The sequence below is a fragment of the Dasypus novemcinctus genome, chromosome 9 (genome assembly GCF_030445035.2).
Source record: "Dasypus novemcinctus isolate mDasNov1 chromosome 9, mDasNov1.1.hap2, whole genome shotgun sequence".
Lineage (NCBI taxonomy): Eukaryota > Metazoa > Chordata > Mammalia > Cingulata > Dasypodidae > Dasypus > Dasypus novemcinctus.
The window spans coordinates 28,482,157-28,751,155 of record NC_080681.1 but is presented as its reverse complement, the minus strand read 5'-3'; the positions used below and the strand labels follow the sequence as shown (position 1 = coordinate 28,751,155).

General features: G+C 38.3%; 1 long non-coding RNA gene and 2 pseudogenes across 2 annotated transcripts; 2 read left to right on the top strand and 1 right to left on the bottom strand.

The window, feature by feature from the left end:
* Positions 1 to 19,746: 19,746 nt before the first annotated feature.
* On the bottom strand, positions 19,747 to 20,460 carry LOC131279667 (tropomyosin alpha-3 chain pseudogene; annotated as a pseudogene).
* A 34,649-nt stretch (positions 20,461 to 55,109) lies between these two features.
* On the top strand, positions 55,110 to 174,519 carry LOC131279708 (uncharacterized). Of its 2 annotated transcripts, none has more exons than XR_011649554.1 (3): positions 55,110 to 55,422; positions 170,927 to 171,074; positions 174,306 to 174,519. It is a non-coding gene; the product is annotated as an uncharacterized lncRNA (long non-coding RNA). The 2 variants fall into 2 exon arrangements; XR_009187122.1 differs by lacking the exon at positions 55,110 to 55,422 and adding an exon at positions 126,555 to 126,914.
* LOC101424128 (poly(A) polymerase alpha-like) lies at positions 68,539 to 78,182 on the top strand (annotated as a pseudogene).
* Positions 174,520 to 268,999: the final 94,480 nt, after the last annotated feature.

The following is a 268,999-nucleotide window of genomic DNA, read 5'->3' as shown; positions in this document are numbered from 1 at the left end:
ACAAGAACTATTTTCTAATGTTTTAGAATTATTTTAAATGTTAGATTAGTACAACAAAATATGCAGAATGCAATTTTATAATGCAACCCAAATCCAAATGAAATAAGACTTTGGTAAACTTTAGCCTTATATTTTCTGTTGGTTAATCAAGAACTATTTGATAGCCCAGTAATAAAATGTAGAGGCATATATAGAGACTGCTTTAAAATGAGATGTTATTTGTGTAAATCTTTAAAAGTTGCTATGGAACTTGGAGGTCATTCTAACACTTAAAGACTTCCCAGGCTGTGAAAGGAATAAGACATAGTCTCTGAGCAGCTCAGGATTTTTGGCAAGAATTCCTGGACTGCCTTAATATTTTTAAATGGAGCATAAATCTGAAAATCATTTTTTTCTTTTGGGAGGAAAGGTTACATAATTGTTCTGTGAAATTGAGCATACATGGATTTCTAATTTAGCTGAATATTAAGCAGAAAATCTTAATTTTAAGCCACATCATTAGAATACATGCACTAATTACCAAAAATCTTAATTTTAGAGTTCTTTATTCTACTCAATATATTTATTCCCTCTGAATTACCTTTTTAGATTCAGATTTTGCAAATAAAAACAAAGTTTGAAGATACAGAAGGGTATCAGATTACCCACATTGAGGACAAAATGAAGTGTTCAAAAATACAGAAAAGTACAAAGAAAACACAACGAATACTTATGCACCTGTCACTCCACTCTCACCACCTAAAATTTTTTTCATACTTTATGTAATTTTTATTCATTACTTAAAAAAAAAGTTAAATATTACAGATTGAACTGAAATCCCCTATATGTACCTCTTCCTGATCTGTTTCTACCTCATTCCCTCTCCCAGAGGTAATTATTATCTTGAATTTCATGTTAAATTATCATTTAATGGTTGCTTTTCAAAGGAAATTTGTTCTGCATTCTGGAGCCTGAATTTATTTTTCTGCCTAATTACAAAGATATTGCAAGTACTATAATTCCTCATGGTGTTTAAATAGCACAATATGTTGTTCTCCATAGCACACACTTGCTAATATTTTTAAGATTAGATGATTAGACATTAATATTTCCCATATTAAATCTCATGACATTTAACCAGTCTTAAGAAGGTTTTCAATTTCTTCTCATTAAATATAGAATAAGTTCAGGTCTCTGAAGTTTTTCTTAAAAGATATGAAAAGCAATGAGAACCAGTGTTATTTCAAAAGCTGAAATCATGTTAGATCCTTAAACCCTTCCTAGTTTCCACATTATAGCCACCCTACTGTAACTTTACACTAACCTTTTTCCTTCCCTCCCCGCCCCCAGCCTTTTCCTACCTAACTTCCCACCCTTCCTTTGTCTTTCTTTTTTTCGGTTTCCCAGTCGACAGAAAGTATGTCTGGTGTCTTTATTTTCATCCCCTTTGTAAATGTTAGTGTTGTGCAGTATTTTTTGAGTCCAGGAATTTCAAATATACTTAAGTAGACTCAACAATGTAATGAATTCTCATCACTCAGCTTTAGTTAACAACTTACAACCTTTCTTGTTTCTTCCACCCATTTCTCATCTCATTAACCGTATGTCAGAGATAGTTCAAGAAACTTTCTGACATATTTTCCTTAAGTGTTTTTGTTCCTGATCATTATCACTATTTTCTAATAATATTTGGACTAGCTTAGCTTTTGTCAGTATTCGGTTTTTTTAGACCTTATAACCAAACCTTGGTACTCAAAACACAGCCTCTACACTGAAAGCTTCTTAGAAAATCAGAACTCTAGCCCTACCCCTGACCACCTCAATCTACATTTTTACAAGATCTGCAGATTTAAATTTACATGATTTGGATACTAACGTTTGAGTAGCACTGTAGTAGAACACGCTTTTCAATATTAAGAAAATCATCTTAAGGGTCTCTTCTTTTCCTGAGAGAGAATTACTATATTTTCTAAGTAATTTTAAGTTACCCAAAGATATGTATTGTTAAAAACAATTGTAGAACTGAAAAGGACCCAAGGTATATAGTTCTAATCTCTGGTTTTAAAGAAACTGTTACAAAGGGGTCAAATGTGGGGGTTTTTGTTTTTATTTTTTAGATACTGGGGCAAGGGATTAACCCAGGACCTTGTATATGGGAAGCTGTTGCTCAGCCACTGGCCACATCAGCTCCCCTGGGTTGGTTCTTCTTTAGTTTGCTTGTTTTTTTTTTGTTTTTAGGAGGCCCCAGGAACCAAACCCAGAACCTCCCATGTGAGAAGCAAGCGCTCGAGTGCTTGAGCCACATCTTGCTCTTCCAAATGATGTTTTAACACCACATTTATAGTGACTTGGCTGTAATTACAATAAAGGTTCCTGTGTTTCCAGTCCAGTCTTCCATTGAACAATACCAATTAAAGAAAGTAGAAACATGTAACTACTGTGATGTGTGAGTTTATAAATAAATAGCTAATAATTTAAGTGTTTTAGGGGAAAAACTTAGACATAAACTAATTTTTTCAAATTACTGAAACAACACTGGGCCCTGACTCATACATTGTGTGGTATAATAAAATTATACCTTTGGGTCATTTTAGTAAATAGCCTTCTTGTTCACCAAAGGTTTCTTTAGTACCTTTTCCCCACCCCAGTTGGATTGCACAACACTATCTTATAGTTGAAGTACTTAAACTTTAGAGTGATGACTGATAACTCTGGGTTAGTGCTGTGCAATTCATCTCCAGGGCTATTCCCCAGACCTCTAGCATTGTTTTTCATGTTCTTGTGGCTAATCATTTTCTTTCCTGTCATATCTTAAGGTTAACAGAGTATTTCCTACTTAACCACCCCCATTGCTGTTTCTAGTCCTTGTTATTGCTTTAGCTGTCCTTAAGCTTACCTGTTTATTTTTCTCCATTTTTCTTTCATCTTTCTCCTCCAATTTTCTTGCTCCTGTGACCTGTATTTTATTACCATAACCCACCTATTAGAATGTGATTTTAAATTTGTTTAAAATGCACATGACAGTGCATTGTATATAATATTCAGGTTGCTATTTTTTAGTCTGATTCCGCTTATGATACTTTTTGTTTTCGTTGCATTGTTTCGCTTTTTACTTTGTTGATTTTAACAATTCCAAATGGTTGAAATCAATAGAAATCTTCAGGAAGTTGAAGGTTTCATGTATTTATCACTAGTGTATTCAAATCTGCTACAGTGCCAAAGAATTGTTTATTTACTGTTGACTTGGAGAGGGTCGTTAAAGAGCTCCTTTAAGGAAACTCAGAATTCTAAAAATTAAGTCCAACTTGTACAGTAATGATTTAGAAACAAGCATGTGTTCAATAGAATAGTTATTGCTGTTTTTTAAAAGATGTAAGCAGAAGAGGTACGGGGAGAGTGTAGTAACATTGCTATAGTTGTCTCCTAGATTTGGAATATTATTATGCAAACTTATAAAATACATGATAAATTATAAATACGTTATACTGAAAGACCATTAGTATAAGGTTTGAGTTCTGTTCAAACCTTATACTGCTACCCACTAGCAATGAGACCTTTAAAATTCTTAATTTTCTTATTGGTAAAATGGAGATAGTTTCTCCTGTGTTCACTATGAGAATTATTTGAAATAGTTCTATTCCATTAGTAGTGTTTCTTGTCACCTTTCAGTGGAAATTTCTTTGCCATTCCATTTATGGAAGGTTTTTTCCTTAAGTATTAATTTCAAATTCTTAAATATTCAGAAGAAGTTTACTGGGCCCTTGATGTAGGGAATTCAAAGATTGATAGAGGCGGCAGACTTGGCCCAGTGGTTAGGGTGTCCATCTACCACATGGGAGGTATGCGGGTCAAACCCGGGCCTCCTTGACACATGTGGAGCTGGCCCATGCACAGTGCTGATGCGCACAAGGAGTGCCCTGCCACGCAGGGGTGTCCCCGCGTAGGGGAGCTCCACGCACAAGGAGTGTGCCCCATAAGGAGAAACGCCCAGCGCGAAAGAAAGTGCAGCCTGCCCAGGAATGGTGCCACACACACGGAGAGCTGACACAGCAAGATGACACAACAAAAAGAAACAGATTCCCGTGCCGCTGACAACAACAGAAGTGGACAAAGAACACGCAGCAAATAGACACAGAGAACAGACAACCAGGTCAGGGGTGGGGGGGAAGGGGAGAGAATAAATAAATCTTTGAAAAAAAAAAAAGAATAGAACCACACAGTACAGTACAGTCAGTTCTTCCATAACACTTTGGTGGAAAAATGTGTTATAACATATTGTGTATGTTAGAGAAGAATTCTTTCTCAATCCCTTAACATGTAAATCTTTGCTACCATTATTTATTAGGTTCTTATATTTTTTGTGTCACAGGTGATGTTTTGAGTGTTGTGCTCTTAACTCCATTTTCCTCATAAGTCCTGTGGTTTTTACTTAGTGGTTTTGCATAGTGATTTTTGTTACCAAGGAGCACCTGGTCTAATTGACATGGCAGACAGCATATAGCGGAAAAATGCAGTATTAGATGTCAGAAAATGGAATTTGTTTTGAGGTTGGGCATCGTTTAAATCATGATATCATGGGCAATGTACTTGCCTTATGAACCCATTTATTTTATCTGTAAAATAGAGCTGATTATCTCTTTTCTATCTCAGGGTTATTTTAAATTTCAAACAATTTATGGAAGCACTTTATAAAATATCAAATGTTGGTATAAATAGAGAGTTGGGACGTCAACAGTGGTAGAAAAGTATCACCTTTTGGACCGACCGACCAACCAACCAACCAACCAACCAATTTTAAAGTGATAACGATTTTAAGATTTTTTTTTTTTTTTTTTTTTTTAGTGACTAGTAATATTCCTTGATCTTGAAGCCAAGCTCTTTTCTCTTTACAGTAAATATTCAGGACAGTATAAGTTATTTGTGATAAATTTATTCCCTTGACCCTCCCATTTTTGTGCTTTTAAACTAATATGATTATTTGTGTATATATGTTTATAAAATTAACTTTGAGAGCACCAGAAGAGGTGGTAGACTTCAGTTTTACAGATAGTATAAACATTTATGTAGTATATTTTCAAAATCTAGCCCCTAAGAAAAAAGAATTTTTGTTAAGTAAAACATAAATCAATTTTTAAAATAGTTTTTTTAGATTTTATTATCTAGAACAACTTGAGAATCCATTCATTCTTCCATTCCACAAATATTGCACAGTATATGCCAGGGTAGATGCTGTGGGTAACAGTTCCTATCATAAAATTTTCATTCTGGTTTGAGATAGATAAACAAGCAATTATCACATCATTTGCTAAGTTTAATGGAGAAAGTATTAGGTGCCATTATGGTATATTGACCTGTAGTGGATAGGAAATGGTTCTTGGAGATAGGTACATTTAAGAGTTCAGTTTGGAGGGAAAGGTAAGAGAAGGAGGTGATCTCTTACTAAAGAGAATAAAAGGACTGGAATCAAGATAAGAGCACCTTGGAAAAACTTCATGGCTAAACCAGAGATTGTGAGACAAGGAAGGAACAGAAAAATAAGTTTGAATAGGAAGTGGTTGTATTATGGGTCATGCCAAGGTGTTTGAACTCTATCCTCAGATCAGTGGATAATTGTAGGTAAGATAATGCGATTTGTTTTTCAGAAACTTAATTGGCTTCATTGTGAAGAATGCATTTAGGAGAGAAGACAGAATTGGTGTGACAGGACTGGCAAATTTATAATGCTCATTAAAATAGCCTTTTTGAATTAATTTAGTTTTTATATTTTTCTTTTTCCTAATTCTAAATCACACAATTTAAACTTACCCACCTAAAAACCTCAAACTCAAATTGATAGTAAATTCTTAAAAAAAAAAATCAAAATTTTGTTGAATACCGTTATAAGGAAGGAAGACCCTGTTCTAATAAGGCTACATTATCCTCTGATAATTTAAACTCTGACCATGCTTCTCTTACTACTACATGAAAATGATTAGACAAAACATTTTTAATGGTAATATAAACTTTTTCCCTTTAAACAAACATGGATATATCATTGGAAAAATGTTAAATAGTTGTAAGATTTAAAGTAAAATTTCAGTTTGTAGTTATGAGCCATTTTAGACTGCATTTTAGACTTTGCCCCCATGTTCATGTTGCTTTGATTTGAAAAATCTGAGAATTACTCTGAATAATAAAGAAACATTAAATCTGAGATGTTCTTTGAATCAAAAGAATGTAGCAGGGACGCGGACTTGGCCCAGTGGTTAGGGTGTCCATCTACCACATGGGAGGTCTGCAGTTCAAACTCCAGGCCTCCTTGACCCGTGTGGAGCTGGCCCATGCACAGTGCTGATGCGCACAAGGAGTGCCCTGCCACGCAGGGGTGTCCCCGTGTAGGGAAGCCCCACACACAAGGAGTGTGCCCCGTAAGGAGAGCCGCCCAGTGCAAAAGAAAGTGCAGCCTGCCCAGGAATGGTGCCGCACACATGGAGAGCTGACACAGCAAGATGACGCAACAAAAGGAAACAGATTTCCGTGCTGCTGACAACAGAAGCAGACGAAGAATAGACAACTGGGGGGCGGGGAGAGAAATAAATAAATCTTTAAAAAATATATATAGCTGCATGAAGACTTATTTGTAAAAAATGTTCTAACCATTTAAAAATGTTTCAAGTCTCAGTTTAAATATTACTTGCAAATACAATGAAAGTACCTGTTAACCATAATTTGTCTTTTAGATAATCCAAGTAGAAATACACATGCAATATATTCTTGAGTACTCATACTTTGCTTTACCACTTCTGTGCCTCTCAATTTTCTATCTTCCTCAGCTTATCATCTGTATGCAAAAGTCATATTTAATTGCGTTTAATGAGAATTCCTTGAAATCAAGTAAACGGTGTCTATGGGAAACCGAATTTTATAATAGATTAATAGAATTACAAAGAATATTTGTTAGCATTTGCTTTGTTTCTGATCACTGCATCACTGTCCTTACCTAAAACTTGCACTTCTTTACTGATATATTCTCTCTCTGGTATATTCTCTTTCTGTCTTGTCTCTTTTTCATAAACCATTCTGAAACGGGATTGTATGTTTTGGTTAGTAATTCCAAAAGACTAATTTTCGGCACATTTTAAATGAATTGAGCAGAAGTAATTAGTTGTAATTATTTTAGTAATGTTTGACCTATCAAGGCATACTGAAGAACTCTTACTTATTCTCTAGGTAATTTGTTTACTGCATATATCTCAGAGCTTGGTCTAACTGAGTCTCAGAATTGCAAAATAAATGGCAAAATTAGTCCAAATTTTTTCATTTGCCATCTCACTGTTTTCACTAAATTCTAAATCTGAACACATAATATACAGTCACTACTATGCAAAAGTTTTCAATTTGTCTTTACCAGAGTAGCTACTGTCTTCTATTTAGTTTGGTTTGGACAGCTGAAGTATGTGGTTTCTCCTAGGTTACTAGGTTAGATGTGGCAAATGATAGGAAACAATTCTGCCTTGTGGTTTTGAATTTAAAAACACAAAGTACCAAAATTACATAATATGAGATAAGATTTCTGAAAGAAAACCAGTGTGGCTAGGTGTGTCCTTTTTCTCTTTTGTATATACACTACACTCAACAATCGACTCTTCATGCACAGGTATCTGGAATTGTGAATCTTATTACTGCCCTGCCTTACCTCAAAAAGGAAGCGTATGTTCTAAGGAGCAAATAGTGGCTATTTGATGATTTGTTGAAAATCTGAGGATCAGCATACAAACCTGTTTATACTATTTCATTTGTTATGATGAAGATGTGATCCTAATCCATTAAAGTGCCCCTGCGCATGCACCTACTCTAGCTTTGTAAGATTAGCAGTGCAAATAGAGGACATGACATACTCCTCCAATTTGTACATATAACCATCACCAAAAGCAAACCTATAATAACCTTTCTTTAATCGTTTTCTTTGTCCTGGTCCCTTATCTATGTAACTCTTATTTTTACTGACAATTTTATTTTTGCCTAACTTCTTATTCTTTGGATGTAAACCTTTTACATTTTTATCATGAGATCTAAATAATGTGTTGTACAAGAGAACTGGCAGCTGTCCTCCACCTTTCTTCTATAGAATGAGCATGAGAACATCTGTTTACCTTTTTTAGGTAATGGAGGGTTAGCGAAAGCTTCAGAAAGTAACACATTATGTTGGAGCAGTGGTAATAGAAAAACTTACATCTTATGTCTAGTAAGTGGATTTATAGTTAGGTCCTGTATGAGTAAGCAAACTGAAAAATATTTTCTATTCTGTATTACATATGCTAAAATGTTTGTTTATTTAGTTCCTATGGCAATGGTGTGAAGTAAATATTTCCATATTAGAGGAAAGTGAGGCTCAATAGAGGATACTACCAGTGGCACCTCGGAGATGGCATAGCCAGAGCCCATGTACTAACCAGTAATACTCCCAATATAATAGACATTTAGTGTTGACACTTTATCATATGCTTCCATAAATATGCATGCTTTTCTTTTGACAACGTTTATTCTTTCTCTTGTGTCTCATTGCCCTGCCTACCACAGACTGGGGTTCAGAATCAAGGGACAGTAAAAGAAACAAAGCTAGGCTCAGTTTCCAGTGATGGTTTTTTGCTATTGAGTCTTCAAGTTGGGCAGGTACCCCAAATTTTCAACTCTCGTCTTTTGCCTAAGAGGATATGTGTATGTGTGTGTCTAGTTATTTATTTATGTATGTATGTATGAAATTATTACAGTCCTCTGCTTCAGCCAGTCTAGAGTTAAGTTTTTGCTTGTGCTTCTCTTCCACCTCACCTTTTTCTCTTGTAACATCTATATATCCTTCCAGCATGATCAGTGAATTCCCCCTCTGTAAAGCCTTCCCTGGTGTCTAGAGAATACATAACTTTCTATACTATTTCATTTACCACCTAATTCTAAACAGACCTTTTTATTAGTGACCTCTGTTTGCCTGGGATGAGTCTGTAAATTAGGACCTGAATTAGTGGGCTAATTCTAGGAGTGGACTGATGACCGCAACACCTGCACCTGTGCTGACCTCAAGGCCTCTGATCACCATTTTCACCAGGGATCTGTTGTGCTAGCTTCATCTATTGATCAGACCTCTGATGCCCCAAGGCCTCAGTGTACACCAGCTTATAGAACAGGCCTTCACTGTTTAGTTCCATCCAACTGCCAATACTCCTTTGGCCTTTACTACATTATTAATTGCTAAACTTAATTGCTATGTGGCAAGCGTTGACAAGTGCTTTTTATAAGTTATTTCTAAAGTCATACAGTCTGCAAGTGGTAAAGCTGGAAAACAAACTTGGGTAGTCACTAGAACCTGTACTCCACTGATGCACTACATCCTTTAGAACGTGATTCAGGTAAGTCCACTCCTTGATCACTGCCCAAAATGTAAGTGACTCAAGTGATTCATCTTCTACCATACATCCCAACCCCATACTTTTCTGTGCTTTCTCATCTCTGAACCAATTTCCCACTGCCACTCTTTCTCCCTGAAATTTTCACTGCACCTTTGGAACCCTCACTCCTTCCTTACTGCATAGTAAACAAAATCCTCTACATAGTTACTCTTCATGTAATGCCTTTTCCACTTCCTTGTCTTAACTAAAGCCTGGTTCTTCTCATTTCGCGTGCATCCCACAGGAACGGAAGGTAGAATATGCTCTTTTATCTCAACTTGCTGATTCTCACCATCCTCCACCTTCAAGTAAAAATAGTTACTCCGTTGAAGTTTTGCATCTGGCTTTATTTCCCCAAGTCTTGACATTATCCTGACTGATGTCCATGTTCACAACTTATGAAATACATTCCCCTTAGTCTCTTGTTCCTCTAAACTTCAGCAACCTACACCTACCTCATTATCACGTGAGTCATCCCTTCCATGACTGGCTCCATGTGGCTCTTTACCTCTGAAAATTTGAACTTTGACAAACCTATGGGGTTTCTCTTTTTCTTTTTTTTTTTTTTCTTCTGCTGTATCCCCAGCACCTAGAACTATTTTGGCATAAAGTAATTGCTTAATAAATACCTATTCAATTCATGACTTACAACTTTGAATTTCTCAATCCCAGTGTACCTGATTTTTTGAAAACATAGCCTGTGTTCGTTAATCCTCCCTTATCTTTAGCTTGGAACAAAGAATTGATACCTGAACCACTCTTGACTGAAATCTTCACTTCCTTTGTAACTGCCTACATATGCCATACCTGTCTCACAAATCCCAACGAAGATCAGTTTCAAAGTCTGTGTACTTTGCTTGAATTGTCAAGTACAATAGAACAAAATCTCACATACTTGCAGATTAGCTCAGCTCATCTGAGTCCTTAGCAACAACTTTTAATTATTTTAAGGGTCAAGGACAATTCCTTTCCTATTTCCTTTAGCCTGTACATACATATTTCCAACTTTATCATCAGCAAATACTTACAGATCACAGTACTGACCATCACTTTTTGTGCATGCTTGTCCTTACTGAAACATCCTTACTGCCCTTTTTCCTAACCTGATGACTCATACTTTACTCAGATGGAATTATGTTACTGGGAGCTATCTCTGATTTCTCAGTCTAGATTTGGTAATTTGTGCTCCACTAGCTAACTCAGTTCATCCATATCACTGCACTTGCTAAATCTGTTCAACACAAAAATTGCTAAAAATGATCCACAGTCTAGCAAAGAAAACAAAATTACTTGTCATAACTGTCTTTATAAGTGTTTGTATATAAATATTTCACTTTTTTTTATGGTGAAGACTAGAATGCAGTGCAAAAAGCTAGAGGTTTTCTTGAATTTGCTCATGATGTCTAGGCAAAGTTATAGGGGAAAAATTGGAAAACTGGCTCAGGAGATTGTGGTCAAATCAGGAGCTGAGAGTGAGAATGGAGGCTAAAAATGAGAAAAATGTTCCACAGGAAGAGGAATTTATGCCACCAAATGCCCTACCTTGCATTTGGTACCTAGGTGGTTGGACCTAATTCGTCAGAAAAAAAAAAATTTAGATATAAAGGAAAATGGCACCCATTTTTCTCAAACTACTGAGTTCAAAGGGTGTTAGTGGAAATTCCAGAAACCTGAACTCAAAGCTTGGCAGGGTATGGTACCGTTTGTTTTTGTGGAAGCAAAGGACAGCATTGCTAATGCCACTGTTCTTTAGAATTATCACCTGAAAATTTAAAGGAAGTAGACCAATTGCATATGGAATTACAAATTGAGCAGTTGCGACAGGTTGGAGGTAGTTCTAGATCAGCATCAAATCATGCAGGTAAGGAAAAAGGCTTTGTGACATGGTGATCAGGAGTGGATGAGGTAGTATTCCTTACAGAAATAGGGGGCACTGGCAGATGCAGTCCAGAATATACTTTAGCTTTAAAAGAGGAAGAGACAACTTCTTAGGCAAGGAGATGATGTTAGCTTCAAAAGAAACTACCATCACTCTCCAGCATAATTGCCTGCGCAATCCAAGAGAGGCTAAAGGAAGAACTAACATGATATATCCTGCCATAACCCACTGACTGAGTGTACTGGGGGAGGAGTGTACACTACAATGTTAACTATTATCCATGTGGTGCAGCAGTGCTCCAAAATGTATTCACCAAATGCAATGAATATGCCACAATGATGAAAGAGGTTGATGTGGGAGGAGTGCAGTGAAGGGGGATGGGGAATATATGGGAACCTATTTTTTTTAATGTAACATTTTTTGTGATATATGTATCTTCAAAAAATACAATTTAAAAAATTGATGAGGTTGGGGGTGTGGTAAGGGATATATGGGAACCTCATGTTTTTTAACAACATCTTGGGTGATGTATTAACTTTAAAAAAAAGAAAGTTTTTTTTTAAAAAAAGGAAGAATGAACAGCAGATGGATGGATCCCTTCAGAATATCTCTAGTGAAGGTAACTGGCTGTGCTGTGAGAGCACACAAGAAAGGTAATGCCACAGAGGAAGCAACTTGTGATTTGTGTATTGAAGGAGAAATGGATAATGGGTAAGAAGGGCATCTTAGGTACAGAGAAAGGTGTGTGAATAGAGGCACGGAGTAAGAGACACATTTCATTCAGCTTATATGAATATTTAAGTATTGAGGGAATATAGTATAAGAAATAGGGAGTGGTAACTTTAAACTGAAAAGTTGGTAAGTCTATCATGCTGAGGATTTTAGTCTTCCCTACAGGTAGAAAATCATGAATGTTTAAGGCCTTCACATGATCGGAGTTGTATTAGGAAGTTAACTGATAAGAATGATGAGGATGGATTGAAGTGAAGAGAACCTAAAAAATTGAAATCAGTTGGGGAAACTTTTAAGAATAGTGCAGGAAAAGATAATACTATGAATTCAAGCAGTGGGAATGGAGAGAATTTAAGGAATATTTCAAAAATCAGCTTGAGGATTAATTAACTGAGAGGATGTGAAAAAGTAGGAAGAATTGATGACCAGAAAGTTAAGCCATTATTTGTATTGGGAAAACAAGTAGGGAAAGAGGTAGTTCTTGTAGCATGATTCTAGAGAGTGGAAGGTAGCAAATTATATATCAGTTTAAAGAACAATTACAACCACCACTTGGGTTATAAAAGCATATAGGAAGCTCAGAAAAGAGTGAGTGGTGTAATAGTTGGTCCTTACTATATTTAAGCAATGAGATTGGATAAGAGCACCCATAAAGAATGTGTAGAAATTTGTATTTTTATTTATTTCATGTCCTATCATTCTTCTCTCTCCAAGTAGACTGCTCATTGAAGGCTGGGATCGAGGGGATCGAGTCAAATTTTGAATGCCCCTAAGAGCCCATCAGAAGAAAATGATATTTTCAACATGAATGAGCATTTGCTTAAGAACTTTTTTCTCTCTTTGCTCTTTTATGTTTAAAGCACTTTTCTTTCTTTGCTTACACATTCTCTGTTCAGTTCAGCACGGAGAGTAATTTGGAAAGTAATTTCTGGCAAGGTGTATAATATAATGAAATTCCACCACAGGGAAAAATTTGAATGCTCTGTGGAACGTCCTGTATAACTCCAGACACAGTTTCACCTAACAGACTTTCAGAGAACATAGAAAAGTCACTTTTTTTTGTTGTTTTTTTTTTAAAAAATGTTAGTGATATATTGATACTTCTCTTGTTCTACTTTGAAACATAAAGAGATGCCACTCAGAAAGCTACAACTCCAAATTGGCCTACTTACTGTATTACTTTTACCAAATCTTTTAAAAGGTCTTAGAATATCAATACTTATTCTATAATGACATAAATTACTTATAGATATATTATCAGAGGGAAATTACACAATTTTCATCTACACATAGACCCTGTAGACGGTGAATTATATTTGTAAATACTTATTAAAATTTCATTCCTTTAGATTTGGCCTTCTTCCTTTATATTTTCCTCTATCCAGCTTAGTGGAATTTTTTTCCTCCTTCCTTTTTTTCATTCTCCTCTGTTCCATTAAAGTCTCGGAGCTAAATAAGCAATTTTCTAAGATGTCCTTGTCAGGCAACATTATGGAAATTATTTGAATATCATTGCTAAGCCAGGTGAGACATTTAAGAATGTAAATAATTTGCAATACCATGAATCTAGCTGATGAAGAGCAACCTTAATGCTGATTGATTTATTAGAATCTTTTCCTGATTAGTAATTGCTTCAAAATCTCTTTTCTATGGTTCAGTTTATCATTTTACTGCCAGGTCTTCATATATATCTGTATAACTATCAAATTTGTAATAAGCATTTCACATCTTTAGTTACCCCAGACTTTTCCAGCCAGTAATTGAAGGCCAACAACTGAATATTTTTCACAACTTTTGACTTCTCATACTCAATGCTTGATTCATAATATCAATCTGATTTATAAAATATGTTAAAGCTTTGCATTGGACCAACTCAGCACTATGCTTTTCCCAAGGTGTTATATTTGCAAATATATATTATATATATATAATATACAGGTTACAGATTTCAGCTTCTCATCCATTCTTTAAAATTACTTTAAAGGAAAAGTTACAATTATAACCTTGGAGCATTTTGAACTTGAGCTTTTTCTGAAATTCGCAAACATGATTACAATTTCAAGAAGCACTGTCTTAAAGTTGTCTTCTTGCTGTCATGAAGCTGCTAGAAATTTCATTTATGTTTGGGGTAAATCTCAGGACACCTATTTTATCTTAGGAAATCAGTTAGTGCCAAAATACTGCCTTGATTCTAGGGTTCACATTTATTCATATACCTCCTGAGAAATGTCTATCAGTCAATTAGAAATTATATTGCCTATTATATTTATTTTTTAATATAAATTTCAGTTTAATATTGTCTGAGGGTAAGTACTCTGTACTCTGTATTGCTACTTTTTTTTGTCTTTATTTTTTTTATATTACATTAAAAAAATATGAGGTTCCCATATACCCCCCATAACAACAATCTCCTCCATCATCATGAGACATTCATTGCATTTGGTGAATACATCTCTGAGCACCGCTGCACCTCATGGTCAATGGTCCACATCATAGCCCACACTCTCCCACATTCCACCCAGTGAGCCATGGAGGACATACAATGTCTGGTAACTGTCCCTGCAGCACCACCCAGGACAACTCCAAGTCCCGAAAATGCCCCCACATCACATCTCGTCCTCCCACTCCCTACACCCAGCAGCCACCATGGCCACTTTCTCCACACCAATGCCACATTTTCTTTGATTACTAATCACAATAGTTCATGAATAGAATATCAGTAAGGCCACTCTAATCCATACTCTATTCTAACATCCTGTGGACCTTGGAATGGTTGTGTCCATACCACTTCTATATCAGGAGGGGCCTTAAATTCCACATGGATGCTGGATGCAATTCTCCTGCTTTCAGTTGTAGGCACTCTTGGCTCCCTGGTGTAGTGGTTGACCTTCTTCAACTCCATGTTAGCTGAGTGGGGTAAGGCCAATAAACCAGAGTGCAGGAGCTGAAGTCTGTTGAGGCTCAGGGCCTGGCTATCACACTGCTATTTTTATCATGTGTGTCTTCATGTATTTAGCTATAGGTACATCAAGAAGTTTGCCATATCCTACATACTACAGATTTTTGGTTGTGTAAAAGGATTTGAGTAGAATGTGTATTATATAAACTCAAAAACCTATGGTTATGACTGATTTTCAGCTCACCAATTCAACAGAGATAAGTGCTGTATTGTGTGTCTTACAATAATGTTTTCTTTTATTATCTTGTAATTATCATAACAACCATGATTACTGATGCCAAGTCTAATACTTGCTATGTCCCTGAAAACATTAGGACAAATCAGTTACTAAAATAACAAATGCATCTTTTTAAAAACTGTTCACTATTAGCTCAAAATCTTCTTACTATTTTGTTTCAAAAATATCCTTTCATGAAAATGAAAACCCTAAATTTCTATTGATTTCTCAAACCACATTTTTATTTTTTTAAAAATCCATAATTATTTGTGTGCCGGTATTTTTTACCTCTACTACTTTTTTTTTTTTTTTTTGGCGGTATCTGGAATTGATCTCAGGACCTTATACATGGGAAGTAGGTGCTCAACCACTGAGCTACATCTGCTCCCCAAATGAGAGTTGCTTTTTCATTTATTTGTTTGTTTTGCTTTTAGGAGGTACTGGGGATCAAACCCGGGATCTCATACATGGGAAGCAGGTGCTCCACCACTTGAGCTACATCTGTTCCCCTACCTCTATTATTTTTGAGGTAATTTATCTTTATTTTAAATGAAAGAATGTAATGTTTTTCAAAAATCAGAAATATACACCAAAATATTACAAAATAAAATTTCTCTTGGTTTAATCATCTAAATGTTATTTTGGTACCTAGAGGCATGTATACATGACATTTGTTAAATTACAAGCCATTACTTGTGAAGTATAGACAAGTTCCATTCTATTTATATTTTTTCTGTCAGGAATTTATAAAGCCTGAAAAGACTACTTGCTTGAAATAATACAGCATCAGAGTTTAAAAAGATCAATTCTGAAGTTAATGGCAGAGAAGGACAAACCGGAAGTATCTTCCAACGAGAAAAAATTTAGACATTTTTTCCCTCCTAGATAATTCCATTGAACTAAGTTTTCTTTTTTCTTTCAATGTATTAGATAAGATGTAATTCAGAACTCATTAATTGAAACTTAAATGTAAATAAACACTTCCTAAATACAAATAAAATTTTATATAAATGCTTATTTATATGGAAGGCTTATACAACTGAAGAATCTAGTCTTCGACTTAGTTCTATTCTATCTGTTCATCTAGAAAATATTTTTTCTGTCATGAAAAGTTCCTAAGTTTAAAACTAAAATTAATATATAAAGGAAGACTGAAAAGTCCAGGAGACTGATTTAAGTCTGACTTCGAATAAATCATCTCTGTTTAGGAGGTAAGTTTTCTCATGAGTAGTATTAGCAAAAACATGCAGTTATGCAGCAACCCATCACCTTTGCTGTATTCTGTTGGTTCAAAGCCAAGTCACAGGTCACACCCACACTCAAGGGATGGGATTACACAAACAAGTGGATCCCAGGAGACAAGGAATCATATAAGCACACCTTAGTGTTGTCTACCACATCAGCATTTCACTGTTTCTTTCTAATTCTGTTTGCTTTCTATCCATAGGACTTTCCCCCCTTTCTTTAACAATAATTGAAGGATAAAAGAATCATATCTCTAAATCTAAGATTTTCCCAGCATGGGCCAAAACACCACATTTCTAATGCAAACTTCATCCTTCACAAGAATATATAATGATTGGAAAATATAAGAATTCTTATGGGCTTATGCCATCTTGATTAATTGTTCAAAGGTGTTTCCTCCTCCTTCTTTGGGAAAACATAGAGGTTTTCAAATCCTCAGCAGTAAATCATAGTAGGATTTAGTATGTGTAAGGTGAGGGATATGACTAATTTTGAAAAGTTCTAGTATGAACCCTGGCAGGTTCTCAGGTACACCAGTTTTTAAAAAGAATGCATGTGGAAGCTAAGGCTCTGGAGACTGATTTCCTTACGATAATACATCCTCATTTCTCACTGTAAAATATTTGCATAACAGTGCATATTCATACTTCAGCTTGAAATCCATTGGTTTGTTAAGGATCTTACATCATACACATGAAAGAAGGCACAGGGAATATGTGTTGAAAAGGAATCTGGGTTTTTCAGGAGAAAGGTTGTGATTATCACTGAAACGGAGGGGAGAGGTGGCATCACAATTGCAGATTTATGAAACTGCTAGTGGACCTGTGTTTAGCAATGTTCTTGTTTTTGATATTTCTTCCTCTCTCTTGTATATACACTCGTTAACATATCCTGTTCATTCCATTTCACCTTCTCTTACATGCTAGTTAAAATCATAGTGTGATATAAATCTATTCAAACTTAGGAAATCTTATAAAGTTCACCCATAAAAAACCTTTAGAATCAGGAGTTCTTTTGGGCTGTGACACTTTGATTAGGCATAGCCTTCTACCCAAAATTCCATGTGACTGTATGCATGGCTTATAATAGCAAATATGGAAACCACTTAATGTCCTCCCAGCGAAGACTGATTATATTATAGTACATTTCATCCATGCAATGGAATATGTTTATGCAGTTGTTTAAAATGGGATATATCTGTTCAAACCTTTAAACAAACTTTGTGCTCCCCAGACTTATATCACCAGGAAAGAGACCACCAACTCTCCAAATCACCCTAAACCAGGCTTTTCATGCAAGAAAAACTTAACTTTTCTTGATTGAGATGCTGAAATTTTAGGATGGATCTACTCCAACAGCCTAACTTTGCTCCTCACTAATATATATTGCATTATCCATACAGCAAGTACCATTCCATAGACCGCTTGGTTTCAATATGAGCCTTTAAATGCCTTCTTCTATTACATAGGATCCTGGCAAAGCTGACCTCTTTTGTCACTCCCTTTATTTCCCCAAGTATCACATATAAGAGTTAGAGAGCCTTATCTCTGGGAAGTAAAGTATTACATTGAGTTCCTATAGAAAATTCACTAAGACCTTCAATATGCCAATCTATCTTTTGTTGTTGTTGAAGGGACTGGGGCCCCCAAAAGAGACCACACCAAAGGTCTCTTAAAACTATTAAGCTTATAAGTTGCAGGATGGACACTTAACGACCTCACAGAAACCTCACCAAAAAGGTGAAGCTGGGTGGGGAAAGGAATTGTAAAAGATTAGCACACTTCCAGTTCAGACTGTGGAGAGAACTCACAGCCAGATGTGGTGGCCAGTGCTTCCCCAACCCCAAAGAAGCAAAGTTTAAAAATTCTATAGAATTTTCATTTTGTGTGTATAAGCTATTCAAGATTTCTCCCAGCATTGACTGATACAAAGCATGAAATGACAATTTTAGAGAGAGTATCTTCAGCCCCAGAAAAGGATGATGAAATGTTTCATATGGCTAAATCAGCAGCAAAACATTTTCTTTCCTTTTTTAAAAGGAAGCAGGAGAGTAAATTGGTGGTCATCCCAACTTAAGGGGTGCATGATCTATTCTGTGACCAACTGGGAAGTGGGTAGAGAAAGGACAGGACAAAGATTTGGTCTCAGATGTCTCATCACATTAATTTGGTCACTTCTGATGAGAAAAAAATTTAAAATAATATATAATTTGCCCTAAAATACCTTAAAGCTGAAAACTTGAACAGCACTTTTGTTTTTGGGGGGCAAGTCCTGGAATCACCTTTCTGGTTTGACTGGTTCTTTGTATAGTTGTATAGAGCAATGAGTTTTCCCACAATGGAGCCTCTCCCAGGGCTATGTTCAACTCTCTAGAGGCAGGCACGTACTATCTCTTTCCTTCTACGGAGGGCAAAATGTTTGTTTGTTTGTTTGGTATTTATTTATTTGTTTATTTTTTATTCATTCATTCATTCATTTCTTTACTTTCACCCTTCCCCTCATCCCACTCCGCTGTTTTTGCTGTCTGTGTTGTCTTCTCTTCTCTTTTTCTCTCCTCTAGGATTCATTGGGGATTCAATCCTGTAGACTCCTAATGTAGAGAAAGTTTCCCTGTCAATTGCACCACCTCAATTCCTGGTTTCTACTGTGCTTCACCTTGACTCTCCCCTTGTCTCTCTTTTGTTGCATCATCATCTTGTTGCGTGACTCACTTGCACGGGGCACTGGATCACTGCGTGGGCACTTGCATTCACCACGTGGGCACTTGCGCAGGCACTGGCTCACTGTGAGGGCACTCACGCAGGCACTGGCTCACCACGTGGGCACGCTTTCTCTTCTTCTTTTTCACCAGGAGGCCTCAGGGATTGAACCGAGGTCCTTCCATATGGTAGGTGGAAGCTCTATCACTTGAGCCACATCTGCTTCTCGGCAATATGTTTTAGATGAGAAGTTACCTTCTAAAAGTGAGAAAGGAATTAGATTGCTGCTTCAGAGCTGTAGAATTATTTGGAATGTTTTACAAATAAATGCTTGATACAACAACAACAAAAAAGGTGATAATTGCAAAATGTATACATCAAAATATGCTTTTGAAGACTCTTGCATTGCACTCATATTCCCTTAAATGTTGTTCCTAAAGGTGCTCAGCACATAGCCCAGCTGCAATCTCTGGCAAAGGCAGAGACGGTTTGGTGAAAAAGACATGGGGCCAGGGGTGGGTATATGGCAAGAGGAGAAAGCAATCTTCTAGTTAAAGTTCAGCCCTCAGCTTAAAGGTCAACTTCAGGCAGGCTGGCCTCTGGCTGAGTGAAGTTCAAAAAGACAAGCAGTGGCAGGGCTGGACTGGGGTGCTCTCCTTATCATTCAGGTCAAGGAGCATCTGGCCCAGCATTCTGTGGATACAGAGATGCTCCTCTTTGATGCATTTCAGTTTATCTTCCAAATCATCAATTATCTTTTCCTGTTTTGCTACCAATCTCTCAGCAAACTCAGCACGGGTCTCTTTCTCAAGTTTATCAATAAGAATTTTTATCTCTTCTTCATATTTGTCTTTGTTTTGAGAGTACTTTTCTTCAGCAGCCCTCAGACACTTCAGGTTCTGGTCCATCCATCTGATCTGCTCATCCATTTCTCAGCAATGGGACTCTGCCAGCTCAGTTCATTCCTCAGTGCTTTCTAAGTTCCCTTCAAGAATCACCAACTTATGAGGCACCTCCCTGTACTTTCCTTTGTCTCTTCTGCAATGTGCTTAGATTCTCTGAGTTAGATTTCCTGGAGTTCCACCTTTTCTCCATCTTTTAAAGCCCAGTTTTCGATAACCTTCGTACCTCTTTCTTTCTCATCAGCAGCTTTTTCTCTTCCTCTGGCTTTTGCAGGGCAGTGGCCAGGTACTCCTGAGCCCAGTCTAATCCAATGGTTCAAGGCCACCTCAGTCTTAACCTGTTCCTGGGCTTGCCTTTTTCCCTTTGCTTCCCACTGGAAGCTCTTGACTCTCTGCATCATGGGTCTGCTGCTGTAGAACCTGCATATGCTGTAGTTTCTGCTTCCTCTGCTTGGCTTTGCAGCTGTTCTCACATGCCAATTTATTTTGATAGTTTTTCTCTGAATAGTCTATCAGTAGAATCAAAGCTGTGTTCTTCTAATAGGACCACACACATCCACCAAATTTCTTCAGTCTTTTTGAATTTGAGGACCTTTAATTATGTTTTTTAAAAATTTCATGATTCCAGGGAAGTTCTTACTTTTAGTACCTTTTGATTAAGAGTTCTTAGTAGTGGAAAACTATGATTTTAAGTGAATCTACAACTTTATTACACATAATTTTTTAAAAATCAGTACAGTCTACAGCAAATGTGTGTATACTTTTAAACTTTGCAGGTCCTTTGTAATAACTATCAGGACCCAGTCGGACACCAGATAGGAATCACTGATTTATATTAAAACCACTTCTAAAAGGATTTGAGGCAAATGAGCAATGAATCTTGGCTATTGCCAGAAAAGAACACATTATATTTATTTATGTACCACATCTCCCAGAAATATTTTAAGGCAGTGTACAAAGATATATAACATGAAAAAGATAGCATAATATAAAAGTAGAGGAAAATAAAACCAAAGATGAAGACAAAGTGAAAGTAGAATAAAAGTCCACATTGTTTATTTTTCATGTCACCATCTCTCTTGTTTTTGTTATATAAATCCTGCCTATAGGTAGTATTGCATATCCAGCCTCCCTGGGATTTCAATTTAACTTTTAAAATTTATTATTAACTGTGGTACAATATATATAACATATCAGTTTAACCATTTTAAGTGGACAATTCTTTGACATTAAGTACATTGACAATATTATATAACTTTCACCACTATTTCCAGACCAAATTTTCCAAACCAAAATTCATACTCATTTAGCAATAACTCCCCATCATTCCTGCCCTTCACTCCTGGTAACCACTATTCTGCTTTCAGTCTCTATGAATTTCCTTATTCTAAGTATTTCATAGAAGAGAAACCATACATTATTTGTCCTTTTGTGTCTGGCTTTTTCATTCAACATGATGTCTTCAAGGTTCATCCATGTTGTAGCATGTACTAGCACTTCACCTCTTTTTGCAGCAAAAAATATTCCATTGTATGTATTTAACACATTTTGTTTATCCATTCTTCCACTGATGGACACTTTGGTTGCCTCCATCTTTTGGCTATTGTGAATATAATGCTGCCATCACTTGTTGGGCAGATATCTGCTCTTAGTTCTTTTGGTTAAGAGTGGAATTGCTGGGTCATATGTTAATTCTATGTGTAACTTTCTGAGGACCCACCAAACTGTTTTCCACAATGACTACATTATTTTACATTCCCACCAACAAGGTATGAAAGTTCCTATTTCCCCACATCCATGTCAACATTTGTTATTTTTAGTTTTTAAAATAATTACTACCCATCCTAATGGGTGTGAGATGGTATCTTATTTATTTTTTTATTTTAAAGAAACTTTAGATTACGTAAATGTTACATTAAAAAAATATGGGGATTCCCATATGCCCCACTTTGTCCCCCTCCCACACTTTCCCACATTAACAATATCCTTCATTAGTCTGGTACATTTGTTACAATTGATGAACACATATTGAAGCATTGCCACTAAGCATGGATTATAGTTTACATTATAATTTACACTTTGCCCCATGCAATTTTGTCATTTATGACAAAATATATAATGGCCTATAACTCCCTATAATATTGTAACATCATGCAGGACAATTCCAATGTACTGAAAATGCCCCCACATTACACCTATTTTTCCCTCTCCCTCCCCTCAGAACCTCAGGTGACCACTGCCTCCATATCAATAATAAAAGTTCTTCTATTCCTACAATAACAATAAGTCTATAGTAGAAAAATAGTCTACTTTAATCCTTTGTTCATTCCCCAAGCTCTAATTCAGAAGGGGCTTAGATCCCATGGGGCAAATGAATGGAACTGTCTTGCTTGCAGATGCAGATTCTCTCTGTTCCTTGGGATAGGCATTGTCCATCATCACCTTGTTAGTTGTCCTGGGTGAGTCCAATGATCTGGAGAATAGGTGTTGCAACTTTGCTGAGATTCAGGGCCCAGCTGGTACATGGATGGACCAAAGATTTAAGTCTTTTGGACATAACACCTATCAACTCTAGTGCTAACTATAGGTTCAGATAGAAGGGCCTGATGAGCTATGTGTAGGGAAACTACAGATGAGTCCAACTCTTACATTGGGAGCATAAATTCCAAGGTAAGGCCCACTGGCAGAGTGCCAAACTCCTGAGCTGTCTGCCCTGCCTATAGTGTCTGGATGTCTTCAGAGCTCTCAGAAGTCCTGCTATTTGAGGCAATATTTACCTTGGCAGTCAGTGAGATCCTGCTGAGGCATGCATAAGCGTAACTTCTGGAATGACCTCTCCACTCACTTTGAAGACTCTTAACCATTTAAACTCATTTGTCTTTATCTTTTCCCCCTTATGGTCAAGGTCTTTTTTCAGGTGCATTGCTACTTGCCACTTGGTAATAATCCCTCAGTGCCAGGGAGGCTCATCCCTGGTGTCGTGTCCCATGCTGGGAGTAGGTAGTGCATTTATATGCTGAATTTGGCTTAGAGAGAGGCCACATTTGAGCAACAAGGAGGTCCTCAGGAAGTAACTCTTAGGCAACATATAATATTAAGTATCAATTTCAAAAGAAAAGGTTCATAGGTACAATTTTAAGTATCAAGGGCCCAGTAAAATGGTCCATCCTCCTTCACTTGGCACCACCCCTGTACAAGGGGATTTTGCTGTTGCATTAAGAGAATGTAGCCGAACTCCCCAGGGTGGGAATTTGATACTCTTTCAGTTATTATATGGATTTCCACCCACTGTGACAATGCCCATGAATACTTGTATACATTCATATGTCTTAGCGGCATGCCCCAGTTGAACCCCCTCCCACACATCCCCTCATCACCAAACTCTGCACCAATGTTCCTCCTCTGCCACATTTGTGACCCTTCTAGGATCCAAAACCTCTCCAAAGATGAAGCCAAGAAAATAACCAAATAAAAATAAGAAAATAAAATAATGACAGTTTTAAAAAATAACATAAAATACAAAAATTTTTTTTAAAAATTTTAAATAGTAAGAACTTTTTAAAACATTATCTTTCATCACTTTAAAGTCTATTGTCTTAATTTTTTTTTTTTAAGATTTATTTTTTATTTATTTAATTCCCCTCCCCTCCCCCGGTTGTCTGTTTTCTGTGTCTTTTTGCTACGTCTTGTTTCTTTGTCCGCTTCTGTTGTCATCAGCGGCACGGGAAGTGTGGGCGGCACCATTCCTCGGCAGGCTGCTCCCTCCTTCGCGCTGGGCGGCTCTCCTTATGGGTGCACTCCTTGCTCGTGGGGCTCCCCTACACGGGGGACACCCCTGTGTGGCACTGCATTCCTTGCGCGCATCAGCACTGCGCATGGGCCAGCTCCACACGGGTCAAGGAGGCCCGGGGCTTGAACTGCGGACCTCCCATGTGGTAGACGGACGCCCTAACCACTGGGCCAAAGTCCGTTGTCTTGTACGTACAGTGACATTTTCTTCTGTATATTCCCCCAGTGTCCTTTTTTTAAATTTTTATCTTCAAAGAAGCTTTAGGTTACAGAAGAGTTACATAGAGAATATAGGGGATTCCCATATACCCAATGCCCTCCTCCTTTTCCCTCTCCCCTATTAATAACATTTTACATGTGGATGATACGTTTGTTACAATTGATGTACAAATATTGAAGCACTACTACTAATAATTATCAGTGGTTTGCATTATGATTTACATTTTGTACTGTACAATTCTGTAAATTTTGACAAAATTTAAAATGACCAGTTTCCATTATTGGGAGATCATGCAGAACAATTCTAATGCCCTAAAAATGCCCTATGTTCCATCTATTCTTTCCTCCCTCTCCCCTCAGGACCTATGGTAATCACTAAGTTAAGCTCTTTGAAGAATAAGATTCATAGTCACTTGCAATAATATTGAGGGCTTGACATATTGGTCTGTTTTCTTTTATTAGGCATTGCCTATGTTCCTGAGAGACTCTTGCCCCTCTATTTGAGAACATAGCAGGACTCCCCAGGATGGGAGTTTAATATTTTCTTCTTTATTGTGTGGTCCTCCACCCACTGATATAATACACTATGACAAGATGAACACCTACATAATCCATGAAGCCTGCTCCAGGTGCTCCCTGTCCTGTGTGCAGTCCCCTCCCTGACATCCAGCACTCTGCACCAGTAATGTTCCCTTGCCATATATGCCAAAAGAACATTCCCAATTTTGTAGTTTTAACCACAGGCCTGCACATCCCCAGAGGTCATCTGCTTCTTCCCACACCTTCTCCCCATTTCCATGGATAGTCCAACCCAACCCCCCCACCCTACCCCTCTCACAGACAAGTGCCAACAAACCCAGTAGCATAACTGCAACTGTCATGCCCATCCACTGCAAAACTACACCCTTCCATTTATCATAGATTTTGCCCATATGGGCATTGACTCATAACCCTCTACTCCCTTTCTGTCTCCTGTAAACCTATCTGCCAGACTAGCTCTGTGAGTCTGCTCTATTTGCTTAATTTATATCCATGAGGTCATGTAGTATTTATCCTTCAGTGCCTGGCTTACTTCGCTCAACATAGATCTTCCAGATTCATCTATGTTGTCCCATGAGTTAATTCTCCATTCCTTCTTAAAGCTGAGTAATATTTCATTATACGTATATACCACAATTTGCTTATCCATTTTTCTGTTGATGGACATCTGGGTTGCTTCCAACTTTTGGCAGTGGTGAATAATGCCCCTATGAACATCGGTATGGGTATATCTGTTTGTGTCCCTGCTTTCAATTCTTTTGGGTATATACCCAGCAATGAGATTTTTTCTGGATCACATGACGGTTCTATTATTATCTTCCTGAGGAACCATCTGTCCTCCACAATGGCTGTACCATTCTACATTCCCACCAGCAGTGGATAAGTGTTCCTTTTTCTCCACATTTTCCCCAACACTGTAGTCCTCTGGGTTTTTTGAGTAGCCACCAGTCTAATGGGTGTAAGATAATATCTCATTGTAGTTTTGATTTACATTTCCCTAATAGCTAGTGATGTTGAGCATCTTTTCACATGCTTTTTAGCCATTTGTATTTCTTCTTTGTCTGTTCAAATCACTTGCCCATTTTTAAAATGGGTTGTCTTTTTGTTTTCAAGATGTAAGATTTCTTTATATATGCTGGATATTAGGCCCCTATCAGATAGATGGTTACCAAATATTTTCTCCCATTGATTTTCACTTTCTTGACAAACTCCCATTTATCTATTTTTTCTTTTGTTGCTTGTGCTTTGGCTGTAAAGTTTATGAAATATTTCCTACTAGAAGATCTTGTAGATGCTTCCCTACATTATCTTCCAGGAGATTTATGGTCCTCGCTCTTATATTTAGATCTTTGATCTATCTTGATTTAATTTTTGTATAGAGCATGAGATGGTGATCCTCTCCCATTCTTTTGGATATGGATATCCAGTTCTCTAAGCATCATTTGTTGAGGAGATAATTCTCTCCCAGTTGAGTGGGCTTGATGGCCTTATCGATTATCAGTTGACCATATATAAGAGGTTATATATCAGAATTCTCAGTTCTGTTCTACTGATCAGTATATCTATCCTTTTTTAAAAGATTTATTTATTGCTCTCCCCTCCCCCCCCCCCCACCTTGTCTGCTCTCTTGTGTCCATTCACTGTATGTTCTTCTGGGTCCACTTGCATTCTCAGCAGCACCAGGAATCTGCGTCTCTTTTTTGTTGCATCATCTTGCTGCATCAGCTCTCCATGTGAGTGGTGCCTCTCCTGGGGGAACTGAACTTTTTTGCATGGGGTGGCTCTCCGTGCAGGGTGCACTCCTTTCACTCCCCTATGCGGGTAACACCTCTGCATGGCATGGCACTCCTTGTGCGGGGCAGCACTGTGCATTGGCCAGCTCACCACATGGGCCAGGAGGCCCTGGGTTTGAACCCTGGACCTCCTATATGGAGTGGATGCTCTATCAGTTGAGCCACATCTGCTTCCCAGTATATCTATCTTTGTACCAACACCATACAGTTTGGACCACTGCAGTTTTGTAGTATGTTTTTTTTTTTTTTAAGATTTATTTAATTCTCCACCACCACCCCCCCCCCCACCCTCCATTGTCTGCTCTCTGTGTCCATTCACTGTGTGTTCTTCTGTGTCTGCTTGTATTCTCATCAGGCAGCACTGGGGGTCTGTGTCTCTTTTTGTTGAGTCATCTTGCTGCATCAGCTCTGTGTGTGTGTGGCACCACTCCTGGGTGGGCTGCAGTTTCACTCAGGGTGGCTCTCTTTGCACAGGGGCCACTCCTTGCATGGGGGGCACCCTTATGTGGGGACATCCCTGTGTGGATCAGCATTCCTTGTGTGCAGCAGCACTGCAAGTGGGTCAGTTCACCACACGAGCCAGGAAACCCTGGGTATCAAACCCTTGTACCTCCTATACGGTAGGCAGGTGCTCTATCTGTTGAGCCACATCTACTTCCCTGTAGTATGTTCTAAAGTCAGGTAGTGTGGTTCCTCTGGTTTCATTTTTCTTTTTCTATGTGTCTTTGCTATTTGGGGCTCCTTGCTTTTCCAAATAAATTTCATAGTTAGCTTTTCCAATTCAGTAAAAAAAATGCTGTGGTAATTTGTGTAGGGATTACATTAAATCTGTAAATCAGTGTGAGTAAGATGGACATCTTAATGATGTTTAATCTTCCTATCCATGAACAGGGACTCTTCTTCCATTTATGTAGGTCTTTGATTTCCTTTAACAATATTGTATAGTTTTCTGCATACAAGTCCTTTACATCTTTAGTTAAATTTATTCCTTGGTATTTGATTATTTTAGTTGCTATTGTGCATGGATTTTTATTCTTGATTTCCTCCTCAATTGCTCATTATTAGTGTACAGAAATGCTACTGATTTTTGCACATTAATCTTATATCCTGCCAATTTGCTAACTCATTTATAAGCTCTAGAAGTTTTGTTGTAGATTTCTCAGGGTTTTCTACATATAGGATCATGTCATCTGTAAATAATGAAATTTTTCTTCTTCCTTTCCAATTTGGATGCCATCTTTATCTTTTTTTTGCCTAAGTGCTCAAGCAAGTACTTCTAACACAATGTTAAATAGGAACAGTGACAGTGGGCATCTTTGTCTTGTTCCAGATCTTAGAGAGAAAGCTTTTAGCATTTCACCATTGAATATGATGTTAGCTATGGCTTTTTCATATATATCTTTTATCATATTGAGGAAGTTTCCTTTTATTCCTATCTTTTGAAGTGTTTTTCTCAGGAAAGTGTGCTGTATTTTATCTAATGCTTTTTCTGTATCAATAGAGATGATCATGTGATTTTGTTCTTTTGATCTGTTAATGTGGTGTATTGCACTGATTGATTTTCTTATGTTGAACCATCCTTGCATACCAAGGATGAAAGCCACTTGTCCATGGTGTATAATTCATTTTAAATGTTGAATACGATTAGCAACTATTTTGTTAAGGATTTTAGCATCTAGATTCATTAGAGAGATTGGTCTATGGTTTTCCTTTCTTGAGGCCTTTCTTGTCATCTAAATTATCCATATTGCTGGCATACAATTTTTCAAAGTATCTTTTTATGGTAGTCTTTATCTGTGGGGTCAGCGGTGATTTCCCCTTCCTCTTTTTTATTTTATGTATTTGCGTCTTCTCCCCTTTTTTCTTTGTTCATCTAGCTACGGGTTTGTTGATTTTATTAATCTTCTCAAAGAACCAGCTTTTGGTTTTGTTAATTTTTTCTAGTGCTTATTTTCAATTTCATTTAGCTCTGCTCTCATCTTTGTTTTTTGTTTTTTTTTTTTTTAAGATTTATTTATTTATTTAATTTCCCCCCCTCCCCTGGTTGTCTGTTCTTGGTGTCTATTTGTTGCGTCTTGTTTCTTTGTCCGCTTCTGTTGTCGTCAGTGGCACGGGAAGTGTGGGCGGCGCCATTCCTGGGCAGGCTGCACTTTCTTTCGCGCTGGGCAGCTTTCCTCACGGGCACACTCCTTGCGCGTGGGGCTCCCCACGCGGGGGACACCCTTGCGTGGCACGGCACTCCTTGCGCGCATCAGCACTGCGCATGGCCAGCTCCACACGGGTCGAGGAGGCCCGGGGTTTGAACCGCGGACCTCCCATGTGGTAGACGGACGCCCTAACCACTGGGCCAAAGTCCGTTTCCCTCATCTTTGTTATTTCCTTCTTTCTACTTGCTTTGGGTTTAATTTGTTTTTCTTTTTCTGTGTGGTACTCTCCATCCTACTCCATTGGTTGCAGTGATTCAGGGGCTTTACCAAGGCTATTTGCCTTGAGGATGGGATAGATGTGCCGTTTCCAGCCACAGGGCAAGTAATGTATGGTTTTCCTTTGGCTTCCTTGTCTGTCTAGTTCCCTCCTGACTGATGCATAACACTTTCCTGTTCTATGTATCTCCAAAGCAGCTCCCTTGGATATATTTTTGCCTTTTCTCCATTCTTTTTTGTGAGGGAGTTGGACTCTGCCTACCTACTTGGGAGCCATTTTTCTGGAAGTGTAATTATACTTTAATTTGCATTTATTAATGGATAATGATATTGAGTATCTTTTCAGGTATTTATTGGACATTTGTATATTTTCTTTGGATAAATGTCTATTCAAATCCTTGGCCCATTTTTTAATTGGGCTGTTTGTCTTTTTGCTGTGAAATTGTAGGAGTTCTTCATATATTCCAGATATTAAGCCCTTATAAGATATATGGTTTTTACATATTTTCTCACAATTTGTAGGTTGTCTTTTCAATTTCCTGATAATGTCCATTAATGCATGGAAGTTTAATTTTTGGCAAAGTCCATTTTATATATTTTTTATTTTGTTGTTTGTGCTTTGGGTGTAAAATCTAAAAATCCATTGCCTAACCCAAGGTCCTGAAGATATTCCCTAGGTTTTTTATTATTTTTTTTTTTTAAAGATTTATTTATTTATTTAATTTCCCCCCCTCCCCGGTTGTCTGTTCTTGGTGTCTATTTGCTGCGTCTTGTTTCTTTGTCCGCTTCTGTTGTCGTCAGCGGCACCGGAAGTGTGGGCGGCGCCATTCCTGGGCAGGCTGCACTTTCTTTTCACGCTGGGCGGCTTTCCTCACGGGCGCACTCCTTGCGCGTGGGGCTCCCCCACGCGGGGGACACCCTTGCGTGGCAAGGCACTCCTTGCGCGCATCAGCACTTCGCACGGCCAGCTCCACACGGGTCGAGGAGGCCCGGGGTTTGAACCGCGGACCTCCCATATGGTAGACGGACGCCCTAACCACTGGGCCAAAGTCCGTTTCCCCTAGGTTTTTTAAATAGTATTGGCTCTTATATTTAGCTCATTGATCCATTTTGAATTAATTTTTTTATATGGTGAGAGGTAGAAGTCCACATTCTTTCTTTTTTATTTTTAATTTTTAAAATTTTAAAAAATTTTTGAAATTTTTGTCTTTATTTTTTTTTAATGTTACATTAAAAAAAAACATGAGGTCCCCACATACCCTGCACCCCTCTCACCCCACTACACTCATTCTTTTCATGTGAGTTTCCTGTTGTCCTAGGACTATTTGTTGAAGAGACTGTGCTTTCCCCACTGATTAGACTTGGCACCCTTTTCAAAAATACACATAGAAAAAGGGGGCAAGATGATGGCAGAGTAAAGAGCTCCAAGAGTCAGGGTATCCTACAAGGCAGTTAATAATCAGTCAGAGCTATCTAAAGCACTAGTTTGGGAACACCCAGCAGACCAAAAGAGCATCCTACAGCATCCTTGAAAGAATGGAAGGAGGAGACTGCCCATCTGCAGAGAAGATTCATGACTTGAGCACTCCACACAGTGGAGGCCAGTGCCCATCCTCCACTGGCAGCACAAGCTATCTCAGGAGCTGTCCCATGGTTAGAGTTGGAAGCTCTATTTCACAAAAACAAAAACAGGGGAGGAAGAGAAGGTTGGGCACTGATTTCTGCTACTGATTAGTAAATTCAGCTGGCTGAAGTCCAATCCTAAGAACAGCTAAAGTTTGAACCTGTTCAGATCAGAAAGAGGTCAGTACCCTCCACTTTAACTCTGCCCTTGGCATGAGGGGAAGCAGGACTGATTGAAAATCACAGTGCAGGTAGGGACTGTCTCTTTTTCTTCCATGTCATATCCCAGCCCTAGCCTAGGCTCCAGTTCCACCTCTAGCAAGGAGGAAGCTGGAGGAATCTGCACCAGCCTCTCTGACCAAGAACAGGCACTTCTACCCCATATGGACAAGACTGGTGGGCAAACCTGTGGATACATCTCTGCCCTCAATAGGATAGGAGGGCTTTGGTGTTTCCTCAAAGTCTCCAGACAACTGTAGGAGTTTTCAGCCCACATGGTCTAGAGTGTTGGGCACTCCTGTGGATCCATTCCTGCCCCTGATAGGGCGGAAAGGACATTGTTCCTTCAGCCTCTCCAGGCAACTGCAGGTGCTTTTGACCCATATGAACTAGATTATTGGACACATCTGTGGCTCCATTCCTGCCCCTGACAGAGCAGGAGGAGAGACAATACTCCCTTACCCTCTCCAGGCAATTGCATTTGCTTTTGGCTCACATGTACTGGAGTGTCGAGCACTCCTGTGGTTCCATCCCAGTCCCTGAGAGGGCAGAAGGAACTGTGCTACCTAAGCCTCTCCAGGCAACTGTGGTTAGTTTTGATGTGCATGGCTTAGTTTGCTGTCCACACCGCCAGCACCATCCCTGCCCCAGGCAGAGAAGGAAGATGCATGAAACTTCAGTCTCTCTGGGCAACTATAGACAGTCTTTGCCTGCACAATACAATATTATAAATTAACTAAACCTAATATACAGAACATTGTACTCTCAAACAGCAGAATATATATTCTTCTCAAGTGCTTATAAATCTCCAGATAGACCATATGTTGGGTCACAAAGCAGACATCAATAAATTTAATAAGATTGAAATCATACAAAGCACTTTCCCTGATTATAATGGAATAAAGCTGGGAATCAACAACAGGCAGAAAAATGGAAAACTCACAAATAAATGGAGATTAAACAACAGTATTAAATAATCAGTGAGTCAAAGAAGAAACTGCAAGAGAAATCAATAAATATCTCAAGATGAATGAAAATCAGAACACATGTCAGAACTTACGGGATGCCGGGAAAGCAGTGCTGAGAGGGAAATTTATAGCTCTCAATGCTTACATTAAAAAGAAGAGAGAAACGGACTTGGCCCAGTGGTTAGGGCGTCAGTCTACCACATGGGACGTCTGCAGTTCAAACCCTGGGCCTCCTTGACCCTGTGGAGCTGGCCCATGCGCAGTGCTGATGCGCACAAGGAGTGCCGTGCCATGCAGGGCTGTCCCCCTCGTAGGGGAGCCCCACTCGCAAGGAGTACGCCCCGTAAGGAGAAGCCGCCCAGCGTGAAAGAAAGTGCAGCCTGCCCAGGAATGGCGCCGCCCACACTTCCCGTGCCGCTGACGACAACAGAAGCGGACAAAGAAACAAGACGCAGCAAATAGACACAGAGAACAGACAACTGGGAGAGGGGGCGGAATTAAATAAATAAATAAATCTTTAAAAAAAAAAAAAAGAAAGTTCTAAAATCAACATTGCAACTACACAGCTGGAGAAACCAGGGGAAAAAAACCCAGCAAACTATGCCCAAAGCAAGATGAAAGAATGGAATATTAATCAGAGGAGAAATAAATGAAATTGAGAACAAAAAATAGATCTAGCAAAACCAAACGTTGCTTCTTATAGAAGATCTACAAAACTGATAAACCCTTAGCTAGACAAAGAATAAAAGAGAGGACATACAAATAATAAAATATAAAATATTTTTTATATTTTTATTAAAAAAATATAAAATCAGAAATGAAAATGGGAACATTACTATCGACCTCAGATAAATCAAGATCATGAAATGATGGTATGAACAAATGTATGCCAACAAACTGAGCAATGTAGATGAAATGGAAAAATTCCTAGAAACATGCAAACAACCTACACTGACCCTTAAAAGAAATATAAGACCTCAACAAACCAATCACAAGCAAGGAGATTGAAACAGTCATCAAAAACTCCCAAAAATGAAAAACCTAGGACCAGGTGGCTTCACAGGGGACTTCTATGAAAGATTCAAAGAAGATTTAATACCAATCTTACTCAAACTCTTGCAAAAAATTTGAACAGGAAGGATCACTACAAAATTCATTCTATGAAGTCAATATTACTCTTATACCAAAGCCTGATAAAGATATCACAAAAAAAGAAAATTACTGATCCATTTCCCTAATAAATAAGGATGCAAAACTCCTCAACAAAATTCTCACTAATTGAATCCAACAACACATAAAATAATTATTGATCATGATCAAGTAGGTTTTTATCCCAGGCATGCAAGGGTGATTCAACACAAGAAAGTCAGTCAGCATAATACACATTAATAGCAAAGAAGAAAATTTACGTGATCATCTTGATTGATGCAGAAAAGGCATTTGACAAAATCCAGCATCCTTTCTTCTTAACACTCCAAAAGATAGTAATCAAAGGAAATTTTCTCAACACAATAAAGGGCATATATGAAAAATCCACAGCTAACATTGTACTTAATAGTAAAAGATTGAAAACTTCCCTATTGAGTCAGGAACAAGACAAGGATGCCCACTGCCACCACAGTTGTTTGCTATAGTACTAGAGATTCTAGCTAGAGCAATCAGGCAAGAAAAAGCAATAAAAGGCATCCATATTGGAATGGCAGGAGTAAAACTTTTGCTATTTGCAGATGATATGATCTGATACCTCAAAAATCCCAAAAATCTGCAACAAAGCTACTAGAGATAATAATCACATTCAGCAGAGTGGCAGGATACAAGATTAATATGCAATAATCAGTAGTGTTTCTTTATACTAGTAAAGAGCAATTGGAGGAGGAAGTCAGGAAACAAATTCCATTTACAATAGCACAAAAAGAATCAAATACTTAGGAATAAACTTAACCAAGGATGTAAAAAACCTGTATTCAGAAAACTATAATGCATTGCTAAAAGAAATCTAAGAAGACCTAAATAAATGGAAGAACATTCCATATTCATGGACAGGAAGACTAAATATTATTAAAATGTCAATTACACCCAAATTGATATACAAATTCAATGCAATCCCAATAAGAATTCCAACAGCCTTTTTAAAAGAAATGGAAACCCAATTATCAAATTTATTTGGAAGGGTAAGGGGCCTCAAACAGCCAGAAACATCTTTAAAAGGAAGAATGAAGTTAGATGATTTTCACTTCCAGCCTTTGAATCATATTACATAGTTATAATGTTTAAAACAGCATGGGAGGGAATGGATGTGGCTCAAGCAGTTAAGTGCCTGCCTCCCACATGGGAGGTGCTGGGTTTGGTTCCTGGTGCCTCCTGAAAGAACAAAAACACCAAACCAAACAAATGATAAAACCAACTCAGGAAAGGTGATGTGGCTCAGTGGTTGAGTGCTGGCTTCCCTCATATGAGGCCCTGGGTTCAATCCCTGGCTCCCAGTACCTCAAAAAGCAAAACAAAACAAAACTCCAGCATGGTACTGGCATAAAGAAAGACATATGGACCAATGGAACCAAATTGATGGTTCAGAAACAGACCCTCATATCTATGGTCAGGTGAGTTTTGACATGGCTGTCAAACCTATCCAGGTAGGGTAGAACAATCTACTCAGCAAATCATGCTGGGAGAGGTGAGTATCCATATGAATGAAAAAAAGAAAGGAAGAAAGAAAGAGTGAGAGTGAGAGAGAGAGAGAGAAAGAAAGAGAGGGAGAGAGAGAAAAAAGGAGGGAAGGAGGGAATGAGGGAAGGAAGGAAGGCCCCTATCTCAGACCTTATAAAAATTAAGTCAAAATGGATCAAAGACCTAAATATAAAAGTGAGAAATTTACAACTTCTGGAAGAAAATATAGGAAAACGTCTTCAAGACCTGGTGGTAGGTGGGGGTTTCTTAAACCTTAAGCCAAAACCGTGAACAATCAAAGAAAAAATGGACAAATGGGGCATCCTCAAACTTAAACACTTCTGTGCTTCAAAGAACATTGTCAAGAGGGTGAAAATGGAACCCACTCAATGGGAGAAAATATTTGGAAATTGTGTATCTAATTAGCATTTGATTTCCATAATATATAAAAAGATCATACAACTCAACAATAAAAGATCAAGCAATCCAATTTAAAAATGGGTAAAAGACTTAATAGACACTTCTCCCAAGGGGAAATACAAGTGACCGAAAAGCATATGAAAAAATGTTCAATATCCATTGCTATTAGGGAAAAGCAAATTAAAACTACAGTGAGATATCATCTCACATCTCATAGAATGGCCATTATTTTTTTTAAAAAACACAGAAAACTACAAGTGCTGGATAGGATGTAGAGAAATAGGAAAACTCATTCACTGTGGTGGGAATGTAGAATGGCATAGACTCTGTGGAACAAAGTTTGGTGGTTCCTCAAGAAACTAAGTTCAGAGCTGCTATATGATCCAGCAACCCCTCTACTAGAAATGTATACAGAAGAACAGAAAACAGTTATGTGAACAGACATTTGCACATGGATGTTTATAGAGGTATTATTCACAATTGCCAAAAGATGGGAACTACCCAAATGTCCATCAACCAATAAATGGATAAATAAAATACAGTGTACATACAATGGAATACTATGCTGCTGTAAGAAGAAATGAAATTAGGACACATTTGATAGCATGAATGAACCTTGAGGACATTTGCTAAGTGAAGTAAGCCAGACACAAAAAGAATACTATTGTATGGTCACTAATATGAACATTAAAAACATGGAGTTAAATCCGAGACTATATTTTACTAGGAGATATGATCAGGAGTGAGAAGAGGTACTGATGCTTAATGTATGTAGAATTTTAGATTGACTGGAAGAGTGTGGGTGGGAGTGGATAGAGTTGATGATAACACATTATAGTGAGTATAACTAACACAGCTGGCTTATAAATGGGATTTTGGCTGATATGGGTAGTCTGGGGATGTAAATGTCAATTGAAAGAAAGCTAGGAAATAATCTAGAGACTCAATAATATAGTGAACCCAGAGTTGCCTGAGGATTGTGGTTAATAATACAAATACAAGAAAGTTCTCCTATGAACTAGAACAAATGTACATCATTATTTCACGGTGGTAAGAATATAGTGGTGAGTTGGAAATACAAAATACAACATATGGACTATATCTAACAGCAGTATTGTAATATTCTTGCATCAGTGTCTACGAAAGTACTACATCAATGCTAAGGATCAATAATAGGGGGTTATGGGATTTTTTTCTTAAGGAAAACATTCAAAGGTTAACTGGAACAATGACTGCAGAATTCTTTGATGAAAGTGAGAGCCACTGGGTGTACATGTTGGATTGAATGTACAAGGCATGGGACTTTATAATACAGTGAACAACCATGTGGTGGAAAATGGACGGTGGTTAACACTACAAATACAAAAGTGTTCTCTCATGAACTATAATGAATATACAATACTAATACATGATGTTAAAAATAGGGGGTGTATAGAAAAAATATACCAAGTGTACATTATGGACCATAGTTTAGTGGTAATAGTCTGATCACATTCTTTCACAAACTGTAACAAATATTCCACAACAAAGTAAGGTGTTGGTGAAGGTATGATGTATGGTAATTCTGCACATTATGCATGATTGTCTTATAAGCTCACAACTTCTCTGATTAAAAAATGAAAAAAAAAGAGTACAGAGATGTGTGTATTTATTATCTCTGTACTCTCAGTTCTATTACTTTGGTCTATATGCCTAGCCTTATGTCAGTACCACACTTTTAATTATGATAGCTTTGAGTAAATTTTGAAATCAGTAAGTATGAGTCCTCCAGCTTTCTTCTTCTTTTTCAATATTCTTTTGACTATTCAGGACCACTTGAAATTCCATATGAATTGGAGGATCAGCTTTTCCATTTCTGCAATAAAGGCTACTGGAGTTTTGATAGGGATTGCACTGAATTTGTAGATCTCTTTAGGTAATACTGACATCTTAACAATATTAAGTTTTCCACTCCATGAACATGGGATGTCTTTCCATTTATTTATGTCTTCTTTCAACTCTTTCAGCAATGTTTTGTAACTTTCAGTGTACAAGCCTTTCACTTTGTTGGTTAAATTTATTTCTAGCTATTCTTTAAATGCTATTGTAAATGGAATTGTTTTTCTTGATTTCCTTTTCAGATAGTTCATTACTGGTGTATGAAAACTCAACTGACTTTTTTTTTTTTTTTTTTTAGGTATCTCTCTTTTTTTTTTTAATTGACTTTGTAATAATATTACATTAAAAATATATATATATGTGAGGTCCCATTCAACCCCACCCCCCCACCCCCCTCTCCCCCCCCAACAACACTCGTTCCCATCATCATGACACATCCATTGGATTTGGTAAGTACATCTTTGGGCACCTCTGCACCTCATAGACAATGGTCCACATCATGGCCCATACTCTCCTCCATTCCATCCAGTGGGCCCTGTGAGGATTTACAATGTCCGGTGATTACCTCTGAGGCACCATCCAGGGCAGCTCCATGTCCCAAAGACGCCTCCACCTCTCATCTCTTCCTGCCTTTCCCCATACCCATCGTCCACCATGTCCACTTTTCCCAATCCAATGCCACCTCTTCTATGTGGACATTGGATTGGTTGTGTCCATTGCAACTCTATGTCAAGAGGAGGCTCAGATTCCACCTGGATGCTGGATGCAATCCTCCCATTTTCAGTTGTAATCACTCTAGGCTCCATGGTGTGGTGATTGTCCTTCTTCAACTCCATCTTAGCTGAGTGTGGTAAGTCCAATGAATCAGATTGTAGGTGCTGGAGTCTGCTCAACTGACTTTTGAGTATTTAATCATATCCTGCAACTTTGTTGAATTCATTTATTAGTTCTAGTAGCTTTCTTGTGGATTATTGGGATTTTCTATCCATAAGATCATGTCATATGTGAATAAGGATAATTTGAATTCTTCCTTTCCAATATGGATTCTTTTTATTTCTTTCTCTTGTCTGATTGCTTTGGCTAGATCATCCAGTATAATGTTGAATAACAGTAGTGATAGTGGACGTTCTTGTATGTTCTTGACCTGAAGGGGAGGACTTTCAGTCTTTCACCATTGAGTATGATATGCTGTGAGTTTTAATATGTGCCCTTTATCATTTTGAAAAAGTTTGCTTTTATAGTTTTCTGAGTGTTTATCATGAAAGAACATTGGATTTTGTCAAATGCCTTTTCTGCCTAATTGAGTTGATCATGTTTTTTTTTTCTTCTTCAGTCTATTAATGTGGCATAGTACATTGATTTTCTTATGTTCAACCACCCTTGTATTCTTGGAATGAATCCAGCTTGGTCATGGAGTATAATTATAATCCTTTTACTTTACTGTTGTATTTTACTTGCCAGTATTTCATTGGGAATTTTTGCATCTATACCTAAAAGGGATATTGGCCTGAATTTTTCTTTTGGTTTGCTGTCTTTATCTGGCTTTGGTATCCTTTGGCCTCATAGAATGAGTTAGGAAATAATCCCTCTGAATTTGAGAAGAATTGGTGTTAAAGATTCTTTAAATATCCAGGACTTCCAGCAGTGAAATCATCAGCTCTGTACTTTTATTTGTTGGGAGGTTTTTAATTATTGATTCAACCTCTTGTTATAGAGCTGTTGAAATTTTGTATTTTTTCCTGCGTCAGGTTAGGTAATTTGTTTCTAGGAATTTGTACACAATGTATCTAGGTTTTCTAATTTGTTGACATTTAATATTTCATGGTACCCTCTTATAATCCTTCTTATTTACTTAAAGTTGGTAGTTATATTCCCACTTTTATTCCTGATTTTATTTGTTTTCTCTCTTTTTCTTTTTCAGTTGACTAAAGTTTTTTGGTTATTTTATCTTTTCAAAGAACCAACCTTTAAGCTTGTTGATACTGTATTGTTTTCCTGTTCTCTTTTTACTTATCTCTAATCTTTATTATTTCCTTCCTTTTACTAACTTTGGTGTGTGTGTTTTTGTTGTTGTTGTTGTTCTTTTGTTTTTTGTTTTTTGCTCTTCATCTTCTAGTTTCTTTAGGTGTGCAGTTAGGTTATTGATTTGTGAGCTCCTCTTTTTTTATGTAAGCATTTAGAGCAACAAATTTCCCTCTGAGCACTGCTTTCATACAAGTCATTGTATGAAATGAAAGAGAAACATACAAATCATTCAGAAAACAAATAGCTATTGGCAGAAGTAAATCCTTCTGATTTAGTTTCCTAGGGCTGCTTAAAGTAAATACCATGATATGGTTCAGCTTGAATATGAGAATTTATTAGCTTACAGTTTTGAGGACTTTGATAATGTCCAAATCAAGACATTATCAAGCCAATGCTTTCTTCCCAAATACGAGCTGCCAGTGATCCTTGGGCTCCTCTGCCACATGGCAAGGCATGTGATGGTGCCTGCTGGTCTCTCTCTTCACCTCCAGGGTGATTTCAGCTTCTCGCTTCCATGGCTTTCTCTCTCTGTCTCATTTCCATTTATAAAAGACTTCATAAATAGGATTAAGACCCATGTGAATGAAATGGCTCACACCTTTAACTGAATAACCTCATCAAAATATCCTACTCCCCTCCTCCTGGCAATAGTTTTCTATTCAGCATTTTAAAGCTTATTCAGGTTACATATTCCTAAAAAGAATTGATTTATATGTTTGCATGAAAAAATAAATTGACTTAAATGGTCTGTTTTAAATTTCCTTTATAGTCTTTTTTCCTGAGATGGAGAGATTGGGGGTAAATCCATTCATACAATGTGGAATCAAACTGTGGGTTTCTCAGTTGGTGAAGAAGCCATGTACTATATAGTGTTTTTTCAAAATATCTACTCATGTTCTTCAGATATTTTTCTTTTTTCAATGCTAAAGGAAAAGGTGTAATTTGGGATTCCACAGTGCCTTGCATATAGTAGGTGCTCAATAAATATTTGTTGAAAGGAAAAAAAGTTCCTATTTACAATGGCTTTACACCCACAGGAATGGATTAAATTTAAGAACATATTTTTCTGGGGTACTTACAGCTTCAAACCATCATACTCCACCCTCTGGAATCCAGAAAGACATGTTCTTTCTATATTCAGAGTACCATAAATTCCATTACAGTATCCTAAAGCTTTAGGTCCTTTCAGAAACAATGCCTAGTACAAAGTCTCACCAACATCAGTTATGGGTGTGATCTATCCTAGGACATAATTCCCCTTGGTCTGTGGACCTGTGAAACCTGTAGAACAAAATGACCTGATTCCAATATACAAAGGAAGAATAGACATAGGATAAACTTTTCCCATTCCCATAGGGAGAAATGGGTAGGAAAACTGAAGTCACAGGTCCCCCCAAATTTTGAAACCTTCAGGGTGTACTCCATTAGATTTCAAGATCTGACACTCATTTATGGACAGGTGCTTTGTCCTCTAGGCATCATGGAGAGGCAGTCTCACCTCTTCCGAGCCCTGGCCCAGTGGCCATGTTCTCCCTGACACTGTGATGAAGGACCTACCTTCTCTAGGTATTGGGGTGATGACCAGACTCTCCACAACCCCTGGGCCACAGGATGAACCCTTTCAGAAAACTGGGGTGACAACTAGACTCTCCACAATCTCAGGGGAATAGGCTCCACCCTCTGAGAAAACTGGGATGGCAGTACTTTTCCTGAACAACAGTGTGGAAGGCCCACCCTCTCCAAGTGCCCAGGTAGAGTCATCCTTTCCACACACATGGGTGGGTCCACTCTCTTGGCCCAAGAGGATGTCTGGTCCAGACCTCAGCTTCCATGGTTCTGTTCTTGAAGTGGTTTCTCCTCCAATCTGTCCCTTTTAGTCTAGGGTCCATTCTTGTGTTCACATGCACAGGATTGGATTAAATTTAAGAAAATCTGTTTCTGGGTTACATACAGCTTCAAACCACCACACCTTTCATCTTATATATCAGTAGATTAAACTCCCTTATTAAAAGGCAGAGATTAGTAGATTGGATTGAAAAAGCTTGATCCATCTATATGTTTTCTGCAAGGAACTCACTTTAGGTACAAAGACATAAAGAGGTTGAAAGCAAAAGGGGGGAAAAGATACTTCAAGAAAACAGTAATCAAAAGAGAGTTGGAGTGGCTTTATTATTATCAGACAAAAAAGACTTTTAGTTAAAAAAGATTATGAGAGACAAGGATATTATATTGATCAAAGTTTCCATCCAACAATTATAAGTAAATATGCACTTTATAATAGATCCCCAAAATATATGAAGCAAAATTGACAGAATTAAAGGGACAAATAGGTAGTTCTACAATATTAGTTAGATATACCACTTTCAATAATTGATGGAACATCTAAACAGAAGACCAATAAGGAAATAGAGGACTTGAACAATACTATTAATCAATTAGAACTTTTAGACATGTAAATAGCACATTACCCCATAACAGCAGAATACACACTCTCAGGTGCACATGGAATATTTTCCAGGATGAGCTATAAGTTATGCCACAATTCAAGTATTTATAAACCTAAAAATATTGAAATCATGCAAATTACCTTCTTGGACCATAGTAGAATAAAGCTAGAAATCAGTAACAGAAGGAAAACTGGGAAATTCACAAATATGCGGAAATTAACACACTATTAAACAACCAATTAGTCAAAAATGAAATCACAAAGGAAATTAGGAAACATCTTGCGATGAACAAAATCAATTTATTTCTTGATCTAAACCTATATTCATTTTTTTCTCTAATTGTCCCATTAGTTGCTTCAAATTTGTTTTTCCTTTGCCTTTGCTCTTACCCATACCACTGAAATTCATCTCCTTCATTATCTCTTTCTAAAGTTCCCTTTTCAGCTTTCTATTCTTGCTGCCCTCCCCCAAGTGGTTTTAAAACCATTCATTTAGGAAAATATTATCTAGTTTAACTTTTTTTTCTCTTTTTTTACCCAAGCATTTGTTCCATTTACATGTGTTATCCTTTCCTATTATGAGATACTTCGGTGCAGTGGGCAGAGATAATAATGAACACTGGGAATCGTAAAACACTATACGGATGGAAGGTATGTTTTTAGCCAAGAAACATGAACCCAACCATTTTTAGAGGAGGTATTACAGTGACTATTTCCAAATGGGAGCCACTCTCTGTGACATATGTCAACTCACACAACATCTTCAGCAACAAGTAAAATACAGCTTTGGTTGTACATGTTTGGAAACTATGACAAGAATCCCCTTGCCATGGTTAAATTCCTATTCATTTTTTACAGACCAAATCACACTCTGCCGATTTTATGGACCTGTTAATCCATTACTACCCAGTTTCCAGTCTTGAAGGAAATTAGTTGGGTGTTGAGTGATACCATCTCAGAGTTCCTACAAGCTCCCTTTCTTCTGAGACCACCCCCAGAATAAGTTAAATTTCTCTTCTGGTCTAGGCCACACATTAAATTTTTCCTTCAAAGTTTGAATGGCAAAATTCTAACTTTTGAGCTAAACCCAATTGAGTTAGCGAGAAGAGGGCCTGCCACACAATGATTCACAGCTACTTTCATCCTACCTAAGGTACAGTCCACTTGTGAATCTCCTGTTGGGTCTGTACACTGCCCCAATTACTCCACTGACTGACTATCTCCCTGGGAGTCATATTATAATGTCAGTATTTTGAAACATTGCTAGTAATTTCTCCTAGTGTATCCTGTTTATGTCCTTACTTCCTCCCAATTAGACAAATGGCTATAAAGCATCTTTTCCTCAAGAAGAATAAAGAGTAAAATTCTTGGCATTTCTTAAAGCTAGGGTCTGAGAATAAAATAATCGATATAGATAAAAGAGTAATCGGTCAAGCTTTTTCTTGTTTTCAGGACTTTATCTAGGGGGAAAGAAATGGTTAAAGGGAAAGTAAGTAAAAAGATTGAACATTAGGAGCACCCCTGAGAAGTTCTATATCCTACCTCCAAAAATGAATTGAGTCTTGGGGGGCACTTATCAAACCTCTATAATTATGTGGATCCAAGTAGAGAAAATCTGTCTTCTTTTCTGTTCCCTAGGAAAGCCAGGGGCAGGGGTCAGCATATTCTGACTGGCCCTCAGGCCTTCTGCCTGTTTTTGAAAATACATACCCATTCATTTATTTATTGTCTATGGCTATTTTTGAATTAAAATGGCATAGTTGAATAGTTGCAACAGAGACTTTATGGTACACAAAGTCTGAAATATTTACTATCTGGCCCCTTACAGAAAACATTTGCCAATCCCTGGCCTAGAGCATTGGCAAATTCTGGAGTTCCCAAGTTTACAATTGTGTGAGTAAATATATGGCTAGTGCATTTAGGTAGATGAAGTTGAAACAACTAGTATGGCACAGTAATAGTCAAGTGATTTCCCATGCACCCAAAACAGCAGAGATTGACCAAAGCCTAAGATAGTTCTGGTGGGTTTGCCACAGTTTATTTGTGGCATGGAAGCAGCAGAATGATTATTGTACAGCAATAACCAAGAACACTATCAGCCAGCCATTGCAGAGAGGAACAAAGGAATGACCCATCAGCCCTCATGAATCCAATGACTAAGGACCCAAGGACCCATCTGATGTCCTAACAGATGCAGTCTGGACTGAGAACCTGCGCCATGGACCAGGTGCCCTCCCTATTCCATGCCATTGAACAAGCCTCCTGGAATCTGACACAGTTGTAGGGACAACGAGGGTGGAAATGTTGTATTCATTCATTCATCTATCCATTTAACAAATTCTTACAGAACACCTATCATCTGCCTGCTTTAGTCTAGGCTCTGGCAATAAAGCATTAAATAATACAATGCTCTCCTTCCCCCAAATATTACCAGACAACCTGTTAATAAAGTAAAGGTAAATTTATCACAACTTATTGCAGTAAGGGAGAACAAGTCTTTGATAGTGTTTTTGGAGTGTCTCAGAAAGGAGAAATCAAAAGAATGTCATAGGACTTTGGGGTCTGAGCTCAAGTGGTTTAAGGTGGGTCTTTCAAACTGGAGAACTGAATGGAACTGGATAAATTTTGTGATACAATCATTCAGGGTTGGTGAACACAGAGAAGTGAGGGTCTTTAAGTGAGTCTTGGTAGTAAACTGTGGTTGATGAGTGAGCTGTTTGCCCAGATGACCAGACCATTGTCTTTGATAAATTGTTGTGAGAGAATTTCCTGAAGTGAACAGTGAAGTTATTTATTGGTTTACAGCCTTGTATTTTCTGGGCCAAGGTTTCCAGCAATAAACAACTAAATCATGCTGATATCGGTGGTCTACAGTCTTATTTTATAATGCTCCAGATGATGATCTCAATTCTCAACAAAGTCCTCACAGAGCTTCCATTCTAATGGGAAGAGACAGTAAGAAATACAGATATTCCTGTACATCATACCTATACTGTACCTATATATGACAAATGGTGACAAGTGCAATGGAGTAAAACATATAGCAGAACAATGTGGAAAGAGATTGCAGTAGGGTTGGGGTGCCATTTTATATAATGCAGTTAGGAGAGGCTTTAATAATAAGGGACCAGTTGAGCAGCAACCTGAGAAATGTGTGTGAGAGAGCCACACAGATTTCTAGGATGAGGTATCTCCACTACTTCGAAAGTAAGCACTCAATAATTATGAAGCAGACTAGATAGGGAAACAGTAGGTGGATCTGGAATCCGGCAGAAAAACCGACACCATTAAACATGTGCTCTTCAGTACACCCAAGATGGCTGCTGGAAGACCCTCATGAGAACTCCCATTCAGAAAGAGATTTCCTCCAGAAGCCAGGAGAAGCCCTGGATATTCTCCAGGGACCTTATCATTGGGCCCTCCTAGGGGATTGATAGGTGGGGTAATCAATCAAAATAACAAACTGCTGGAACTCCTCCCATGCCATTAGCTAAGGGACAGAATAACTAATGGTTTAACAGGCCAGTGGGAAAGTGAAGTGGCCCTGTCCCTGTGCCTATTCCTGCCCTGTTCCTACTCTTGCTTTCAGTGCCCTGTTCTTACCTTCTGAACCCTGCTCTCACCTTTTATCTCTTGTCATGTTGGCCATGCAAGTAAAACGTGGGCATTTATAATCTAAAATGGGGAATTGTAGTCTATAAATTGGACCTCTTTATCACTCTTCAACCCTTTCCTCTCTCCCTGGGATCCACGATCTGTTATTTTCTCCCATTTCTCTTCTCACCTTTCCTTAATAAATTTCTGGCCTAATTAAACTGGTTTGTTCTTGAAATTCATTTCTAGTAGCTTAGCCAAGAACTTAGAAAAAAATCTGGCAACAATTAGTTCAATGATAGAAAAATACAGTTGCATTTCTTTCTCATCTGAGTTGATGGACTGAAATTTGTACCTGCTCTACCAATAAAAGAGGCAACCTGGCATTCTTCTCTTTTTCCTTCCCTTCCTGCTTGGCACTTTCCCACCATCCTGTCTCAAGTCATGATCGTTTTATCCCCCAGAATCTGCTTCTGGAAAAGCAACTCTGGGCTTGCTGATCTCCATGTTTCTCTTTGACATTTCATCAAGGTTCACTCTCCTCTTCCACTTTCCTGAACTTACTGCTAACTTTGCTGTGCAGGAAATGCTCTTCTCAACCTAGTGCACAAGTAGCTTCCTTGCATACACAGATCATTGTGGAGTGAGGCCAAGGCACTCCCAAGAGTTTTGTTGAAGAGAGGACTGCAGCACAGGGGAGTGAATTTCCCCAATGTACAATGTTAGGGCTGTAACAAACAGCTGAGATCTCCTGAACCCCATCTCTAACCCACTGAAGAACAAAAATGACTCCTCCAAGTTAATGGAATTAACTTGCTTAGGAGCTGCCTATTAACCCTTTTGCATTGTCTGGGATATCTCAGATTCTCCAGTCTGGACTTTTAATTAATTATACTTTACACTCACAAAGTGCTTTGCAGTTCCTACATTCATTTGAGCTTTACACAAAACTCTCTGAGATCATCAGAATGATGATGATGACTATGATGATAATGATGATGATGATGATAGGGGCCAGCATTTAATAGACACCTAATTGTGTGCTCCTGTCAGTTGTAAGTGATTTACATATATTATTTCTTCCTGCAAAATAGCCAATGATTATTACCATTTCTGCTTTACTGGTAAAGAAACAGAGGGACATTAAATGACTCCTCCCAGGTATACAAAAAGAATTTGACTGTTCTTTGTCCTTAGTGTCTGGGATATACATTAAAAATTGCTGGGATTTCTTGTAATGGGAGTGTTTTTTTGTTATTCACGGTGGGCTAATGAGATGACTCAAGGTATAGCCTCTTCTCCTTCTGGGAAGGGTAAGGGGATGGAGATTTTCAACCACAATCATGTCTATGTAATGAAGCCCCAATAAAAGCACTGGACACTGACACTCCAGAGAGCTTCCAAGATTGACAATATATATTGATGTGCCAGGAGGCTGATGCATTCTGATTCACATGGAGAGGACAGGAAAGATTTGCCCTTGAGACCCTCCCAGACCTCACCCTGTGTATCTTTTCTTACTTGTATTTTTCTCACTATAATAAAACTAATAGTAAGTACAGTGCTTTTCTGAGTCCTTCTAGTGGACTATCAAACCTGAGGCGGTGGTGGGAATCCTGAATTTGTCACCAGTTGGTTAGAAGGAAGGGTGGCCTTGGGAACCTCCATACTTGCGGCTGGTGTCTGAGTAAGGACCATCCTGTACCCTAAACCTGTGAAATCTGACTTAACTCCAGGTAGGCAGAGCCAAAATTGCATGGTGGTTGGTTTAGAAGTTACTGCCCTGGACATGTCAACTGTACTGTAGGTGATCTAGTCAGGACTCAAACCCAGTCAGGCCAATCTGGAGTCTGCACATTTATCCCTCTATGATACCAACCCTACAGAATCCCTATTTTATAGGCATAGAAACAGGTTTAGAACGAGAAATATAATCCCTAGTTTAGTAATCTTTATACCTCATAAAACCTCCCTTTTAAGACCTCGCACTTTTTAGCTAAGCTCAAAATGGAAGCCCTAGGAAGCAGCTTTGTTTAATATGGAGGAGGGGATAAAAATGGACTAAGAAAGAAGGGAATTTTTCACTATTAAAGAACATGTAAGAAGTTCTAGACTTCATAATTTATCCCTTTCCTCCTTGTGGTAATGGGTGCTGCTCTTATAAGCTGCTTCAGTCAGGAGCTCCAGGTAAGGGCCGGAAATACCCTGAATAGAGACCAGTCACCATGCAGTCTTGTCAAAATTATTTAAACACTCCATTCTTATAGATGGGACATGAAAAATAATGTCTCCCCTTGAAAATTACTTGCTCTATGAACACTTGAAACTTTTATATTCTATAGTTTCTCCTTTTGTTCCTGTAAACAGTTTGAAACCAGAAGTTCAAACAAAAAAAGGATAGACATATTTAATGGATTCATATGGACATTAGCTACAGTTCGAAATAAATGATTTCTCAGTGAACAACTTTATATTTAGAGTTACTTAGTTTATTCTCTCAAATATTCTGCTCCTCATCACGGTCTATCTAACAGTGTGCTTACTTAATATGCAGCACCTGAGCAGCTACACTGGAGTGAATGCAAAGTATGTAAACTAATTTCAGTATACAATTCTGCATCTCTTCATGTTCTCTCTCTGCTGAGTCCTTTCACTCACAGGTGGAAGTGCTACATTTGCCAATTTTCATCTTCAAAGAATTTTTATGGACAGGTGGTGATTAATCTTTATAACCCCCTTTAGAACTGTTTGCATTATCTCTCTTTTATGGGTGAAGAAACTGAGGTAGAAAAGTCAGGAAGTTAAGACACTTGCCAAAAGCTAAAGAGGATGTTTTCTGAGAGCTAAGATTAAGATGAGGCCTTCTTTGCCTCAAGTTCTGTGATCGCAATTCTCCTGCTCCATGAAAAATACATGTCATTTAAATATTTACATTTTCCTAACAGTAGCAGAAATAATGCTGACAAATGTTAATTAAGCAGCCACAAGATGAATAAAACACTGGTACCAGCCTCCCCAGCAAGAGTAAACTTATTAACGTTTTCTTATTGACTCTCTGATGCCTCACTGTGATCTGCCTCCATGAGCTGAAACAAAACCAAGTTTCTGATCAAAGGGATTTGTTCCAGTGGGGATCAAACTTGCCAGTAGAGATTCATTGCATGGCTGGTAGGGATTGGATACTTCTGGTGGCAGCCAGAATGGCAGTATAAGTCTTAGAAGGGGATTTGTAGTCAAGAGAATTAGGGCTGTCAAGCTCCTGCAGTTATGGGGCTTTTGCTAAGTCTCTAACAAAAGGCCATCTCTGCTCACTGCTTCAATAGACGAAGTCTCCACAACTACAAGCAGTCTTGGGTTCCTTACCCAGTCCCTGGGGCCACCTGTAGCCCCCAAATGCCAAGTGAGCTTTAGAGTGTATGGGTCTGGTCAACTTTACTGTTTCTCTGCCCAGTTGGGGACTGGCTTCAGCATCTCCACTATTCACAGCAGCTGGGTGAGTGCACTGGGTCTCCTGTCCAGGGCTCATTTGTCTCAGCCTTTTCCTTTGTGTCCCAACAGGTTGTTGCTGGCTTCTTTTGCTTCCCTGCTCTCTCCTGCCATGTTTGGCAAAGGAGTCACAGGAAATCTTCCTTTTCTCTTACAGGCAGCTCTTGTAAACTTTGATGAGGGCCTCCTTTATTACCCAGAATTCTCCCTAACTCTGGGTTCTTATTTATTTATTTATTTTTCAATACAACCCCTTTCTTTGCGGCCTTGTCACAGCCACTGAGAATTTAGGTTCTGGATTTGGTAAACAGGCAGCCCCCAGTTTGCATGATTTGCAACCTTGCTCTCTAGCATCTCTTGAGGCCACAGATTCATGTCCCTGAGGGGAGCTTTTCCAACACAGGAGACTTTAATTCCAAACAAGAAGCTATTTCAAACTGTAGCTAATGCCCGCATGAATCTATAGTAGAAGAAGTTCAAACAAGGAACACCTCATTCATTCAGTCTGAAAATATTCTCACATATGATGGGACTACGAAACCATGATCCCTGCCCTGAAGGATGTCACGAGAAAGTGGAGGAGATATACAGTAATCAATATTCATAGTGCAGTGAGAAAAATTCCCTGACAGGTGGATCCTTAAGGAGCTAATAGGAGGCATCAAAATTAAACTATTGAGTTCATGATGTCTGCTTGGAAGGAGTGATGCTGAAGTCAAATTTTGAAGGATGAGAGGTAATTGTGTAGATAAGACTGCAGTTAGGAGGTTGTTAACCATTCTCACGTGAGACAATAATGCAAGTGGACAGATTATAGCAATTACGTAGAAAGAATATACAAGGTCTGGGGCCTCAATGACTTGGAGGAGAAGTGGGGGTGGGAGTGAAAGAGATGGAGAAATCAGGAATAGCTCTCAGATTTCTCTTTTGAGTGGCTTGGTGGGTGGTGGTGCCAAGTCATTGAGATAGAGATGCAAAATAGGGATTGGGTTTGTTGGGGAGGAAGATGAGTTTGGTTTTGGACATGTTGCTTCTGTGGCACTTGTAGGTCCTCTAAGTGATGATGGTAGCTCACCTGCTTGTGTGTTTCACAGACCCATCTGCAGACTCAGAGCAATGGATATATTGCCAGGTCCTAGCTAGAGGATCTCTGATTAGCAGAGTCTTAGCATTTCCTTAGAAGCTGGAAACTTTTCTAGGTTCTTTATGAATGCAGAGAGATTATGAGGCCGTTTCCTGCACCAATTCTGAACCCACTTTGTTCTTATATGAATAAGAATCTGGAAAGTATGTACGTACTGAACCATGCCATGAATAGATGCCTTTACCTGGGAATAAGAGAGAACTCTCTCCCACTCAGTGCTGTGAGTCAGAATTCCTCAGCAGCCTAGGATATATATCACTGTTCCTTTATATATGTTTCTTTCAACACTTAAATTCTTTTGGGCAAGGTCTAGGGGAACTGGACTCTGAATATGAATAAGTAGAAAAATCTCCCCTGGCATTTCCCCCTCAGACTCAGCTCTATAAAATAGAGCAACTCAACATTTATTGATTATCTATTCTGCACCAGGTACTCTGCTAAGTACCATGAATCAGAGAAAGAAAGGCTAATTACAAGATATAGTCTCAATCTTCAAGTTACTCATGGCCTAAGAGAAGAAACAGATATTTAAAGAAAACATGATATAAATTTTTGACTTCTATTGACAATTTTATCTCTCAAAAGATTAAGAAAGCAATGAGAGGAACCAGGGCTTTGGATCGAATTGTGGGAAGCAGACAGGGAAGAATCATTAAATTCACATTGTGTTTTCCTCTCAAAGACAATTATCTTTGACAGAAAATACTAGTAAGAGGGAATTGAGAGAGGGAGAGGATGTTCAGCTCTCCTAGTGGGGATGAATTTCATCCCAAGTTACTGTCAGAACTTTCAGGTCCCATCTTCCAATGCTACTTAGTGATTCCTGAGGAATTGAGATGTCCTGGAGAGGTGTCTGCAAACTGAAGGCAATGGTCCTGTCTTCAGAAACACAGAGGATGGCACGTTTTTTGAACTGCAAGCAGATGAGCTTAATGGCAATGTAGGGCAATGTTCCAGACTGGATTCATTTTTTTAAAAAATTGTTAACAAATACTTGGAAAAGGAAGCACAATTAACAAGAGTCATCCTGGTTAATTAAGAGTAAATCATGCCAAAATCATTTCATTTTCCTTTTCCATCTGGGCGCTACATTGGCATATCACAAATACTCAGTAGACATTGTATATCTAATTTATTTGAGGACACCACATGTGGTTTTTAGAGACACCGTTTCAAAGATATTGAAAGAATATTAAAAATTCTAAGAACATAGTCTTTCAAAGCCCTTACTTTAGGTGTAATTCAACTCCCATGTATTTGCATTGTCCCAGTACCCAGTAAATTGAAAGCCATTTTATAGCCTTGGAGGCTATTAGAGAGAAACCAGTGGCTTCATTTTACTTATTTATTCACTTTATCTCATACTATGCTCTCAACTCTTCAACCTTTCCATTAATCTGTTAGCCTGTCTTCAGACTCTGCTTAAAGTTGCTTTTCTCCAGCCCTGCAACTTGATTAAAGAAAATATCTATGCAATTCATCAAAGCCAAAGGAAAAGCCAAGCAGTCTTTCAAGTTTCAAGTATAATGCAACCTTTTGCTTTGCCTCCCTATTTGTTACCTAGGACAAGTAGTAGATATAGGCCTCCGAGGATCTCTGTTTGACCTTGATTTTGGCCTGGCTGCCTTGAGAAAACAATATTTTCTTCAAGTATAGTTGAGCATTTGATTTTGGTGAGACCAGATCAGTGGCTTTTTATTTTTTTCTGTCATGACTCATATTATGGATGGCCTTTCATGTGTACCATAGTCCCTTGGCAATACCCAGATGAAAGGCCATGGCATGGAACAGGCTGGGTGCAGTTTACGTGCAATTGGCCATCTTGTTCCATGTCTACTTTTCCTTTTTCATTGAAGAGAATGTATTGAGTTGTGAGTAAAAGAAAAAAAATGCTATTACAGCAAAATAGCCTTGGTTCTGATCTAAGGTTTATGAAAAATCTAGTTGTCTTTTTACATCATAACTGACTAGACCACATCTGTGGGTTATGACTCCAGTACTGAGAACTAGCATAGATCATAGTGATGTAGCCAAAGGTTTAACCCTTCACCAGCATTAATTCTTTACCATGTTAAAGGAAATGCAGTTCCTGAAGACTTCCATGCTTCTAATGTTTGAACATATTCCAGGCAGATTGGTGGAAAAGGAAAGTCTTCTTCATCAGTGTTTCAGCTACTTGTTTCTAAGATTCCTTTTTAAATTATTCTATAAAGTTTCCTACTTTAAATACCTAATCCCTTTGCTTCCTATCAAAATCTGTGTTCATCAAAAACTCTGAATCAGATATTCACACTGTAGTATTATTTTAAGTCACTTTACTTTGCCCTTCCCGAAAAGGTTTGTCTACATTTTTGTATCTGCCTTATTTCAACTGTAGAGTTAAAGTATTTCTATAGAGTGAATGTAATTTTAAGTACCTGCCCTAAAACTGGATGGGCTTAGATTGGAGGTAAGATGAATTATCCATGGCATTTTTGAAATCATTGAAAATAGGCATCTGTGAAGGAAGAGAACATTGATTCATTCACAACTTTCTCTGCTAGATGCTTTCAGAGTGTGCCGGCCACGATAAATTATCGCTTTCCCTTTCTGGAGCAATTTCTCAATAAAGAGCCCATTTCACTGAAATTTTAAAATTCCCTTCTTTACAGGAAGAACAACTAGTTTGGTTCAGCTGATTTTTACAGACTGACTCTTCCAGATAAGAGTATTATAAATTGGATAATAAAACCAGATCTCAAAGTGAAAGGAGAAAAAAAGACAAAGCAAAACTTTTTATCAACCATAGCCCATATATAGACATAGGATCCCTCCTCGAAAATGCTTTCATAATTCTATCTAAAGCCTTTCTGAGTAAAATACATGTGGTAAGCAACTAAGCAGGGTTTTATTTTTTAATTAAAATTTGGGGATCGATACTGCATTTCTGTAGAGGGAAAATCTCTCATTGACTAATCTAAGCACTTAGGTACTTAAATTCAGTTTAAAACAAACCGTATCCCTGATTAGATATTTGCTACATTTCAAGTTCTTTGATCTGAAAAGTCAAACTGGGGATAATAAGTGCCATTTAAAATAAACAGGTCTAAAATAACTCCGCAGACATTTGCAAAGAAGACAGAACACGGTATTAAAGAGAGCATCAAAATTTCCCTTCTATTGTGTTACTCTCAAGCTCTTAGACCTGTATTACTTTTGAGAAATAAAGTTAACTTAATTAACGGAACTAATTTTACTGGCAGGGTTTGACAATCTAGGAATCTCTGCTCTCTATTAACGTAGTTACCGTATACCGACTCCATTTTACAGCATTGCGATTGCACAGAAACCAGAAGAGGTGGAAGGCGTAGTTTCAGTTCACACGGTGCCAGTGTGCGCTTCCTAAAACACAAATTGGATTCATTACCTCCTTACTTGAAAGCCCTTCAAAGTATCTCTGCCGTGAGTTAGAAACCTTACCACACCCTGGCCTCTGCCTGTCTCCCAGTCATCTCATCCCTCGCCTTAGAGTGGCGACATTCGTCCATTCCCAAGCCCCTGCCCCATGGTTTCTGGTGACCTTTACATTTTGTGTTCTGTCTTCCTGAATCATTCTTGCTATTTTAAACTGGTAAATATGACTTCTCTCTTTTCCTTCATTTTACTCCTTGGCTTTCCTCCATTTTACCCCTTGGCTTTCCCTCCTTCAGTCAACTAGGGCATTTATTCTCTGTTTATTGTCTCAGGAAAAGCAGAAGGCAGAAGAAAAAGAAGTTAGCCCTTGCCTTTGTTTTTTTTTTTCCCACCAGAGCCAGGGATTGAATCCGGGATTTCGTATGTGGGAAGCCAGTGCTCAAGGACTGAACCACATTGGCTCCCCTGAGTTCTTTTCGTTTGTTGGCTTGTTGTTTGTTTTTGTTTTTAGGAGGCACCAGGAACTGAACCCAGGACCTCCATGTAGGAAGCAGGTGCTCAACCTCTTTAGCTACATCTGTTTCCAACCTTTTGATTTTTAAAAGCCTTAGGCCCTCAGGGGAAGAGAGACTAAGGATTTGGGCAGATAATGAAGCATAAAAGCAGTTTTCCTGACACCGCAGATGAAGCCACCAGAGATGAATTCTCTTCTCATTGAGTTGGAAGTGAACCAAATGACTAAGCAGCCAGAGGCCCCAGAAAAAGTCATGCAAGATGGGGCAGGCAGAGACAGAACTCTGAGAGAGGTGTGTGTGATTCCAGAGCACAGGAGGCTCAGCTAGGCTCTGGAGAGACAGCTCTCAGAGAGGAAATCATTGTGTGGTCCATCCAAACAAAAAAGCCATAGTGGCTGGCCAAGATGGCCTTCAGTTCCCTTTATCTTCCTCTGATTTTAGACAAGCTCCCCCTTGACTCCAGGCTCTGACCTGCTTTTCGTCCCCCCCATCCCTTATGCTACCCAGGCACCTGAGAGGCTCCTCTCTAGATAGTTCCTTATCTTCTTCCTCCAGTCTCCCAGCTGTTACAATCTCCATATGGCCTCATCCCAGTAAAATAAAACATTCTGAACCCAATGACCTTAACTGAAAACTCAGTGACCCACTCACCCTTCCCAGTGATCAAGCCCCTTAACATCCTCCAAGAGCTTCTTTCTCCCAGCCTTTAAAAACCCTACTGTCTTTTGTTTGCATGAAGTTGAATTTGAACTTCTCTCCCCTGCTGCAATAATCCTTGAATAAAGCCATTCTTGCCTGTTTAACATTGTCCGTTGCAACTGTTTCTTTGACAAGTTCCCCACAGAAGCCCCCACCTCGTGGGGGTGTGTGTGTGTGGCATCACAGAATGAGCTCATGCAGCAAAGTGCTGTAAGATTTTTAAAACAATAGTTCCCCAAAATGCGGCAGTAGCAGAAAGGAAGTTACAGGAGGGATTTGTCAGATTTGAAGTGTCCTTTTCCAGAATGTGAGGGTTGTCCTGAGTGGGACCTGCATGGACCAATCCTGAGGAGCAGGTGGGGTGATGATTGTCTCTGTAGATGCCCCCAACATTAGGCACGATGGACACCCCCAGAATGTGGAGGCAACCCCAAATTGACTGAGGTGAAGATTCCACAATCAAGCAGAATGGGCTCTCAAGGTAGAGATTAAGTTGAATGAAAACAAACTAATGTAATGCACATCAGAATTTGTAGACAGAGGTTCAAACCCAGTACAAGCCTTTATGATTCAGCTCAGACATCATTCTTACGAACTTTCTGTTAAATTCCTTAGGAAAGTTAGGGGCTCCCTCTTTTTAAAAAAGAGGACAACATTCCTTCTTTGTAAGGTTATTATAATGTCGAATGGTAGAATGTTTTCAAAAGACTTAGCACAGAACCTGGTTTGTAGAAAGCCTCAATAATTAGATAATTTTATTCTAATTTGTCTTATTCATCTTTGTATGCATGATGCCTGGCAAAAGGCAGACACTCATATATGCTTTACTAAGTTGAACAGCGATCTATGATTTAGTTAATAGATCATATGTAAAAATATATATTTAGAAATTCTGTACCACTTTCTACGTATGTAGAGTGGTATATAAATGCAGTAACAGTAGAAAAGGAGGCATCACTTTTGTTAATAGTCTACCTTCCTAAAATCTAGCTGCAGGGAAGCAGAATGGTTGCTCAGTGAGTAAATCACATGTCCTTATTTAGAATAAGAGCTCAATTATCTCCCATCTCCTGGACCTGTGCAAATTTTGGCTCTGATTCCAGCTTAAAGGATGTATAGTACAATAACTTTCAGTGCTTCTCTGTCCATACACGGATTTACTCATCCATCTAAATTCTTTTTTCTTGGCGTTCAGTTAAATTTGAAAGTAATAGGCCACGGAGAAATACAAGGCTACATCATAGTGGGAGATGCCAGCAGTTGTTACAAGATGACAGGAAGCCGAAGTTTTCTTTCTATGGGAGAAGGGAAAGAAAAGATTGTGATTCACAGAAGGAGGGATCGGAAAAACAGAAACTCCTCCCTGATGGCGCCAGCTACCCCTCCTGGCTCGGAATGGCAGGTTCCTGCACCTCCTAGGCATGCCGCTGGGGCCCTTGGTGGCTTCAGACCACAGAGCAGGCTGCTCAACTCCTTGGAGAGGTCTGTGACTGTGACTGCTCGGCAGCATTAAGGAAGGCATCACAGCATCACTAATCAGATACCTGGTAAGTGTCTCTATCTGCATGAGGCAGAAAATTAATTGGAGAACAGACCCACCATGAAAGTGTGAGACACCCAAGAGGGAGACTTAACAGTTGCTGCGCTTGGCTAGAGAAAAGGAATTCTGTAAATTAAGTGATCAGATAAGAACGAAATGAAACGTTCTGTCCAGTCCCGCAGACTTCCACTTTCCTTTCTCTCCCCCTCCAACCTTTTCCCTTTCCTCCTTCTCCTCCTCCCTCTCTACCCACCAACCACCCCTTCACCCCTTATTCTATATTCATCAGTTGAACAGCCTTGAGGCTAACTACAGGGTAGAGAACTACTTTCCAAGTAAGACATAAAACTCAAAATGTTCAATTGGAGCCAGAAAAGGGTGTGTGTGTGTGTGTGTGTGAGAGAGAGAGAATTGTTTTTGCAATAGGTCCTACATCTAGAGAGAAATCGACGGACCCGTTGTGAGATTTTATAGGAAAGGATTATGAATACAGAGAGTAGTGGCACCTGGTTTCTTTCCCTGGGGTCAGAACTGGAATTAAAGATGAACTAGAGTGGGAAGCTAGACTGGGATGAGGAGGGAAGTATTGGGGAAAATGCCTCAAGTTTACTGGGAGGCACTGAGACCTCGGGAGCCCGAATAGGTAGCTTCATTTCGAATCGCTTAGTGGTCCTTTTCGAGGAGACTTTAGTTCAGGGCTTCTTGTCTCTTGCACTACTGACATGCTGGGCTAGGTGATTCTTCATCCTGGGGGATGGGGGGTGCTGTTTTAAAATGGCAGGTTGTGGAGCAGCATCCCCGGCCTCCACCCACTGGCTGCCAGGAGCTTCCCCAAGTTGTGATGACCAAAACTATCTCCCAACCTTGCCAAGCGTCACTGTTTGACACCATTGACATTTTTCAGCCCTGTGATTTCTGGAGTCTAAAGGAGAGCAGAAAACTTCTTGATGGTGAACTGACTCTGATTTCAAGCGGTTCCAAGTTCCAGAATAGAATGACGTGAAATTCTATACTACGTATTGAGAAATGCCTAGACTTCTCAGGGTCTAACAGGCACACTGAAAGAATTCACTTGGGGATTCAATTCTCGGTAACTTCTTTAAGAAGCTTAAGGAAAATGAGTGTTTGTTGAGAACGGTGGATATTAAAGGGGAAATAAAGGTGGAAATAAGGGTCGATTTCACTACTATTGTCAAACATTGTATGTCAATTCACAGAGGTTAAAATTACTACAAAGATGACCTTAATGACAAACAACACCAAGTGCTTGCGTGGCCTAGGAGAAGGAAGAATAAAGATGATGAATTGAATTCAGGCTACAGCAATAGCTAATCACAGCCACTGATCAGGGAGCACTGCTCTGCTTCCCACTCAAGGAACTAAGAATTGCACATTAGCTGCAGCCCTCTTTGGCATCCAGGCACACAGGAGAAGAGCATTTGAACTCAGTTTGATAATTTAATAAACATTTTGAAATAAGCCTGAAATAAAGGGATGAAAATCAGGCAGGTTTTATTTATTGAAAAGAAATGTGACATTTATTTGTCACATTTGGAGAGTGACAAATGAATAAACATTCAAGTGCAAGTAAATAGCATCTACAGGAAGAAAATACAGACGTGGGGTTGAAAAGGGAAGAGAATGGGGTTAAAATGCCCAATATGTGAAATGGTCGATAAAGCAACCTTCAGCTCTTAACTAACGGCATGTGTCTTTATAATGCCTGCGTTTTAGAGGTTAAAAAAAAAAGTTTGGATGTTGTATTCCATTTTGCCCTTTCCACCCTGGCTGTTACAATAGTCCTGATGCTTTTGTATTTTTCCCAGGGCACTCGACCCAGATCACACACAGAGAGATTAGAGAAGGATTGTCTGGAGAATAATGAGAATTGGTGGATAAACTGGGATGGCTTACACAGAGGAAACAAAGAGTGGTTATCATCAGGGTAACACAGGACTGGGGTGTGGGCCACGGATGCTCCACGAGGGGAGGGCCCGAGCCCACGTTACTATCCAGTCCCTTTCACGATTGACCCTGAAAAGAAGGTTAATGCGATATTGACCAAATTTGCAAATATCACAAAGCTTGCAGGTGAGAGAGATAAAGAAGATGACATATTACAAACACAGCAGGATATAGATAATTCAGGACACTGGTTGAACAAAAGTGAGATGAGGTTTAATATAAAGACATGCAAAATAATATATGCACCTTAGAGAAAATAACTCTCAGCACAGATTCAAATAATGGGGACATTACTCAGGAAGCTGTCATTCTGAGTGAGATTTGGGGAGGATGGTGGATAACGGATTGAATAGGAGTTCACAGTGCAATGCCACTGCAAAGAAGGGCAGTGCTATTTTGAGATGTGTAGACAATATAAAGCGATCTTTGAAAATACAAGAGGGGCTGGCGTGTTGCTTTACACCATGTCCGTAAAGCCTTAACTTGAACTCTCTGGTGCCCTGGCTTTAACAAAGACCGGAATAAGATGGGAGATTTAACAAAGATAGTCATTTGGATGCTATTCAAAATGATGCACAAGTCTCCTAGGAGAAGCAGAATTTGTCTTCTCACGCCAGGCAAACGCACATATTTATAGCAAAGTTTTCTCGTGATAAGGTCCTCCTGCTATTATATGTCCTTTAATGCCTTTTTGACTTTCAGGAATGGGAAAATAACTACTTAGAAAAAATAAAAAGAGAGAAAGAAAGAAGCAACCATATAGATTCCTTTTAGGGAGTAGAAGCATGAGGGTGCTGTTCAAGTTTAGCAATGTTTATTAGGTATAAATTCTTCCCTGCTAAAATCTCACTCTAGTAAGAAAAGAGATGGCAGAATTATCATACATGGACAAATACAGCAAGAGCAATGTGAGTTTACAGATAATATAAGGTTCAAAAGAAGACCAATTAGGGAATTTTTCAAAGAACCCTCTCTTTCATTCATATTACTAAAAGATTAATAATGGCAGAAGTAGGCAGATGAGTTAATGGGGAGAAACTATAGCCCAAGAAGAAAATGAGAGGGCATAAAGTGGTGGTGACCTGAGCAAGAAGAGTGGTACCAATGGAGGAATAGACGGATGTGAATTTCTGTGAAAGAAAAAACATTAATACCCGACTGATCAAAGCTTTGGAGTCAGACATTCTGGGTTTTAACCTGGATACCACTAATTAGCAAATATATACACATAATTTATTTAATCTCTTTGAGACCAAACTGAATGGGAATTATAAAATGTACTTTGCAAAATTATTATGAAAAGTAGAAATAGTAAGTGTGAAACACTTAAGAAGTTAAGGTCTATAGTAGGTCCATGATAAATATCTTTGATTTTAGTGACTGATTTGATTGTTGAAGACATAGGGGAAAAGGGGAAAAGACTATGAGGTTTTGTAGTAGAGGATAAACTCAGAGATGATCAATAAATATTAAGTGAGTAAATGAATAAATAAAAGCTTGTTTTAAAAGAAAAACAGACTATGGGATTTTATTCCTAGAATGGATTTTGGTACAATTTTTAGAAGTACAACAGACAGAAATAAGAGTTAGGTGCTAGAAGTGAGTTTGACCCATATTGAGTTTGAAGAAATGACAGAAGACTCTGGTTTTTAACTTTGCCAGAATTTGCCTCATGAGGTGCTTTATTTACTCACTACTGAATATGGTTACAGTAGAGTCACAAACTTAATACACTTTAATAAAAATTCTGAACCCAGTTTTCAACACTTAGAAAAATAGTGATGTGCTAACATTTCTATGGAACAGATAATGAACATTTTGATGGGCCTAGGTCAAACTGAAAAATAACTCAGGGCTAAGATATTTCAGTTCATTCAGCCATATGCATACTTTTTAAATAAAACCTAAGTATCCAACTAAAATTATAGGAATTGCTTGTGCTCAGTTCCTAATTCACATTTAATTTCACACAGAAAATGGCAAGGTCTTTGTGGCAAATCAAGTGTGTAGTATGATGGGGAAATTTAAATATGAAAGTATCCAGTTAAATGAATAAGCAAAACAATAAATTAACAACAATCCAAACAGCGGATTTAGCTAGCATTGGGTCTATGGGTCTATGGCACATTGACATTAAGACTTATCTTGTCTTTACCTTTTATATCTATAGAACACTAATTGTCATCCCACCATAAAATATGAACATCTGGTTAACCTAGACACTGCATGATGTTCCCATGCATACTCATTCCATTTTGTCTGAAAGCAGTCTTTATTTCTGTCATTCAAACAATAATCACTCAAATTTTAAAATAATGTATTAAAATTTAAAATAAAATTAGCATCATAATGGCTGAAGTGTACCTAATTTTACTGATAACTTATTAATAAAAGAAAGTTTAATATGAATAGTTATAATCATTTTTCCAATCACTCACATTTATTAGGAAACTAATATTTAGAGCAGGAGCCAACAAACTTTCTGTAGGAGCCCATATAGTATATATTTTAGACTTTAAGAGCCAATGAGGAAAATCTAGGATGTTTCATTGGTATCTTTCTAAAAGAAAACAAATTTTTCCAAATTTTTTCCTGAAATCCAGTAATAATTGGATATTATTTACTAATAATATATAATACAAGTAATATAATAATATAATTTTTTGCAGTAAGGGACTACTAATGAGAAGAATGGGATAACTTGTTGCTTAGTGTTCAAAGTTAGTGTTCCCCCTCATCAAGGTAGAAATGTAGCCTCATTCTCCTACAAAGCATTCCCTTGCTTCTCAGAAACGCAGTGCTCTTCCTTCCTGGGAATGTACCAATATGCATTGCCTGCCTCTTTGGAACTTACATACTCCCTCATGGTGTCAGGTATCTTTTCACTTGGAGAGAGAGGATAAGAGCACAGCCTCTTGGGTAAGGCTCTCTGAGTGTAAATTCTGGCTGAACTGCAATTCATTAGTCAGGTGATCTTTGACTACTTACTTCAGTTTGCTCATCTGTAAGAGGAATAATAGTACCTACTTCACAGGGTTGTTTTAAAGATTAAATGAATGAATAAATGCAAAGATTTAGACAGTGTACGACATATTGGAAAGCACTTGATATAAATGTTATTCTTCTATTGATTTTTTAAAAACCATTCCAAAATGTAAAACCATTCTTAGCTTGTGGACCATATGAACACAAGCAGTAGGTTGGATTTGGCCTATGGACAGTAGTCTGCTGAAATGTTCTCTTTCTCTTAAATAATAGGTATCCTTATATAAGAATTGAAATCTAAGAGCCAGAATGGTCCTTAAACTGTTGTCAAAGGAATCAACTTGCCCTAGGCCATCTAGGTTTTTTTGACAGGTCTGATATTGGATATTAAGTCTCTGGGACTTTCCGCAATCCCAAGTCCTAAAGTGCAGCCTGAGTTGGGTGCTGGGACCAGCACAGTGGGAGTTGATCTGAGTTAGGACTGGTGAGTTCAGACATTTAAATCTTGCCCAGCTCTAAAAAGGAGGCCTACATTAGTTCTGGCCTCCTGCTTAAGACATAGCAGTTGTGAGGTTTTAGGAATTACTCCTTAGACTATGAGAATCTGGTGAGAAGATGGGATTTACAATATAAAAGTCTTCTGATCCAGGATCCAAACTCCCATGAGACCCAAAATCTGATACTTTAGAAAAAGTATCTTGTACCTACCTAATTTTGTAATGTTTTCACTGAGCACAGTGAATAGATTGGTAAGAAGTGGATGGTAAGAAACTTTATGCAATCTTTCTTTCACTTTGGAAGCAAGATGCACAGTCATGACCAAGTCTCCCAAACACTCTTGGATCTTAGTTTTCTTGTCCAAAAAACAAAAACTGTGACCTGACATACAGAGGCAGAGCAAAAGTGAATAAATGTTTGCCAAGTACTTTGAGGTCCCGGAGGAAAGTAATTCCATCTGCCCAGAACATTTGGGTTATATGTTGCAGTTTCAGAATATATTTTTAAACAAGTATTATTTCACAGGGATAACATAATCAACTAATGAAGTCCCCTTGAATGTTAATTATAGAGAGTTATTGAAATGCACCAACATGATTTATTTTGTCAGAAATATCTTTTACTTTTTCATGTGACATAATTTAGAGAACATCATACCTTCAAAACTCCATTCAAAGTCACCTTGCTCCATCACAAAATCCCGTCCTACTAGAAATGTGTTTAAATTAGTGCATGATGCACAGATTTTTACCTTACAGTTGTTTCTGAGCATTTATGACTGAAAAATTGTCGGGGATAACTGTGTCTAGGAAAGCCTTCAAAAAGGCAGAGTTTGTCCACATTGCTCTGGGATTCTTCTTTGATAAGAATCCCCTATTTTTGGTAAGGCACATTTGCCTTCATTTGAAATAGACAGGATCGATAGACTTGTCTTATAGACGAGGAAACTGACTTCCAGAGATATTTACTAATTCACCCAAGTCCCCAGAGATTGTGAGTGCTGGAGTCAGGACTAATGTCAAAGTTAGTCTGACTCTATTCCAATGTTTTCATTATAACATATTGCTCTCACTTTTAGAATCCTTCTTCACCTTAAGAATCTATTATCCTAAAGTATGGAGTTCTGTGTATCATACTCTGTACTTCTGTTAGTCTACTTTTGTCTACAAGAAATATAAAACCAACTCAAACTGATTTATAGCTCCTTCCCAATATGGCTTCTGGATGGCTGGCAGTAACAAGTGAACTAAATTAGGATGAAGCGAGAGCTGGCTCTCTTTTTCAAATACAGAAAAACTGTCTCAGAAGCTTGCAGCAAGCCTCTCCTTTTGTTTCCTTGGTTAGAATTAGGTCACAATGCCCATTCCTGAGCCAATCAAGCCTATCCTTTGAGCTGAGGACAATTCCTGAATCTATGCTGATGTAGAGTAGAAAAGGTGTGAAATGAAGTTAGGGTGTGAACTGGAATTCTGCTCCCTCTCCAGGGTCATGTAGACCAGATTCTTAAACTTTGAACATTCCATTCCAATGAATTTAAGCGCTGCATTGCTGAGACCAGCTCAGCAATAGGTCTGCATGAAGGGAATGCAACACAGAACTGAAGAAATAAAAGGACAGAAAGAAAGACACAAGAGAGGAAACAAAGATGGGACCAGGGGGCTTCACAGCTTTTGAAACTTTGAAACTGAGAGCCTCAACCCTAGTTTCCACATCTTATTTATTTGAAAGCTAAAGAACAGCTGTTTGCTACAGGAAGCAACTTGCAACATCTTTTACAATAGCAGGAAGCAACTGCAACATTTACAATAACAGGAAGAACTGCAACATCTACAATAAGTAACATATAACAGGAAGCAATTGCAACATCATCTACAATAACAGGAAGCAACAAATAAGTAAGCCAGTTGCCCACAACACTGCATATCTGAATCCTGTTTGTTCCCTCTGGAACCTGTGCTTGTAAAGGAGAGTGAATGCTAATCCATTAACTGTCAGATACTAATCCCTTTGCCAATGCAACACCCTCCCAGTCAAGAAGATGTCTCAACCAAGATGAAGAGTGGGAGACAGATTCGAGGGCCACCTGCTTAGAAGGTCTTTTCAAGTACACAACTCTGTGAAAAGCCAATCTTGTCACAAACAAGAAAAAAGAGAGAGGGATTATTAGCATTATTATTATACTTAAAAGGTATACCTTTCTGAGTTCATTTCAGACAGATGTTTGCTTTGAAAGCCAGCAACCTCTCTGGAAGGATGTTTTATTTTAAGTAATGTTCTGTATATTTAAAAGGATAAGAGGTTTGGCATCATGAGATCTTTAAGACAACCACAAAACAATGAAGTATATGCCCATTATAGTGATTTCAGTATTAATTATAGTTAAATGCAAAAGAAAAAAATTCCTTCCGTTTAAAGACAATTGGTAGTGGAAGCCTATATACTTTGAAAAAAACCTTAGGAATCTTTTTGAAGCATTGTTTATAAAGCTATATTTAAAATGGTATATCTTGGTGGTAGACTATCTTTTTCTTTTACTATCAAAATTCATAAGAAGATCAGGATTGTTTTTCATGGAAGTAATGATAACTAATATTTAATGTCTTATGAGGTACCAAATAATAGCTAGTATTTACTGAGCATTTTAAAGTAACCTCAGATATGTCAACTCATTTAATTCTCATTATACTCTCTAAATTTCTTCATTTTACACATGAGGAACCTGGGGCTCAGTGAAGTTAAATAACATTGATAGTAGGTGGTGGATCCAAGACCCAAACACCAACAATCTGGTCCACAGCCCTGCTCTTCTCCACAATGCTATACCATGTGCCAGTTTCTGGTACCTTTCCAAAAGCATCACAATGTCTCTTTCCACTGAACACTTCTTAAGAGTTAATCCACCTGATCATATCCTCATTATTTTCTTCCTTCACTTTTCCTACTTGTTTAATAAGAGCCAACATTTGCATGGCATTTGGTGTTTTACCAAGCATTTTCAAATAGTAGTTTTAATTATTTAAGTAGGTTTTATTCATATCTCCATTTTGCTGATGAAGAAACTGAGGTTCAGAGAGGTAAAGTTTCTTGGCCAAGACCCTTTAGAGGAGGTAGAGATAAGATTGAACCCAAATCTTTTATTTTATTTTTTCTATTATGTGATAGTGCCTCATTCCAGCATCGGTGTATACTGTTCAATAGAGAAGAGGATAGTCTTCTGGGCTATCATGGTGAGAAGGAATTGAATAGGGAAAAATATCAGAGAAATTTGAAATCAAAGGATGCTATTACAGGATGGTGCTCCATGTTGTCCCATGATTTTCATCCTGGGCTCCCTGGAGCCCTGGGCTGCCTTCAGGCACCCTCAGTGGTTAATGGCGAGAAGGAGCTGGAGAGCCTTCAGGTTTTTCCATCAGTCAGAGAAGATTTACTTTCATCTCTTTTACACATTGAACATTCACTACATATTCTTTTAGACACAGCATTTTATAGCTTAAAAAAAAAGGTTAAAAACTACTGCTAAAACAAACAAACAAAAGAAAAATAGAATGAAAAAATTCCTGCTATATTCCAAACTTCAGACAGGCAATAATAATGCTGCCAAGGTCACATAGCTCAGAGCAGCATAGAAACAGCAAGGCCTGTAACCCAGGGCTCTCAACTTCCATCCCAGAGCTCGTTCTACTACACCATGATAAATGCTACCTTTCTGAAGAAAAAAGTCATTGAAAAGCCCATTTCAGAAATGACAACTGGAAGCCAGAAACAAAATCTTAAAAAAAAAAAAAAAAAAAAGCTGTCCAAGTGCTGTATTGAGGTATGAGAAGGCCATTTTAACCAACACAGGCACTGATTCAGGTTTTCATTTTGCATGGGTTAAGCTTTCTTCTTTCTCACGCCAGGTACAACTCTCTTTTCTGGGAAATTCACTGTAGACTATTATCCACTCAGGGAAATAAATAAGGCTCCTTTAATGGTGCTCCTTGCCATGCTATACGGAAAGATAAATGTGACATTGTTCTAAAAACAAATTACCAAAGACATGAAAATATATTCATATACATCCTTGGGTAAATGAAAAAAAAAACTTAAGGATGATAAGCTTGGAAAATGGAAATGAAAAAATGTTCATAACAATATAATATAATAAAACTCTTAATTTACCAGAATACTCAGTGCTATGGATTGAATCATATCTCCAAGTCATGTTCAAATCCTAGACCCTAGATCTGTGGATGTGAACTCACTTCTAGATAGGATCTCTGAAGGTACTATTTATTTATTATTTTTTTAAAGATTTATTTTATTAATTTCTTTCCCCTTCCCCTCCCCCACCCCAGTTGTCTGTTTTCTGTGTCCATTTGCTGCATGTTCTCCTTTTTGTCCGCTTCTGTTGTTGTCAGCAGCACGGGAATCTGTGTTTCTTTTTTTGTTGTTGTGTCATCTTGCTGCACTTTCTTTTGCGCTGGGCGGCTCTCCTTACGGGGCGCACTCCTTGCACGTGGGGATCCCCTATGTGGGAGACACCCCTGCGTGGCAGGGCACTCCTTGCACGCATCAGCCCTGCGCGTGGGCCAACTCCACACGGGTCAAGGAGGCCCGGGGTTTGAACTGCAGACCTCCCATGTGGTAGACGGACGCCCTAACCACTGGGCCAAGTCCGCTTCCCTGAAGATCCTATTTAGATAAGGACAAACTGAAATAGGGTGGGCCTTAATCCAGGATGACAGGAGTCCTTATAAGTAGAGGAAATTGGAAGACAGAAGGAGGCAGATGGCCATGTGACTGAGGCAAAAATTGAGGTACAGTTTGGCAGCAAGTCACTACTAGAATGCTATGGACTCCGGAGACCGTATGACCTGCTGACACCTTGATTTTAGACTTTCTAGCCTACAAAACTGTGAGAGAATAAATTCCTATTTTTTAAGTCAATCAGTCTGTATTACTTTGCTATTGCAGCCCAGACAAACTAAGGCACTCAAGTAATGGATGATGTATTAGTTAGCCAAAGGGGTGCTGATACAAAATACCAGAAATTGGTGGTTTTTATAAAGGATATTTATTGGGGTAGGAGCTTACAGATACCAGGTCATAAAGCATACATTACTTCCCTCACCAAAGTCTATTTGGAGCAAGATGGCTGCCGATGTCTGCAAGGGTTCAGGCTTCCTGGGTTCCTGCATTCCTGGACTTGTTTTTCTCTGGGTTCAAGGTTCCTTTCTTGCTCAGGCTTGCTTCTCTTTCTTCTGTGAGATTACTTCCTGGGGCTCCAGCTTAAGTCTTCAACATCAAACTCCAAGGTCAAAACTCCAACATCAAAAATCCTCAACTCTGTTCTTCGCCATGCCTTTTATCTGTGAGTCCCCACCCCTTGGTGGGCCCTAACCATAACTCAATCATGCCCAGGTAAAGATCAGATTATAAGCATAATCCAATATTTCTTTTTGATATTCATCAATAATATTAAACTGCTGCAGATGAGTATGTCAGTATAATTTTCTAGGGAATGGAAGCAATCTAAAAGTTATGATTTTAACCAGGACTAAACATTTTTAATGTAATTTTGCTCATTCTTTAAAAATCTATAATATTCATTGTAGATAATTTGATTATTTAGAATATTACAGTGCTCTGGATCATCAGTCTGATATGAATTCATTATGCTCTATAAAGGTGAAGGGAATATAATTTAATAAGGCTTCTTTTAAAAAGCTTTTTTTAAAAGTAAATATTCCTTAATGTTTCTTTTTAAAAATTTCAATCACTTACTTCTGGCCATGACAGAGAAACTGATACTTGAATTGTTCTTCCACTGTAAACAACTAGAAAAATGGTCAAAATGTACTGAATAACTGTTTTTTTTTTTTAGATATTGAATAAGAGGCAAAGATGAACTGTTGATCACCAAGAAATGAAAAAAAAAAGGAGTAGACCCCTATAATTTCCCTAGATTTCTGCCCAGATGCACTTTCTTTTTTTTTTAGGCTTGAAGGATTTATTGGAACATGTAGGGCATTAGCAGAGAGATCTTTCAGTAGTGCATTACATCTTTACATCTTTCCATTACCTTGAATGTATAATTTAAAATTGTATTTCATAACTAATCCTTTAGCCAAAAAATAGAAGGAGAAATACATTTAGGATGCTTGCTAAAGACCAAAACCATCCAGATTCTGAACATGAAAAAGATCAAGTCACTGAATTAAACAGTAACAACATCTGCTAATCTAGACTCCCATCATATTGAAGGTAGAAGTGTCTGTGTGGGGCTAGTCATTTGTGACAGCAATCAGAGGAGCTGGGGGCAGGCAAGCCTCTTGAAGGTGGGACCAGAGCTGGGAGGACAGGTGGGCTGGACTGGTCAGGTGATCATGTCCCAGAGGAGCAACAGCAGAGAGCAGTCCAGCAGACTTTGAGGCAGATGGATGAGCACAAGTCATCCCTTCTTTGGTCTTTCACCATGTGCACTGTAGTTTTAGGAGGCTCCTTAGGTCCACCTTGCCAGCCATACTGTGGGTATCCTTGGTAAGGGTATCCCTGAGGAGGTGGATAATGTTCCCCCATAGACCCTTGAGGATAGGCCTCAGACCCCACTGGTGGTTGTGGGTAAGGTGGATATGGGGCCATCAGGCAGGGCCCAAATATGGTGGAGGGTTTCCTGGGTTCATCAGGGACTACAAATGCACCTCTCTGCTCCTCTCCACTGTGCTTGGCTCCACTAATGGGCTGGGCACTAGATGCAATTTCTATACTGTAGTAAGAGGAAGGGGAACCCAAACAGAGCAAAGGGGTGCTCCTGAATTGTGGAGTCAGAGATCAGTGTTCAGGGAGGCTGAAGCAGTTAAAATTTGCAAGGCAGAATACTGGAGAGGAGGGAGTTACCCAGAGTAAGAACACCAGAAAATTGTATAGGCGTCCACTTTGCTTGAATACTAGCTGCATATACATATGATGAATTCTATGATGCTAAGCAAATAACTATTGGAACCATAAAACAAGCAATTCCCAGATCTCAAACAGGGCTGGAAAATGTTCAAGTTATGATTAGATTAATAGAGAGATTTCTTGGAACACCTGAAACATTCAGTCATGAACCTAGAAGAATGAGCCCTTAATGGTAGGGTGGCTAACACAACTTAGGAATAAGTCTTGAAACAATTAAGCTGATTCATGTAACTGAACTACCTATTGAACAAAATCCACCAAATTCATAAAGAGAAAACAAAATTCAGAGCCTTGTAAAGTAACATTTACAATGTCCAACATCCATTCAAAACTTACCCACTATGAACAGAAGCAGAAAAATATGACCCATAACCAGAGGAAATACCAGTCAATTGAAATAGGTGCAGAAGTAACAAAGACAATTGAATTAGCAAATAAGAACTTAATAATGGCTATTATGAATATGCTCAAGAATTTAAAGGAAATGTAAACTTAATGAGAATAAAATGGATGATTTAAAAACAGGAAACTCTAGGGAACAAAAGCAAATTTATTTTTGTTGAAAAGTTCACTAGGTGGGCTTGCCAACAAACTAAGCATTGATAAGAAAAGACCAGTAAAATTGAAGATATAACAATAGAAACTATCTGAACCAAAGCATAGAGAAAATAAAATGACCAATTTTGAATGGTCCCTAAAGATCTCTGGGACAAAGAGTCTAACATATGCGAACATGGAATTCCAAAAAAGAGTAAGGGTGTGCAGAAAAGTTGAAGAAATAATGACCCCAAATTTTGCAAATATGATACAAAATATAAATGCTCAGATTCAATAAGCTCCAACGAATACTAAGAGAATAATTATAAAGAAATTCACACAAAGACATCACAATAGAATTACTAAAAACAATGATAAAATAGAAATCTTTATAAAATCTGGAGAAATAATATACATTATATACAAAGGAACAAAGATAAAATTGCTACTGACTTTTCATTAGAAATAATGTAAGCCAGAAGACAATGGAACAATATAAATATAGTTCTGAAAGAAAAAACTGTCAACATAGACTTCTACTTATGGCAAAAATATCCATCAGAAATAAAGGTGAAATAAAAATATTTCAGATAAAATCTAAGAGAATTCATTGCCAGTGGGCCTAAAGCTATATAAAATTTGTTGTTTTCCAAATGGAAGAAAAGTGACATTTCAACTTGAATCAAACAGCTGGCCTCCTGTCTACCATATGGAAGGCCCTGGGTTCACGTCCCAAGGCCTCCTTGTGAAGGCAGGCTCACCTGCACACTGTGGAGAGCCGCCCAGCCCCCAAGCACCATGGAGAGCCGACTCAGCAAGGTGATGCAACAAAAAGGGGAGACAAGCAAAAAAGGCAGAAGAGCACAGTGATGGACACAGAGAGCAGACAGCAAGCAAGCCACAAAGAGGGGAGGGGAAATAAATAAAAATAAATACAGACACACAAACACACACAGCGAATGGAGACAGAAAGCAGACAGTATGCAAAAAAGCCGCAAAGGGGGGCGGGGGGAGGATTAAAAAAAAAAGAAGTTAGGTCCAGGGCTGAGGCAGATTCCCTCCCCTCTCATCTCAGTGGCAGCAGTGGCAGTTGTAGGGGTGGGGGTGGGGAGAAGTTACCGGGCAGTGCTTGTGCTGGAGATTTCAGCTAAAATGTAGGGATCACAGCCAACATAGCCAACACAGAAACACAATGGTATTATCTGTTCTATCAGTTTAGCACTCCCAAAGGAGACTGACTGCTTACTTACCAGAAATTGATCAAGACTCTGGAGCCTTTTGGGATTTTTAAAGAGGAAAAGGAATTGCAGCACAGGATTTTAATTTTTGGAAAATCAAATAACCTGGTTAGAGTGGATTTGAGAAATCAGTGAAAACAAGAATCTCCCACAATTTGTAATTGAAAATGTTGGAGGAAAATTTTTTATATTAGAATCTTACAGATTAGGAGTATATACAAATTACTATTAGGGTGATGTTGGCTTCATAGAATGAGCTCGGTAGCATTCCCTCCTGTTCTATTTTTTTAAAGAGTTTGAGCAAGATTGCTATTAATTACTCCTTGAATGATCAGTAGAATTCACCTGTGAAGGTCCTGGGCTTTTATCTTTGGGATGTTTTTGATGACTCTTTCAGTCTCCGTACTTGTGGTTGGATTGTTGAGGTCTTCTATTTCTTCTAGGGTCTTTGTAGGTTGTATATATGTTTCTAGGAATTTTTCCATTTTAACTACATTGCCTAGTTTATTGGTGTACATTTGTTCATGGTATCCTTTTATGGTCATTTTTTATTCCTGAACAGTCAACAGTAATGTCCTCATTTTCATTTCTGATTTTATTTATTTGCATCTTCTTTCTTTTTTTCTTTGTCAGTCTAGCTAAGGGTTTGCCAATATTGTTGATCTTCTCAAAGAACCAACTTTCAGTTTTGTTTATTCTAATTTTTTTTTTTTACTTTTTTGGATAAGAGTTCTTTGAAAAAATTTTTTTTCACATGTCAATTACAGATTTATTAATACTAACTGAAATTCCCGGGTACCTTTTTTTTTTTTTTTTACATAAATGTTGTATCAAAAATATAGGGGACTCCAAGTGCAAGGGCAAAGACCAGTGAAGAAGGGTAGTCCAGTGATGGGCCCTTGATACTGATGACTATACTTATGAACCTGTGTGCTTGAAATTTCAGCTAGACCTAGAGCTGCAGGGTGCCTAAGAGTTACCTCCTGAGAGCCTCCATGTTGCTCAAATGTGGCCACTCTCCAAGCCAAACTCAGCATATAAATGCATTACCTTCCCCCCAGCATGGGACATGACTCTGGGGATGAGCCTCCCTGGAGCAGGGAGATTACTACCAAGCACCAGCTGGTGATGCAACTAGAAAAGACCTTGAATAAAAGGGGGAAATGGTAAAGACAAGTGAGTTTATATGGCTAAGAGACCTCAGAATGAGTCAGGAGGTCATCAGAGGGGTCACATTTACACATGTCTCAGCAAGATCCCAGAGACAACCAAAGTAGCTACAACCCCAGGTAGTGGTGCTCCTGAGGGCTAAGGGAGACACCCAAATACTACAGTCATGGCAGAAGGCTCTGGAGTTTAGTGCCTTACCAGTGGGCCCTACTTTGGAATTTGTGCTCCTGAGTGTGACAGAGTTGGACTCAGATGTGATGTCTCTACACATGCCTCTTCTGTTACTTTTACAGAACCTGTGGTTGGTGCTGGGGTTGGTATATGCTCAGGAGACTTGAATCTCTGGAATGTCCATGTGCCAGCTTGGCCCTGAGCCTTAGCATAGCTGTAACACCTGCTCTCTGGTTCATTGGAGTTACCGAGTTCAGGTAATAGGGAGGTGAGGATGGCCAACCACCACACCAGGGAGCTGAGAGAGCCTACAACTGCAAGCAGGAGAATTGCATCCATCAACCATGTAGGATCTAAGCCCCCTCTCAGTTTAGAGGTGGAGTGGACATCACCATCCCAGGGTCCACAAGATGGAGGAATGAAATATGGATTAGAGTGTACTTACTGGTATTCTACTACTATAGAACTATTGAAACTCTAGCAATGGAAGAAATTATATCACTGATGTGGAGACAGTGGCCATGGGAGTTGTTGGGGACAGGGAGAGAGAAGAAGTTGTGTGATATATGAGGGCATTTTTGGAACTTGAAGTTGTCCTGAATGATATTGCAGAGGCAGATGCAGGGCATTATATATCCTGTCATAACCCACTGAATCAACTGGGGAAGAGTAAACTACAATGTAAACTATAATCCATGTGGTGTAGCAGTGTTCCAAAATATATTCATCAAATGCAATGAATGTTCACACTGATGAAAGAGATTGTTGATATGGGAGGAGTGGGGGTGAGTGGGTTGTGGGGTATGTGGGAACCTCTTATTTTTTTAATGTAACATTTTGTGTGATCTATTTTTTTTTAAAGACAATAAAAATAGATAATTTTTTTAAAATATAGGGAATTCTCAAATACCCCACCCCTCCCCCACCCACACTTTCCCCCATTAACAATGTCTTTCATTAGTGTAGTACATTTGTTACAATTGATGAACATATATTGAAGCATTGCTAATAATCATGGAGTATAATTTACATTATAGTTTACACTTTGTCCTGCACAATTTTATAGGTTATGATAAAGTGTATAATGGCCTATATCTGTCATTGCAATGTTGTGCAGGAAAATTACAATGTCCTAAATATTCCCCACATTATACTTCTTTTTCCTCCCCCCCCCCCACCCCCAAAAGTCTCTGGTGGTCACTGCCTTTTTTTAAGTGATACAAGTACTTCCATTGCTAGAATATAAAAAGTCTACTTTAGTTCATAGTTGCATTCCCTCCTCATGTTCATTCACTGCTCAGTCTTGAGGATTTGGGGATGGTGATGCCCACTGTTTCTGATTCAGAAAGGGCTTATTCCATGGGGCTGATGGATGGAACTATCTTGCTTGCAGTTTAGATTTTTTCTGTTTTGCTTGAGGTTTAGATTTTCTCTGTTTAGGGGGATGGGTGTTGTCCATCAGCATCCTTTTGTTTGTTGTCCTGGGCATGTCCAAAGAACAGGAGAGTAGGTGTTGCAACTCTGCTGAGATTGAGGGCTCAAGCAGCATGTGAACAGACTGAAGATTTAAGTCTCTGTGACATATTTAACAAGTATAGTGCTAATTATATGTTCAAGTAAAAGGGGCAGAAGAATCATGTGTAGGGAAATTATAAATGAGTCTAACTCTTCTACATTGTGGAGCATATATTCTAAAGTAAGGCTCACTGACATGATGCTGAATTTTTTAGATTGTCTGCCCTGCCTATAGTGTCTAGATGTCTAGAGCCCTCAGGAGCCCAAATGTTTAGGCACTGTTAACAATGGCAGTCAATGAGATCCTGCTGAGATGTGCATAAGCATAATCTCTGGAACAACCTCCTGAGTCACTTTGAAATTTCTTAGCCATAAAAACTCATTTATGTTTAATATTTCCTACTTTTGATCAATGTCTTTTTCGAAATGCATCACTAATTGGCGCCTGGTAATAATCCCTTGGTGCCAGGAAGGTTCATCCCTGGGAGTCATGTCCCACATCAGGGGGAAGATAGTGTGTTTATATGCTGAGTTTGACTTAGAGAGAGGCCACATTTGAGCAAAAGTAGACTTTCAAGAGGTAACTTTTAGGCACTATATAATATTAGGCTAAGTTTCAATTTCACAAGAAAAGGATCATAAGTACAACCATCAATATCGAGTGTCTGACCTATGGTCTGTCCTCTTTTGCTTGGCAATGCCCATGTGTTTGGGGGGATTCTTTATGCTCTATTAGAGAATGTGGCAGGACTCCTAAGTATGGGACTTTAATATTCTTCTGGTTATTGTTTGGGTCTCTGCTCACTGAGACAGGGCCTCGTGACTGCTTGAACATATTCATATACCATAGAAGCATGCCCCAGTTGCACCCTTCCCCACCACAAATATACATACATACAAGGGATGCTCAATAAAATTAAGTACCAATTTCTCATCAGACACTGTGGAGGTGAGAAGGTAGTGATAGGATGTATTTAAGGTACTGAAAGAGAAAAACTGCCAGCCAAGAACTCTTTATACAGCAAAGCTGTCCTTCAAAACTCAGGATGAATTAAAGTCTTCACAGATAAACACAAAATAAAAGAGTCATCAAGAGACCAGGTTCACCAGAGATACTAAAGGGAGTGCTGTAAACTGAAAGGAAAAAACAAGAAAGAGATGCCTGGAGAAGAGTGTAGAAGTGAAGATTATTAGTAAGGGTAACAAAAAAGGTTAAAAGACATAATAGTAAAATAGGCCAGTGGAAAACCAAAAATTATAATGGAAGAAGAAATGCCTTTACAGTAATAATGCTGAATGTTAATGGATTGAACTTTCCAACCAAAAGACACAGACTGGCAAAATGGATAAAAGAAGAATATCAGCCATCTATATGCTGCCTGCAAGAGACTCACCTTAGTATAAGGACACAAGGAGACTGAAAGTGAAAGGCTGAGAAAAGATATTCTATGAAAACATTAATAATAATAATAATAAAGAATAGCAATAGTAATATCAGACAAAATAGACTTTAAATACAAAACAGCTATAAGAGATGAAGAAGGACATTATGTATTCATAAAAGGAGCAATTCACCAAGAAGAAATAGCAATAATAAGTATTTATGCACCTAACCAGAACACCCCAAAATACATGCAAAACTGAATAGAGAAATTAATGTCTCTACAATAATAAAGACTTCAACACAACACTCTCATCTTTGGATAGAAACAAATGGCAAAGAATCAATAAGGAAACAGAGAACTTGAATAATATTATAAATGAACTAGCCTTCACAGACATATGTAGAATATTGTACCCCCAAATAGCAGGATATACATTCTTCTCAAGAGAATCTGGATCTTTCTCCAGGATAGATTATATGTTGGGTCACAAAGCAGATACCAATAAATTTTAAAAGATTGAAATTATACGGAGCACTCTGTCTGATCATAATGGAATGGAGCTGGACATCAACAACAGGCAGAAAAAGGGAAGACTTACAAATATATGGAGATAAAACAACACACTCTTAAACAATGCATGGGTCAAAGAAGAAGTTGCTAGAGAAATCAGTAAATATCTCATGATAAATGAAAATGGGAAAACAACATATCAAAAGCTATGGGATGCAGAGAAGGCAGTGCTGAGAGGGATATTTATGGCCTTCAATGATTACATTAAAAAACAAGAAAGAGCTAAAATAAAAAACCTAATGTAATACCTGCAGGAAGTAGCAAAAGGAACTAAAAAAACTTACTCAAAGTAAGCAGGAGGAAAGAAATAACAAAGATTAGAGCAGAAATAAATGAAACTGAGAACAACAACAACAAAATTAGATTCATCCATGTTGTCCCATGTGTTAATACTGCATTCCTTCTTACAGCTGAGTAATATTCTTTCCCAGCTCTGGCTTCCCTCAGAACGGGTGTGGGTCCTATGCAATGTGCTCTGGAGAAGTGACCCTAAAGGCCTCCAATCTTCTCTTTGATGATTCCCCCAGTCTCGGCTTTCCTAAAGCACCCAGAAGGTAGCACTCTTTATCCAGTTGTTCCCTGCTGCCCTAAGGTTGTTCTGTGCATTCAGTTCTTAGCCCACTTAGCTCCTGGCGGGGGCGTAGTTCAGGCTGAGGCTACCAGCCTACCCTGGATGAAAATTGCCCAGCTCCCAGTCCCTGAGATCTGAGTTCTCTGATCTGCTGCCATCCCCTATGCTGCCCTGCCCCCCAGGTGGGCAGGGGAACTGCCTGCACTGTCTTGAAAGAGAATGATCAGATGCCTCTTGGTTTCTCTTCTTCCTGAGGCACCTGGGAATGAAAGTGCAGCAAATGGTCAAGGTGGGCAGGGTGAATCTGCCCATATTGCCCACAGAGAGAGTGCATGCTTCCCCTCCTTCCAAGGGTTATTGGCGCCAAATGTTCAGTGGCCCTTTTAAGGTGGATGGGGTGAATCTGCCTGCACTGCCCAAGAGAGAATGTGCATTTCCTCTCTTGTCCAAGCGTGTGTTGGGTCCAAATATGCAGCAACCTCAAGGTGGGCAGGGCAAATCTGCCAGCACTGCCTGTGAGAGAGTGCATGCTTCCCTTCCTTTCAGGGTGCAATGAGGTCCAATGTGAATCTGTCTGCCATGCCCTGAGAAGTGTTCAAACTGCACCCAATTTCCACTCCTGCTGGGTGTGGTGGCCTAAGCAACCTGGGCCCACTGGATCTGATCCCTATTGCCCTGGGCCAGTGGTGTGTTTTCCAGTCGCCCCTGCTTCCACTTCTGCCAGGGGTGGAGACAGTACAAAAGCTGCAGGGTTCTTTGTGGCTAGAGCAGGCTTAAACCCCAGGTCTACTCAAGATTAGAATCCAGCTAGCTGAGTTTGCCAATCAACAGCTATAGTTCGTGTCTGGTCACTTCACCTCCCCTGCTTTTGGGAAAAAGTGGGAGTGGGTCTGGAGGCAGCCTGCCTTGCCAGAGGAGGTTGGGCAACCACTTCTGCAATGTGGAGGGATCTACTCATGAATCTTCATCAAAGATGGTCAGTCTCCTTTTCTTGTTCTTCCCTGGATGGTGCACTGCATTCTTCTGGTCTCCAGAGTCCCCCAAACATTGTTCCAGACAGATCTGGCTGATTATTCATTGTCCTGTGGGATGAGCTGATTGTCGGTGCTTCCCACTCTGTTGGCATCTTGGATCTTCCACATACAAAAGTCTATTGAGGAGGCATTTGTACCAGTTATCAAACTGTTTTGACAGGATAGAGACTGATATTTTGTTTGCAAGATTAGCACTGCAGACTATTCCAGAAAAGTTGGACCAGTGAGATGGCAGTCTGCTTAAAATTTTAGATAAAGATGCATTAGAAGTCTTAATGGCCACAACATGTATTCCAATATATTAGGTTTTCTTTGATGTATTTCCTGGGCTATCCTATTAGCAAAAACTTCCCAGCTTTATCCAAATGCTTTAGCATTAACTCTTTTTATTTTTTAAAGATTTATTTATTTATTTATTCCCCCCGCCCCCTCGCTTCGCTTCCCCTCCTCCCTCCCTGCTGTTTTTGCTGTCTGTGTTGTCTTCTCTTCTCATTTTCTCTCCTCTAGAATTCACCAGGATTTGATCCTGGAGACCTCTGATGGGGAGAGAGGTTCCCTGTCAGCTGTGCCACCACAGTTCCTGGTTTCTGCTGCACTTCACCTTGACTCTCTCTTTGTCTCTCTTTTGATGTGTCATCATCTTGCTGCATGACTCACTTGTGCAGGGCACTGACTCACCATGCGGGCACCAATGCGGTCACTGGCTTGCAGTGCGGGCATGCTTTCTCTTCTTCTTTTTCATTAGGAGGCCCCAGGGATCGAACCCAGCTCCTCCCATATGGTAGGTGGAAGCTCTATCAGTTGAGTCACACCCGCTTCCCAGCATCAACTCCTGTATATAAATTTTTCTTGGTATTTTTCAAATGGGAATGGCCAAATTGAGTGCTTTTGAAATAGCCTGAGGAATACCATCTGCATTTGCCTGTATGGGGACCAAGGGTAAACCCCAGTCATAGGTACCATCTTCTGTCTATTATTCCACCAGCATACCACAGAACTCCACATACAACATGTCCATTTCAACAGGGATAGTCATGGTTGAGTTTAATTAAACAAGGTATTGCTATCACAGATGAAAATTTTGCTGAGTAAATTTTGCAAACTTTTTGAGGCTCCAACCTTCATTCAAATGTATAAGCATTATATTATACTTCTAGCAAGTGCATCAACAGGCAAACAATGCCTAGAATGGGTGAGCTTGGTAGGAAAAAAAATCCAAATCCCAGTTGGAAGCTTGGAAAAGAATGAGTTTATTACATTGGCTTATGTGAATCCCCACCCAGTCATTTCCAGCACCCAAAGAAAATCCTGAAAAGGAAGAATTTTGTACAGTGTAGTTGATTGGGTTAGGTTAGTGTTTTAAAAAACAGAAAACTCCGAAAACCTCAGTATTGACCTCACCTATGATAGTCTTTTACAGGTATAGTTTGTAGGCAAGCAATAAACAAGCAAGGTGTTTGAGTTGGATATGAAAATTGTTGCAATGCATGTAAGAAAGAAAGCAACCCCATCAGCTACTACCTAGTCATGTGCTTCAGAAAAAGAAAAAGCATTCAACAGAAGGTGTCAGACTGACAGCCCTGAATGACACCAGCCTCCACTTGTCTGTGGACAGTGATAACAGCATGGTTGTGCTTCACCTACTAGTGCTCTGAAGACCAGACCATTGACTGGTTCTGGCAGCTCTCAGGGCAGAAACAGTCTTGCTCCAGCAGCACCTGTAACCAACATACAAGCTACTGGCATTTCTGTGCCACAAGTAAATTCCTGTGAAAACTCAGAGGGTCCTTGGAGTGAAAGCAGTCCTCAAACTGCCACACAATGAGCCATTTCTCCACCACTGAAGCCTGTGTTCTCCAGAGTTGTTCCACATGTTTGGTAAAGCAATGACCTAGACTTTCAGAAAATGCAGCAACAAAAACACCTAATCCTGTAGTAGGAGTCTAGGGGACATCTTCACCTCATAAGAGTCTCAAGAAAACCAAAACAGAAGAGGAACAACTTGATACAGAGACAAGTACAACTCAGTCAGAAACTATTCAGACAGCAGTTTCTCTATTGGCCTCTCTGAAAACATCCAGTACAGGTCTTCTGGTTTCCCTGCTTTTCCTGCAAATCCTATTCCTGTTATCAAGAATTCAATAAAACTCAGATTGAATTGGCAAAACAACCTTAGGGGTCCATAAACAGTATCTGCCAACTAAACCTGTTGTCTTCAAATGCTAAAAAAGAGAGAGAGAGAGAGAGAGAGAGAGAGAGAGAGAGAGAGAGGGAGAGAGAGAGAGAGAGAGAGAGAGAGAGATCTGAACAAAGCAAACCTAACAGATATTTCAGATGAGCATGTTTTATGAATCCTTCATTGTATTCCATTCTATCACAAGTGCATTTACCATGTTAAACTGCAATTACTTAAACTCTTCCCCATCCTTCTAAATTAATTTTCCAGAGTTAGAGAGCAGTCTTTACCCCCTAGGCTGTGCATTAATTGAGGGTTTTCACCATTACTTTATGATGACTAGTATGCAATATTTCTGCTTCCCACATCTTTGCTCTGCTCAGTCACCTTGCCCTCCTTCCCACCACCTGAGAAAAAGATGATCGTGCTAACAGATGAACTAGACAAGGTGTCTGTGTTGTTTTCTGTAGCTTCAGAATTAGATTGAAATTGTCAGGCACAGATTTAGTCATCATTTGTTTACACATTGGGGAAAAAATTCCATTTATTTAACATTTCCTGTAACTGCACCAAAGTTTTGCCAACTTGGAAACCTGGACCTTTTCTGTGTAGTGGCTTTTTTAAATCTATCTATCTATCTATCTATCTATCTATCTATCTATCTATCTATCTATCTATCTATCTATCTATCTATCTTCCCTTCCCCCCACCCCGGTTGTCTGTTCTCTGTGTCTATTTGCTGCGTCTTCTTTGTCCGCTTCTGTTGTTGTCAGTGGCACGGGAATCTGTGTTTCTTTTTGTTTTGTCATCTTGTTGTGTCAGCTGTCCGTGTATGCGGCACCATTCCTGGGCAGGTTGCACTTTCTTTCGCTCTGGGCAGCTCTCCTTATGGGGCGCACTCCTTGCACGTGGGGCTCCCCTACGCGAGGACACCTCTGCGTGGCGGGGCACTCCTTGTGTGCATCAGCACTGCGCATGGGCCAGCTCCACACGGGTCAAGGAGGCCCGGGGTTTGAACTGCGGACCTACTATGTGGTAGATGGACGCCCTAACCACTGGGCCAAGTCCGCGTCCCTTAATTTATTTTTCATTTCTTTTTCTCCCCTCCCCCATTGTCTGCTCTCTGTGTCCATTAGTTGTGTGTTTTTCTGTGTCGCTTGCATTCTTGTCAGTGGCACCAGGAATCTGTGTCTCTTTCTGTTGCATCATCTTGTTGATGTCAGCTCTCCGTGTGTATGGTGCCACTCCTGAATAGGCTGCACTTTTATCGTGCGGGGCGGCTCTCCTTGAGGGGTACACTCCCTGTGCATGGGGCTCCCCTACGCAGGGAACACCCCTGCATGGCACTGCACTTCTCGCACATGTCAGCACTGTGTGTGGGCCAGCCCCACACGGGTCAGGAGGTCCTGGTTTGAACCCCGTACCTCCCATGTGGTAGATGGATGCTCCATTGGTTGAGCCAAATCCACTTCCCTATAGTGGCTTTTTAAATTCTAGTTTTCATAACCTGGAGATTAGACTGTTTCTTTCACATGATGTACATAATATCTCATGACTAGAGTTTGCTTTGTTTTATGGGATCCATACTACTTGTATTTTTCAGGACTTATTTTGTAAACAGATGATGTATTTTTCCACTGAAAATACAAAAAAACAAAACAACAATGAAAAAAGTAACAGAAGCGGACAAAGAAACAAGATGCAGCAAATAGACACACCAAGAACAGACAACCAGGGGAGGGGGGGAAATTACATAAATAAATAAATCTTTAAAAAAAAAAGTAATTAAGAGCCCTGGAAATGACAAATATACAGGAAGACAAAAAATGACTTATGTTTTCTTAAAATAATTTCTTTAGAGGACAATTGACTGTTTAGAGCAAGACCAATAACAGCTTTTGGGATTTATAATATATGTAATAAGCAAAATATGAGAACAATAGCACAAAGAACTGTAACACTTGTACATTGAAAGTGTGAATGTAAAATGGTACAACCATTTTGGAAATCTGTTTGGCAGTGTCTTATAACTTAAACATACATTTTCCATATGACCCAGGAATTCTGCTTATTATTTACTCAAGGGAAATGACAACATATGCTTTTCAAAGAAGTGTGTACAAAAGAGTACATACTGTAAATTTTATTTATATGAAATTCGAGAACAGATAAAGATATTCTATATTGACAGAAAGCAGATCAAAATTTGCACAGGGTCGGAGTTTGTAACACATTAACTATAAAGGAGCATGGAAAAAGTTTTGGAGTGATGAAAATCTTGTGTATTTTAATCGTTATCATAGTTATAGGGGTATATGCATCTGTCAAAACTTACCAAACTCTATAGTTAAATAAGTGCCTTTTAATGGCATGAGAGTGATACTCAATAGTTTCTTTTAAAAGAAAAATATATAAGTAAAAAAAAAGGAAAAAACATTCATTCTATTTAAATCCATAAACAATTTTCCTTAGAACAAGTTAATATCATAAAGTAATCAATAACAAAATTTTGCATTTAGGTTAAGTGAAAATTCTAGGACATCTGAAATATTCTTGTCATTTTCATTAATGGATTTCATGCTAATCATTCTGTTTTCCTACTTGACTGATAATAAATTCATTTTATTTTTCACTCATTCACTCTTTGAGCATTTTGAAAAAGGCAGTACAATACAAGCTTTGGATTCAGCAGACCTGAATTCTAATCTTGGTTATTTATTAGTTGTTTGATCTTGGGCACATCAATTTTACTTTTATTTTTTTGTTACACACTATGCAGTCAATAAAGATCAGTACTAAGAGGTGTTGGCAGTAAACAAAGCCTCAAGCAGAGGTGCTCCTGAAGCTTCTAGAGACATGTAGACCCTATAGGCAGGGCAGACAACCCCAGGAAACTGGTACCCTGTTGGTGGGCCTTACCTTAGAATATATGTCAACCTGTCTCTCCAATGTAAAAGAGTTAGATTAATTTACAATTTCCCTACACATGGTTCTTCTGCCCCTTTTATTTGAGCCTACAATTAACACTATACCCATTAAATATATGTCCCAGAGACTTAAATCTTTGGTCTGTTTGTACACTGGTTGAGCCCTGAATCTCAGCAGAGTTGCAGCCAACACCTATTCTCCATTCCATGGGATTTGCCCAGGACAGTTAATAAAATGATGATGATGAACAATGCCCATCTCAAAAAAACAGAGTATCTACAACTACAAGCAAGACACTTCCTTCCATCTGCCCCATGGTATCTAAGCCCCCTCTCAATCGGAAGCAGAATGGGCATCACCATCCAAAAATCCTCAAGACTGATGAATGAACAAACATAAGGGGGGAATTCAACTATGGACTAAAGTAGACTTATTCCTGTTCTAGTAATGGAAGAATAAGAACTTGTAACATTGATATAAAGATAGTCATTATCAGAGGTTCTGAGGAGAGTGAGAGAGAATAGGTGTAACATGAGGGTATTTTTGGGACATTGGAATTGTTCTGTATGATATTGCAATGATGAATACAGGCCATTTACATTTTGTTAAAACCTATATTGTGAAAAAAAACCTATATTGTATCGTGCAAAGTGTAAACCATAATGTAAATTATAAACCATGGTTAATAGGAATGCTTCAATATTTGTTCATCAACGGTAACAAATGTACCACGCTAATGATTGAAGTTATTATTAGGGGAAAATGTGAGAGGGAAAAGGGGTGAGGCATATGAGAATCCCCTAAATTTTTTTTTTTTTTTTTTTTAAAGATTTATTTATTTATTTAATTTTCCCCCCTCCCCTGGTTGTCTGTTCTTGGTGTCTATTTGCTGCGTCTTGTTTCTTTATCCGCTTCTGTTGTCGTCAGCGGCACGGGAAGTGTGGGCGGCGCCATTCCTGGGCAGGCTGCACTTTCTTTTCACGCTGGGCGGCATTCCTCACGGGCGCACTCCTTGCGCGTGGGGCTCCCCCACGCGGGGGACACCCTTGCGTGGCAAGGCACTCCTTGCGCGCATCAGCACTGCGCATGGCCAGCTCCACACTGTCAAGGAGGCCCGGGGTTTGAACCGCGGACCTCCCATATGGTAGACGGACGCCCTAACCACTGGGCCAAAGTCCGTTTCCCGAGAATCCCCTAAATTTTTAATATAACTTTTCTGCAATCTAAAACATCTTTAAAAATAAAGTAAAAAAAAAAAAAAGAAAGAAAAGAGGTTTTGGCTTCCTGCTCACTATGCCAAACTGTTGGTCAGAAACAGAGACACCTATTATCACTTCTAATGGAGGGGTCTCACCTCATGGAGGGCATAACAATGTGTTGTGTGCCGCTAGGAACAGCAGTCATTGGGTCCCAACCCACTCCACTGTTTGTGGGTGTTGGGGTTGCCAGCAAAAGTGTGACTCACATAAGCTGTGGATGGAAAAGTATTTACTCCTCTAGAGAAGAGAGACAAAGCACAGTCAGTTTCATCAGTGGGCGTCAGTCTCCCATGGCCAGTGGATCCCAGTCATGGCTGATGCAGGGAGATGGTCTATGCACAGCACCCCTCTTGTTCTTTGCTGTAGTGAAGGGACACTACTCCCTCCCTTCCAGGAACAATAGGCCAGTGGCAGTGAACCAGGTGTTGTACAATGGACATACTTTAGCCAGACTGACTCCAGGGAATGTTGGCATACGCTCAGGGTAAAAGGGGAAGGAAGGTGCCTGCATTCCCCTATCTGCCAGAGAATGTGTTTTACCTCCAGGTACTCCTGAAAAGGGAGTCAGCTGATATTTATCATCTTGTCTTGGGAGCCAGGCTGACACAGTCCCCCACACACAGTTTCTAGGGAAAGGTGGCAGTCTGGGATCATCCCTACCACAGTAAAGAAAAGACACAGTCTCTGCCTTCAGAAAGCTTGCACTTGGGGGAGTGGATGTTGCTCAAGTGGTTAAGTGCTTACTTCCCATGGACAAGGTCCCAGGTTTGACCCCTGGTACTTCCTAAAAGAAAAAAAGAAAAAGAAAAAGAAGCTTACATTTGGTTAGAAGGCAGAAAAACAAGCAATTGTGACATACCTTTGTCACTGGATGGAGGAAGGTACATGGATAATGGACAGCCAGTGAAGGGCCCTTCTAGTATGCCAAGGTTATTTGGAGAAATTGTCAGTGAAGAAGTTTGAACTGAACTCAGAGTCAAAGAATGATTAAGAATTTTACATGGTTGAGAAGCAGGCAGAGGCTATTTTGGGTATAGGAGACCCAAGTACAAATGTAGCAAGCCTTGAGAAACCTAGGATTTTTATATCGTAGGGGTATAAATGTAAGAGTTATTGGTGGGAGCCATGGAAGATGAAGCAGGACTGATAAGCACATACCAGATCATGGATGACATCATATGCTAATTGAGGGCTCTAGAGGACTGGGGGCTAATTAATGGAAGTTTTGTTGCTTTATCTGGGTGTAGAGATCACTATGCCAGAATTAGAATCTTACCAACATGCTAGGATATTTTTCCTTTGTGTAAATCTATAGTGCTGGTTGTCCCCTGCTCCCACCCTGCCTTTCGCTTCCTTATACTTTGCCCGCCTGTTCCTCGTAACCTCCCTGTATTATGGCCCTTCTCAGCAGCAGTTTGTGCTGCTGCCTCCCTCCGCCCCTCCTCCCAGCCACTGTTATCTTCCCCCTCCCAGCCGATCGCTGTTCTCCCCGCCTCATTTCAACCGCCCTCATCCCGTATCCGCCCCGGCACAACCTCGGAAACAACCCCCTCTGCCATCAATGGCTTACGTCATAAACCGCAGGTCCGCCCTTGCCTCTGCAGCCAATCCTCAGCTGCCCCGCGGACATGCCCCTCCCACAACCTCCCCGCCTCCATGACACTATAAAACCCCATGTACTTCCCAAATAAAATCAGACCTGCGCATAGACCTCGTCTCCGTGGTTTTTCCTCCATCGAACCGCGCGTCCCCCAAGCCTTGAGCCGCCCGCTGCCGCCCCGGTCCGGCCGTGGCGTAGGCCCGATCCCCGGCAGCGACTCGCCTGCAGTGCCGCAGCGGAGGCCAACAGCTGGTGAAGAGCTTCTGCTATAGTGTTTAATGTTTTAGTTGTAGTTAATTTTTTTTATGACTTATTTAAGATAATACTAATATATTTTATCAATACATTTACTCTGGTTTTAAATTTGTGTTTTTTAGAATTTTCTGATTTTCAGATTTTCCTAGGAAAATATACTCCACCAATTTGGAAATTATAGGCGGTGGAAAAAATGTGATTTCATGACTTACAATTTAATTTACAAATAATATTCGTATTTAATAAAATGACACTTAAACTTTGAAATGCCTTAGGAGTATCACTTCATTTCTGCATTTTCTCCCATAAACTTTGAAACTCAGTGGGCTATACAAGAAGTTCAAATTAAGCTCATTCCCTCTGATGTTTCAAATAAAAAATAAACTCACAACTCTGTCTTAAGATAAAGCTCAGGAGACCAAGAATCTACTGATCAGGGCTATATCTAGAGACAAATAATATTTATCAGTCAAAGTTCAGTCCAGGAAATAAAATATTCTTTCTGTATTTCATACAGCAAGAGAATTAATATAGGGTATTAAGTTGTATCAGTCAGGGTATGCCAGAGAAAAAGAACAAGTAGGAGATGTATATATTTCAAGGACTTTCCTCATGTAATTGTGGGGGCTGACAAGTCTGAAATCCATAGGACAGGAGGACAGGACTTGATGCTCCAATCTTGAGGTAGAATTTCTTCTTGCTCAGGGCAATCTCAGTTTTGTTTTTAAGGCCATTCAACAGATTGGATGTGGCCCACACATACTATCAAGGACACTTTCCTTAAAGTCAGCTGATTGTAGAAGCTGACCACATCTATAAAATACCGCAGTTAGTGTTTGATTTAATAATCTGGTACTATAGCCTTGTCAGGATGATATATAAAATATAAAATTATCACATAGGTACTTAAAAATTTTTTGGAAAAGCTGAAGGAGTGGGAGCTGGGGAGTCAGAAAATTGCTCCTTGTCTGCCTCTAACAAATGTCACCTGATCTAGTAAATCCAATGGCCAGACACTGGAAAGCTGAGTCCTGCCACTGCAACTACCCCTCCACGACCATGACTGCGAGATTAACAGAGGGTGGCTCTCTCATTCTCTTGGACCTTCTAGATCCTGTTTGAGGGTTTCTAATGGGCAGAAATTAATCTGCATTTATAGCTCTAACTATGAATATACCTGAGGACTAAAGATTGTAATTTTCTTCCCTTCAAGGAAGACTCATAAAAAGGATACAAATTGATGCTGAGTACTTTTTGACATAGCCAACACATCCTTTAATCTGATAATTTTGTCTCAGTTTGAGAAACCATGATAATTTAACATTACAACAGAACCTACTATAAAGAAGCATGGCGTTGATGGCTAATATCCTATAAAGTGACCTGGAAAGTAATCTCTCTATTAAACTGTGTGTGAGCTCCTTGCGGGCAGGATTAATATCTTATTGATCTTTGTATTTCAGTCTGGTGTAGTACCTGATGTTTGTGGACACTCAATAACAATTTATTGACTAAAGAAGATGAACAAAGTATCTTACTCCAACACTACTGATCAAGGCTGCTCATTTATCCATCAGCATTAGAATTTTAACTACCCTATTGAAAGGAAATAGATGTATTTTTCCTCCAACTTTTTATTTTAAAAAACTTTCAAATCTCTCTCTCTTCATATGTATAAACATATTTGGCTGACCCATTGATATTTAGTTGCTGGTATTTTGCTACTTCCCTGAGTATTTCAACATGTATCTCCTAAAAATAAGAATATTTTCCTGTATAAATAAATTCAGTTATCACATTCAGGAAATTTAACCCTAATATAGTCATGGAATCTATTATATCCTCCATATTCAGATGTCCCCTCTTGTTAAAAAATCTAGGATCCAGTTAAGGATGCCATCTTGCATTTATTTGGCATTTTTCTTTAGTCTAGAAAAAATCTAGACTTTAATCTAGAAAAAGTTCCCTAGCCATTTATGCATGTATATATGCAAGTATGTATGTTCATCTTTCAAAGCACTGACATTTTTTTGAGTCCAGGTCAGTTGTTTTGTAGAATGTCCCTCAGTTTGTGTTAGTTTTACTGTTTCTTCATAATTAGATTCATGTTTACATTTTGTTTGTATTTTGGTCAGGAATTCTACATGGGTGATGCTGTATTATCAGTGCATCACATAAGGAGGCACCTGATATCAGTTTGGCCCATAATTGATTATGTTATGCTTGGTTATTTAGTTAAGAAAGTAAATTCATTTTAAGATTTTCAGGGTGCATTCTCCTTGTGCTGAAAGTCTCCTAGTATGTGTTATTTTATGTGTATAAAAGGCGTTAAGTTTTTAGTAACTTCCCAGCAGTATTGGGCAGTAAAGAAAAACTCTTCTCTGGTTGTTTTCCCTAGGGAGTTTGTCACCCACCGGTTGCAATAATATATTGGTTGTAAATTCAGCAGACAGGAGATTGAGTAAAGCAGAAAACACTACTGGGTCTGAGTATGAAAGTCCTGTGCGTTGCCAAGAAATCACTGTAAACAGACTCTGGTAGAGATGGGCCTTCCTGGAAGCCTGTTTCTTTATTTTGGATCCTACTGCTTATCTCAATATTTTATTTGAGGAGGTATCTGCACAACATTTGCCTACCCAGGCCAGAAACTAGACAATATCTGCATCATTTCCCACTCACAAGACTTTTCTCTATCTGTTCCCTTGGCCTTAATCTAGAACTCTGTTTGGATTACTAGTATTTCTCTTTTCTGCAAATCTTTGTAAAAGAATGTTTTTAAAAATAGTAGGAAAAAAAAGATGGTTCTTTGAGATGAGCTATTCGACATGTAAGTCAGTGAGCTAGTGGACATTAGCTCTGTTACAGCAGAAAGTTTAATTTCAACAAGGCAGATAGAAATTGTTCTGTTTCACAGAAACTGTAGTCAGACTACCTGACTGTGTTTGGAAGAATAGCTTTGCTTAAGAATACAATTTGGGAGACCAGCAGACCCCCTCGTGATTTCTAGTTCTCCATCTTACCTCTTGTGAGCCTGAGCTTCCTCATCTGGAAAATTGAAATAATGTATACTTTCCTCTTGTAGATTGAGAGGATTAATTAATGACTTTGAAGTGTAAGGGTGCTTCTAACAATATTCAGTGCCAGCCTTGTAGATACCAAGAGAACAAGAAGGTTTCTATCATCACGACCACTTTCAACATAGACTAGATTTTGACAAGAATGTGGATGGGGCAGTATCCAAACTTTGACATCCCTAGCTTCTCCTAATTTCAAGATGTTGCTGGTAATGTTATGCATTAGAAAAGCCCATGATCATTGGAAAGTAGAATACGATAGTTTAGGGGAAAGAGTGTGGGTTTTGGAATCTGACAATTTTAGGTACAATCTTTACTAGTTATGCAGTTAGGCTTTTTTTTTTTTTTTTTTTTAAACTCTCAGCCTCAATTTCCTAATCTCTAGCATTTTACAGAGTTGCTAGAAGGATTTGAATGAATGCATTTGGAAGTAAAGAGGAAGGGCCATTACTGGGGCTCTGGGTTCTTTTCTTCACGTGGTAATAGAACTTCAGGCCAGCAAGCCTCCTGACTCTACCAGAGTCTCCCTAGGAGAGGAGAGACAGGAATGCCCACCACTTTCCTCCTACACCCAGCTCTATTCCAACTTGGGAAGACAATGTGACCAAAACAGCAGGTTATTTTGCCTAAAGCCACAAGCCGTGCTGCCCTGGACAACACCTGCCAGGTTTTAGATTTTTATGTCCCACCTAATCTCCTATGAAATGATTGTCTTTCCTTATCAACTTCCATTTATAGAAGAAAGTCAGCTAACATATATTGCCATTTTCAGTGGATAAAGATTAATTCAGGGCTCAACCGGCACATGAACAGACTGAAGATTTAAGCTTCCGGGACAGATTTAATGGGTATGGTGCTAATTATAGGTTCAAATAAAAGAGGTAGAAGACTCATGGGTAGGGAAATTGGAAATGAGTCTAACTCTGTTACATTGGGGAGATAGGTTATCATATATGCCAAGTAAGGCCCACCAACGGGGTGCCGACTTCCTGGGGTTGTCTGCCCTGCCTATAGTGTCCAGATGTCTCTAGAATCCTTGGAATCCCCCTGGTTGAGGCTTTGTTTACTGTGGCAGTCAGTGAGATTCTTCTGAGTCGTGCATAAGTATAACCTCTAGAATGACCTCCCTACTCATTTTGAAATCTCTTAGCTGTAAAAACTCATTCATATTTAATATTTCACCCTTTGGTCAAGGTCTTTTTCCAAATACATCCCTAGTTGGAGCTTGGAATAAATCTCTCAGTGCCAGAGAGGACCATCCCTGGGAGTCATGTCTCATACCAGGGGGAAAGCTATATGCTGAGTTTGACTTAGAGAGAGGTCACATTTGAGTAACAAGGAGGTTTTCAGGAGGCAACTCTTAGGCAATATATATTACTAGGCTAAGTTTTAATTTCACATGAAAAGGTTCATAAGTAAAAGCATTAATATCAAGGGCCTAGTGTATTGGTCTGTCCTCTTTTGCTAAGCACTGCTCATGTACTCTAGGGATTCTTGATACCCTATTAGAGAAGGTAGCAGACTCCCCAGGATGGGAATTTAATATTTTGTTGGTTATTGTTTGCGTCTCCACCTCTGAGATAACACCCCATGACCACATGAACACATTCACATTCCACAGAGGCATGCCCCAGGTGAATATCTTCAGCCCTTTCTTACCATTCATCCAAATCCAAAAATGCTTCAAATTACTATGATCCCCATTACTTCACAATTTTTAGACTCAATTTAAAAATCATCTAAACCTAACCCAGCTGATGTTCAATAGAAGAGGAAAAACAAGACAATTATAACAAAAATCATATTAAATGTGGAAAAGATAAGGACATTGCAGGTCAATACCATTTATTGATCATATCAGGCACCTTCTAGATAGGGTAATATGATACATAATGGGAGCAGAGATCTCCGTGGGAAGTAATTTGCCATTTCCCTTTCTTGGCACTAGTCTATTTTCTTTGGCCTGGAAATCTGACTCCCTGCCCCAGGCTGGCTGGGTGATTTTCTCTAGTCCAGCTTTCTGTCTGGGTCTTTCCTCAATAGAGCAGTAAGAACAATTTCTGAGTGTGTGAGTATCTGGTTCCTCACTGCAGCACAGTTTTTGGTGGTGCAGATATTCATTGTACTTAGTCCTGGTTTTAGCTGGAGGGACTGACCCTCCTAGTCAGTTTAATTCAAACGTAAGCTACTACTCTCTAAGCATGGGGCTTTTCCTGATGTTCCAACCCCCTTAAAACCTCTGTATTCACTTTAGAAACTCCATTTAATTTGTTAAAAAAACATTTCTAGGGATCTCTGCCTCTCAAACCATCCTCCCCAGGCTGTTTACCAAGCTAATTTGTTTGCTTTTTTTTTGAGGATCAAGCCTACTTGCATGGGATTAATCTCTGCTATTTGGGACCTGTTCATCCACATTGCATGTTGTTCTGTGCTTAATGGTCCTTATCTCAGGGCAGGGCTGAAGAAAAATGGATTGAGAAGAAGCAGATGGAAGTTTTTCTTGCCCAATTTGCCTTTGTTATATCACCAGTGAGTGCACTTCAAATTCCACATCCAAAAACGGAACAAGGCAGTAGAGTATTTGCCTATCCTCCGTTCACTCTTTCCTGCAGGCAGGGCAGAGTGTGTAGAAGGGGGATGATGAGTTCAATTTGGATTGAGCTTGTAAGAGAATTTCCAAGTGGAACTGTTTTGAAGATGATTCGAAAGAAGAAACTCGAGTAGAAGTAGGAGATTTGGGCTGGAGAGGTAGTTCTGGAATCTATTCTCAACTATTTTATGGTTGAAATTCTGAGTATACAAGCTTGATGAGGAAGTAAATCAATGGAGAGAGTGTTGGAGAGTTAAATAAGCCAAGTAAGTAAACATATTTTGTATATACTAAAATGCCATAAAATATTGGCTTTAATTTTATAATCATCATGCTATTCCTATTAAAAAGAGGAAGAGGATCTAGTAGAGGTTATAGAGATGGATCAGTTAAAGGGTAGAAGGAGGATAACAAATGTTCAAAAGCCAGAAGAACATTTCCAGTAGTGTCCAATGAAGACACCCTATTGTCAAATGCAACAGAAAGTTCAGTGAAACTAACTGATAAAAAGTCATGGGATTTGATACACCAGAGAGGTCATCAGTGATGATAATAGGGGCAAAAGTCAGATTACTGCAAGTTACCAGAAGAATGGAGGTCAGGAAAGGAAATATTTGTTTTGATTTTTGGCATAAAAAGAAAAGGGTGATTTGATGGGTAACCCAAAAGCGTATGGAAATGAAGTGAAGAAATTTTATTAAAAAGGGCAGATGAGTATATTTTAAGTTGGAAGAGAGAGGTAAAAAGAGGATTGGAAGGGATAAGTGAGAAGTAAAGTTATAAAGAGAAGGGGAAGGAGTTGGGAGTTTTCTCAGCAATTGCTCTGTTGAACTTAGCAATGATGTGCAGTCCTCTACACCATTTAAGAACTTGCTTTCTTGCATCCCTTACTAGCTGGATAGAATTTCTTTATCTCTCCATTTCATGAATTCTGTCTTATTTCAAGTGTCAATTGAAGTTTTTCCCACCTTGCCTTGGCATTCTATTTATATTTTCTTTCCCTACATACCTCTCATATATTTTACATATGTGATAACAAATAGAAGTATGTAAAATGCTCAAAAATAGGGTGAAGTAATTGTGAATATCATGCCCAGCAATGCTAGAGTTGCTGGATTAGAACGAATACTCTTATTCAATATAATTCAAGTACTATATAAGAGCAATTCTTTTCATGGCTGTCCATAAATTCTTTATGATGAATTACACTCTCAAAATACAGGTGAATAAAAGGGAAAACAACATTTTATTCTTTTTAAGGTAAAGGTTTTGCAAACAAGATTATTTTTCTGAGTATTATTACTATGTGAAGTGGTTTTTTTTGTTGTTGTTGTTCCTGTTCAATAGCCTTCACAAAATCAACTTCAAATTCAATTATTGTCACCCTCCTCTTGCTGTTCCCCCTTCCATGTCCCCAGTGTTAAAAGCTGGGACAAGGACTGAGATTTTGTTTTAAAAACACAGAATGCAAGATTAAAGTGTCTTTAGAGATTATCAGAGGAGAGTCTCTTTTAATAATCCTCTCTGATTTTTGTGCACACAATGTGGACACAGGGGATTTACACTCAGTGCAAGTAACTTTCCAATTATAATTAGAATTGAACAAAACACTGGTCAATAGGGTTTTTTTTTTCTCATTGGGGCTATGAGAAGTCTGCAACAGGAATTAAATTTTGGGTTAGAGACACAAGGAAGTTATTTGGGAGAAAAAGAATTAATCATAACCATTATGATGATTTGATTTGAGGGAAAGATGGTCTTTTAAATGAACTCCTGCTCAATCATCTGAATATAGTCTTATTGTTTGCAATCACCACAGGGATGTTTCCATGTGGTTTATATTATTTCTTGTATTTGTTACTTCATGACTTTTGTGATACTTCACACCAGTGTCAATGACCAGAGAGTAGGATCTGTTCATTCTCTTCTTTCTCTCACTCTGGATTGATTTATATAAATTGGGGCAGCCTGTAGAGAAGGTTTCATTAATTTCAGACAGGTCGTGGATTGAAGAAACATATAGGGTGTTAATTGAAAATATCAGGTTTATGCTGTCTCCTTCTTAATTCCTCAGGGTAAAAGCATGCTGGGTTTTTCTCTTTTGTCACATAATGCATGTCTAGTGTTTTCTAAATTAACTGTGGCTTGCTGAGTAGCTGAAATATCAAATTGAAACTTGTCTTAAGCCAAATTATTATAAAGCTTTTGATTACGTGAATGTTTCCTTTCACTGCCACATCTCTTATCTACATTATTTACATTGAAAAGATGAATTCAGGTTCACCTGAACGTGAGATAATTCTGGGGTAAATAGCTAACAGAATGGCATAGCATGTTTCACAAATATCTTCTACAATTTCATGAAGAATGATATCTGTGAGTCTCCATTTTACAGAACGATGCCCTACATTCCTCAGTATAAGGCTGGAAAAACTGCCATTATGTACACTTGCCTGTCATATGCATGACACTAGGTCCTGATCAGTCATCCTGAAAAGATTTAACTTTAAAGATATTCATGTAGGGAAGCGGATGTGGCTCAAGCAATTAGGCTTCCATCTACCATATAGGAGGTCCAGGGTTCAATGCCCAGGGCATCCTGTGAAGGCAAGCTGGCCCACATGGAGTGCTGGCCTGCACAGAGTACTGCCTCATGCAGGAGTGCTGGCCCCCACAAAGAGCTGGTGCAGTAAGATGATGCAACAAAAAGAGACACAGAAAAGAGATAATAAGAGACACAGCAGATCAGGGAGCTGAGGTGGCTCAAGAGAATAATTGCCTCTCTCCCACTCTGGAAGGTCCCAGGATTGGTTCCCGGAATCGCCTAATGAGAATACAAGCAGACACAGAAGAATATACAGTGAACGGACATTAACAGCAGACAATGGGGGGGTGGGGGAAGGGGGGAATAAATAAATAAATCTTTTAAAAAAATAAAGATATCCATGTAAAGAGCTATGCATCTGGCTTTAAAAAATTTTTTTTAAATTTTGTTTGTCTTTGAAGCCCTCTCTGTGGGTATATTATGTTTTTTGCAGAAAGTAGAAATTTCAATAAACTTTGTGATATCTCAAAGTGTAAAATGTACAGTAACAATTAAGTTTACTCATTCTTTATCTTCTGAAAGTAAACAATAGGAATTGCTACTCATTTAATACAATTCAAATTGAAGGAAGGAAGTCAGAGGCTAGAAATCCTGAAAATTCCTGTTTGTGTTCTAGCTTGTGGAAATGCAGCCATTTCAACCAAATACAGATGACGAGTTCTTGGAAGCCTGACAGATTCCTCTAATTCTAGTCATTTGTCTCAAAAGGGATGTCCTTCCATCCTCCCCTCTGTCAATACGAGTAGTGCTATGGTGTGAGAAGTAGCCCATTTCCATCGCTGTCCCTTCTTGTCCCACCTACCTCCTCTTCTCTGACTCACTCTCATTCTTTGTTAGTATGAGTGGAAACAACTCTAGGTTCTCATTTCCCTTTTAGCTTTTGCTTTAGACCTAAGTATCTATTAGAACTTTCTGTAAGAGAAAAGGAATCACAAAGGTGCCTTGTATTTCCTCCTTCTCTAACCCACCTCCTCGAGTACTGCTCATGTGGCTGCCACTGTACTTATTTCTTTTGAAAATGAAATCAAATTTATTATTTTAATTATTGAAATAATATGTGCCCAGGCAAACACACACATACCATACATTAGAAAAATTAAATTATAACTACCCAAAAATATAGTTAATATTTTGATAAAAATCTTTAATGTTTTCTCTAGACACTTATGCATACACGCACATACATACACTTTACATAAATGGGATAATATCATCGAGTGACTTATTTTTTACATTTAACAGTAGATTGTAGAAATCTTTTTCTGTCAAGAAATATAAGTATATAATTGCTTTTGATTGCTACAAAGTATTCAAGAGCATGACATCCCATAATTTATTAATTAAGAGTAGGATTATTTCCAGTTTTCCTCTATTGTAAACAGTGCTGAAGTAGATATTCTTATATAGGCAAATCTGTGCACCTGTGTAGCCATCTTCACAGATTACATTTCTACAAAGGGATTGCTGTGCCGAAGAGTGCATTTTAGGGGCACATCCAGTTCATGTGTAAGAGAAAAGACAAGTAACCACGGCTTTTCCAAAGAAAGTGTTTGCCTCTCAATAAAAAGAATTGGAGGCGAAGTTCAGGGGTAGAACAGGTATCTAAAGAACCAGAATTCCTTTCTCCCTTTCTGTTCCACCATCTTTAGCATAAACCTATTTTCCTCTTAGTTGCAAAAGGGCTGCTTCCACTCTGGGTGTTAAATTCCCATTTCAAGCAGTAAAATATTAGGAGGAGGTGACAAGGAGGAAAAGGAAGCATTTCTGTCTGTATCAGGAAAGCAAAACTCCCAGAAACCCCTTAGAGATTTCTGGAAATGCATTGTTTACCTGAATAGTCTCACAAGGCAAACTCTCAAAGCAAGGGAAGCTGGACTTTTTATTTATTTAAAAATTTGGGCACAATTATCACTGAGAAAAAATTGGGGTTTAGTTGTTAAGGAGGGTGGATGTTGAGAGCAGTTAGCAGCATCTGTTACATAAACACTGCAGGTAACATTTTGAACACACGATAGTCAACTGCCCTCGAGAAAGACTGTTTAACCTTCACACACAAATTAGAGTGTGTGCCTGCTACTTCTGAGAGGACAGTTCTCTAGGGACCTTTGATCTTGCACTTTCATGGAAAAACATTTTCCTTCCTTCACCTGAGGAAGATCACTGATGACCAGACATAGGGGCAGGTCAGTTACCACGTTGTGCAAACATTTTCTTTTTCTTCTTAAAGTTTCGATTATTTGCATGTAGAAATATTGGCCCCTTTGTCTCCTGCCTCTTCTCATCAGCATTCTTGGTGCAGACTCCAAAGGTAGCTTAAAATGAAGCTGAGGCACATTCAAGATGGTGTGGGCTGCCTAAAAGATGACTCTCTAGGTATATTGATGAGAAGCTGGGTAATAGGGGGTGTGGAAGGAGACGTGGGGCCACTTAAAAAAGTGTTCTAGGGATTAGTGCAGGTGCCTCTTCTCACTAATGCTAAACACTATATTTAGGGCTCGATTCCTTTCCACCCACTGAAGAGCTTACACAATACCTTTTAATACATTTATAACATTTGTGTTTTGCACAAAGAAGAAAAAAACCAGAAAATTTGGGAAAATATTAAAAATTAAAGAAAATAAGCACCTATAACCACTTTAATATTTTGGTGTATATTTTTCATATACATATATTTATCTACACACATATATACACCAACGTGGAATCACACTGCATGTTTAATTTTGTATCCTACCTTTTACATTATCTTATGAGAATTTTCCCAGGTAATTAATTATTCTTCAGAAACATGATTTAGATAATATTGGATTATTTCATAATATAAGGTTATTTCATATATGATTAATTATTCTCATACTGTTTGATTTTTAGTTCTTCCCCAATTTTTTCCACATTATTAAGGATCCTATATTAAGCCTGATAAATGTTCAAAGTAATTTGTCATATGAATTACAGGGGCAAAAGATAGAAAACTTTTTCAAACTCTAAATATGTGCACATATTTATGTATTTGAAAAATGTATATACACACAAACACTTACAAATCTTTAGACAAGTTCATGACAATTTACATTTCTGCAGGCCATGTGGGTGAGTGCCTCTCTATTTGGACTTTCGCCATCCAGGCATATCAATTTTAAATCTTTGCTACATGTGATGCTTTTCAAATTTGAATTTCCATGATTACTGCTGAGTAGAAGTTTTCTGTTTTGTTTATTGTTTGTGGTTTACATGACAACACATACACATTGCTTCACAAGTTGCTGGGCCTTATAGAGCAGGCTCACCAAGTTCCTACACATCACACACTCAATACTGGCTGGATAGAAACCTACTATTTTTTTTTTATTTTTCCAATTATTTTGAAATGACCATGTGATATTCTCCTACATGTTTTTAAGCCATTCTCTTTGTTGTATATTAAGGTGTTTCAAGTTTTTTCTATGGTTTATATTTGCCAACATGGTGGCAATATTCTTATGTTCACAGCTTTCAGTGATTCGTGGTTATATCCTTAGGATTTAAACATCAGCCCATTTTAAAAGAGAGGAAAATTTAAGCCTTTTATATCTATTCCCAATTATAATATCCCAGAAATTTCTTTATAATTATTAGTCATTTATCTAAGAGACTATTTCATTGAGGTTTCCAGATATAATAATATTCCCTTGTAATAATAATTTTAAAAACTTCTATGCTTTAGTATCCCTTTTCTCATTTGTCATTTTTGTTTCTATGTTTTTGTATGTAGATTTTGAAGTAGATTTGTCTAGTTTATTGATTTATTTGGTGTAGGGAAGTTTTGGAATTTATTAATTCTATTTTTCAGCTTTTAAATTAATTTATCTATACCATTATTTTCATTTTTACTTTTATTGGGGTTGTTGCTATGTTGGTGTTTTTGGTTTTTTGTTTTCTAACTTGTTGAGTTGGATGCTTAAATTTTGGGGTTTACATATGAATTCTGTTTTTCTGTTTCAAAGGCATTCATTTAAGGTCTTGTGCTATCTTTTTAGCTTTTATTTTTACTTTCCTTGGAGTCTATCTGTTGTTTTTGCCCTGACATCTTGAGTTGAAAACTAACACATAAGATATAATAATCCTTTTAGGGTATGAATCTCTTAGTAGAGATTGACTTGCCTCCTATGCTTTTTTCTGTAAGGTTCTCATTTTCTCTGGTTGTAATTGCACATCTTCATTTTTTCTAAAGCTCCATTCAGTGTTTATGGTGTGTGCTTTAATATCCAGTTGTTTGGGGTTTAATTACAACTCTGATATAAATTATTTATCTTTATTATAATTGGAGAAAATTATCTTTGAAATTTTTGGGTTAGATTATTGGGGTTTTTAGTCAATTTAGAATGTTTTCAGTGTTTGGAAATGTGCCATGGAGGCTTGGAAAAAAATATATTTTATGCTTTCTCTTATAAAGACACCAGTCCTTGGATTTAGGTTTCATCCAATTCTGTCTGACCTCATCTTAGCTAATTACAACTGCAAAGGCCCTATTTCAAAAACAGATCATATTCTGAGTTCTGGGTAGACATGAATTTTGGAGGGACACTTTTCAACTTATCTTTGGCCATTCTTTTTTTGGAGAGGATGGACCAAATTATTTTATTTGTAGGAATGGTGCAAATGGAAGAACTTGGTGGATGTTTTGATTGAACTTATGGGAAAGGTAAAGGTAAGCCCAATATGCATGCACTGTCTTGGTGACCACGGAAGTCACTCCCGGCCTATGGGGAAGCCAGCCCAAGGCTTAACTCTCATCATTGTTTCCCAGGGCATGCTTATCAAAGAGATAACTCTGCCAGGCCAGGTTCCAGAGCTCCCTGTTTTGCCAGGCTGGTGATGTATTACCCAATTCCTGGATGGGCTTCACCTGCTTATGGAGGCAATGTGTCTCAATGAAGCCACGTAAGTGGGGGTTGTTTTTGTCAGTGGTCATTTTTTGCAGTTACAGCAATAAATGAATCACCCCCTTTTAAAGTGTAACACACACTCCATTGCTTTCAGCTCACTCTTCTAGTCATCACATTCATTCATGTTTCTTTTTTTTTATTTCTCTCCCTTCCTCACCCTCCCCCACCCCCCCAGTTGTCTACTCTCTCTGTCCATTCGCTGTGTGTTCTTCTGTGTCCACTTATATTCTTGTCAGTGGCACCGGGAATCTGTGTTTCTTTTTGTTGTGTCATCTTGTGTGTCAGCTCTCTGTGTGTGCAGCACCACTCCTGGGCAGGCTGCACTTTTTCACGCTGGGCAGCTCTCCTTATGGGATGCAAACTTTGCACGTGGGGCTTCCCTACGCAGGGGGCACCCCTGCATGCCACGGCACTTCTTGTGCGCATTAGCACTTGTGTGCATTAGCTCATCACACTGCTCAGGAGGCCCTGGGTATGATGAACCTTGGACCTCCCATGTGGTAGGTGGACACTCTATCCATTGGGCCAAATCCGCTTCCCCATTCATGTTTCTTGATATCCTGAAGGAAAGCTCTGCCACCTCATTGGTTCTGCAGCTTCATAAGTTTCTCAGAATATTCCCTTTCCTCATGAAATTGGTGAAGAAAATATTTGGTAAAGTTCTTCAAAGCCACACCACCATGATCAAAGAAATGGGGCGTGGACAGGTAGATGTAAGAGGAGTGGAGCTCCTGGTTTATCTAGAGGGTCATGGTGGGCTCCAAGTCCTGTTTGTAGTTCTGCATACCTGCAACCGGGACAAGGTTGTCACGGTGTGTGGCTGTGAACAGGCAGCAGTGGGGCCTTGGGGGAGGTGCTGTAGGGAGGTGGCCCAGGGTGGCTCAGAAAAGTCGAGGGGTACCAGGCCAGGTTTGCTCCAAGCACTTTTGAAGCAGGAAACCCCAGTGGCTCTGTGAAAACACCTGACCTCTTTTTTCCTTCTTTATCTTATCTTGTTAACATCATATGACTTATTTTTATTTATTGTCAAATTTAGTATCTTATTTTTCCCAGTATATTTTGTGCTCTCTGGTTTCTGTCTTTTAAAAAATATATTTTCTTTAGACATGTGGGAGTATATATATCCTGTTCTAAATTCTACTTCTGATTGCTGTTCAGTTTATCAAATAAATACCTAATCCTCATTTATCCACTAATTAAAATCAAGAACCAAGCAGAGATGCCTCTCCCCCTTATTTATACTGAGGAACCCTACTTCTCCCCAATGTGATCTTTGAAGGCTGAATGTAGAGGTGTTGTCTGTGTGTTTGCATATAAGTTTTTTTAACTTTATTTTGTACATTTAATAATTGAAAACATAAATAATTAAAAACTAAAAAGAAAGCACAGTTGAATAAAAACATACATTTCTCAATTAAGTGTACTGGGTATAATTTTTGTCCATATAAAAATTGTAAATGTATTTGCAGAAGTTATATTAATTGGTATTAATGCTCAACTTTCCTGTTCATGATTTCTTGAGTTTGATTCATCTTTCGGTGAGAAAACTTTGAGTAACGTCTAAAGAGAAATTTGTAGGTGGCATAATTAGACAATGTTGTTCTGTTTCTGTCTTTGTATGTTTAGTGTTGCAAGAAATGTTTGGGGCCTGATTTTTGTTCAGAGTTGGAAGTTTTGGTATTGGGGGGGGGTGTCTTATTATCCTATAATTTGTTTCAAGTGCTGAGATGAGGCCAGGTGTGTCTCTTTCATTAACGATACCTGGACCATGGCGAGCTCTTTAAATTTACATACTGCAGTTTTTGTTTTTACCTTAGGAAAAATTTCTTTAAATGCGTCTTCGATTATTGCATCTAATGGTGATGATGATTATGGTATTGATAACAGTTATCATTTATTGAGTGCTTAAAATGTCTGCATTAGATAATTTCCATTCATTATCTAATTTAACCATGTCAAAGCTATTATTACCCTAAGCTTAAAATAAATGAAGCTCAGGGATGTTAACTTTCCCAAAGCCCCACATTTAGCAAATAGCAGAAGGTTTGAACCCCAGATTCCTCACTCCAAATCCTATGCACTCAACTACTAATTTGCACTGCCTCCTTAAGGGGCTCTAAGCTTCTGGTTTCCTCTTTATGTCTTTTAACTGTATTAGCATGGATCTCAGCTCTTTAGCCTATAACTTTATCATATTCACTGTTTCTAACTTCAAGGAGAACATCTTGAGCTGGACCATTTCATCAAAGATTTGATTTTATGCATGTCACCTTGCTTGCTTTAACTGCCTAGTTTTTAAAGTGTTGCAATTACATTTTAGTACTCATTAAAATACTTTCTTATTTCATTTAGCTTCTTTTTTTTTGTCTTTGTCTTTATCTTATTATATTTTCCATTATGCTTTTAGTGTCAGTTTCATGAAGGCCTTTTGTCTCACATCTTTCTGAGAGCACCAAGTAGATGTTCTTCTAAAATTATCTTTTATTTTCTGTTTACAGTATTTTTCTGGGTTTTTAGCATACTTCTTCTTTTGTTCTGTGTTGCTTTTTATTGTTTCCTCTTTCTTGGGTTGGAGAAAACCCGTTTTGGGTTTGTCTGTAGACACACGGAATGTGTTTTTAGCAACCCTCCCTGTTCCTATTGGTTGCTGGCAAAGTCCTCTCTGACTTAGTTCTTAGAGCAGAATGATGAATATAGTCCCCTCATCCAGCTCATCCAGCGCCTAGCAAATCTTTAATCCAGTGTGGGTCTGCTGGACTGAGATGGGGTACTTTTCTGTGGGTGGGTCTCTACCTATGCTGGTATGACAAAAGAAACCTTCACAATTCTTGACACAAATTCAGAATAGCAAGACAGCATCTTGCAAGAATGCACATCTCCTTTCAGTTTTCATGATCCTGTCTCTTACAGGAAACATTTTTCTTTGGTATCCATGCACCCTAAGACACTGAGCACCATTTGGTATTGTCATCTGTCTCTGATGTTGCTTGTTGACTTTTGTCATTTCTAAATGTGTTGAAAGAGACAAGTGTATGGAAGCAGAAGAGAGAAGCATTCTTTAGGTCAGCTCAATTTTGGGAAGGCCACCATGCATCCCTGTAGCTAGCAGATATTAGAGTTGAATCAAGGGCTTCTATTTTCACCAAAGCATTGTGGTATTGTTCTTGATCAGCCCATAGACAATGTGTAATCTAAGAATATTTTTTACTGCATAAATCTCAGTGATAGATTTAGTGGAAAATCTCCCCAGACTTTAGCATATACTCTTTTAGGAACATTCTTTTATACCTCTGTTGCTAGTTTTTTACTTTTTTATTTCCCCCATGGGGCATTTTCATTGGAATTTGCAAGGAGACTATCTTCACTTCGCAGATGTGTGATGGAGTTAGCTTCTGCTGTGCGTAGGTTGGTTGCCCAATCCTGCTGGGCATCTGAAAAACAACATCAAATGTGTGCCAGGACATAATGCCCAGGAATAGAAAGAGGAATACATGTATCTGCCAGCTCCCATCCTCCACTGGTTGAAGGTTCAACCCCGGGGCATTAATTCTCTTGACATCCTGGGTTTGCACATATATGGGGAATGAACACATGCCTGCAGTATCCCAAGCCATTGCATTAATACAGGGAATCCAAAGCAGGAGACCATAGCACATGGCACAGGCCTGAGGTTAGATGCCGTGAAAATACACCTCCTTGAAGATGTTCAGAGTCATGCAGAACCTATCACTGAACAGAGGCTGGAGAAAGATACAGCCGAGGATATGGAGAGGAGTGGAAGAGGTGGGACTGAGTGGGGGAAATATCAGGCTCTCAGGTCAAGTCTGAAGAAGCATCAGAGGCAATAATCTGGGTTGGGACATAGGTATTTTAATTAGATTCAGCATTATCCTAGATTCTAATAAAAATTAAATAGCTAGCATTGTTCAGAAATTTAATGCCATTTCGAGATTTTTCATTTCTTGATAATGTGAAAACTAGGAAATCAGCACAACATCTACTAAATCCAGCTGGCATGAGCCTTTGCACCCAGCAGCCTCTCAACTGTGACTGGAGTTGCTCATCATATTTTATTTGTATGAAATACACTCCATTGCCATGAAATCCATTAAATGGGTAGAGGTGACATAGAGGACCTAGGCAAGAGAATATAAGTGCCATTTACACACAGGCTGACAGGTAGAAAGTGAGGACATGGGGCTCTTAGGAAAGAGAGGCAGGAGGATGGGCAATTCCTAGAGGCCCACTTCAGAGGTTGGTGCCACCCTGTTGCCTGACTTGTCAATAATCGTTCAACCCCACAAAGAGTGCTGGTTTAAGTCTGGAGTCCAGACCTGTAAAAGGTGACTGATTAGTTGGTGACAACTATGCAAATGCTTGTTTCTTGTATGAGTGAATGACCATAGGTATTTAGCTACAATTTTATCACTGTCAGTATTGTGCTGAGTAAACTGAAGAGTTGGTAAGATTTTAAACTTTCTAAACCCACACTCATACATGTGTTATAGAGATAATTTTTTAAAAATCTTTTAATTTTGAACTAAATTTAAATTTACCAAAAAAATTACAAAGATAGTACAGAGAGTACTTGTATATCCCTTACCTCAATTCTCTTAATGTTAACACCCCAAATAACCATTGTCCAATTATCAAAACCAGGACATGGATGTGATTCAATACTATTAACGGAACTCTATACCTTATTCTAACCACCAATTTTTCCAATAATGTGATAATGTCTTTTCTCTGTTCTCTCCACATCTAGTGGGTTCATGCTGTTAAAGGCAGGCGTAGTGCTTGTTTAGATTGTGATTTAAAAGACAATGCAGTATTCCTAGTGAACTTTTAACAAACAATATTTTAAATACATTCTCCTTGCCTCTGTTCTCTTGGAGCTAATTTCCTAGATGACAAACAAGTATATAAATAAATAATGTGATTTTAGATAGTGGTAGTAGTAATAGAGCTATGAAGAAAATAAAGCAGGGCTCTTTCCCTAAGGACAAACACTTAGGTTGTTTCCACTTTTCCCCTATTTTTTTTTTAAAGATTTATTTATTTATTTATTTATTTATCCCCACCCCCCGCCCTGCCTCCGGCCCCGGTCGTCTGTTCTCTGTGTCTTTTTTGCTGCGTTTTCTTCTTTGTCCCCTTCTGTTGTTATCAGTGGCACGGGAATCTGTGTTTCTTTTTGTTGCATCATCTTGTTGTGTCAGCTCTCCTTGTGTGCGGCACCATTCTTGGGCAGGCTGCGCTTTCTTTCGCACTGGGTGGCTCTCCTTTTGGGGCACACTCCTTGTGCGTGGGGCTCCCCTATGTGGCACTGCACCCCTGTGTGGCACGGCACTCCTTGAGTGCATTAGCACTGCACATGGGCCAGCTCCACACAGGTCAAGGAGGCCTGGGGTTTGAACCACAGATTTCCCATGTGGTAGACGGACGCCGTAACCACTGGGCCAAGTCCGCTTCCCATTTTTCCCCTATTTTAAACATTACTTCAATGAACGTCCTTGTACTTACACAAATGTGTAAATGTTTCTATTGTGTGGATTCTGAAAGATTGAATTGCTGAGTCATATAATCATTCAGAATATTAATAGATACTGCCAGATTGGTCCCCAAAATGGATGTACTAATACTATGTAAAATATAATGTGTAATATAATTAAAAGCAATAATGTCTGTTTCTGGGTTTTTTTTTTCAATAAATAAATTATTTTCATCCATAAAAACAATTCCATTCAGTAAGCAAGAATGCAGCTACTTAGTCTATGCTTACTAGGTGCTATATCCTGTGAATTACACATATTTTCTGACTTATAGCAATCTCCATGGAATTGGTATTAGTTTGTGAATGTTACTACCGTGTTGTCCAGGAAGGATTCTAGTGGAGATGAGTGTACACAGAGTCCAGGGTAGCGCTGTAAAGGGCATGATCAACTGCATGGCTGGGGTGGTGGGTGCAGCACAGGAAGGGTCAAAGCTCCCATTACAGGAAAATGTAATGAGGCTTTAATCGTGTCTTAAAGCTGAAAAGCAGTATCCCAGAGGGACTAGGAAACATTCTAGGGTGAAGGAATAGTTTGTGCAAAACAAAGAAGGTAATGAATGTTTACAAAGTGCTGGTGTTTACGGTCTGGGGACAGGGCTGATGGAAGATGAGTCTGATGCAGGGTGGTGAATAGTTCACAAAGAGCTTCACACGTGATGGTAAGGAGTTTGGACTTGTTCGGTGGTGTGATGGGAATTTTAGAGACATCGTAGGGAGTAGTGGATGTCGGTATGGATATTACCCAAATAAGATAAAAAAATCACTTCTTAAAGATGCTACATATATAGAGATTTAGTTTAAATTAACAAAGAAATAGGATCTTCCATGTTTCAGTATCATTTGATAAACAAAAATAAAAGATAAAGAGTGAGATCCACTAAAATGGCCAAAACATCAAGGACATTTGTTACTGAACCTCATTTGAATTGATTTCATATTACACATGCATAAAAAGATAATTTTCTATTCCTTTTGTGATTTTGTAAGTTATTACCTTTAAAAGAAGACTTTACGGTGATCATTCATAAATCCATTTAGTTCGCTTATTACCTCGGGAATATTTTCTTTTAAAAATATTACTAGGAGCAATTTTAACCAGCCCAAGTTTCAAGTTTTAAAAAGCAGCTATTTTACATACACAGTAAGTACTTTTTCTGAAAATTTTGTTATAGATTCATAATTCACAGTGGGCTGCCCCTGTTAATATGCACTCACAGCTGCATGCAACCCTAGGAACCATTATTATATTAAGAATAATGTAAAGACACTTAAACTTATTCTGTATCATCATGCGTATTACCAAATGCGTGCCATTATGAATAGCAGTCACAGCACACAGCATAATGGTATGGTAAAGAAGACGTTGTGGTGTAAACTAAATGCACATTAAGAATACACAAAACTCTGCTGAATTTTAATCGTCCTGATTCATAGGAAACAGAGCTCTAATGATTCTCAAAATGCATGCGATTTAAATAAGCCATCTTTATTCCATTCCATTTAAGCCCTTGGTGTGAGTTAATCGGCTTTGGTGGACTCATTCCTAGTGATGAACCTCACATGAGGAAAACATGGCTCACATGTAGAAAAATGTGTAGTATATTGCAAAGAAATAAAGCAAAGCCTCTCTAAGTGTCTCACTAAATACACTGTACTTACTTCCAGACCAAATCACAATTTTGTATAAATTTTGAAGGGACTCATCTAATTTATCTCCCCTTCTAAAAGGTGATCGCCAAAGGATTTACATGTATTACATATTAAAGAATTATAAACTAAATAAGAATGTTGCCAAAGTTACTCTCAAAGTGCAAAGGAGAGATCTTTAATGACTGATGCTTAATTTAAGAAATTATATTAGCAATATCCATTACTAACAAATTCTATCAGTGGAACTTGTCTCAGTCATTTTATAGATTTATGTCCTCTGATCTGATGAGTGTAGCATTAAAGGAGAAAACACGACCAGGTATTTCTCATGATTACTCACAAATTTCTTCCAAATCTGGTTGCAAATACATAAATGCCCAATGAGTATATATTAGATCTTGTATTTTGATGAAGTGGCAATCATATGTGAACTTTCTCTGTTCAGTTTTTTAAAAATTTTATTGAAGTATATCATCCATACATGAACATACATAAACAATAAATGTATAGTAAAAGTTGTAAACTTACAAAATGAAAATGCAGAACATCACACAGGGGTCCCATACATCAACTCACCACAACACCTTGCATTGTGGTAAAATATTTGACATTTTTAAAACATCTGTGATGGCCGTTTGAGCTTTGCTTTCAAAAAAGTGATAGAGTACATATAGATCAGTGCAATTACAGGGGAGCAGGCCTTGCTGTCTGCCTTCTGTTCCCCTTCCCACCAATGCATCTCTCACTCTGCAGCCAGAGTGGTCTAATATAGAATACAGAATATCTCCCTTTACCAAAGATCTAAGTCTCTTGCAGTGTTCCTTTTCAGCATCATATTTCATTACTTCTCATCATTCCAACACACACACACATTGTACTATTCACAAACATATACTTCATGTCAGAAGATTTGCCCCACTTCATCACTGTACCTCAAACTTCAGGTTTTCTAGCCATAGAGAAGGTCACAACTACCTCTGTGCCTGCAAAGAATATAACATCATTTATTTGGTATTCTTGCCAAAAAGGCATATCTATTTATTCCAGGCATTGAGAAAACATCAGATAAACCTACTCTACAAAATAACTGACCAGTATTCTGCAGTATTGTCAAGGTCTTGAAGGATAAGAAAATACAGAGAAACATTGCAAACTGGAGGACATTAAGGAGATATAGCAGATAAATGCAATTTGAGATCTAGACAGGCCCTTACGAGGACCTGGAGTTTGCAGACACTTCATGGTGACTCAGATGAAGCCTCTGAACTCGCTCTCCAAAGGACCATCACTACATGTGTTCGTTTAAGGTCCGGGTATTTTGCAGTAAACTCTTTCTCCATACTTGGGGCACTCAACTGCCTTTAACACTCTGCTCCCAATATTAATGACTTAAATTTGTACAGACCCAATTGAATGCCACCCTGGGTCACACCCTACTGAAGTAATATAATCAAAGGCCCTTAACTGGAGTGACCTAAGCAAAAGATCCCGTGTACACTAGGTTCACACCCACAAGAATAGACCAGCTCAAAGAACAGGATTTTCTGGGGTCCATGAAAGCCCTAAACTACCACAACCTTCATCCACCTCTCTCTGATAAACCAATGGCAGCTGTAAAGGCTAATCCCCCACAAGATGATACTTCTCTTTGCAACTGAGTATAGCAATGGGGTTTTTGCCTTCACTGTAGTTTATCACACTACTCTTCCCTCATAAACCTGGGCATTTCCAACCTCAGTGTGCTCTATTCTGCTGGTAGACCACAACTTTCAGAAACATGAAGTACAAAACTTACCTTTAAACTTTCCTCTGCTGGGTGAAAGGTGCCGGTGAGGTAGAGGTGGATAAGAGACAGCCTGGTTGTGGTCATCTGCATGACTCTAGTCACTCCAACACCCAGGTTTTCAAGGTAACAGTGTTCACATGGCCTTTGGGAAACCATAGTTTGATCAATACTCCACTTGTCCCTTCTCCTTTTCCCTGAGCTCAATGGGGGTCTATACCTCCCACTTATATCTATACCCTTCAGTCACCATCAATGATAAGGATGTCAAGTATTAGAAATTTTTAAAGCCTACAACTAATAAATCAAAGTAAATATCAAGTTAATTGGAAAAATTCAGCTGCAAAAATTACTCCTGGGAATCTGATAGATACACACATTCTCAGACCTACACAAATATTCCATTTTTTAAGATGCCAACAATCTGGTTTTTGTTCATCAGTTGAATGGAAGAACAATGCCAGGGTATCTGAAGCCCAGATCATTGCTGGACTTTAGTAGCTCTATAGTATTCCAGATTAGAAAGTGACTCAGGGCCTAATCACCAGCATCTGTATCAGCCCCTTCAGAAGTCTCAAGGGCCCTGGCAAAATATCTTCTCAGTGAAAAGTACAATATCTCCAGATCAAGTATAAGCGAGACCCCTCTAAGATTGGGGGAGAGGGATAATCAGTCACCATTTAGCTATATCCCTGCAAAGTTAGAAGAAGCACTTGGCTAACCAACACAGACTGGGCACCTAACATGTCTAGACATAAAAGATACCTGTCCCTCCCTCCTCATTCACTTTATTTAAAAAAAATTTTTATTTTATTTTTTCTCCTCACACACACACATACACCCCCATTGTTTGCACTTGCTGTCTGCTCCCTGCTTGTTGTGTCTCTCATTGTTTCCTTGTTGCATTTCTCCATTGTGTCATCTTGTTGCATCATCTTGTTGTGTCAGCTCACCATGCCACCCTGTCATATCAGCTTGCTGTCTTACTTGTCTTCTTTAGGAGGCACTGGGAACTGAACCTAGGTCCTTCCATGTGGTAGGTGGGCACCTAACTGCTTGAACCACATCTGCTTCCCCTCATTCACTTTTTCAGCCACTTCTTAAAAGATTTTCCAGTATTTACTACCTCCATGCTCTTACTTCCTACCAACTTCAACTTGGTTTCTTCCCCTTCCAATTTAAAATGGTCTTGCTTAGGTCGAAGACCCTATCTTGCTAGAGGTAATGGATCATTTTGGTCCCCATATTTCCTTTTAATTACCTTTAATTGTTAATATCTCCTATTAGACTATGAATTCCATGAAGACAGGAACTATATTCTATTCATCACTGTATTCTAAGGACCAAACATATACCTAAATATACATTAGATAAATGGGTTGGATAATTTACAATAATGCTTTATCAATTGCAGAATTCTTTTACACCTGAATTATTGTTATGGTATTTCATTGATTCAAAGAGTCACTTTTTTGCATATTTTAACTTCTCTGAAACTGGGATGGATTGTCACAGCTTGACTTTATTCTTTCTTATGAGAACATAAATTGTCCTACAATTGTTGGTGTCTTAAATTCAAAGAAATATGGCTTTACCTCTCTAGCTAGAGTTAATGAAATCACATAAAAATATGTTAAATGTCTCTATTAGTCAGTATAGAATAAGTGCCATAATAAAGAACCACAAGATCTCAATGGCTTATCAAAGGTTAATTCCTCTTGTTCTAGCTTAATGTGGGTCAGAGGAGGGATAATGGGGCCTCTGGTCCACACAGTCTTTCAGGGATCTAGGTATATTCCATCTGGGTGGCAGAGTCCTTCAGTGGGTTTTCTGAATGAAAGGAAAGAATGAGAGCACAAAAGACCCCGTGGGATGCTTATTTAGGAACCAATCCTAGAAGGAGCACATGATACTTCCATCTACATTCCGTAGTGACTCACTTTGTCCAACCTAACTGCAAAGAAGACAAAAATACAGTTTAGATGTATGCCCAGGAATGAGAGGACACGAAATTTTTCCCTTGCTTAGCACCACATGAGACAATGTTGAGAGCAGCCCAGAGACTTCCACAGCTCCTTTCTACAAAGCACTTACATTTCAATCTTTTTGTTTCTGCTACAAGCTAGGTCCTGTGCTGAATGATGTGAGGCATACAAGGATCAGTTAGATTTGGATCCTACTACTGAGGATTTTATTATTCAAGAGGGGAGAAAAAATAGACATAATAACCATAATACAAGAGAGAAAGTACAGAGTACCACAAAACAGGAGATTGCTTCTAGCTGGAGGAGTCAAGAAAGGATTTTGGAAGAGGAAAGTCTAGACCTGGACTGAAACAAAGACGACCTTGAAAATGGATATAAGCAGAAAGGATGCCAGGAAGAGGGACAGGTTTGAGATCCAACCGTGAAAGAGGAAGACGGTACAGCTTTGTTCTAAGTTCCAAAGAGTTTCCCAGAAAAAACGTCTAGTCATCTGTATGACAAGCCACCCTAGTCACTCTAAAACCTAGTTTTTCTAGGTAGCAGCATTCACATGACCTCTCAGAAACCAGTTTGCTCAGTGCCTAGAAAGAGGGATTTGAACAATGTTTTGAGAGGCATGGTACATTTTGTTGGACAAAGCTTAGGAAGAAGAGAATTCAAAATGGGGAAAGTAAAGGGAGAAATGCACAGAGGCAAAGTCTCCATATTGCTTTCGTTGGATCTATCGTTTCAATAGTTGTATGAGCACATCTCCATCTCCTTTAAACCCCATTAAATAAGTGGTGGTAGCTCACATCCCATGGGCCTGCAAAAACTGGCAGTCCTTTTCATCTGGACATATACACAGCATGTCCTCAAACAGAAAGGTTTTATTCCTAATAAGTCTTTCACTTACTACACAGGGCATTTAACAGATGCCGTTTGTACCCAGTATCATATCCCCTCGTACCACCGCTGATTTCAGTCACAGCTGTGATGGATAGTTCCACGGCACACAGGTTCTCCTTGTGCTGGCAGCTTCCCTCCCATCTCAGTGGCACCTTGCGGAACCTGTTGTTTCTAAGTGAGGGAGACGTTAACAGCCATGGAGGAAGCCATCAGCCAGTGAAGGAGGGGAACCAGTGGATAAATATTTTCATGTATATTTCAATTCAGATGTTAAAAAATCTTTGAGAAAATAATAAATTTTCCTTATTGATTGCTGGCAAAGGGAGAGAGCTATTGAAGATGTTCCAGGGACCAAGAAAATATCTTCCAGGGTCATGGCTTAAGAAATCTGTTGCCATAGAACTTTTAAACTTTTGGGGAGCTGAAAGATTATATATCTTCTAGGGATTGTCACATTTGGTTTTCATTAGGTTATTGTTCTTTACTTTAATAAATATTAGCTCTGTATGCCTCCCTTTAAATATTAAATATATCCCCTCTTTGTCTTACAGCTATAAAGCCTCATCAGTTCCTTAGTAACCATTACAGGTTTATTTCTATTTAAATCACTTAATATGATTTTTATTAGCTTTTTAAAAAAGCAATATTTTCTTGGTGTCGACGTACTTTGAAATTGATATGGTTTAAATCTTCCTGTGCAAGTGTCTCTGAGTGGTGACATACTACTTTCTTTCCTGGCCAACAGACTGATGCAACATTAATAATGATGAAAGAAAACACAAGCTTCCCTGCCTTTAAGAGGCCTAAACATCCTAATAGCACTGCGAAAACAAATGTGGCTCAACCAATTGAGCCCGTCTATCATATGGGAGGTCCAGGGTTCAATGCCCAGGGCCTCCTGGTGAGGGCAATCTGGCCCACATGGCAAGCTGGCCCATGCGGAGTGCCACCCAACGTGGGAAAGCTGCCCGGAGCAGGAGTGCTAGCCGATGTGGAGAGCTGGCATGGCAAGATGGCGCAACAAGAGACACAGAGGAGAGAAAATAAGAAGATGTGGCAGAACAGGGAGATGAGGTGGCGCAAGAGAGTAATCGCCTCTCTCCTACTCTGGAAGGTCCCAGGATCAGTTCCTGGAGCCACCTAATGAGAATACAAGCAGACACAGAAGAATATACAGTGAATGGACACACAGAGAGCAGGAAATGAGGGGAACATGGGCTGTGGGGTGGGGAGAAATAAAAAAAAATCCTACAGTGCTAAGTAACTAAATTAAAAAAATATGATAGGGGTATTATCTAGGCTTTTATTATAGAATTTTAAATGATGGAAAAAATTCCTTAGATGTACACACCTCTAAGCATTTACTTTTGCTTAGAGGTCTCCTTATAGTACTGACACTAGTTGAATTTAGGTCACAACAACTTTACATTTTAAAAATTCTTTGAAATACCACATTTTGAGATGGTTAACAGTAATGACAACACAAATGTCTAAGGTGATACATATTGTCTTTATTATAGGCTATGGAGTATGATTCATGCTTTACATGCAATACACATCATCCTCAAAACAACCTAATGAAGCAGGTGCTAGTAACCCCGTTTTATAAACAAGAAATTAAGATTTTGAGAATTTAAGCAACTTTCTCCAAAGTAATACACTTGTAAATGCCTATCCATTCAAGGTAGATTTTTGTGACTTACACCATATTGATCCCATTTGGTTGAAATCGATCCTTCTTTTCTCTCTTCTTCCCTTTCTCCCATTGCTCCATCCACCCATCCATCCATATTACTCCACTTCTGAGTATAGACCCATATTGAATGTCTTTTTGGCACTTGGTTCTAGCCTAGTGTTTCATAAGGTCATGGAATGGAGCCACTGGATAAAGTGACAGAGTTGGAATGAACCTAACAGGTAAGTAAAGTAATTGACTTCCCTCCAGATTCACGAGAAAAAAATGTACAACATTCTGAACAATTCTAGTCCCACTTGAAAACCTCCTGGGATCGAGATTTTGTGTCTTTCCAAACCACCTTTCTTTAAATTTCACCTTTAATCTTTTTTCTGTCTGTGTCTGTTGTAAGAAGATTTTATCACCAGTGTTCTGCTAGAGCTATCTGCAAGGGGAGGGCCAACCTCTCTCTGGAAAACAAAAATACAGTTGCTAGATGGTGCTGGCTCCTAATCAAGTGCATGGAATGGATTGGGAAGGACCAATTCTGATCGCCTTGATCAATTTCTAAATCAAGACAGGTTGACTATCAGTGTTTCCAATTTCAGGTTGAGAACTGGTATTCTAAAATACTGATATTCCAGCAGATTTCCCAAATCGGTTGAGTGGGGGATATTTCTCTTTCTCTCACTTCCCATTTTCCTCACCTCCTGCTTCTCCATCTCCTTGTTTTCATAATAAAAACCAATATAAATTAAATTTCTTATCCAACAATTTGTCTCTTTATTTTATACACTATTTTTTTAAACAAATCAATTTTATTGATACATATTAATAAAGCATACAATTCATCCAAAATGTATGAGCAATGATATTTGGTATAATCACATAGTTGCACATTTTCTTGTTTGTTTGTCTATTTTTTGTTTATTGTTATTATTATTGAAATAATGAAAATGCTCTAATAATGATCAGAGTGATGAATGCACTATTTCTTTTAGTGATTTTCCTAGCTGAGGATTCCTTTGTCAGCCTGCTTTTGGAACTTATACTCTAGCACAACCTCCACTGAAGGTAACTCTATATATTCTGATTTATTCAAATCCAATCAGCGAGAGTTAATGAATTCCTAAGGGCAGGAGATCAATCATGTTCTATTTATATTTAATTAATTTCATGTTGCCTCACTTGTCTTTTGAAACTACTTTAAAGCATTTGAGAAGAGAGTATTTGTGATATACTTTTATCTTAGAATAATTTTTCTTATGTTTTTATGGATGTTATGAAACTAAATTTATAAAAATTTCAGTATCCTCAGGACTTTTAGGACATGTACTGTAATAATATTTTTATTGGCAAAAGAAGCCTCCTCACACATTTTGCTCATCACAAGTTTCCTCATTTCCTCCAATGCAGAATTGATCCTATTCTCTGTGGTCCCAAATTATACTCAACTGTAACAGTTTATTGCATGTGCTCATTTTCCTGTTTGCTCCTTTGTCTCCCTGTGTTTTGAAGGACACTTGGCGCATAGAATAGGAGGTACACAAATGTGTTGTTTTGTTTGAAAGAATGAATGAATGAATGGCTTTAAGAAGTGATGAAGTTAGGGAAATGCAGTATATACAAACATATCAGAGGTGGACTATGTGTGAAGCCACATCTGTGTCAGATGTGAGATGTTATGGCACAATATAATTAAATGTTGAAAAAGGTGAAAGCATGAAATAATATATACATCTAGGAACTAAAGTTGTGGTATAGAGGGCAAGAGTGGCTGGGTTGGAGGCAGAAAAAGTTCGTCAGGAAAGTGGGTATGTGTGTGCATAGAGGGAGTTTTGAGAGTCCTGTATTAGGGTAGGGGAAACCCATACTCTTGAAGAAGCTGATACAAAATGGATATGGATTCTTCTCTTTTGGAAGACTCTAGGCCCTCCCTTTGGTGGCCAAGCCAATTGCTAAGTTTTCTTCTTGACAAAGTAGGGAGATCACTCAGGCTGGGGTTCAGCAAACTTTTTCTATAAAGGACCAGTTAGTGATTATTTTCAGTTTTGCAGGCCATGTTCTCTCTGTCAAAAATACTCAACTCTGTCATTGTGAAAGCAGCTATAAACAATATGCAAATGACCCAATTAAACTTTGTTTACAAATTAGGCATTAGTCTGGATTTGACCAATGGTCATAGTTTGCTGACCCCTGAATCAGGATGCAGAGATCATAGCTTGTGCCTATTAGTCCCCTTTTACCCTATTGTGTTTATCACAATAGGTCAAACAGATTGGTTTAATATGGAATTAAGGGTTTTCTGCTCAGAATAAACAAACAACCTCACTTGCTAAGTAACTAAAATTCCTTAAATGAAAACAGAATTTTTAATTCCAATTTGCTACAGAATTTTTAGCATTCAAATAAATGAACACAGTGTCTGAAACTCATTAATTAAGATATGACCTATCAGTAAATAGAAACGTTCACATGAATGACACTAAATCTTTTCCAGTTTTCCAAAGAGGAAGAGACAAAGTGATGATAACTTGAGACACTGAGCTGGGGAAAATGATAGATATGAGGTGTTAGGTGAAGAAAAGAACTGCACAAAAGACTAGCTGGAATAGAAGGGGAAAAGATTAACTTTTCTGTCCTCACCATTTGCCTTAAACTTTATCCAGTTTGCCTCAAATTAATTAGAATAGATGCTCAGTGAGAGGAATTCTTGTTAGCCATGACTTTTTAGGTTCTATGGCTTTGTTTTTGCAAGATTTCTGGGGAAAATTAGACATTAAATCCCATGTATAAGGGAATTAATTCTCAAAAGATTCTAATTGTGGTGCCACTCCATTCTATGAAATCAAAACTCAGACTAGAGAGGTACAGGTCTGATCCAAATGAGGCTGTAAGTTTATTTATAAAACTGTGTCCTTCCTCCCAGCAATAAACATACAGCAATGATAGCAATAAATAATTTCTATAGAGCCATTATTGTTTTGAAAAAAAAAGATAAACATATCTTATGGGCCAGAAACTGAAAAGAAACAAAATGCAATAAGTAAGACTAAAGCTGGAGGAGATCTATTACTCTGCAGGGTGAAAACACAAAAAGGTAGCAAAGAGCTCAGCTTTGAAGGGAAACAGGACCTAAGTCTTCACTATTCCCAGTCAGGAGCTAAAATAGAAAAAAAAAAAAAAAAAGCTGAAATCATTTTTAGAGATCATAGCCTGTATTATACTGCTGGAGAGCATGGCAGGGGAAGAAAAGGCAGCTGAATATGGCTCAAGTCATACATTGACTTTGATACCCCAGCATAGGAATTAAGCTCCCAATATAAAACCTGTTTCTAACTGGAGACTTGAGTAATCCAAGTAGAGGCAACTATAGAAAGACTAGATAAGGAGAAGTGAGTGCAGAGTGAGGAATAGGAAAATAAATGGTAAAATAAAAAGCAAGAAAATTTTAACTTTTGCTTGCAAGTAAAATACCATGAATGAAAACTAAAGTCGTATAACAGATAGTCAACAAATTGCATAAGTGATAAAATCAATTACCAAGAAGATATTAACTTTCTGAACAGGATATTAAAACGCATACAGTAAAATCTTCAAAGACATAAAGGAAAAAGCATATCTGAAAGCAAGAACAAAATCCTGTCAATAAAAACAGGTGCTTCTGAGCCAGGGACAGGAGATGATTAACAAGTGTAGAGGTTGGAGAAATTTTAAAAAATATGTATGTATTCACTGAAATAAACTCAGTAAATTGAACCCAGCCAAGAAAGAGCAAACTGGAGGAAAGTTCTGAGAGCTTGACCTAAAATCAGGGCAGACAAAGAGATGGGAAAAATAAAATAAAGTTAAGAGACAGAGAGGATAAACTAAGAAGCTCCAACTTACATATAACGGGAACCCTAAAAATACAAACATGAGGGAATAGCAGAGAGTTAATGTCTCAAAAGTTGATGGCTGAGTATTTTGCTGAATTGAAGGAAAAAATGTGTTAAAAGAAAAGGCACACTGAGAGTTGAAACAGAAAAGTAAAAATAAGCCCACGTTTTGATTTAACATAATAGTCTTGCAGACAATAATGAATAAATAGAAAATATTAGAATTTAATAGAGAATAAAGGACATATTACCTAGAAAGTGGTAAAAATTAAATTGACAGTAGACTATTCTGAAGCAGCAATAGATGTCCTAAGTTGTTAGATAGGGAAAATAACTCTCAACTCTATACCTAGCTAAGCCATCATCCACTAATAAAGGCAAAATACTATTTTTAGGTATTGTAGTAAGTGAATTTGCCATTCGTTGTTGATTACTGATTGAAAAGCTACTGAATGAATGAATCTTAAAGGTATCATTGAAATATGACTGTAAATTATTAACTATTGACTCTAAAATTAATATTAATCATTAATTTTATTGTCTTAAAATGAATGGAAACAATACCACCAAAAAGGGAGGGGCAGCTTCTGAAGGGTAAAGTGTATTAAGACATTTTTTAGGAGTATGAGAGAAAGAATGAAAACTTTAGGCTTTGTTAGAAAAATAGGAAATGAAGTAGCATTGCTAAAACTTTAAGGCTGACCCTGAAAGAATGGAAATACAAGCTATGATTTCTAAACTAACAAAGAGAAGGAGAGAGAGAGAGAGAATGGGTGGGGGAAGGAACAAATAAATGTTAATTAAACAATAGAATGGAAAAAGGGTAAATGGAAACAGAGGGAAGAAAAAAAACATGGTAGAGAGAAACCGACAAAAGAAGTTAGCATTTATAAGTCTAATAAAAACAGCCATCACAATAAATGTAAATGGATTAAATATGCAAATTAAAAAGAAGAGATTCAATTGTATATTAAAAATAAGGCACAGACTCTAAATTTACAAGTATATCCATATTCCCATTAGAAAGAGTGGTTTGGAGGAAATGACCACAAGTATATATGTAATTTTGGTGTCAGTTTTTGCTATTTGAGATTTATACAACTTCAATGTGATGTAGTTTACCTAGAAAAATGGAATTAATGAAAGCAAAGTTAACATTGTTGAATTTAGCAGCACATCATTAAGCAACTCTGCATTTCAGGGCATTTGGAATGAGAGACACTTAAACCTAAATCCTGATTGTGCTACTTGGCTTCATGACCCAGGGCAAGTTATATAAACTTTTGAGACTGTTTTCTCATCTGTAATATATTTTTCTAGAATTCCCCTCATCAGTTTTGGGGTCAGGATTAAGTTGGGTAATATATTTAAAGTGTTTCTTATGGTTCAATGTATATTAGCACTGCTCCCTCCCTTTCCCTTACACTTTTTAATGTGCTTTATTTTTGATAAGATGAAACTAAATATTTGGCTTGATTTGCTTCTACAAAGAAGTAAAAAAGTTAGAGGTGGCAAAGACTCATTAAATATCAGACACCATATCTAGATGGTGTTGTTCTTAGAACAACTGAAGATTATACCCAAGGAATGGGCTTTTTCTAGTTTGCATTTACTATAAGTCACAAATTGTGGATGGCCCTTAATGACTATTTGTTCCAACTGCATCATTTTACAATAAGGAAAATGAAGTATAGACATGATTATGTGCTGAAGTTACATAGAACAATGTTTATTAATCTCTAAAGTACCACAGATCATCTGGGATCTTCTTAAAATGTAGATACTGTTTCAGTAGGTCTGGGTGGAGCCTGAGATTCTGCATTTCTGACAAGCTCCAGGTGACGTCAACTGCTGCTGCTTTGTGGACCATACTTGGAGTTGCAAGGACATGGATGCTGGAAGAACAAACTTGAGAATCTGAATCTCTGCCAGATATGATGTGTTTTCTACCATGCCACATATTAGGCCATTTTCTAAAGAAGAGAAAAAGAGGTTGTGTCTGCAATAAAATAAGGCATGTTATGTAGTGGTTTATAATGCAGGTAAGAATGTAATTGGAATTGAAGTAAAAGCTTCTGGTTGGAAGTCAGATGACAACATTTTCTATAAAAATCCAAATTGAGTTGATCAGAAGACTCAGTAGTGATGAGAGAATACTGAATATGCCACCTCAAAGTTCGTACTTTGTACATTGTTTCCAACTTCCCTGCCAAAATTCAGAATCTATCTCTGTTTCCGTTGAAAAATATGTGGACTTCAAAACACCTCCTTCTCACCATGACTGTCACTGGTCCTTTAGAACACACAAGTGGACGAAAATCCAAACCAAAACCCCCTGAAACATAAGGCATTAAATAGTTGTATTTGGACTTAGTATTTTTAGTAAATTTTATTTAGGCAATCTTCTTTGGCCAAATACTTCTTGCTTCTGGGATTTGAATAAGGCTCTTTTACTCTTGGGCTCAATTTCCATGCCTGTTCTCACACTAATTATTAAAAGAAGAAACACTTAAAATTGTTCTTTAGCGCTAAGTTCTTAGATTTATAGATTCAATAAGAAACAATGCCTCTTCAATTTTTCAGGGCTTGTGCTGATTTATATGGGCTTTGCAGGCACAAAAATTAGATTAAAATTTTTTTATTGAATCTTGTCTGAAATGCTTAAACTTGAAGGGAGACTTCAAGAGAAAAAATTCATTCTCCCAGTTCTCTCATTGGATTTGGCTCTGGGAAAACCAAAGGTGTAAGTGTTGACTTGGCTCCTACTTTATCTCTAAATGCACCCCAGTCTGTCCAGCCTATCCAGGGGAAGAGATTTCTTATCCCATTCATAATATCACTGGAGTTATATATCTGGCATGGTATCTCAGGGTGTTATATCCTGATTACTTCTGCTTTGATAAGGGTTTGAATTTTCCAGGATCCCAGCAGTTGAGCTGACTTACTCCTTCTGACTTACTCATCAATGACAGAATTACCAGAAGACTTCTCTAGTGAATTTGGAAAACCTTGAGATCAAAATTCATATTTCTGGTCAGCAGCTTCCTGTAGTTCTAATCATAGCCTTTCCCAGTTTAGTCATGATTTTCTTTATTTGAGCTCGGTTTGGTGTCCAGAAGTCCAGTAGTTGCTTCATGCACCTCGATGAACATTGAATCAGGAGGACAATTAAATAGCTGAGAACAATGAACTCAGTGAACTCTATAATTCTTCTTTGTTTCAATTCAGGAATTCTTCTAGGCTTCGCTTTCAGGATGATCAAAACCAGTGGCAGACCACCAGCAAAGTGTGGAATTGGTTTCATTACCTCGTGAGATTGCCGGTGACAGTGACTCATGCTGGGATAGTTATTTGCTTCCTGTGATATTTCTGCCATGCAGGTGGTTGGTTATAAAAAAAAAAAGTTATTTTCAGATATGTCCTGAAATAATATCACCTCTGTTGGGTTGCCTAAGGTAATAGGACACTGAGGGATACGGGGTAGGGGTCCTCAGTTTTGTGTGAGTGGCAGAGAAAGGTACTGAAATGACAATGTATATGTTAGAATAGTTATGTATAGAATGAAATTCTGTAATTGTTTATAACTAAAAAATTACAAAACATTTCATTAACATAATTATCTAGTTGGGTGAATTAGTAGACTGTGATAGTAAGAGATTTTTAAGTAATATTTTAATATGAAAGAAATGTTTACTATGAACATTGTTAGATTTTGGTGTCTATTCTTTGCATTTGCCAAGGCATTTTTTCCCCCAGGAGGAACCACCCATCCTGCCACTGTTTCCATTCTCTTATACAGTAAAGTAATGAATAGATTTCTGAGAAGTTTATTTTTGGCAGGTAGATTTTACATAGTGCTTTTTAGGTTTAGGTGCTAAACGGATTCTAACTATTAAAACATCGTCAGTGCCAGAACGTTTATGAACCCGTATTACTCATGAGTCAGAAATATTTTAAAAAAATAAATACTCTATACTCACCCATCCCTATCCTGACTCCCACCCCCTGCCAACAACATAGGTTTTTCATCTTGGGATAAGTTAAATGCTCCATTTCCTATTTCCCCACCTTAATTCCATAAAAACACATTGAGCATGGTTGTCCCTGCAAATTTAATTACTCAACAAGCGTGCATTGTGTGTCTCCTCAGAACAGCCAGTGAAGTGCTATGGCGTGCTGGTTCTGGAGCAAGCAGCCAGCTCCTTAGGTCCTGCTCTCCTAAGATCACTCTCTTCACCCAGCCTGGAACCCCAAGGGGCCATTCTGGGTGCCATATGTGAGGGGCTGTGAAACCATCGTGAGTAAGGCAACAGTCTTTGTGTTGGCATGGGTGGTCCTGGTGTTCTTCTGAGGAACAATGGGTCAATGGCCAGGGCTGCTGCTAGCAGCCTGTCTGCTGCCCTGGAGGTGCTGTTTTTTCACAGCTAATCTTTTTCTCACTTTATTTTTCTATTTAGGTTTTATTACTATGTAAATATACAACTATCAGAAGAAACCCAGATTTACTCTAAGAGGATATTACTGGCTTAATCTCATGAGATATCACAGGTCCCATATATATTTTTAGCTGTTTTCAATTGGATATTTCAGATTAATCAAGGAGGATATGACTTTGCTGGAGGAACCAATTGGTGCTGCTGTCTGTTTTTCCTCTGCATGGTTCTATCATCTTTTTAATTTGATGGTAGGAGAATTTCTTCAGATTCTGAGTCAGAATAAGATCTAGGAAAGGAGTGACATGATCTATATTCTTAATTTAAGAACCTCTTTCTAATGATCGATATCTATATCAAAGGTGTAGGTTTTATGCTTTCACTTTAAATATAGATCAAGCAGCACTTCTAACTCATATATCTTCTCCATTAAACATTTAATTTATTATGCGTTTTATTTAAAGCTTGAGATGAGGGACCTATTAGTTCGATAAAGAAAGTGGATAACTTCTTTTTTCTGAATTTGAAGGCTTCTGAAAGAAGACAGCAAACTGGAGATGGACTTGGACAATTTAGCTACCTCAGTGGTTTATAAATGAATGATAAGCTTTGTGTACTCATTTAAATAATTGCTGGATAAAATTTCCAAAGAACATCCTACCTTTAATTAGATAATTGCATATTTCATTTGAAGTAAAAACATAGGAGAAGTGAGTTTAAGTACTCAGTGAAAATTTCCAATCTACGCTGGCATCAGGGGACAGGATTAAGACCCTTTCTACAGACTGAGTAAGGCTGAGTAAGGTTGGTGTTTTTGTGTTCATTCTGTTCTATGATTTTAAACAAAGATGCCCTGCAAAAGGAAAGGGAAGGGAAGGGAAGGGAAGGGCCCTTTATTAATTTAATTCTTCAGTTAATATTCATTGAGCATTTTCTATATCCCTTGTACTGTGAGAGGTAAGTGCCCATGTTCTGGCTCATTTTGGCAACTACTTGATATACCATCAGTAGCAACTCGAAATTACTTTATGAATCCCAAAAAGAGAAATATGTTTGAAATGAATCCATTCCTGTGGTATGGGACTCATTTGACTGAATTACATCAGTGAGGTGTGATTCATGTTGCATGTCCACCCTCTTGCTGGGTCTGATATAAAGGGAGAGACAGACTCACATGGACACACACAGTAAAAAGGGACTGCCATGTTTGATTCTGCCATGTGAGAGAAAAAACTCTAGTTTTGCCCACAGCTGTGTTGCTATGACAGAAGCCCTAAAAGACAAGCTCTGTGCCAGGAGGCTGAGGACTACAAGATCAATTAAGCAGGAAGGCCCCTGAGGCTGGGCCCACGGAGCAGCTCAAGAGGAGAAGGTGAGCCCAGAAAAGAAGACTCAAACCATGGCAGAGATAAGCGGCCATCTTGCCTCACCACATAGCCACATGCCGTGATCAATGGTAGCTGACATTGGTGAGAAAGCATCTCTGTGGATGCTTCGATTTAGACATTTCATGGCCTTGAAACTGTAAGATTTTACCCCAAATAGATTCCCTTTATAAAAGCTAACACGTTTCTGGTACTTTGCATCGGCAGCCCTTTGACCAACTAAGCACCATCTACTATCACCTCCACTAGCTTTCCTCTTCACTGGTGTTCTCTGCCTGCCACATCCTGGAGCCCTGGAAAATATCTATTGGACCAGTTCAGTTTTCCTTGTTTTGATCATCTCTGGAATGTTGTTCTCACTAGCCTCTGGGTCTGGCAGCTCTTCCTTCTCATAAACAATCCACCTGATCATCCCTGGTACTCTAATGTTAACTTTCCTAAATGGTGCTTTGATAATGGGTGTGCCCATTCCTTCTATGAGGGGGATTAGTCATTTCTGGTTGCAACTGCTTTGCTGCCACAGGTCATAAGAGGACCTGGATTCATCAAGAGTCCTCATCATGATGAACTCAAAATAGAGTTCATCTCTAACTCTAACTCAGTTCACCTCTAACTCCCTCTACTTGTTGAACAGATTACACTTTTTTTCTGAAACAAAGTGCATTACACTTGTTAAACAACGCTTCAAATATCACTGAACTATCAAGAAGAAGTGGAAGACTGATGAAGGTTTACTTCTTCAAGGCAATGGGTGGGCAAAGAGGGAAAATATTTCCCCTGGTGCAGTCACCTTTCAGTGTTGTCAGAGCACACCTTTCCTTGGAATGCCTTGAGTCCAAGTGGGTACCAAGCAAAGAATACTCTAGGACTTTTCCATAATCCTCATTTTCTTGACCATTTGGTTGGCAGTGCACAGAAAAATATGTTTCTCTGAATTTCCAAAATGGACAGATTTTTATTTTTCTTTCTAGCAGCAAATATTTCTCAAGGAACTCCTGGAAATTCTTAGTGTCTTTGGTTAGATTAAAAAACAAAACCATAACTCTAGACATTTTCAAACTTTCATCTTGACCTGTGCAATTTTGCTAAGATGACTTTGCTAATAAAATCCAATGTGTAAATGTTTATCTCTGGGTATTGAGGCTGTATACAATATTTATAACTTTAAGCTTGATGAAAGTATCCTGCCTATGAGCTGAGTTCCCTAGAAATTTGGGTCTCCCTCTCTAGCAGTCTTCTTATGCCTGTGCCAATGACCAATAAAGTTCTAAGGAAATGGAGTTGCTCAGGAAACAAAGGATCTGCTTTATGTACTTTTGTGGCTGCTATGTCCCATGATCGTACTGCAGATACATACCCAACTTCTGAGCCCCTTAATTTATATAGAGTCAATAATTTCTCCTTTCTATTTCTTCTCAGTTTAATTACTATTGATGTAGGCAATCTTACCTTACCCAGGTAACCCCCTTCTTATTCTGTCTGTCTACAACAATGTTTCTCAACACTAGCTGCACAGTACACTCACAAATGAATCTTTTATGAAATAACAATGACCAAGACCTCACCATCAGGGATTCCAATTCAGTCGATCTGTGGTGGGATCCAGGCATCAGTATTTTAAAAGATCTCTATTGTGCAGTTGGAGTTTAGAATCACTGATCCAGAAAAAAAATTATTGGTTCAATAAGCCACTTACCAACAGTAATAATTACATGTGTTGCAAGCTGATCTCGTGTTCACCTATTTAGCATGTTGGGAGCTTCTACTCTACTGAACCCTTCATATAACAGAGGAATACCTTTTAGACGAGACCACATTACCTCCACCACTATTCTCACCACTATTAATAATTAGAAACTACACATTTGAGTCCTTGGTACCTTGCACAGAACCTGGCATGTATGAGGTGCTTGGCCAATCTTTATTGACTGAATGACAAATGCCTACTTACTGAGCAAATTTTGGATTCAAAGAGGTAGATTATGTAGTTCTTGAAAGTAAAGGAGGTTGGATTAGTCAGCCAAAGGGGTGCTGATGCAAAATACCAGAAATTGGCTGGTTTTTATAAAGGGTATTTATTTGGGGTAGGAGCTTACAGATACCAGGCCATAAAGCATAAGTTACTTTCGTACCTAAGTCTATTTTCACATGTTGGAGAGAGATGGCTGCTGACGTCTGTGAGCGTTCAGGCTTCCTGGATTCCTCCCTTCCAGGGTCTTGCTTCTCTCTGGGTTCAGGGTTCCTCTTCTCCCAGGACTCACTTCTTCCTGGGCTCAGGGTTCCTCTCTCCAAGGGCTTGCTTCTCTTTCCTCTGTAAGCTTACTTCCCAGGGCTCTAGCTTAAGGCTTCAGCATCACTCTCCAACATCAAAACTCCATCAAAAACCCTCAAACTCTGTCCTTTGTCAAGTCTTTTATTTGTGAGTCCCTACCCACCAAGGGGTGGGGACTCAATGCCCTAATGACATGGCCCAATCAAAGCCTTAATCATAACTTAATCGCACCATGTACATACCAGATTACAAACATAATCTAGTATCTATTCTTGGAATTCATAACCATGTCAAACTGCTACAGAGGTCTTTTCTGAAATTCCAATTCCAACTTGGTGGAATCATGTAAAATTCAAGTACCTGACTATTTGCTGTTGAGAATAATTAAGGAGTGATGATAGGAAGACTTTAAGCTCTAGAGAAGGGGGAAAATTCAAAGCTAGAGACATTTGAATGGTAATTAATTCCCAGATTTTCAAGTGTGTTAGTTATATTCTTCTCTGCGATAGCTATGTCATCTCTTCACTGAGAAAAAAAAAATTCTGGATAGTTCATAGAAGTAGCACTATTTTTGTCCAACTTGACATGGGTGGGAGTGTAATAGGGAGAAGAAAATAGATAAATGTGAGACATTAGGGGAAAAGATCATGGCTTTAGGGTTGAAGAGGAGAAAGAAAAATCTTTTCCCTTCAAGAGAAGTAGAGTTAGAATAGGAATTGTTTCTTTACTTACAGCATAATATTATATTAGCCTAAAGGAATAATTTTGAAGCTTCCTGCCTTCTTTGACATGCATCTTATGCTTTTGGTTATAGTATCTGCCTTCTCCTGCCCCCTACCCCCAATGTTCTTCAACAAGCAGCAATCTTTTAAATTTGGAGGTTAGACATTTAACCAAGAGTTTGCTTAAAGTTGATCCAGAGAATTTTAGTCCCCGCAGAATGTGCCATATTCAAATAAGACCTTATGCTCAAGTAAGAAATGCTGTGAACCATAGCCCCAGCCTTATCTTAGAGATTCACAATGCATACTCGCATATTAAAACCTGAAGCCTGAAGTAAAGAACCCTGATTAACTTTGTTTAACCTAACATTCTCCAAATTCATGAAAGGTAGGAACTCTTTACCTAATACTTGCTAACAGCCATCAGAGCTAGAGATCTGTGCCATACACTTTGAGGAATACTGAGTTAGTTGACCCATTCTGCCCACATTATATTTTGTGTCATTTTACCTTAGTTCTATTATTGTGGGCTTTCATTCATTTATATTTCTGAAGATATAATAAAGGAGTAAAAGAAATCCAATTAAGGGAACTAGGTAGAAAGAGGAGGTAGGTGAAGCTAATGGAGGGCAGAGAGAAATCTAGAACCAGGATGCCGTGAAAGGGGAAACTCAGTTAAAGTATATTCTAGCAGATCAAGGACATTTTACGTATATTATCTAATTTAGGGAGAAAGGAAGAGAGAAAGAAGGAAACTGATGACTGTGTTTGTGATTACAGGATTCCTATTCTGCTCACAATCAGACAAAATTTGGTTCAGACATACAGCTCGTTCAAAAGAATGATGCTCAATGTGAGTTGAACTGGAAATAATTATTTTTTTAGAAGAGTTAGTACAGAGAAAGAAATGTCAAGTTTTTTTGATGATTTTTGAATAATTGCCCTGAGTCCTCTTGAAGACATGGTTGTAAGCAAAATTCCACTTTAAAAAATACTTGTTGGGTAATGTTGTTCTGGGCATACCTACCGTCATGTTCACCATATCCAAAACCTAACTAAGAATCCTCTGGCTATAACTAGAGGGCTTTTTTTCCCCCCTCTTCATTATTCCACATTTAGGAAAATAAATATCAATAAAAGAAGCTGATGAAAAGATTAACAAGAAGTGAAATAACTCTAGACACATTAATTTATGGTTTCCATAGTGCCTTCACATTGAATATCCAATTTGGCATAGCCTGGGCTACAGTAATTATCTTAGTTTGCAGAAGAGTGTTAAACGATTTGCCCAAGATTACACTGCTAGGATAGCCTAAACTTTAACTAAGTTATTCTGACTCCAAAGTCTATCTTCATTCCAATATATGTGCAGCTGACTTTCCTAGACCTTCTACTTCTGCAATAAATTCATATTTAAAATTCACAGAAAAATGGTCAGTTAATAGCTACTACTTAATGATTAGTGAGAACATATATTCTGAGCCCTGTTTTAAGTTCCTTTCATAAATTGCTTCATTCATCCTCACAATATTCCAATGGAGAAGGCACTACTATTTTCCCCATTTTACTAATGAGGAACTGAGGCTTGCGAAGGTTGGTGAGTCTAGAATTGAGACTTGGGTTTGTTGGACACTAACGCCCATGCTCTTGACCCAGTTGCCACCTGTAATAGTTTTCTATTGCTGGTGTAACAAATTACCACAAAGGCAGTGACTTAAAACAACAAAAACTTACTGTGTCCTTTTCATGAAGATGGCGCAGAAAGTGAAGAAGGAAGTGCCTGCCCCTCCCAAAACTGAAGCCAAAGCAAAAGCTTTGAAAGCTGAGAGGGCAGTACCGAAAGGTGTTCACAGCCCCCAAAAAAGAAGATCTGCATGTCATCCACCCTCTCTGGTGGCCTAACACTCAGTCTGAGGAGACAACCCAAATATCCTCAGAAGAATGCCCCCAGGAGAAACAAGCCTGGCCACTCGGTCATCATCAGGTTCCCCCTGACGACTGGCTCAGCCGTGAAGAAGACTGAAGACAACAAGCCCCTTGTGTTCATTGTGGATGTCAAGGCCAACAAGCACGAGATCAAGCAAGCTGTGAAGAAGCTCTGTGACATCCACGTGGCCAAGATCAACACCCTGATCAGGCCTGATGGGGAGAAGCAGGCATACGTTCCAGTGGCTCCTGACCGTGGTGCTTTGGATGTTGCCAACAAAATTGGGATCATCTAAACTGAGTTCAGCTGGCTAATTCTAAATATAAGTTTTTTGACCATAAAAAAAAAATCATTACCTCATAGTTTTGAAGGGCACAAGGCCAAAATCAAGGTATCTGTGGGGCTGCATTCCTTCTGGAGGCTCTGGGGGAAAGTCCACTTCCTTGCCTTTTCTGGCTTTTAGAGGCTGCCTGCATTCCTTGGCTGATGGCCTATTTCTCCATCTTCAAAGCCAGAATTTTCAGCCAGTCCTTCTCATGCTGCCATCTCTGTTGACTCTCATCTGCCTCACACTATCCTTATGAAGGACCCTTGTAATAGCATTGGGTCTACCTGGATAATCAAGGATAATCTCCCTATTTTAACATCGGGTGATTAGCAAGCTTAATTTTACCTGCAATCTTAATTTCTCAGCCATGCAATGTAACATATTCAAAGGTCCTGGGGATTAGAATAAGGGTATCTTTGGGGGGGTCCACTATTCTTTCCTACCATACCATTCTTTTGCTTTTCACAGAGAGGAAGATTTAGTGAGATTTAGGACATAGTCCTATATTTACATAGATAGAAATATTACCAGAATATTTTTAAAAGACATGAAAAAATAAAGATGAAACAAAATAACTTTTGATGAACAATGAAGAATTCAAAAATATGATTTTAATAAAATGACCTGGATTTATATAGTACTGTGCAGGTTGCAAAGTGTTTTCCCACACACCTAAGCCCATCAGTGACCTATGTGGTTACTAGGTAAGATAGGACTTTCCAGTTAAGAAACCTTCTTTCCCTCCTTCCATCTCTCTTTCCTTCCCTCATTCACTTCTTTTCTTTTTCTTTTTTTGCCTTGGTTTGCAAAGCTTTTCCTAAGATAAATCATACCATGCAGGCCTAGTAAAAAGTATAGCTTTAACCTAAAGTAAACACATTAAAATCTTTCACAACTTTTTGATTGGGTTTTCAAGGAACTCGAATGTGGGAGAAACTCTGAGCATCAGTTGCAGATGACAGACACTTGGGCTGGTTTATCTCATCAACAAGAGGAACATGAAAGAAGTGTCACATGAAGGGTGAACAGGTAAAGACTGATTCAAGACACATGGGTCTCAAATGTTTTGGTTTCCAGAGTCCTTTATGCTCTTAAATTTCTTGATGATGCCAAAGTGCTTTTGTTTATGGGGTCATTTATCTTTCCATATTTACCATGTTAAAAATTAAACCAGAACATTTAAAAAATTGTATTAATTTATTTAAAAATAATAACAAATCCTTGAATGTTTACATTGAAAAAGAAAAGAGGAACATGATAAGAAGTTAGGCATTGCCAGGAGAAGTAAGAGTGAAGTTAGTAAAATGTTAAGTATTCATTTAAAAAAATGTATTGAGCATTTACTGTATTCCAGGCACTGTTTTAGGCTCTTAGGATAACAACATAGAGCTTTTTGATGACCTTGTCATTAGTTTTTACAATGGCATAGTGAAGATGAAACCAACTGAAATGAGTTCAAGATTGATTAAAGGAAGCAGACTTGGCCCAATGGATAGGGCATCTGCTTACCACATGGGAGGTCTGCGGTTCAAACCCCAGGCCTCCTTGAACTATGTGGAGCTGGCCCATGCACAGTGCTGATGCACGCAAGGAGTGCCTTGCCATGCAGGGGCTTCCACCGCGTAGGGGAGCCCCACATGCAAGGAGTGCACCCCATAAGGAGAGCTGTCCAGCATGAAAGAAAGTGCAGCCTACCCAAGAATGGCGCAGCACACACAGAGAGCTGGCACAACAAGATGACGCAACAAAAAGAAACAGAGATTCCTGGTGTCACTGGTAAGGACAGAAGCAGTCACAGAAAAACACAGCAAGCAGAAAACTGGTGGGGGGAGAGAAATAAATATATCTTTAAAAAAAAAGATTGATTAAAGGATAAGAAGTAGAGACAGCAAGTATAAACACATTTTAACAGACAACTTTTTAAAGCAGTTTTAGGTTTATGTAAAAGTTGTACAGAAAGTACAACTTTATATATATACACCCCCCTCTTCTCTAGTTTTCCCTATTATTAGCATCATACGTGAGTGTGATACATTTGTTACAATTGATGTACCAGTATTGATACATAATTCTTAAAACCCATAGTTTACATTATAGCTCATACTTTGTGTTGTACAGTTCTATGAGTTTTTTTAAATGTATAAGGTCAAGTATCCACCATTACTCACCATTACTGTATCATACAGAATATTTTCACTACCCTAAATATGTCCTATGCTCTACCTAGTCATCCCCCCACCTTGAACCCATGGCAACCACTGATCTTTTTGCTTTTCTAGAGTGTTGCCTTTTCCAGAATGTCATATATTTGGACCCATACCTTACATAGCTTTTACAGACTGGCTCCTTTCACCTAGAAATACATATTTAAGGTCCTTCCATGTCTTTTCATAACTTGGTAGTTCATTTCTTTTTATTTCTGAATAATACTCCATTGTATGGATGTACCACAGCCTGTTTACCCATTCACCTATTGTGGGATGTCATAGTTGCTTACAATTTTAGGCAATTACCAATAAAGATATTATAAACAATCGTGCAGGCGGCGGACTTGGCCCAGTGGTTAGGGCGTCCGTTCTACCACATGGGAGGTCCGCGGTTCAAACCCCGAGCCTCCTTGACCCATGTGGAGCTGGCCCATACGCAGTGCTGATGGGCGCGAGGAGTGCCCTGCCACGCAGGGGTGTCCCCGTGTAGGGGAGCTCCATGTGCAAGGAGTGCAACCCATAAGGAGAGCCGCCCAGTGCGAAAGAAAGTGCAGCCTGCCCAGGAATGGTGCCGCACACATGGAGAGCTGACACAATAAGATGACGCAACCAAAAGAAACACAGATTCCTGTGTCGCTGACAACAACAGAAGCAGACAAAGAAGATGCAGCAAATAGACACAGAGAACAGACAACTGGGGTGGGGGTGGGGGGAAGAGAAGAGAAATAAATAAATAAATAAATCTTTTTTAAAAAGCAGCATCTGTACATCAACTCTTTAAAAAAAAAAAACAATCGTGCAGGCATAAATTTTCAACTCATTTGGGTAGATACCTAGAAATGGGGTTGTTGGATCACATGGTAAGTCTATTTTCACTTTAAAAGAAACTGCAAGATTATCTTCCCAAGCAGCTGTACCATTTTGCACTCAAGACTGTTTGACACTGGTGCTAGCAATGAATGAATATTCCTCATGCAACCTCACCAGCATTTGGTGTTGTCAGTAGCCTGGACTTTAGCCATTCTGGCTATTAGGTATGTAAGTAGTATAAAAACCTTGTTAAAGGGGAGAGGCAGCAAAATTAAGTAGGGGGATCATGAACCAAGGAAGGCTTTTTTAAAGAGGCGAGAAATAACATCATGTTTAAAGGCTGATAGGAAAAGACAGCTAGAGAGGAGGAAATTGATGATTCAGGCAATACGACAATTGTGGAGCAATATTCTTGAGCAGGTGGAAAGGTATGGAGATGCAACACAGGGAAGGCACTGGCCTGTGTAGGTTGAAAGAGAAGGAAATGAGAGAAGGCAGAGGACATGGCACAGACGCCAACAGATTGATAGAAGTGATGACATCTTGTGGTACTTCTGAGAAGTAAGATGCAAGGTCATCAGCTGACAGTAAACAAGAGGAGGGGTGGGGAATTTGAGGAGAGAGAAAAAGGTATCATCTAGGAGAGTGGGAAAGTGAGTATATGGGGGAATTGTGGTGGGATTGCTGGTCAAGAATTTCAGCATGGCTCTGTGTTTTTCTCCAGCTCCTCCAGGTATAGGAGGTTAAAACCCAATCATAATAATTTGGGTCAGACTCTTTTTAAATTGGTCAAAATGTTGTTTCTCACTGGATGAATAAAGCCTTTAATGTGACTTCATTAATGTCATCTACCCTCTGGTAGCATTTGCGTTTTCAACGGTAGAGGGAATCTTTACCCAACACCTGATGATTTAACAGTGGAATTTCAGACTTCAGTAATAGGCTTGGAGGGGATATATTTTTGGAGAGTGAGTCCAATTGCTGTTCCTCAAATCATAGCGTATTGTTATCAACTGATACATGAATTTGGACCTTTATAAATAAGCACTTGTAATTTCAGATATCTACATCTGGCAGAAGCTATTAGGCCAATGCAAGCATGCCACTTAACTGCTCCGGGAACAAGAGAAAAATGAGAACAAAGAAAGGTTTAAGAGAGTCAGATGCTTGTAAATCTTCTTTGTTACTGTGCTATGGCTGTCTTTTAAATCTCTGAGTCATTTCCAGAGTTTCGAACCAGAGTAAATGATAAATATCACAAAGATTCCTGTATATTTCCTTTTGCCCATTATTAGGATGCTAAACTTTAACTCCTTTGGAAAATTAGAGTGTAGCAGTGTCCTCATAACATGAGATACTAACCCTGTTCACCCCTTCCATTTAATAAAGACAGAGGAGATGTCTTTCTCTTTCTTAAATGGCAGGGCTAACCTTATAATCTGTCATAGCTCTGCTAAAGCAAGAAAATTCTGAGAAAAATCTTCTGACACATTTTTCTAGACTTCTGGAAAAAGGCATATAAAGAAGCAAGAGAGCCTGATAAAATGAAGACAGCATACTGTTCTGTCTTTTCCCTTAATTGGAAATGCTGTTTTATAAGAAGTTCTATTTTATTTTCATGTATTTCAAAGAAGAGTGGGACAGTTTGATTAAACTAGAAAGATCTTCATGGGTGCTCTAACATTGTTATTCTATATCAGAGCTCATGGTTGTCCAAAGGGAGATTGGATCTAGTCCAGGTTACAGTGAGAATCTTAATTTCTAACTGTATTATTCCCAAACAGAAACACAAAGATAAACAGCATAAAATAGAATGCAATGCAGTACAATGTAATACAAATCTATTTTATAAATGCAATTTAGTGGACTTTTTCATCATTAAGACTTATCTAGTTTGAATGCCATTTATAACCCATCCATCCTATTTAGCAAATATTTATTAAGTATCTATATATTATTTCATGCTAGATACTAAGAATATCGAGAGTAGATGGTGATCTTCCTTGTCCTCAGAGAGCACACGATCTAATCTTCCAGCCAACAGATACTGACCAATCTTGATATCTCTATACTAACCTTCAAATAATTTTCTTCTACCATTTTTGCTTTTTATAAAATCATTTGTTTTAATGGGGGGAAAATTTCAAAGTGGTCTGTTACCCATTAATTTGAGACACTATATAAGACCTATCCTCCTTTCTTTCATTCACTTTCATTAAGTACTTTTGTCTTTATCCAGGTTTGATGCTTCCTTTTTAAAAGTATATTTATGAGACAGTTTTCTTTTCTTTCATTGTGAATGGTATTTTTGTGGTGAGACTTAAGGCTAGTAGTAGTGGACTTACTACAAGCTGAAGGTTTTTTACTAAATAACAGGTGAATAGTTAATTCTTCCCAGAATTTCAAATGTATTTTGTGAGAAGCAAAGATGGAAGGAAATTGTATCAGGGCTCCTTAAAATGAAATGAAATTTCTACTTGGCCACATTTTAAAAAACAGAAGCCAGCTAAGTCATATTTCTTTCATCTGCACAAAATGAATGGCATTTCAATCAATAGATCCAACAGCGAAGAGCAAGCCATGGTATGTACAGCTGCCAATGTCGAATTTAGTAAGTACTCGAGAATACATTGGCAGGGACAAGTTTTGTGCAAATGTTGGTTTGTGAAAAGCAAATTCTCATGGTAATTGTTGGTGACCATGGAGATCATGTTCTAAATTAACATTATAAGATTATTGATTTGGAGGTAGGAAATGCATTTATTCTGAAAGCTCATTACCTAGCAACCACTGAGGCAGAGTTACCCAATCAGAAATAGGCTTTCTCATGGAACTATGAAGGTCAAATTACATGTACTCTTTTTTTATATTGAAAAATAGGTCTGCATATAATAGAACTTTCATGGCGATTTACTTTTCAATCCTGTTAAAAACTCAATTCTTTTATAAAGAATAGGAAAGAGCATAAAAAGGCCTATTAGGGTGCTTGGAAAATGGGAAAAAATAAATTACTTGCCATAGGTTAGGTCATTTTTATTTCTCTTCATTTTTTTCAAAGGGGTGCTTGCTTTCTTCCTTCCCTTTTTACAATCCTCCCTAATTCTTGCTTTCTCTCTCTCCATCTTTTTCTTTCCCTCCCTCTGCTCTATCCTTTCCTTCCTTTTACTCCTCCCCTTACCCTCTGAGGATTAACCATGTATAAAACTTCAGAACTTATATATACACAACTATACAACCAATAGAACCTCATATAATGTGACATTTCTTTTAAAATATTTTCGTTCTGAAATATTTTCCTATATAATGTCGCTCAAGCTGAATCAGGAAATCCCAGCTAGATGGAACACAGAATGTAGCTGGTTATGATTGTTGCTTTGATGCCCCTGAAGTACAATTCCAATTTAAACAACAAATAAGATTGTCCTGTGGAACAGCAGGTGGGAATAAATGTAGCTGGACACTCCCCTTGGGTGAATGATGTCATGGGATATAGTTGTCAGGAGGTGCAATTCTAAATTTACTCATTCGATTTATGGAATTGAATATTAATCCACAAGGAAACAATGTTCTTCATTGACAATACATATTTGCACATCTGCCTTAAAATTTTACTAATTTCCTTTCATGTGGTAGAAGTAATTTGTCGATCCTGTATAAAAAGGGTGATCTTTGAGGTGGGGGTAGGGGGTGACATATATCTTTAAAAATCTGTATTCATAGCCTGTCACATGTAAATTGTGGTTCTTTTTTTCTTGAATACATGATGAAACATAAGATTAAATTTAACATTCATATTAAAACTATGAGGGTAAAATATTCAACATTTGTGACCTCCTTTACATAGAATGCCTGTATAATTCTTAATGATGTTTGATTAGTTCTGATCGTATCTCAAAGGCTGAAGTGGTTGCTAACTAGAAAAAAGTAATTCTACCCTAATTCTTTGAAGGGGAATAATTATGTGAACCATATCAGTAGCTATAGCCTGAACCCTTATAAATTGGTCCAAATCTTTCAGAAAGTTTAATTTTTAAAGTTTTGTAGATTCACTTAACACATCTCCTTTTGCCATAATTAATGTTAAAATCTCCTGGTTACCTGTTGAGTGCCCTGTATAAGTGACAAAATACTTAGAGAATATGGCCTGACAATTTAAGCCATCGGTTATTAAACTGACTGTGGTAAACTGAATTACATACCCCAATTTAAACATGTTCTTAATCTTAAACAGTCCAGTGGATGTAAACACGTCATACGTAACATCTCTTGAAGATGTTATTTTTAGTTAAGGTGTGGCTCAGTTAAGTGAGGTTGGGTCCTAGTCTGGATTAGGGGCAGAGGAAGCCACAGGGAGGACCTGGAAGTCAGTGGGAACCCAGAAGAGAAAGGAGAAAACGTTGCCACGTGGTGGAAAAGTCAAGGAAGCCAAGGATTGTCGGTCAGCCAGGAGGCTGTCAACCCTGAAAGCAAGCAGGCCTTCCAGCCTCTGAAACCAGGAGACAATAAAGTCTTTAAGCTATTTGTTATAGCAGCCTGCACCTGGTAAACTAATACCCTGATAATGTTAAATTTATAATCAAGTTACCCATAAAGACATGCTTTATCCCCTAATTCCTATCTTCTGTCTGTTAGACACACTGTAGTCCCAGAGGCCCTATGGAATTGGGTTGCAAATAATTTATCTATACAATAGGTAACTGGAAACATAACGATGCATGTAACTTAAGATCCTTTGTCAGCATTAGTAATGTTTTCCATGATTCATTAATTAACAAATATTTATTGAGTTTTAATGAAGGATCAGAATTAGAGATTTAGCAGTAAATGAAACAAAAATTCCTATCCTTGTAGAGTTTATATTCCATGATCATTTAAATTACATTACAAACTAAATATTTAATGAGAAACTAAATATTTAATGTATAAAGTAGGGGAATGTAACTAGATTTTTTATAGAAGTAAAATTTGTATACGGTGTAAAGTACAGACAGTAAGCAATTCGATGAATTTTGATAAATATATGCTCCTGTGTAACCACCATTGCAATCACATTATAGAATGTTTCCATCACCTCAGAAAGTTGTCTTACATACTTTACCAGTGAAGTCCCTACCCTGCAGAAGGCACCACTCTTCCAATTTCTTAGATTTCATGTAATTAGGATTATGTAGTATGCACTCTTTTGTGTTTTGCTTTTTTTCAGTCTGCCTAAGGTTTCTAAGATTCATTCATGTTGTATCAGTACTTCATTCCTTTTTATTGCTGAGCATTATTTCATTGTATGACTACACTACAATTTTTTTATCCATTCAAATGTTAATGGATATTTGGGTTGTTTCCCATTTTAGGTTGTTATGAATAAAGCTACTGTGAATAATCTGGTATAATTTTTTCCACATTAATCTGTTGTCAGATATATACATACACACACACATATACATATATATCTATATATATTCTTCCAGACTGTAGCTTATAGTTTCATTTTTTAAACTATGTCTCTTGATGAGCAGAAGATTTTAATTTTGATCAAGTCAATTTATCAATTTTTTTCTTTTACGGTGAGTGCTTTTTGTTTCCTGAAAGCTTTGCCTACTCAAGAGTCACAATGATATTGTATGCTTTTCTCTGGAATCTTTAGAGTTCTAGCTTTTGCTTTTGGGTCTACGGACGCTTCTCAGATTCTTCTGCTCCACAGAAGAATTTCTGCCGTACATTTCCAGTAATTAGTGCAACATTTGTTGAAAAGACTATCCTTTCCCCCACTGACTTACCTTGGGGTATTGGTCAAAAATCAATTAACCATCTATGTTTCTGAACTATTTCTGGATTCTATTATGTCCCATTAATCTATTTTTTTTTTATCTTTATGCAATATTACATTGTATTTATAAATCAGACAGAGAGTCTTCCAAATTTTTTCTTCTTTATTCAAGGTCATTTTAGCCTGACTCCCTCCATGTAAATTTAAGAAATCAACTTTTTGAGTTTTACTTAAAAATGCTTATTGGGAGTTTTATTGAAATTGTGTTGAACAGTGTACCAATTTAAAGAGAATTGATGTTTTAATAGCATTTATCCTTTCAACCTGTAAGCACAGTATATCTCTCCATTTATGTAAGTGTTCTTTTACTTGTTTCAGGAATGAAGCACATCTTTTATTAAATTTATTCTTAAGTATTTTATATTTTCTGTTGCTATTTTAAATAGAATAGTTTTTTATTTCATTTTTCAGTTATGCTATTGATATGTGAAAATTTAATTGATTTTTGTATACTGACCTTGTATCCTACAAACTTGCTAAATTAACTTATTAGTATTTGTGATTGTTGTCTACTCCTTAGAGTTTTCATTATGTTAGCTTCAAATAAAGACAATTTGTAACTGAATTTTCAAAATCTCATTAGGAAAGAAAATGTTGTTGAGGTGCGAAAATATTAATGATGTGCATCTAAAAATAAGCCAACAAGCCCTAGGTCATTTAAAGTTTCTGTGATGAACCCAAGACAGAATTTAGTTGTATCCTTATCTACCTAGACCAGTGATGTCCATTAGAAACACAATGTGAGCTATAGAGGTAATTAAAAAATTTGTAGTAGCCACGTTTAGAAAAGCAAACAGGAACGGATTTAATTTTAATATTATATGTTATTTAACTCAGCATAGCAATAAAAAGATCATTTCAACATGTCATTACAGCAAAGATTATTAATGTGGTATTTTTCAATTTTGGGGTATGAAATCTTTGAAATCCTATGTGTGTTTTATATTTAGAGCACATCTCATTTTGGATTGGCCTCATTTCAACTACTCAGCCACATGTTGTTGGTGGCTACCACACTGATAGTGCAGCTCTAGAGGATAAAAAAAAACAAGTGCATAAACAAGTAACTTGTAGTTCAGTAACTATATTTTGTCCTTCTACAAATGACCAAACCTAATAGGATTACTTTGAAACTCTACTTCCTTAAGCTACATATTGTGATATCTAACACACTTACCATTATAAATACTATTTTAGGAAGGCAATTGTAATAATTAAGACCCCGGTCTCTGAAGTTAGTTTTCCTGTCCTTCTGTTTTCCTTTCCTGTCCTGCCTGTTTTCCTATCCTTCTTCCATCACCTATTGTGTGACCTTGGGCAGGTTCCTTATTTTCTCTTTGTCTTCGTTGCTTCATCTGTGATATCACAATAATAGGACCTACCACGTGTGATTACTGAGGGTTAAATAAGAGACAACTTAGACAGGTAAGTTAAATGAGCTCAAACAGTGCCAGGCACATGGCAAGCTCTCAAGAAACGATGGCTGTAATGAGTATTTCCTTAGGTTTGTGTGGTGTGTATGTGTCTATGTGTGTTTGCAAACACCTTATATATGATCAGGGTGAAAAATGGATGAAGTGACAAGTTGTATTCATTTATGCCATTTTTGACTGGTCTAATGGTTATACAGAAACACATTTATCAGGCTGATGTATTTAAGTAGACGAATTTGGAAGCATTACACTTATGAGGGAAACTTATAAGGAAAGTGTCTGTGGGACTAACAAAAGAGACAGTACCTGGTCAGCCAAGAGAAGTTCCAGCTAGGGATCACAAAATGACTTTTCAGACATTTTCTATAGATATGTTTGCTCTAATTTCTAGTTCTGGTCTCTAGCTGCCAGTAACCCCTGCTATCCCTACTAATACTTGGCAGCTCTCTGGATGAGTAACTTAAATCACATTACTTGTTTCTTTTTGTTTTAATAAGCATTTTCTTCTATTTTCCTTCTGTCCTTTCTTCTATTCTCCAGAGAAAGGACAGAAGGAAAAAAAAAAATGCCCCTCTGAGGCAAAGTCTTCGATTTTTGAAAGACTCTATTTTAGACTTGCTTTAAAATCCATTTGTTTTGATGAATATAATCTAGTGTGTGTCTGGAGTCAGCCCAGTAAATTTGTGAAGATTCTGAGCTTCATCTTAGTACTCTCAGAGAGATAATAATTCTGCACTTCAGTAGCATAATGAGATTTATTTGCACAACTTCCATCAGTGTATCTATAGAATGTGCTTGTGGGGAGAGAAGGGTTATTCAAGGGCTATCATCAGACATCCCTGCTTTCAGTAAATGTTTGCTATTTGAGATATTTTTCTATGTATGTGTCTCTTAGAGTTTCTTTGCTTTGTGATGTGTTCTCCTCTTGGGAGGCTGGCAGTGTAAGTGGTTGACAAAAAAAGCTAATAAATCTGAGGTTAATAGGGCTCTAGACAGCAAAGTACATAGAATAAGGAGTCTCACTAGCTTCAGAGTATTGTTGAAGAAAGAACTGTCAACAGAAACTCTGATTATTGCAAAGGGCATGACAAAGCTCAGAAAAAATCCAGGTCAGTTTTCAACTCACTGAAGTAATTTCTCACATTAGCATATACCTTTCTCCTGGGATTTGAAATTGGAGAGAGAGGAGTTAAGGAAAGATAGAACTCTTTGTGGAATTTCAGCTTAGTTTGAATTAGGAGATCGTTTTAAGTACATGGGACAAAATACAAAGGAATGAAGAGTGTTCACACTCATACACCTTAAATGATTGTATAAAAGAGCTAGTATGATAGAGTTTTAGGGATTTGGGGAGGATTTGCCATTCATGTTGTTTTCGAAGCTCACTCCCTATTTGGAGTTGTGTCGGGTGTGAGGGTGCAATGTCTGTTGCCATCTGACTGTCATGGCGGCCACTGCAGTATACTTCCTCAGCTGGTTCCTCAGGTGAGGTGAGAGAAATGTGGTGCTGTAGTGGTAGGTAACCTGCTAGTGGGGAGAGGAATGCTTTTCTCTGAGACTTGGACATGTAATGTGAGCAGAGAAAAAACTCCCCCACCTCTAATATGTAAGAATAAAGGGCTAAAACATTCAACATTGGCAGAATGGAATGGGGAAAGATGCCTTGAAGTGTACATCTCACACAGGGACACTTAGTGAAGAAACAAGGCTATCTCTAATTTATAACACAGGTGTTGGTTGCTCTCAAACTGGAGTGAACCACCTCATAAAGCATGTGCTTCTCACAATGAAGACAGAAAACACTCTTATTTCAAGACAATGTGTCAGTAATTAGGATAAGCTGAGGCTCTTATATGAATTTTAAGTTTCTCAATATTTATTGAGTAGGCACTTTGTGTTAAGGTCATTTCTAGACACAGCAGGGGGGATTCTAAAAAATTAGCAGTCAAATCTTGCAATAATATCATCCAGCAACAACCCATGGACTCTTGCTGGGTGTCTAGCTTTGTGGTAAGCACTGGTCCAGTGCAGGGAGGGAGAGCAAAGGGAAGGATATTAAAGAATCCTTGGGGGTGCCTCCACAACCCAGAATCTCCTTCTATGGAGACTTCCATGTGGCCCTGAGAAAGAGAGAAAGGGCCTATAGGACTAGTCACCCCAACTCCTGATATCTCTCCCAGTTCCCATGAAGCCTGGCATGACTTCTTGTCCTTGAATTCATTGAAATGCAACTGTTCTTAGAATAAGTTAGCTTTTGGGGATGGTATTAGTCACCCAAAGGGGTGCTGATGCAAAATACCAGAAATCTGTTGGCTTTTATTAAGGGTATTTATTTGGGGTAAAAGCTTACAGTTACCAGGCCATAAAGCATAAGTTACTTCCCTCACCAAAGTCTGTTGTCACATATTGGAGCAAGATGGCTGCTGACATTCAGCCTTCCTCTTCCTCTTAAGGCTTATTGGCCCCACCTTCTTCCAATATCAGCTGTAGGCTGGGATAAGTCTTGTCTCTCCCCTGGGACTTGCTTCTTTCCAGGCTCATCTGCTCTGCTCTCTCCACAAGTCCAGTCTATCAGGTGAACAGTATGTCTTTCTTCCCAGGGTCTCTGCTGTGTCTGTGGAGTTGTCTCTATTCCTCTGTATTCTTCTCCGGTGTGTTTACTTCCTGGGGCTCCAGCTCAAAAAACTCCAATCTCTGCTCTGCCATGTAGTTTTCTCTGTGAGTCCCTACCTACCAAGGGGATGGGGACTCAATGTCCTACTGATGTGGCCCAATCAAAGACTTAACCATAATTTAATCAAGTAAAAGTGAAACCTCTAAATCCAATATAATCTAATATGCCCAGAAGGACAGACCAGTTCACAACATAATCCAATATCTATTTTTGGAATTCATAAACAATTTCAAACTGGGGTCATGCTAGGTAGAATGAGTATCTGTTATTTTTTTAGGGAAGCCAGACATGTAAATGAATAAAAATTGAAGTAGAAATAACCATTCCTTCTCTGTTTTCCACCTTCCTGCCTTGTCTGTATGTGTGTATATACTGATATTCATTTTTTGAGCTGCTCAATGAACTCCTATTTAATCTGCCTGCTTTCTCTCTATAATTTTATTTAATTTCCTGACCTTAATAATTTTGTCAAAGTAGGTGAGTCTCAATTCCTTGTTTCAAACCCCAACACTGACTCTTAATTTTAACTACCTACTGAATTCCCTTATCATTATATTCCTTTACCAATTCTTGCTCAGCCTGCCCAGAAATTTTTATATTTCTAGTACTCATGCTCTCATCCTCCCATCTGTCAGAGCAGAAAACTCAAACCTCTGAGGATACAGGCTAATCCTCTTGTCCCTAACCCTTACTCCCATAACATCAAGTGCTATTCCCAATTCAGTCTATGTCTGTTTTGCTCTCTAGCATCCATTTCCTACTTTCCAATCCCGTGAATGCTATCTTATTTGAGAATCTTTTCTAGAGTGTTGTAACAACTGAGCAACTGGTCTCCCACTCTGGTTGTTGTTTTTTTTAATCTTTGTTCTACCTTATCTATCACTACCAGGTTAATTTTCCTCAAACATAGCTCTGATCATGTCTTTACTCTGTTCCCAAATTATCATTGCCTCCACATTTATTATTGAGAAAGAAATTGAAATTACTCAGTCTGCTTTTTCCAGGCTAACATTTTTTCCAGCTTCATCTCTTATTTCTGCCTTTTATGCACATTATACTGTGGTAAAATTGAACAATTCACTCTATGACAGAGACATCTATATATTATCCACTTGGTTTGTGTATTGGTTAGTACTGAGCTAATACGTGTTTCTGATATATACTATTGCCTTTTCTGTCCATCCCAATATGCTCATATCCTACCTATGTGAGTTTGTTTAAATGTTATATCTTCTATATATCTTTCTGATTCTCCTTGCTTACTTTATCTTTCTCTTCCTCCTTCCTTTCACCATGGGAAGTAACGTCTTTCTCCTTGAACTTCCATTACTGTTCTAAGTACTTTATACATTCTCATCTTATTTAATACTATTCACAAACCAATGAAGCAGATTCTATAATCACCATCATTTTACAGATGAGGAAACTATGGCCTAACAGTTGCATAACTTTCCCAGACTATGATGTTATTAAACAACAGAACCAGGATTCAAATCTAGATTGTCTGGCTCTAGGATCCATGTATTACCCCTTAATTCTATAATGCCTAAATATCTTTAGTATTTCATACCTAGTATTAAAGATGTTTATGGAGGTTGCCTTTCCTATTACACTCTGATCTTCTTGACTGTACATCACTGTCTGATTTCCTTGGCTTTTCCACATTGCCTAGCAGGGTGGCTTGCACATTCCAGAAACTCGATAAAATATTGGACTGATTTTTATTGTTACTGAATCACCTGCTGCAGTTTGGTTGTCCCTAAATTTAACCAAATAACATATTATCTGATGATCAATAGGTTGATTTATTAAAATCCTTATTAGGATCAGAGTAAGCCATCTCTTTCACATCTTTAATGCCACTTCTCACCTTCTCTTGGCCAAAGAAGGAAGTGGAATTGGTTTGACATGACAAACTTCGTGGGCTGCTTTTAAACAACTTAATAACCTCCAGGATTTTACAAATTGATTTTTTTCTTAATGAATTGCCTGAGAAACTTTTAGATTTGAGAGTTAGACCAACTGCTCCATAATTCATTAGTCTTTTGCTCTTCTTATAGTGCAGAATGAACTGATTAATTTTTTGGACATTTTGGCAAATCTGATCTGGATGACTAAGTCCCTGGCCTGTTTTAAATCCTATTTCTTAAGTCTTCTGGTAGGAATTACATTATGTCTCTGACAATAGTAGCCTTTGTAATGAGAACTAAAACAAAACAAGCATTAAACATATCCCTGTTAACCAACCATTATTCATTTCCCTTCTTACAATGACGAGTGTCTACCCTATGCTTTGATTATAGTTGAAATAAGTCTTCTGGTTGTTAAATGCTACATCCCTCTTAGTAAGTTGATATTGTATATAAGAAGTTTATGCATAATTTAAGGCTTTGGATGATAGAATTTGGATTCATTTTCTTTTTGAAGGTTAAAGTTTGGGGATTATTTATTACAGCAGCATACCTGTACAAGCATGACCTTTACTTTTTTCATGAAGAAAGGCTGGCCACAGACAACAATCTACTTAATCTTACTTTATCATGCCATGAAAGTGCCTGAAAAAGATTCTGAAGCTCGTATTATGGTTAAAATAAACTGGTCTATGGTAGTTGGAGATATTTCCTTCTTGCCTGAGAACTATAGATCCAACGACTTTAAGATGAGTCATGTGTTCCTTCATTCCCCATTTTTTCCAATATTTATTGACACTCTATTATATACCTGGTCAGGTACTAAGTTAGGAGGAACATACCAAGATGAATAAGAACTGATTCCTGCCCTTGAGGAGTTCAGTTTGGTAGGGGGAGATAGCCAAGTTGTGTGTCTGGTTTATAGAGGAAAGAGTTCCTAACTTGCTATGGGACTCAGAGAAGTCTTCCCAGATGGAGTGAATTTTAAACCAGGTTTACAGGCATAAATAGGAATATGAAAAGAAACAGAGTGGGAGAGGAAGAGGGTTTAGGTAATAGAGAAGAATGAAGATTAAAAGGTATGTCACACTCTGTTGGGGAAAGGATTAGTGATGATCTTCAAAAGAGATTGGATTCTATTCTCAATGTTATTGGAGGGTCTGCAGACTTGGATACATGGTAGTGACATGCTCATATTTGTTTGTAGGAAGATCGCTTCGGAGGACAATCTGTATTATAAGATAGGATAACAGGAAGCCACCTATAAATACTAATATTGTTCAGAATTTGATATTGCAAAGATGTCCACATAAAATACTCAACCCTAGTAGAGAGAAATACTTTAATTTTAGTGACCATGTATTGATAACCATTAATGGTTTATATGCCCTATAACAAAAAAATTAGTAATGGTATGACTTTCTCTGAGTACAGAATCACTACTATTTTCCCAAGTCATTGCCCATCTGAAATTCAACCCAAACCCTTGACATTTAAGCAAGTTAATGTTTATTTGTGAGTTGTTTGCACAGCCGGATTCAAACAAACCTTTTATGTACATTTGGCAGGAAAATGGCCTTAAAAGTAATTTCAGAGCCCAAATTCTCTCTGCTGATTAAAGCAGAATCATATTTTATTTTAGAGTTTATGAGACTGATTACAGGGCTTGGAAGACTGTAGAGCTAATGGCAGTGGTGGCTGCAGACATAACACATATCCAGTAAATGCCCAAAATGTTCATGGATAGTGATGATGACTGTGATAGAATAACACAAAAGACCCGTGGGGCAATTAGCTGGCTTGGACACTAGGTTTGAACACTGGTATATTTTTGTTTCTTTGTTTTTTAAATTAGTGCATAATATCTGACAAACTATTTTATAGGTAACCAAAGTCCATAGAGACAACTTTCCTCTAAATTTGAAGAATTGTATTTTCTTTTTTCATGCCAGAAGTTTCAGATCCCATAGTCACAAATGGAAACTCTTAACATTTAGGATGTGTTTGAATAGCCTGCTAGGGTCACTTGAGAACCAGGGCTTATAGTAGGGTAAGGAAAAGGAATAAACACACAAAAGGCAAAAATAGATGCAGAGACATCTTTAAGTTCTTATATACTAATGTTCTTTTTTAAATGTTAAAAATGTAATGAACATATGCAGTAGAAACACAAACATATCTATAAATTAATTAAAATTCTAAAAAATATTTTGATGTTATGATATTTGGCTTATCAGACTCAGCCCAGGAAGAAGCAGAAGATATTTTGCAAGTTCAAGCTATGACCATTTTAGTGTCAAGGAGTAGAGGGGGCAAGTAATGACAAGTTATCATTTACCAAAGCTAGCGCTACTTCAGATGTGATAAAATAGAAGTCAGTGTTAGTTTTAGTCTTTTGTGGGCCCCAGAAAAATTATGTTCCTAAATTGAACCTACTATGAACCTTCGATTAGATGAGATCTGTTAAGGGCCATTTGATTAGATTGCTCCTGTAGGGCATAACCCAGGGTAGGTTTTAATACTCTTACCAGAGTCCTTTATAAACAGAGGAACAAAAGCCACAGACACAGAAAGCAGACCGCAGGGACAAAGTGCTGCAGAGACAAAGAGCCCTGAAGCTGAGAGAGAACTCCCCAGGGAAGAGAAGCTGGAAACAATGGAACACAGAGGTCACTTTAGTGAGAAGATGGAAGACACAAGGCCCAGGGGAGAAGGGAGAAATGCGTAGACACTGCCATGTGCCTGATGGCCCACAGCTGCAACTTGGTGAAACAGCATCTCTTGATGATGCCTTGATTTGTACACTTTCATGGCCCCAGAACTGTATTTAACCTAATAAATCCCTTTTGTAAAAGCCAACCCATTTCTGGTTTATTGCATAGGCAGCCTTAACAAAGTAAAACAGAGTCAACCTTCTTAGTCATGTCCAAAGACCTAAGTATTAGATCTGACTCTGCCATAGGTGGGCTCTGTGACTGGAGGAAACGCACTTCAGCTCTATGTGCCTAGGTTTTCTTGTCTGCAAAGTGAGAAAATTCAATTCTGTGTCCTCTCATATGCCTCCTAGTTCTAACACGCTTTAAGTCCATGAATTGGAGTGACTGTCCTGATGCCTCCAATTTTGGGTGGTTTGAGGAAGATGACTAGGTAATGGTTGGTATGCTAGACTCTCTTGGTGGAATGTTGGGGCTGTGGTCTAGGCAGAGTTGTGAATGAGAGAGTGGAAGGTGAGACTTTCTCTATCTTCCTTCATACTCAAAAAAGACCTCCTTTTCTATCTCAGCTTCCACAAACCCATTATGAATGTGGGTTTTCTGAAGCAAGAATATAGGTAGCCATAGAATTGACTCTACCTAAGATAGAGGAGAAGGAAACAAGGCAAGGGTGTTCTGACCTCTCTTTGCCAGAGCTGCACTGTAGTGTGGTGGTTAAAAGCTTTGACTACCTTGGTGCCTTAGGCAGGTTGCTTAACCTCATTGGTAAAACTGGACTAATAATAACATCTGTCTCATAAAGGAGGCTTGAGGAGTCAAAAAAATCACAAAATAGATTTTTTTGAGTGCTACCTAAGCCAGGCACTGGTATAGGAGCTTTAGAACTTAATCTTGCTTCTTTCTCAAAAGGAATACTGGGGATATTGAGTAGAGATGAAGTGGTAGGAAGGGAGGAAAGAGGGGCATCTGAAATCTTGTTTTTTTTTATAGTTTTGTAGCTTTACCTATAGCTGGCCTATGTCCCATGTATTTACCTCAGTTGTTCTCATAGTTCATAGGTACACGTTACTGTAGTGTGGCCCCTTGCATTTGTAGAGAGACCTATTGAAGCAAGAGAAAGCTAGAAGAAAATTAGTGGCTAAACATAAATGTGGTTCTAGCATTTTTATTCACACTTTCATATTCTACTTTAAGATTTCTTTGATTCTTTCTCTGTATTTCAACTCGGTGGAAATAATTTTCTGTCCTTATGTTCAGTTAGCAGATTTTGTTTTGGGGAAAAAGAGCTTTACAAAAATCCACTGTAAAGACCATAGCACAAGTAAGTCCTTTATATATAGATAGATAGATTTTTTCCCTTGAATATTGCAAATGAAATGTAAGAATAAATTTAACATTCCTGAGAGAAGCAATGGGCTCCTCTTCCATTACTATTATGCCCATACGTATATTACTAGTTTTGATCTCCATAAAGGGCAGCTACTATAAATTACATTGAAAGTGAAACAGGAGCTACTTGGACGATTTAGAGTAGAACTGGCTCAGAAGAAAATTTTCTAACACTGTTGTGTGTTATTTAGAATGGATGAAAATGCCTTCCCTTGAGTCCTTTGTAAGTAGACTGGCTTCCTCCCTGTTTATATTATTTTCAGTGCTAAATATGTGTGTGTGTATGGAGTGTGTGCAGGGGTGGTATTCGAAGTCTCTTCCAGCCTCCTCCAATCCAATGCTTCAAGAGTGTAATACCAAAGGGGAAAGGCCTTCACAAAGAGCCTTTATCATTAGACCCAACTTAATGACAAAGAGGAATTAAGCATTTCTATGGTGGGTAGTATTCTGTGTCTGTTAGCTATTATTAAACTTATTGAGTTTCTGAAGGGATTTATCTCTTGTTGCCTCTCCTTGCCTTTGGCTCAATAGGGCAATGAAATTGGAATTGCATGGCTGTGACAACATGGGGCGTTGCCACAGGATGAAAGATGTTACCAATTTAGCCTGACCACTTCAAAATTGAGAGGAGGAGCAGAAGGGCTGGCGCTGGAAAATGCTCATGCTTGCTTAAATGCAAATAACTCATAAAATACTAAAGATAGAAAGGTGATTTTAAAAATTAAGCAAGTCCAATTCAATTTTTCATTTCTGTTTGTATGTTTCCTGGACAATAAAGTCATATCTGATTTAGAATCAGTGAAAAAATATTTGTTGAGAGCCTGCTATCTGTGTTATGAACTGTGGAGTAAAAATTAAGTTTTAAAGATGTAGTAGACTGCTTCTAAAGGGAGTACATAGGATTAGCAGGACAAGCTGTGTATACACATGGATACATGTGTATATCTATATGTGTATGTATGAGTAAAACTATCTCTGTATTTGTATCTATGTATCTATAGAATTATATTAGGAGCACATCTTATATTTGTATTGTATACAAACCACAGCTAGATTAAAAAAACTAAGAGCTAAATTGTGAGGTAATGTCTTGTAAAGAACTGTAATGTGTGTAATATACAATACAGATACTGTAAAAGAGATTATTGTGGGGGCATCAGGGATGACTTGATTTGGACAGGCAACCAGGAATGGCAAACCACTGGAGCCAAAGTAGAGGCTGGTATCAGGAAAGTAATGAAAGGACCTGCTTCACGAGAGCTAATATTTCTTGTTTAGGAATCATAGGAGATAAAACAAGGTAGGTAAATGGACCTAGAGGTTAGGCAGAGTTAGAATTAAAGTGGCACACATTATAGGGTCCTAAATTGGGGATGGCATAAGATTTAATGAACATTATGGTAGGATAAATCTGGCTTTGGAGGTAAGATCCAATGAAAGAAAGCCTCCACTAGTAGTTTGTAAGGTTAGGGACATGCTAAGGGACATGCAATGATTTGTAATGACAGAAGCCAAACAATCATGCAAAATATAACAGCAGAGGCAAACTTTAAGTAGAGTTTTGAAGATGGGAAGGGATACAGCTTGGTACAGAAGTTGCTGCAAGCTTGGTGATATCTTGCATTTATAAAACAAATCTGGACCCAATAGATAAGTCTGCTGTCCTCCTGAGTTTACATTCAGAATGGTCTCAAAATTTAATGCACACTGCTATTCTGGAATAGCAGGGGGGAAACAATGACTTCTTTTTCTAGAACTCATCTAATCTGCCTTGTGATACTCATCTTACTGGAAACCAGGAAAACATAAACTTGCCAATGAACAATATCTCAATCTCACCTAGGTTTAACAGTCTCAGTGGGTAAACTATCCAAGTAAATTCAGAATTTTCAATTATCCATCAGGAAAATTTAGATTATCTCCTTTAAATGGCTTAATCTTTCAGATAAAACCTTAGTCTTTCAGATTCCTTTTGTACTTCTTTCTGCTCTTTTCTGAAATGGCATCTGGCTGTGTAGGGGTTGTTTTGGTGGCCTTGCTATCACAAGAAAGAAGGGGGCTAGGAGTTTCCTTTTAGATTTTGGCTGATTTTGGTTGAAGCACAATCAGTCTTGCTTTTCTTTTTGGAATGATGGGTGAAGCCCATCTCTGGAGTCCACAGTCAAGCCATTTGTCTCTGGTTCAGATAGTCCTGTATGTCCTGGCCTTAGGGCCCTGTTGATCCACTGCCCTTCCCAGCAATTTCAACCATGCTCACCAGGGCACACAGGATGCCCTGCATGCCCTACATGAGCTCTGGAAGCCAGGAGAACACTCTCCATCTCCCCAACTACCTTCCCAGACCTGAGTTGCTCTGTTGTTTCCCCAGAAGGCAGGATGTGGGATACTCACAGCCTTCCCAAGTGATGCCTGAAAAACAGACTCGTGGCCCCCTTCTCTTCCACCTGGCAATTTTGGGCTCCCTTTCAGACCTACCTACATATTTTTATCATTCCCCTCCCCTCAGGTTCTACACCCAAAGCTGGAGGGGAAAGACCTATTCATATGACTGCCAGCTTTTTCACCAATGTTCCCTTTCCTACAATTCACTGGCACAGGAGTTGGGCTTTCCATTTATTATGCATGAACTTCCTTATTTTATACTCCCTGTCCCCCTTACACACTAAGCCTCATACTGTACACATGATGGAAGAAAGGATATCTCTCCCTGTTCTAAAAAAAAAAATAATCCAAGATATGAATCTATCAGGTGTTCATATGTAGCCATGGGAGAATTTGTTATTAGCATTAAAATGAGCATGAAAATATGTCAATATCCTTAAAATATTATCTCTGTTAGATAGCCTAGTGGAAAAGGTAAACATTAATATAGACATTAATCACACAAGTAAAGATGTAATTATGAAGTGGAAGTAAATGAGATGAAAGTGAAGTATAGGGGCGGACTGAGTTGGGGGTAGGCGTGGGTCAAGAAGAAGGGTGTATAGGATTTAGCTGAGTGTGGGAAGGAGAGTTTTAGGCTTCAGGGAGGAAGGCAGTTCCTCCGATGAACTAAATGCAGACAAGTGGAGGTACAGTGGGAACCTGGGTCAGGATAAACAAGAGGATGTTGCACAAGATGTAATAGTGCACTAGGCTCAGATTGTGCAGGGTTGGAGAACTTAGAGGGTCTGGATTTTTTTTTTTTTTTTTGAGGTACCAGGACCAGGGATTGAACCTGGGACCTTTTATGTGGGAAGGTGGCACTCAACCACTGAGCCATGTTGGCTCCTAGACGTTCAGGATTTTGACCCCAGTGCAAAGGCGGCGACCAAAAGGTTTCAGCCCATGAATGCCATGATGCGATGATTGAAGCTCTAAGGACAAAAATATACAATGGTAATAGCTACTGTGGCATTTATTAAATGCTTTCTCAGTGCCAGAAAATTTACAGGTGGTTATTTAATCCTTACAACACCAGGGGAGGTGTTAGTAGCTACTCTTTATTGGGCACCTACGGTATTCCAGGCACTATATTAAATACTCTACAGCCATGTCTCTAACCTCACCCACACCCGTCAGGAGGTATTATTATCTCCCTATGATCAATAACAGAGCTCAGCCTCAGAATTCAGGATCTTAGTGACAAAGGAATGATTACGGGCAGTGGCAGAGCTCATGCACCCACCCAAAGCAATGCAATCCCGCTATTCCACTAGGCATGTAGCTTACTTAAATGGAGAGAGGGGCAAACAGCGTTAACAGTAGACGAAGAGGGCTAAACAAGGAAGATATCCTTGAGAAAGGCCTTTAAACACTCCTGCCCCTCTCTTCCCAGATGAATTTAGGACCAATCTGCACCATCTATTTGTCCCTGTGTCTGCTCAACTCACCAGCTCTCAATTAAGTCATCTTGTTTCTTGACTTGGGTTCCATTTCAGAAAGCAGCCACTGTGCTCTAGACAAACACATCCAAAGCAAGCTGGGATATAGCCAATCTAATTGTGGCCCCTTCAGTCCCAGAGGCAGAAGATCTCCCTCCTCTGAGTTCAGATGTCTGCTGTGGTGAAGGTTTCTGATCAAATGCAGGCAGTTTAGGGTCCTCAGAAGCATGCAGAAGCCCATGCATCCCCCACCCCCTTCTTAATTGGAGCTATTATGATATTGCACAATTGACCAAGATCACATTTTTTTCCCTTTTCCTCTTTAGTATTGAAGGCTATGCGTAACCCTCTTTTATGTCCCGGTTTGTCGTAGGCCATTAGAATTTGTATTGTTATTGTACCTAAAAATAAAAAGTCTGTCTGGGGTATAAAAGAGTTATGACATGAAAATCATTTCCTTCTGTCCTTTTTTTTACTTTAAATTCGTCTGCATTAGTCCAACGAAGCAAAGTGAAAAATATCTTTACACGGCTTGGAGTTAATGTAGTCTACTCTATTTGTTCATACATAGGCATAAAGGATAAGGTATAGTATGTGTTTGGAATGAATCTCTGTAATCTGACCTGCAGATCAAAAGAGTGCTAATAAGTGGCAATCAATCCATCAGCAACAAATGGTTTTATTTTCACTCAGTGTGGGTTTCATGCTTAAAAGGGAGATGGATAATTAAGACTTCATGTTTCAAAATATTAAATATTGATTTGTAGACATTTAGCAGCAGGCATAAAGCTCTCCTGAGGGATGACAACAACTGTCTAAAAGATTATAAAAGATTTTATTTCTCTTGGTAGAATTTAGCATTTATTTCTTATTTAAAAGATGTGAAATGAGAGTTAGTAAAATATTATATCAAGGAGATAGCTCGGAGCTCTGCAAATGGATGTCATGTCTGTGGTGTGTGGCTAGCTGGAGTTAAAATAAAACCGTTTTGCTAGTTTCATATCGGCTTTTGGTTTATTGAAGTGTCAGAAGGTTTATAAGCTCTTCAACTCAAGTTTTGATTGTTTTATCCAACTACTGTCACTTCTTATCAGTATTAAAGGCAGAAATCAAAGAAAAGGCCCAGGAGAGGAGGACTTCCAAATGTTGCTTTTCGCTGTCATGGTTGTAACGCTGATACTCTCCTGACAGGCTCTTTTTTTTGACACCACAGAGTAATTAGAGGGATTTTTAGAATAGGCCTCACCAATTAGTTAATGTGTTTTCTGATTAAACACTTCTTTGTCTCAGCCTTTGAGAAACTGCCTACATGATCAGGAGCTAGAAATTGTACTTATATTTGGGGTTATAGGGCAGATACCATGGCGAGTACAAGTGTCTCCAGGGTTTCGATTTTCCCAAGATCTTGAGTCACAGATACTTGTCCGTGCAGGTGATGAGGATGACGTTAGGGCCTGATGTAATATTATGGCTTCACAGAGCAATTTTGCAATAAATAGACCCCCATGTGATGGGTGGTTTTCTAGCACCTTGAGGAAATACAGTGTCCTTCAAAATGTTTACTGTACTAATAAGTTCTTTTGGCTCAGGGACTGTGCAAGGTAAAGACAAAGGCATCAGACAGGATTCTTGGGCGGAGACCTATAAAATAGCTGAAAGGTTCTAGAAACAACCAATATGTAAGATTTATAGAAATGACATTTCTCCAGCGTTGCTCTAGCTTTCCCATGGATAAACTTGAGTTGCATCTTTATTTACAATGTTTAATATGCTTCAATAAAACAAGTATGCTATCAAAATTTTTTTGCCATTTGGTTCCTTGACTCTATTCTTAAGGTAGATCAAAGTAAAAAGCTGTAGTTCCCAGGCAGAATTCTTTGGGCAGTGTAAAGCTTGGGGGTTGTAGGGTGGAACTGAAGGAAAGCGTGGAGTGTATTGGGTCTGTTCTTCCCCTGGGGCTGAAAGCCAAATTTACAGGCTTTCTAGGACCAGGGATGGTGCACCCTCCAGTGTTACTATGGCTCCTGCAGTCTTGGCTGGCCTATGGTTTCTGAGCAGTGTCTCACTCTCCCTTCTACTGTGTGCACCCTGGACTCTCTCTTTGCTTTTACTTCTTTTGAGACCAAGGAAAAGTGACCGTAGTTGGACTGAAAATTTCAGAATTTAGGTTGAAGTGCTTATAAACTTTCTTTTCCATTGGAGATAGTATAATTTTTTGGAAAGGTTGCTTTAGGCAACTCCCTTTATTTTCTAAGATTTAGCTAGCCCAACATTGCCAACAGGTATAAACTGAGAGGGTAAAGGAATGAATTGTAACCATAATCACTCCAATGAAAGATCTTGGATCTCCACGCACAGTGGTCTGCTTTCTATTGGTTTTGTTTTTTTAAATCAGTTGCTCCTTTGGGCTTTAAAATTGGTCATTAAGGAGGTTAAGAAAGAAGCAAATTTGGCTCAAGTTTTTGTGCTGAAAGTTTACATTCTCTAAGTCCAAAGTGCCCAGTTCTAGGGCTCTGCTGCTCTTATCTCAAGTATTGATGGCTCCAGGACATGCAATCTATGGCAAAGTGGGAAAAATGCAATGAACAGCCTTGTTGTACATGAAACTGATTTCTTTAGCAAATATTATTTTGGGAGCTCCATGTGTGAAACAGATATGCAGTAGCACAATCCATTTTATTGTGTTTATTGCACAGGTAACTCAATTTTAGAATAAAATGTATTGCCCATTTGAGAGTTGAAGTTCATGTGATGCATTTCAGAGCTATCTTTTGCTTATAATGAAACACTTAGAATTAAAAATACATTCTTTTAAAGGCACATCTGTTTATTAGACATCCGAATGCACTGTGCCGTTTTATCAGCAGTAGTAAGCAAAGGATAGAATAGGGAAGTGACAGAAAATCCATTTGATGGAGAAAATAGGCTCTTTTCATATGTGTGTGTGATTGCATGTGTGTGGGTAACATTACGGCAATCATAACTCAGGGATAGACATCTTTTGGCATCATAATGGCAAATCATAAAATAAAATACAATCTTTAAAATGTGGTCTGTTTTGATCAGTTGATTATTTCACAGTACCAGCAAATAGAAAATAGACTAAGACAAGAGAATCTACTACATTGGATTCTAAATGAAGTCCTAGGCTATATTTTGTTCACAAGTAGAAGGGAATTTAAAAGGCACGCTATCCATTTGGAAAAGAAAGGGAGACAATATAGTTAGAAATAAACACTCATATTTTGTTTTAAACACGTATTTTAAAAAACAAAGCAGCAGCTGTGGTTTCCATAAGAGAATCATTGAGACTGCATTAAATGGAATATTTAAAGCTGTAAAGTTGAAGTGGGAATTCATACCAATTATCATTGCCTCTAATAATTTAGATAGTATTTCCTAGTACGCAAGAAAATCTCTAAAGTCTATGATCATGTTCATATTTATATTTAGCCTTGGAAAAACATAACAAAACAAAGAAAAACACCTTTTTCTTTCTAAGGCCTTCCAGGAAAGACTTATTACACATGTAAATCCCTTTTGATTATCAGGTGATCGAGGAAGTATTTGCTGTTTCTAAAATATTAACATTAGATTCTGAAGAGAATGCACCCTGAAGGAAAACCTGGCACATTTAATAATGTATACTTCATTTACAGTTGTGTGTATGCTCATTCTTCTGGCTATGACATTTACCCGAGTCATGGTTCTGATGTATGCAGATCTCTAAGTACATTTTAAATAGAACAACAACTGAACGATACACTCAACAGAATTCATGAAGAGGAAATAGACATATTTCGGCATGGGAGAATATTTATGCATTATTTAACAGCAATAATGTTTGAATTCATACATTATGCAAATGCAGTTATAATCAGGAAAATTAAAGAACTTGGACTGCTGCAACGTCCTTAAACCCACCATTAGGTACCTATTTATGCATAACATTTAATACTGCACAATGCCTTACCATGCTGTAGTGTATCACTCAAAGAGAAAAGTTACCAGAGATTAACTGGGTATAAAATGAAAAGTTGCTGAACCCCTGATAGCTACCTTGACATCAGCTGCTTTAGATTTGTCCTCAAACAAGTGTAAGGATATTAATGATAATTAAAATGGTATTGTATTAAAATGCACTTCACTTATATGCTGTCCTCCGATGAAAGCTTCCTCATATTTATTCAGATATGGATGACTTCATCTTAATTATAGAGCTCTCCCTACAGGTAAGTGCTGTTTTAAGCCTTGTACAAGAATCTCTTTTTTCCTTTCTTAATACAATAAACTTCATTTTTTAAAGATGTTTTAGATTACAGAAAAGTTACACTGAAAGTATAAGGGATTCCCATATACCCCATCCCTCCACCTCCCACTCTTCCCCACTTAATAACATCTTAAAATTGTGTGGGACATTTGTTACAATTGATGAATAAATATTGAAGCATTGCTACTAACCCAGGTCTATAGTTTACATTGTGGTTTACACTTAATCCCAAAGCCCTAAAAATGCCCTTTGTTCCTCCTATTATTCCTTCCCCCTCCCCTCAGAACCTCTGGTAACCACCATGTTTATAACAATTCTTCCAGTACTTTCGATACTACAATATTAATAAGTTTGCTTTGCCCATGGTTGCATTTCCCCCTTATGTGTTCATTCCTCAAACTTGAGGATTTGGGGGTGGTGATGTCCACTTTGCCTCAGATTGAGAGAAGACTTAGATCTTAAGGGGCAGATGGAAGGGACTGTTTTGCTTGCAGTTGTAGATAACTGCGTTTTTTGGGATGGGCATTGTCGATCGTCATCCTTTTGTTAGTTGTATTGGGCAAGTCCAATGATCTGGAGAGTAGGTGTTGGCTCAGCACTTCTGAGATTCAAGGCTCAACCAGCTTATGAACAGACCGAAGATTTAAGTCTCTGAGACATATATTTTGACGGGTATAGTGCTAATTATAGGCTCAAATAAAAGGGGCAGAAGAACCATGTGCAGGAAAATTGTAAACGAGCCTGACTCTATTACATTGGAGAAATAGGTTGTCATGTGTTTCAAGGTAAGGCCTACCAACAAGGTGCTGATTTCAAAGGATTGGGTGACTGCCTGAGACATGCATAAGTGTAACCTTTGAAATGACTTCCTGACTCATTTTGGAATCTCCTAGCCACAAAAACACTTTTGCATTTTATGTTTCCCCCTTTCAGTCAAGATTTTTTCCCCAATTCATCACTGGTTGGTACTTGGTATTAATCCATTGGTGCCAGAGAGGCTTATATCCAGGAGTAATGTCCCATGCTGTGGGGAAAGTAGTGATTTTATTTGCTGAGTTTGGCTTAGAGAGAGGTCACATTTGAGTAATAAGGAGGTTTTCAGGAGGTAACTCTTGGGCAATAGCTATTATTAGGCTGTTTTAATTTTACAAGAATGAGGCTCATAGTTACATGCATTAGTATTGAGGGCTTGAAATATTGGTTTGTTATCCTTTATTAAGCACTGCCTACATACTCTAGAGATTCTTGACCCTCTATTAGAGAACATAACAGGAATCCCTGGATGGGAATTTAATATTTTGTTGCTTATTGTGAGGCCTCCTCCCACTGAAATAACACCCTATGACAAGATGAACACATTCATATTCCATAGAAACATGCTCCAGGTGCATCCTTTCCCACACATTCTCCCGCCACTGAAACCCTGTACTAGTGACCCTCACTTACTGTATTTGCCAAAAGAACATTCCCACAATTCTGTTTTCAGCCACAGACCTCCACCTCTACAGAGTTCACCAGTTCCTTCCTCCAGCCTTCCCCCAGTTTCTTGAATAGTCCAACCCACCTCCCCAACACTGCTCACCCTCACAAGCCAACACCTTCAACCCCACTCACATCCCTGTACCACCATCACCCCCATTCACTGCCAAACCACCCCATTCTACCTTATCATAGCTTCTGTCCAGATTGAGCATTGGCTCACCACTCTACTCCCTTTCTGCCTCCTAGTAACCTATCTTCCAGATTCTATCTCTCTGAGTCTGCTCAATATGTTTAGTTCATATCAGTGAGGTCATGCAGGCTTACTTCACTCAACTTAAGATCTTCGAGATTCTTCCATGTTGTCATGTGTGTCAAAACTTCATTCCTTCTTACAGCTGAGTAATATTTCATTGTATGCATATACCACATTTTGCTTATCCATTCTTCTGTTGATGGACACTTGGGTTGCTTCCAGCTTTTGGCAATAGTGAATAATTGCTGCTATGAACATTGGTATGTATATATCTGTTCATGTCCCTGCTTCCAGTTCTCCTGGGTACGTTACTCATATTGTGATTGCTGGATCATAAGGCAATTCTAGCTTCTAGTTAGCTTCCTGAGGTACAGCCAGACCATCCTCCACAATGGCTGCACCATTCTACATTCCCACCAACAGTGAATGAGTGTTTCCTTTCTTCCACATCCTCTCCAAAACTTTAGTTGTCTGTTTTTTAATAGTTGCCAGTCTAACAGGGATAAGATGATATCTCATTATAGTTTTGATTTGTATTTCCTTAATTGCTAATGTTGATGAGCATCTTTTCATGTGCTTTTTAGTCATTTGTATTTCTTCTTTGTGAAAGTATCCGTTCAAATCTCTTACCCACTTTTTAAATGGGTTTTTTGTCTTTTTATTATCAAGGTATAGTAGTTCATTATATAGGCTGGATATTAGGCCCTTATTGAATAAATGCTTACTAAATATTTTCTCCCATTGAGTAGGCTGCCTTTTCACTTTCTTAACAAACTCCTTTGAAGCACAAAAGCTTTTAATTTTGAGGAGGTACCATTTTTCTATTTTTTTTCTTTCGTTCCTTACACTTCGGGTGTAAAGTTTATGAACCCATTTCCTACTACAAGATCTTAGAGATGCTTCCCTACGTTATCTTCTAGGAACTTTCTGGTTTTGGCTCTTATATTTAGATCTTTGATCCATCTTGAATAGATTTTTGTAAAAGGCATGAGATGGTGATCTTCTTTCATTCTTTTCAATATGTAAATCCAGTTCTCCCAGCACCATTATTGAAGAGGCTATTCTTTCTCAGTTGAGTGGGCTTGGTGGCCTTGTCGAGTACCAATGGGCCATATATGCATGGATCTATATCAGAACTTTCCCTTTAGTTCCATTGGTCTGTACGTCTATCTTTGTGCCAATACCATGTAAATTTTGAACACAGTAGCTTTATACTGTGCTTTAAAGTCAGATGTGAGTCCTCCAAGTTTGTTTTTCTTTTTCAATATGTCTTGGCTCTTCAGGGCCCATTGCTCTTCCAAATAAATTTCATAATTGGCGTTTCCAGTTCAATAAAAAATGCTGTTGTAATTTTTATGGAGATTGTTTCATTTTGTTTTGTGTTAAGGGTCCTCTTTGACACTTGTTTCCACTTACTATATATCCTTGTAGTTGTCCATGTTCCCCTGAAAGAATATTAAAACCATAAAAAAGGGAAAAAAAGAAGAACAAAAGGTGGTAAAGGAACCATAAAAGAGCTAGGAAAAAAAATAAGTAATAAGAGTGAAAAATCATAAAAAAAATAAAAAGGACTAAGAATGAAAAAGGTGGGAGATAAAAAAATAAACAAGAAAAAATAAAATAAAAGACCAGAGATGAGAAGAGAAGAAAAAAAATGAAGGCCAAACAAGAGAAGGTTGAATGAAAGAAAAGCAATGGAAGAGGTAAAAATGAAAGAAAGAAAAGAAATTTTAAAAATAAGGAGACAAAAGGAAAAAAAAGGAAAAAAAATAGAAGCAAAGTGAAAAACAAACAGTAAAAATAGCCCTCCCTCTCAGGTCGCTAGCAACCATATCAAGCTGCTGGTGCTCACCAATCACCCTGTGGCCCACCCTCCTAAGTAAGTTACCTGGATGTAGCGGAAAGATTAAAGAATAAAGAAAAATTTTTAAAAATTAAAATAAAAAAAACTAAAGGAAAATCTGAGTCTATGCTCCCTGCCATGCGGCTGCTGTGCCACAGCCTCGCTGCCCCCGGGAGCCTGCGGGCTCTGGCGCTGGGCGCCCTTCTCTTCTGGGTGGTCGGGCCCCTGACAGCCGCTGGCTGCCTCCCCCGGCCCCAATTTCCCTCAGGCCCGCCTGGGGCCTGACAGCTCGCCGGCTTCCGCTCCCGCTCCCCTCTGTCCCCTCTCACCGGGCCGTGGGGGCCTGGCCGCCCACCCACTCACTGACCCAGGTCCTCTCCCTCTCCCAGGGCGGGTGGGTGCCACAGCCTGCCTGGCCCGCGCCCTCCTCCCCTCCCAGCACCTGCTGGCGTCTCTCCTTTTTGAAATCGGGACCACTGGCTCTACCTCCCTTTCCTCTCCACGCCTCTCTCCCCCAGAGCCAGCTGGGTGCCGATTCCCACACGTTTGCCCCCACACGTTTGCCCCGAGCTCCCCCACCTCGAGCACCTGCAGGGCACCAGGAGGCACCTGGTCGCGCAGTGACTTCTCTCCCTCTCGGGCTGGCAGGGAGCTGGCTTGCCTGCCCTAGCTCCCACAGCTTCCATCTCGCCCTGCCAAAAGGATTCCCTCCTCTCGAGCTGCCCTCGCGGATTGCCCCCGTGGCCCTGCGGTTTTCCTTCTACCGGGTAAACTTCCCACCTTCCCTCAGGTTCTGGTGGAAGAGTGTAGCCTGCTGCTCCCTGCTCTGCCATCTTGGACCTCCCAGCCTCTCCTTCAATCTCATCACAATGCTATCGAGTGGACACTATTACCAATCCTGTTTTACAGATGAGGAAACTGAACTTCAGAGAGGACAAGGAGTTTGCCCAGGTCACTCAGATACTAAATGACAGAGCCTAGGCTTGCAATCGAGACATTCTGGATTCAGGCCCTGTGCTCTTACCCACTTCTATTTCTATAACAGTTTTCAAATTATGTCAACTTCCTTCTTTCAGAGTATAAACACACTGCATTAAAAATGATGACAATTGAGCATTTCTTAGGTCTCAGGCACTAAGCCAGGCGTCACAGAAGCAAAGACCAGCCAGCATAGTTCCTGCTCTCAGGGGGATCTCAGTATAGCAGGGGAGTGAGAATTGTGATATTATCTTATATTTTGTCAATCTCTCTTAATTTCTCGCTCAATAGAAGACAAATGAATTCTCAAGACTGCTCCTGCTTTCAATCTCTTGAGATACATTATTTTGGCTGAAGCATATGAAATTATACTGCACTGTGGCAAGTGCAGAGATGGTGATATAGAAAGGGGATTAGAAGTAAGAGGAAAGGCATCTAACCCATCTTGGCGAATGGGGAAAGCTAAAAGAAGAGAAACCTATGGTGGGAAATGTCTTATGTTTATCTTGTCCTTACCCTCGAGCTCCTGCTATTGGGTTCTGCACAGAATGAGAACAGGTGATCAGTTTACTTTTAATTTGGTCGAATTAGGTTGTTCTTTCCCAACATCAGGGGGCCAGTGACTTCTGTGCCGGTGACCATGGTGCCACAGTGTTTGTGCAGTTTGGAGAAGGCATGTGCCTTGGCTTCAACAAAAAGCTGTGTTTTCTGGAGGTTTATAGAGAATCTGATGAAATCCCTCGTTCCAGAAAAAATACATTTATGTGAAATTCTGCCAGATTTCAGGGTGTTTGTGAACTCTCTAAAACTCATTCAGGTTAAGGATGCTGGTCTAAAGGAAGATGAGCTCCATGAGTCTCCATTAGCAATAAGCAGTTCAATATACAATGGCAGTGAGTTGGTGCAGATCAGTTGTTCTTTGATTGTTTGACTGAAGGACCCTTTTACAGGTATTGACCGTGTACATGGGAAGCGGGCACTCAGCAATCAACCACTGAGCTACATCAGCTCCCCAATTAGAGTTGGATTTTGTTTGTTTTTTAGGAAGTACCAGGTATTAAGCCCAGGACTTTGTACATGGGAAGCAGGCACTCAACCACTTACTTGAGGCATCCATTCCCCTCCCCTTTTACATTTTTAAAAATTATTGAGGACCCCCCAAATTTTTTATGAGGGTTTCCTCAATCTACCTTTAATCTGTTAGAAATTAAAATGGAAAATCTTAAAAATATTTATTTATTAATTCAAACTCACCATAACAAACCTTACTCCATGCTTACATAAATATGTTTATAAAATGTAACATTTTCCAGAAGACTAGTAAGAGGAGTGATATTATTACAGATATTTGTAAATTTCTTTAATATCTGATTCAAAAGAAGATAACTGGATTTTCAAGTTTGCTTCTGCTTTTAATCTGTTGGTATATGATATGTTGATATGTTGGTTGAAACATATGAAGAATATCTGTTCTCACACAGCTATGTAGTAGAAAAGGAAGAGGTATTTTAATAACCATTTCAGATCATTGTGGATTTTCTTCTTTGACACTACACCAAAACTTTACAAGTAGTTGTTTCTTAAAGGTTACTTGCAATGTCAAATCTGAAACCATTATCAATGAACTCCTTGTGCTGTTACATTAAAATCTTTTGCCCTTCCATGACTTTTGTAGCGTTGTGGAATGGTCATTTGCAAATACAAGTACACTGAGTTATGCAGATTTTCCAAGTGTTGACACATTTCATTATACAATATCAAAAAACTGCATTCATTTTTATCTCCACCAATCTCATCCAAAAGCCATTAAATATTGGGAAGCTGTCAAGCTCATGGTTGTGGATCTGAGTTTTTCAAAATTCCAATTTTCCCTTGATATCTTTAATTGTATCAATGGCAACAAACATTGCAGTTGCTTTCCTTGAAGTGATGGGTTCACTTGATTTGTTTTTGAGAAAATGTTCTCCAAATATGCAAAACTGATTAATCATAGTTTGTCAGTTGCTCTTTCAAGTAAATTTGGCATTCCACCGATAAAGTGGCTTGTTCAGCTCACAGCCTGAACAATCTTACAAGTGCTTTTCCTTGAGGCAATTCTTGTACAACTATAGGCAGTAGAAGTGTTTTATGCATACTTCCGTTTGGCCGTCTAGGTTGTTTAAGACTACTCAAGAGTCTAGGGTTCTTAACCTTTTTTGTTCCATGGACCCTTTTGCCAGTCAGATAGTTTTATGACACTCAACATCAGAGGCCAGAGAAAATAAAGATAATAAATTGAATTTTTCAATTCAAGCCCCCAGACCTCCTGAAATCTTGGTCTAGTGTTAATAAAATTAATAATTTTTTACTTTTCATAGAGGACATTCTTTAGTGAAACTGGATTACTTTTTTTTTACTGTTAAGTGTGTGGCAGCGAAAAATCCAATGACTACACTGCATATTTGGCTACCACTGCCTTGATTTGTACTAAGATGCCAGAAGTTTTACCCACCATTGCTTTTGTACCATCAGTGTAAATGTCAACACAGTGGAAATGGTAAATAATGTCTCAGTATTATTACAGAAATAGTTTTGACTTAGCATAAGCCCTGAAAGACTCTCAGTGACTCCCAAACTTCTGCATCCCACACTTTGAGAAACACTGATGAGATTACAAAGAGAAAAACCTATGAAGGAAGTTGAAAAGAAAGAGTAGGGAGGAGACTTGAAAGGCTTGGGTAAAAGGACTTTGCAGGGAGAAAAGCAGACTCTTAAAAATAATAGTATGCACCCAACGTCATTCAAATGCAGAGAATGTAGGCTCTCAGATGCTCCCATATACTGATTCCAAAACTGGGCTGCCCCAAGATAAGGATATGTGCTTCCTTAGACAGTCATTTTTCTAACTGCAATTTATTAACTTAGTGTTTTGAATGCACTGATATCTATTTCTCTAGGCTAAATTTAAAGAAAGAGTAAATAAATGAGAAATAGTAGGAAGGAATTACATGCATTCAGCTGAAAAGAGAGATTTTAAAAATCTCACAAAACAAAGACTTCTAAAGAGTGAGCCTACACTACAACTGTATAAGCTTCAGAAAATCCAGATTCGGAGTGGAGTGTTGACAGAGGCAGGACTAGAGAAGCAGGAGAAGGCTGTTCTGCAGTAATTAAAACTAAACCGGAGAAGCCAAAAGATGGTTGTTATTCTGTGTTTTCATACCAGTGTGTTCAAGCTGCCACGGATAAGGCTCTATTAGCATTTACATTACAAATCTCATTTCTTCAGAGGTCATAGCTCAAGCTGAGAATTCACTTCTGGTGGAAACTCCTTACCTTTCTGTTGGCCCATGTCACAAATGGAATGCTTCTTAGGTTTATTTTAGTTGTCTAAATATTGTAGGGGTGCCTGGTAATAAATCAACTTTATGCAATATTTTTTTCTATTTATCTCTAGTCATCGTGAAACACCAAGGGTTTCTTGCATTAGGGTAGAACCCTGTATAATACATAGATCAGGGATAAAAAGATAATTTTGTGTTGTGAAACAGGTTAATAAGAAAGAATATTACTAGCCATTCATCTTTCTGCCTCCAAGGCAAAGAAAATCTTCTGGAGAGATAGCAGTTGATGTCTTTTTAAAAATGCAGTGGTAATTTCCCCACCAAGATTACTGCCATATGGATGGAAACTTGCTGTAGAAAGTTATCCTAAGCTTCAAATTTCATTCATGCTTTGTGATTTCCCTGGCATCCCCATTTCTTTAAGCACAGTTAAGGTATATTGTGTAGAATCGTTGCTATGGTCCAATATGCAGTTATTTCTGGGACTAAGTTAGCACATGGTGGTGTTTCCTGCCAAGGAACTTTGCAAAGGAAATTGCTATGCTGTGGTATTGCTTAAAGAATGTAATCTGCTGGAATACCGAGTACCAACCACAATAAATAAAGCTATGTACTTTCTGCAGAAAGAAAGAAGCCTGGACTGGAAAAACCTGCTCAGCTCTTCTTCCCTCTGTGAGTAATAGTCATGATGAGAAAAGGACAAATAAATGCACAGGTTTGGAGAGAAAAGTAAAGGAGATCAGGTAGCAGTCCCATGATTCCACCCAGCTGGAAGAAAGGGCTTTCTTTGGAATGTTCTAGGCAGCCCCTTCTGGCTTTGTAAATAATAAGGTGACTTAAGACATTTCTTTAATTCTTAACTGGGGATAGAGGATGAAGAGAAGATAGCTCAGCGGAAGAACTTTCTCAGAGTGCAATCTGTTAAAATACGCAAACGGGTTTCTCAAAGTCCTTTATGGAGGCATTTTGTTTGGAGGTTTACAAATGAAGAGTATGGAATTAAAATCATGAAATTGTCCTAGGTGGTGCTGCAGGGATGGATGCTGGACGTTGTGTGCCCTGCCGTGGCCCACTGGGTGGACTGGGGGAGAGTGTGGACTACAATGTGGACCACTGACCATGTGGTGCAGCGGTGCTCCAGAATGTATTCGCCAGGTGCAGTGGATGTGCCGCAATGATGGAAGAGGTTGTTGATGTGGGAGGGGTGGGGTGGGTGGGATGGGGGGTATATGAGGACCTCATATTTTTTTAATGTAACATTTAAAAGAAAATAAAGAAGGAAAAAAAGAATGAAAATCATAGCATTCAAGAGGGCCTTAGAGATGACCTATTTCTAACCCTTCATTTCCTAGGTAAAATACATTTTAACTCTTTAGGATCATATCAAGTGAGAGTGAACCTCTAGGTGGGAAGTGTCAGAACACCTTTCAAGATGTATGTTGTCATGATTTAATAATAACAGATATAAAAATACTTGCACTGCAGTAATTTCTGGATATTATTATTATCCTAACTGTTGATTAAATGCTAAAAAGTAGAGTATTAACAATAAAACCAAGTCTACACTGGCTGAGAAAAAGGCCCTCTCTCTACAGAGCCTTTCAAGGGAATTGAAAGTGGCTTTAGCCTGCTGACTAGTCTTAAGGGAGAGCAGTTAAAAATAGCTTAGAATTTCTAAATGGACACAAAAGCAGTACGTTTCACTTTTATCTCATACACTCTTAAACAAACAAACAAACAAAAACAACCTTGTTCCTTCTGTGCATCAGAATGAAAATGGCCTAAAAGGAGGCGGTGGGAAGGAACTTTGGTATTTGCTTACTCACAACGAAGACAAATACTTGTAACATATTTATAATATTGAAGCTTTTGTTTTTGGAGCAGTAAAATAAAACCCTCTCTTGCTACACATCCACACATTTCAACCTGAAATGTGATACCAAGAGCTTCATCCTGCAGTTTCATTATTGATAGCACTATCGTTAATGCAAATGTTGACACATTATCTGTGCGACCACTTTCTAGTGAAGAAACCCACAAATAATACTTGACATCTTGTTTACATAGCAGCTACGGTGTGTATTTCTCACTGTTCTTTTTATCTTTACAGCATGTTGGAGCTCCACATTATTTTGGCCTAGTTCAAAATCTTTTAATATGCAAACCTGAATCAACATCAAAGGGCAAATCAGCTTCAAAATGATTTTCCACACTAACAGTCTTGTGCCTCGCCAACTAATATTATCACATTGATTACTACACATTTTAAAGATTCAGTGGTTTCATGCTGATTTTTTTTTTTACCCATTCATATGACTTATGGAGTTTTATAATGTGTTTTTGGGGGGATGTAATTTTGTTAGACACCCCATTTTCTTTTTAAAATATATTCTTCAATAAATATGTAATTTTTAACATAATCCAGGGTTTTTAAGGATCATGATGCTAATGATACTTCAATTATTTTAAACTATTGTTTGCAATGCAATTAGGCAAGACACTGTGTATCTTTATTAGGCTTTCTTGTGTATGACTAGGACCATTATATAACTGTTGTGAACTTGCTATCAGTTCTGCAGGATTTTAATCAGAAACAATCTTTTAAGAGCTACACTTCACCATAGGATGCAAATATCTTGGCTCCTAAGAAAGGCATTATAGAGAAGGTTTGCTAATTGATTTTTCCTTAAGAACAATCTGTTTCTCTTCCAGTGTATTATAGGAAACACTGGCATTTGTCATTTTTCCAATATTTGGAGCTTGCTGCCTTAATAAATGCACATATCAGATGATGCTCTCTCCCCAGTCTGATGGGTATATGGTGTTGGGCAGAAGAAGGTCACAATGATGTTAAATTTGCTGCTGAGCAAAGGATCAAAGTGTAAATGGAATCTTGAAAGCCAGGAAATGTGAGTGTGCCAGTGTAAATAATCTATTAATTATTGACAGCTAAGGGACTGCAAATTCCTATTTAGTCATGACATCTTCATTTTCACACTGACTAAACCATTTCTGGCATTTTTAAAATTAAAGTTTCCTTTTACTATAGATATGAAATATTTCAATTTATAGTAAAACTCTGCTGGTGCTTTCTTCTTCTTTTGACATTTTTGTCTGATTTCTGCATATTAAGGCAGTATTAGATATGACAAAAGGCAAAGAGGGATCCAAGGATGAGAAACAGAACAATGGTATTAGGATTGCCTACACATTACACATTTTAAAAATTCTGTTCCTACACAGAGAGGAAACAAAGCCCCAGGAACAAAGTAAATGATGGTTGAGAAGCTTCAAGCATGTTAGATATTTATAGAAGGCAAATGACATTGAAAGTGCTGACACTCATAAGACCAGCTAGTAGATATTGCAGGACTATATGACATTTTCCAAACATTTTGACATGTATCCAAGCAAAGTACAAAGTTCATATGAAATATTTTAGCATCCTGGCTATAAGTTTTTGAAATTATTATTGCAAATTGGAGGAAGGCATGATGCCATCATAATTTCAATGTCTAAGGCTATACACGTCATTGGAGTTTCTTTCAATATTATTTCCAGCGTTGGCTATTTGTCTAACTGAAGTAACTGGTACTCTGCTCATCACAGTTTAACTGGAGAGAGTTTAAATTCAGCCCACAGAAAAGGTTGGTACTGTGCCAGAACATTTGGGGACTTCTGAGGCACAGTGGGTTGGTGCCCCTGTCATGGGGAGATGGGCTTTTATTAACAGCACTCTTCCATTGACAAGGCAATGTGCAGGCCTTTGAAAACTATAAAGGCCCTTTCCTCTGGGCTTCTTAAAAAACTAAAAGGTTGAATCAGGTTCCCTGAAGTTTGTGAACTCCCCCCCACACACACCTTTTTTTTGTACATTTGTGTCAAGTTGAAGCCTAAATGGGCCAATTTATGTTTTCAGGTTAGCTTTGCTTTGAGTTGAGGAAATATGTTTGAACCTTCCATTCAACAATCAAACTCAGGGGGTGTGAGTGCCAGGAACTGCTCACATGAGCCCTTGCACGCGTGCACCACTGTGCTTCCTACTGCTGGACCGCGGGTCTGAACTGGCCCTAGAGCATTTGACACCAGGAGGAGGTCTTTCATGACTCTCCAGCTTTGACTCTGCGCTCTCTGTCACTGATCATTTATGATAAACTGGAGCCTTCTAAGGCGAGCAATGGCAAGGCTGCTGTCTAGATTCGAAATGGCACTTTATCGCTGCATTTTACAACTGTAACATACATAGTTTTTAAAAGAAATGTTTTTGATCATATGCCCAAGATATAGAGAGGAAGAAAAAGGGATACGGTGAGGGAAGAGTTCCCACGGAACAAAGTGTGAGGAATTTAATTATATAACTTGTTGAAAGGAGGAAAGAAGGCAGGAAGGGTAAGTAGAAAGGGAACCCTAGCAGAGCTTTCTCGTTGCAAACTGTTACTCCTAATAGAATCCCGTAGTGGGTACGAGCCTCTGCATCTTGTCTTCAGTTTGGAAAGATATTTTTCTTCCTCGGGGTGATGCTGTGTGTTGCATGTTCTACAACAACAGCATCTGAAATGGGAGAACTATCGATCCATCCTTATTGTTTGTAACGAGGGAAACTTATAGCTCAGCCTCAGCCCTGAAGGTACTGGAGATGTTCATTCTGTCCAGCAGAGGGCACTAGTAGCCAGTGCACACCAGTCCAGACATCATGGTATTTCCCATAATGAAAAACCGTATTTTCAATACATCACAAGCCACAGTAATGAGAAGTACCAGGTCTTCTGTGTGTGTGTGTGTGTGTGAGATGATACAATAATTTTTCTTTCATCCCAGTGAACATTTTCCAATTCCTATAGCTTCAACAAAAATATCAATTTCTAGTTCAAACCTCTCTCTCAGTGTCTAGAATGGGTCTATTGAAACAAATACACACAGACCTTTTCACACTTCTGAGTAATATGAAATTTCCTGACATTTGTCACACTAACATTTCTGCTCATTTAAGCAGCATTCCAAAGCAAAAAGATGGTAATTCTAAATACCTGAGATTTTTGAATGGCTTGGGAAGGCACTCCAGAACTTTTTAAGAACCATGTCTCTACTGCCTAATGGGAACTTTTTGCTGAATAGACACAAAGTTGAACAAACTTTGATTTCACAAATACAATTCAAAAATTTTTAAATAACCATCTCTTTACATATTTAGAGAGTTATTAACATTAATTTGGTAGTCTGCTAAGTGTTGCTGGCGTATACTTCTTTGGAGAGGAACATACTACCAAAATATCATTTACAGAGTTTAACCAGAGAACTAAGGGCCTTTCCATCACCCTGGGCCGGAAGATGCAAAAGGAGATGCAATGGAACTTTATATATTTTACACTTATCAATAAAACTAAATAGCAAATATCTCCAGGTCACTGGCAAAAAAGAGTTCCTTGCAATATTTTTATGCATTAGTAATCTAAAACATTATTTTTGAATATAAGAAATACAAATTCTAAGTATAGTCTTATTGAAAAGAAAATTTATGGGCATTTAATATTAAATTGATATATTTTTATAGCTGTGTGTGTATATATGCTCACATGTGGTTAACGTTGGATCTTTGAGATTCTCACCATTTTGGGGGAGACCTAGGTCTTAGGATATCTGGGATGAAAATTTTTTATAAAAAGACCACAAACTGCTTATCATTGAAGTGACTGATATTTTACTATACAACCAAACCTTCTTTGGCTTCCACTGAAAACATAGTATGTAGCTCAGTCCAATCAAAGTTTTGAATATTACTGATATTTTCTTATCGTTGGTTTAGAAATAGCATCCATTTTGCTTTCCATCACAATCATGTCTGCATGAACGTAGGAAAAAAAACATTCAGGAATATGGCAAAATGTTAAAGGAAGATTTATGCCATTTTGAATTGATTGTTTCTGGTTGACTGAATTTTTAATACTCCTTTCTTGTCACGGAGAAGGGAACTCTGTTATTTTTGGCTTTCATTAGAGTTCGCACTTCAGAGTTGTTCAGTATGGGCTTCTGCTTGTAAAGCTGACTTCTCTTTTCTTTTAGGCATCTGTTACATAAACAGGGTGAATAGCTACAGGGTTCCAAAACTGTGAAAGCAGCAGCTAACCTGCATATTCCTCACTAGCCAACGCAACTGACAGCACTTAGCTTCCTCGCATCGCTGCTTGTCTCACCTCTGAAGGAAGCTCTGCGGTGCCGGTGCCGGTGCCGGTGCCGGTGCCGCCTTACTGATACCGAGGCCCTGACAATAGGCAGATCTGAATGAAGGAGTGTTGGTTGGGAAGAAAGGGAAGGAAGGGCGTCTGATGGTGGGACAAGGAAGGTAATAAAAGAAATATTTCTGTAGCGTTTTGAGATTTGCATCTCATTAATTCTCATATGCCCCTCTGTGAAATATGTAATTATTATTACATCCCATTTAAAAAATTCCGGATGTATATTTGCATCTTCTAAGTATTCAATCTTTTACACGTAAAAGCAAAGGAAGAGAAATACTCCATATAGGAAATATATTTTTTTCTTTTCTGCTTTCTGGGCTAATGTTAAGCCATGGATTAGGCAAATCAAAATGCTTTAAGCACAAAGGAAAGTGTCTCATACAACAAGAAGTTTGTTCTTGTTGTGTTGTTCCAGAGCATTATGCTGTCATCGAGAACTGAGCACTTGCCATCTTTCTGCTCTGCCATCCTCACAGCACACTGGGTTTACCCTCGGTTTGTGTCTTAGTTGACATAAAATGGCTGCCACAGTGCCAGGGTTCACAGTTCCCCTTGTCATACAACACAGGCTCTCGTACAGGCTCTTCCAGATAGCAAAAACCAATAAGTCTGGTGTGTCAAATGTAACTATTTTACCCTTTGAACTCCAGAGTTGGCTTAATTCTCAGGCTCTACTTGAAAGCAAGATGGCTCCAGTTGCTTTCACCTCTCAGGCTCAGGTACAATGTGAAAAAAAGAAGAGAACACTGAGGTTCAGAGATTTAAATAATTTATTCCAGGATTTTGAGGCATATATGGAATATGGTGCCCATTTTTCTGTCTTTATGTCCAGTCCTTTGCTCTGGAAGGTGTTTGGGTTAACAGAAGACAGCCCTCTCGGATATCTATTTATTGGTGCATACTTCTTTACTCACAGTAGGCATGTAATTAGCATCCGTTGATTTGATTTTATGCTTAAAAATGAAATAAAAAAAGGAGTACCCTTAGGCTATTTGGCATCACACTTTCTCTCACTCTGACACTTCCCTGTGCTAAGTTTAATTGAATTTGAACCAGAATAAACTATGAGAAATGTCCAGGACCCAGATAACTTTTCTTATATATTTAACTCTGTGTTAATATCAACATAGATGGCAATCATCATAATCAGTGAACTCACTGATCATGCTGTTTGAGGATCCTGGCCTCACTCTCTTTACAATTTTTGAGCACCTCCAATGGAAATACATTCCAGCTGCTCCAAAATATGTAAGATGTCATTGTTTTCATAACAGAGCTTATTTGGAGAAACATGTTTGGTGCACATAAAAGGTTGTCTAACAATTTTAATGTGCTAGTATGCATCAAAAAATAAATTCCATGGGAGGCGAAGTACACAGACAGAAGTACGATGTGAGCTGGCTATTGGCAGGGGACCGGGTCCAAAAGGAGCAGGATAGTAACTCCAATGGAGAGGTCATACTCAAATTTTATGAACATGAGGTATTTCAGATTCCTGCAGCTACACTGCTTGGTGGGATTAAGACTGAATCCTCTTCTCCCTGGTAAGCATCAGAGGCAAACTTAGTACCTTAAAAATCAGGGCAGTTGCTAAGGGCTGTGTATTTTGAGGAATTCCATGTAGCTGGACAGTGATTCAGAGGCAGCCTTGGGGGCAATAGGGTATGTGTCTTTTTGGGTGGTTTTAACTAAGATGCAAGGTTTGAGGGATCTATCCAAACAAACAATCAGCTGATGTATTTCTCAATCATCCCCAACCATTGTCCATCAAACCACAAAGCCCCCTTTATGACTTGTTTAATATAGTTTTATTTAAACTTAATCTCTATGCCTATAAATCTTATCAGGAATATGGACTTGACAGCAAGAGTTCTCTATTTTATTGTTTCTTTCCGCAGAGCCTCTGAAGCCTGTATCAGGAAGAGAGATAAAGGATTAGAAGTCAATAACATGGAGGTGACCATTAACACTAGAAGACTAAATGAGCCTCCTAGTGAAGAAATTGCATTTAGAGGGGAGGGCAAAAGATAGGGCCTAGAGGATGGCCCAGCTGAGTTGATCTTGAGCACAACTGTGACTCTGGTCCTTGGTACCTCATTTGTAAAATGAGGACAATAATAACGTCTTCCCCACAGGGTTTTGTAAGGCTTTCATGAGTTAGTAGATACAAAGCATTGGAATGTTTCTTGATGGGTAGAATGTGCTCAGTATTGTGATTAAGACCAATTACCGTCTCATTTCCCCCTTCTCCCATTCCTCTCCCTCAGCTTGTTTTTCTGTCCCTGCTAAGCTGCCCTAGCTCCTACTTACCCTCCCTGGATACTTAATGCCCTCTGTCAAGTTCCTTCTGAGCAATGTGTGGATTTCCAAGCTTCTTTCCTTACTTTCCACAATCAAAACTTAGCTCTTCCGTTTTAGGCCTCACTAACTCTACTATGGGAGTAGGCATTTTAACCAGACAACGCCTTAGTATGAAAGAATATCTCTACTGATGAAAACTTAAGCATCAACCTTGGGTTCAAGTCATACTCATAAGCAGTCCCTGATTCATTAGGTACCTAGATAGCTGAAGAGGAGACAGTTATAAGGACAGCAAAGAAATAGGCACAGAGATATGAACTGTACCAAGGACATCATCAAGCTATTTCCACAGAAACCAATAAGTGAAGAAAAGAGAGAAGCAAACAAATTCATGGTTATTTGAAGCTTAAAGACATTTAATAACATTTCTTCATTTCTTTAAGTTTCTATCTTTTTCCCCTGTAGAAGAAATCTTCCCAATGTAACATAAACCGCTAATATTGTGTTCTGGGCAGAACATGGTTCTGTGAGCCAGTGCAGGCTGATTTCAAGGAAACTAGCAGCATTATTGATTTTAGTCAGGCTTGTTAGAATCAGTGTTGCCAGCTCTCTTCCTCTACTGGATTGTATTTGGGCTTCATTATGAAATCTCATTACATTAAAAGGAGGCCGCAATGAGTTTTGTAAATAAAAAATTTCCAAAGATGGATTTGCTAAAATTAGTATATCTGTGAAACCTGCTTTGGGTATCAATCTGTCAAGAAACAGAGTTATATATTTTCTGATTCTCCCTTGCCTATTTTTTTTTTCTGTATTGGGAATATTCACCAATTCTCGCAGCGTACAGAAAAGCTTCACTTGTTTTCCTGTTAGTAGCCCCCATGCAACATATTGTTACACAACCTGGGTGAGACATCGCATCACATAATGACTACAGACAGCTTGAAGGGATGAACATGGGTTTTTTCCCTTTCCATCCAGCTCAGGAACACAACAGACTCATGAATCCCAAACTGTGAGCGTGAAAATGGAGTTAACGCTGCGTCTGAGTTTTTTAGTGCGGGAACATGGAGGGCCTAGAAGGGACTTGAAATAGCCCCTTTTGCTTTGATGTGGAGCAGGATCATTTGGATTAGGTGGCTTAAGTGACTCGATGATGTTGATGGGAATGAACTCATAGAGGAAATCACTTTTCCAAAACAAGGTTACAATATGTACTTTCTCTTAGACCCTCCCTCTTGTGTCTGTTTATTCAGCACCAGCACATGCACATGTAAATAAGGGTGAAAATAATGAAAACTATTTAGTCAGAAAGCTCTGTATGCTCTCATCCAAAATTATAACGAGAGACAACACCGAATCATTGAGCGTGGCTTCCATTGCAACTGAGCGTGCAATTCTGGGACCCCTATTTGAGAGGGAGGGAATGGTTAGGGGTGCTCCTAAAGAAGGGCGGCAGTGAATCTCTTGCCTTCGTTTATCTGCTTTAAACATAGCCGCTCAGTATAAACCCATTCTCTCTTTCTCCAAGATTGCTTTGCTCCCTCCCTTCGTGCTGATCTATGGAGTTGACAGTGACAGGAGGAAAAAGACCTCAGCACCTAAGATGCAAAGTGTCGTGAGAGTCGCACAGAAGAGTCAAGAGGAGAGCTTCTGGAACCAAAATCTCCTGGTAAAAGGTGAAAGTTGTAGTGACAGACCGATTTCTTTCATCTCTCCTGACATGGTTTTCTTTAACCACCATACTATATAGATTAGGAGTGGGATAAAAAATTTACTCAAACCACATACAGCTGTGCTGGAGAAAGGAGCGTCTTTATGTTCTATAATTGATCTGAGTCTTCTTTATGAGGCCCCTGTCTCCTGGACACTTAGAGTGGCCAATTAACAAGATATCAGTCTCCTCTGCTTTAAACAGCCTCATTTAAGCCTCTAGTTCATACGGCCTCCTCGCAGTGCTACCTCTGTGCCACTGCTCCTGCTCCGCGGGGACTTGGCTTAGCCCCAAAGGCTAGAGATCTGCTGGGGTTTGGAGCCTGGAAAAGTGGGCTGGCACTAATCCTTGGACTTTGGAGTTTCCTATAACTAAGTTTTTAATTATAATCTCCTCAGGATGTGACCCATGATGTGTGGGGAAGCAGGGAGAAAAGACTTGGTATGCATAGTTGGTATCTGCTGATGTCTGCTTCTCTTCTCCCTGCCATTTCTTAGTGCTGGCAAGCTTTGGTTTTATTTTGCTCCCTCTTCCAATCTGATTGGGATTTCCCCACATTCTCCTCACAGTACAGTGTCATAACTCATCCCCAGCGGTCATTGAGATTTAAAGAGAGAAATCAACTCAGCAATAAAGGATTACAATTCAGGAGGCATTTCAAAAACATTATGTCCATTGCCCACAATTATAATGGTGGTAGGGTGAAACTTGGAGGGAATTGTAAAATATTGGGGCTTTCTCTTTCCTATGTATACCTTTGTTAGACTGTCTATTTTCAGAGACAGCATGGAGATGTCTGTTGCCCCAGCTCCCTTATGTTTCAGCTAGATATCTTGATGTCATTAAAATCTCCTGAAATTCTTTAAGTCAGATGGCCATTTACCATCTTTTAAATCACCACAGGTTACTTGGATAGGTAAGTATGGAAATGGTAGCACAAACTTGGAAGGGTTATTTATCAATCTGATTGTTAGAGTCTGCATGCATATTTACACAATTCTCCTGCAATGAGTTAATAATAGCCCTTTAAAGCAAGGAAGTTCCTCATTCCTAGTTTACAGAGTTTTATGTACAGAGGCATTAGGTTATAAAATTAGTTTCCTAAGCTTCTACAGAAGGGAGAAATGATCTTGCTGTACTAGACACTAGTCAAATCTCCTCTGGAGGTTGCGATACAAGGCATTGCAAATTACAGAATATTCTTCAGAAGGCACCAGAGATTCAGTCATTCAACGTGTATTTATTCAACAATTTTTTCTAAGTGCCAACCCCCTTTTTAGGTGCTAGGGATACAATGGTGAAGTGTTAAATAAGGAGGACAAAGTCTCTGCCCTGAAGGAGCTTGCATTCTAGGAAGCAGGATAAGGAAGATGGATATGGGCAATTGTGAAGAACATTTAAAGAGCTTCAAGAGTATATCAGATAGAGAAAGGAAAACATTGGGGGAGGGAGACTGTGAGAGATTTGGTGATTGTGTATAGTTGAAGGCCTGAATTTTAGAAGAGGAAGAAACTTAGGTCTCTGTGGGATGTTGCTCCACAGAACAGAACTAGGAACAATGGGGATGATTAGGGAGGCAGATCTTGCTCAGCCTAGAAAGTACTTGTTAACAATTAGAGCTTGACCACTGTCTTAGTTTGCCAGAGCCTCTGTCACAAATACCACAAACTGGTTTTGGCTTAAAAACAGGAATTTACTGACTTAGTCAAAAGTCCAAAATCAAGGTGTCAGCGAGATGATGCTTTCTCCCAGAAGTTCTGTGCATTCCAGAGCTGACTTGCTGCAATCTTTGGGGTTCCTTGACTTGACTCTCTGCCTCCTACCATGTGGGGATTTCTCTCTCCTTGTGTCTGCTTTACTCATTTCACATTTTCACTGACTTCCAGCTTCTGGCCCCTCCCTGTGGCTTTCTCTGACTTCTGGTTTCTGGTTTTTCTCTTTGTAAGACCTCCAGTAATGGGGATTAAGACCCACCCTGATTTAGGTGAGCCATACCTCAACTCAAAATAGCACAGGCAGTAGGCTCTATTTATACACGGGCTCACAACTGCAGTAAGGTGGTCTGAGATTAGGAACATGTTTGTTTGTTGGGTTGCAAAATTCAATCTACCACGACTACCCCTGAAATTAACAAAGGAAGTGTTGGCAGTAAGGCTGGGTGGCCGTCCATCAGAGACAGCGGCGGTGGGTGGGCTGTCTGCCTTCCCTGGAGAGTTTTAAGATGGCCTGGGTGGAGCCTTCCAAATCTGTATTGCTGCGATTCCATGCCCTTGGTTTCATGGAAATGGCCTTAGGCTCCTTCAAAAACAGAATTAGTTCTTCTAAACTAAGATAAGTCCTGAGCACACAAAGTAATCACATTTAAGTGTTTTCGACAGCAGCTAGCACATAGAGATCACATGGGGCCTATTAGCAAGTCTGCTAGACCAAAGGGTCTTGAGGGGCTTTCAAGAAAGGATGAGAAGCAGTATTAGATAGTGTGTGAGGGGATAGGAGAGAGGACGGTGACAAGGGGTTGACAGGTCAAAGAGCCAGGAGACTTGGGTTCTGCTACAAATGGTTGAGGCGAATCACTTCATTTCCCTGAGTCTGTTTCCTTATATATAAAATGACATGTTTAGGTTGGTAAATGTCTAAATAGTTCTGATACTCTGTTCTTTTATGAGCTGGGAAGAAAAGTATACATTTCCCGTCCTTACCACTAAAGCCTTTCTGACTGAAAGAGCCAAGGTGCATTTGGTAGATGTGTGGCCTATACTCCTATTTTCATACAGGTTTACTCACGTATGCATCTTCTCTGGTCTGCTGCTGAGTGTTTTAGAACATTGGGAGGTGTCGACAGGGTTCTCGTGTGGCTATTTCTTTATATGATATTGCAGTTAATTATTTGATTCTGAAGTCCGCTCAGTCGTTACCTCGTAATAGTGTTTAGGAAGTGACGTGTGAATCTCTGGTTTTAAAATGACCTCAAGTGTAATGCTTGACTATTCAGAGTAGATTATGGGACACCCTGAGTTGTGGCTACAACCCATATGAAAAGGGTCCATTTCAGACTCCATTTGAGTTTATAATCTCTATTTTATCAAGTATGGAAATCAGGCTTGCAGTCTCTGATAATGTGGGAAAATGGGTCTGCTAAAAGGTAATTTCTGTCTTTTTTTTTTCATGTGTATGCTTTCTGTGCTCTTTGTCTTAGGTTTTCACTTCTAGAGATATAAACATGAGATGCAGAAGAGGGAAAGAACTGGGAGAATCCCACGAGTATATAGTTGCTACTCTTCATCCCCCAATCAACTTTTATCGAAAAAGAAAATTATAAAAATTTGAAACATATAAATAAAAGATGGGGTAGTCTTTTCATCAATGTGTTTTTGCAACTTGTAAAAAGGAGCCAAAATAAAAAGAACTTTAAAATTGTATCTTTCTTTATATGGCATAACAATATGCAATGCAATTATTTATATTACATATACAACAATATGTAGTATAATTATGTCTATTACATAACAATGTGTAATGTAATTGCTGCTGTTTGTTGAGTATCTATTGTTCCCTAGGCACCTTTACATACCTTAGCCATCAACCTGCTTAGAATAAAGAAAGAGAGCTTAGAGAGATTACCATTTGCTTCCAAGCTGATTTTGGTAGGTGCCGGAGCCAGGATTTGAATCTTTGTCTTTCAGACATCAAAGTCTTTTGTCCAAGCTGTCTTTGAAGAAAAGTGAACTAAGACTGGAGTGTCATTCCCTCTACTGCTAAGGAGTTCAAAACAATCCTAGACATAAAAGGAAGCCATAAAAGTTACCAAAGCGAGGCCAGCTTCTCAAGTGAGAGCTCCCTACTATTTCCTAAAAGGTTAATACCATTGTTGAAAGTCTTCAACATCCAAAATTTCTTACTTTCATGGTTGCTGGATTCAAATGGCAGCATTTTTTTCCCTCCTCTTATCTTCTTCTCTTGCTTTCACCCTAAACAAATTGCTAGTGGTTGAACTGCCAACAGACTAGAGCTCCCCTGGTGCTTCTCACACAGCTCCAGAAACAATGTCAGACCAGCTCGGCTCATGTTCATATTCTCCTTGGCTGATGAAATATTTAAACCGTGCTGATAGCTTCAGATGGCATTTCAGATGCTGAATACACCACCCTGTTGTGTCTCTTTCCAGAGGAACACAGGGTGCAGTGCCCTGCATCCATTTCTCTCCCATGTTTATGCTAAAAATGACACTTCCCCCTAATGGTGTTTTAATCAAAAGCAGCTCATCACCAACATTAAAAAAAAAATCCATTTCTAGTAGGCTTGGCTGGCCAAGTGCACACAATTACTAAGACCTTTTGGAGGAAGAATTTACAGAAAATGCTCCATTCGTTGACTTTCAATTAAAATGATAAGAGCAACAGATCACGTGAAAGGAAATGTGTTGCCATTCTGTCGACCCCGTGGCTGGTGTGTGGTGGGAGAGCAAGGTTCTCTCCGCCAAGCACAGGTGAGCAGGTCATTCTGAATGCAGCTTTTCCACCCGATCTAATTGATGAAGACATTTTCATTTTGACCCAGTCCCATGGAAAACAGACAAACAAACCAAAACCACTTGTCAAAGAGCTGTGCTAACACAGGTAAGGTTAATAGGTGTGAGGGACTAGACTTTCCTTAATATTAATCAAAAATAATTTGAGCCTTAACGCAATGCCCTTGGCTCCTTAATGTTGGATGGTAAAAATCAGAGTTTCTGTTCAATATCGTTAATGGGCTTGGTCCCTGAGTCTGAGTTGGTTGCCATGCTGTCAGTCCGTGGAATCCTAAAAACCATCATCATTTGTTTCTAAACAGATCAAGAGCTATTTACCATTTCAGTGTTTTGTGCACAGCTGGGTGTCTGGCGAATGTCCAATATCCATTAACATTTAAAAATTAGTCCCATAATGCATCTTTTCTAGGGCTTGAGAAGTATACACAGTGACACATGTTGGGAACCAATTACACTTGCACTACCATTAGTCTGGCTGCATTCAACTTCCCAGTAAATGTGGGCTAATTTAGTTTCCAGAATGATGTGTCTAAATTCATACAATGACCTTAGAGAGAGCTGAGTATCTGAAGATTTCAGTGGAATAAACTGCTCAGCAAGAATATTACTTCTCATAGTGAAACACGAGAGCACTGTACATGATGATTCGCTGAATTTCTGCAAGTTTCCTTTAATTCATCCTTTCTAAAACTTCCAGACAGGGTGACGTGGGAGGGCACAAACAGACTATCAGAGTTCAGTAACCATTTCCATTCCTTTGATCTGCAGAGCTAAAGTCACTTTGTGTGTCAGCCAATAACTTTATATGTGCCCATTCTTTCTCACTTCTGGGATTACAATAAGGGAACAAATTCTGCCTTCAGGGTAAAGTGCTTCAAACTCTACTTGGGAGCCATATCACCTTATTGCCCAGGATGAGCAAAGCAAATACTATAATTGGTGGTTTGGTGAAAACAGAAAGGTTCAGAAATAAATACTTTCTGGAAAGGGTTATTCCCCAAACTTTCACTGTTTAGAAAAATCCCTTTAATAATATCCATGGTGAAATAAGGAGGTCGGTCAGCCAGGGGAGAAGCCAGAAGAGGATCCCCACCACCCCCTTCCCGGGTGTCCACTCAACTCCTGCAATCAGGATCAGCAACATCGAGACTAGCTTCTCTGGACGATGGTTCTGGGGCACATACTGCACCAAGCGTATCTTAGCTTGCTTAGTCTATGTCATGCTGTTTAATAAAGCTAAATTGCTCACATAAACAGGATATTGTGCCATGGGCTTTTAGGATTCAGAGGTGGTTTAAAAATATAATTTTTCACTAACATTCAACAGAACAATTTAGCAATAGCTTACAGAAAATTGCAGGAAAGCAGTAATTTTCCCAATGTGCACAAACTGATTCAGCAATTTACAAATTAGAGACTTTGGGGGTGGTTAGGATGTGCAATGAGCTACCAAAGTTGTCCTTTCCCAAGGGAGATTTCCGATGCCTCAGGCCATACTGGAAAACATTATTCCATTTTTCCTAGCACCTTGAAATATAATAGTTCACGGCTAAGCTCCTTTTGAAGATTATAATTGTTTAGTTAAAAATTGCATGGGATGAAGTGATTTAAATTGGGGTTGATTCGAGGAAATGTCATGGCCTCTCTAATTTAAGAGTATTTTTAATGATTTGGAGGCTTATAATAGGCTCTCTTTTGGTGCACTCATATTTTGAGAATAACATGCACTATGATGTTTTGATTTGGGATGTTTCAAACATCATTGGAAATACAGCTTCCTTATCAGAGACTTTGATTTGCACTCGTACTGATATAGAAGAAATGTGTCAATTGGGTAAAACATCCCAAATCAGCAAGTTACAAAGCTATATATACTGTATGTTTCCAGGTCATTCTTTTAGTGTAAGGATTAATCCCATGAGTATAGGAAAACTTAATGGATTGGATAAGGAGAGGTCCAATATGGTTAAGAATATTATATTTTAATAACTTGAAAGTTAAAATTTTTGCTTTTTACAATAATTTGAGTATTATTGAATTCAAATTCAAACTAGTTAAGATAACAAACTCAGAGCAATTTTGGAGGGGGGCATGGAGCATCTATTTTTCGTATGAAACGTATGTAGGGTTATGACACATACCCACACAAAAAAATCCCTCAACAATTGGAATTGCGAAGAAGAAATGTATTTCCTTCAACTTAATTATTTAGTTTCCTACTAAGAAGTTGCTCTGCAGAGGTCAATTATCCTTCAGGGATATCCTGGAAGAAATGAACAATTAGCTTGATTTTCTGTTGAATTTGGAGCTTGAGACTCAGTATGTGATCTATTAAAAAAAGGAGATAATTCCTCTTAAACCATGTCCTAATCTACACAGGAGTCTTACACTGCAGGTGAGAAATCAGCAAAGTAATCCAATCCACCACCATGGGGCCAAGACCGAGCATCTTGATACACAACAATCATGGCTTCAAAACATTAAAAGAAAAATCTCTCGTGGGGAGCAATGAAGGATAACAGAATTCATTCCTCTTAAGAAATGCAGAGCCTTATGAAAGGGAAATGCCATTTGATTTTTTTTTCAACTAAAAAGAATTGCTCAAATCTGATTAAAGGGAAGAGCAGCAAACTATGTAATTTGAAGTAATCAGGAGAATGTACAGTTTTATGGAGAGATGAAAGGCACAGCTAAGACTTTCATACGCTTCAGACGGTCCAGGAGGCTGACTATTACCTGGCTCTGCTCTAAAAAAAGCTTTCTTGCCCTCAAGAAACAGAATTTAAAGTGGGGACTAAATTGAGTTAAAAAGCATCTGGCACAGAGGTTTTCAGAAAGGCACTGAATTCACCTACACAATGAATCTAGAAAAAAATTATTTTCTCTCTTGAAATGTCTTTCTCTTCTTTTTGAGTTATTTTAACATGGAGTTGTAAACACAACATTCTTTTTTTTTTTCTTTTTCTTTTTCTTTTTTTTTTTTTTAACATTTGAGGATGCTGGTTTCAGCTGGCTCTATTTCTTTGGAAGTCAGAGCTAAGCTTTAGGCTTAATAATGTTGGATGCCCCTCAAGACCTTTAAATCACCTTCATGACACTGAGTTAGCATTTCCCCTGAGGATGCATTCATTTGCTCTGTCACAGTCCTAGCTTTAAGACACACACACACACACAAACACGCACACACATGGCAGTGAGATGAGAATTTGTAGAGGGTTAAAAACAGAACTTAAACGTATATTATACAGTGGGAATTTGCTGGAATGCTGTCATTTCAAATATAATCCCACACAAATAGTTTCAGCAAGTTGCTGATTTTTTCCTTACCAGAGAAAGAATAGTTTTATCAAAAACTACTGAGTGGGTGGCAGAAATAAGTTTCTGCATGGAGATAGAGTAGGGCTCTCTTGAATTGCTGCTACTTACGATACCAATGATAATTTGTAATAATACATTTAAGAGTACCCTGAATTCACTTAACCATTTTCAATGAGATTTAAACACTTTTTATATATTTTCATTTACTTGTGCAGCATTCTGGTGAGACAGAGTGGGTCGATTTTTATTTCTCCCTCTGCAGTTAAGAGATGGCTGCAATGAAGACTAGAACAGAGTGTGAGGAGCAGTGTCTGGTGAAAAAAAGATTAAGTGCTTCTTGTTGAATCTCTTCAGAGTAATTTTTTGGTAACATACTTTCTTTTCAGGAAATATTCCATGCTCAGGTTTCCACTGTTTCCAGGCTGGCCTGGAGGGTACCAGGACTTTGAATCAAACTGAAAGACATGTTTTTTTAAAATTTTAATCCTCCTTTTCCCTTGAACTCAACCTCTGCTGACAGTCTCAGCATGACCTAGTAACTTTGACCTATCCAATTGGCCCTGATATGACCAGAAGGAATTTTATGAGCAAATGTACGGTCCTACCACTCAGTATGGACTTGTACCTCTAATACCAAGCCCCAGTGCCCTTGGAGGAGTATCATAGCCTTTGGCGTCAGACATATTGGGTTTAAGCCTGGCTCTGATACTTAAAATGGCTAGAATGATGGCAACCGTATTATAGGCTTATTAATTTATTGGTAAAGATGAAATGACACAACACAAATAAACATGGCTACTATTATAAGTGTGCTGTCACCACAGACCCAGCCTCAACCAAACAACTCACATCTCAGGGATGCATATTAATTAGCCTTGGACTCAGAGTCTTCTTGGTCCTGGTATTTTCTGCTGTACACTTTCTTGTTCAAATCCTCCAAATGCCACATTTCTGTTATTCCATGATGTCACAAATGACCTTTCTTGGCATCAAAAGTTTTCTTGAGTTCTTTAGCTTCTGAGATTTTCTTCCCAATTGACTTCCAGAATATATGGGTTGAATTATATCAAGCTGACTGAAGAAGTTATTAATGAATCCCTTTCCTACTGAGTAGTGAATTTTGCCATAAGAAGGCCCCACACCTCATAAAGATCCCTATGAAGGTGAAAAATGTGATCGCAGCTTCAAAATTTAATTCTATGCTTTGCTATCAGAATAAAAGCACCAGAGAGTGGCTAGATACAAAAGTGTCTTGGAGAGCACCAAACTTAGTGCTTGGCCCATTTTTCAGGTGAGGAAACAAATTTAAAAAGGTCACATAGCTATTTAGTTGTTAAGCAGGACAAGAGCCTTAGACTCTTGATCCCTAAATTTTACCTTTTATGCCTTATAGAATAAAGCCCAATCTTTAATAAATATTTGTGTGTACAAGCTTGAAGGCAATGTTTACCTGTCTGCAAAACAATGAATCCATTCAGTTTATCTAGTTACATAGTCAATTAATTCCTTGGTGGGTGAAGGGAAGGCATATTGCTAGTGGCAAGGGGACTGCTAAATTGGCTGTTTGGCTAATTGATGAAATTATCCTTGGTTCAGTCCAAGTGATCATTTCAATAGCTCTCTGGATATAGACTTAAAAACAGAATAGAAAAAAAAATTTCAGTGAAAACTGCTCTGCTGCTATATGGCATGGATGGGAAGTGGAATGGTTTATATTGGTGGGGAATTCCATTTGATATAAAGAGATGTTTTTCATCTTTCTGATTTACAGGATACATAATTGTGGCTAGTTGTCAGCTCAAAAAGAGGTTAGTTCTGGGTGAACCAACAAACTTCTTTCTTCTTCCACAATAGTTTATTTCCTCCATACATTTTTGCTTCGGTGATATATTTTCACAAGGGCTAATAAAAAATGAACACCAAACTCAAGCTCAGAGTTAAATAGTTCAGAGGCCCTTCTCTGGGAATTAAGTGAATGGTTGAGTGACAGCCAGAATGACAGGTAAAATTAGTGCAGGTGATTTTAGTTTTATTTTTTCTTTTCTGTTTGCTCTAGAATTATGCATTTTTCCTAATGAAGGGTTAGTGAAGCTTCTTCTACACTAATAAGTTTTAAAACTCCCAGAAGTGTAGGGTGGATTTGACTCTCATTTCTGATTTCATCCTGGGCATTCTTTTCCTGTTAGACGTGATTTATTCTCATAGGTCTCTGAGAGTTTGAAATTTTTTCAGAGGCTACAGCATCTGTTTCATACACATTTCTTGTCCCCAGTAGGCTCTACAGGATCATCTTCACTGATGTAGAGTCAGGGCTGATCTCTGTTGCATCTACTTATGCACTAATAGCTCCTTCAGCAACACAGTACAGACACAGTTCTGGGTGTCTACTTGTGTAATTCCAGCTCTTACAAATGGCTACACCTAAATATTGCTACCAGGACTTTACCAACTCAGAGTCCCACCTGCTTCTATGGGGAATTCTAATCCCTCATCCACTTGATTCTCTAAATTATGCATGCAGTCCTTCCCCGCTGCCCTCTGGGCTACATTCACTCAAGTTCTTTGTGATGTGCTTCACCAATCTTGGCAGTGTCCTTAGAGAGGAGACTCTGCCCTGCCCAGCAATTGTCTGGTGGTGTCCCCACCAGCCTATAGGGAGGCTTGAGTTGCACCTAAATGGCTCAATGGAGCTGGACACTCAGTAGGGACAGGAAAAGCCTTCTCCCCAAATCTACGTTTTCACCTGGGTCCCAGAGAAAGCCCAGAACATGGTAATATCTTCTGTGAATAAACCTCTTTTATTCGGTCTTAACCTTTCACTCTGTATTTAAGACTTCTTCAGCCTGGTGGTGGAGAAGTGGGATAGTTGGGGAACAGAGGGTACCGTGTCACCCCTTCCGTGACCTCCTTTTCTACCTGTGGTTAGTGATAATAAATATTTGTCAAATGGAAGAATAAATAAACAAATTGGACTTTGAGCCAAGGACACCTGATTTTAAGAGTTGTGCTCTTTTCCCTTAGTTCGGCCTACCTCATTAGGGAGTCCCTAAGCGGAAGAGGCCAGGAAACAGTAGCTGCTACCAGTCCTGGCAGTGACAGGGTTCCTTCACTGGGAATTCCCACCCCTGGCCCATAATGGCATATGTGCATCTAAGATCCTGGTCTGTAAGTTGGCCTGCCAACCTAGCCAGGATGCAAAAACCCTGCTCTATTAAGGGCCATTCAAAATCAACCAAAGTGACAACACTCTTAAAAACAGAGCTCTTAATAATTCAAATATTTTAGTAACAATAGAAGCATTTTCTCACATTATATTAGAAAATTTGACAATGTTTGCCCATATTTATAATCATGATAGCCCTATTTTTCAGAAAGAGAATGATTATTAAACACTGATGCATTTGTTTCTGCACTGAATAGCCTGGCTTGACAAAAATTTTGTGAAGCAAATAGCTCTTAATTAAATAAAATTTGCCTAAGAAACTCTGAATTCAGTCCCAAGAAAGAGGAAGATATATTTAGTGTAGGATTAGTTATGTTTAAGTGTTTTTGTTTTTTCCTATTCTTTGATAATTGGGTATGGATGGTAATGTTTTATTCAGGACACATTCTGTTCCACTGGTTATAATAAGTCATAGAATTTCCATGGTCTAAATCTGCAGGCACAGAATGTATACATGTTGCATGTGCATTTACACATTTTCCATATTCATTCATTTGACAAATACTTATTTGTCAATCAATAAATTTACCAAGAAATGTAAAAATTTATTTGAGGGCCTATAATAGTCCTTGTATTTGTCTGAAGAAATGCCTAATTCAAATCTCATTAGCTGCCTGATAATGAGTTGTTACTTAAACCCTCCAAATCTCTGTTTCTGAATTTGTAAGATTGCGATGAATAATATTTGCCTCACGTGGTTGAAGAGGCTTAAATTAGGTAATTTAATTCTATGAATGATCCTGAGGTTGATACTACTATTTTAATTTTTTAATTCTATGAATGACTCCATGAGGTTGATACTACTATTTACATTTTCATAGAAAAGGGAATTTAGATTCTGCCAAACGATTCCGCAAGTTGCACCACACTATGCCTATGTGGCTAGCACATGGAGGCCACATACTGGGTTATCTATCTGACATTTCACTTTAAAGTTTTCAGGGTTATAAAGAAGTAGCAAGAAGATTCCTGGTATCTCAGGCCAACACTACAATTGTCCTTATCAGGCAAGAGACACAGGATCTCTCTTTTATCAATTATACACTCATTAAGGTCAGCAAACATTTATTGATTGGTAGAGGAGTGTGTGACTAGTTAAAGGGGTAGTAGCAACTGAACTGTTAATTGCAAAGCAGGGGGTGCTTACCTACTCCTAAGAAAGTATTTTCACTTATTTCTATTGGGTTTTATTAGATACCCAAAAGCAAGGCCTAAGAAGGCTGTTTAAATATTTCAGTGGAAATTGATTGTGTATTTTGACATAGTTGTGCTTTTGCAGGAGTATTAATGATCATATGGATTGGTTGTCCATTTGATGAACTTCTTGTGTGAATGGTGTTAACAAAGTCAGAATTTCCCTTCAAGTGCATGTTTTGCTTTACCAGTGTCATTTTGTAATATGTTGGGTGCTAAATAATTTTCTTTGTGTGTGTGAGAACACGTTTCTAAAATCTCAAAGGAAGGCAGTGGGAATATATCATTTTGTATACAAATATTTATTTTATAGACAACTGTTCAGGAGCATTTACTGCATAAAGCCAAGTAGATCTATATATCGATCAAGTTAGCTGGTTTCCAGTGTTGGAGAACTTTATTCATTTCCTATAAATTCACTATTTTCTTTACAGGTTCAAGATTTTCACTGGCAGCATTTCTCCCAAGGCTATAAGGCCTTTGCCATCTACTTGGACATGGCAAAAGAGGGAAAAAAATAAAAGAAGAATGGAAGACAGAAATGTGTACAGAATATTTTGAGGACAAAATTACAAAGGCTATAAATGTTTACCTTTGGTATCTGGGGACAGTTCAAGATTATTTTATGAATCTCAAAAAGAGAAAGATTATGTTTGTAAACTATTCCTCTGAGTATGATACCCTTTGGTTATATTATATTCAGTTGAGGGGCCTTTGATTAGATTACCTGTTAAGATTGCTTTTAGAGTTTTTGATTTAACTACATCAGTTAGACATGGCTCAGGTTGAGTCCCTGTCCCCTTGCTGGATCTGATATAAACAGACACAAAGACACACAAGAAGAGAGAGCTCTACCATTTGTGATCCTGCCATATGACAGAAAGGAGAAGGCTTAAACAGCTGAGGCCCTGGGGAGAGATGAGCCATTTTGCCTGATAGCTTACAGCTGAAATCCGTATGAGAGCAGCATGGCACAGACTGTTATAGAAGGCCCAGAAATAAACACACCCAATGCCAGTAGAGAGAGGACGTCCTACGAGACAAGCCCTATGCCAGCTTGTAGCTGAAATCGGGAAGAAAGCAGAGCAGCTGAGTCTGAGAAAGGCCGGAGGGAGAAGGCTGAAACCCCACGGAGGTCGGCAGCCATCTTGCTTCACCATGTGGCCACGCACCTGGTTCAACAGTAGCTGACTTTGGTGAGAAAGCATCTCTGCAGATGCCTCGATTTGGCCTTAGAACTATAAGCTTTTACCCCCAAATAAATCCCCATTATAGAAGCCTAAACTTTCTGGTACTTTGCATTGGCACCCCTTTGGCAGACCAATACAGTATCATTTTTTAAAATAAGAAACCTAGGAGGAATAATCATTCTATTTTTTTCTTTAATTTTTGGTCTACTTTTGGCAAAGGAAACAGTAAAGCAACAATGAAGTGGTGTTTGGAGCTTGGCAGACCTGAATCCTCCTCTCTCCTTTACTTTTCTCCTGAATGGCTAGGAGGTCACTTGAGGTCCTGAATGCCAGGTTCCACACTTCAAGAAGGAGTAGCATTATAACGCTTTTATGGGGTTGTTGTGAAGATTAAGGAAAATACATGCAAAGTACCCGGAAGACTGTAAATATTTAATAAATGGTAGTTATTTTTATTTTTAATGAGGATATTGTAGCCCCCGGGATGGTAGGTTATCCGGTAGTTGGAAATAAGTAGGTAAGAGGTTAAATTCTATTTTTAGCTTTACTAATGACTCACTGTTTATTTGACATTAATAATGTACTTTCTTCTTCATACCATTTAACTTTAAGTTACATTGAAAATGGGATATTGGGGGTTGGTGATAATAATGGAGCTCTAAAGTTTTCAGAAAGGAATTCAGATTTAATGCAGAGGCAACAAGTCATGTGGAGACTTGTAGGCTATTGTTAAGACTTTGGCTTTGAGTTTTACTACTTCAGTGTTTTGAGAAGAGGAGTAAATTGACATGAATTATGTTTTAAATTGATGTCTCTGCCACCTTAACAGTAGCTTATGGGGGGCGGGGGGAGGGGAGTTGTTTGCTAAAGGCTACCAAGGTAATATACCAGAAATAGGCAGGATTTTACAATGGAAATTTATTAACTTCTAAGTGTACAATTCCAAGGCTGAGAAAAATGTCCAAATCAAGGCATTATTGGGAGATGCTTTCTCCCTGAGCTGCAGCTGTGGGTGATCAGTCCCATGGCAGGGCTCAGTGGAAGTATCTGTGGCTCTCCACCTTCTCCTCCAGGTTCCACTGCTTTCAGCTTCTGGCTGCCTCTGGTTTTGTCTTTGTTTCTGTGACTTTCTCTTTCCTGGTTCCCTGGATTTTAGCTTCTGGCTTTTGGGGCCTCCTTTCTCAGCTTCCAGGAGTTTTTCTCTGTCTCTGTAACCTTTTTCTCTGAATATTCACTCTATTTATAAAGGACTCCAGTAAGAGGATTAAGATCCACACCAGGCTACACCTTCTTGAAGTAATGTAATCAAATGGCCCTGAACTGCATCTAATCTAATTGAAGGTTCACAAGAATTTTGCATCCACAGGAATGGGCCAATTTAATAACATAATTTTCTGAGGTCCACAAAATACTCCAACTATCACAAGGGGTAAGGAAGGAAGCAAAAAGACCTGTGGGGCAGATATTGCAGTGATACAAGTAAGTACCAGTGGTGTCTTAGATTAGGATGATTGCAGTGGAACTTTTCAGAAGTCATCGTGTTCATAATAGATATTCAAAGTAGAGACAACAGTATTGTAGATGGATTGGATGTGAGGTACAAGAGAAGAGTCAAAAATGTCTTCAAAGTTTTCTGCAACTGAAAGGCTAAAGTTTCCAACTGGGATGAGGAGAACTGAATTGGAGTATACTTGGGATAAAAGATCAGGAGTTCAATTTGCTGAGTTTTACAATTTATATTCTAGGTAAAGATGTCAAGTGGGCTGTTAGAGATGTGAATCTGGAGTTTGCAAGAAAGGTCAGGCTGAAGATATAAATTTGGATAGTATTTAAGGCCATAGACTGGATGAGATAATCAAAGAAATGAGTGTGATAGAGAAGAAGGGACCAAAAACTGAGCCCTGGATAAGTTTACTTCATTAAATGATGCTTCTCAAAGAGTAGAAGAGAACATTTATTCAAAAGTGCCTATGTCTACATTTAGTCACTTTTGCCCTTAGTAACTGCAGAAAGTATAAGTCCTCTTGCTTTTGCCTGGCTTCCGCTGAAAGATAAGGTATAAGAAAGACTGGGTGAAATTTGATTGTTTTGAGTGTCTCTGAAATGTTATTGACTTGTATCCAGAATATACAAAGAACTTTCAAAACTCAATAGTAAGAAAACCAACTTGCAATTATAAAATGGGCAAAAACTTGAAGAGAAGCATTACCAAAAGAGATATAAAAATGGCAAACAAGCACATGAAAAGAAGTACAACTTCATTAGCCTTAAGGAAAATGCAAATTAAAATCACAATGCTATATCACTTCACACCAACTACTGTGGCCAAAAGTAAAAACAAACAAGTAGACAAAAAAACATAGTAAGATGCTGAGGAGGAAACAGAACAACAGAAACCAGAAGCTAAAATCCAGGGAACCCAGAAAAGAGAAAGTCACAAGCACAGAGAGAAAGCCAGAGGCAGAAGAAGCTGAAAGCAATGGAACCTGGAGGGGAAGGCCGAGACTCACAAACACTTAACATCATGCCCTGCCATAGACCTGATCACCCACAGCTGCAGCTCGGAGAGAAACAACATACATTGTTGGTTAGGGATGCAAAATGGAAGGGCCGCTTTGGAAAGCAGGCAATTTCTTATAAGGTTAGACATACACCGACCCATAGCACACATTTATGTGGTCTTTATTCCTAACTGCCGAAAACTGTAAACAATCCAGTGTCTTCATCTGGTAAATGGATACACTGTGGCACATCCTTATAATGGGATACTTTTCAGACTTCACACACACACGGAAAGAGGTGAATCTCAAATGTATTACGGTAAGCGAAAAAGGCCAGATTCAACAGATCAGACTCAAAAGGCTATGATTCCAGACATGATATTCTCTAAAAGACAATCTATAAAGACAGAGAACAGAACACAGGAGTTGTAAAAAGGGGTTGACTACAAAGGGTGGGCTGTGAGTGAATATTTCTTTACACTGACAGTGATCACTAGAAAATAATGGTAATAAAATAAGAACAAATAAAAAGCCATCATGACTTCTTGGTGGTGTAGTGTTGGGTAACTACCTCAAAAAAGTCAAGAGAAACCTGTTAGCACACCAAAGTCTTCCCCAAGGGCTGGACAAGGGACAGAGGGTCGGCGGCCCCCTTTTATTTGCTGTACCCAGGAATACTTGAAACAAATCCAGTGATTCACTTCCTGTAGACCCATTGGATAGCATATTAGCCTCAGTGAAAGATGACCCAGCCTAATGTACTATAAAGCATCAGTGTAGAACAAACTTGTTTTTTTAGATCCCAGACTCGAAGACACCATGTCTGGTATTTTCACACAGGGCGAGATTGCCCTAAAACACCACCAGCAGATTCTCTGGAGTAAAAGATTTTTAACTATACGTAAGCAATGATTAGTTACAAAGGGAAAGAGAACTTGTCCCATTTGACACTAAATGACAGAACAATGTGACAATAGCTTAAAACAGAAAGAAAAAAAACAACACTTAAGAGGCTGATCCCCAGTCATGTTAGGACAAGTCTTTTGATTATATCTTTTGTCCCATGAATCATAAATCCCTACTCTCCAAAGGCTTTCTAGGCTTGTTTCTTAGATTTTGGCCTGGTGACCTCCAAAGTACAATTTGCAGAGTTAAAGGAATCTGACCTGCATTTAATATTTAGTTTCTATATATCTCTGCAAAGTGTATTCTGGAGAGGCAATCAGAGAATCTTGTTATCCCACTATAAATCAGGCACAACACAGAGACAAGCTCTATAGCTTCCTAAAGACCTGGGTAATAGGATAAAACCTGGATTAGTGAAGATGCTTTTATCCAAACCTTTCACTTAGGCTTCTAGCTAGGCTATTAATTGTGATGTTGGCTTTCTGTGAAATATTAACCACAAAAACCATGTAGCAGGAAAGGCTTTGCCAGAGCTATGCATGTAGAGACACCACACAGGGTCCCTGACACTGGGCTGGTATTAGAGCGACAAGAGGCAGGACGTAAGAAAAATAAATAGAAAAAGGCCATTGAAAGTATCATATGCTAAATTCCAAACCTGTAGAAGAATTAGTAAACACAATAGAGAGGCAGCACATTGTAAAGAAAGGTTTGAGTCTCAGACCTGCCCTTGAATCTAGGGTCCATTCTTTTGTAACTGTGAGAGGTTAGACAATTCACATAATCTCTATGCCTCGGTTTCTTTATCTGTAAAGAAGTATCATTATATCTTCTACGGCTTAGTCTTATAAAAACTAAATGAGAGCATGCCTGTAAATCTGTAATTTATGCCGGTACAGTACCTGGCACAGAAAGTACTCAGTAAGGGTTAACTATTGGCAGCGGTAGACAAAGTAATAGCATTGGAAATAAGCAGTAATTTATGCAATGGTATGCTGCCGTGGCAAGGCCCTGCCTGGAGTTATCAATTTTGGAGTATATGGTACTTGTATCTTGGGGCAGAGTGGGATTATTAAGGAGAGAATGTAGATAGAAGAGAGAATAAGGCTGTCCAGCACTCAAAAGTTTAAGGTTGGGTACACAAGAGGCTACCTAGGATTGGAATTTTTTTCTTTTCATTCATTTATTTTAGAATTTAACTCTATATCACATTACAAACTCATCATAAACAACACAGTGAAAGATTTAGAGGCTTCTATGTAAATCTTGACTCATATCTCCCCTCACTTTCATTTCTGTCATTACTCACGGAATATGGAAAAATAAGTTAAATAAACTTCTGTTGGCTTATGCCATTTTAGTCTGGGTCTCCATTGCCAAAGTAAAGGGTTGAAGCAATTATCTGGATAATTCAGGCAGAACCTAACAGGCCCCCTGGGATGCCTTCCTCCTTCTGTTACTGTTGCCTGAGTAACGAGGGAATCACTTCAATTCAATCCTTTCTCGGCCCACATAGCACTGGTCTTACTATGTCTTTAACCATTGGACCTTGTCACGGAAATAAATATATCATATTGGAAACAAATACCAGTGAGGGACGGCACTCTTATTTCACACGTGGATGTATTTTATTTCCATATGGACTATGCTGTGAGCCAGTGCAAGAGGAAGATCTAAAGTGTAAAGGATAAATGAAGGCAGACAGTCAGGAACTGAGTCCTTGCCAGTTTGAAAGGAAATCAAGCTTGCTAAAGGCAAAGGAGCTGAATTTTTCTTGATAAGAGCCTGTATTATCATTTATTGTTATTTATGGCTCTTTGGGAGAGCAGCAAGAATTCTAAAATAAAGGAGAACATTTTGACCCAGGTCACAAAACACCGTATGAATTTATAGCCTCCTCATTAGAGATATTTTTCTAATCGAGAAGCAGCATTTTCCTCTCATGAAAAGGGGGGTAAGGGGGGTGAGACATTTTTGATGAAAGAGTCTGGAAAGTTTTATTTATTTAAATGGCAAGTAACAGCAAAGTAAACAAAAACCTGGACAGAAGAGGATACCCACCCCTTTGAGTGACTGAATGCAAGTCCTTGGAACTTGTGGTTATGCCCAAATAAAGAGAAACCACCAGCACTAAGTCAGCATTGACCAAGCCTGTCAGATCTTATCTTAATGAGACACAGATCCTAAGACAGGAGAGGAACAAAATGAAGCCGTGTGATAAGGTACACAGTGCAGTAATTGGATCAAGCTGAGGCGGTGGTGGTCCTTAACAGCAGCTGTGGATACAAATGAAAGGGCTGTCACTGGTGAATAATTTGCTATGTTTCAGTTTTCACTTTTGGTCATAGAGTTGTGTGTCGGAAGAAAAGTCTAAAAGCATAGATTTCCCTTCTCCATTGCCTTGCAGAATATTTGTCTCTATCCCTCCTTTAGGAAATTTAACAACATGGCAAATCTTGAGATGGTCGAAATCCTTTCTTTACAAGAATATAAATTATGCCTTCTCATATCTTAAAAACTTGTTCTCCATCCATTATATTTCCTGTGTGCTAGCAGAACATTGCAGTGTCCCTTGCATTTTCTATGATTTGCCAATATTCCCAAGAAATACTTGGTAAATAGTGACACTGTGTGCAGAATAAACTGAGGACTTGTTACAATTGAAAAAGCATTTAGCCCCTGTGATCCACAGCTCTCATAACAATTCCGTGGAAGTTGTTTTGGTTCATTTATAGCTGTGTAACAAACTACTCAAAAACCCAGTGGCTTAAAACAATGTATAATTTCTCATCATCCTACAATCCAGATTGGGCTCAGTGAGGTGGTTCTTCTGTTCCACGTGGTGTCCATTGGGGCTGGAACACCTAAGATGGCTACTTCATCACCGCCTGGCACCTCAGTGTGGAAGAGCAAGGGTCTGACCAGGCATCGCTTTCTCTCTCCATGGCCTCTTTGTATGGCCAGCTTGAGGTTCCTATGAGCATTTTGGTCTCTAGAAATCTGACTTCTAACAAGGTGTCTGCCTTCCCAGACTGAGAAGGCAGAACCTTCCAATCCTCTTACAGCCTGTGTTTGTGCCAGAAAATCACTTCTGCCATATTGTACCAGCCAAAGCAAGTCATAGGCAAAGCCAGAATCAAGGGAAGGAGGAAATAGTTTACCTCTTAAGAGATGGAGGAGCAACATGTGTGTACCAGGAGGAAAGACACTAAGGGAAGGCCATCTTTATAGGCTTCAGAGATGGCTCTGATACCGAGACTGAGGACCAGTGGACACTGGAGGCATTGCTTGTAAATGTCTTTCTATTTTTAAGAATATTATGCCCATGATATGGGGAACCCTAGACATAATTTTAAACAGCTTTTCTTAAATATGTTTACTGCTATCCATGGAAAGTAACATTTTATATAATGATCCAATAGACAAAACAGACGTTATGGAAATAGCAAATATCTATATGTCTATATAGATACACTCCCACATGCACAGTAGTTTCATGAAACAATGTTTATCCCTAATATGTGCACTGAACTGTGATTTTTTTTGCTCTTTTATTTTTTAAAAATTGGTTTTGACTCATGAAATTGATTTCATGACCCTACCAATGGGTAGCACTGCAATTTGAAAAATATCCACCAAATCTTACCGACTCACTTTGCAGAAGGGGTTGCTGAGACATCATCAAGTTGGACGAGTTGTTAGGCAGAGACTGAAGAGGAATGTAGGTCTCCTGGCTCCAAGTCTGATGCTCTACTCTGCTTTCCCCACTGATTTTATAGGTACAGAGTAAGTGGTAGTCTAAAGTGAGTTATTAATTTTGTTAAGTTTGTGCTTTCTCCTTCTAATCTCTATAAAAGTGTAAATGAGGTTACACTGGATTTTTAAAATGCCTTTTCTTTCACATTTCCCTACAATGTAACCATGCCTCATATGATCAGTCAATTGTGAGCTTTAACTCCCAGTACTTTCAGGCAAACACAGAAAGGACCCTTTCCCTGCCCTCAGACTAGTTTTTTTTGTTTTTGTCTTTTATTCTTTTTGGTAATTTGCCTCCTTCACAACCCTAGGAAGTAGAAAAGAAATAAAGAAATAACTGTCCATGAAATCAACCTATTTACTTATTAATGCAAAGAGAAAAAACTTCCAGGCTTTAATGCAGTGAGCAACTGGAGCAGTTTCCTAAGGTAGGTAGTGGAAACATCCACAAAGGCTTTTAAGGAATAGGGCTGTCTTCCCAGAAGAGTTTTAGTGTATTTCTGCCTGGAATCATAGATTGCCTAGATGACCTATGAATCTAAATCATTACTCACCTCAGTTTTGTGGTATTACAGAGCTGCGTTAACTAATGACTTACTAGTTTTCCAGTAGGAAAACTGTTTATTGAGTAAACTAAGCTATCTCTGAATGGACTTTAGCTGCAACTGATAGCACAGAGCTGCATAGATATTACTTTGGTTCTTACTGTAGCTTGATGCTCTATGGTAGAACTGTCCAATAGAAATATATGGGCTACATACATATTTTTAAATTTTCTAGAAGCCACATTAAAAAAGTTAAAAAAATGGATTGATCAGTTTTATAACTCTATATTCCAAAATAAATTTAGATACAAAAACTTGCAAAAATAGTAGAGTTCCCATATACCTTTCACTCAACTTTTCTTATCATTTTAACATATTGCTTAACCATAGTAAAGTTATCAAAACTAAGAAATTAACATTGGTATAACACTATTAACTAAACTACAGACTTCATTTGGATTGGTGAAACTAACCCAATATAAACAAAATATTATCATTTAAACTTGTGATCAATATTAAAAATTATTAGCAAGACCATTTGCAGTCTTCGCTTCATACTAAGCCTTCAAAATCTGATTTGTATTTAATACTTTCAGCATTTCTCAATTTGGACCAGCCACATTTCAAGCACTCTAACCACAAGGTACTAGTGGCCACCACGTTGGACATCACAATTCTATTGTAACAACACAGAGGAAAATCTTCATTGACAATACACTTATTCTGTGTGTGAATTATATGTAGAGTATGTGAGTCCATAAAGCACTGATACGCAGCAAAAAAGCCTACCATTAATAGCACTGGCTTAGCAGTCAGGCAGACTGGGAATCCAGTTCAGCAACATATTATTAGCAGTGTGACCCTGACATATAACTTGAACTTTGTGGACTTTCATAGCATTACCTGTAAAAACACTCACACATGGGATTATCTGATGGATTAAATGAGATAACACATTTAAGTGCTAGCACAGTGCCTGACTGGTGTTGGGATACAATAAGTGTTAGCTTTGGATACAATCTGTGTTACTGCCCCAAAAGCTCAAACATAGTTGTACTTTGTTCCATGTCGAGTGATATTAAAAGTAGGATTAGGGGAAGCGGACTTGGCCCAGTGGTTAGGGCATCCAACTACCACATGGGAGATCCGCAGTTCAAACCCTGTGTACAGCTGGTCCACGTGCAGTACTGATGTGCGCAAGGAGCGCCCTGCCACTCAGGGGTGTCCCCGTGTAGGGGAGCCCCATGAGCAAGGAGTGCACCCCAAAAGGAGAGCTGCCCAGCGTGAAAGAAAGTTCAGCCTGCCAAAGAATGGCACTGCACACACAGAGAGCTGACACAACAAGATGATGCAACAAAAAGAAACACAGATTCCCATGCCACTGACAACAACAGAAGCAGACAAAGAAGAACACGCAGTGAATAGACACAGAGAACAGACAACTGGGGCAGGGAAGAGGGAAGGGGAGATAAATAAATAAATAAATAAATCTTTAAAAAAAAGTAGGATTAGGGCTTTGCTTATATTTTAGAAATTTCCAACAAATGTTTATTGAGTACCTAGTATTTGCACATATTGTGCTGAGTGCTAGGATCATAAAGATGAATAAAAGCTCTTATGGAATTTACAATTTAGTGAAAGGCAGATAGCATCAAGAAGAAACCTATGTTTTTGTGTGTGTATGTGATTGGGGTGAGGGTGGGGGATTGTTGAGGTTATTTTACTTATTTTATAAATTATGAAGTAATTATAACTTTAAGGCATTAAGATAACAGACTTTTAAAAATTGAGTATTACTAACAATCTTATTCTCACAATGAAATCTTTGTCTTTTTCTCTCAAGACTCACTATTATTGTAAAAGGGACAGTTACCTAAATTACCTTTAGATAAATGGGTCAGGCTGCATTTATTAGTCGGAATAAATGTATTTATTTATTGTTACTGAATGGTGGTAAGCTCATGGGGATGGTTAGCTCTGTTAAAGAAAATGAACAATAGTTATAATAGCAACAATAAGAACTAACATTTTTTCTTTTTTCCTTTTTAAAAGATACTTAGATTACATAAAATGTTACATAAAAAAATATAAGGGAAGAACTAACATTTCTTCCCCTTCCCCTCTTTTCCCTTCTCCTCTCCTCTCCTATATTTTCCACACTTACTTTATACCATGCGGTCAATCATTTTGACAAAATTATCTAATTTTTTGTTATGGATGTAATTTGAGGGGTGGAGGAACTACGTGGAACTGGAAATGAAAACTAATAGTACAATGGTGCATTAAAAATATTCTACACATAGTGCAGTGTTTACAAGGCAAGCAGACCTAGATATGAAATCTGGCTCTTAAATTGGCTAGATATAGCCTTTGGGGCAAACAACTCAACCTCTTTGAGTCTCAGTTTCCTTTTTTGTAAAATGAGAATAAGAAAAATGCATTCCTTCCAGGGCTGCCTTGAAGAATAAATAAGATGATGTATTCAAAGCTTGTACTACAACATGTGCTTTACCCACACTGACCACAGGAGTTCAATAAATGGTGGTATAACTGGCAGTTCACCATGTCAAGCTACTTGGATAAGGACTGGTATAGCAAGAATGGAATAAGAGTCCCTTAGCTTTCAAGTAGTTAAATGTGTTCTTTGTATGGAGCAGATCATTTTGAAATCTAGTCTTTTAAAGCAAGATAAAACTGTATAGTTGTTCCCTCCCCCATTCTTTTGCCTCCCATTTCACTTCTCAAGAATCAAGTCTAGAGAATTTTAAGCAAGGCATTGTTTTCTTAAAGAGGATCTCCTTCCACCTCTGCCAGCAAGGCCCGGAGGCTTGTCCTGGAGTAAAAGGAGGCCATGGGGAAAAGAAAATGGGAATCCAGAAGTTGGCCCCTTCTCTTGTTCCATGAGAATTTGGGGAAGAAGTAGGCTGAGAAAGAATGAGGAGATATACCTGCGCCTATGTTGGGTCCACATGTCATTGGCACAAGGAAGCTTTAGGAACTGCTGAGTAATTTGGGGACCCTGAGAATGTGAGTGCTGGTGGCATGGTATAGGTATGGGCTGCAGGTTCTTAGAATAATCCCCATTTTTAGGATGGGTCCCTTCCCAACTTGGTTTAGAAGTGATGGCACTACAGCTCCTTGGCATGAGCCTGAGGGAGCACCCCTGGCTCCTCTTTCTCTGTGTAAAGCTTGGTAGAATTGCCCTGGTGGGGGATACAGAGCCACTGGGGGGGGGGTCAAAGAACTATCAGGGACTGGGGCGAGGGGGGCATGCAGCAGGAGACTCCAAGATAGGCATGAGGAGGGTGGGTTTAAATGGTTGGGACCATGGACTTTGGCAATGAACACCAGTGTCTCACTCCCAAAATGTGAGTTTGAAGTATTAACTCTCTCCAGCCATGAGTTCACAGAGCAGAATAGACCAAGCACTTTGCAGCAGGACATACTCAGTAAATCTGGGGCTTCTGCCTCCCCAGCACTAGCTCGAGGTTTCATTAGCTACATAATCTGCCACATAATCCAACACCATTTCTTGCACATATCAGGGGAAGTATAAGATAGTTAAAATACTGAAAGAGATCATAAAACCAGTAGAGACTGAGGTCATATAAAGGGATTAATTCCATTATTGTTTCTAACTAAGTTTGCCAGATTGGGTTAAAATTTATTTTCTCCCCTATTAACTCGTGGTATGAGTGTGAATAATTGTATATGTTGAGAAGCATGGAGTTACATTTTAATGAAATGAGTCAGATTTTGGGAGGAGCATGCTTTTAGGGGAAAGAAAAAAATTCCACGTTGGACATATGGAATTTGAGATGCTTACTAGGCTTCTAGCTGGAGAGGATAAGTAGGTATGTAGGTGTTCAAGTTTGAAGTTCAGACAAGAGGCCCTGAGTGGAGTAAGGAATGAGACAGTCATCAGCAAACGGGATAGTGTTTTTGTGCCACAGCAAGGCTGGCCTCCGGCATGGAAAGCTCGGTCAGGAAGATAGAAGCTTAACTGATTCCCTCCTTTTCCTGATCATAAAGCTAAGGAAAATGGAAAGCCAGAAGTGGATGATGTAGGGGTTCTTAACCATTTTTGTTCCACAGACCCCTTTGCCAGTTAGTGAAAACCTGCTAAATCCACACTATGCTGTGTGTTATTTAACAACTATATCACACCCACACCAACACATCCCCACAAGAATAATGTCTTTTTAAATTTCTCTTCAAGCTCACAGACCCCTGGTTAAGAACTCCTGACGTGGAGGGTGTGCATTGATTCTGAGTATGAAATTCTTAGACATTCACATTGCTTCCCACTGAAGAGGGGAGAAAGGCAATCCTGCCCACACTCCCCAATGCTTCACAGAAGGGATGGCAAGGACACGATTTGCACATCATCCAGGCCAATATTTTGAAAGGAAAAGTCCTATCCTTTTGTAACTTCATGGACTAAAACAAGAGGCATAAGAAAAGAAAGCATTATGGTCTTTTGCCTTTGACTGAATACTAACAAGAGCTACTTGCCTCCTAGTTTCCCTCTTTTTATCATCTAAAATACTATGTTTGAGAAGGGGGCTGAATATCCATCTGTCTCTTAGGATTTTCACCATCCTTGTGACAAATTCATGCTCTATTATGAGGAGACATTTAAGGCATGTAACTTGCATTTCCTTCCTTCCATTTGTACTCTCCACCTTTACCTCTACTTTACTCATTCATCTTCCCTAAGTGAGTTCAGACATGACAGTAGAAGCAAATGCTCCATTTCATGTCACGGGGGATGGATGCCACCTTTCCAAGGAGATGTGTTTGCACCCATCTACTCTGCATCACTGACATAATATACAACTTCTGCTCTGTTGAGATGTCAACAGGTCTGTTGTCGTACCTGATTCATTTGGAGTTGCTGATTTGGCAGCGTTGAACTTGTTCAAATGTAGTCACCTTTTCTGAAAAGCTTAACCAAAGTAAAGGGGAAAGATTCATAATGATTATGGTAGGATAGATATTTATTATGATAATACTGATAGTTAATATTTTAACTACTTATGTATGGAGTCACTGTGTCCCTTGCTTTATGTAAAGTATCTCAGGTACTTGTGAAGTAGGGCATGAGAGGCCATGGAGTACAGTGGTTAGGGCTCAGGCTCTAAAGTAAGACTGTCAGGCTTAGAATTTTGGCAGCATCACTGAGTGATCTGGACTCCCTTTTGCCTTGATTTTTTCAACTGAAAAATAGAAATAATAATAGTGGGAATAATAAGTGTACCCACTTCATAGGGTTGTTTCAAGGACTGAATCAGATAATACATATAAAGAAATTAGAAAAGTACCTGGTACACAGTAAGTGATCCATGAATATCAGCTTTATAAATATCAGTATTACATATTTTTCTCTTATCAACAATGAGGAAAATGAATCAAACATCAATGATCCGAAACTGCAGTGAAGTCTGACCTTAAACTCAGGTTTGTTAAAGGCTATGTATCATCCAGTAGCCCAGAGACCTCATAAGATATTTCCAATGTTTGGATAGAACTAATGAATGTTTCATTCTAATATAAAAAACAAAAAAAAGAGATAGTGCAAACATGTCATGGCCTATATCATATAAGTATATGTTTTCGCAAACTCAAGAAAAGGCCACAGTATTCCCATTTTACTAGTCTTTATTTTATGCTAATTCAGGTTGCTCAACAAGGAAACTCCCAAAAACAAAAATCCTACAGTTGTGTAAGAAAGATAGAGCCCCTGACTGTGCCTTCCTCGGTTCCTAGGCTGCAGAGTCTTGACTTTACATTCTGAGCCTGTGTATGTAAAGAGTACTTTGTAATCTTCCGAACTCATAACTATTATTCTGGGATTGCTGTTGTGTGGATGCCAACACCTAGGAATATCTGTGCCATCTGGGTAGAAATAAAAAGTCCCTGAAAGTTGATGTTGTAACTCACAATGTATTTTTTCCCTCTATGTTTCTTGTTTCTAATGTTGACAACCACCCACACGGTATGCGCTGGTTCTCAGCGTAGCCCACAGAAATGCCAGCTGGCTGCACGCCAGTATCAGGCAGATAGATTGTTGAGAGCTTCCTCATAGCAAAACCTTGTCAACGATAAGCATCGTTTTTGAATTTGAAATGAAATATTTTTCTTTTTCCATCCCTTTGGTTTCTCTTCCCACCTGGGAATGGGATTCAGAATGGGTTACTAATTATCTCTCAGTAGCTGTGATTCCTAACAACTCCAGTCCTCATATTTATGCAGCATCACTCACTTAGCTGTACCAGCTAATACACGGAGATTGGATGAGGCTACGGCAACCACACACAACCTTGTAGGCAGGTCTGATATGCCTCCTTGTAGTTTCACCCTGGCTTTTAAAAACATGACTTGTTTTCTCCAAACCTGGCCAATACACACCATGCAGAGAGAAACTTGGTCACATAAAATCTGTCTCCTGATATTTTTGACAATTACAACCTTTGTCTTAAATTAGGAGAAATGTTCAATTTTCCTGTTTGAGAATCAGTGACCACCAAAATTCAAATACAAGCATTTTAAAATCAAAGGCCTTTGGTAATAGTTAAGTTCTTGTGTCAACTTGGCTAGGTGGTGGTGTCCAGTTGTTTGGTCCAGCAAGCACCGACCTGATTGTTACTGCGAGGGTATTTTGTAGATTTAAATCATTAGTCAGTTGATTGCACCCATGGCTGATTACATCTACAATCAATAAAAGAGATTGCCTTCAGCAATGAGAGAAGTTTCATTCAATCAGTTGATGGCCTTAAAGGGAGAACTGATTTTCACAGTTAGAAGAATTTCTATTTCTACTTCAGCCAGCCAGCTTCTCCCAGGGAATTCACTGGAACCTTCATTGGAGCTCCCAAGTTGTGGCCTGCCCCATGGAATCCAGACTTGCCAATCTCTATAGTTGTGTGAGCCAATTCTAATAATAAATCTTGTCATATTTATGTGTATGCTATATATATACACACACATACGCACATACATATGTATGACCTGTTAGTTCTGTTTCCCTGGAAAATCCTGACTAATATTCCTTTCTTCTCTTCCAATAACAACTTCCCTGGTAAGGGCATAGGCTCTAAGGAATGTACTTTAGTTTAGAATCTGGTCTTTTGTACATTGGCTTGCTGATTAGAGCAATAAATGAAGGAAGCTTGCAGAGTTCACAGTATTTCCTTGACTGTATAAAAATACATTACTTTTTACTCAACAGGCATAATGCTTTAAAAATTGATCCTCACTGGCTTTAGGACCTAATTTGGCCTCCTAAATCTTTGAGCCAAAACCTAAGCATTCTGACTGTATGTATTATGTACATAATGAAAAGACATGGTGAACCTTCGACTCTGCGTAACATCTGTATGACATGACGTCTGTTTGACATCTGCGTAACACTGTTAATACCTTTATACATTACTGGGCTTATATTAGTCTCCCAAGAATGAGGACTGGCTTAACTTTAGACAATGATGGAGTTGGGATTTGTAGGCTTGTTATTCAAAGTGTCTTTGGTTTACATTAGGTGCTGTTAGAGTTCAGAATATGAAATTGTCTCATGTGGAGAATGGTCTCTGCCCAGGTTCACAGGGATTGTCAGGTTTGATTCCAAGTGACTCTAGATTTGGGTACAACAATAAGAGGGAGGATGGATTGGGGCCTCTCTTCTGCTAGAGACCTGAGTCTTCCTGGTGGCTGCAACTGCTGATTCAGGGCTATCCAAGAATTATTTTCAGGGAAGCCATGGTTTGGTTTGGAGTAGTCAAGTAATTCCTCTCTTTCCAGTTATATTGTACATTCCTTTGATGGAACAGCAGATGGGTCAGTATTTTCTGAGCACTTACTATGTGCTAGGCATCATTTCAAGTGCTTTGCTTCTTTAGTCCTTTTAATCATGACAGCAAGCCCATGAAGTAGCATTGTTATTATCCCAATTCTCAAATGAGAACACTAAAGCACAGCAAAGTTAAGTGATTTTCCCTCACTAACACAGTAAGTGATGGAGAGGAAACAGGCCTTGGCCAGCCAACTTTAGACAGTGCTTTTAACTGCTATACCCCGTAGACTTAGAGAGACTGCTTTTTTGTAGTACTAGCAAATAAGAGAAATTCCCAATATCAGACAATCCAGAAGAGAAACAAGGAACCTCAGAATTTTGGGTATATAACTTCCTGGCTTTTCAGGTTGCCTCACTCTATTATAATATCCTATAAGATTTTGTAATTTGGGAACAATCCTAGGTCTATTATAGCTACATACTTTATCCTCTGCAACAAAAATATTCTGAATGCCTATCATGCAAAGAGAGCACATGAAGAAATTGCCAATTTAAAAGATGTGAGCATAAAGATTCCCTCAACATGTGACTGTGGTGGTATCAGAATATGCATGTCACAGAACTGCTACCATTCAGTTTTAAGCCTTACCTAAGAAAGAGGTAGGGCTCCATCCCAGAGGAATTCAGTTTTTGCTACATTTAAAACACTTGGCAATGCACACGGAGTGAGGCAGACCGCTGTGCCCTCCTATCAGTGGGAGTTTGGGAACAACTCAGCGTTGCATGTGAATTTGATCAAGGACTGGACATTTCAGGAGATGTCTTTTAGGGGAATGTTTTGATTTGCCCCCATGAAGCCTGGTCCTGCCTCACAATGACGGAACAAGCCTTGGCTCAGTTCTGAGCTGCTACACGTGTGTACAAATAGGACCGAGTGACTAGGATTCAAAAAGACCCAATGAAACAAAGGCAAGTTGAAACAATACCCTTGGAAACCTGTGTGCAAACCTTACCTCTGTTTGTGGTCATGGCACAGGAGGGGGATGAGCCATTGGCTCATTCGTTTTCATCCATTTCCTATCATTCCATATCACACTATCTATTTCAACCTGGATTGATGTAAATGTCATTCTCTTTTCTGTGGCCTTAACCAGACACTGTCTTAGAAGTTCAGTGTTACCTCCTGATTTTTTCATGGTTGTGCCACACAAAAATCACTAGCTGCACTGGTGCAGGAACTACTTGCTGATTTTCCTGCCTGTTTTGCTATACTTAGAATCCTAGAGCGGCTCTGCAAATGAAAGTGTGTCTAAGTAAAGACTCCACATGTTAGGATAATTTGGTAACTAATGGTTGCACTGTTAATTTCATTTTGCTGCTGATCAGAGATAGGAAGGGAATTGGATTGAAATGCATTGCATCCAATTTGTAAATGTTGGTACACATTATCCATCATTATTATGCTATTATACTATTAACATAAATTATCACATAGAGGTAATTTAAAACTGTTAACTGACACAGGTATATCTTATTCCTGGTGATAATTACACATAAAAGAAAAAGGTTAGGCTAAATGTTGCATAGTATTATTGAGTGGACTATTGATGGACAGTAACAATTAAGTAATGATAGCATTGAAAAATTACTTTGTTCCTAGCATTTCATTTTTCTGTTATATATGAATTTAAAATATAAGATTCAAATGCGCAATGGATTTTTCTTAAGAACATACTTTTGGGGTCGAACTTTTCTAAAGTCACTCTTCTGCTTCACACTAATTTAATATTAATTTTAATAAGTATTTGTTTCACAATTTTTTAGCTTCAAACACAGTCGTAGGATATTTTCTTTAAAAACTAAAAGGACACTAACTCATTCTTCCTTGATTACATGAATTTCCAGTACATTTGTGTATGAATGAATTGTGCCCCATATTTTTAAGCAAATTAGGACAAAAAATAAGCTTACACTTCTAGAAGCAAATTCTGGCTTTGACTAAGGGAATTGAGTATGTGAGCAGGTTCTGTGATAAGGCTATGATACTGTGAAGAAAGACTTTCTGTTTTCTGTGGAATCTACCAGACTATGTACTATATATAGCCATTGGGATGTAACTAATGAAAGAAAAACTCAGATTGACTGCATGATGGGAGGAAAAGCCAGATGAGGAACTCTGGATTTCTCACAGGTATCTCCGAAAATATTTAATGCTTGAAGGCTCTCAGCCAGAGGTTAGGTTTTGGTTGTCAATGAATATCACAAAGAAAATACTGGACAAGTGTCATGCCTGGAAATGCTACAAACAGATGTCAAGGACATAATATGAAATAGCAAACTGTCCCTTAAGAGAATACCTGCTATCATTTCATCTCATCCCTAAGGGGTCCATCAATCCCAGGATTGTTGCACCTATGAGAATTACGTTAAAAGTATTTTTGAGATGGAGATGACATAACATATGTGACATTCTGGGGCTGTGAAAAGGAGGATCTAGCCTGATTCCTTGGTTCTTAGATCAGAAAGTATTTACACAAGCTTATACAGACCACTCAGTGACACTTTGTTATTCTCAAAATTGAAGTGCCTAACAGTGAGTCGGCATAGTAGAGTTATTTCTTAGAGAAATTTTAAAAAATAACGCTGAAGGATGAAAAACATATATCATTAAAATGACTCTTGAAAATCTCTCAGGAAGTTGTCATATTGAAGACTGAAAGACAATCTCTTAATGAATCCAACAGCTTCATTCCCAGATTGGGTTGTCAATGTTTTTTTGAACATGAGAAGCCTTCCATTTAGGGCCATAGTACATGAGAAGTACATATCTTTAAGGACTAGAATCTGCGTCAAAAGGGTAGTATATAATGATGAGATGCATGTGAGAACTGGGGCTGGTTGAAGGAATAAATTTTCATATTCTCATATTGCATCTCCCATTCTCTCTTGGGCACACACTTGCTGAGTGGAATTGCCAAAATTGCTGGCCTTATACATTACTTCAATTACCTCTTCCTCTCCTTTCTCTCTCTCTTCTTGCCTATTCTTCCCCTTCCCATTTTCACTCCCCTCCCCTTATAACTCTCAACAGTTAGCTTTGTTTAATATCACTCTTTAAGGTGATCATCTCTTTGAGAGGGAGAACATTGTGTTAAAAAAAAAAACCAAACTTATTTATGATCTATTCTCCTCTCTAAGATCCCTAGTTTTTCAGTTTTTAAAACCTTATTTTTAGCTAATAGGTTTTAAGTTTTTGGTAGGCTGGCCTTTTTGAGTAGCTGATCAAAGCCAAGAACACTTCCTCAGAAAAAAAATTATTACATGTATTCAAACCCCATTTTTTAAAAATCAGAGGTCCATTCATGGTCCTATGAGTCTTTGTTAAGAATTATTAGACTACCATGGATATCTCCTTCCACCAGCTGATGGTCCACAGTTTTACAATCAAATTATTCTCTCCTGCATCATCACCATAATAATGAGAATGACGATACTCCTACTAATACTGTACAGCTAACATTCTTTAAGTGCTTAATCTGTACAGACACAAGTCTGAATACTAATTCATTTACCCTTTACCAGAATCCAGTAATAAAGGTGCTCTTATCATCTCATTTTACTGTTGAGGATACTGAGGTACAGGGAGGTTAAGGAATTTGCCTACAAACTACTTGTAAGTGTCAAAGCCATGATTTGACCCCAGAAAGTGTGGCTTGAGAGTCCAGGTTATTAACTGCTAGGCAATTATGCTGTGTAAAAGAAACTGGGTGTCTCTTCTACTTGGCTTGGTAAACAAAGAGAAAAAATAATATGCACGGCCATATCGTAGCATCAAATTATAACTAGTAGTGCTCCTTTTTTAAGTAGGAGAGCTTCCCACCTTAGAAGACAGCATTTAATACTTGCTATTGACCTACAGCTACTATGAGTCAGTCTCTCAATCAGTTTCTCTGGTAAGCAGTTGAGTTGATTTCCAGCAATTTTATAGCTTGATTCTGGAGCCTTAAATGTACCATATGTACTTTCCAGAATAGTTTATTTTCATGTTCTGATTTGTTTTTAAACCAATTTCCAACAGAATTGAACAAAAATGGTGTTGTTTAGGACTTTCGGTTGCAAGTATCAGAAGGATAACTTGCAGTAACTTAAGGAAGAAAATGAATCTGTTGGCTCTTGGCCTCTGTAATATTACTGAACAGTTAAGTCACTGGTAAAGTGGGGGTCAGGGTGCATGGGGACTCAAGGACAATTTAGACAAAGCAGCAAATGCTCATGGGCCTATCTGGTTTTCATCTGCTTTTTTCTGCATTCGTTTTCTCTAAGTGCCAACTGAGTTTTTCCAAATGGCAGGAAACATGAAAGGCTGTAGTTTACAAGTTTTATATTTTACATCTTATCACAAGAGGGAGACAGTTTTGTCATTTTCTTAATGTCAAGTTCAAGAATTCAAGGGGATATATTTTACTGACCCAACTTGGGTTAATTTCCCACCCAAAATTAACAAATCAAATGTGGTTTGGGGTGGAAGGATGGGGTCATGTGAAAACATCTCTGTCCCATGGAAATAAGTGGATGGAATAGGAAAGAAGCTGTTCTCAGGAGCGGGGAGAATGACAAATAGACAAAACTCAGTGGTTTGTAGCAAAAGAAAATTCAACTAAATTTATTTGTTTGAAGTTAGCATTAAATTATAAAGGTTACTATTGGACAGAAGACTTGAAAAGTTATTTCTTTCTGGATGGATACATTGGGTAAAAAATGAAGAGCATATTGAATTTGTGTTAATCTGATAGAGGTGGCTATTCAGAAAAAAATATTATAAATCCTTCAGCTAGGATTTTTGTGATGTGAATAATAGCACCCTTAATTTGAGTTTTTTGTATCAGGTTATTTAAAGTGAGATAAACTTGTAATGAGGAGCCAGTGGGAATAAGAGGAACTTGTTCTAGAAGAAAACTGTGACCTACTGCTGAATGAAGTATGGAAGAGTCAGGGGCCGCGATTAAGATAACTTGAAGCAGAGCAGGAAAGTATGTGTACAAAGCTCAGTGACTATTTGCCAAAGGTTTTCCTGATGCTGGAACTGCCACCTGGTGTTTTTAATTAAAGAAGCAAAAGATTCTGGGCAGGGCCTGCGCCAGCTCCTAGAAGAATCTGAAGTTTGAGACAGGGCCATTTCGTGGTCTAACTACAGTTGCCTTATGTTGCTGTCACTGAGCTGAGTAAAAACCTCGTCCAGACAAGAGTGTACAGAACTTAGGAATTATGTCAGTGAAAAAAGTTTGCATTTTCTATTGGGGTCACATTTTCATTAGAGATCTAGAACCAGGAGAGGAAGGACACTCTTCTTTTGATTCTCGTTCAGTGAGAAAAAGAAATTTTCATCTGAGATTTTGTGTATTTGCAAATACATGAGTGCCAAAGAGACACCTTTCTCCTTGACCAGCTGTAGAGAGTGTGAGAAACAATGCTATGCTGTGGAGAGACACATGCAGCCCAGAAGTCCGTCATTTAGAAAAATGAGTATCAAAACCTTTTAGCTTTAACACTTTTTTAAAAAGTAACTTGCTATTCAGATTTATATTCAATATTAAAAAATCTCTTGTCTATCATTAAATCTGTGAACATGCTGACAAAAATATAGTTTATAGTAATGTTTTCATGCTGTAAATTAAATGTGCATTTGCACAGAAAGTTCAAAGGACATTTTAGGATTGAATAAAAATAATCTCTAATTTATGGTGAAAGTAGTCTCAATAACTTGAAAGGACAGCTGGCATATATGGAGGGAAGGAGGGAGCAAGGAGGAGGGATTGGGTGGGAAAAATGCAAGAAGTTTGCAAAATTGGTAAGAAATAAAATGTGTTTATATTCCTGTCACTGTACCTAAGTTATGGCAATTAGTTCTATATAGGGAAAGGGGAAATAGGATATTGGAATTTTAATTTGTGAGAAAGAGAACCCAACATGCTTCCTGGTCATTTAGAATCATGAATCATTTTCCATTATGCCACTGGGAGCCCTATTATGTAGTTGGTCAAGAGAGTGGGCTCTAGAGTCAAAGTCAGACTAAGTTCAAAAATCTTCCCCTATCACTTAGTATTTGTGACCTTGGACAATTTAATCTCTTAAGTCTCAGATCCTTCATCTGCAGAATGAGGATAATATTAGAATCTACTTCAGAAGGTTGTTCTGACTGAGTAAATCCATGTGATATTATTACCATGGTGCATGCTTAATTAAGTCTTCTGTTTATTTATGGTTAAATCTTAAAAATAAGCCATCAATACCCTCTCTTCACTCCCACTATGCAACATGCCACATTTCAGTGAAAAGGTCCCAGAATTGCCTGGTTATGAATAACTCTTGACCAGGGAAGAGTAATTGACTGTTTAGGCAGGAAGATAACAAAGTCTTAATTGGTTTTCCTATTGGAGAGGAAGCAGAGTCCCAGATTCTGCGACTTACCACAAGGCTATCCAACTAATTGGTGTAATGCTCTGGGCTAAAGGTCATGATTTCATCTACTAACTTACGCTTTTCTATTATATCATTGGTTTTTAGAATTCTCTGATGGCCAGAAACTACTTTGAGCTTCTGGTAAAAGCCGTGGACTCTCTCCCATTCAATGTATATCTGTATACACAGAAAACTTGTGGCATACAATCTCAGCAGCTCTTCCCTCCCTAACCGAGATCCCAAATCCCAGGACCCTTGGTTATGGACCCTAGTTAGTCAAAACCCTATTAATGCTGCTATCTTGAAAATAAATAACTCTTGGTTATTTCCAGCACTGTTCCTTTTTCTTTCCATGTCCTTCCACTTAGAGACTTTTGGTCTCCTTTTCCCCAGTTGTCACAGGAGCAGGAGACACAGAAGCAATGATATATCTTTTAGAGCTGGCTTGAACTTAGAAGTCCTACCTCCAATATCCGTTGGAGATGTTTCAAGAAATACTCAACCAACTCCAAAAAAAAAAACAAAAAACGAAACCACATTTCTACCAAATCCCTCAAGAAAAGGGCAAACCTCAAATTTTAGGAAAAACATAAATTCAGGAGTTTGCCCAGTGTAAGAGTTCTAATTTTTATTATGTTAAGAAAATATGAAATGAGATAGAGCCTCCAGTTTGTCCTCTCAAAGGAAAATAAATTGCAAAAAAAAAAAATAATAATAATTGGCTGATTTATCTTCTAGACCAATCCCCCAGAGAAAAAGGGTGCCTTTTACCTGCCAGCCCATAAATGGGCATCCTTATTAGGTGGGCATACGCTTTTCTCCTTTACATTGTGGCAAGATTTCTAAAGGAGGGCAGAGCAAGGTGTGCTCACCATTCACCTTTCAGACACTCAGAAGATGTAAGTAAACTGGCACTTTGACTGAGGTATATCCCTATTGCTGCCCCAACTCTCTTTGTAGGAGACTGAAGTGTTCAGGGAAAAAGATTTTCTGTAACCCTGAGTATGGATTTCCAAGAAGGCTGCTGACCCTGTTAGAAAGGCTTTGCCACTGTCTAGCTCTCTTCACTGTGTTTACTCACCATAGTGGAAAATTTTTAATCCTGTCAGTTTGTCTTTGATTTTAGATTTTTTATAGTAATTTTCTAGCCAAATATCAATGCTGCCCACTCTCTTTTAGATGTTAAAAATCAAAGTTTCACAGTTTTTAAAATATTTTATTTAAGAATTATTTCTATTTTGGGTCATCTTTGACAGCTCTTCTAAGCACCAATGCTACAATAAACCCACTGAAATGCTGGCTTTTATGGAGAACAAACAAAACTAGAGAATTATTTCATCTGACTAAGTTGGGAGATAGATTTTTGCTCCCTTCAGCTTCCATAAATTCTATGTATCTCTTCTACAGGTTTACCTGAAAAATGGATTTCTGTGTCTTGCTTGCATTTTATCAGTTTTGACTGGAGTAGTTCACATAAAATAAAGAAGTACTTTTCATATCTTTTATTTAAAGTCAGGGCATCTTCTGTGCCAAAGAGGTGACTTTTAGAAATGGAGCTAGGAATGATAGTCTGTCCCAAATGAGAGACAAATCTAAAGTGTGCTGAGCTAAGAAGCAAGACAGGTTTCAAAAACCTCTTACCGTATTTATTTTTATATGTATACTTCATCTTGTGTCCATTCCCATATGATCTGCTATCAGTTACCCAATGGTAATGAAAACGTCTGTTTTATTACAATGTAGAGTCATGATAAAGGTAACTGGAGGCCAGCAAGGCTGCTTCTTCAGCTTTTCTTTTTTCTTCTTGCCTGCCCCTACATACCCCTGGTTCCTTCCTCTGCCCTTCTTTTAAGCTTCCATTTCTATATATCTTCCTTTTCATCTTTTAAAGTTCTTCCTCATTTATTTTGTTGTGAAAAGTATAGCGATGTGTTTCAAAGCACTTTGGAATGAGGCAGATTGAGAGTTAAAATCCTGGCTCTATACTTACAAACTGCACATCATTGGTCAAGTTTCTTAATGTTCCTCTGCCTTGGTTTCCCCATTACTAAACTGGTGCTTTTAAGAGTAAATGATAGGTTTAAAGATCAGAAATAGAATACATAATAATTTAGAAAAACTAAAATAAAATAAAAAATAAATTGGGGTATTAAAAAAATGAAAAATATCATAAAATTTTTTTTATGTTTTGCCTTTCATCACTGTCATAGGTATTGCCCTGTATGTACAGTGGCAAGGCAATTCTTTTCCATTTTTTCCTGAGTGTCTACATCTTTTAATATTATTATTATTATGTCTTCAAAAAGTTTTAGGTCACAGTAAAGTCACATATTGAATATAGGGAACTCCCATATATCCAACATCAAACCCTTTCCCCCTTTCTCCAGCAATGATCTTTTTACATGTGGATGTTTACATGTGGATGTTTACATGTGGATGTACAACTGATGTACTGATATTGAAACATAGCTACTAACCATGATTCCATTATGGTTTACTATTTCATTTTTCTATTAATTGAATTTGGCAATATATTAGACTTCATTTTTGAAGAAGTTTTGGATTCAAGAGGGGTTCAACTATGATAGGGGAGGAGCACTGATGTGGGGTGTCAATGATGGGGGATGCATGGGTGGGAAGGAGTTCTCCAGGGCATGCATATAAGGTATATAGATATGTTTGGATGTTTTTTGGGTATTGACATAGTGGGTAAAGTTTCACACGACAACTGAGGGAGTGCTGAGTTCCCATTCTAGGGAACTCTGTCATACTCCCCAATGAAGCAGCAACAATCCCCCAAGGGCAAAGACCAGTGAAAAAGGATGATCCAATTATGGGCCCTTGATACTGATGACTATGTTTATGAACCTGTGTGCTTGAAATTTCACCTAGGGCTAAAGCTGCAAGGTGCCTAAGAGTTATCTCCTTAGAACCTTCATGTTGCTCAAATGTGGCCACTCTCTAAGCCAAACTTAGCATGTAAATGCATTACCTTCCCACCAGCATGGGACATGACTCCCAGGGATGAGTCTCCCTGATGCCAAGGGATTACTATCAAGGACCAGCTGGTGATGCAACTAGAAAAAGACCTTGAATAAAAGGGGGAAATGGTGAAGACCAATGGGTTTATATAGCTAAGAGACTTCAAAATGAGATGGAGGCATCAGCGAGGTTGTGCTTACACATGTCTCAGCAGGATCTCAGCAACAGTCAAAGATACAACCCCAGGTCTATGGAGACTATCAGTTCCTATGGTCAAGACAGATGGCTCTGGAATTCAGTGCCTTGCCAGTGGGCCCTACTTTGAAACTTATGCTCCTGAGTGTGATGGAGTTTGACTCCGATGTGACCTCTCTACTCTTTTGTCACTTTTACTTTTTCTTCTGTCACTTTTACTGAACCTGTGGTTGGCACTGAGGTTGGCGTATGCTCAGAAGAACTGAATTTCTGGATTGTCCGTGTTCCAGCTGGGCCCTGAGCCTCAGCAGAGTTGCAACATCTTCTCTCCAGTTCATTGCACTTACCCAGGTCAGCTAACAGGGAGGTGAGGATGGTCAACCACCACACCAGGGAACTGAGAGAGTCTACAACTGCAAGCAGGAGAATCTCATCCATCAGTTATGTGGGATCTAAGCCCCATCTCGATTCAGAAGCCCCATCCTCAGGATGGAGGATAAAGTATGGTTTAGAGTGGACTTATTGGTATTCTACTATAGAATTATTGTGACTCTAGCAATGAAGAAACTGTACATTGATGTGGAGACAATGGCCATGGGAGTTGCTGAGGGCAAGGAGAGGGTAGAAGAGGTGTGATATGGGGGCATTTTTGGGACTTGGAGTTGTCCAGAATGATATTGCAGGGACAGATCCAGGACATTATATATCCTGCCATAACCCACTTAATGGACTGGGAGAGAATGTAAGCTACAATGTAAACTATAATCCATGTGGTGTAGCAGTGTTCCAAAATGTATTCATCAAATGCAATGAATGTGCCATACTGATGAAAGAGGTTGTTGATGTGTGGGAGGAGTGGGGGAATGGGGAGTGAGAGTATATTTTATATATTTTTTTTAATGTAATATTTGTGTGACCTAGGTAGCTTTAAAAAATAATATTTTTTAAAAAGTAAATGAGATTCTATCTTTAAGCAGTATTCTGGTGCTTGGTTACTAGTATAAACATCAATGAAAGCTATTTTTATATTTCTTTTCTTTAATTTAATTTATTTCCTCTCACTTTTACACTTCCTTTTCTTTTCTTTTACTTTCTGTCCTTTACCATTCAGTCTTCTCTTTGTTACCTTAACAAGGTCAGAGCTTATGTATGCCTTTTCCTGTGACCTAATCCAGTGAATCTCAAACAAGGAACTGTATTGGGAAACCTTAAGGATTTTTTAAAACTATTTCAAAAGCCTGAGGGAAGCCTTAAATTGATCTGTAATAGCACTTCATTGTTTCTTTTCTTTTGGCTCCAATTAGGTCAACTCAGTATAGAGAAACTGTCGGGTTCATGCTGATCAGAAGCTCTGATGGGGAGATGGGAAGTTATAAATGTCTTAGATTAAAAAGAAAAGAGTGGGGAAAAATGATCAATTTATAAATACTTTTTTTTAGGGAGTAATATCTTTCAACATGTGGAGTCCATGATAATTGGAAAAAGAATGAAACATTAAATTCTTTTTATTTCTCTTCTCATTTCTAAAATGGAAGAGGTGGACTTGATATTTTTAACTGCTTTGCATACCAGTAGCATGGATCATGTCAGAGTGACTAATTAAACGGTACTTGCTGCGTGAGGCTTTTAGCCCTTTCATTAAGGGATGCTATAAGACATAGGTTTACGAATGCCATTGATTTATTTGTTTAGAAGACAGTGTCCACTGCACTATTCAGTGTGGATCCTATATGAAACCCATTTCACTATTTCACATTGGCTTCTTGGAAGCGTAGAGTCAAATTCAAATTTCAGTCTTTATGGCCTTACTACCTGTCCTCCATTATCCCTAACCCTAAAATTTGAATAACAATTTATTCAGATTTTTCTATTTTATAATATTTACCTTAAATTCTCTGTATAAACCACAAGGGAAAAGTAATAAGTAATTCTCACCTCATTCCTCTGGCTTCTCGAACTTCTTAGCATTCAGCAGATGCCATTTCTTCCAGATGCCATATCGACCACACACCTTCTTGAGTTCTGTTGATCTCTTGTGTAAAATCATTGACTAATTGTTTATACACATGTATACAAATTATGCATGCGTTTATCTCTTGACCTTTTATTTTTGCATGTGGGTTTTTGTTCGGCGGGTTGATGTTATTTGGTAAGTGGGAATTTACTGTGATGACTAGTACCCAAATCATACCTGACTTCCCTTCATGGTCCTAACTTTGCTGATGAAGCCTCTAGTTTGTTTGTCTTTTTTGTTTGTTTTACTTTGGAACGTTCCATCTTTTAACTAGTGGGGATGGATTCCAGACGAAAATCTTACTGGCTTACTTAGTTTATTTTCGCTCTACCTAAAAGCAATTAATTATTGCAAGCCAAATTACTCACAGAATATGGCTGGCTCATGTCAATTCTTGGTTTAATAATCTACTCTAAGTTATTGAAGCTGTTTGTCATTTTAATTTTGCAAATTGCTTCAGGAGTATTTTGGTTATTTGCAGGAAAATTTTGTTAGGCAAGATACACGCATAATTGTTATTTTATTAAGAAGGAGGGCTAAAACACTGATGACGGAAATGGTATGTGGTTTAGCACAGTGGAATAACACTTTTTAAATTGTCTTTTTTTAAGGTTCATAGATCACAAAAAATGTTACATTAAAAAATATAAGAAGTTCCCACATACCCCCCACACACCCCACCCCCCACTCCTCCCACATCAACAACTTCTTTCATCGGTGTGGCACATTCATCACATTTGGTGAATACATTTTGGAGCACTGTTACACCTCACGGATTATAGTTTACATTGTAGTTTACGCTCTCCCTCAGTACATTCAATGGGTTATGGCAGGATATATAATGTCTAGCATCTGTCCCTGCAATATCATTTAGGACAACTCCAAGTCCCAAAAATGGGCACAGGGTTTAAATTTGAGTTTGAACTCTGGTTTTTTCACTTATTCAACATATAAACTTGAACAAGCTACTTAGCCGTTCTGCACTTCAGGATTCTTTATTTTATCCTGAAATGGGCGTAATAATAGCACTTTTAGCTTAGCTCACATTCTGTTACATAATATTATTATTTGGTGATTTTTAATTATCTGGATAAAACAGTTTGAGCTATGAATTTTTGTATATTTACAGTATATTATAGTATATTAACAGAAATATCTCCATGCCATATGGTCCTTCCTTGCTGGATTTCCATTATGCAGAGAAAGCTGTCCCTTGTTCTGTTTCTCTTCTTGGACTTTAGGGGACAAAATATGGGTAAAATGAAGCTAACAAAAGAATTTTATGATTTAAATAAATGAGCATGATTTCTTACCAAATCCAGGAAGAATAAAGAGCCCCACTCAGTTCATTAACCAGTTACTAAATAGTGTTTGTGTTATCCCCATGAATACTAAATGAATTCATTATGATCTCTGCTATTACAGTGAATAGCAAATGAATTCATAATGATGGGCTCCATAAAAATATTCCTAATGGAGAAGTTAATGCATTGCCAAGCTGGTTTCTAGAGTAACGGGGGCTTACATTGAAATGGGGGGAATAAATAATACTAGGCACAACAAGTTGGAATTATTTGGGTAGGTCCTACAGAACTGAAAACACAGTTCATGTTTTGGTGATAATTCAGTAGACTCTCCATTTTTGGATTCTGTCCTTTATCACTGATATTTATTTTTGTCTTTGATTCAAAGAAAAAGATCCAATCATATACAGCTGATCAACAGTGATCAGTTTGTGGTGAGAAGGTCTTGAAGGATTTCAACCTTTTCTGCTCAGAGGCTATCTGAAAAAAATAACTATCATACTTGACCAAATCTTTCAGTTCACCTGCTGTGTATAAAATCCAGTGAACCACTGACTGCCCACTTTTGCTCAGCATAAGAAAAAAATAAATTGTAGAATTAGCAGGATGAATGGTGTACTCTTGAAGTAATATTTGGATTTTATTGACCATCGTAAATAGATTATGAAATCATGGCAACAACCAAAGCACAGATGGTATCTTATTATAAACCTTCAAACTACAAGCAATGAGCCTGAAGACCACTTTGTGGGCACTTGTGGGCCACTAGTGGTCTAGAAATTATGGAAACCTCTCATTTAAATGCAAAAATTAATTTCTAAGAAAAAATGGCACAGCTTCTTGGTTTCCTAATAAAATTAAAATATTTCTAGAGCTTAATTTTTAAGAACTTTTTTTTTTAATTTTTTTTATTTTTTATTGACTTTGTAATAATATTACATTAAAAATATATATGTGAGGTCCCATTCAACCCCACCCCCCCACCCGCCCCTCTCCCCCCCCCCAACAACACTCGTTCCCATCATCATGACACATCCATTGGATTTGGTAAGTACATCTTTGGGCACCTCTGCACCTCATATACATTGGTTCACATCATGGCCCATACTCTCCTCTATTCCATCAAGTGGGCCCTGTGAGGATTTACAATGTCCGGTGATTACCTCTGAAGCACCATCCAGGGCAGCTCCATGTCCCGAAGACGCCTCCACCTCTCATCTCTTCCTGCCTTTCCCCATACCCTTTGTCCATTATGTCCACTTTTCCCAATCCAATGCCACCTCTTCTATGTGGACATTGGATTGGTTGTGTCCATTGCACCTCTATGTCAAGAGGAGGCTCAGATTCCACCTGGATGCTGGATGCAATCCTCCCATTTTCAGTTGTAATCACTCTAGGCTCCATGGTGTGGTGGTTGTCCTTCTTCAACTCCATCTTAGCTGAGTGTGGTAAGTCCAATAAATCAGATTGTAGGTGCTGGAGTCTGTTGAGGCTCAGGATCTGGCTATCACATTGTCAGTCCAGAGATTCAAATCCCCTAAATATATCTTAAACCCCAACATTAACTGCACCTCCAGCACATTAGCATGAAAGTCTTATGAAGGGAGATCCCATCTGAGTCCAGATTCATCACACATAAACACCATTTCCAAAGAGGGGCCATCTGCCCTGGTAGTTAACCCCATCGGCCATGACCATAACTCCCATGGGTCTCTTTAGCCCTCAAAGGAACCAATATCTGGGGGTTGTATCTGCTTTATCTGTCTCTCTGACTCTGCTCAGTTGTGCATGAGGGCAAACCTTCTGCCAGCCTCCAGACTCTTTTTTAGAAACTCGTAGCCATATAAACTCATTTCTCCTTTCCATTTCCCCCTTACTTTAGGTCAAACAGCATTTTAAAGTCATGGTATTTTATGTAGACATGGATATTCTGCTGATCCGCATTGAACCTTCCATATAAGGTCATTTTCCAGTTGCATCATCAGTTGGTAGCTGATAGTGGTCCCTCGTTGCCAGGGAGGCTCATCCCCGGGTGTCATGTCCTGCGCTGGGGGGAAGGCATTGCATTTACATGCTGAGTTTGGCTTCGAGACTGGCCACATTTGAGTAACATGAAGGCTGACAGAAGGAAATTCCCAGGCACAAAGTTGCTCTAGGCCTTGTTCTTATTTTGGGTTTATCAGCTCACAAGCATAGTCATTAGCATCTGGGGCTCACTGTTGAACCCTCACTCCCTCCCGGTCCCCACCACTGTACCTGGGAGACTGTCGCTGCTCCCCTAGGGACCACGACAGAGCACCACTGGCCAGGAACCCAGTACCCCCCCTACTGTGGTTTTTAATTGTTGCCACTATGAGTATATCCAAACATTACCATGCACCCTGGACATATGAAGAACTTTTTTTATATGTAACCCAAATTTATGGATTACACTTGAGCTTATAAGAGTAAAATTTTGCAAGATAAGTATAAAAAGTAGAAGAACATAAAAGTAAAACTCTACAAAAGCAAGGGATTTAACAATTTAACTAAATAACGTTACTTGCAGGTCTACAATATGCCTGTCATTGTGGGAAATACATAAATAAAATACTGTGTTAGTCTTCAAGAAATTTTCAGTGTAGGCTGTCATGTACATATTTAACCATGATGTAAATTAGACTGGGATAACACTTAGAACTAATATAGGCATTATGGAATGGGAATATTAATAGCAGACACTTGTAGAGTACTTGCTCAGTACCCAGCACTATTTTAAGCACTTTACATAAATTAACCCAGTCCTCACAACAAACTTATGTTGTAGGTACTATTGTCATCCCCAATATACATGTGAGGAAACTGAGGCACAAATGGTTAAATATCTCAGAGACAGTTAGTTGACTACCACCTTTACATGCTTTCTTCCCATTGATGGAAGGTTATAGCTGAGCAGTAGCTGCTAAATAAAGAGAATTCCACAACATTAGAAGAAGGTGGAGGTATAATCTGGAAGAAAGCTGGGTTCCTGAATTCCAAGAGAAAGACCACTTGCAGCACCTACATTGTAGATGCTTAAAACATGTTGTCACCTCTATGTTGGGCCTTGCATGAGTGAAAAATAAACTTTTATGGTGTTCAGTCACTGAAATGGTTGAGGTTTGTTTCAGCAGCTAATGTTCTTACTCTAAATAATGCATATGACTAATATGTAGTAAAGCTGGAATTATAAACTCAGCCTGTCTAGTTCCATGATATGTGTTCTTAGGCACTACATTGCTACTTGTATTGGAGAGAAAGTTTAATTACAACTGCTGTTTTCTGACCTCATGTAAGGAATGACATTTGAACTAATTTTCAAAGAGTTGGTGGGAATTTTATAAGTATAAATTGGCAGGTAATGATGGCATCTTAGGCAAAGTGCTGACTTGAAAATAGTTTAGAGAAGGACTTTGAAGAGAAGGTTTGGGAGATGATAAATCATCTGCTGACCCTGCGGCAGAAAGATTATGAAGAAAAAAGTTGTTGCTGAAACTGTTAATGGGAAGAAAGGCTGAGATTCAATTTGGAGAATCTTTAATGCAAAGTTAAGAGTTTGGACTTATCCTCTGGGACAATACTTTCCAAAGTGGGTTATGTATGCCCCAACATGTACAGCAGATGATTCCTTAGGCTATAAGAAGAAAACAGTATGACTATTTGTATTGATTTTGTATCTTTAAAAACCCTGAAGCCTTACTAAAATTTAATGCATTGATTTACACAGATTAGTAAGTTTTATTAATTTTTATTATTTGGATTCTATACTATTTAATGTATTGATTTCTAATAATTAATCTCTGACAGTCATGAGTCATATAAGGTAGAGATGGCAGCCATCTTGCTTCACCACATGACTATATGCTAGGATCATCAGTAGCTGACTTTGGTGGGAAAGCACCTCATATGGTGCCCTGATTTGGGCTTTTCACAGCCTTGAAACTATAAGCTTTTACCTCAAATAAATCCGTTTTTTAAAAGCCAACACATTTCTGGTACTTTGACAGCTCCCTTTAGTGAACTAAAACACCAGGTCAACCTCAAAAAATAGAAAAGTGACTTTAAATTGTAATAAATCTTCCACACTATTACAAGGTGTTAATAGGGTGGTATATGGGAATTTTGTATTTTATGCATGATTTCTTTGTAAACCTATGACTTCTCTAAAAAAAAATAGTTCCAATTTTTGAAAAAAATTCTTTCAAAGAAGCCATGGATGGAAGATATTTTAATAATACGAAATGCATGTGATTAAAAAAAAATAGCAGGCTTAGTCCTTCTTCTACACAGTTGGTATCTTTATCAGCCATATCATGAGGTAAGAATACAATAATCTGATTAGATTTGATGAAGTTGGCCATCCCCAATCTAAATTAATAAGAATATGGTTTGAAGAATGGATTTACTATCCTTGACAATGAACTTACTCTAAGTATATATCATGCCTTGAGATATTAGAATGATAAAAATTTAAAAATATTTTTAATTTATTTTTTATCATGTTCTTTTATGATTTCTATTTTGAGTATGCTTTATAAAACAATGTTGTGCTATAGAACACATATATACTATATATAAAAATAAATACAACCATATTGGAGAGACGTGCTCAATTTCCTTTTTGTTAGGATTGTGGACTCAATAAAGTTTGGAGACCACTACTAATACAATGGAAAAAAAATCACTGAAAATGTGATGAGGGGAGTGATAGGATCAGAACCATACTTCCTCATATATCCAATGCATATCTATTGAACTCTTAAAATGTATCAGATCCTGTGCTAGGTGCTGACCACACATAGACAGGTTGAGCAAGAAGAGGGCTTGTAGCAGGGTTGTAGCAATGTGGTAGGAAGAAGACACTAAAAGGAGGCATCTTAGCACCAACGGGAGGCAATTTAGTACAAACTTGAAGGGTCATTGCTAAAATTTCTCTACTCACTGGATTTAGGAGAGAAGAGAGAAGGAGTTAAAAGTGAACCCATGGTTTCCAGGCTGGGTAAAGGAGAGGATGGGGATAGCACTGACTGAGACAGAAAACTCAGGAGAAGGAATAGTTTTGAGAAGTCAGTTTCTATTTAGTGGACCCATTGGAAAGAGATGCTCAGCATATAAATATTACAGCAATAATCTACATAGTAATTATTAGAACTACTGTTTATTCAGAGTTTGCAGTATACTTGGAGCTTGCTACACCTTAATGCATTCACTCCCATGATAAACCAATAAAATAGGTGTATCATCCTGAACTTAGAGTCAGTATTGAAGCTGGTCTCTTTGTACTTTATGGTACCACTGTACTTGTACACATGGAACTCATAGGGAAATCATGGGGGGGGGGGGGATGAGATCAGTAAAGTATATTACACAAGAAGATAAGGCTACAAATGATGGAAACTTAGAGAGGATTTACGTTTGAGAAGAGAGTAGGCAAGGATCCAGTAAAGACCAAATACAAGTGGGCAGAAATAGACCAAGTAGCCAACTTGTCAAATGCAGCAGAGATATAAAATGGGATGATCAGTAAAAATGCCGCAGAGATATAACATGGAATGATAAGTGAAAAAAGATGTTTGATAATTAGAACATCAATGGGTGCTTTGAAGTAAGTGGTATTAGTAGTACATGGAAATGATTTCCTGATTATACCTAGATGGAGAATTAATAGGGCATAGAAAAGTGAAGGCAGTAAATGAAGCTAATTGTTTTGAGAATTTTGGTCTTGAGGGCCAGGAAAGAGAGGATGAGATTAGTTTGGGGTATTAAAAAAAGTAGGGGAGCTTTACAAAATCAGGGTGAGGTAGATTTAAGAATCTTGTCAAAGAGGAAGAGTCAATGGCGACAAAGAGATTGAAGACGTAATCACCCTTTAGAATACTGTATACCTTGTACCCTACTGGTAATATCATGGGAAACTGGATAAAACAACAGCTTTTTGACATGACAGTTATACTGATTTGACACCATCATTGTTTGAAGAACCATTTGACTTGGTGTTGATGCGCACAGCTCAAGCTTTTCAGTTAGCCCGTGGATTTCTTTGTGATTATGATCCAAGGAGAGAAGGAAAGGAGTTAGTGACAAAGACAGAGAAGGTAGGGAACCCGAGGGGTATATTCAGAGAAGAAAAGAGAGTTTAAAATTTTTTCAGTGTTTGGCCTGTTTCAATATCACATCAATGGTTCCTCAAGAAATTGTTGATAATCTTTAAAACTGCTGGACCTTCAGTAAAGAAAGTCTTAAATACACACACAAACACACATACCATATACATATCCAGTCAATATAACTGTAACACACAAAACCTGTACTTCTGGCCAATTTCCTATTGGTCTTATATATACTAGGGGTTTGAGTACCTTTAATTATTCTTAAGTTTATACAAACAAAAACTGGCATTACAGCCTGTCTAATTTATTAATGGCTCATTACACATTTCAGCAATGAGAGAACTTCTTACATAGTACCTAGCAAAATGTTAAATGAATTAAATTTAATTCAGTATGAACTTTAAAACATGTTATCTCATTTAAAACTCATAAAAATCCTATGAGACAGGTATTATTATCCTGTTTTATAGATGAAGAAACATGTTAAGTGACTGGCCTAAGGTCACACAGGGTGATGAGACAAAGCTTGGTCTTGAATGGATTCCATATATACCACTAGTACTTTCCCTTGCATTACATTTGCTTCATTTGGAGTTAACATGGAAAGTATAAGGCAAGTATAAATCTTACAGTGCTATTAAAAATCTTACTTTTTTTCTAAAAATGTTCACAGCAGAAACAGCTTTCAGCTCTTTGAAGGTGGGCCATTTTATTCTGCCTAAAAATGCTCTCAAATGAGGCTACTTAGTAGCAACTTCACTGACAACCTCCTGCATGTAATGTTAAGTAAGGACAAAGACTAAATAGAAAGGGATGTTCTTTTGGGGGGAGAATTCTATTATTATCCTTCTTATATTCAGCTTGTTCTTCACGTGGTATTTGAAGAAGAAACATGATGATGTGGATTTACCACCCTCTACTATCCTTCTGGGTGGAGGTAATCCATAATCAATTATGTAACTGTTCTGAGGGTATTTTCTATTTCTACCATAACCACAGTAACAACACAATTGGATTAATGCAATATTTTATTCATTCAACAAACCCTTTTTGAGTAATTTTTATGGACCAGTACTGGGATAAGCATTTTGATACAAAGGCACATGACCCATAACCTTCAGGCTCTCATTCTCTAACATGTATATCTTAGATATTTATATCAGCACACATGCATATAGTATTACACAAAGAAGTTTAAAATATATTCTAAAAGAAATCATGTTAATGATACCTTGGCATTATGCTCCAGGACAAACTAAAAGTTGTTCCAGATTATTCAAATTCTAAATTTTTCTAGAGTAAAAATCCCCTTATACAGTGCTTCTCTTCCCACTCTCACATCTCCCTCCACCAACAGATGGAGGCCCTCAGATTTAGTGAGTAGCCAAAAATACTGGTTAAATTGCTTGATTGGGCTTTGGAGATCTTATTCTTTAAGATATATACACAGCATTTTTCTCCATGGCAAAAATGATTTTAAATGATCTGTTAGATTGATTTTTAATTCTATCAAACACTAATGTATGCTATGAGATGCCCTATACAGTTTATGGATCCTTACCTTTGAGGACAATTTACATTTAAACAAAATCTTGATGGTCAAGGATCAAAAGATGATTAGGCATCATTTGAAATTTTTTCATAAGGACAGTTTGCCAAACAATGTCTTTTTGATGCCACCACTCCACTAAGTGAGCTAAACTTTAAATCCACATGGTTGCTTTCTGTTTGCCCATCCAGCAAAGAAAAAAAGATCGAAGAGACCAAGACTTGTGTGGTCATAGCCAGCATATCACTCAGTCAATTGTCTTGCTTTTCTAAGAAGTTATGGCTTAAAAGTCAAATCTCCCTTGTAGCATTGGGGCTGAGAATTTAGATTGCACAACCAATCCTAGTGTTTTAATGCACTACTAGGAAATGACCAGAAAAAATCATATTATTGTCTCATTTTGATCAGGGTCTAAGTTGATAGTGTGGGACAAGTTTGATAATTAAACAGCTCCAGGAAAATTTATGTTTCATCTCTAAACCAAGCTATTCTTCTCTTCATAAAACTTACGTGACAACATTTTTTGTTTGTTTTTATTTTCATGAGAACCACTTTCTTCTTTGTCAGCGAGAGATAACTTATTGCTGAGAAGTCAGAATTATGTGCCTCAAAGTTGATGTTCATTGCAGAGCAACAAAATTGGCTTGAAGAGTTTAAGGCCATCTCGTGAATCACTAGATTTTGAATTAACTCTTCTTTTGGAGGATACCTTGTAGTAAATCCCCAAAACACTCTTTATGTTTCTTTCATCCTTTGGACAATATTTAGCTTTGTTACCTCTCCCTAATTTTAAAAAATACTCTCTATGTTTTACTTTAATGATAGCCACCTCTCCTGATTTTTCTCCCATCTTTTTACTTCTTCTTGTCCTTTCTGGGATGGTCTCACCTTTTTCAATATGGCCGCTCCTAGTTTTTTCCCCAGATTCCCTGTCTCATGCTGTATATGTTGCCTAGGATATGAGAGTTGGCTCTCAGATATTCTGCTCACATCCTTCTCATAAGCTCCCTTTAACTCCTTTTTACTAGTCATCTTAACTTTGTTTTCCTGCAGACACCCACAATTGAGCATTTAAAAATGGAAGTTGTAATTTCTTTCCAAACTTGTGCCTCTTCCTGAGTTCACTATTATTCTTGTCAAATGCTGGAATCAATATCACTGGCAATACCTGTTGATAACATAAAGCTGAGTTCATTGTTTGTCAAGATAAAATAGGACACCGCCTTGATAGAACTTTGGCAGTGCCTGGAAAGCAGTAAAAACAAATTGGAATTTATTGAAAATTGCAACTTTAGCTTAAGATGGATATGTCAGTGATATGGGGCCTTGACTAAAATTGGGTAAGGATCATGATATAACCGTGCAGTATTGGTGGAAAATTCAAGTCAAGAATATTTGAGGGATTCAAAGGAGCCAAAGAAACTGTCGATGTGTTCTACTGAAGAGTTGATGAGTATTTCTGGAAGTTCCTGAGATAAACAATCCAACCATTGCCTGAGCCAGTATCTCCTGAGGTAGTTTAGTCTTACTAATGAAGAAATGGAAGTGCAAAGACATGTTCATATTGACAATGAGTGTGTGTTTGTAGGTGGGGAGAGGGGTAGTTTCTGTCCTCAAAGTCCAAGCTGTGTGTGGAGGTAGATGGTTTGGTTCTTATTGTCCACATGCTTGTTTTAGACTGAACATGAGATTTGTCCTTGTCTCTCTTCCCTCTTTCTTACCATATGACATCTTCCCATCTCGTCAATCACGAAAGTTTCAAAGGCACTTCTGTAATCTGTTCCTGGTTTCCATATCCAATGCTACTTTCTTTATTTTGAGCTTTATTATTTCTTGACTAGATTCTGCAAACCACTTCTTAGCTGGTCTCTCTGCCTCCAGTCTTGCCCTTCTCCAATTCGTTCTACATATAAGATGGAGGTATCTCTGTGGAATGAAATGCAAATCTAAACATGCCACTTACCTGCCTATAGTCCTTCAGTGGAACCTCAGTGCCTACATGGGATTAAATTTTCCAAACTCTTAACTTCACTTCATGATCTCAATCTGCCCTTTTACTTCTTACACCATTCAATTCCTTTCATACATTTCTCACCTTTGGACCATTGCATGAGCTGCTCTCTCTGCCTTGGACACTTTTTTTTTGGCCCCTTCTTTTATATAGTATTACTTCTTCACTTAGATTTTAGTTTTTCTGATTTCTCAAGACTGAGTTAGGTGCTTCTCCCATACGCTTCCATAGTGCTTTGTATTTCCTCTAGTAAGTACTTCTACTGTGTTATAATGGCTTATTTTCTCGTCTGTAATACCTCTTGCCCCTTTCCTTAATACTGGATTAGAAACTCCAAGGGACTATCTAAGTGCTATCTGTTTCCTTTATGCACCCTCAAAACATACTGAAGGAATAAACACCTTAAATGAGTTTTCTCTGGTTTTAGACTCTGGTTACCTTCCATATTAACAAAGTTGAACTTTTTCTGGGCTTGTGCTCCTGGAAAACAGTGAAAGTAAAGAAATTTCCCAACCTTTTGTGTTTGGAAAGATGGCAAAAAAGACTCTTGAAAAAGAACTCCCTTGCTCATACATATACTGGGATAAAACCACCTCCATCCCTTCTCCTGACTCCCATAAGACTCTTGAATGACTCCTTTGCTTATCAGCCTCTTTAAAGCCCCAGCACCCCTTCCTTTTCTTTGAAGTGCTCCTTGTTATCATTCTCTCTGTTAAAATAGACTGAATAAAATCTCCTTAATAGTCTGGTGCATTTTGTCTTCCACAGTTTTGGTACTGTGACCCAGGTAGGATAGGCCCTTGCCACTGGAGCCCATTTACTCTGCCCAGTGCCCTTCGTGATATATTCCTGACAGTGATTCAGGGACCCAACAATAAGTTCCACTCTTCATTCTGTTTTCTGAACTCTTGTCTGTTTGTGGCATGACAAGTATTTGATTTTGATTCTTTTTGAGTACTTGTTGATTTCTGGTGCTGGCTTCTTTTGGCTGAATGGCCTGGTCATTCAGCGATCTCTGTAATGGACTCATGGTTTATAGGGTCCTGTCTCGATTATATATTTTATGCATACGTGTCTATTCTGATCTCAAATCAACTAAGGATTCTTACCCACAGAGAAGAGTACAGTTCTTTTTGTGGACTGGTGAGATTCATAAATCTGAGTTTACTCTTGACTCATGGTGGAAATTTTAGAATTGAAGCTATCAGCTAAGTGTGTCTGCCTGTAATTTCAGAAAGGCCTTTATCTCACCTTGTAATATTTTCTGTGCCTAGATGACATTAATAAATTAATTTTAAAACATCTTGGAGCTTTTTCCTGATTGAGATGAGTAAGCATTTATATAAATTAAAATATATTTCTAAAATTCTCCAAAAGTAAGGATATTGAACCTCTAAGACTGTCAAAGATAAAGAGATTATTATAGAAACCAAATAAAAAATATTTTAAGAAATCAGGCTTACATAATTTATGTAAATCTTTGGCAAAAGGATTAGTTTAATAATATTGGTTTAATAAAATTAGAGCTGTGTATTTTCTGAGTTGTCAGCACTAAATATATTTGAAGTATAAATTTTAATTCTACTTGGACATTTCTTCCTAAACTTATGCAGGTTTATTGATTGAATTAGCTAGTATTACTTCCACATAATATTTAAGATTATGAAAAACATAAATTTGCATTTAACTAAATTGAGTCATTATTCTGGCAAACTTTATTTCAGTAGTAATTATGCTTTCTATTATTTCAGATTAGACAGTCTTCAAGAACTTTAAATAATTGGATTATAACCTTTTACTGATGAAAAAATAGTTTTGTCCTAAAGTAAAATGAGCTATTATTCTGGAATGAAAAAGAAGAAAGTGTTGGACAAAACCTGAAAGGATATAGAGAATTGCAGAAGGTTCATGGAAAGGGAATTTTGTTTGTCATGGCTGGAGCTGGCTAAGGTTTGATTCTCAAAAGGTAAGGTTCTCAAAAGGAACTTTGGTTTCAAATATTACAATGATGCAAAACATAAATTTGATTTTCTTTTTATTGTGATGACAAAATTTTCTTGGATTATTGGTGTGTTCTTAATAAGAGGTTATAGAAGGTTACTCTTGATCTTCTCTGTAAACTGCCTAGAAAACACAAATTCTATGTTTTACCAAAATAGCCTTCTATGATTTATATTAACTTTGTTATGTCCTTTAATATTTAAGAATATACAAAGGTTTCTTACTTAGGAAAGAGCTAAGATTCTTTACAACCATGCTACTTCCTAGGTTTACTTTTAAAATCTCTTACTGTCATTTTGGTTGGCTAGGTAGCCAATATTGTTTTTCAATAATGCCTGATTTTATCTTAATCAAGTGTTCAAATCTCTTGACAACTTTTGAGAAATTGAATCCTCGTGATAGCTTTTACACCTAAGACTGTCTTGAGGATTTTCCTGAGGGAGCTTAGAAAATCACAAAGGATTTTTTTTATCATCCTGGGAGAAAAAGAGGTACTAGAAATAATTAGGCTTATTTGATATGCTGCTATTGACGAGTTGCATAGGAAAAGTTGCTTAACCTCCCCTAGGTTAAAATTGTGTGGGTAACTGTTATTAATATAAATATTTCAGAAATTACATGTTGTAAGGGAAAAGTTCTTAGAGATTTGTTAGTGTCCTCACTATCCATAATATGTTTATATTTATCATGATTCTATTTTGCCATTAGACAACAGTATGGTGTTATCATAATTTCAATTATTTTTCAAATGTTAACTTGGTTGTAACTTTAATATGATGACTTTACATCTTCTAGGACAGTGGTTTTCAACTGGGCATTCACACCATACCATTTACCTATGGATTATTTTTAATATGCAGATGCTAGGCTTTACTCCAGAGTTTTACAGAATATACTTTACTTGATAGTTTTCCCATGGTCTTGGTATGTTCTAACTATATGCATGGTATATTGAGTTTCAGGATTATTATGTATACTATATGTGAAGAATTTTTTTCTCTTTAAAGTTTATGTTTATCCATTTATATACAAATTAGATGTAATTTTCACTGTCATTTTTGAAAATCGGGTTAATCATTATTTATGGATATATTCCCTAAAACTTTTTAGATTTTTATTCTCTTGTTTTACATGCCACAGAAACAACCAAATTTCCTTGTCAATTATACTATCTGTGTTATGAATTCTCATTATATCTTTTGCTAATAAATTAACCATAGCCCTTTTAAGTCTTTTGTTCATCTAAAGATAATTTTTGTCTTGTTTTGCTTTACTCTCATGCTTCCCTGAAAGCACTTGGCAATCAGTCACAGGCCAGAGTGCTTTGTCTTAAAAAAGGCTGTGACAGAACCTTGTGATAAAGGACCATACTGATATTTTGAGCACAGACATCTGATGACATTGCTTAAACCACTTTGAGAACATAACAGTGAACTCAGTCAGGATTTCCAGAACTCTAGCTGAGAAGTAGATGAGTCCATGAGACTGTAAACCCAAGATTGAGTGGAATAAGAATTATATAGAACTGATGAGGGATGATTTTAGTTTTAGAGCATTGTTGATGTTTTATTTGTTCTATTTTCTGGATATGTAAGGAAATGCTCTCTCTTTTCTCTTAAGCTATCTATTATACATAACAACATAGTAGACTCTGTGTTTATGAACAGAAATGAAGATTTTGTAAATGATGGGGTGTCTTATGCTCCCTAACTGAACTCACCAGAATTCAGACACTATTATTGAGTATTCTTATTTACACGGTAAGTATTTATTTACATATGTTGTGAATTGAATTGCATGCCCCAGAAAGATATGTTCAAGTCCTAACTTTCCAGGACCCATGAATGTGATCCTATTTGGAGATAAGAACTTTGAAGGCGTAATTTTGATGAGGTCAAACTGGATAAAAGTGGGTCCTAATCCAAGATGACTGATGTCATTATAAAAGAGAAATATTAGACACGGTAAGTAGGACACAGACTTCAGAGGAAGCATGGCCATGCTGACAACTTGATTCAGACTTCTAGCCTCTGGATCTGTAAGACAACAAATTTCTGTTGTTGTAAGCCACTCAGTTGGTGGTACTTTGTTATAGAAGCCCTAGGAAACCAAGGTAGCATAGTTTCACTAAGGCTCTATTGTCCTTGTTACCAGGACATAATTGTAAACACTGGTTATGCAACCAAAGCCTTACTTGGAAGTCATATTTGAAAATGGTATGCATTTAATCAGATATAACCAGACACATTAAGAACTAATGTTGACTTTATGGAGCCAGTACTAATAAAGCCTTCATGGGAGAATTGGCGGTACTTGATTTACAGGGTGAATAAGGAAGCTCATTTCCCAGCAAGCCCAGGAAACTTAGGGTATTTTGGTGATCTTGAGAAGGAAGGAATTCACCCACATTTATAGCCACTATATGTGAACCCTGGTGATAAGTTCTTGGCTTCGCTTCCTAGGCTTAAGGGACTTTTAAAAGTTGAATATGAGATTCCTTATGAAAACTTCCAGCAAAACAAATTTAAGAAGGCCTGTGTGGTGAATTCCAGTTTTGTTCCACAGACGTAAGTAATCAAGTCAAATCAAAGGAGACCAGTCTTATTTTGTTGATCTAGAATAATCTTTGTAAATTGGGGATTACTGGTACATAGGCAAACCCTGTCTTGTCTGGTAAAGATTGAAATGACTTCCCCACTCCCTACTCAGAAAATAAAACAGCTTGGGGGCTGACCTATACATTTTACTGGATCCTGTTACCTTGATCAAATTCTCAAGGCTTAACAAATTTCCAATTCTTCCAGCTTCCTTCAGTGTCTGGCTACAGCTTTCGAATCTAATGTTTCTAATCTGACTTAGCAATACCTAGACTGACTACCTGTCAGTCTGACTTAGCAATACCTGACTTAGCAATACCTAGAACTAAAGCCTGATTGCCCAAATCCCTACTGGAAATCCAGTTTGCCTTTTCCCTAAGGATCTGAAGATGTCCTGTGACCTGACAACTTGATTTCAACCTGGAAGGATTCACCACTGCAGTGGACCATGCAGGGCTGGAATTCTCCCTGGCAAGTGGCTGTCACACCACTAAGGAAGTCCAGTGAAATATTTGAGTCCCTTTCAAGAATTAGCCAAGACTGTGGATATCATCACTGTGAGGATCAACATTCCAGATGTGAACCTCCAAGAAATTCAATGAGCCATGCTGTATAACTGAAAGAAAAGGAAAATTTGGTGATCAGGTTTTAAGATCCTTTAATTTAAAAAATAAAAAAATCATGTGTAGCTGCAACATGAGTGCTATACAATCTAACTCAACCTTTCAGGTGGAGCCAAAAGGGCAGGAGGGATGGAGAATGCTTTCTTTTCTCATTGCAAAGGAATGATTGCTTAAAATCAAGAGAAAATGGCAGAAAGAACACACCAAAATATTAATACTGATTTTTTGAAAGACATTTTAATTTAGGTTTTTTAAAGCAGGATTCATACTTTCCTAAGTATTCCAAATTTATTTCAATGTGGGAAAAGCAGAGAGAGAAAGAGAGAGAGAGAGAGATTTCTTTGATGATTTGTTCCCCTCTGAGGTCAGTAGATGCTTTATGCCAGATGTTATAGTGGCAGAGAGACGTCAAATTATTTCAAAAACTGGTCATCTGTAACTATGTAAACTTTCCCTTGCATTACATATTAAGGTTAAGCCTTAATAAACTTAGAACACTTGCAATTTCTCAAAAATGTTCATTTGATAATAAAACTTTCTTTCAAGATGTATTTAATTTGATAAAAAAAGCTTGAACATATAGCAGAGTGAATTCTAAGCCCATCTCTGTCAAATCTCATTTTTTTCAAGATATGTCCTTGGTTATCTCCTCCATGCACAACTCTTTGCCCTCCATTTTATATTTATCTTTACATGATTCTGTAATACTAATCATGATGTTCTATGGCACTTTAATTATACTTTGAATGTCTATTTTCTTTATGATTGAAAGCCCTTTGAACAGAGTTTTTAGAGCAATACCTATAGAACAGATAACAGCAGTTGAATAAATGCATGTTGAAAGAATTTAGTTTGATGATGACATGACTGCTCTTAATTTGAGGTAATTTTCTGGGCAAAAGAATGTGTAGTGATTTGTTTCCTTAACATTAATTCATTTAGGTGGTTTAAAAGTCACAAATTTCTTATGCCATTCTGTACTTCCAAATTCAAAAAGTGGTTGAAGTTATCTACAATGTCAATGAACCACACCAGCATGTCTTGGAGGTATGGTAACATATGCTTCAGAGCATAAACTTTGAGTCAGACAGAATTTTGGTTCCTCAATAGGTACACATTTTGAGAAAATATTTAACTTTCTACACCTCAGTTTTCCCTCTTTAATATAGCAAAATAATTATGCCTGAGTTATAGAATTCTTGCATGAATTTAGAATGACAAATAGAGTGCTTGGCATTTAATAGGTGCCACAGAATGATTTCTCTTCTTCCTTCTTGCTGGGTTCTAATCACAGTGACTCTTCATGACTGATTTCGGTCTGTCCCATTGTCTACTGCTTGTCAGGAAATGTGCACTCAATGCGGTGAAAATTGGGTCACCACATTGATCCCTGTTGATCCTCATCAACTGGCAGGCTGTTTCTGAGGACACGGGCGTATTATGCTATTTGGTGTTTGTGTTTAGAGAATCATTTGCTTGACCCTCATGCAGTGCTTCACCATTGCTGATTTCTTTCTCTCTCATTTTGTTCAGGCTTGTTGCACTCCCTTCCACACCATAATATGCTTTCATGCAAGGAACCAGCTCACTCCAGGGGGAGCATTGGCGCCCCTCTGCCCGTGGACTCACCAGCCCCAGCTCTGATACACGAGGTGAGATAGCTCCAGGAGGGGCAAACTGTCCTGAGTTATGGATGTTCATAGACGGGTGATTTGTTTTAATTGTAATACTTTACTTTTGGCTGCGCTTACCTCCTGCCAGATTTTTAATTCCCTTAACATTTAAGATTGCCAAATCAGACCATCTGTAAACATGAAAAGTTGCAAAACTGGGGTCTCTCACCAAAGTGATAGTTTTATATTCTGAACAGAAGAAAGACTGATTATCCCAGTACTGAAAGTCCCAAATAATGTAGCTTGGAGTGAGTCTACCCTCTCTTCTCTATCTCTGTACTTCTTAGGACTTTGTGAGGGTGAATGAATCTTAGTTTGATGACTGTCATTTTTCCCTTTTTCTTTCTTTCATTCTTTCTTCCTTCCTTTCTTTCAGAATGTGCCTTGGCAACCATTGTGCCAAAGCCCAGCACAACCTTTTGTGAGCCAGAAAGGTAGAAACTGAGCTGACAGGACAGCCCCAGCTCTCTGCTGTTGGTGAGTTATTCTGTTTATTCTACATATGTTTCCATTTAATTAAAATGTCATTTTTAATTAAAAATGAAATGTCAAGAAGGGAAAAAAAAATTGGCAATGTCTGGGCTATTGCAATGAATGCAAGCCGAAAAAGTCAGTACAGAGAAATAACTTTGAAAAGATGAGAACAGTATCTTATTCACCATTTTGATAAAAGCAAAAAGCAAGAGGCTTGGAGAGGTTTGAATGCTTTTCGCTGTTCATGGCACACATGCACATCTGCTTTATAGCATGTTCCCATAATTAAAAAATATATATTTGATGTGTGGGCACATGCTTTAAGTTAATGAGTGATGCTGACGGGTGCCACATTTTTCATGAGTGACAGAGCCACTAATGAGATGTAGCATTGACTGCAGAGGGCAACAATAAATTGTGTAAAACACCCCTGCTGGCCATTTATTTAATTTATTTTATAGACGTGTAATGCCTTCTAGTTTAATATGGAGGCTTTATTTTGTTATAAAGACCCAAGCCTACAATGGGCTTTTCAAAAATTATGCATCATTTATGCCTCCCATTTCAGTAGTGCTCTGATGGAGAATTTCCACATTATGATTAAATCCTCAAAGGGATGCTTCCATAGGCAAGTAACTTCCATAAAAACAACTGTGCTATAGCATACATCACCTTTACTGGAGAATAGGAACTGACACGTGGTTAGGAAGATGGTGGAGGTGGTAGAAATCATTTTCAGAAGAATGACAAAAGTGTAAGTAAAGGAAAAGACCAACAGGAAGTGAGCTACTCCTCCACAGGTAGAACCTTGCTTTGGCCTCCATCTCTTCCTTTTGTTTTTTTGCATTTTGGACCAGGTTGAGGGACTGTCCGTCACTCTCCACATTCTGCCACATTGACTTCGTTTTCTTCCCTTGATAGTACCATAGTTTTCCTGATTTAGCGGTTTGCATATGCTCTTCCTTCTGCTCTAAATGCAATTTTATGCCCTTCTTCTCCCTGAAATTCCCACCCCGTCACTCCTACTCATCGTTTCGCTCTTACCTGATAAAATCGAGTCTCAATTTCAATCAAACTTTTCCTGTAATAGACTTTCCTCTCATCATTAATAGATCCACTTCCTTCCCATTATATTCTTCCATAACACTTTGGAGTTCTCCTTTGTAGCACTTACAGCAAATGTAATGAAATGTTTAATTACCAACTTCATTTGCTTATCCTTTCTAGAATGTAAGCGCCAAGAGGGCAGAAACTGGGTCTGTCTTGTGTGACCCTAGCACCTGGCACAGTATCTTCACTCTGTTTTGTCTAGAAGTAAATGTTGAAGAAGTGTTTGTGGTTGAATGAATTTTTACTTTCAGTAAAGTAAGACTTTGTAAGTATTTGCTTGGCACATGCATCAAATGCAATGAATGTACCACACTAATGAAAAAAGTTGTTGATGTGGGAGGAGTGGGGGGTATGGGGAGTGAGGTATATGGAACCTCTTATATTTTTTAATGTAACATTTTGTGTGATCTATGTATCTTTTAAAAATAAATACAAACTATATTTTAAAAAAGCAAGTTAAAAGTAGTACATGCTCGTTTAGATTACAAAAGAACTTTACATTCTAGTATAATACCTCTAGTCTGACGTTAGCTCTGTCTAGTTCCATTGCAATCTGTGATAATGAATATAGGAATAGAGTTTGATCCTTGTAGTATTACAAAAAAAAAAAAGAACAATGCAATTTAGGAGACACAATTCAATAACCCTATGCTGATATTGTACCATATGCCCGACAATGGGCTTGTTACCAACCGTCCCTACATTTTAGGCGCACTCAATTTAGTTAAATGTGCTGAGCAAGTGAGACTGGAAGAATATTTTTTATCTATGCTGGCTTTCTTTTTATTTCCCCAACAGTAAATGTTATTTGGTGGGAAATGAAAGTCAGGTGTCTGCCTCCATCAGACACCTGATGGAGAAATAAAAGTATGTCTATTTACAAAACAAAAAACTGAAGCAGATTGAAATGTATTCCCTGTTTACCTTATTAGTTAGTATTAACTAGTAAGAAATTACTATTTCGTATAAAAATAAATAAAATAGCTGCTATGGATTTATGTATATATTACTTTCCCTGTCTAGTCCTCAATTTTGTAAATATAAGTAATAAAAGTAAAGACATCTCCTATCCATTTCACTGGGTATTTTTTGACAGTTATCTTTGAAAATTTATTGAAAAGGTTCCTCCATTTTTCTTTATCACCATGATAGTCAAGAAGTTGTGCCTTGTGTCCAATTGAAATCTCTCCTGCTTTATTAAACCAATTTCTTCTTGTTTGCTTCTCTGTATCCATGGAGAACAAATGATCAGCATCCTTCATATAAAACTCTTTATATTCTTGGAGACAGTAATTTCCTGTGGAAGATTTAGTTGAAAGTTTCATAAACTTCCAGACAATAAAAGGGCTGTGGTTAGTTTATACTTCCCTAAAACATTATTCCCAAGCTTTAAACATAAAGTTAGTTACATTTACCTTTCTGTGTGACAAATTAACTGTAATACCCTTTTAAAATAACAGTTTGAATTTCATCGTAATACATTTAAATTACGTATTTCCTGTCAAGCGTGGTTAATTATTTTGCAAGTGTGTGCATATAGCAACTCTTTCTGGCTTTTTAAAAGTTCTTGGTAAATCTTTTTAACTGTGCTCTATAATTTAAATTTATAATTGGCCCAATATGAATTATTATTCATTTTGAATTGATTTTGGTACTCTGATTTTAAAACCTTGAAATCTGATTATGGAAAACCAGTTTTTTTGTTTTGTTTTGTTTTTTAAAGAAAACATTCATGTGTGATAGATAAAAAAAATATTGTCCATTAGGATCGAGTTATTGTGATTTGATTATATGACCAATTTTTAAAAAATACCTTACCTTAATTTCAGAAGCTCTTAGTTGTCCATTGAAGTTTAAGAAATCCAAACATTTACATAACATTATAGGTAAAAAGTCACTGATCCTGCAAACATTTGTACAGTGATCTATAGGCGAAGACATTTTCTGGGATTGACAACAAATGTTAATGACCTAATACTTCCTTCATTGTTTAAGTCAAGGGGTGCCGTCTTGGAAGTTGCATGACTGGCAGGGTCTCTATACAAAATAACAACAAGTTCTGCCCAAGTGTTCCCTTGGTTTTAGTGAAAGGCTGCCCTCTTGTGCAGAGATGAGAAGCAACTGTTAAAACCTCATCTACTTTATTAGCTGATGCGATTTCTGTTGTTTTTATAAATGGAAGTTAATGGTGTGCTTGGAACCTACAAATCATCATTTAGAAACACAGAGAATTCATTGTCTTATCCTTCCTTCTGACTTTTTATACCTTAGCAAGGGATTATGATTGTCATAGTTACTTAATACAACTCAGACCAAAGATAAACTCTCACCTTCAATACAAGGAAATAGCCTTGTATTATATTTTCCTTTCAGCAAATAAGTGGTGTGCTTATTTCTACTTGGAGAATCTTCTGATTTGTTAATGAACAAATTAGAACCACTCCCTTAGATCTGTTGAAGGCTAGATCATGGCTTTGCCACCAGTAGAAAAGAAGAAATTGAGAGCATTGTTTGTTTTTTAAAGATTAGCACTTAAAAGTGAAAATAGAACAAACACATAATCCCATCCTTTTTTTTTAAATATTTTGGTCTTGCTTTTCCAAATATTTAGTTCTACTGCAGTACTAATAACAAAATGTATATTTGATAAGTGGGTAGGATAGGATGGATTCTTTCTATTCTGAGACTTTAATAAGTTTTATTTTATGCAAATGCTTTCTCCTATCTTTTAAGTTTAGAGTTTTAAAGAACTTAATAAATAATTATTGTCACTTAGAAAGAATTAGTTGGCTCTCTTTATAAGAGTGACTATGAGTGCTGAGCAAAGCTATCTGAATTAATCACTTGGTCTCTTTTTTTTTTTTTTTTTTTTTTTTTTTTTTAAAGATTTATTTATTTATTTAAATTCCCCCCCTCCCCTGGTTGTCTGTTCTTGGTGTCTATTTGCTGCGTCTTGTTTCTTTTGTCCGCTTCTGTTGTCGTCAGCGGCACAGGAAGTGTGGGCGGCGCCATTCCTGGGCAGGCTGCTCTTCTTTTCACGCTGGGCGGCTCTCCTCACGGGCGCACTCCTTGCGCGTGGGGCTTCCCCACGCGGGGGACACCCTTGCGTGGCACGGCACTCCTTGCGCGCATCAGCACTGCGCATGGGCCAGCTCCACACGGGTCAAGGAGGCCCGGGGTTTGAACCACGGACCTCCCATATGGTAGACGGACGCCCTAACCACTGGGCCATAGTCCGTTTCCCGATCACTTGGTCTCTTAACCACAATTCAGAGAATACAGAAATAAAACTTTAAAGTGCATTATAGCTTAGAATTTCATGAGCTCTCATTTCATCAGAGAATGCCTGAGCCCCATCTTTTTAGAAGATAACACTTAGATGCAAGCAGAGCCTCAAGAGAAATGGAAACATATATCCTCATAGAAACTTATACTCGGAAGTTCATAACAACATTGTTCATTATTGGATTTTGTGAGATCTGAATATGATTAAGTATTTTTTTCCCCTCTTCTTCATTTTTTTTTCATTAAAAAGGAAACCTTGACTCTGTCATTTTACTAATCTGTTTTCATCTGTGTATCTTTCTGAACACTAAAGGAACAAATGAGCTAGTAGTTGGAATTAGATGAGATAAAAGTGCCTAGAAAAGAAATTTTAGGAATAATGTTTCCATAACTTGTTGAGCTGCCTTTTTCTGTTCTTTTATTTTTATGAATTTTGAAATACCGTTATATAAAAAAGCATTGTTCAGAATAGCCAAAAAGTGGAAACACCCCACATGTCCATTACTTGTTGAATGGATAGACAAGATATAGTATATTTATACAGTGGAATATAATTCAACAATAAAAATGGATGAAGTACCGGTACATGTAACAACATGAATGAACCCTGAAAGGTCTCAGATCATCTGATTCTATTTTTATAAAATGTCCAGAATAGGAAAATCTACAGAAGCTGAAAGTAGATTGGTGGTTGCCCAGGACTGCGGAATGGGATGTGGAGGGAAGGGAGTGACGACTAATGGGTAAGGGAGGGGTTTGGAGTGATTTTAAAAAGTTCTTTTTTTTTTTTTTAAGTTTATTGCACAAAATTTAAGGAATTCTCAAGCACAATTAAGTTTTTTTAAAAAAAATTAACATGCTTTTTAAAGTTACAGTTCCTCACACATGGCGCCACCTTTCCCTTCCGATACAAAAAAGTTCTTACGTTGATTGTGGTGATAGCTGCACAATTCTGTGAATATACTAAAAACCATTGGATTGTACACTTTAAATGGTAAAATATATAGCATGTGAACTGTATCTCAAAATAGCTGTTATTTAAAATGAACTAGAAAAAAATAAAAAGCAAACAAAACACTGTGTTCTGTAAAAGTCTTTTATTTCAATGGCTGGTAGAAGGCCTTTATTTGGTATTGAAAACTCTTCACATATGTACAGTTAGCCTCAGAACTATTCATTCTTGGTTTTAAAGATTTTATGTCTCTGGTTCAAATCTATTATTTTGCTTTATTAGTTTATTATCAATAATCTTCCCTCAGACTTTTTTTTTCCATCCCAGGACAAAATGTCCTGGAGGGAATGTAAATATTTTAAGAATGACAATCTCTACATGAAAAGAATCAAATAGCCAAGGATGGCACTTTTTTACTAATGAATGCTAGCACAAACTTTGGGATCAGACAGATTAAGATTTAAATCTGACTCAAGGGCTGTGACATCTTATACAAGATCTCTTTGAGCCTCAATTTTCCTAGTTCCCTAGTTCACACAGTTCTTGTCTTATGTATTAAATGAGTAATACATTTAAAGCACTTTGCAGAGTTGCTTAGCACATGGTAGTTCTTCCAAAGGATGGAAATTGTTAATAATAATTAACAATTATTAAGGAATTAAGGAAAGAACATGTTTATTTAATATAACCTTTATTTTATAAATCACATGAATAGATAACAGTTAATAACTTCCTCAAGTCAATTCAATGTTAATTAGGGAGTTGTTGCATTGGTCTTTAAAATATGAATATTTATGGAGAGTGAAATACTAAGAATCTTTTTTTTTTTTTTCTTTCAAAAGAAAAGCTAGATAAAAACATGTAAGGGACCATGACAGCTTTTGGAGAATGGGCAAACTTATTCTGTTGAGGTATTATTTTCACAATAATGGATTTTACTTGTCTAGGAATATTATTTTTCTCTGCCGTCCCATCACAATTGCAATCAGCACACTACCTGCTTTCAACAGCAACAGAAACAGCTGGATTGCCCATTTTGATGAGGGATAACTCTTCAGTATTTATAGGAACACCCATTTCACCAAGTGGAGTCCAAATGAAGGAAAAAACAAACAAGTGATTTTCCTTATAACAGGAAACTGTTTTCTTTTGTATTAAATTTCCTTTCCTGTTGCTTTCACCAGCTTTGGGTTCAGAAGACTGTTTCACTACTCAGTGGATACTTAGCAGACAAACCAATGCAGCCAATAGAAATTTCATTTAAAAAATATAAAACTTTGCTTTAAAAATCCTGCAGAAACATTAAGTGAAGTATTGGGAGATAAAAACAAGCATATAAACATGCCCAAAACCTTGAAATCTGAACAGAGACTACATTAGAAGTCAGGCATGCATAAATATGTGTCTTTTCTCAAAGATATTAATGAAATGGTTAATTCTGTAGTCATGGCAACAAAGAACAGCTGTGATAAAAAGCTAAAGGTCTATACATAATGCCCAATACAAGGTCTCTCTAATTCTAAAGCTGATTTTCTTAGCTACAATAGAAGTGATGTGTTTTCAATACCATCCTAAGCTTTCACATCAAATCCTTCTAGTTAATCCAATAAAGAGACCAGTAGCATAAAAAGGAATATATGTTTGCACATTATAAACCTTATAAAAGTATTTTACCTATGCCCAATCTTAAGAAGGGATCTGGAAACTGAACATATGCTCCTGCAAAATAAAAACCCATTCTGAGTGAAACCATAAAAAAGAAAATATGTTCAAATTGGATATCAGAGTAATTATCAGACACATTGTTATCTAGCCAGTCAGTGGGAATGTATTATATTTGCGATAACAACATCACCATTAACAACAACACAACAGCAAAGAGAATTCAATTTTAAGAACTCACTAGAACATAATACAAGTGACAGTGTTTGCTCTCCAAGTCTAACAATGTTGTCTGTGGGCAAGTGAGTTCACTACAATTTGCTGGCTATATCATACCAGTAAATCCACTCCAGATTGTTGAATTTTGGACTCAGATAAAGACCCATGTACTAGTTCATCTTCACTCACAAACCTTTGCCTTCCACCTTCTTGAAGTACTTGGGAAGTACCCTAGACTAGTCTTCCTCACTTCCACTCCACATATTCTATTAGAACTGTTCTCTCCACTCTCGTCTGTGTTTGGAGCTCAATCATCCACAATTTCTTCTCTGGATTACTATAATAATTGAATCCACTCTCCACTCAGATGCCAATGTGATATTTCTAAAACACAAATCAAAGCATGTTATTTCTTCTCTTAAGATCTTTCAGGTAGTTCCCTGTTTACTTTCTGAGTAAAACCCAAGTTTCTTAACACGAATTATAAGGCTCCTCATGATCTCAACTTTAGCAACTGCATTGTCTTCTCCTCTGATTCCCCGTAGCTTACTCTCTAGTCAAAAAGACCATTTGAATGTTCTTGGAATGGGCAAATTGTTTTCAATGTCTGTGCATTTTATGGCATTTCTTCCTCTGCTTTGAATGTCCCTTTTTTCTTCTTCTCCATCTGACAGTCTTCAATTCGTAACTTAAAATTTACATTTTTTCAAAGGTGGGCATTGTAATATTGTATATAGTATAGTAAACAAAATTGGTCAAAATGGCAATGTGCCACAGTTAAATCAATTGGTTAAATTATGCTACAGCCATTATATGGAATACTATGAAGCCATTAAAAACTAGATGAGAGCTATACATTTATTGTTCCAGAAAAATATTTGTTGATACTTTTTAGATTACCATTAAATTATAAAGAGTGTATTCAATTTTTAAAAAATCAACTTATTGAAGAATGATTTACGTACTGTAAAATGTACTGATTTTGAGTGTACAGCTTGATGAGTTTTTTAAAAAACGTGTATTACTATTTAACCACCATCATCATTAAGATAAAGAACATTTCATGAACCAAAAGTTTCCCTTGTGTCCTTTCTAGTCAATCCCAGTCCCACCCCTGGCCACAGGCAACCATTGATTGACCTTCTGTTACTTCTGATTAGACTTTCTTTTCTAGAGTTTCATAAAAATGGAATTATAGAGCATGTAGTCTTTTGTGTCTTGCTGTTTTCTTTCAGCATAAAGATTTTGCAATTTATCCATGTTGTTATATCTATCAGAAGTCCCTTCTTTTTTATTGCTGAGTAGTATTCCGTTGTATGGCTATATCACAATATGTTTATCCATTTACCTGATATTGGGCATTTGGATTGCTTTCACTTTTTGGTTATTATGAATAAAGCTGACATGAATATTCAAGTACAAGTCTTTGTGTAGACATTTGCTTTCATTTCTCTTGGGAAAATACCTCGGAGTAGGATTGCTGGGTTGATTGGTAACTGTATATTTAATTCTATAATTTACTGCCAAATTACGTTCCAGAGTAGTTAACAATTTTACATCCCACCAGCAATTCATGACCATTCCAATTCCTCCACATTCTCACTAAACTTTAATCATCCTTTTTCATTTGGACCATTCTACTGGGTGTGTAGTGGAATCTCATTATGGTTCTCTTTTGTATTTACCTGATGATTAGTAATGTTGAACATCTTTTCCTGTGCATGCTAGCCAACTATATACCTTTTGGGGGGGGGGGCAAACATTTGTTGAAATTTTTTGTCAATTTACAGAATTTGTCTTTAACTTGAGTTGTAATGATTTTTAAATTTTTTCTGGATACCAGTTTTGTTTTGTTTTTTAAGATTTATTTATTTATTTATTCCCTCCCCCTTGCGACTTGTTTTGCTGTCTGTTCTCTGTGTCCATTCACTGTGTGTTTTTCCTGTGTCTGCTTGTTTCCCTGTGTTGCATCATCTTGCTGCGTCACCTCTCCGTGGGGCAGGCGCAGGCCGTCAGCTCTTGGCAGCGCACAGCCAGCTTGGCTTCACAAGGACATGAAACCAGGGCCTCTCATATGGTAGACGGGAGCCCAACTGATTGAGCCACAGTCACTTCCCTGGAAATTATTCCAGATAGCTTTCTCCCAGTCTAGGGCATGCCTTTTCATTTTCTTAATGGTGTGTTTTAAAGGAGAGTTATTTTTGTGGATTCCATTTTTGTAAAAATAAAACACACATCTATCAAATCCAGAAAAGAACCTGGAAACATAGACCAAAGGCTCATAACTGTTACCTCAGGCTGGTAGAAGTATAGCTGATTTTTATTTCCTTCTTAGTCCTTTCTCTTTTACTCCTAACTTTCCTACAATAAACATGAATTACTTTTATGGTTCAAAAAGGAAAAATGTGTGTGCACTTGTGTGTGTATAAAACAAAATGATCCCAGCTTTCATGTTTTCCCTTGGGAATCTTCACAGATGCTTTCTAGCTCCTGGTGAAATTAGGTGGCCCTCTTCCTCCTATTGCGTTCCTCAATGTACTTTTCATCTTTGTATTACCGGAGCCTGGCTCAGTATCTGGTATAGCTGGTAGGCAATAAAATTTGATTGAATTCATTTTGCAAATATGAGCTGAGCACCTACTATGAGCCAGGAACTGTGCCTGGTTCTGGGAATAAAAGTTGTATATGAAACACAGATTTTGCACATTAAGAGCTTATACTGAATAAATGAATGAAGAAACATGAATACATCCATGTATTTTCTGCACCTACCATGATGCCTGGCACTTACTAGGTACTTGAAAACTGTGTGTTGATGAATGAAATGGGGAGATAGTAATTGAACCTTGTATTTCTTAGCACCATTGTGGCAGATATATTACCCATTTATTTAACAACAAAAGGCATTGGCTTATTTATTAGGTACTAGGGTGGATATTTCCAATAATTTACGATATGATAGAAGAATGAAAAATGTCTGAAGCCTAGGCTTTTGCATGGAATAGCCAAGCCAGGTGGGTTATTACTTTGGGACATATGAGGAGGTGAAGAATTCTTAAAGAAGGAGTATAGGAAGGGACCTAGCAAATAAAACGTTTTCTTTATGTTTTTTCCAAGGATAATTTATTTAGATAAAAAATAGAGCCTCAGACATCTGCCAAGCACTGTCTCCTTTCTTCTTTATTAGGTGAGGTCAGATCCCAAGTCTGTTACAGGTGTCTTAATTATTAACAGAAATACAGTCATTTTCTGCATACGTGTTGCCTACGTATTCCTCCGTCATTAGAATCAGAACAGCGATATCATTATCTGCATAGTCAAACTGGGTGATTTCATCCCCTCTAACCTGCATGATACTATTAACTCATTTCCTGTGAAACGTTAACTTCCAAATATTAGATATTTCATCTCTAGTTACCATGTTTGAACCTTTCTCTAACAAAGGCAAAAAGAAGCTGTGCATACAAGAAATCTTAGAATCTTGGACTAAAGAAAATGTGCCTTTGGCAAATGATAAACTCTAGTTCTCTAGTTGTTCATGTGTAAATAGAAAAGGGAATCTGGAGTTGGTGTGTGTTTCTGGAAAATTGAACCATGACTACTTTTTTAGTAGTAGGAGGTGTTGTTTTTTTTCCCTAAGCCAGTGTTTGAATGGCAGGGTTTTTTGGATGTCAAGCATTGAGGGGGAGGGGGAGGGCAAAGGGAGGAGGAGGGGAGGGGGAGAAAAAATTTTTTTAATACTGTATGCTTATCTTTGTGGGTAATCAGGCAGGTAAGAAGGTCAAGTGGCACTGCCCTTTTGGGGAGAAGCATCCACAGACATTGGAGAACATTGTGTCCTCTTAAAGAGGGGAGGCAAACAGTGTCTTTCAGGGCTGCAGCTTGGAGGTAGAATGCTGTGGGATCCTGCCTGAGACTGAGCCAAGGTCCCAGGACTTGACAGTGGGAAAGTGCCCTGCAGAAATAACACTAAGGATGAGTCAAGAGTTGTCTGTAATCATTTCATAGCTGTGCTCGGTGATTGTACTGGTTGATTATAGTGTCCCCTCAAAATTAATGTCTACTAGGAACCTCAGAATGTGACCTTATTTGCCACTAAGGTCTCTGCTAATGGGATTAATTACGATGAGGTAATGCTGGATTAGGGTTGGCCCTAAATTCAAAATGGCCAGTGTCCTTATGAAAAGAGAGGAAATGGAGACACAGACCCAGAGGGAAGATGGCTGTGTGAAGATGAGGCAGAGAGTAGAGGTTTGTTGCCACATGCCAAGGAACACCTGGGGGGACCAGAAGCTGGAAGAGACAGGGAAGGAGCCTCCCCTGGAGAGTTCAGGGGGAGAACGTGTCAGCACTGCAATCCAGTGTACGGCACTTCCTGACGGCAACCCAAGGAAACAATGCAGGATACAGGCCCATGAGCTCTTTTCCACAACTCTGAGGTCTACAGAGCTCTGAAAACTTCTTTTCATTTGGCAGCAAAACCGACCTGACCTGCACTCATTTGGGAACATAACCTGAAAGAATGCGGTGTGAGTCCATTTAGAGTCTTTATCCCTATCCCCCTTAACGCATGTTAAAATGCATTGTTTCTAAAATAGTAGTAACTTTGTATATGCAGTGCTGCCTTAAACTCCTCTGGGAGTTTTTATAATATATAGGATATGCCTTCTTTTTCCTAAAACATGACAAATTCTGAAACAGGAAACACATGTGGCCCCAAGGTTTTGGATAGGGAATTAAGAACTATGCCAACTCACAGAGCCCCTTTTGTTTTATAAAGTGAGCAGACATATGGAGCACTTAGATGATTAGGCGATGCTGCAGCTTATCTAGTTGTTAGATGGGAAGTGGGCATTTTCTCAAGTTTTTCCTTCTAAAGCAAAATATCTGTTTTAGTTTAGTTTTTTTTTTTTTTTCTCTTAAGGTTAGGGTAAATAAGGTTGGAAAAATTAGCCAGATAAAAATATTTACAAAGTGCCTACAGAAAGAAAACGTTTCTGCAGCTACAACCATTAAGTGTGTCTGGTTTGATCGACAATGGGGGAGAAGTTGGACCTGATGATTAAAGAAGAGAGAGAGAGAATCATGATTTGGTGAAAGATTCTAAAAGTTTGTAAAAGGGTGGAAACTACATGTCTACAGGCGTCAGGTGCAGCCGGAGCAGTGACTTAGCCTGTGGGGGCTGCCTGTTGACCTTGACAGCTCACGCCTTGCCTGAAGGGGCAGCTGTTTCTAGTTTTAGCTCAGGGTCAGCAAAGCTGTTCTGTAAAATGTCAGACTGTCAGTATTTTAGGTTTTGTGAGCCATAGAGTCTCTGTCACAATTTCTCAGCTCTGTGTCATGAAGCTTCCATAAATAATATGGTAGGTCAGCAAATGGGTGTAGCTGCGTTTCTACAATACTTTATTTACCCAAACAGGAGACCAAGGTGTTCTGAACATCCACAGCCCCGCTTTAGTGCTGAAGGCTGCTCGATCTTGAAAGTCTTCAAAAGGAGTTGGAAATCAGGAATGTAGTGTGAAATAGCTTGATATCAAGACATTGACTCAAAATAATAATAATAGTAATGTTAATGCCACCTGATCCAAACAAATCCAAATGACATCTGATCTTATGACCCCATTGCAGCCAATTTGCAAACTCTTGATAAGATTGGATATGGACTTTAAGGATAAGTAGGATATGATAGCTAAACAGGAGAAAGGGGGGCTTTCTTAGAAGGAGGAATAATAAATTAAAGAATATCAGGTGGAGTGCGGTGATGGATGTGCTGGTGGGCGCGCAGTCTAGGAATAAGATTGCAGCCAGACTGCCAGCTCTGCCCTCTACTAGCAACGAGACTTGGGCAAATTACTCTACCACCCAGGCCTGCCTCTCGCCGCCAACTCCCAGATTATAAGGATTAAAGGAGTTATTATTCATAATACCCTTTTAAAACAATCCCTGGCATAGAAGAATCAGCAAATAGATGTTGGGTTAATGATAAAAAGATGTGCTCAGAAGAAACGTAAAAAAAGCTGCTTGGTAAGACAAGAGTGCGACTATTTCTCTTCACTATCTATGTTTTACAATTTGCAGTACAGCTAATGAATTCCACCTAAGCAGGCAGCACACCTTTGTTCTGGGTCACACTCCACTTCTTAGCTCTAGTTCCTGGTCCTGCAGATGTTTCTCTAGGTCCCAAGGGACCAGATGGTATGGAGACAGACATAAAATGTACTAACTGGAGAGAAGGAAGAGAGAACTGATATTTACCAAAAGTCTCATACATGCCAATTGCTTTATATGTTATTTCAGTTCTTACAATAATCCTGTGAAGTACATATTGCAACCCTCTTAATGCTAAGAGTTCAGTAACTTGTTTCAGAAGCTCAAACTAGACATTGCATCAATGTTCATACTGTTTTTGCCATAGCAGGGGTTTTCAAAATGTGTCCTGTGAAACCTCAGATTTGAGAAAGTCATGATAAAATTCTTGCCAGCAGAGATCTGGTCTTTCTTTATGTTGAAATCAACAGGGCCCAGAAGAGCATCCAGTACAGAATAAGCACCCCTTAGATAGCTGTTAAATGAATCCATGAATAAATGAATGATTGCGTGCTTCAGACATTCATTCTTCACCCATTTTAATCAGAACCATGCCAATTTCATCTGCTTCATCTTTTGAGGTTCTAGAGAAGAACACAGGTGGAAAAAAAAGCTCTGCTAAAAATGCTTGGGAGCCACTGCAGTGCACTCCCCTGCCTCCCAAAGAATACATATCACTGATAGCCACCATCTTCTTACTGTGACATTTGCAGCAAAACTCAACAAACCACTCAGCATCATTGCTGTCCTACTGTGAGAGGGTGTCTCCTCCAGTTCTGAGTTGAGGCCCCCATACATCTAGCAATTGAAGCCCTTGAGGCCACACTTCAGGAATCCAAAGACTCCAGCTGCACAGGTCCCTTTCCTAGCTTCCCTTCCTAAAGGCACACCCTAGCATGAGATACACACACCCCTAGGGAAGCTCTTTGTTGGGGGAATAGGAGGTCTTGTAACTGAGCTGAGCATTTGGGCTAAGATGTCCACACGCAAGTGTCTGAGGCCATTTACAGGTAAGGGTGGAGCTAGGTGGGGAGAGAAGGATTTGGGCTGGAGGCTTTCATTTGTACTCTTGCTCCAGGCCTCAAAAATATTAAGGCCACCACATTGGTTCCCTTTAACTGAAAATAGATTATACAGGGAATGGGGCCGATTTTCTTCTTTTCACCCAACTGCAGAGAAGGTGTAGCATGAAGAGGACTGAGTTTAGGTGGCTGTGGTGATCGGCAGGATGTGGACAGGAGGATATCCTTGACAATGTAGTATTAACTCAGATGGCCAGAAGCCTGGGTTTGAAGCCCAGGACCAGTAAGTCAAGTCTCAGGCTGACAGGTGGACATGCATGACCCCTCAAAGACTAATTGGAATCCTTTTTTGATGTTGGAAGTTGGAGGAAAGATATGCTCTGAAATAAAAAGGGCTGATATAAGTAGGCTTGCAGGTGAGGGTTAATTAACCAGTAAATTTTATTTAGTGATGTTAATGTGACCACAATGGTCCATACAGGCTGTTGAAACGTGAGGATATTCAAATTCGGTGAAAGTTTATACTGACACACTTTGCTTAGTGTAGCACCAATAGTCCAGCATCTCTACCCATCAGAATGAGCATTGCTAAAATTCAGCCTTTTTTGCAGTAATTTCCTTGAAGGATCCTTTGTAATTCTTTGGATGAGGCTTTCTAAAAATGTATTCTATTAGAGAACCCCAAATCTGTAATTTCCTTCTAATGAGGCCTATTCATCAGCATTATAAAATAAAAACACTATGCCCCATTGGTGTGTGTAGGGTGCTTATAATAAGATGGATCCAAGGGGCTAGAGAGTTGCCAGCCACATTAAGGAAGCCACTGTCTCTGACTATGGAGAGACTTTTTAATGATTTCAGTCCAAAAGGAAGAGACTCACAGAAATTCCTCAGAATGAAAGAAATGGTGATGGTGAAACCAAAGCAACCCAAATGGCCTATAAAGAAGCTCATTATGTAGAAGACCCAGAAGCAACTCCGAAGTCTCCTCCCCCATTACATATGGAGCCTACCAGGTAGCCAGATGCTGCCAGGGCAAACACGACTTCCAGAGGTCATCAGCAAAAGTGGTGCCACACATTAGAACAAATGAGAGCTCCCCAGTACAATTCTTTATGTAACAAAAGAATATTTCAGATCTTGATGGGTAAAATTCTAGAGGATTTACAAAGCTCCATACTCAATAAATAAGCATTATTAGGCAGATGGTTTTTGTTGCTGGAAAGGCTTAATTATGGAACACCTTACAAGTGCGTCAGTGCACATCGTAGATGTATTATCGGACTAAGGAAAGAAAATTAATCCAGTTGATTGTGCATTTATTATATTTTAGAGATAAATGGCAAAATTTTGATGAAAAATGTCATGTCGTGTCAAAGTATGCATCATCTTAGAAGTGTCAAGTTCAAAGCTCAGCTTAGACTCTGAAAGAAGGCTGTGATTGAAAAACTCTGCTCGTTCTTGTGACAGTTTGAATTCAATGAATCCCCAAAAGAAAAGGTTATGTTTTTGAACTGATCCATTTCTCAGGGTGTGAGACCTCTTGATTGGACTGCATTAGTGAGGCGTAACTCAGACTGAGTCTCTGCCCTCTTGCCGTGTCTGATATAAATGGAGACACAGAGAGAGAGACAAATATGGAGAGAGAAAGGAAGCTGCCATTTTTGACCCTGCAATGTGAGAAAGAGGACTCAAGGACCACCAGCAGCCAAAGCTTAAGCAAGAAGTCCCCCAGGAGCCTGGGCTTATGGAGCAGCTCAAGGTTGAGGAGATGAGTCCAGGCTGAAGAGACAAGTCATATGCTTACTAGCTTAACTGAGCTTGGGAAGAAAGTGGAGCAGCCAAGACTGAAAGAGGAGGTCCTATAAGAGACAAGCCCTATGCCTGGCAGCCCACAGTTGAGCTCTGGGAGACAGTAGTTTCTGGAGGGGAAGGCGGGGACTTCAGCAGAGATGGGCGGCCATCTTGCTTCATCACATGGCAGGACCCCAGGATCACCAGTAGCTGACTTTGGTGAGAAAGCATCTTTGCTGATGCCTTGATTTGGATATTTCACAGCCTCAGAACTGTTAAGTGTTTAGCCCTAATAAATCTCCCATTATAAAAGGCAACCCACTGCTGGTACTTTGCATCGGCAGCCCTGTGGCAAACTAAGACGGGCCCCTAGGCCTTCGTGGTAGCCTTTGTGTCACCCCTGACATTCCTCAGGACAGGTAGAGCAGACCTTGTTCACTGATTAGGTTTGGTGATTTCAGCAATATCTGCAGAGAAGCCAGGGACCCCAAATCAGAGTGGCGGACAAAATGGAAGGGCAGGAAAAGGAAAAGTGGTGGCTTTCTATTTCAAAGAAATGACCATCTTAACCATGGCTGCAGTGCTGTCATTAAAGGCAATGAGATCTAAGCCCCCTCTCGATGTAGAAGTGGAGTGGGCATCACCATCCCAGGGTCTGCGGGGATGGAGGAATAAAATATGGATTAGAGTGGACCTACTGGTATTTTACTATTATAGAACTATTGTGACTCTAGCAATGGAAGAAATTATTTCATTCACATGAGACAGTGGCCATGGGAGTTGCTGAGGGCAGAGAGAGAGAAGAGGTATGATTCGGGGGCATTTTCGGGACTTGGAGTTGTCCTGAATGATATTGCAGGGACAGATGCAGGACATTATATATCCTGCCATAATCCACTGAATGGACTGGAGGAGAGTGTAAACTACAGTGTAAACTATAATCCATGCTGTGCAGCAATGCTCCAAAATGTATTCATCAAATGCAATGAATGTGCCACACTGATGAAAGAGGTTGTTGATGCAGGGTGAGTGGATGGTGGGGAGTGGAGTATACGGGAAACTCATATTTTTTAATGTAACATTTTGTGAGATTTATGTATCTTTTTTTAAAAAAGACAATAAAAATAAATAAATTTTTAAAAAGGCAATGGGGTGGTGTACTTCAACGGGAAACTTGTATGATGAGCTATTTCTCATCGCACTTAAGATCTTCCTTTTAAAAGGAGGAAGCTCTATCTTCCTCTGTGTTTTTATTCTTAGTTTTACTAGTTGATGGAAATTTTCATATGAGTGGAAAGACCACTGTCCTTTCAAGTACTAAGCAGGTGTCTCTTTTAACTATTTCCCATAGGAAGAGGGAACTATTGTTTGTGGTAGCTCTATGCTCAAAATCATATCTCCATTTAGAAACCTAGAGGAAGAGGTTTCCAGCTGGCTCTTTCACTTTTCTGGGCTCACACATTGTTATTTCCTTTGGCATTTTCTGCTGTACCTACCCATCTGCCTCACAGAACTATTGATTCCCTGAAGGTAGGACCTATGTCTTATTTGGTTTAATTAAGAATGTCTTTTGTGCGACCCATGTATCTTTAAAAATAATAATAATTTTTTAAATTAAAAAACAAAAAAGGATGTTACTGTGGGGCAAAAAAAATAATCTGTTCAACACTTGGTGCTGGGAGAACTGGGTATCCACATGCTAAAGAATGAAGTTGAATGCCAACCTCACATTATATACAAAATTCAAAATAGACTGAAAATCTAAATGTAAGAGCTAAAACTATAAAACTCTTAGAAAAAAGCATAGAGGTAAATTTTCATGACCTTGGCTTAGACAATAGTTTCTAAAATATGACACCAAAAGGAAAATACTAAAAAGTTAGTTAAATTGGATATCATCAAATTTAAGAACTTTTGTGTCTCAAAGGATAACATCAAGAAAATGAAAAGATAACCTCTAGAATGGGAGAAGATATTTGCAAATCATTTACCTGATAAGGGTCTTCTATCTGGTATATATAAAGAATTCCTAAAACTCAATAATAACAGAGACAAATAGCATAATTTAAAAATGGGGAAAGCATCTGAATAGATATTTCTCCCCCCAAAATATTTTAAAAGTTCAGTAGACACATGAAAAGATGCTCAACATCCTTATCCATCAGGAAAATGCAAATCAAAACCACCACAGTGAGATACCACTGCACATCTACCTAGTGGCTATAATCAAAAAGAGATAATGTGCTGGTGATGATGAGAACAAGTAGGAGCCCTTGTATACCGCTAGTGTGAAGGTAAAATTGTGCTTTCAAAAATAGTCTAAAATGGCTAAACATAGAGTTACTATATGATCTAGCAATTCCACTCCTAGGTATATACCCAAGTGAAGTGAAAACTCATGTCCACAGGAAAGCTTGTGCATGAATGTTTATAATAGCATTATTCATAATAGGCAAAAAGTAGAAACAAGTCAAATGTCTAGCAACTGATTAAAAGATAAATAAAATATTTCACTGGAATGTTTTGCAGTGAAATATTATGCAAATATATAAAGAAAGTATTGATAAATGCTACAACATCTGTGGCCTTTGAAAACATAGTACAAATGAAAAAAAGCAAGTCACAACGTATTGTATGATTCTATTCATATGAAATGTTCAGAAAAAGTAAATTCATAGACACGGAAAGTAGGTTAATGTTTTCCTGGGGGAGGGAGAAATGGGGACTGACTGCTAATGGGTATGGGGTTTCTTTTAGGGGTAATAAAATTGATGGGTAATGATTATATAATTCTGTGAATATATAAAAAATATATAAGTACACACTTTAGTTGGTGAGTTGTATGTTATGGAAATTAGTCTTCAATAAAACTGTTATAAAAAATTTTGTTTTCAACTTGACCTGCTCTACATCAGACCCTTCATCTTTGTGGATGCAAAGTTAAATATGACTTTAGAGATTATAGTTAACAGTAATATTGTAATGTTTTGTAGCAAAAGTAAATAAGGTCATACAGTAATACTAAAGGTTAAAAAAAAGAATATGGGATTTGGTTTTGTGAGATGAATATGATTAAGCATTTTTTCCACTTTTTTTTTCATTAGTAAGGAGAGCTTGACTATGTCATTTACCTAATCTGTGTTCATCTGTGTATCTTTCTGAACACTGGAGGATCAGTTGAGTTTGTTGTTGGAATTAGATGAAATAAAAATGGCTGGACAGAATTTTTTAGGAGTAATGCTTTCATAACTTGTTGAGCTGCCTTTTGTCTGTTACTTTATTTTTTGAATTTGAAATAAGGGTTGAATAAAAGAAAGATGACTATGACAAGGACTTGCAACCAGATGCACCCATAAGCAGATGCCTAAGGGGCAAAGATGATTAACTCTCAAGACTGGGGATGTCCTCAGAGGGGGAGGGCTCCAACTATCTGAGGTAAGTTTTGAAGAGAGAACAGGGATTAGCTTGGTGCATGTCATGATGAAGGGCAACACAGAATGAGGAGAGAGCACATGCTAAGTAAGGCATGGGGATACTTTATATATTAGATTTTGGTAAACTTACTTTTAAAAAGTCATGCAGCAAAAGGAAAACAAGAAGTCTCAAAAGCTCTTTTTGGGTATTTACCCTACTACTGATGAGATTTAAGTTCAGGCTATGAGCATGGGTCAGAGTGGAGGGTGGGAAAAATAGCAGGCACACGGATGGAGCCTTCACTCTGGACGTGAAATATTCTAAATGCTTCATGAGAACTAACTCTCTTCATGTGCACACAGCCCTATGACATCTGTTTTCTCTTCTCCATTTTAGAGACAAGGAGAGTGAGGCACAGAGAGGTTAAGAGACTTTCCAGAAGTCTAAAACTGCTTAGTGACAGAGTTAGGAAACAAACCCAGGAAATGTTTTCTTAGAATGGCCTTACTGATATTCTACTATGGAACTATCGTGTTAGTAATGGAAGAAATGGCAGCATTGATGTGGAGAGAGTGGCCATCGTAGCTGCTGAGGGTCGGGAGAGGGAAGAAGAGATATGATAGGGGGGCATTTTCACCCCAACTTGAAGTTGTCCTGGGTGGTACTGCAGGGACAGATGCTGGACAATGTGTGTCCTGCCATGGCCCACTGGGTGGACTGGGGGAGAGTGTAAACTACAATGTAAACCATTATCCATGTGGTGCAGCAGTGCTCCAAAATGTATTCACCAAATGCAATGAACGTGTCATGATGGTGAAAGAGGTTGTTGATGTGGAAGGAGCGGGGTGAGGGAGGTGGGGGCTATATAGGGGCCTCATATATTTTTAATGTAACATTTAAAAAGAAATAGAGTAAAAGTATCAATGGAAAAAAAATTTTTTAAATCATATCACAAGCAAATAAAGAATATTGTACCTCCAAAAACAAAACAAAAAAAACCCTGAGCTCTCAGCCATGATACTATTTTTTAAATTTTTTTGTCTTTATTTATTTTTTTAATATTACATTAAAAAATATGAGGCCCCCATATACCCCCCACCCCCCTCACCACACTCCTCCCCCCATAACAACAATCTCCTCCATCATCATCAGACATTCATTGCACTTGGTGAATACATCTCTGAGCACCGCTGCACCTCATGGTCAATGGTCCACATCATAGCCCACACTCTCCCACAGTCCACCCAGTGGGCCATGGGAGGACATACAATGTCCAGTAACTGTCCCTGCAGCACCACCCAGGACAACTGCAAGTCCCGAAAATGCCCCCACATCTCATCTTTTCCTCCCACTCCTACCCCCAGCAGCCACCATGGCCGCTTTCTCCACACCAATACCGTAGTTTCTTCAATTACTAATCACAATAGTTCATGAATAGAATATCAGTAAGTCCACTCTAATCCATACTCTGTTCCTCCATCCTGTGGACCTTGGAATGGTTGTGTCCACTCCACATCTATATCAAGAGGGGGCTTAGATTCCACATGGATGCTGGATGCAATTCTCCTGCTTTCAGTTGTAGGCACTCTTGGCTCCCTGGTATGGTGGTTGACCTTCTTCACCTCCATGTTAGCTGAGTGGGGTAAGTCCAATAAACCAGAGTGTGGGAACTGAAGTCTGTTGATGCTAAGGGCCTGACTATCACAAAGTCAGTCCAGAGATTCAGGTCCCCTGGGTATACATTAAACCCCAGAACCAACTACAGTTCTGGTAAAAGTAACAGGAGAGGCTTGTGAACAAAGATCACATCTGAGTCCAGTTCCATCACACAGAAAAACAAACTCCAAAGTAGGGCCAAATGGCATGGCACTGAACTCCATCTCCTATGACCATAGAACCTGTGGGTCTCTATAGCCCTCAGAAGAACCAATACCTGAGGTTGCATCTACTTTATCTGTCTCTGAGACTCTGCTGAGGTGTGCATAAGGGCAACCCCTCTGATAACCTCCCAGCTCTTTTTAGAGACTCATAGCCATATAAACACATTTGTCCTTTCCATTTCCCCCTTTTATTCAGGTCAAAAAGCATTTTTAACTCCTGGTATTATATGTAGATTGAGATATTCTGCTGGTCTGAATTGACCCTTTTATTCAAGGTCATTTTCTAATTACATCATCAGCTGGTACTTGGTAGTAATCCCTCAGCACCAGGGAGGCTCATCCCCAGGAGTCATGTCCCATGCTGGGGGAAAGGCAATGCATTTACATGCTGAGTTTGGCTTTGAGACTGGCCACGTTTGAGCAACACGGAGGCTCTCAGGAGGTAACTCTTAGGCACCCTGCAGCTCTAGGCCTTGTTCTTATTTCAGGTGCACAGGCTCACAGATACTTATTAGTATCAAGGGCTTATTGTTGGACCTTCATTCTTTTTTGGTCTTTGCTGTTGCAATTGGGAAATTGTTGCTGTTCCTTCAGGGACTGTGATAGAGCTCCCCTGGCTAGGAACTCAGCACTCCCTCAGTTGTTGTTTTTAATTGTATCCACTATGAAAATATCCAAACATTTTTATGTACCCTGGATATATACCCTGTAGAACTCCTTGCCAACCATGTGTCCCCTGTCAATAACATCTCACACCAGTATTCCTCCTCTGCCATTGTTGAACCTCTCTGATCCAAAACTTCTTCAAAAGTGAATCCCAATATATTGGGTTCCATTAATAGTAAAATGGAATATAGTGATGAGTTTAAAGGTTATATAGAATACATATTAATTTAGAAAAATTGAGGTAAAAATAAATTGGGGTATCAAAAAATTAAAAAATGCAAAAGCTTTGTTTTTGATGTTTTGCCTTCCATCACTGCAATAAGTGTTGCCCTGTATGCAAATTGGCAAGGCAACTACTTCCATCTTTTCCACAGTATCTACGTCCTATCTTTTTCTTTTATTTTTTCTAATTATTAAGCTTATCTTCATAAAAGTTTTAGATCACAGTAATTCATATATACAATATACAGTACTCCCACATATCCAGCATAAAACCCTTTTCCCTTCCACAGCAATAATCTTTTTACATATTCATACTATATTTACTGAAACTGATGTGCAGATATTGAGACAATAGCTTTCAAAAAAGGTAATATTTGGGTTTACATTGTGGTTTATATTTTAGACTATACAATTTTCTAATTTTTTTGTTATCTTTTACATTATGATTTACATTTTAACCTATCAGCCCCTATATATTTTTGGTGTAACTTTACATATCTTATATCCATCCTTGCATACTCTTGTGGAACATTTCTACTGCCCACACAGTTACATTGGTTCCATCTATTCAATACCTCTTTCCCCCTCCACTTAGGGCCCACAGTGACAGTCAATCTTCATTGCTTGAAGGGCCATGTTCAGAGATACTTGCAACAGTGTTGTGGGCTTGACATGCTCAACTGCCCTAATGCATTGGGAGCCACCATTTCTCTTGAGAGATACAAGTCCATCTATTTGAGAGCATCAGTCCTCCCCAGGATGTGGGTATACCTTCACTCTCATTATATGGGTCTCTATCCAATGAAATAACCCACTATGGCAAAATGAGCATTCACATATTCCCTAGGAGCCTGTCCTGTGTCAGATTATCCCCTTTAAGCATCTTAAACAGGTAACCTTCCTTATTATATTTTTGAAAAAGTTTTCTCAGCATTATACTCTCAACCAAATACCTGACAATCTTTTATGTTCATATGTTGTCCCACCCCCCCCCAATTTCTTGGGCAATATTACCCATCCTCCCATCCCTAGCCCCCCTCAAGTCCGCAAAGCCCCACCCAAAGGTAACCCTATGCCCCCATTTTATCCCTTCCTTGTACAAATACTTACCTCCATCTTATCATAGATTTCACCCATGTAGTTATCAGCTTACATCCTTCTCTACCCCCCAATTTCCTTTAAGCCTATCATCCAGTCTCTAGCTCTCTGAGACAGCTTGGTTTACTTATTTCATATCATTGAGGTCATGTAGTATTTGTCCTTCAATGCCTGGGTTGATTCACTCAACAAAAGGGTCTCAAGATTCATCCATGTTATCACATGTGTTTGTAGTATATTCTTTCTTAAAGCTGAGTAATATTCCCTTGTATGTATATACCACATTTTATTTATCCATTCATCCGTTGATGGGCATTTGGGTTGATTACAACTTTTGGCAATAGTGAGCAATGCTGCTGTGAACATTGGTGTGCATATATCGGTTTGTGTCCTTGTTTTCAGTTCTACTGGGTATATACCCAGCAGTGGAATTGCTGGGTCATATGGCAAATCTATAGCTAGTTTTTTGAGAAACTGCCAAACTGTCCTCCAGAATGACTGGATCCTTCTGCATTCCCACCAGCAGTGGATGAGTGTTCCCATTCCTCCACATCCTCTCCAGCATTTGTAGTCTTCTGTTTTTTTTCATAGCTGCCAATCCTATGGGAGTAAGATGGTATCTCATTGTAGTTTTGATTTGCATTTCCCTGATAGCTAGAGATTTGGAGCATTTTTTCATGTGCTTTTTAGCCATTTGTATTTCTTCTTTGGAGAAGTGTCTGTTTAAATCTTTTTCCCATTTTTTAAATGGGTTGTTTGTCTTTTTATTTTCAAGATAGAGGAGTTCTTTATACATGCAAGATATGTTTCCTGTCACATATATGGTTACCAAATATTTTCTCCCATTGTGTAGGCTGTCTTTTCACTTTCTTGACAAACTCCTTTGAGGTGAAGAAGGCTTTAATTTTGAGGAAGTTCCATTTATCTATTTGATCTTTTGCTGCTCGTGCTTTTGGTATGAAGTTTGTGAAGCCATTTCCTATTACAAGGTCTTGTATATGCTTCCCTACACTGCTTTCCAAAGTCTTTATGGTCTTGGCTCTTATATTTAGGTCTTTGATCCATCTTGAGTTGATTTTTGTATAAGGTGTGAGATGGTAATCCTCTTTCATTCTTCTACATATGGCTATCCAGTTCTCCAGGCACCATTTGTTGAATAGGCCATTCTCTCCCAGTTGAGGTTTGGTGGCTTTATTGAATATTATATGACTATATATATGAGGATCTATATCAGAACCCTGAATTCGGTTCCATTGGTCTGTGTGTCTCTCCTTGTGCCAATACCATGCTGTTTTCACTACTGTAGCTTTGTAGTATGTTTCGAAGTCAGGTAGTGTGATTCCCCCAATTTCATTTTTCTTTTTCAATATGTCTTTGGCTATTCGGGGCCTCTTTCCTTTCCAAATAAATTTCATACCTAGTTTTTCTAGTTCCTTAAAGAATGCTGTGTTGATTTCTATTGGGATTGCATTGAATGTGTAGATCAGTTTTGGTAGGATAGACATCTTAATAATATTTAGTTTTCCTGTCCATGAACAGGGAATATTCTTTCATTTATTTAGGTCTTCTTTGATTTCCTTGAACAGTGTTGTGTAGTTCTCTGTGTATAAGTTTTTTACATCGTTAGTTAAATTCATTCTTAGGTATTTGATTTTTTTATTGACTATTGTAAATGGTATTTGTTTCTTGATTTCCTCCTGAGCTTGCTCATTTTTGGTGTACAGAAATGCTACTGATTTTTGTGCATTGATTTTATAACCTGCAACTTTACTAAACTCATTTATGAGTTCAAGAAGCTTTGTTGTACACCTCTTAGGGTTTTCTACGTATAGGATCATGTCATCTGCAAATAATGAAATTTTGACTTCTTCCTTTCCAATTTGAATGCCTTTTATATCTGGTTCTTGCCTCAGTGCTCGAGCAAGTACTTCTAAGACAATGTTAAATAGAAGAGATAATAGTGGGCATCCTTGTCTTGTTCCTGATCTTAGAGGGAAGGCTTTTAGGATTTCACCATTGTAAATGATGTTGGCTGTGGGTTTATCATATATACTCTTTATCATGTTCGGAAAATTTCCTTGTATTCTGATCTTTTGCAGTGTTTTTATCAAGAAAGTGTGCTGTATTCTGTCAAATGTTTTTTCTGCATCTATAGATATAATCATGTGGTTTTTTTCCTTTAATCTGTTTATATGATGTATTACATTGATTGATTTTCTTATGTTGAACCATCCTTGCATACCCAGAATGAATCCCACTTGGTCATGGTATATTAGTTTAATGTGTTGTTGAATATGGTTAGCAAGTATTTTGTGGAGCTTTTTTGCATGTAGGTTCATTAGAAAAATTGGTCTGTAATTTTCCTATCTTATGGGGTCCTTGTTTGGATTTGGTACTAGAGTTATGTTGCCATCATAGAATGAGTTAGGTAATGTTCCTTCTGTTTCGATTTTTTGGAAGAGTTTCAGCAGGATTGGTGTTAGTTGTTTCCAGAACGTTTTGTGGAATTCAGCTGTGAAGCCATCTGGCCCTGGGCTCTTCTTAGTTGGGAGGTTTTTAATGACTGATTCTGTCTCTTTACTTGTGATTGGTTTGTTGAGATCGTCAATTTCTTCTTTCATCAATATAGGCTGCTTATGTGTTTCTAGGAATTTGTCCATTTCCTCTGAATTGTCATTTTTGTTAGAATATAGTTTTTCAAAGTATCCTCTTATGATAGTCTTTATTTCTATGGGGTCAGTGGTGATATCTCCTTTCTCATTTCTTATTTTGTGTATTTGCAACTTCTCTATTTTTTTCTTTGTTAGTCTAGCTAAGGGTTTGTCAATTTTATTGATCTTCTCAAAGAACCAGCTCTTGGTTTTGTTTATATTTTCAAGTGCTTTCTTATTTTCTATTTCATTTAGTTCTGCTCTTATCTTTGTTATTTCTTTTTTTCTTCTTCCTGTGGGGTTACTTTGTTGTTTTTTTACTAATTCCTCCAAATGTGCTTAGTTCTTCAATTTTTGCTCTTTCTTCTTTTTCGATGTTTGAATTTATGGCTATAAATTTCCTTCTCAGTACTGCTTTTGCTGCATCCCATAAGTTTAGGTATGTTGTGTTATCATTTTCATTAGTTTCAAGGTAGCTATTAATTTCTTTTGAGATTTCCTTTTGACCCACTATTTTTCTAAGAGTGTGCTGTTTAATTTCCATATCTTGGTGTGAAATCTGGGTTTCTGGCTCTTGCAGATTTCCTGATTCACTCCACTATGGTCAGAGATATTATTTTGTATGATTTCGATCTTTCTGAATTCTTTGAGCCTTTCTTTGTGGCCTAGCATATGGTCTATCTTGGAGAATGATCCATGTGCGTTTGAGAAAAATGTATATCCTGCTGTGTTTGGGTGTAATGATCTATATATGTCTATTAGTTCCAGCTCCTCTAATATACTGTTCAAATGTTTTGTTTCTTTAGTGATTCCCTTTTGAGATGTTCTGTCTAGAGTTGATAGTGGTGTATTAAAAACCCCCACTATAATTGTAGATGCACCTATTTTTTCACTTAGTTTTTCCAGTGTTTGCCTCACGCATTTAGAGGTGCCCTTGTTAGGAGCATAAATATTTATGATTGTTCGATCTTCTTGACAGATTGTCCCTTTCACTAATATGTAGTATCCTTCTTTGTCTCACAATTGTTTCACATTTAAAGTTTATTTTGTCTGATATTAATATAGCTACTCCTTCCTTTTTTGGGTTATTGTTTGCTTGTATGATTGTTTTCCAACCATTCGCTTTCAGCCTCCATGAGTCTCTGGGTCTAAGATGTGTCTCTTGTAGACAGCATATAGATGGGTCATATTTCCTTATCCAATGTCCCAGTCTGAATCTTTTGATAGGTGAATTTAATCCATTGACGTTCAGTGTTATTACTTTCAAGGAATTATTTGTGTTAGCCATATTTTGATTGGACTTCTGTTTGTCATATCTTGTTTGCTTTTTTTTTTCCCTTCTCTTTTTGTCTTTTTTGTTGCTCTTACACTCTCCTCCAACTCTGCCTGTCCTGTTTTTCCTTTCTTCCTATGGAACTCCCTTTAGGATTTCTTGAAGGGGAGGTTTCTTGTTGGCATACTCTTTCAGTTTCTGTTTATCTGTGAATATTTTGAACTCTCCATCATTTTTGAATGCTAGTTTAGCTGGATAGAGTATTCTTGGTTGGAAATTTTTTTCCTTTAGTACCTTGACTATATCATACCACTGCCTTCTTGCCTCCATGGTTTCAGATGAGAAATCAGCACTTAATCTTATGGAGCTTCCCTTGTATGTGATGGTTTTCTTTTCTCTTGCTGCTTTTAGAATTTTCTCTTTGTCTTGAGCATTGGATAATTTGAAAAGTATATGTCTTGGGGTAGCCTGTTGGGATTTATGCTGTTTGGGGTGCACTGTGCTTCCTGGACATGTACATCCATCTCTCTCAGTAGATTTGGGAAGTTTTCAGCCATTATTTCCTGCAACACTCCTTCTGACCCCTTTCCTTTCTCTTCTCCTTCTGGGATGCCTATAATATGTATGTTTGAGCGTTTTGCATTATCGTTCAGGTCCCTAAGTCCTAGCTGGATTTTTTCTATCTTTTTATCTATTTTATCTTTTAATTCTACTATCTGTTTGATTTCTGATGTACTGTCTTCCACATCACTAATTCTCTGCTCTTCCTCTTCTAGTCTGCTGATATTTGCTGCAAGTGTATTTTTGATTTCTTGAACTGTGGTGTTCATTCCCATCATATCTGTTATCTTTTTGCGTATGTCTGCAATTTCCCCTCCAAGTGTTGTCTTCATGTTGTTAACCTCTTCCTTTACTTCATAAACTTGTTGGTGATAAACGTTCTGAGATCTTTAATTACTTGTGCAAAGTTCTGCTCCCCTTCCTGATTTTTAGTTTGTTCATTGGATTCAGCCATGTTTTCCTGATTACTGGTTTGGTTTGTAGATTTTTGTTGCTGTCTGGTCATCATTTTATCTTGACAGGTTTAATCAGTTCCTTAGCTTCTTTGTCTAGTCTTGGGGATTAATTAGCTGTTGTTTTTGCATAAGTGTTATATCTTCTCTTTGTCACTTTGTTCTTCTTATTCTGATTTCTTATTGCTGGTTGAGTTCACTTTAAAGGAAAGTATTAGGGCCAGGGGAAAGGCAGTTGTGTAAGCAAGGAAAAAGTGTAAAGTAGTATTGGTGATAAATGTTAACAGAGCAACAATATGAGATCTGGGAGGATGGATATTAGATTCATGTAAGTTGTGTAGAGTTATAGCAGTAGGTATATACCTATAACGAGGTAGTTGACTGAATATGGGAGGAATATGGTATGAATTAAAAAGCTAGTATTTTCGTGAGAGAGGGAAAGAGAAAAGAAAGGTAATAGTTTCAAGAGTGGATAACAGACAGATAACAAAACAAAGGTATTAGAAATGAAGAGTTAGACAATTTGTGGATCAAAGAAAAGGAGGTGGAATATAGGAGAGACAGTAGATGATGGAGGATATCAAGATGTAGGGGAAAGGGGATAGTATAGGTAGCCAAAATCAATCCACACAGAAATGAGGTAGTGGAGGATGAGGAAACCCAGCAAATGTGAGGTGTTCCCTGCAGCACCTATTGTATAATTAAGATAAAATAAAATAAGAAGGAAATGAGGGACGAGAGAGAGAAAAAAACAGAAAGAAAAAAAAAGAGAAGAAAGGAAGAAAGAAAAAAGGGGTGGGTAAAGGGCAGGGAACAGGTAGGGAAAAGAAAAAAAGATATACACAAACCACAACAGCAAGAACAAAAAAAAAAATCCTTAAATAACTGAAAAAAAAAAAAGACTTTGGGGAATATGCTGGGAGAAAAGACTAGGGGATAATGCAATGTTAGCAATCAAGACATTAAAAAAATAGGATAAAATGAAAATAAAAACAAAATGAAATGAAACAAAAAAGAAAAAACGCAAACGTTGAGGGCTAGGACATTCAAGGACCTCAGATGGACCTTTCTGTCCCTTTTCCCTTCTCTTCTCTTTCTGGGATGCCTATAATACATATGTTGGTGCATTTGGCATTGTCATTCAGGTCCATAAGTCTTAGCTGGATTTTTTCTACCTTTTTCTCAATCAGTTCTACTATCTGTTTGATTTCAGATGTACTGTCTTCCACGTTGCTAATTCTCTCCTTTGCCTCTTCTAATCTGCTACTATTTGGTGAGAGTGTAGTTTTGATTTCTTGAACTCTGGTGTTCATCACCATAATATCTGTTATCTTTTTGCATATTACTGCAATTTCCTCTCCAAGTGTTTTCTTCTTATTGTTAATCTTTTCCTTTACTTCATTAAGTTGGTCTCTAATATATGTTTTTAGATCTTTAATTACTTGTCCGATGTTCTGCTCCCCTTCCTGATTTTCAGTTTGTTCATTGGATTCAGCCATGTTTTCCTGATTATTGGTTTGGTTTGTAGTTTTTTGTTGCTGTCTGGTCATCATTTTATCTTAATGGGTTTAATCAGTTCCTTAGCTTCTTTGTCTAGTCTTGGGGATTAATTAGTTGTTGTTCAAGCATAAGTCTTATGTCTTCTCTTTGTCTCTTTATTCTTCTTACTCTATTTTCTTGTTGCTGGCTAAGTTCACTTTGAAGGAAAATATTAGGGCCAGGGAAAGCAAAATGAGTAAGAAAAGAAAATGTATAAAGTATATTGGTAATAAATAATAACAGAGCAACAATGTGAGATCTGGGAGAATGGATATTAGACTCATGTAAGTAGTGTAGAGTTATAGCAGTAAGTAAAGTACCTATAATGAGACAGTCAACTGAATATGGGGAGGAATATAGTAAGAATTAAAAGGCCAGTGTTTTCCTGAGAGAGGGAAAGAGAAAAGAAAGACAATAATATCAAGAGTGGATAAAAGACAGAAAACAGAACAAAGGTATTAGAAATAAAAAGTCAGACAATTTGGTGGCTAAAGAAAGGGAGGTGGAATGTAAGAAAAACAATAGATGATGGAGGATAGGAAGATGTGGGAGAAAGGGGATAGTGTAGGTGGCCAAAATCAGTACACACAGAGAAGAGGAAATGGAGGATGAGGAAACACAGCAAGTGTGAAGCACTCCCTGCAGCACCTATTATATAAAGAAAAGAAAAGAAAATAAGAAGAAAAAGAGAGAAAAGAAAACAAAAAGAGAAGAGAAAAAGGAGGGGGCAAAGAAAAGGGGGGAAAACAAGCAAGAAAAAGAGAAAAAAAACTAAATAAATGAAAAAGGACCTTGGAGGATAAAATGGGAGAAAAAAGCAGGAGACAATGCAATATTAGCAACCAAGATTTAAAAAAAAAAAAAGGACCCAACGTTTTAAGCTAGGAATCCTCTTGACAGTTAAATAATACACTTAGTGATCTGACCTTCCCCCTTTCTCCTTTCCTTACTTCTCTCTCTCCCAGCGCAGCATGAAAGCGACCTGAGAGGTCCAGTAGGAGATTCAAGTAGGTCTTTGTTGAACCAACTCAACACAGAAGACTATGACTCTTTATTTCCAGCATGAGATCACCTACACCTCACCAGAAACCCCAAATATGCTATTGGAAGCTTGGAAAGCATGTCCTACAGTCTGTTCCCCTTAGGTGAGCTAGAAGAGATCTAACTGATTTTCTGACTCCACCTTCTCCAAGACCAAGTTTCCTATCCCAGGACATTTAGGTAAATTGGGCTTTCTCAGCAGATTCACCTCTTCTTTCTTCCTAGACTCTCCCCAAGTCAGCTGGTACACTCCTCCAAGTTCAAGGAGAGAGAAAGAGAAAAAACAACAACAACAACAACACAAACGCCAAGCTAGGGTAACCAAGGACCTCAGATGGACCTCAGGGCGCTGTGGATTCGGGGATGGGAAGTCTGTGATATTGCAGACTCAAGGTGTGTGGGTCTCTGGAGCATGGGCCACCAGGGTTTAGGGGACACAGACCTGGGGACCACACATCTGGTTAACAGGGGGCCTAGGAGCACTGCAGCAGAACACAGCCTTCAGGGATCCCCACAGCTGGGCACCGACCCTAGGGGGAGGGGTCCTGCCCACAACCTCTGACCTCCGTGTCAGAAACCCAAAATTCCACCTCTCACAAAAATCTCTTCTGTCACTGTCTCACCAAATCGACATCCAGACACCTCCTGCCCTGCAAGCCCCCAAAACAGCCCACTCAGGGTTTGGGAGCACTGCAGCACAACAAAGATCTCAGGGATCACCGCGGACAGGCCGCCAGCCCTAGGGTGAGGGGTTCCACCTACAACTTCTGACCTCTGTGTCAGAAACTGAAAATTCCACCTCTTGCAAGAATCTCTTCTGTCACTGTCTCACCATATTGACGTCCAGACACCTCCTGCCCTGCAATCACCTGAAACAGCCCAGTTCAGCAGGACTCCAACCCTACTCTGCCGCTTCTTTGCAGGAGAGATTATGAGGTGCGCTCACTCAGATGCCATCTTGCCCTGCCCACAATTCTATTTTGTAGACACTATTCTAACTTTGTCTCCTCTGTAATATCTGGCATAAGGCATAGCACATCACTGATCCTTGGAGAAATGATTGTTTAGAGCTGAGAAAACTAAGGCTTAGATTGTTAAGTACCATCCACAGGAAGATACTACTAAGTGGCAGAGCCAGGATTCAAATATCAGTAGTTTGACTTCAGAATCTTTGTTCCAAACCATTACAATATTTCACCTCTCCATGAGATTTAGTTCATGTAGTATATATCCTCTTTGAAGCAGCCTTTGTTTTTTCTAGATGGATTTAATACTTTATCTATAGTTCTAGCATTGCATGTTCAACACTTTATTGGAATTGTACAAAGCACTATCTATTTCTAGTGTTTCCCCACTTTTTTGCACAATGGCTGATGCCTAGTAGGTACTTAAAAATATATGTTTTGGGTCTCAATTTTAATGCTAAATATTTCTTCAATCCAGTCCTTTCTCACCCCACTACCAAGGCCTTATTAGTCTAGGTACCCATAATTTCTAGAAGCACCCTGATCAGACTTTGTGCTTCCATACCTCTCACCATACCCGCTGGAATAAAGTAATCTTAGTGAGTGCCTGATATTCACAACTGAGAGAATCTACAGTTTCCCATATTTTAAATATGATCCAAAAGTTAAACATATATACATGGAGGCCCAGTAATTTCATGGTAATTTGTATAGCCCTGCCACCCAGAAGTCCTTACTAATTATTATTTGATAATTGTAGTGCTGTTTCTGCTGTTTAAAGCATGGTGATAAAGAGTGTTGATTTATAAACACCTCTTGGCTAAGTATAAAAATGGTTGGCTTAATAGTAATAGGCAAAGTATGATTTTCTTTGATATTGTTGTACTAAGCAAGACATTAAAATTTTCATCTACATAAGTTCCATGTGGGTTTCTTTATGATCTTGAGCATCTTTAAGGAAACTGTCTTCTAAACTCTCTGAAATTGACTGCCATACATTCATTAAAGAAATTCTTGATACTAAAATTAATAAATTTCCTTTATAAATCCTTAAAAATGCAGTTTAAGAGTACTTCATTTCTTCAGCATGGAATTTGGAGGCTAGATTGTATTAACTGCCCAATGATTCAAACTGGTTAGGAAGCAGGCAACTTAAGAATTTTCTATTTGCTACAGTTCTTTCAGATTTTTACTTTAGTGGAGTTATGACTTGTTCAGGCTTTGGGTTTTAACATCATCGTGCTTTAATTTTTGATACCTTGATGACTAATGACATGAAGCACCTTTTTATATGTTTATTTAGCTTTTGGATATTCTTTTTTTGTATAGGGCCTACGCATGTCTTTTGCCTTTGATCCTATTTGGTGTTCTGTCTTTTTATTAATTTGTAGGAGTTGATTATGTTTTCTGGATATGAGTCCTTTGCCAGTAATATGTAACTGGAAATATATTTTCTTACTTTCTGCCTTGTCTGTTCATTCTCTTAATGTGTCCTTTGATGAAAAGAAATTCCTAATTTTAATCAAGTCCTTTATCAAATCTTCCCTTCATGATTAATGCTGCTGTTTGTAGTTGATGAAATATTTGCCAAGGTATACCCATCAGAGATGGTAAAAAGAAAAAAAAAAAAGACATTGACCATATAAAGTGTTAACAAGGGTTTGGAGTGATTTAAATGTTTCTGATGAGAGTGTAAATTGGTATAACTCTTTTGGAAAACTCTTTGGTAACACAAGTGAAACTAAACATGCACAATTGCTATGATTCAGAAATTCTAATCCTGTTTATTTATCCAATGGTGAAAACACATACTCAAGAATGTTTATAGCAGAATATTTGTAATAGCAAAGAACCTGCCAACAACCCAAATTTTCTTCAGTAATAGTATGGATACACAATTTTGATATATTCATGCAATGGAATGTTACACAGCAATGAAAAATATCAAATAACCATTTCATGCAATGTCATAAATGACTCTCTCCAGAGTAATGCTGAGTAAAGACAACCAAGCCTTAAAAGTTACAGACTGTGTGGTTCCATTTATATGAAGTTCAAAAATAGGTAAAGCTGGCATGGTAGTAGATGTCAGGACAAAGGAAGGGGCCCAGAAGGTTTACAGGGAAAAAGGGAAACAGGAATTCAGGGATATTTTTTCACTTGAGTGAAGGGGTTAGATGAAAATGTTTCTTTGTCTCCCATCCAAGTACTAACCAGACCTAACCCTGCTTAGCTTCCGAGATCAGATGAGATCAGGCACATTCAGGGTGGTATGGTTAAAATGTCTCTTCATGATGTTTCAACAAGCTGAAACTTGTAATTTGAGTATTTTTGGTATGCTAACATTTTAATAAAAGAATTTACTGACATAAAGTGAGCTCATAAGACAATTTTTCCCCTTTTTCTTTTATTAGAGAAGTTGTAGATATATAGAAAAAATCATGCAGAAAATACAGAGTTCCCACATACTTCTCCCCCTGTTATTAACACCTTGCATCAGTGTCATATGTTTGTTACATTTGATGAGCCAACCTTATTATAATTGTATGGTTAACTATATAGTCCATGGATTGCATTATGGTTCACTGTTTGTGTTATACAGTCCTATGGGTTTTTAAAAATTCTGGATTCTAGTTATATATATATTCTTATAGATGGTTCAGGAGTACAGTTGATAAGAATTGGCAAATGTTGAATGAAATAGGGTGGGAGAGATTTAAGTGGAATTTTATTTTTGACCTTTCAGCATCCACTTACCCACATTTGGTAACAGCAAGGACATAGGAGAAAGACAGGGGTCCAGAGAAGGCTTTTAGTCCTTGTAGAATATATGAATTTCCTCTGCTGCTGTAACAGATTACAGGCACACCTTGAAGATTTTGCTGGTCCAGTTCCAGAACACTGCAAGTAAGTGACTGTAACAATAAATTAAGTCACATGAATTTTTTGGTTTCCTACTGTATATAAAAGTTATATTTACACTATACTGTAGTCTATTAAGTATGCAACATTATGCCTGAAAAAACAATTTATATACCTTAATTAAAATAATTTATTGCTCATCATTTATTTCATTTTCCTATTAATTGAATTTGGCAATATATTAAGCTTCATTGTTGAAGAAGTTTTAGTTTTGGACCACAGAGAGGTTCAACTATGGCAGGGGAGGAACACTGGTGTGGGGTCTTATTGATGGGGGGCACATGGTTGGAAGGGAGTTCTCCAGGGCATGTATATAGGGGACATAAAAATGTTTAGATAATAGTTACAAACAACTGAGGGAGTGCTCAGTTCCTAGCCAGGGGAGCTCTATCACATTCCCCAATGGAACAGCAACCATACCCCAAGTACAATGGCAAAGACCAACAAAGAAGGATTTTCCAACAATGAGCTCTTGATACTGATGACTATGCTTATGAGACTATGTGCCTGAAATATGAACTAGGCCTAGAGCTGCAGGGTGCCTAAGAGTTACCTCCTGAAAACCTCCATGTTGCTTAAATGTGGCCACTCTCCAAGCCAAACTCAGCATGTAAATGCATTGCATTTCCCTGAGCATGGGACATGACTTCCAGGGATGAGCCTCCTTGGCACTGAGGGATTACTACCAAGCACCAGCTGGTGATGTAAATAGAAAAAGACCTTGAGTAAAATGGTCAAGACAGACCAGCAAAATATCTCAGCCCACATGTAGGATCCTGTGTTAATAATTGCTTTTTGACCTTGAATAAAAGGGAGAAATGGCAAAGTCAAAAGAGTTTATATGGCTGAGTCTTCAAAAAAGAGTCAGGAGATCATCAGAGGGGTCACACTTATGCACTCCTCAGGAGGACCCCAGAAACAGCCAAAGTGGATACAGACCCAGGTACTGGTTCTCCTGAGGGCTACAGAGACCCACAGAGATATGGTCATAGCAGATAGCTCTAGAGCTTAGTACCATGTCAGTGGACCCTACTTGGAATTTGCATCCCTGAGTGTGATGGAGTTGGACTCAGATGTGACCTTTCTACACATATCTCTTCTGTCACTTTTATTTATTTATTTTTTTTTTAATTTTTTTATTTTTTATTGACTTTGTAATAATATTACATTAAAAATATATATGTGAGGTCCCATTCAACCCCACCCCCCCACCCCCCCTCTCCCCCCCCCCCCCAACAACACTCGTTCCCATCATCATGACACATCCATTGGATTTGGTAAGTACATCTTTGGGCACCTCTGCACCTCATATACATTGGTTCACATCATGGCCCATACTCTCCTCTATTCCATCATGTAGGCCCTGTGAGGATTTACAATGTCCGGTGATTACCTCTGAAGCACCATCCAGGGCAGCTCCATGTCCCGAAGACGCCTCCACCTCTCATCTCTTCCTGCCTTTCCCCATACCCTTTGTCCATTATGTCCACTTTTCCCAATCCAATGCCACCTCTTCTATGTGGACACTGGATTGGTTGTGTCCATTGCACCTTTATGTCAAGAGGAGGCTCAGATTCCACCTGGATGCTGGATGCAATCCTCCCATTTTCAGTTGTAATCACTCTAGGCTCCATGGTGTGGTGGTTGTCCTTCACCTCCATCTTAGCTGAGTGTGGTAAGTCCAATAAATCAGATTGTAGGTGCTGGAGTCTGTTGAGGCTCAGGATCTGGCTATCACATTGTCAGTCCAGAGATTCAAATCCCCTAAATATATCTTAAACCCCAACATTAACTGCACCTCCAGCACATTAGCATGAAAGTCTTATGAAGGGAGATCCCATCTGAGTCCAGATTCATCACACATAAACACCATTTCCAAAGAGGGGCCATCTGCCCTGGTAGTTAACCCCATCGGCCATGACCATAACTCCCATGGGTCTCTTTAGCCCTCAAAGGAACCAATATCTGGGGGTTGTATCTGCTTTATCTGTCTCTCTGACTCTGCTCAGTTGTGCATGAGGGCAAACCTTCTGCCAGCCTCCAGACTCTTTTTTTCTTCTGTCACTTTTAATGAACCTTTGATTGGTACTAGCATTGGTGTGTACTCAGGAGACTTGAATCTCTGGACTGTCCATGGGCCCTGAGCTTCAGCAGAGTTGCAACTCCTATTCTCTGGTTTGTTGGACTTACACAGGTCAGCTAACAGGTAGGGGAAGATGGTCAATCACAATACCAGGGAACCGATAGTGCCTACAACGGCAAGCATAAGAATTGCATCCATCATCCATGTGGAATCTAAGCCCCCTCTCAATATAGAAGTGGAGTGGACATCACCATCCCAGGGCCCACAGAATGGAGGAATAAAATATGGATTAGAGTGTACTTACTGATATTCTACTATAAAACTTTTGTGACTACTAATAGAAGAAATTGTATCATTGATGGGGAGAAACTGGCCACAGTAGTTGTTGAGGGCAGAGAGAGGGAAGAAGAGATGTGATGAGGAGGCATTTTTGGGACTTTGGCACTGTCCTAGATGATATTGCAGGGTCAGATGCTGGATATTACATATCCTGCCATAACCCACTGAATGTACCAGGGGAGAGTGTGAACTACAGAGTAAACTATTATCCACGTGGTGCAGCAGTGCTCCAAAATATGTTTGCCAAGTGTGATGAGTGTGCCACAATGATGGGGGAGGTTATTGGTGTGGGAGGAGTGGCATGGGGGGATGGAGGGTATATGGGAACCTCTTACGTTTTTCACATGTAACCTTTTTTGTAATGTATGTATCTTCCAAAAATACAATTTACAAAAATGATGGGGGTGGGTGAGTGGGATGTGGGTTATATGGGAACCTCATGTTTTTTTAATGTAACATTCTATGTGATCTATTAACTTTAATTTTTAAAGTTTTATTAAAAAATAAAATAAAAAAACACTTAAACCAAAAAAGTAAAAATAATAAATAAATAAATAAAATATTTTAAAAAAAGAATTTGATGATGTGAGAGGAGTGGGGAGGTGGGGAGTGGGGTATATGGGATCCTCTTATATTTTTAATGTAATATTTTATACGATCTATGTATCTTTAATAAATTTTAAAAACTATTAAAAAGAATAATTAATTACTAAAAATGCTAATCATCATTTAAGCCTTCAGCAAATTATAATCTTTACGCTAGTGGAAGGTCTTTTTTATTTTAAAATTTACTTAATTTATTTATTTCTCCACACCCCCTCTTTGTTGTACTTACTGTGTCTATCTTCCTTGTTTTTCTAAGAGGCAACAGGAACTGAACCTGGGACCTCCAATGTGGGAGGGGGGAGCCTAATTGCTTGAGCCACCTCTACTCCCTGCTTTGTCATGTCTCTCATTATGTTTTCCTCCTAGAGTCTCTTATTGCATCATCTTGTTGCATCAGCTCACTACGCCTACCTGTTGCATCAACTTGCTGTCTTGTCTTCTTTAGGAGACACCGGGAACCGAACCTGGAACCTCCTATGTGGTAGGTGGGAACTCAATCACTTGAGTCACATCCACTTCCCTGGACGTCTTGCCTCTATGTTCATGGCTGTTAACTGATTAGGCTGCTGGATGCTGAAGGGTGGGATGGCTGTAGCAATTTCTTAAAATAAGACAACTATGAATTTTGTCACATCAGTTGACTCTTCTGTAGCATACGATGCTGTTTGATAGCATTTAACCTACAGTGGAACTTCTTTCAAAACTGGAGTCAATCCTCTCAAACTCTGCTGTTGTTTTATCAACTAAGCTTAAGTCATATTCTAAATTCTTTGTTGTCATTTCAACAATGTTCACAGCATCTCCACCAAAAGTGGATTCCATCTTGAGAAAGCACTTTCTTTACTCATCCATAAGAAGCAACTCCTCATCCATTCAAGTTTTATTAGGAAATTGAAGCAATTCAGTAACATCTTCAGGTTCCACTTCTAATTCTCGTTTGTTCACTGATTCTGTCACTTCTGGAGTTACTTTCCCCACTCGAACCCCTCAAAGTCATCCATGAGGGTTGGAATCAGCTTCTTCCAAACTCCTATTAAAGTTGATATTTTGACTTCCTCCCATGATCACGAGTATTTCTAATAGC